At 37.8% G+C, this 260,000-nt stretch overlaps 3 protein-coding genes across 25 annotated transcripts in view; 2 read left to right on the top strand and 1 right to left on the bottom strand.

Moving 5' to 3' along the window:
- The window catches only part of SYNCRIP (synaptotagmin binding cytoplasmic RNA interacting protein), a 30,173-nt gene extending 25,438 nt beyond the window's left edge, over nucleotides 1-4,735 (top strand). Inside the window, exon 12 of one of the 2 annotated variants that reach the window (XM_063096226.1) lies at nucleotides 1-4,735. This exon is cut by the window's left edge and continues 507 nt beyond it. The gene's annotated coding sequence lies outside the window, so the exon portion shown is untranslated. The other variant, XM_063096225.1, reaches the window with a different exon arrangement.
- A 13,114-nt stretch (nucleotides 4,736-17,849) lies between these two features.
- Nucleotides 17,850-106,237, top strand: SNX14 (sorting nexin 14). 22 transcript variants are annotated; one of them, XR_010023702.1, is made up of 31 exons: nucleotides 17,850-18,130; nucleotides 41,392-41,512; nucleotides 42,659-42,735; nucleotides 42,816-42,894; nucleotides 46,221-46,264; nucleotides 48,176-48,263; nucleotides 52,377-52,461; nucleotides 57,254-57,410; nucleotides 58,429-58,504; nucleotides 59,492-59,536; nucleotides 59,643-59,723; nucleotides 59,821-59,935; nucleotides 65,322-65,477; nucleotides 65,839-65,963; nucleotides 66,476-66,534; nucleotides 68,721-68,747; nucleotides 70,978-71,110; nucleotides 75,256-75,457; nucleotides 77,667-77,750; nucleotides 79,504-79,604; nucleotides 81,622-81,733; nucleotides 88,126-88,166; nucleotides 88,307-88,426; nucleotides 90,305-90,343; nucleotides 94,044-94,167; nucleotides 94,434-94,598; nucleotides 94,772-94,867; nucleotides 102,608-102,699; nucleotides 103,383-103,439; nucleotides 104,363-104,457; nucleotides 106,168-106,237. XR_010023702.1 is itself a non-coding variant. In XM_063098145.1 (30 exons), the coding sequence occupies exons 1-30, from the start codon at nucleotides 17,931-17,933 to the stop codon at nucleotides 104,399-104,401; spliced, it is 2,937 nt and encodes a 978-aa protein (XP_062954215.1). In that variant the 5' UTR covers nucleotides 17,850-17,930; the 3' UTR covers nucleotides 104,402-104,540. The 22 variants fall into 22 exon arrangements, 21 of the variants coding, with proteins under 21 accessions (XP_062954215.1, XP_062954217.1, XP_062954218.1 ...); XM_063098145.1 differs by lacking the exon at nucleotides 106,168-106,237 and having other exon boundaries at nucleotides 42,662-42,735; nucleotides 104,363-104,540; XM_063098147.1 differs by lacking the exon at nucleotides 106,168-106,237 and having other exon boundaries at nucleotides 81,634-81,733; nucleotides 104,363-104,540.
- Nucleotides 106,238-121,759: 15,522 nt separating this feature from the next.
- On the bottom strand, nucleotides 121,760-171,700 carry NT5E (5'-nucleotidase ecto). Its single transcript, XM_063097319.1, has 9 exons — nucleotides 171,362-171,700; nucleotides 150,304-150,526; nucleotides 145,508-145,696; nucleotides 130,561-130,758; nucleotides 129,376-129,530; nucleotides 127,901-128,009; nucleotides 126,867-127,016; nucleotides 125,423-125,623; nucleotides 121,760-123,713 (listed from the first exon to the last, which is right to left on the bottom strand). Exons 1-9 carry the CDS (start codon nucleotides 171,698-171,700, stop codon nucleotides 123,556-123,558), a joined length of 1,722 nt encoding a protein of 573 aa, XP_062953389.1. The 3' UTR covers nucleotides 121,760-123,555.
- Nucleotides 171,701-260,000: the final 88,300 nt, after the last annotated feature.

Below are 260,000 nucleotides of genomic sequence, written 5' to 3'. Positions count from 1 at the left end.
AGGTTAATCATGATTGTCTATATCTTTTTTATAGTAATCACTTTTGAATTGTGTTCAGATATGCAGTTTCAGGTGTAATCATCAGAGCTGGTTAGTCAGGCATTCCAGATAGTGGTTCTTTTCAGAACCTTTTTAAAAGGGTTGGTTAACTACCTCAGTAGCAGAGGATTGAACTATACCCTGTCTGTACTGTACATAGAAAATCTTTGTAGATAAAAGCAAGGCTTGTTAAATATGATATGAGGGTAAGATTTTAATATACCAAATGTAACATTCTTAGTTGCCTTTAGTTTCAGAGGCTTGTAAGACTTCCTCATGACCATCATAACAGGCCTTGCTTTTGTCGTATTTTGTGGCTGAAAAAGCAGCCTTGCTTCTTCAGATATTGTAGTTATTTGGATGTATAATAGTTTAGCAAGATGTTACTTTTGTAAGACATCAGATGTTCAAAAAAAGTGCATCCGAACTTGTACTAAATACTGCAGTGTCCCTTTATAAAAAGTCAGACTAAAACTGACAATTGTACAGCAGAGCCTGACATTTGGATATTTTGAAGTTTTTTCATAAATCATAGAAATTAGTATATGGCTGTAGTTTAGCTTTTTAGGTAAAAGGTATGTTTCATTAGTGCATTTCTTACTGCTGATCACTGTAAACATGTGAATCAGCTTTCCATTTCTTATGCAGGTCATGATAACTCGTAGAGTAGAGTACAATCATTTGTGCTATGTTTTTTAATTTTCTAAAGCACCTTGATGACAGTGAGTGTTCAGTGGTGAAGCATCCTCTATTGAATCACCCTCAAATTTTTTGCCAAGTCCTAAATTGATAGCTTAAAGTCAAACGTGAAATTATAGTTTAACTAGGACTTGGTGTAAAGGAATCCCATCTCCCCTTCCCCAAAGGGATACTGCAGTTATATCACATACCCAATAGGCACCACGGTGAAGATCAGAGCTTATACTTAATTAAGGTTTTATACACACCAGTTCCCCAGTAAATGCAAATTTAACAAGAAAATTAGACATGTCATATGTTCAAAATGCTCATGGCAAACAATCATTTTGCATTCCTGCAAATAAAATTGTTTTATACTGTAAGCTGGAGGCGAGTGTAACTTATTTTTGTAATAAAGTTTTTATTTTTTTTATGTGTCATTAATATAAATGTTTGTTAGTGTAGAAATCTTCTGGTTTAAAAACTTAGAATTGCACACATTTCAGTATGTTTATTTGTACTTACATAATTTTAGAATAGTGGTTGCCAATAGTCTGTATGTTTCACATTACTTGGTTTTTTTGTTATCTTAATAAACCATTTTAGTATGTTGTATGTCAGTTACTGGGATAGCTGGGACATAGAGTGTAATTTAAAATTTGTCAATAAGTATTCATTGGAATATATGTAAATGTGCCTTGCCGGTTATTGAAACTTAACTACAAAATGAGTATGGGGTGACAAAAATTAGTTCCTGGTGCTTAATGAAACTTTCTGCCACTGATTTTATATATTACCCCGTGCTTTTTTAAAGTACATCTCTCAAATCTTAGTGTAAGTTTGAGGGCTACACAAAACATTTACATTTCAGTCTAACATAATGAGTATAAAAGGTTGTGGAAAGTGGGTAAAGTAAATGTAGCCTTCAATAAATTTGAATCTCAGTGTAATCCTTGGTGCTGGCATTTCCCAGTTCCAAGGAGTTAAATGATCCCATCTAAGAGGCCATTGCCATGCCTATTGGCACTTTACTGTCATACCATTTTTAAGGGACACTGTCAAGGTGTTTAAGTTAATTCTCAGAATTATTTGTTGGGATTTTCAGACAGGTTTGTTTGATTTAAAGTAAGAATTGCATTGTCAAAGTTAAAAGACAAACACTTTTGTGAATTCACAAATGTGTTCTTAAAGCAATTAAAATATGGAGCTGTGGGTTTCCAAGACTATTTGGCATTCTTAGTTTGGGGATGTGGGAGGGAAAACCGATGATATAAAGAAATGGTGAAGAATTTGATGGTTATAGTTAAAGAAGGGTAATGTAAACAGTGGTGATGAAATATACACACTCAAGTGAAATTACTTGACAGTGTTCATTTGAATAACTTTGAATTCAAGCCATTATAATTTTAAAATTAAATATCATTTGCACTGTTCTGATAATTGGGTGCAGTTTTTGAGCAATATAATCAGAGCTAAATATGCATGTAGTGATTAGTGATGTGAACAATTAAGTTCTGAGAAGAAATACTAACTGGTATTTTCAAACTTAAATTTCTGTAGTAAAATCAGTATCAAACTCTTATCAGAGATCAAGGAAAACAGGCAATGCATATAAACATACTTTTGAATGTTGTGTGGCCTATAAAGCAATAATGCAATTTATATGGAATGTCATGGGATATGAGAAATGGAAATGCAAAAATAACTTATCCTTTAGTAAAAATGTCAACATGTTAAAGGGGGAATGTTAACTAATGTAGGTTATTGCTATTTGTGATTTGTTTATGGGTTCTTGGCTTTGACAGCTTCAAAGAGTGGATAGATGACAAGTTAAAAATTTTTGTATATATTGTCAAGGAAAGGGTCTTAAATCCAAAAGTCAAGTCCCTTCCTTGGGGTGAAAAATGTATCCTTAAAGCATTCTGATTGTTAACAAGAAAACTTGAGTTAAGTAACCAAAACAGACGCAAGATTTTGTTTCTGCAGACTACTTGGCAATCAAAAGTGATTATAAATTTAGTTTTACCAGTTTTCAGGAAGTTGCTTTTGAGAAAATTGTGTTATATGTATTCTCCCAAGCACGCTTTTTATGGAATATTTTCAGACATTGCAACTGAATCAGATGTTAGAAATGAAGGGAGAATTGAGCACAAAAAAAGCTGTTGCACACTCATGATTGTAATTGTAGCGTCATGAGAAACTTTTCTACCGATTACTGCAAATCTAACTTAAAATACAAACATTTTCCTCGTGATAAAATAGGAACAACATAGAAATGGATTGATGGGGTGATCTGGGGTAATCAGTTATATATAAGATATTTGAAAGGACTTATTTAATGTTAGGGTGAACATCAAGCACATTCAGTACAGTTTTTTTTGACTGCTGAGCCAAAAGTCACCGTTGATCAGAAACATAGCAAAAGATCACCACGTTTTTACAGAGGATGATGACATGTAGTCTGTATCTTAAGGGGAGGAATTGAAAAGAAGGGCTTCATGCATTTAGGAGAGGGAGCTAACACTAGAGTAAGCATTTAGGAGAGGGAACTAACACTAGAGTAAATGATTGCTCTGGTTCTTGAAACTTTCAAGGATTACCCACCATAACCATCTTCTCCCCAATTATGTATACAATAACATTTTTATCTGACCATAGGAATTCAGTGGTGGGTATAAAGTTAACAAAGAACTTAAGTAGCAAATAAATGAAAAAGACTTGTGGGGATGTGTTTTAAGGTGTAGTGTTACTCAGTGATCATACCACTCAACAGGGCATGCCACTATCCTAAGATGCTAATTATGAACCAATGCTCACAGACATTTTTTAACTGGGCAAATCAATAGATGGACTTTTGGAGTCTGTCACTTTTTAAAAGTACTTAAGACATAAATTCTATTAACACCAGCCTGCCTTCAATAATATACCTAAAATATTTTTCAGGACTAGAAGCATTCAGTTGGAAAAAGTCTTTTTTGCAAAGGCAAACCAGTATTACTAATGCTGAGGGTCAAAGATAAGGTTTTTAATGATATTAACAGTAGTCTGATAAACATTTAGAAGTCTGGCATTGAGAAACAAAAGCTTGTACCTGACTAGTATTTTTATTTAAGAAATATTAGTTCTGTTAGCTTATTTAAATTGTCTTTTACATTTATTTATCCATAGAATTTATATTTATTTCATTCCTTACATCTCACTGAAAACTGTCTGCAGGATCTTTGATTTGGATTAGATGTGTGAAGTACTGTCTTTTGCCAAAAACCTCAAATTACCTGTTCTTTTCAACGTAGTGGGTTTGTGCTTGTTTGGAGATCAGTTCAAAAACTATCTGTACTATCTGTACTGCCTCTTGATGTTAAGATTTTATGTATAGCATAAGGAAGCTAGCTCTGACTATATTTTCCTAAGAATAAAGACCTATTTTTGTAGCATGTCTTAGGATCTCCAGGAGTCCAAGAATTATTGTGGGTGTCCTCCATTTCATCATTTTTCACTTAACTTTTAAATAGACACTTGGAATATTTAGAGATCTATTTTTTGATATCCATACATTCAAAGTAACTAGCCAATGGTAAAAACAAAATCCCCAAGATGTCCCCATTTTCAAGCACATGACTGGGAGATGTATATACAATGCATTGGGTTGGTCTTCACTTAATTTTAATTGTTGATGGAAATACTCTGTGGTCACATATATACCATTGGATTTGATGAAATTAATGGTAATTTGGTTCTACTTTTCTGGGAATGTGCCCCACCATGTAGTGTTCTTCCATTCTCCATCACTGGCAAAAAAAATTCTGAAGATTTGGGAGAGGTTGAGTTTGTTACAAGTAGTTCTGGAGAAGGGAATAAACAAATGATCTGTTTTAATAAGATGCACATTTAGGTGACTGTGCAAGTGATGTTAGGTAGGTGAACTCAGCTTAAAATGTTTATTAAGCTAAACTGACAAGTTGTCATCAAAGAATGGGGGGCTTTTAAGTAAATTTGGGGGTTTTCGGCTGTTAGTCACAGGGTTTGTTGGTGGGTAGGGTAGTATTCACTTCTTCAAGGACAAGACTCCTTTTAGGTTGCTTAGTGCAGAGTTTAGTTTCTGTTTAAGATTACCAAAATTTATATTCATTAGTGAAAACAAGCTTTTGTCATTTCAGGACAGTCATGGAAGTTTGAATAAGATGGGCATGAGAGAAGTCCTAATAAGCCATTTTGGAAATAGTGTGTCCACGTGTTACAGATTCCTAAATGTGTGTCTACCATAGGCAATAAACTTTATTGGTCAAAATAAGTTTATTTTAGAATAATAAGCTTCAATGACTGTCTGATCTTTTACTTTGTCAATAAAGTTTTCTAAAACAAGTTATAATCTGAGGGGAATTATAAAGGCTATCTGTAATGCTCATGAATTATTTGCCTTTTTTAGGCTTTCAGCTGTGTTCTGAAAAGATTTCTTCTGACACAATTTCAACTTGTTTTGGAGAGCATTTTAGGGAATTGGCATCTTCTATCTTTTATGAACCACAGCCAGTTTTTGCTTTTTCAAGGCAAAAGAGCAAAGGATTTTGTGTGGAAAAGTCACTTATCACACATTAAGAATAAGACCACAGCTTGTTAATGATAATATAAAATGTAGAAAAAAATTCTTGTAGATTCCATGTGGTAAAGTCAGGTCTTAAAAGTATAGAAACACTGTGACATACCAGAAGAGTTCCAACTTATCACATCCTATGGTATGGCTCATCTTATGGAGTTAACTTTAAGTGAGATGAAATTTGAATAATCATTGGATTTATGTAACCATAAGTACTGTCATTTGAACGAACAATTTACTAAAAATAGGTGCATCTATATCATGACTAATGAAACCCTTATGACTTCACTGAGAATATCTTTAATATGTCATCATTCATATCAATTTGTTAGTTTAATTGGAAGACTGAGGAATCAGGTCTCTAAAATTGCTTTAAGTTAACATAGTGAAAAATTAAGTTATTTAATATTTATAATGAACTTGGAGGAAAGCCAGATATGAGCAACATGTCAAAAATCATCTAAAAAAATTGGCAGAATGCACTTTTTATTTCTACTGTATGTACACGTGTATGTAATGTAGTTTGGGCAAATTTAGTTCATGCCTTTGTTTTTTCTTGAAACAGTAAAAACTCGCGTAAATTTGCAGAAATTGAATTCTTAGGAATCCTTCAGCATTATTAAGGACGGGTGCAATTCCCTCTAGGCACCCTAACTTACTTCACACTTATTTATATGCAGAATTAAAACATGAAAAAAGCCTTTATTCTAAAATTACATCATAGAACAAACTAATAGATCTATTTCCTGAAAATCCATTTAGCATTTAGGAGAACATCAAACTTAGGGGCACAGCAAGCAGATACTGAAGTTGTTCAGTTTCTTTGGCTTATCTTTGCTTACTGTTTTTGATCAGTCTGTTTAAATTACTACTACATACTTTTTATAGCCATTCGATTTCTTTATATTATTTTTAGAATGGAAGCTCCTTGAGGGCAGGAGAATCTGAACTAATGGTGCAAAGCAGGCATTTAGTCTATTTGCTGAATGAAGCTTAATTGTGACCTAACTTGAACAAGGGAATCAAATATTTTGAACCACTTTACAATGTGGAAAGCTTAAAAATTAATGAGCAGAAAATGTTTAAATTACGATCATGAAGATCCACATTTAAATTGTCTATTTGACATTTTTTTAAAAATGATAAAGTCTTGAAGTTGAGGGAACAGTCTTGTGATTTATAGACTGCTTTATGTTTTTTATATCGGTTAAAACAACCTCATGTGAAAGTCGCTATTAACATTTCCTTATTTGAAATTAGGGAAAGGGTGTTCCTTAAGTCATCTTTAGCAATGTATCTCAGGAAATCTTGCCCATCAGTTTTCCTTTTTGCTGATGTTTAGTTTAATTCTGTGTCGCTGAATGAAACAGTGTTGATCTACAAACTTCCTGTCTCTATGAGGAAAGGGTAATTCAAGATTGAATTTTTGTTGTGTTGATCAGTAAGAGTCTAGTTGGTTTTGAGTCAATGGAGTTTTTATAAGGTTCTTTTGATAGCAGTTGGAAGATAACAGGGTAAGTTACAATGCTTGAGGGAAAAGCATGAAGTCTAGATAACTAAAAAATAGTCTTGAAAGCAGATATTTGTAGGAGTAATCCACACTGCTTACTCTATTTTAAAATAACTTAAATGGTAACATACATAGTGAATAGCGTTATATTTACCTACCAATTGGCAGGTGATTGAAGTTGAAGAATCACCTGAAAAGGGAGGGTCTGAATTTAAGGTGCTGTCTCACTGTGAGACATATATATTTTATATCAAACTTCAAACTAGGAGGTGAAGTTTGATGGGTAAGGTAGTATTTATGCTTCTGTATTCTTAGTTGGCCTTCTAACTTGTTAGTACTTTTAAAAAGTGTTAAGATATGTATGTGGAAAACATTTAAACAGCACAGGATATGAAAGCCTATTTCTCTGCCCACATCCCAGAGACAACTCCCCTCTAGTTCTTAGTGGTTGTCTCTTGCACCTCTTTTAGTTTTCTAAATTTAGGAGTATTTCATAACTCCTTGTAAGGAATTTAGCTTTCTCACACTAATCCTGTTCTCCTTTGTCCAACTATTTTAAATTCAAGTGGTTACCTTTATTACTTGAAGTGCATTTTATCCTCTGCCAATTTGGGATCTCTCTGCTGCTCACCATATAAGATAAGGAAACAGCACACTCAATACTTCATTTTCTTTCCTTCATCTCCCAATTCCCGTTAGCTGTCTTATCTTTTCTGTTCTTGGGCTTATAACACTTTATGACTGTTTATTTTATACCTTGCCTTGACTGAAGATAACCCAAACATAGCATTTATGATGTATAGATATTTAGATTCTTAGATTCATAGATAACTATTTTGCTTGTGCCCTTTAGCGGGCAAAATCCTGAGGTACAGGTAAAATATTCTTTTTATGATCCATTATTTGTTTAGATTAATGCCATTACTAAAATATGAGCCATGACACTGATTTTTTTTCCTCTTTGTTTTCTAATTACCTTAGTTTTGTTACTAGAAGAAAAGGTGTCATTGAACTCTTCTGGTTATTTCATCGTATTTGTTTAGTGCTCTGTACTCCTATCATCTGGTATTCTTTTTTTCCATCCTATTGCTGGGTTTCACTGTTTCTCTTTAAACTTTTTAATTTTTCTTTAATCCGAAATGCACACTGTGGCAATCCATAAGTGCATTTCAGGTGTCACTGTTTCTTAGATTCCATAGCTTCCTTTTAGATTCAGCTTTGTTCTTGCTGCGGTATGTTTTCAGGTAGTATTTTCTGAAAGGTTAACATGAACTGTAAACAGTCTTGCGTACTGGAAAATGTCTGTTTCACCCTTGCTGTTGATTGACAGTTTGTGTAGTGGAGGCTAGCTGTAACATCATTTTCCATCAGAACTTTGGAACCATTGCTCCATTGTTTCTAGTGGCTAGTGTTGCTGATAAGTCTGATTTAAATGCAGTTCTTTCTTCGTAGGCAATCTGCTTTTTTCCTTTGCAACTGTGGATTTTTTCCCCCCTTTTCACTTGGTTTTTTAAAGTTCTGACCCTGCATAGGTTCTCATTATTTTGCTTTTAACTTGAAGTCACAAGGGTTTCTTGGTTGCTGAGACTTTTGCTTTTCACTTTTTTCCCCCAAATTTTCTGTTTTTGAGCTTAGATTGGAAGAATTGGACTGCATTGGTTCTTTGTTGTTTAAACTTTTCCTTATCAATCACTGTAGCTTTCTATATAGGAAAAATTACTTTCTTCCTTTCCAGTGCATGTGTTGACTTTACATTTCAGCAGTACAGCAGTTTGTTCTTATATATGCACTGTCTTGATCACTCTTGAATGCTAAGGATTTTTAAAAGTTGTCATTTCCTTATAGGATGTATTGAAATGGTTTACAAAAATTGCTTATTTTTGTGTGTGTGCTTCTGTGATCTTGAATATTTGGTGATTCCTTATTCATATTTATGAAAGAAGGATATTGGTAAAAATAATCTGGTGTTACTGGACCTGTTCACTGAGAAGGCTGATTGCAAGTTCTGTGTGTGTGAGAACATGAGGACTAACAGGCTTTATTTTTATCATTCTTAGTGGGAAGGCAAGCTGGGTTCCTTCTTCAGTGCCAGAAAGAAGGGTGTGCAGTAGCAGGAGTCCTGACCCCTCCTCGGGTGTTCACTTTGAGGAGGGAGGTGAACCCTAAAAGCAGTTTTACAGCCATAGGTCACCTAATTTTCTTTCCTTCTAGTCCTGCAAACCAGGAGGTCTTGCCTTTTTCTTCCCACTTATCAATCCTGTGCAGAAAGGCTCTTAAAAAGAAAACCAGGTTAATGCGCACCATGCTGTTGTATTTTACTACCACATTCTATTTAAACATATACTGATAACGCACACAACTCCCAGGAAACTAAAGAGGAAAATAAATCATCTTAAGCAGTAGACCTAGATCTTTTTTGTGTGTGTGTGACCGGTAAGGGGATCGTAACCCTTGGCTTGGTGTCACCCACACTGCACTCACCGGCCATCCCTATATAGGATCCGAAACCGCGGCCTCGGGGCTCACAGCGCCGCTGAGCTCCCAGCACCGCACTCTCCCGAGTGAGCCACGGGGTCGGCCCTAGACCTAGATCTTTTAATTAAAATTGGTGGACACTGGACACTTAATTTTTCGCACTGGTTGATGTCTTGTATGAGAGGTCTTCAGAAGCAGTTCATGAAAAGATTCAATATTTCCACGAAATGTTTGAAGTACCCTTGTATTCATAGGGCTTTCCCATTGTAATAAGCCTGATGTGGCCTATATATTCATTTTTCACATAAACTTTCAAAGGTATAGGTTGTTGAAGTAATATACTGTATGTGCATTAATATAGTCTCATGATTTCAATGAGTTAGGTCCTTCCCTGCTTGCTTTTTTTCAATAGTTCTAGGTGAAAAACAATAAAAAGAATTTTTCTTAGTTATTGAAGCCTTCAGTGGAAGGAATTATGTACACACACATATTTAACCTTTGTGGGCCTGAGTTTCCTTACCCATAAAAAGATGCTTATATTAAATTCTGATTTTTTTTTCAGCTCAAAATTGTATGAGATATGGCTTGTATCTTTATTAAAATTCTGCCTAGAGGATTTTTTTGCTTCACTTTATTGATGCTTTTGTTGTGAAGGCTTAATTTCAAAAAAATACAAGAAATGTTAAAAGTTAGATTGTTTATTCATCTTATAATACCTTACATGTATGAACATTTTCTGGCACATCATTTTTGTGATACTTAGTTACTCGAGGGAAAGACACTACGGTAAACATTTCTCTTACAGTTAGGGAAGCTAACATTGGAAACCTGTTGTTATTTTCACAAAAGAATTCCACAAAACATTATATTAAATTATTCCCAAATTCCCTAAATTACTGTGTTAATGTGCTAGTTGGGAGTAAACCTGAATTACATACAGTGAACTACTATATGGATCTACTTTTGTGGTAACAACTACATTTCTTAATCTTCAGAATAAATATTTAAGTCTCTTAATTGTGAAATTCTAGGCAAAAACTCTCATTTAGTGTAATGTTAATATATTAACCTGATTAGGAAATACGAGGGTACGTGAAAAAGTTAGAGGAAAAATATAAAAAGAGGAAATAAAGAGTAGAAAATAGTGCATACCAGAGGCAGGGAAAGGGAGGGTGGTGATGGGGTCAGGGTAAGGTTGGGAGACTGGTATAAAGTTACAAAGTTGCAGTTAGATAGGAACAATAAGTTCTGGTGCCCCAGGGTGACGATAACTAATACTATTGTATTACGTATTTCAAGATAGCCAGAAAAAAGGATCTTGCATGTTATAACCACAAAGAAATGATAAATGTTTAGGTGACAGATATGCTAACTATTCTGATTAGCTCATTATACAATATACGCATGTATTGAAACAACATATACCCCATAAATATGTACCAAAAAACACCTAAAATTTAAAAGTGTAAAAATGGCATTAAAAGATAATACAAATCTTTCCATGAACTTTTTGAAGTACCCTTGTACAAGGCAATCTTAACTGCTAAATCAATCTCAATTTTATTAATATGTTCTCTAAATATTATAGGGCCTGCATATAATCACAAATAGTGTAAGTGTTTTCTTAAGTACCAGTGACTTTTTCTTTTTTCCCCCAGTAAATTTAGTTTGAAACCCCATAGATTTTATTATCAGAGTGAAGCATTTTATTGCATAATTTTCTAGTGAGGTTGGTGGTTTTGGAATGATGCCCCTTTTAAGGGTGTTTTCTTTCTTTTTTTTTTTTCCATTAAGGGGGTTTTCCTTTTCCCTCTGTTTTCCAGAGCTGTTCACTGATGGATGCGAAATTATATATTTTTCAAAGGTTTACTGTCTGTGGCATTTATTACATTGAATCAGTCTTGAAAAGTTTACTTGGCACTTTACTGGTTCTCAAATCTCTGACCCACTCCATGCTCACCTGTCCCTATTTCCCTTTTTTCCTCTATACTTGTCTCCTTGTTCTCACCTTACATTATACTTCATATCACATCTGTGTGGATTCCTGTTTTAATATCAGGGCTTGCTTGATCTCTGTGTTATGTGCAGTTCTGCATTTCAGCTGTCTGCTGCACACAGAGTGTTCTTCTCTGTCAGCAGTTATGTCTGGTTAATTTCTCTTATCACAACCAGTCACATTTAATTATTCACTGTTACTGAATAGGCCTGAATTGCCTTCTCTGCAAGTCCTACCCATTCTTTAGGAAGTTCAGAACTCCTTATCTACAAATACATTAAATAAATAAAGGACCAAATTTCTAAGTGTTACATTTAATTATACTGGCCAGCCACATCTAGCTCTAGAGTCTGACAGCACTGTCCAATAGAAATAAAATGCAAGCCACATATGTAATTTAAAGCTTTCAATTTGGCCCATGCTCATCCTTAGAGCCTTATTTTCCATTTATATTGTCTAAAAACAAACTGCTTGCCTTGTCTTTCTGTGGCTTACCTCACATTTCTGATGTCATGGAGTTCTACCCGACCCCCAGCCAACCCCTCAGACAAAAATCCTCTTCAGTCAAAACATCTAAAATCTCCTTGCTATAGGCACATTAGAACTATCAACAAATATCACTGAAGAACATGTACAGTTTGGAGAACATTATGATAAGAGTCCTGGCTTTGCCTTCTGGGGGACAAATAAAGCCGTTAGCTGATTTTTCTTCCTTTATTACTTGTGTCAGAGGTATGTGATATAACTGAGAGTCAAAAAGCAATTTATCAGCCTCTGCTTAAAGGTAACTTTAGGAGCAAAGCCATAGTTGTAAAAACATTTGACAATATTTGAAACAATCTGGTATTTCTGTATTTTGCAATAGCAGGAAGTATCTTCAGAATCATTTAAATTATTATGCTACCTTTCCAGTTCACTTTCTGGCAGTGTGAGTGGTAATTACAACTTTCCTGTCCTCCACCATGATAAATAATACTTCCATATGTTGCTTTATGTAGTGGAACAAAATGAAGCTATGCACGTTGGCAAGAGCTGAACATGTAAATAGTCTTAAACCAACTTAAGAGTAATACATTGTGTTACCAACATTTGAAAACCCAGAACTTGAAAGGGATATCTAGATAGGATGTTTATCCTATGACTTTTAACTGAAGCTACTGAAGCCCCACAAAAATTGCTTTGATCCTGCCATCAGTGTTTCTGTGAGTTTTCTTAGGGAAGATTTCTTTTTAGCTTCAAGAAATAACTGACAGAGAGAGATAACCATTTTAATTTATATATGTTTTTGCCTTTAACAGAAAATAGAGTGATAGAACTGCTCTCTGAATACCTGGGGATAATACAGTTCTTAATTAACCTGAATATTTGAAGATATGTCTTGAACTGTTTCACAAAATTGAAGAGTATAGGCCATATGACTTTCTGATAATGCTTAAAATTCAGACTTTTAAAATCTTGTGTTCATGTGAGTTAAGGAAACCTAAATTTAAATGATAACTGTCTTTGAATATACAGGGGAAATGTTTCATTAAGTTTTTTTCTATTAAAAATTTACAAAATTATTCAAGATTTCTACTTAGATATACTGTATTGAGTTTATTTTCTTATACCTTACCAAAATAGAAAAGTTTCTTTTTAAAGAATGTAAAAATTGATTTTAATTATTTGGTAGCAAACTTAGTAGAATTAGAACTGAAGTTACCAATACTAGTGATTTTCACAATTCTGAACCAATCCTAGTTGCATGATGGTTTATAGGTACCATATCAAAGTGCTTTAATTTTTGTATTTTAGGAAGTAGTTAGTAGTAAGAGAAAGAATTGCACACCTTCTACAACATATTTTCAGGAGTTATTGAAGTCAGGTGAAGTACGTTTAAAAATCTGAAGTGATATGGTTAAAACATTTTTCTTTTTATGATTGGAAACCATTGTCTCTATTTAACATAAGTAAGATGGAGTGTTTTACTTAGTTAAGGGATAACTTTAAAAAGTAGACTTAAAAAATAAATAAATAAATAAATAAATAAATAAATAAATAAATAAATAAAAAGTAGACTAAGGCATTGGCCATCTTATACAAGATAACGGTGGTAGTAGATTCTAAGTGCCTTTTTAAATCTTTAATATTTTTCAATAGGTGAGTATTTTTCAGTTTTCAAGCAGTTACTAGCTTACTAATTAGCATTTTCTGAAGTTATGATCAACTACTTCCATGAAAGTGAGGTTTGAGTGGATGCTATTCCATTATTACTTAAAAATGTGATAAATAAAATGTTTATTTTTTGTTGGTGCTAATGTAATGAGACTACCAAGAATTTCTTGATCATAACATAGCTTTTACCCAGGGAATACATGTAGTTGAGTCACAGGTTCTATAAAGTTGTAGTTCTTTATATCTTCCCAGTGAAGGTTTTGCCCTTGTTTACAAAAATAAAATGTGAAAATAATAACTGTATTTTAAACATCACAAGCTCCCACTCATAAAAAATTTCTTAATGTTCCTCTGTTTTGAATTACATAATTCTCCATTGTAATGAGTTCCTTATTTTTAAAAAAAGGAAAGAAACATTTCTTGAAGAAGAAAAGGCAGTTCAATGGCCCCTTTAATGGGTGTTATGTTCAAAGGTTGATACATAGGGTAGGATGCAGGAAGAAGAGGGTGTCATGAAATATAATATTTATTTTTTCTTTTTTTTCCCCCTTTTTTCCCCTATCCCTGGATGGGCATGAACCATGAAACGTAAAATTAAAGCTATAAAAATAATATTAGGAATGCCACAAAAGGTAAAATATGACTTTGAAAATGCCTGTCCTGGCATTCCCTTCTTGATACATCCTAGGAGGCATTCAGAATATAGGAGGCCTCAGTGAGAGGGAAGGACTGAAATGGCTCACAGGAGTAGTGTTATCTGTCCTTCCCTTCTTGATATACCCATGCCATACAAATAATGGCATTCAGTGTGTTAAAATGTGGTTTACATTCAGGGTCATCAGAGTTAAGTGGGCCTAATTATTGGGATTCAAGTATTCAGCAGTAACTTTCAACTTCCTGAACCAACATAAAAAGCTATTTGTATAGTTTGCAGGTGGAGTGGGGAGAATCAGTTCACGTGGAAGCATTTTAGATAACTTTGCCTAGTGCTTGCATGACTTCTGAAAAGTAAATGAAGGCAGAGATAAGTCCTGCTTGCTCAAATTATCTTCCTACAGGCCTTTCCAGATTCTCACCAATTGAAAATTTCCCTTTCCTCAGTACCTGTCATCTTTTTAAACACTTACAACTTTTATATATAAATCTGCCCTGTATCCTACATTATTTCTGTGTGTGACTTGTCTCCACTAGATTGTAAGCCTTCGGAGGTCAGAAGAATGCATCTAAATTCATTGTATCTGCCACCACATCTAGCACAGTGCCTTACACTTACTTGCTATTCAATAAATATTCATTAAAATAATGGACATAATACTGGATTGCAGTTTGATGTTTATGAGCCCTTTAGATAAATGCATTATGAATATTTTTCCTTTTTATAGTTTCTAAATGTACCCTGGCACACATGATCATTGTGGCATTTATAAAAAATGTAGACGTTTAATTGTGCTGACTCTCCATAGCTAATGTTAGAGTCTAGAGCAGCACTGGCTAGTAAACATAAATTGTAAACCTCATACGTAACATCAAATTTCCCAGCCATATTAAAGTAGAATGAAACAAGTTTTTAGTCCATTTCCAAAATATTTAATATGTAATCAAGTTTTAAAATTGAGGTATGTTATATTTCTGTTTTCATGGTTAGTCTTGTGTATTTTATACTTACAGCACATGTCTGTTCAAACGAGCTATATTTTAAGTGCTCACATGTGTCTAGTGGCTGCTGTATTGCACAGTGCAGGTCTAGAACTTAAGGACAGACAGTAAACCTTATAGTTGCCTATAAGGTATCTTAACAGCTTTGACTTCATGTCAATTTCATTTTAGTTTATTATCCAAATAAAAGCTAATTGGTTTAGTTGTTTTTTGTCATGTTCATAAGTCCATAAAATTTGAAAAAAAATTTTTGTATTAAGCATTGTACAAAGATATTTAACAGGCACTTTCCACCAATTTAATCTTCCCCAAAACTTTATGAAGATGATGTCTCTGTTTTAGAGTTGACAGTACAAGTGCTGAGATTGATGAAGTTAATCTTGCTCAATGACAGGTTGCTAGTAGGAGGTGGAGTTGGTTTCAGAACCAGGATTGGTTGTGGATATCCCATATCCCTTCTAGGAAGTTCAAATCTTTTAATACAAGGTTGAGAAAAAAATTCAAGCTCTGTCTGTTAAAGTGGATACTAGACCATAAACTTAAAACATTTAATGAAATAAAGGTTATATTATTTCATTAGATGAGGTCTGTACCAACAGGAATTTAATTATCTTTCTTGCTTTAGGTGTGCATTTTAAAGAATTCTGACAGGCATTTATTTTTCCTTTTCTTTCTTTTTCTTTTTTTCTTTATTTTGATCGATAAGGGGATCGCAACCCTCGGCACGGTGTTGTCCGCACCATGCTCAACCAGTGAGCGCACCGGCCATCCCCATATAGGATCCGAACCTGCGGCCTCGGCGCGCCGCACTCTCCCGAGTGAGCCAGGGAGCCGGCCCTATTTTTCCTTTTATAAATGTAAGAGCAATATAGAAATTTAAATCGTCTATTGTCTAGTTAGCTTACTTTAATTGCCTCTGCTAAGAAAATCATGGGAGAGAAGTCTTAGTTGGGTGTTGTAAAGATACCTTAATTTGAACAGAACTGAAATTTTGTCTTTAAAATATACTGACTCTTGGTGAAAAGTTGGATAGTAACTTCAGAATAAGTCTTTAAGGACGCAAAAGTTTTAAGCAATAAAAAGCAATATAACTTACCAGACAAATTAAATAACTTACAAAAGTATAAAGCACTGAAGTCCATAGTGCACGTGATAATCTGTAGATTAATCCACACACCTTTTATACTTAAGTATAGCCCTAGTATGTTCATATAAACGAGGCGTTATAGATAATTCAAAGATGCTTAAACACTACAAAAAGTGAAATTAAAAATGTGTTATGACCTCAAGACATTTTTAGAAAGTGCTAAGCTTTCCAATGATCTTACTTTGTAGTCTTTTTAAATGGCTTAATCACAGATGGAACAGCATGAGTGTTTTGGGGGTGTTAAACAATAATACCTAATGGTGAGGATCAGTGAAATGTATGCTTTTATTTACCGCTGTGGAATTGGTACAACAAATCTACAAAGAAATTTGACAGTATGTATCAATGTTAATGCTCTTATTCTTTGACCCAATAATTGAAGTTGATCCTAAAGAAATAATTAGAAATGTGCATAGGTTTATGATCAAGGATGGTGGTAATCGTAGTATCGATGAATTTAAGTGGTTAGCAATAATGGAATAAAGCATGGTACGTTCTGATAATGGAAAATAATGCCTTGTTAAAGATGATCCATGTTTTCGGAACAACATGGGAAAATATTCAGGAAACTGCACGTTACCATTACAAAAAAATCATTTCTGATCCTAGGGCAGAAAGATGAAAGCAGCATGGTGTAAATCCAGACTTCGCTAGTTGTATGATCGTTAGCAAGTTCCTCTCTGCTTCAGTAACGTAGCTGTAAAATGGGTGAAACTAGAGTACTGTACCTATATCATGGGGTGAGTGTGTGAAGGTTAAATGAAAGTGCTTACCCTAGCGCCGCCTAAACAAACCTTAGATATTATGGTACTGTTTTTCTGCATCTCAGAGAAGCAGAGAATACGGAAATTAAAATTTAGAAATGTGATAAATTAGTAAATGGAAAGCCCCACGAGACTCTGTAAGAGGGACTTAACCTAACCTGCCAAGCCACCTCCTCCAAACACTTGGATTTTGGTTAGGCCCCCTGGGCCACCGTGAACTGAGTACCTCGTCCGTGAACGCGCAAAAGATGCTCTCTCGCAGGGGTGGCCGCCCGGTGGGCTGGACTCTTCCGTATTTCGGGGCTATTTTACTCGCCACCCCCGCAGCCCCCATTATGCCGCTTTTAAAATAACGCAAAAGGCATCCCTCCTTCCTCTCACTTGGGCGTCGCGCAAAGCTCGGTCCTGTCCCCATCCGAAGGTGAGAGTCCTGTGAGGAGGCGTGGAGAGTGGCGGGAGTGGCGGCGTCGCGAAGACTACAGTTCCCAGCGGACTCCACGAGCTCCGGTGCCCGGCAGGCAGCGCCCGCCGGCTACGGGGCCGGTAGCTTCTGCTGTTCTCGGGCACTAGTTTTCTCCCCTCAGGACAGGCGGCTACCGGGTGCTGGGGCGTCCCCTTGATTTCCGGGAAAGGCAGTTTACCGTTGGAAGATCCTTTGCGGAAGGGCGGCGCACTGCTCTGGCCCGCGTAGGGGTTGGGCGGAGACAGAGAAGAGCGAAGCCAGGGCCCTAGCGCAGGGTGACGACCTCTGGTACGTCGTGCGGACTTTCCTCTGGCCGGCAGGGGGCGGTGGCCGCGCACGCGCGCCGGGGGGCTCGGGGGTGGGGCCTGGGGACAGCAGCTGGTGGCGACTGTCCGGAGGTCGGCCGCTGTGTGGGTCCGCCTCTGGGCCGGCGGGTCCTGGTCGCGGGAAGTTGATGGGGGTCGCCTCGACCTCGGCCTCATCCGGTAGCGCAGCCTCAGCCGCGCCGTCGGAGATGGTGCCCTGGGTGCGAACGGTGGGGGAGAAGCTGAAGCAGCGACTGCGACTGGACGTGGGACGCGAGATCTGCCGCCAGTACCCACTGTTCTGCTTCCTGCTGCTCTGCCTCAGTGCCGCCTCTCTGCTCCTCAACAGGTAACGCTGCACTGCGGATCCGGGCGGGCGGCGCGCGGGCGGCTTCTCTCCAGAGCTGCGGACGCCAGACCCGTGCTGCTTCACTGGGTGGACGCGGCCTGGCCCTCGCAGCTGCGGGACTTGGGCCGGGTATGAGGTCGCTGGGGAGAGCGGCCTCTGGGAGCCTGGCCGAGCGTCGGGGCCCGGAAGTGCGGTCCGTGGGGTGGATTTTAGTTTCCTCTTTCCCGAGGCTTTGTCTCCTAAGCTACCTGGCCCCAATTCTTCACTTCTTTGTACCCATTTGTCAAAACCCGGTCTTCCATCATCGATGTTTTTTAAGAGTGAAATCTGTTGTGTCAATTTGATACTGTTGAGGGGCGATCCAGTCAGCTGACGGAGTAAGATCCAGCCGCAATTTTAGGTTGAATAGATACATATTCTCTCTCTGGCAGCCGAATACACACACACACACACCTTGTAATTTTAGGTTGAATAGATACATATTCTCTTTCTCTGGCAGCCGAATACACACACGCACACACACACACACAAACACACACACACACACACACACCTTGCAGCCTAAGCTTTTACCGCAGTATCCGAATACACACACACACCCACACCCACACACACACCTTGTAATTTTAGGTTGAATAGATAGATATTCTCTCTCTCCGGCAGCCGAATACACACACACACACACACACACACACACACACACACACCTTGCGGCAGCCGAATACACACACACACACACACACACACACACACACACACACACACACACACACACACACACACACACACACACACCTTGCAGCCTAAGCTTTTACCGCAGTATCGTTGGTTAAAACAGATGGCCATATAAGTTTGTTGAAACGAAATCAGAAAGCAAAATAGTGCCCGTCTCAACATCCCTAGAATATTCCTTAGGAGACTTATGACAAAAAAAAAAAAAAAAAAAAAAAAAAAACCTCCCCCAAACCCCAGATATTCTGAAAAATTTGAATTGGTAAATTCAGTTGGCATTTTGAAACTGGAAGGTTCTGCCCTTGAAAGAGACTTGTGAGCCTAGATTTCCTTCATTTTGCTACTTCAAGAAATGGTAGAGATACAGTAGGTAGTAGAGGAGAACTTTCCTTTCAAATTATTCCCAGATTTGCTTTTGATGTAAAGTGTGACAGTTCTCAGTGGTGTTTTGAACTTTCAACCATTCTTAAATCCTGATAGTTGATCCCCAAGGATAAACAGCTGAGAGGAATGCACAAGGAATTTGGTAATTTAATTTTGCTTTAGGGTGACCATTTCCTGTGACTTTGTTGAAATCAGGTTTCTCTATCCTAGTCTCTTTGCTTTCTTGATGATTCTGGGTTTAAATAATATTGTGCTTAAATAGCGATTGATATTTTACTGAGAAATGTGTGTTAGTTGTGATGGTGAGGTGTTTGGAGTGTGGGAGATGTGGGATCTTTAAGAGTGGAAACTAATTATATTAAATACTTGCTTTCTGTCATGTGGAAGGTATTCCAAGCGAGACTAACAGGTTCAGTATGAAAGAAATGTGAACTTTATATAATTAAGTTTTGTCCAGGGTTTCTTGCCTATCTTCTTTAGGAACTGAGTCAGTTTAGCTCTCCAAGGTAGTAGCAGATTAAACTAGATTTCTCAGGTCACCTGCTTATGATATCATAGCATCCAGTGTCATGTGTTAAGTTGTAGAATACCATCTGATCTGCATGCCATCTTATCTGTAGCCTGTATTTGTATTATGCAAAGAACAAAGGAAATACATATGTTATCTCTGAATGGTTGGGTTTATGAGTGAAACTGTTTTTGCATACATATTTTTGATATTTCCCATTTGTTACTGCTGTAATCAGCAAAAGTGATTTTAAACATCATAGAACTATCTTGAATAAAGAATGGGTAGGTATCCCTTTTCCAGGACAAATCATTTGGAATGTGCAGAACAGTGTTTATAGTGTGCTTTTAAGTGTATGTGTGTGATTTTCTTTAAAATATGTGCATATATTCACATATATATAAACATATATACTTGTGCATGCTTAGACTCTCACTGGAAGGTTGTAATACAAGAAAACATGGTTCCGAGCGGTGGGGGGTACTAGGTACATCCATTCTGAAATGTGGAGTATGCATAAAGCAAATGTACTTCACAGGGCCTGGTTTTCCAAAGCCTTACAGTTTCAAATACTGACCTTGTAAAGGACAGGAAAATTTCCCCAGGCTATATAGTCTCTGTTGTAAGATAAAGAATTGTTAACACAGCAAGGTTGCTGGCTCAAAGACAGGTTACTGATTGATATGTAAAGATACTGGGAAATTGCTGTAAGGAGAGAATGTTTGCTAAAATCAAGCTTTTGTTAGTAGATCTACTTAATTGCATGTTACCAGCTTCTATTGTTAAACTTGTTAAATGGTACTTAGCAAAAACCCCACCTGTGTTCTCTTCCTGTAACTTCCTTGGCTGGAGAATAAATGCAGGAAGAGAACCCCAGTTCGTGGTTAATTTCCCAAATGGAAGGAATGCTTCTCTCTTGAGGGTTCTGGGAGATTAACTCCTTTTGGGGCTTCTCACTGCTCAGAAGAGATGGGCTTTGAGTAATTTTTGGCGGCTCTGTCACCCAGGGGAAAAGGGGTGACAAATCTGTGGGAGCCAAAGCAAAACTGAAATTTTAAAAAATTATGTATATATAAAGATAAACATTGGGGGCATAATGATGGAATTAGAAGAAATAGGAAGACATGCTCAATAAATAGAAAATAATAGAAATAATAGAAATAATAGAAACCAATAAATGGTTTCTACACAGGCATTTCACCAGTAAATTTTTTGAAATAACTTTAAAAGAAATTTTAAGTTTACAATCTCTATTTGTTAGTATGGAGTTTTGAAGTTTTCACTGTATATGGTTAAACTGAGAATAATACTCCTTCTTGAAATTAATTTTTTTTTTTTGTATAATCTTGAAACTTTTAACTCCTAAACATCTTTCAAGGTATTATTCAGTACATAAATTTTTCTTTCAGTGTGAATTAAGATTATGAAATTTATCTGGGGAAAGATAAATGAATATAACTTTTGGACCTTTGTAAGTGATTTGTGAGAAGAATAGAGTAACATAATATTCTTTATGTATTTGAAATTATTTATGCTCTTTTAAAGTGCTGTTAGGATAAACTAAGAGCATAGATATGGTTATGTAGATTTGTTTATTGGACAGTTATAATGTTGAGTACTTGAGTGTTATAATAAGGAATATTTTAAGTCAGTACTAATTAATGATAAGGGTAATAACAATAATAGGTAACACTTTGTGAGTGCTTTATTTGTACCAGATACTGTGTTAAGAGTTTTCAGTTATTACTGAGGCAATTTATAGTTGTGGTTGTTTACAGATTTTGGCTAATATGAATAATGTTGCTGTGAATATTCTTATGTCTTTTGACAGACATAGGTACTTATGTCTTTTGGGTATATGCCCATGAGTGGAAACGCTGAGTTGTAGTGTATGCATTTGTTTAACTTAAGTAGATACTACCCAACGGTTTTCCAAATTGGTTATGCCAATTTACACTCCTGCCAAAAATGTTTGACAGTTCTGTCCAGTATTGTCTGTAGATTTAATTTTTGTTATATCAGTGGGTGTATAGTGGATGTATGTGGTTTTAATTTGCAATTCTTTGATGGTTATTAGCCTCATTTTACAAATAAGCAAACTGAAGCTTTGAGTTGTTAAATAACTTGCTCAGGCTAACAGTAAGTAGCAGAATAGTCCTCTAATGCAGGTCATTCTGAATCAGAAGCCCAACAAGGTTTTTAAAAATTATACTAAAAAGACATTATTAGCAATATTCTGATTATTATTAATAACTTTCTAAATATCATTGATTGATATAAATTGTGAAGTCAGGAATTACAAATATAAACACAGTGTTTAAAAACCACTCGTAAATTTACCATTTAGAGGTGACTGTTCTCTTTTAAAAAAATTTTTTTAGATATTTAAAATATGTATTTAAAAAAATTTTTTTTAGTTGACACAATGTAATTGTACATGCTTATGGTGTACAATCTGATGTTTTGATACATATATGTTGTATAATGATAAGGTCAGGATAATGTAATCATCACTTCATGCATTTATCATTTTTTTGTGACAAAAACATTCAAAAGCCTCTCTAGCTATCATATAATATAATAAAACTTAACTGTTAACCATAGTCACCCTACTATGCCGTAAAACACCAGGGCCTATTCCAACTATCTAATTGTAATTATATATCTAATTGTAATTATATATCTAATTGTAATTATATACTTATCGGCCAACCTCTTACTGTTCTCCCCTTCCCCCAGTCTCTGGTGTAACCACTGTTCTACTCTCTGTCTCTATACTATCAACTTCCTTTTTTTGATTCCACATGACTGAGATCATGTGGTATTTGTCTTTCTGTGTCTGGCTACTTCACTTAACACAGTCTCCAAGTCCATCCATATTGCTGCAAATGACAAGATTTCATTTTTTTTACTGCTGAGTAGTATTCCATTGTGTATATATACCACATTCTTTTTTTGTCCATTCCTCTTGTTGGACACCTTAGGTTGATTCCATATCTTGGCTATTGTAAATTCTGCTGCAGTAAACATGGGAGTGCAGATATCTTTTTGACATACTGACTTCATTTCCTTTGGGTATATACTCAGAAGTAGGATTGCTGGATCATATGATAGTTCTGTTTTTAATTTTTTGAGGAACCTCCACATATTATGTTTTCTATAATGGCTAGACTAGTTTACATTCCCACCAACAGTGTATAAATGTTCCCTTTTTACCAAATCCTTGCCAATACTTGTTTTCCTTTGTCTTTTTGATAATAACCATTCTAACTGGAGTGAGTGGTATCTTCTTGTTTTGATTTGCATTTCTGTAATAATTAGCAATGTTTAGCATTTTCCATATGTCTGTTGGCCATTTGTATGTCTTCATTTGAGAAAAGTCTATTAATATCCTTTGCCCGTTTCTCAATTGGGTTGTTTTTTTACTCTTGAGTTAAGTTCCTTATATATTCTTGATCATTTTTCTGGTTGTTTTTCATTTTGTTTTTGTTTTTTTACAGCTGGCAGGTACAGTGCTTGAACCCTGGACCTTTGAGTTATGAGCACCACTGCTCTAACCAACTGAATTAACTGGTCAGCTCTATGTGCTTGATATTAATCCTTTATCAGATGTATAGTTTGCAAATATTTTCTTCCATTCTGTAGGTTGTCTCTTCACTTTGTTAACAGTTTTCTTTGTGCAAAAGCTTCTTACTTTGACGTAATCCCTCTCGTCTAATTTTGCTTTTATTGCTTATGCTTTTGAAGTCTTATTCTAAAAAATCCTTGCCTAGCCCCATGTTGTTGATTGTTTCCTCTAGTTTTGTGTTTTACATTTAAATTTTTGATCTATTTTGAGTTGACTTTTGTATATGGTGAGAAGTAGGGGATCTAGTCTCACTCTTCTGCATGTAGATATCCAGGTTTCCCATCACTGTTTACTGAAGAAACTGTCTTTTCCCCAATATTGATCCTTGGCACCTTTGTCAAAGATCAATTGGCTGTAGGTGCATAAATTTATGTCTGGGCTCTCTATTCCGTTTCATTGATCTGTGTTTCTGTTTTTATGACAGTACCGTGCAGTTTTGGTTACTGTAGGTTTGTAGTGTCATTTGAAGTTATGGAGTGTGATGCCTCTAGATTTTTTTGTTGTTGTTGTTTTCTTCTCAGTATAGCTTTGGCTATTCAGGGTCTTTTTTGGTTCCAAATGAATTTTAGTTTTTTTTTTTTTTCCTATTCCAGTGAAGAGTGTCATTGGTATTTGATAGAGATTGCATTAAATCTGTAGATTACTTTGGGTAGAATAGTCATTTTAATAATATTAATTCTTCCAATCTATAAACATGGGATATCTTTCCATTTATTTATGTCCTCTACAATTTCTTCCTTCAAAATTATATAATTTTCATTGAAGAGGACTTTCACGTCCTTGGTTAAGTTTCTTCCTAGGTATCTATTTTTTGTAGTTATTGTAAAAGAAATTGTTTTCTTGATTTCTTTTTCAAGTAATTTTCTATTAGTACATAGAAATGCTACTGACTTTTGTATGTTGATTTTGTATCCTGCAACTTTACTGAATTTATTTATTAGTTCCAACAGTTTTTTTGGTGGGGTCTTTAAGGTTTTCTGTATGTAAGATCATGTTGTCTGCAAACAGGGCATTTGACTTCCTCCTTTCCAATTTGGATGCCTTTTATTTATTTCTCTTGTCGAATTGCTCTGGCTAGGACTTCTAGTACTTTGCTGAAAAGAAGTGGTGAAAGTAGGCATCCTTGTTCTGTTCCTGATCTAAAAGGGAAAGCTTTCAACCTTCCCCCATTCAGTATGGTGTTAGCTGTGGGTTTTTCATAGATGGCATTTATTATATTGAGGTACATTCCTTCTTTACCTAGCTTTTTAAGTTTTTATCATGAAAGAGTGTTGGAATTTGCCTAATGCTTTTTCTGCATCAGTTGAAATGATCATATGGTTTTTGTCTTTCTTTCTGTTAATGTGATATATCACATTTATTGATTTGCATATGTTAAACCATCTTTGTATCCTGGAGATAAATCCCACTTGATCATAGTGAATGCTCTTTTTAATGTGCTGTTAGATTCAGTTTGCTAGTATCTTGTTGAGAAATTTTGCATCTGTGTTCATCAGAGAAATTGGCCTGTAGTTTTCTTTTTTGTGTGTTCTTGTCTAGTTTTGGAATCAGAGTAGTACTGGCTTCATAAAATGATTTGGGAACTATTCCTTCTTCCTCAGTTTGTTGAAGTAATCTGAAGAGAGTTGGGATTAGTTCTTTTTTAAATGTTTGGTAGAATTCAGCAGTGAAGCCATTAGGTAGTAGGCTTTTCTTTAACAGAAGACTTTGTATTATTGATTTAATTTCCTCACTTGTTATTGCTCTGTTCAGATATTCTGTTTCTTCATGATTTAATCCTGGTGGATTGTATGTGTCCAGGAATTTGTTTCTTCTATGTTATCAAACTTGTTGGCATATAGTTGTTCATAATATATGAATATATCATCCCAATCTCTCCTGGCCTGCAAGGTTTCTTTGAGAAATCTGCTGAAAGTCTAATGAGGATTTCCTTATATGTGACTTGACATTTTTCACTTGCAAATTTTAGAATTCTCTCTTTGTCTCTGACTTTTGACAGTTTGATAATGATGTACCTCTGAGAGGATCTTTTTGGGTTGAATCTAATTGGGGACCTTTGAGCTTCCTGAATCACATCTAATGGAGTAGTTGCTTTTCCCAATTTTACACAGTAGATTACATAGAAATGACTTTTTCCTATATATGGGTAATAGGGTATCTGTTGGATATGTTGCATTGGCTTTAGTTTTGGGTGGACTCAGTTGTGTATCTCTGTGCAGTTTTTTTGATTGTAATCCTCTTCAATGATGGTTACAAATTTGTCAGTGGTCTAGACTAGAGTAGTTTATGTCAACACTGGCTCTGTTATGCTGAGCTGGAAGACTCTAGGCTGGTTGTCGTGTTAGGTGCGTGCAGGCACAGATGACCATCTGGCTGTCTGGTGGTCTCTCTGAGGTGCAGAGTTGCTTCCTGACCAGCTGTCAGGCCAGGTGTGGGCACACAGCTCTGAGGTTGTCTCTCTCAGGGGGTGATGTGCTGACTGACCAGCTTTTGGGCTGAATACAAGTGTGCCTGGGTTTAAGGTGGAGAGGCAGGTCATGTGTCTCTGAGAAGGCCTGTCAGAGGAGTAGGAACCACTGCCTGGCCAGGAGCTGGCAAATGCAGATGCAGCAGGACCAGGTAGCTCTATGTTGGCCTGCTGGAGGAAATGAAACCATCACCCCAAGCACTGTCTAGCAGGGAGCAGGCATGCACCAGTACAGCAGGGCCTGGCAGCTTCTTGGAGGGCTGCCAGGTCAGCTGTCTATTTTGGAGCAGGCCTTCATGGGTGCAGCAGGGCCCAGCAGCTGTTTAAAAGCCTACCATGGGGAGTCAAACCTGCTGCCCAATTGCTGTTAATCAGGGAGCAGGTGTACACTAGTGCAGCAAGGCCTGGCAGCTCTGTGGAGGGCCACCAGATCAGCTGTTGATTCTAGAGCATGCCTGCAATCATGTAACCAGACCTGGCAGCTCTATAGAGGTCTGCTGTGGGAAGGCAAAACTGCTGCCTGATCGCTGTTGGTCAGGGAGCAGGTCTACACTAGTGTAGCAGGGTCCACTAGCTTTGAGCGCCATGGAGAAGTTGGGGCTGCTGCCAGACTGGCTGTTGGGCTGGCATGGACAACTGTGGGCTCAGCAGACTATGGGGTTGTGTAGAGCAGGTGCATGTGTATGTGGTGGACTGCTGCTTATTGGCAGCTTCCCCACTGAGCAGGTCTACCTGTTCTCTTAGAGGAGGAGGAGGTGCCACATGGGTTCAAATGCTGGGGTCTTGGTCTTTCTGTTTGGCTTAGTCTCCAGGCAATCAGGGTTGTGGTCCTGCTGGCACCCATGTGAACAGGGTAGAATGAAGGTGGGGCCTCAGGATGGAGGGAGTCAGTTTCTACCAGATCCCAGGGCAGAATGCGCTCAACAGAGATTTCAGTTTCAAGATGGTGCTGCTGTGCCATACCCACTTAGATCAGGAGGTGTGGTTGCTCTCCTGGGCTGCTTCTATTATGAGGCTATGCAGCTGCACAAACTCACAGCTATTCTCCAAACTGGGTTTGGGGCCTCTGAGGACTGGGGAGCTCTCTTGTGGCAGGGATCACTGGTGTTTGTGGCAGTAGTGGGAACACCTGGGGTTTTTCCAGCTTGCACTCTCTCTGTCAGACTCTGAGCTCATCCCTGCAGGGATACAGCAAAGTAGAGGCAGGATGCCTTGCTCTGTCTGTTCTCTGTGATGCTATCCGGATCTTCCCTGCTCCATGAGGATTTGTCACTGCCCTGGTGCTCTGCAGTGTATTTCTTCAGTCATTCCAGCCAAAATATAGTTTATTTGCTGTTTTGGTCTTTTTTTGTGGGGATTGGGGGCAAACACCAAATACCTTTAGTCATTCATCTTGCTCTGCCCTTCAGAAATGACTATTCTTGTTAACATTCCAGTCACTTTTACCTGCAATTTATAATTTTATTATATAAATTGAGATTGTTTTTTATATATAACCTTTTTCTATATATGTAGCCTACTTTTAAATGTGTTTTATTAGTGTTATTTTCTTTATTACTTTTAAAATTACCACTTTAAGAACTTTTATTTTTGGCAGCTAGCCAGTACAGAGATTCAAACCCTTAACTTTGGTTTTACAATAAGATGCTCTACACTTTAAAACATTTTAAGTGTCTTACCTACACTAAGTATGTGTCAGGCCATTATGAACACTTTCATGAATTGTTTAGTCATCATAACAACCCTGTGAATTAGGTATTATTATTATTATTAACACTATTTTATGTAGTACTAAACAAGGGTCAGAGAGGTTATGTAAGTTGCATTATGTTTCAGAGTTGGATTTGAAACCATGCAGTCAGACTCTAGAATGTCATATATTTTGTTCCCAAAGTTCACTCTCTGTTCTTTTGCCTGTTTTTCTCTTCCTACAATAGTAATAAATTTTGTTGTAATGGTAATATTGTAGTATGTTTTAATATCTGCTAGGACAAATCTTTTCCCTTGGCCCTTCTTTTCCAAAGTTGGCTAAGCTCTTTCTGAATCTTTATTTTTTATATATATTCTAGAATGAATGTGTCAAGTTTCTCAAAATGTTTGGCTCGAATTTTTAGGGCGGTTTCTTTTTTCTTATTTTTAATTTTATTTTGTCGATATACATTGTGGCTGATTATTGCTCACGATCACCAAAACCTCCCTCCCTCCCCCCCCCCCCAACAATGTCCTTTCTGTTTGCTTGTCGTATCAACTTCAAATAATTGTGGTTGTTATATCTTCTTCCCCCCCCCGTGTGTGTGTGTGTGTGTGTGTGTGTGTGTGTGTGTGTGTGTGTGAATTTATATATTTTTAGCTCCCACAAATAAGTGAGAACATGTGGTATTTCTCTTTCTATGCCTGACTTGTTTCACTTAATATAATTCTCTCAAGGTCCATCCATGTTGTTGCAAATGGCAGTATTTCATTTGTTTTTATAGCTGAGTAGTATTCCATTGTGTAGATGTACCACATTTTCCGTATCCACTCATCCGATGATGGACATTAGGGCTGGTTCCAAGTCTTGCCTATTGTAAAGAGTGCTGCAGTGAACATTGGGGAACAGGTATACCTTCGACTTGATGATTTCCATTCCTCTGAGTATATTCCCAGCAGTGGGATAGCTGGGTCGTATGGTAGATCTATCTGCAATTGTTTGAGGAACCTCCATACCATTTTCCATAGAGGCTGCACCATTTTGCAGTCCCACCAGCAATGTATGAGAGTTCCTTTTTCTCCGCAACCTCGCCAGCATTTATCGTTCAGAGTCTTTTGGGTTTTAGCCATCCTAACTGGGGTTAGATGGTATCTCAGTGTGGTTTTGATTTGCATTTCCCGGATGCTGAGTGATGTTGAGCATTTTTTCATATGTCTGTTGGCCATTTGTATATCTTCCTTAGAGAAATGCCTACTTAGCTCTTTTGCCCATTTTTTAATTGGGTTGCTTGTTTTCTTCTTGTAAAGTTGTTTGAGTTCCTTATATATTCTGGATATTAATCCTTTGTCAGATGTATATTTTGCAAATATTTTCTCCCACTCTGTTGGTTGTCTTTTAACTCTGTTAATTGTTTCTTTTGCTGTGCAGAAGCTTTTTAGTTTGATATAATCCCATTTGTTTATTTTTCCTTTGGTTGCCCGTACTTTTGGGGTCATATTCATGAAGTCTGTGCCCAGTCCTATTTCCTGAAGTGTTTCTCCTATGTTTTCTTTAAGAAGTTTTATTGTTTCAGGGTGTATATTTAAATCCTTAATCCATTTTGAGTTGATTTTAGTATACGGTGAGAGGTATAGATCTAGTTTCATTCTCCTCCATATGGATATCCAGTTATCCCAGCACCATTTGCTGAAGAGGCAGTCCCTTCCTCAGTGAATAGGGTTGGTGCCTTCGTCAAAGATCAGATGGCTGTAGGTGTGTGGGTTGATTTCTGGATTCTCTATTCTATTCCATTGATCAGTGTGTCTGTTTTAATGCCAGTACCATACTGTTTTGGTTATGATAACTTTGTAGTATAGTTTAAAGTCAGGTAGTGTTATGCCTCCAGCTTTATTTTTTTGCTCTGAATTGCTTTGGCTATGCGTAGTCTTTTGTTATTCCATATAAATGTCCGGATATTTCTTTCCATTTCTGAGAAAAATGTCATTGGAATTTTGATGAGAATTGCATTGAATTTGTATATCACTTTGGGTAGTGTGGACATTTTCTCTGTGTTGATTCTTCCAATCCAAGAGCGTGGGATATCTTTCCATCTTCTTGTACCCTCTCTAATTTCTCTCAGCAGTGGTTTGTAGTTCTCATTATAGAGATTTTTCACATCCTTGGTTAACTCAATTCCTAAGTATTTTATTTTTTTGGTGGCTATTGTAAATGGGCAAGCTTTCTTGATTTCCCTTTCTGTGTGTTCACTATTCGAGAATAGAAATACTACTGACTTTTGTGTGTTTATTTTGTATCCTGCTACTTTGCTGAAATCATTTATCAACTCCAAGAGTTTTTTTGTAGAGGCTTTAGGCTGTTCGATATATAGAATCATGTCATCTGCAAACAGGGACAGTTTGACTTCATCTTTTCCAATCTGGATGCCCTTTATTTCCTTCTGTTCTCTGAATGCTCTGGCTAGTACTTCCAACACTATGTTGAATAGGAGTTGTGAGAGTAGGCATTCTTGTCTAGTTCCTGTTCTTAAAGGAAAAGCTTTCAGCTTTTCCCCATTCAGGATGATATTGGCAATGGGTTTATCATATATGGCTTTAATTATGTTGAGAAACTTTCCATCTGTACCTAACTTATTGAGGGTCTTTGTCATGAATGAATGTTGAATTTTATGAAATGCTTTTTCAGTATCTATAGAGATGACCATATGGTTCTTGTGTTTACTTTTATTAATATGGTGTATCACAGTTACTGATATGCTTATGTTGAACCAACCTTGCATCCCTGGGATGAATCCCACTTGATCGTGATGAATAATTTTACGTATGTGTTGCTGTATTCTGTTTGCTAGTATTTTAGTGAGGATTTTTGCATCTGTATTCATCAAGGATATTGGCCTGTAGTTTTCTTTTTTGGTTGTATCTTTACCTGGTTTTGGTATCAGGATGATGTTTACTTCATAGAATGAGTTTGAGAGATTTGTGTCTGTTTCAATCTTTTGGAATAGTTTGTAAAGAATTGGTTTCAATCTCTCTTTGAATGTTTGGTAAAATTCTGCTGTGAATCCATCTGGTCCTGGGCTTTTCTTTGTTGGGAGCCTTCCGATAACAGCTTCAGTCTCCTTTATTGTTACTGGTCTATTCAGATTTTCTACGTCTACAAGGCTCCATTTTGGGATCTTGTGTGTGTCCAGAAATTTATCCGTTTCCGCCCGATTTTCAAATTTATTGGCGTATAATAGTCTCAAATGATTCCTTGTATTTCAGCTGAATCAGTTGTAATATCACCTTTTTCATTTCTAATTTTTGTTATTTGAATGCTCTCTCTTCTTTTGTTTGTTAGCCATGCTAATGATTTGTCAATTTTATTTATCTTTTCAAAAAACCAACTTTTTGATTCATTGATCTTTTGTATTGTTTTTTGAGTTTCAATTTCATTAAGTTCTGCTCTGATCTTAATAATTTCTTTCCATCTGCTAACTTTAGGTTTGGATTGTTCTTGTTTTTCTAGTTCTTTAAGGTGAAGTGTTCGGTTGTTCGCTTGCCATCTTTCCATTCTTCTGAGGTAGCATTTCATGTGATAAATTTCCCCCTTAGTACTGCTTTTGCGGTATCCCACAGGTTTTGGTATAATGTATCATTATTTTCATTAGTTTCAATAAAGTTTTTGATTTCCTGCTTGATTTCTTCTTGGACCCATATGTCATTAAGTAGAATGCTGTTTAATTTCCATGTGTTTGTATAGTTTCCAGATTTTCCTTTGTTATTAATTTCTAATTTTAATCCATTGTGGTCTGAGAAAATACATGGGATAATTCCAAGTTCTTTGAATTTGTTGAGACTTGATTTGTGACCTAATATGTGATCTATCCTGGAGAATGATCCATGTGCTGATGAGAAGAATGAATATTCTGAGGTTGTTGGATGGAATGTTCTGTGGATATCTGCCAAGTCCAATTGGTCTCGAGTATTTTTTAGATCTTGTGTTTCTCTGCTGATTCTTTGCCTAAATGATCTGTCCAATATTGACAGTGGGGTGTTCAGGTCCCCTGCTCTTATGGTATTAGTGTCTATTTCCTTTTTTAGGTCTAATAGAGTTTATTTTATAAATCTGGCTTCTCCAACATTGGGTGTGTATATATTTATGATTGTTATGTCTTCTTGATGGATCAGTCCTTTTATCATTATATAGTGTCCCTCATTGTCTCTTTTTATGGTTTTAGTTTAAAGTCTATTTTATCAGATTTAAGAATAGCTACTCCAGCTCGTTTTTCTTTTCTGTTTGCATGGTAAATCTTTTTCCATCCTTTCACTCTTAGTCTATGTGAGTCTTTATGAGTGAGGTGGGTCACTTGAAGGCAGCATATAGTTGGGTCCTCCTTTTTAATCCAGTCAGCCAGTCTGTGTCTTTTGATTGGGGAATTTAAGCCTTTTCCATTAAGAGTTGTTATTGAAAGGTGTTGACTTATTCCTAGCATTTTATTGATTATTGTTTGGTTGTCTTTGGTGTCTTTTGTTCCTTTTTTTCTGATTTACTGTTTGTTTTCTGTGTTTGTTGGTTCCTTGGGTTGTAGATGGCTGTTTGTTTGTTTTCTCTTCATGAATGCCATTTTTGTTATACTAGTGGGTTTTAATTTTTCTTGGGTTTTTATGGCAGTGGTAGTTATTTTTCAGGAGCCAAACCCAGTACTCCCTTGACAATTTCTTGTAAGGGTGGTCGTGTGGTGGTGAACTCTCGTAGTTTTTGTTTGTCTGAGAAATGCACTATTTGCCCTTCATTTCAGAAGGAGAGCCTTGCCTGGTAGAGTATTCTTGGCTGGCAATCTCTGTCTTTTAGTATTTTGAATATATCATCCCATTCCTTTCTGGCTTTTAGGGTTTGTGATGAAAAGTCTGATGTTAGTCTGATTGAGGCTCCCGTACAGGTGATTTGACGCTTCTCTCTTGCAGCTTTTAAGATTCTCTCTTTGTCTTTGAGTTTGCCAATTTGACTATAACATGTCTTGGAGAAGACCTTTTTGGGTTGAATATGTTTGGGGATCGTTGAGCTTCCTGGATCTGAAGATCTGTGATTTTTCCTATACATTGGAAGTTTTCTGCCACTATTTTGTTGAATATGTTTTCAATGCAATCTCCTTTTTCTCCGCTTCTGGAATACCCATGACTCGGATCTTTGAGTGCTTAAGGTTGTCCGATATCTTTCTCAGTTTTTCTTCAATGTCTTTGATTCTTTTTTCTTTCTTTTTTTTTTTTTTTGTCTGCCTGTGTTATTTCGAACAGCCCAACTTCAAATTCAGAGGTTCTCTCTTCTGTTTCCGCAAGCCTGCTGGTTACACTCTCTGTTGTGTTTTTTATTTTGCTGAATAAATTTTTCAGTTTGGCAAGCTCTACTACATTTTTTTTCAGGGCATTGATTTCCTTGTATATTTCTTCTTTCAGGTCCTGTATACTTTTCCTCATTTCATCATGTTGTCTAGCTGAGTTTTCTTGTATCTCATTCAGTTTCCTTAGAATTATCACTCAAAATTCCTTTTCAGACATTTCAAGGGCTTCTTGTTGTATAGGATCTAGAGTGAGAGTTATTACCCTTTGGTGGTGTACTTTCTTGATTTTTCGTATTTCTGGTATCTTTTTTTTGATATTCATAGTGGCAGGGGGTTTCCCAGTCCACAGGTTTGACACTATTGTCTGACTAAGATGTTGCTGGGGTTGCCAATTTGGTATGGCTACCTCAGTGACTGCTCAGTTGGCCTCTAGTGCCTTGCATGTGTGGTTGCCTCGGGTCTTCGGCCTGTCCAGGGAGCCACCTGTCTGGTCACCTTGGACTTGGCTGGGCTGCTGGGTCACGGGGCAGTACAACAGGGTGTGTGGTCTCTGCCGAGCTTCCACCTCTCCTGCTGGACATCTCCCTGTTCTGCACACACTGGGCCAGGCTGCTGGGATGCGTGGAGGCACCGCAGAGCATGTGGTCTCTGCGGAGCTTCCCCTTCCCCTGTTGGACGTCTCCCTGCTTCGTGTGCACTGGGCTGGGCTTGGGTTAGAGCTGGGTGGCTGAAGAACCTCAAACTGGCCTCAATGGTCCTCCTAACTGGACTGTCCAGGAGGGTGGTGCAGCTGCTCAATAGAGTCTTTCAGAACCCGTTTCTCCTGGTCTCCCAGCTCAGCACAATCTTGGCTTCACCCTAAGGCAGATACCCCTCGGCTATGAGCCTGGGTAATTTATAAGGAAAAGAGGTTTATTTGGCTTATGTTTCTGGGACAGCTGCATCTGGCGTGGGCCTCAGGCTGCTTCTAACACCAAGGTCCAGAGTTCCATCACTGTATCGGCCAGAGTTTCTGAGTCTGGGTAGTCTAAAGTCCATCAGGAATGGTCAGTAAAGGCACCACGTTAGGTTTTTCCTTCCTCCTTTCTTCACTTTCTCATCATCACTTCAGAAGCCACTGATGCCTGGAACTTCCCCTCTCATTCTGGGACAGCTGCATCTGGTGCAGGCCTCAGACTGCTTCTACTCATGGCGGAAATTGGCAGGTAGCTGGTGGGTACAAGCAGATCACATGGTGAGAGAAAGCAAGAGAAGTTCCTTAGTTCTTCACTCACTAATTTCTAGCATTTTTGTCTTTTTCCAAAAATTTATTTCTTGTTGGTTTTCCCATTTATTAATACAAGGGTAATTCAAAAAGTTTGTGGAAAAATATAATTAAAAGATAATAGAAACCTTTCTATGAACTTTTTGAAGACTCCTCATATATAGTTGTTCATAGTCTCACTCTGTATTTCAGTTCTAGCTATGATTATTTCTTTTTCATCCTGTAGTTTGTTTATTTGTATCTTCTCTCTTTTTTTATTTCTTGATCTGTCTTGCTAGAATTTTGATTTTGAAAGAATTCAGGCATTCATAGAAAGAAGAGAGTCCAAAGAACTTCCAAGCACCCATCACTCAATTTCGATAATTATCAATATTTTGTGGGTTTTTTTTTTTTTTTTTTTGGTGGCTGGCCAGTACAGGGATCAAACCCTGGGCCTCCATGTTTTCAACACCATGCTCTAACCAACTGAGCTTACCAGCCAGCCCATTCCTCCTCTTTTAAAATCACTTCTATACAAAACCATAATCTCACAAAATTAAGAATAATTGGTTAATATTATCTAACAACCAGTTCATAAACAACTTTTCCCAATTGTGTTAAAATTAATAGTGCATTTGTTCTAATTGGGATCTAAACAAGTTCCACTCATATTTAGTTGCTACATCTCTTAAACTTTTATAAATCTTCTATTAGTATAAGTGTTGGCAAACTTTTTCTGTAAATTGTGAGGCAGTCAATATTTTAGGCTTTGTGGACTATGTTAGGTCTTTGTTGTGTATTCCTATTTCTAAAGAACCCTTAGTTTGTGGGCCTTGCAAAAACAGGTGGCATTTGGCTCATAGGCCATAGTTTGCCAACACCTGATCTAGAACATTCCTCCCCACCTGTTTTTCTTTCCCCTTTGCTGTTGACTTGTTGAGGAAACTGTGTTGTTTGTTTACATTCTGGATTTTGTTGTTGGCTTCCTTGTGGTATCTTATTTTTTTGTCCTCACCTCTGTATTTTTGGTAGATAGGATGTTGGATCTATAGGCCAATTAGATTTAGTTTTATTTGGTGGAGGTACAAGAATATTTCAATGATGCTGGGTACGTCTTATCATATCACATCAGGAGCCATGTAAGATGGGGTCAACTCACTTTTCATGGATTCAGGTGTTGACAGTTGATACTCAACAAACTTTCTCTTTGGTTTTATCACTTATTTTTAAGTGATAAAAATGAATCACTTATTTCATTATAGGTTACAACATGATATTTTTAATTTGAATTCCTTTTTTTTGTAGAATTGGTTTACTCCATCCATTAGGTCTAGTTAGTTACCCTGATGTACAATTCTAATTGGAAAAGTAGAATAAATGGTTACTCTTTCCTCTCATTTATTTATTTATTTATTTGCTGGCCAGTACAGGGATCAAAAACACCAGACCTTGGTGTCGGCACTGTGCTCTAACGAACTGAGCTAACCAGCAAGCTACACTTTTCTCTTAATTATCTATTTTTAGAATAATAATTGGTACCCTAGTAACCTTCAGTGGTGTCTAGAGATTTGCTTATTTTATTTTTCCAAAGAACCAGCTTATATTTTGATAATTTCTCTCACTATGATTGTCCACTTTATTGATTTCTGCTCTTATTGTGTGTTTGGTTGGATTTATTGTTTTTTTCCCTCCAACTTTGTGAATACTTAGCTTATTGGTTTTCAGTGTTTCTTTGTGTCTGATTAATGCAGGATTTCTCAGCCTCACTACTATTGATATTTGGGGCCAGATAATTCTTTGTTTTGGGAGGCTGTACATTGTAGGATATTTTAGCAGTAGCCTTGGCCTCAAGCCACTTGATGTCAGGGAAGGGGAGGGGGAGGGGCATTTCCTCTGCAGTTGTGACAATAAAAAATGTTCCCATACACTGCCAAGTGTCCCCTGAGTGGCAAAATCACTCCTGCTTGAAAACCACAGGGTTAATGCATTTAAAACTATAGATTTCTGTCTTGAATAATATTTAAATTGTTATAACTCACTTTATCGCCCACACATACTGCATATAGTATTTCTTGTCATTCAGTCTAAGTACATGTCTACTATTCTTAGTCTGTCATTCTGGACTCAGAAAGCTCTGAAAAAGTTATTTTTTCCCCAAGTTTAGCATCAAATTACATTTGGTGACAGAAACTGACCTGAACAAATATGAGACTATTTGTAGTATTTATTTCTCACTCATTTATTTCTTATTGTTCATATATCTTGCTACAAAAATAATATCTGATTGTGAGTACTGCATCAGACATCATTAGGGGTATAAATTATATACAAAATATGTGCCATATAACTGTACTAGAATTCTAAAAATTCTGAATTTTGAATCATGTCTGGCTCAAATGATTTTGGGGAAGTGGCTGTGGACATGAATTTCATAATTTTCTGTGTGAATATCTCTAAGCTGAGTTAGTTTCCAAACATAAGGGCTTTTTTGTTTTTGTTTTTGTTTTTTAAGATTGGATGTCAAGTATGCTAATTTGGTTTCAGTAAAGGTTTACATAAAAGAATAGGAAGAAATAAAGGTAGAAAGGTGAATTTGGGCCTGATTGAAAGGGGCCATAAAAGTTTGAGGGGTGTGTATTTCATTCTGCAGACAATATGAAGCCATAGCAGTTTTTTGAGTGGGTGGTAATGTTTATATTTTAATTGCTGAATGAGAGCATCCAATAATAGGTATGCAATGGATCGTTCTCAAGTGTAGAATTGCCCTGAGAGCCTGAGACCAGGCAGTTTCATCTGGTTGGGTTGCCTGGCCTTTGTCTCACAACTTTTGTATTTACTTGGTCTCCATCTATGATAGGTAAGCACTTCTTCATCTGTTTTCTCCTCCTCCTCTTATTGCTTCATACTGCATTTTCCAATTTTGAACTCTGAGGTACTCACAGTATCTACTGTAACCACGTTCTCCATTTCTGAACTCTGAGGTTCTCACAGTATCTACTAGTATCTGGGATGGGAAGATATCTGGGAAGAATCTAGAGTGGATGTGGAGCTCAACATTGTCTGTTGTCCAGTGTGTGGAAACAGTTGATGCATGACTTTGTACAGTTTTATGGTGGTTTGTGGTGGGAAGGCAAATTTTGTACTAGTTACTCTGTCAAGGAAGCACAAGTCCCTTACTCCTTCGAAACATGCCCTTTGTCTATTTTCTCATTGACAAAAATCTCTAGGTTACTTGTGCTCATTTATAGAAGACTGGCTCCTGTCTTACAGACTTTTAGTCTCCCACTTTTATCACCTTATGGGGGATGTTTTTATCACTAGAAAGAGCTCTACCTCTGGAATCTTAAGACTCTAATATCCCACTTGCTGACCAGTGTCTACTTCTCTCATTCAGTCAGTCACACTGTACCTGTTCTTGACATCTCAATCTCTTGACTCCCTCTGCTTTTTTTCTATTCATTGTTCGTCTTCTGTTTTCACTTATTTTCTTACACAGTGTAGTCAGTCTAGCTTGAATTCCGTGGTCTAGCACTTCATCCACCCTATTGCCAGTGTCCTTAACTCCCGCCCTTCCTTTCTATTCTCCTGACAAAATCCAAATCTTAGATCAGTGATGCTGTTTGCTTTTTTCGTGTTCATTTCCTGAAAATTGAATGCTGCTGGAGAAGATTCCACAGCTGTCCAGCACCTTTCCCCAGCAACTGTTTAAGAACTTCTCCAATCTTCCAGAACCTCTGATCATGCCACCTTCACCCTTTACTCTGTGTCTCCTGTTGCACGTAAAAGCAATCATATGATTTCTAATTCTTGTGACCAATCTACAGATTTAACTGCATTCTCATCCATCTGTTTCTCTGTGGTATTGTGGAAGAGACATTTTGCCATTTATAGCTTTTTTCCATTTAGGTTCTGAATCCCACCTACTCCTGTATTCTCTAGGACATTATCTATTCAATTATCTCTTCTCTCCTACTTCTTTCCCTCTTATCTCCTTCTCTCCTATCAACATTTAAATGTGATTGGGTTTTTACCAAAAACCTTCCCCTCCACCTCCCACCTTTGCTTTCCTTTCCTTTAGAAAGAGAATTATTCACATGTAGTGATTCTACCTCCTCACCTCCATCTCAGTATCCAATCCATTGTAGTCCTTTGCCATTCTACTAAAATTGCTTTTGCTTTGTTCATCAGTGCCTCTTTTGTTGTTAGCACTAGTGGACACTTCTCAATATATTTCTTAAGTTATTTTACAGATATTTGATCATGTTGACCACTTCATCTCTGTTGAGATTTTTTTTTTCAACTTTGACTGCTTTTATGACTTGACCCTTATTTTTCTTCCTAACTCTTCTAATTACTAGATTCCTTTATAGATTTCTCTTCCTCTGCTTAGTTCTTAAATGTCTTATGCTCTCTTCTTTTTTAGCTCTGCAATTTCTCTCTGGGTCATGTCATTTATTCCTATGACATCACTGATTTTTATGCTAATAATTACCAAACCTTTATCCTTAGCCCGTATTATCTCCAAAGATAGTTGCTTATGGAACATTTCTTCATGGCATGTCTTGAGATACTTCAAACTTACCATGTCCAAAAAGAACTGATTTTTTTTTTTAACCTATCCCTTCTGCTCACATATAATCAACTACTTTGTCCTCTTGATTATTCCTCCCAGATGAGTTTCAAAAAAATCAGCTTCTTTTTATCTCTAAGTCTCTTCCCTAATATAGGCCATCATTGACTCTCTTAGATTACTGCAACCCCTTTCTAATTAGCTTGTGTGTTTCCAGTCTAGGCCATTCTGCGTATTGCAGCTGGAGTAGTCTTCTAATTATACAATCTAATGCTATCACTTTCCTTCTTAAAATTCTTAAAAATTCTTAAAATCTTCTTAAAACTCTTCATTGTCTCCTGGGTATTACTCAGGACTCTTGATAGTAGATGATAGAAATCCAGCTTATACTAGGTTTGGCAGAGAGGAATCACTGGAAGGTTTTGTAAGTGCAGAAATAATTGGAGTGTGGCTGGGCCTAGAGACACATGGAACTAGGATTTGGAATACTGCCAATATTTTCTTCTGTATTTTCTCCTTCTCTCAGCACTTTGGCTTTGTTCTCTTCTCACTACTGTTTCTTTCAAGTGACAGAGTATGTGGCTGTCAGTATTATTAGAACTTCATATTTCTGCTATCATGAGAGGAAGGAACTGAGACTCTGGTTGGACCCTATCTGATGCAGTTCACTCTGTTTAGAATGCCTGTTACTTCCCAGGTTGAGTCAGATGGTGCCCATCTCTGAACCAGTCAGCTTGTAGGCAGGGGAGGAAGATACTATGATTGGCTCATTTTGGGTTAATCTGGTCTCTGATGAAGGAGATAGAATCTGTAAGAAAATGAAAGCTCCTGTTCCCAAATGAACTTCACAGAGTGGGAAGAAAGAACACTGCAGAATAAGGGATGGTACTCTTCACTGAGTCTGCAAATTATTAGATACTTATGGTAGAAGATTTCTTATAAGATAATACAGGCAGTCCCCGCTTTGCACGGTAGTGTGGGGCCATAAAAATGATTGTGCAAGTAGAAACTGTGCAAAGTGATCTTAATAATCCATGGGAAAATTATATTCTGTGACCTTTAAGAATTTTTGTCAAAACGTTAAAAAGTCTCTTACTGTCAGTTGTAAAGGTATAAGGAAATGAAAAAATTAGTAAAATGAATATTTATTTAGTATAGTGTAATTTTAAACGTTAGAAACATTGAGGATTAAAGTGTTTCATTTCTTTGTATAAAACATATTAAGAGTAACTTGAAAAGTACTTGCACTCCTCTCATCCTACAACTTAGGATATGGAGCTAGTACCTTTTCTATGCTTAGGTGAATTGCCATACTCCTATGTTTGGATTGTCTTCCACTGTTTTATCCAGTATCATGAAATATCTTTAAGAATTTCTATATCACTTCCTGTGGGACATTTCATCCCTTTGTCACAATCACTTTCCTCATTGATGTTCATAAGTTCCCTTCACAAAATTATTCTAGCTGCCTAACTTGAGTCTCTCAAATAGCAGCGGTGTCATCATTCCCACAGTCAGCTATTTCTTCTGTAACTTAAGTTACATTTGATTTGAATTTTATTTCCAACATTATCACCGTTCATTTCTTTGTTTCATTTTCATGTTTGTGGCCAATTTCTTCTTTAAAGTATCCATTTTTGTAAAATCTCATGTGGGATTATCATTGGGAAACAAGGAGGTAATACAACTCTATGCTTTGCTGTCTGTTATTTATGTAGTAGTCTGAAGAGTTAGCAGCAAAGTTTGTACTTTATGCAGTTACTCAAAGTTAATAAACATACTGGGGTCACTGGAATTTGAACTGTGTTGTGGGGGGACTGGTGTTATTTAACAAAATCATGGTGACTAAATTTTGTGCATATCAATACTATGCAATGTGATGACTGAGACACGTTATTTTTTGAGATACCTTATATTGAGACACCTTAACATGATCTATTATGTGATGCTATATTATCTTTCTTCTGCTTGCTTTTTTAGATTTATCTCCACCCCACTTCTTTGGAACTGCTCAGACCTTATCCCATGTGGTTCTCTCAAGTTTGAATTCCCTTGCCTCTTCCCCAATCCTCCATTCCTCTACCCCACCCTCTTCCATTGGCTTACTCCTATTCATTTTTTCAGTTTTTCTGTAGACATTGCTTTCTCTGAAGAAGTCTTTTCTGTCCTTGCAAATTTGGGTTAAGTAATCAGCCTGTGATGTTCCCATGTTGTAAATACCTTCTCTGTCATAATAGCAAACACATGATTACATTGTATTGCGCTCATTTACTTGCCTGTTACAACTACTAAACAGTGTTTTCCATGCAAATAGAGTCCATGGCAGTGCTGTTCTCTACTCTATCCCCAGAGCCTAGCACTGTCTAGCACAAATAGGCAATTAGTAAAAATTTTTTTGACTTAATGAAAAACAATCAGAGTTTTGGTGTGGTATGAATACAATATCAGATGGTATTCTGAAAGAATGTAGATAAGCTAGTTAAACATGACAGCATAGGTAGCAGATTGTGAAAAATTGAGAATTTATACTTCCTTATTCTTCAGGTGAAGTATACATTTGACAGCATACATTTTGTGATTCTTATATTTAACAAATACCTTAGGAAAATTAATCATGATAGAAAAAATTGCTTCAGTTTGATATGGTAGGTGCTTAATGAAGGGATAACCTAGTGTTATAAATTTTCTTTGGTTCTAATAATTATTTTCATTTATTTCGAAGGTATCTTCATGTTTTAATGATCTTCTGGTCATTTGTTGCTGGAGTCGTCACATTCTACTGCTCTTTAGGACCTGATTCTCTCTTACCAAATATATTCTTCACAATAAAATACAAACCCAAGGTAAAATTGTGTGTTCTTATTTTAAAAGTCAGTATGTATGACCGTATGCTGCTTAATATTTATTATTGAAAACATGTTAAAGCAATGATTTTTTAATGGTGGAACTACTATTATTTATTGGTGGCACACATAAGTCCATCAGAAAATCTTCAAAATGAAATTTATGTATGTGTATGTTTTAAAGTATACAGTTTTCCTAGAGGAGCTATAAGAATAAAATAGAGTATAAAATTCTCAGAAAGTCAGGTTCTACAATTTTAGAGTGTCCTCTAACTACATATTAACTATGAGGACAGTAAGTTAAAACAGAGGTTCTCAAAAATGGTTGTACAGTAGAATCTCCTGGCAAATCTTTAGAAATACATTTACTTGGGCCCTACCACTAGATTTTCATTGAATAGCTCTGGGTTTGAACCTTATAATCAGTACTTGCTAAAAGCATCCAGGTGATCCTGAGGCACAGATACAGGGAACTCTGGGTTAAATTATCCAACCCTTTTAATTTCTTAAATGTCTGTGAGCTCCATAGAAAGAGAAATAATTAGGCAGTTTGCTTAACTAACATAATTTGTACTTCTGAAATTTAATAAAGGTGATAGTATATTGAATCTTTCTCTGTAAGGCAAGGAACTTGTCTGTAGATCAGGATTTTGTGGGATATAAAGTCTTATTTGCTAATTCTTTAAGTTGATGCAGTCAGTCCCTTGTCTCAGGTTTGTTGTTATTGTGCCTCAAGGAAACAAAGCTGAAAGTAGTCAGGGACCTTACAGGTTACCACATATCTTCTCCCGGTTTGAATTCAAGGTTTTGGAGAAATAGAAATTAGTTCTTTCTTACACCTTTGCAGTACAATATCACTTTCAAATATAAATTGAATTTTTTTAAAAGCGATCATAGCAGCTGACTTTAACTATAAGCTTGGAAATTTGGCTTAGGTCTTGTAAAGCATTGCATCAGGTTTTTTTTCCTCTGGTAGTTGGCAATTTGGCAAGTATTTATTACAAAGAATGATTTCACTGCTAAAGCAGGCAAAAAAAGTCCTCTGAATTTATACATTGATTTAAAAAACTTTTGAAAACTTGACTCTCTTTAGTAAGGATGATATGTAAAGACAAATTTTTTTCTCCTCCATTTTTCCCTTTTTAGCAGTTAGGACTTCAAGAATTATTTCCTCAAGGTCATAGCTGTGCTGTTTGTGGTAAAGTGAAGTGTAAACGACATAGGTAGGTTAAACATTTTTATTTGTTCATCCTACTCATTACATTTTGGATTTCAAGTGATTTAATAGAATGATTTTCTTTAGGCCTTCCTTGCTCCTTGAAAACTACCAGCCATGGCTAGACCTGAAAATTTCTTCCAAGGTCGATGCATCTCTCTCAGAGGTAACTGATTTAATTAATATTGCCAAATATACCCAAACAGCAAATGTTAAACACCTATGGAAAATTTTTCCAGATGTTTTTGTCAAAAAATCTAATCAGAGCATCTCAATATATGCTACCTAACCAATTCTGGACTAGGTAGTTGATTATTACAAAATAAGCAACTTGAATAGTAAGCTAGAAATGTTTTTGGAGCCCATGTTTTATTTAAATAGACATTTTAGCCAAGAAAAGCACTGCTTTTCCTGGTTATTGCTTACCTTGTATAAAAACAGTTGTCTTTATGATAGGGCAGTAGAAATAAACATTTTGTAATTCCAAAAGGAGCCCTGGATTACAAGGAGCAAATGTATATTTTACTGAATTATGACCCCAGTTTTGACACTAACTGAAGGGTAGAGCAGGGAATGGGATATTTTTCATTATTTCTGCATAATATAGGAATAGAAAGCATGTTCTCTTATCTTTGTTCTAGTCACATTTTACATGTACCTTTTTGGTAACATAGCATGTTTTAGTTATTTGTTTTAGAGATTTGTCCTCTCCATGGATTTGAGAAAGTAGTCAAGTTCTTGAAGGCAGAGAACGGGGTCTCATTTGTTCCCAACATCAAGTTCTGGGTCACATGTTCGTAGCTGATAGATATGTATTGAATTAAGTTGTCCTTTATTCCGGTTGGTGTCTTTCTTTGATTAAAGGTAAGCTACCCAAAATGCCATTCAAACTCTTGGCATTTTTCTTTTTCATTGCTTTTCATCTCTAAGATTACCTGATTTAAGACTGCGCTATCCAGTATGGTAGCCACTTGCCACATGTGGCTATATTAATACTTGAAATGTGCTAGTCCAAGTTGAAATGTGCTGTATATATAAAATATATACTGGATTTTGAAGATTTAGTAAGAAGAAAATATAAAATATCTCATTTTTTATATTAATTATATGTTGAAAGATAATATATTGGATATATTGTGTTAAACAAAGTATATTATAAAATTAATTTTACCTGTTTCTTTTTACTTTTATAAAATGTAGTTACTAGAAAATTTAAAATTAATATGTGGCTTACATTTTATTTCTATGGGAGAGTGCTGATTTGAGGTCTGCTAAAGAAAACCTCTAGCAAGAGTATTACTTATGTCTTTGACAGTTTATTCCTTTAAGAAAATGAAAGAACTTATGTAAAACTCTTGGCCTAGTGTCTGGTACTTACTGGTGTCAATAAGTATTAGCTCCCACATTTAAAAACATTTTTTGAGATCTTGGTATAGGTGGAGCTGGGCTAGGCCCTAGGGATAAAAAGAGAAATAAGATTTGGTTCCTTGCTTCTAGGAACTTCAGTCTAGGAGGAGAGGTAGACATATAAGCTGGTAATTACTATATAATGTAATGGAGGCAATAATGGAAGAAATGTACAAGGTATAGAATTAATATAGAGAAAGAAGTGCATAATGTTAAGAGGGAAAGTCAAGAAGGGTGTCTAGAAGTTTGTCAGACTCATAGTGTGGGAAAGGGTGTTTCAGGGTTTGGCTAGAGCTTTCAAAAAGAAAGAGAGGCTTGAAACAAGGTGGAGTGTTCAGTAAGCTGAAGGGTAAAATGTGAGGTAGGATGTGAACAATGAAGAAACAATATTCCAGTAGCTAACGTTTATTGACATATTTACTGTATATTGGGTACTGTGCTAAGCACATACATTATTTCATGTAATCTATATACAACCTATGAATGAGTGCTATTATTGATGGTTTTATCAAAGGTAAATTGGAGTTTGTAGAGTTTTAATAATTTTCTCAAGTTTTATATCTGGTTGGTAGCAGAACTCAGTCACTAACTCAGATATGGCTTATTTCTTAACCAGTGTTTTAGAAGTGAGATCATCAAAAGACTTTGAAGCCTATGCTGATGGAGTTTATATTGATTGATCTTGGAAGCCAGTGATTTTCAAACTGTGTAACTAGAGTTTTCAGATGTGACTCACAGGATGCAGTGGGAGGCAAAAAGGAAATAAATGGTCACAGCTGCTGGCATGCTTCACTCTCCCCTTCAACATCAGTGCAGCTCCACTTTTCTAACTTTCATGTATTGCAGTTTTTACATTGAGGGTTTCATGCAAGGGAGTGATGTGGTCAGATACATGTGTTAGATCACTTTGGCAGATCTGTAGAGGAAGATGGAGGGAAGCAAGTTTGGAAGTAGGGAGACTAGTTTAAAGGCTATTGTTGCAATCTAAGGGGTGAGAAGATGAGGACACCAATATGGGTGCTGTAGAAGACAGCTACTTAAGATGTAAGATCAGTAGGCTTCGGTGATTGAATGGATGCGGAAAATAAAGGAAGAGCAAATGTTTAACGATAACTTTATCCAGACTCCTCTCTGTATCCTATTTATTGTTATCTCTATTTATATGTATTTTCTTTTCCCACCTAATATAACTAATACTTAGTTTTTGTATAAAAAAAGTCCAAATTATTGTTGCCCTAATGTTTAAACTAGAGAATTGGAAATCTCTGTTACTGCTTCCAGAGAAGGTATATGATCTGATCTGGGAAGTTTATAGATTAAATACATTGTTTCATTCTCTCCCTACTGCTTTTTAAAGTTAGTGCCTAGTGCTTCAATTCCTTGTAAAAATGACAAATCCTGCTACACCAAGACCCAAGAAATGGAAGGTTTTACACTCAGTGTTTGTTTTGTTTTGTTACTTTTTCACATATAACCTATATACTGATTTTAAGTGTACAGCTAAAATTTTCACAAAGTGAACATATCCATATAACCAGCATCCAGATTAAGAAACAAAACGTTACTAGCACCCCAGAACTCCCCTTCATGTTCTTTTCTTGTCATTATCCTCCCTTCAAAGGTAATCACTGACACCTAATTTTGACCCCTCAAATAAATCTTAGCTACTTGTTTCTTCATTTTATTCTGAGAATACTGACTTACAGAGAAAGGTAAGAATGCCAAAGGACCAACCTTTAATTTTCCTTCTTTCCATAGAACTTTTTTGGTTCAATGAAGCTTTAGAGTCAGGAACAATTTAAGTTTTTTGTTTGATTATGGGAATATTTAGAAATATGTGTATCATTCTAATAGTAACTTTTCCTTTTTATGGAGTTTTATGGTTTTCTGATCATTTTCTCATGTTCTCTTTGATCCTCACAACCGTATAAGGTTGAAATACACATTTTGTCATGTGAAAGTGTATTACTGTCAATATTTGGAAAAATAAAATTGGTTCTTGCTAATATATATTACTAAGTAGTACAGTTTATTTTCCCAGCATTGATTAATTGCATTTTTCTTTAAAAAATAATTTTTATGCAGGTTCTTGAATTAGTGTTGGAAAACTTTGTTTATCCATGGTACAGGTATGTTCTTTCTTTAAGACCTTTTTTTCTTTAATATAGTGAATATCGTTAAGTTAAGCATGGTAATGATGTATTTTTAGTGTAGGCCAGCATTTCTCAACTCTGGCACTATTGACATTTTAGGCTAAATAACTCTTTGTTGTGGGGGCTATACTGTGCATTATAGGATAGTTAGCAGCACCCCTGGCCTCTTCCCATTAGGTGCTAGTAACCCCCTCCCCTCCCCCCACCCCCAAGTTGTGACCACCAAAAATGTCTTCGTAGCCTCGAAGGCATAATCAGTCCCAGTTAAGAACCATTGATGTAGGCAATAAATTAATAATTTAGTAATAGTAAAGAGGAAAGGAACCTAGGCTGCTTTTTGAAAGAAAAGTGACTTGTAGAATTTCTCATCATTCCTAAATATAGTGGTTTAATAATTTTGTACAGTTTTCATATTTGAAATAATTGTATCTTTGGGGGGAAATCTATATTAAGATGTTTCATTAAATTAAAAGATAATTTCAGTAGTTTTCCTGGAAAATTGTTTTTTTCCAAAGTAACTTTGTTACATGCTATGCATGTACAAGGGCCCTGTGCCTTGCAGGATATAGAAAACTCTAGCTCTGAAAAAAAAAATTAGTTTGAGAATCAAAGAGAAATCCAACTTAAAGTCATTTAATAAATACATATTTTCTTAAATAAGCATCATGTGTTTATGTATTTGAATACTTACACCTATATGACTTACAGATATAATGTTTAATGTCATCCACTGTAGCTTTATATCAACTCAGTATATTTTGAATTTCCTAATTAAAAAAATGTTACTAGTTGAGTTCATCTAGAGTACGTTAAGATAAATTTAATATCCAGTTTATATGCTATGTTTTCATGAAAAGCTACATATATTAATTTTTTACATTAGATTATGTCTTAAATATGGGACATTTGCCATTTAAGTAAAGTTGATGGTGAGGACTTTTTGTTAAATGAGTCCTTTTGTTAAGACCCCTTTATCTCCCCTCGCTCCCACATTATGACTCTTCAGACATAAATCTGGTTGTAGTTCAAAGTGTTAAAGTATGTGTTTTCTCCTCATTCTAGCTGTTGATGCTGTAATATCCCCTTCCCTGGGTTAATAGTGGGAAGCATGATTGATACAATTATCTTCCTCATTCTGCCAAGGGATTTAATAGCACCATCTTCAAGTTCAGGATATCACCATTATGTATCCTTATTGCCTTTGGTTAGGAAAGTGTCCGAATTCTTCTAGGGACCTCAAGACTTCAGGAAATTGAAAAATAGCTCCTCAGAGGAAGGTTGTCAAAATTTCAGTTTAAAATGTTCTTTTTTTTTTCAAATAGAGCACACATTTTTTATTTACTTTTAGAATTAACATATTATTTTATAAATATTTTAAACTTATTTAAAATTTTGTATTTAATTCTGTTGCTTCTCTGAAATTATTATTATTTAAAAAGAATTTTTTTATAATAAGTATATTCTAAGATGTTGGGGGAGGAGGAGGGAAGGGAGGTTGGGGCTGGCCCATGGCTGGCTCCTTTGAAATTATTCATTGTTTTCTTCCAGCCTTTGAAATATTCATTGTTTTGTTTCTCTGAAATTTCTTTGATGCTTAGAAAATGATCCTAGTATTGTGAAATAAGACTGTGTACATGTGTGTCTGCAAAGAAATATATGCTGCAACTTAGTTAATAGTAATTATGTCTTGGTACTAGAATTATGGGAGATGTTTGATTTCTTTTTTATACATTTCTGTTATTCTGCATTGAAATGCATTTGTAAAAAACAAAAAAGAAAAAATAGCGTAAGTAAATGGAAAAAAAAGAGGAAGTTCTTTCCTTGGTTTCTAGGAGGTGAAACTATTTCTCTGAACTTCTGATTGTTTACTTTTCTCCTCAATTGAAGGGATGTGACAGATGATGAATCCTTTGTTGATGAATTGAGAATAACATTACGGTTTTTTGCATCTGTCTTAATACGAAGGATTCACAAGGTATATATTTATAATGAGAAATTTGGGAATTTGGGGCTTTATCGTTATGAAAGAAACTATTTTAAATCTTATTTTTACTTTTTCCAATACCATGTGTATTTTTTTCTTCACTTTCACTTTTTTAGGTTAAAAATTAATGAATTACATTTGATCCATTGGTTAATTTTGCTTTCTTTAATGCTTCTTTATCTTGATTTGTGGAAATTAGAAATGGAAGGACTATAGAAAAAAGCCATGTTCCAGTTAGATGAATTTATTGAGTAAATGGCAATGATTGTGATCTACTGTTTTAAAATATTTTTTGAGTCATATTTTGTGTATGTTTGGGTCTTTTCCTATATATGTTTGTAGTATTTCCTATATACATTGTCTGTAGATACACACACACTCGTCTGTTGCTTTGTCAATTCAAAAGGAGTGAACATATTGACAATTAATATATGGTAGCTCTGCCATTAGTAAATAAAATGAATATTAATCTTCTTAAATGTTTCTGTAGCTGTGAACAATACAGTCAACCACTGTAGAAAAGATATGCAAAAAATACTCAGGAGCAATTCACAAAAGAAAAATATAAAATGGCCAATGAACACTTGAAAATATGTTATCTCACATCAAATAAATTTAATTTTTTATGAGATACTATTCTTTTACCTATCAGATTGGGAAAGATAAAAAAAGGACATTCATATCTAGTAATGGTGATTTTGGGGAAATAGGAAAAGGAACTACAAATCCAAACTATGACTCTTATACTTGAGAGCAATTTGGTAATCTTTGTTAAAAGACTTAAAAATGTCTATACTTCTAAACTTAATTTCATTTTTTAAATATATTTTAGGGAAATAATCAAGATGGTATAAAAATGTATGTTCAAAGATTTATTACAGTATAATTTATAATAAAACTGAAAAGAAAAGTGATGTCCAAGTGATAAGATTGTTGGTTGCGTAAGTATAATACATCCTAACTATAGAATTCTACAGAGCCATGAAAAATCATTTTGTAGAATAACACTTATTTACATGGGAAAATATTTATCTGCCCATAAGTCAAGTGGAAAATAGTCAAGTGGAAGATGATGGCAAATAATATGTGTGATATTCTTCTACTTTGAAAACAAAGCTAACATTTTAAAGCTTGGTAATATGTATATTAAGGACATAGATATCATTATCTCTCTTAACTCTTATTGTGGTGGTGTGCTGATGCTGAATTTTGGTTCTTCCCACGTACTTCTTTATATTTGCCGTATTTTCTTTGCATTGGACATTTATCATTTTTTTAAAAAGTTGATAACCATTAATAATATTGTTTTTAAAAAAGGCAATTGTCTCAGACTAAATAGAATAAAAGATTTAGTGAGATTTTAAATAGATAAAAGATTTAGTTGGTTGATGATAAACCATTTAAATTACAACTGGAAATAAGTCAAATAAAATTAATTTATCAAATTAATTTTGATTGCCTCGTTACAATGAATTAATTAATGGATGATGGTTAATATAACTGTTCTGTTATATTAGGCTTTGAGATAGCCTAGTAGCTTCTAAAATAATAGCACCTTATATATGGAGTGTGCTGTGTAAGTATATGTATATATACTTTTGGCAACAGCTTTATTGAGATAATTTGCATACCATACAGTTCACCCAAAGTGTACAATTCAGTGGTTTTTAGCATATTCAGAGTTGTGCAACTGTCACCACAATTTTCATCAATCAATTTACATCATACAATTTTCATCAATCAATTTAGATCACACAATTTTCATCACAATCATTTTCATCACAATCGCCCAATTTTCATTACAATCACGCAATCAATTTTCATCACACAATTTTTATCACCCACAAAGAGACTTTGCATACCTTATAGCCATAAACCTAACCCTCCTATCCCCTCAGCCCTAGCTAACCAACCACCAATAATCTACTTTCTGTATTTATGGATTTGTCTATTCTGGACATTTCATATAAATATAATATGTGTCATACAATACATAATTATATTTTACAACACATGTAAATATAATATTGAGTCATACAGTATGTGGCTTCTTGTGACTGGTTTCTTTCACTTAGCATAATCTCAAGATTCATCCATGTTGTCATATTGTAGTATGTATCAGGACTTCATTCTTTTTTATGGCTGAATAATATTCAATTGTATGGATATACTACAGTATTTTTATCCATTCATCAGTTGATAGATTGTTTCCACTTGTTGGCTCTTATGTGCCTGTGAGCATTTGTATACAAGTTTTTCTTGGTGGATATGTTTTCATTTATCTGGGTTATATACTTAGGAGTATAATTGCTGGGTCAAATGGTAACTCTTTGTTTAACACTTCAAGGAACTGCTAGACTGTTTTCTGAAGAGGCTGCACCATTTACATTTCCACCAGCTGTGTATGAGGGTTCCTGTTTTGCCACATCCTTGCTAGAACTAGTTGTTATCTCACTTTTTGATTCTAACCATCCTAGTAGGTTTGAAGTGGTACTTCATTGTGGCTTTGATTTGCATTTCCTTGATGCTAATGATGTTGAGCATCTTTTCATATGCTTATTGGCCATTTCTGTATCTTTGGATTGGATATATTGGAGAAATGTCTCTTCAAATCCTTTGCCCATATTTTAATTGGGTTATTTGTCTTTATTATTGAGTTGTACAAGTTATTTATATATTCTGGATGCAAGTCCTTTATCAGAGATATGATTTGCAAATATCTCATTCTTTCAGTATATATTCTTTCTTCTCATTTCATCTGTATCACTATCCTGGGAGATAAATGGGTCATTATTATATTAATTTTAAAGAAAGTTAGTAACTTTGTCAAAGTATCAGAGATAGTTAATGAGCAGAAGATTAGGCCTGGGTCATCTTATTCCCACTGCAGTGTTCTGTCCTTGATACCATTGCCTGGATAATATAAACTGGAAGTTTGGCGATAATGAAAACAGAATCATTTAAGATTCACCATTTTTTTAAAATCAAAGTTTAGTGACAAACTCATTATTTTACCATTTTAATTCTGACCTGTAGTTCCTAATATGGAACTTAAAAATGAAAATCTTCATGAGTATTTTCAGAAGACAAAATTTTATAAAATGTTTGAAAACTGAAACATCTTATTTATTTGACTAATATGAGAGTGATTTAGAATCATTGTACCAAATAGCCAATGATAAGTGATGAGTAATGAAGTAATGTTATTTTGCAATGACATGTAATACTAGTAAAAATATCTCCTCTAATTGTACATCTTTGATCTTTGCTCTGGGTTTTACCAGCAAATCGTTAAAATTTGAGGGTTTATAATCCATCACACTTGCTAGATTTATCACCCTGTGATTTTGATCTCCTTAGTGTATGGAATGTAAGAAGTGAAAAGTTAACACAAAAGTTAACACTATTGTGATAGAATTTTCTCATACCTTTGATAAAGGGAAAAAATGTGTGAAGTTTTATGGTGGAAGATAAGCTTGTTAAAGCCTAATAATCATGTTTTTTGATGATTTATTTGAAACTTATTTTCAGTTATTTTTTGCCTCTTTTCTGTGTGTGCAGTCCATCAATCCTCCCTCACTAACCTACCATAATCACTACAGCTTCCAGCCTTTAGGTTGAAAAATGTTGGTGGGAAATGATGAAACTTATTATTTTTCTAAAATAGGATGCTTCCATATTTCTGAAAACCAGGATTCATCTTGTAAGCTGAATTAAAAAGTTCATTTTTAAGTAACTTCTTGGTAAACACAAATTTACAGCCTCAATGGGATGAGAAGTTACTGGAGATCTTTCCTCGAGTACAATTAAAACAAAAAACACATAAAGAAATAAGCCAGGAATGAAGATACTATTTTGTGGGAAAAGTTTAGTATTTAAGGTATGCATAGTAAGACAAATTTTCGATACGGTGATAGAAAACTGTCTAATGTTAGTTAGTATGAGCCAAGAATATAAAGTCCTTTTAAATTATATTTTTGAAAGATTCTGAATAATACCTCTAATTTTTAAGATACTTTCCAATCTCTTAAATGTAGCATTCCCACCATTGTAACTTAGTGATAATTATCTTTAATGTTTTCTTTTAATGTTGAATTTTTCTAGGTGGATATTCCATCTATTATAACCAAGAAACTATTAAAAGTGGCAATGAAGCATATAGAAGTGATAGTTAAAGCCAGACAGAAAGGTAATACAATTTTCTACTACAAGCTTGAGTGATTTTATTCTTATACACCAACTTTCAGCTGAAATATCTAAGTGTGAGTACGGATACATTAAGTGATACATTCACAAATGCTATGAAAGTATTCTTTTAAACTGAAGTCCTTTTCAACAGTTTCTTTATAAGCATGTAAGTGTGAAAACTCAAAAATCTATGAAAACTAAAATATAGTTAGTTAACATTTTAGATATAGTACTGATGACTGTACAGTCTTTTTTTGAATAATAGTTTAATCCTCTGAGTATATCTCACATCTCTTTCCCTTTTCTCCTTAATGATTTCAACAGTTTTGACCTATTCTAGCCCATCCTGTATACTGCTACCACGTTAACTTCACAATATCACAATTCTCATGTTACTTCCCTACTAAAAAAAATTAGTGGGCTGGCCCATGGCTCACTTGGGAGAGTATGGTGCTGATAGCACCAAGGCCATGGGTTCGGATCCCTATACAGGGATGGCTGGTTAGATCACTTCGGAGAGCATGGTGCTGACAACACCAAGTCAAGGGATAAGATCCCCTTACCTGTCATCTTAAAAAAAAAAAAAAAAATTCTCGACTCTGCTATAGTGCCTAAACTGTGTTTCTAAACCTTTTTCTATTTAGTCACATATTTTGATCTAGTCTTGTCTTTCACTATGTATTATGCTTTAGCCAGGGTGACCTATTTGCTATTTCTCATGTATCCTGGCTTTTTTACTAACATAATTTGCACATGGCATATGTTCAGTAAATGTTTCCTGACTGAATAAAGTCTTCATTTAGGACTTTTCTTCCTCTAAAATCAAGCTAAAATGTTTCTTTTTAACAAAATTACTTCTATGCTTCATACTTGGTTCTGTGCAAAACTGAGATTTTCTTTGTGCTTGCATTTAGTATTCTCCTTTGTCACTGCTTTCTAAAGTATGTTCTACAGAATGCTGCTCTATGTATATGACTATGGTCATATTTTTTTTAAGTTACTATACTGGGAAATTCCTAGTGAGTACTAACTAGTACACCAAAAGCTCTGAGTACTCCTGCAGCAAAGAAATAGTTTTAATTTTAACTTACACATCCCAAATTTATTTGAGCATGGAACCATTTCTCCCTCCCTCAGAATATCAATTAATATAATCAGAGCACATTTTGGGAAATTATGCTGTAGGTAGAGTTGAGGTTGAATTAAATCAAATTATTAGTTTATTTGCCCTTTAGTATGAATAATTCCTCAGGAATGAGAAGCATTTCAAATTATATATTTAATAATTATTCTTTGTTCATCTTATTAAAACAAGTAAAAATAATTTTACTTTCAACATTGTTAGAAAAAAGAATAAGTGTGGAAGAGTTGAAGTACATGTAACTTAATTGTTAAATTAAAAAATTAGCTTTTATTTATTTTAATTATCCCAGGTTACTTTACTTTATTATTTTCATATATGTAGTTTAAGAAGTGAAAAAAAATTGTTATTTAACGAATATATAAATAGATTTATCTTTAAAACAATTAAAAAATTAACTTTTAAAGTCATTGTCCCATGATTGGCAAAAACACACTAGAAGGTAGTATCTTTGTTGTAGTCATTTTGTAAAGAAAGGCTGCTTTACTGTCAGAAGAAAATTTAGGAAGTGTTTTTTTGTAATAAGTAGATTTGATTTTTTAGAACAGTTTCAAGTTTACAGAAAAATTGAGCAGAAAGTAGAAAGTTCTCATATATTTCCCCTTTTTTTCTGGTACTAACATCTTGCATTAGTTGCATGTTTTTTAATAATTTATGTACCAACATCAATACATTATTATTAACTAAATTCCATAGTTCATATTAGGGTCTGCTCTTTGGGTTTTGAAAAATGTATAATCACGTAATCATCATTACAGTAGCATACTGAATGGTTTCACTGCCCTAAAAATCCCCTGTGCTTTATCTATTCATCCCTCCTTCCTCCACCTTTTCACTGTCTCTGTAGTTTTGACTTTCCAGAATGTTATATAGTTGGAATCATACAATATCTTTTAGACTGCTTTCTTTCATTTAGCAATATGCATTTAGAACTCCTCCATGTCTTTTTGTGGTTGATAATTCATTCTTTTTATTATTCATTATATTCCATTGTGTGGATGTAGCACAGTTTGTTTACCCTTTTACCTATAGAAGGACATCTTGGTTGCTTCCCAATTTTTGTCAATTATAAACAAAGCCAGTATAAACATTTGTGTGCAGGTTTTTGTGGGAAAAATATTTTTAGTACAGTTTTAATTTTGTTCTAAAGACAAAAACAATAAAGACAAAAAAACACCACAGTGCTGATAACACCAAGGCCACGGGTTCGGATCCCTATATAGGGATGGCCAGTTAGCTCACTTAGGAGAGCGTGGTGCTGACACCACCAAGTCAAGGGTTAAGATCCCCTTACCGGTCATCTTTTAAAAACAAAACAAAACAAAACAAAACAAAACAAAACAAAAAAAAACCACAGGCTGTGAATAAATGGAGCCATCTTTTTATTTTTAGTTGAGCAGTTTATTAAAATCCCCAAATTATTTTATTTTTGTTAGAGTGATGTTAAGTATACAGACAGACCAGTTTGACTGAAATTTATTGCTTTGAAATTTATTCTTTGCAAGAGAGGATTGCTTATTTGCTACTATTCATGTAAAAAGTCATCCTCAATATAAAATCACCTTAAAATGCTAGATTGAATTCATTGATAACATTGTAATTAATGAAATCCATAGAATTAAAAGGTCAGAAAATAAGAAGAGCTCTAATTTTATCCGAGGATCCCAGTGTTCTAAGTATTATGACAGTGAGGCTTGTAAAAAACATAGGCTTGTAAAAAACGTCTTTATTTTTTTGATTTTTCATTTCTTTAATGTGTGAATTTATTTTCTAAATTTTTTGGCCCCATATTTGTATATAAATCAGGAAATAAAGGTTCATATCTTAATCTGTAGTTATCATTACTGTCTTGATGTTCTCTGCTTAGTCTGCCTCTTGAGAATAGGGATTATAAAGTTTTTTTTTCTATGTAAGTACTTCCATCCGTGACTCTTAGAAATATTGAATATGTATACACAGTAGAAGCATTGGCTTAATTTAAATTCATTAATGATTGTTCAGAATGACCTTATTCCAGTCTTTAAACCTGAACATATCTCTTTGTCATAGATTCTGGGGACCTTTCCTTTTATGATGTGGAAACTGCTGTCTGATTAGGCATTAGATAAACTGGTGATTAGGGGAGATTAATCCACGCCATGTATTCCAGCATCTTATTTGCTTATATTCCCAATTAAGGTGTTCCTCCCTCCCCTTTTATTATGTTTTGTCTGATCCCTTTAATTTCTTATTACCTAGGAGTACAAAAATCTCTCACGTTTGACAGATGTTGAGTAGATTCCAATCTAGTGATTTAATTTATATGTTATGTGTAAATGCTAATCACACCAAATATTATAATTACTTATGTGTTTTGTATGATGACTTTTCAGTGTTAATTATTTAATAACTATTTACTGATGTGGATTTTAAGACTCAAAGGGATTATATCATTTGTTCAAAATCATATCAGTAAAGAAGTATAGCTGAGTCTTAGCATAGCTTAGTCTTTTGATTTTAAATCCCATGCTCTTGTTATAATTTTTTTTCTTTTTTGATGGCTGCCTGGTGTGGGAATCTAAACCCTTGTCCTAGGTGTTATAACATTGGGCTCTAACTCTTATAAGTTTTTAAAAGACTCATGCCCCAAATTCTTGGCGGGGGGAAAGCTTGGCAAATAATTTAAAATGCATTTCTTGTAAAAATTATATCCTTTGCCAGTCCTGCTTTAGTACATCAAGTGTAGATAACCTTTATTTTCCTTCTTAGTACTCATTATTAGAATGCATATATTGACTTCTTTTGTGAGTATGCTTACATTCTCTTTCAATAAAAATAGATGGAAATAGTTAAAAAAAATAAATGCCATTGAATTAGAGTCAAGATTACTTGCACAGACTCCATGATTTTAAAATTCATCACAGAATGAAGAAACGGGGAAAGCATGACTTGTGACTTGTTTTTCTACTTAGTCTTTTATGGTCTACAAAAAGGAATAAATATTATTACTTTTAAGTTTTAAAATATTAGTTCAGTGTCTGGCCTTTAAAAAAAAAACTTTCTGTTAGTATAATTTTTATAATTTTATAAATTTTATAATTATCATCAGTTAATATTTATTAAGAAATCTATTTGTTCACAGACTTTTTTAACTTACGTAGTTTTGCACCTCTGTGTCCTGTGCTCTGGACAGAAGATGCAGAACTTAAGCAAGGAAGCCAGTTTCTATAATTGCTTTTATAAAATGCTGTGAAAGTAGGTGCAATTAAAGAATTTTGAGTAGAGTATTTTTTGTTTTTGCAGGGGATGAACAAGATGTAATATTTGATAACAGAAGCCATGTGTGTGCAAGAAGACATCTTCTGTAGTTTTTTTCAACTTTAAAATAATAACTTGCTGTATTTTATATACTTTGTAGCGACAAGACCTTAAATTCTTGTTTGCTAAAGGGAAAAGGGTCTCTACCAATTTATTGCAAAATAAACAGACTTACAGCAAAGAGGAATTTCTCTCTTTAAACCCTGTTTTTGAAAAATTTCCCGGTAGGAAAGAAAGGAGGGGTTAGGAAATGAATGACTACATTAGATGCTCTTGTATTTGTTAGTGGAAATGGCTGAAGTTATTTAATATTGCTTAACTTGTTTCAATATTTATTTTGTATCTCTATTTATAGTAAAGAATACAGAGTTTTTACAGCAAGCTGCTTTAGAAGAATATGGTCCAGAGCTTCATGTGGCTTTGAGAAGTCGAAGAGATGAATTACAGTATTTAAGGAAACTTACCGAACTACTCTTTCCTTATATTTTGCCTCCTAAAGCAACAGACTGCAGGTATAGACCAGAAAAAAATCACTGTAGTATTTGTATACCATGCATATGTATATTGCTATTCTTGATAATAATAGGAGTACGCTAATACTTGAGGTTAGTCTGTAATGTGAACAGTTTTTCATTTGGGAAAAAAAAAATTATCAGGTCTTAAAATGCCAATTTAGGTGTTAAGTATTTGTGGTATGTTATGTTGCTAAGACTTTTTTCTTGAAAACTAATATTGGACATTGAAAATAAATATGAATAAAATTAATTTTCTTATTTGAGATCATTATACTTTATTTTCTGGTGTGTCTTTTTAAAGACATACACATTATGACTCTTATAGGCAGAAACACTTTGGACAAATTATACAGATAAGTTTGGATTTTAAGATATCCAGTGGGGAAGAATAATTAGAGATTATCTAGTCTACTGTCCCTTGTTCTGGCAGGAGTATGTTTAGATTATTCCATAAGTTACCTTATTACTCTCTCTCTAATAGTCCTTAGAGGAGAAATCATGGTTTATTATTAGTGATGTACTTTAAATATTACTTTATTTTCTTTTAAATTTTTATTTTATTTTTAAAAATAATTTATTTTAATATTTTAATTAAAGCATTTTTATTTGAGACTAGTTTATAATATTAATTTAAATATTATGACTAAAAGGTAATTGTATTATACTATTAAGCATATAAGTCTTACACATTAATTTAGAAATATATTAAACATTTAAAATATTACTAGGCAGGTAGTATTTTCAGATGTCATCCAAGTCGCTCCAGCTAAGGGAACACCTTTTTCCTCTTAAATAGTATTCTCTTTTAGCCGAGTAAGGCCACCAAGTTCTTGTTCAAAGTATGGTCTGTGAACCAGTAGCATGACCTAGGTGCTTATTAGGAATGCAGAAGGGTCCATCCCAGAACTATAGGATTATAGTTTGCATTTTACCAAGATCCTGAGGTAATTCATATTTACTTGGAAGTTAAGAACTAATGTAAGTCACTATATGTAATTATTATTTCTTTTTCCAGATCTCTGACCTTACTTATAAGAGAAATCCTATCTGGTTCTGTGTTCCTTCCTTCTTTGGATTTCTTAGCTGATCCAGTAAGATTTTTAAAACATTTCTTTTAATTGTGGTAAAATATACTAAACATAAAATTTGCTGACTTAAACAGTTTTATGGGTAAATTTCAGAGGTACAGATTGAGTGTTCCTTATCGGAAATGCTTGAGACCAGAAGCGTTTCAAATTTTGGATATTTCTGGATTTTGGAACATTTGTAGAATACATACTAGTTGAGCATCCCTAGTCCAAATATCTAAAATCTGAAATGCTTCAATGAGCATTTCTTTGAGTATACACTGGTGCTCAAAAAATTTTGGATTATGGAGCATTTTGGAATTTGGATTTTTCAGATTAAGGATGCTTAGCCAGTATAAAATACATTTATATTGTTGTGCAACCACCACCCACTACTCACCTTTAGAACTCTTTATCTTAAAAAACTGAAACTCCATATTAAACAAGAACTCCTCATTTTTCCCTTCCCCAGCCCTTAGCCACCACCATTCTACTTTCTTTCTCTATGAATTTGACTACTCTAGGTGCCTCATTTAAGTGGAATTATATAGTATTTGTCTTTTTGTGATTGTCTTATTTCACTTAGCCAAATGTCCTCAAGTTTGTCCATGTTGTAACATGTGTGAGAATTTCTTTCCTTTTCAAGACTGAGTAATATTCTATTATTTGTATATTCCACATTTTGCTCATCCATTCATCCATCAACAGACACTTGGGATGCTTCCACCTTTGATCCAGTAGGATTTTGAAGAAACAGAAGTAGTTTATAAACATTTTAGATGTCAAAAAGTCAGAATAGCTTTTCTTTGCCCATTTTCACAAAGGTTTAGAACATGCATTATAGATTTTTTAATAAGTCTCTATGTAATACATAAGTGCAGATACTTTGCAACTGCTCCATTTGTGTCTTCATTTTTCTAGAAACTTTTATAATATGATAAAAGTTCTAAGAATTCTGGGCAGAATACAGTAATGGAATTATTTTGACCTATATTTATTATTTTCCATTAGGATACTGTGAATCATTTGCTTATAATCTTCATAGATGACAGTCCGGTGAGTACTGAACATATTAGAAAGCACTTCAGATTGCATTGAATTTTGATTTTCATGTCAAATTGAATGGGAATTTTACTGAGTTAATAATTCTGTTTCTTCAAAGCCTGAAAAAGCTACTGAACCCGCTTCCCCATTGGTTCCATTCTTGCAAAAATTTGCAGAACCTAGAAATAAGAAGCCATCTGTAAGTATTTTCAGCCATAACATTATTTTTTATAATAAACAGTTTTAGAATGCATTTATATAGCTTTAACTTACTCTTCCTCCCATATTGTATCAAGGTGCTGAAATTAGAATTGAAGCAAATCAGAGAGCAACAAGATCTTTTGTTTCGTTTTATGAACTTTCTGAAACAAGAAGGAGCAGTACATGTGTTGCAGTTTTGTCTGACTGTGGGTGAGGCCTACTTTTGTATTTCACTAGAAAGTCATTTTTAAACATTTTAGTGTATTTGAATATTTAGATCAGATCTGATGTTGTGGTAGCCATCTATCATTGTACTAAATTTCATTTGCTAGATATTCTAAGAGTACCTATTGGTTTCTGCCAAATGTGTACTCCTTTCCATATTGGAACATAATCTATCACTGACTTCAGTCAAATCCCAGGGGCAGAAAAAATACTACTGGAAATTCAGTATAATGAAAATATGTTAAAGACCCAACCAGTAGCCCATATCAGTAGCACTTTGTCACAGTTTTTATTAAGAATTATTTTGATTAAATAATCAGATATAGAAATGTTTTATTTTGACTGTAAACTCCATAACAACATGGATTACCGGATTTATGAGAAACTTTATGGACTATCTATGAAAAGATTTTTTTTAAGTGAATCTAATTCCTTTTTAAAATATAACTTTAAAAAATTGATTTCTAATTTACACAGTGAAAAGTTATAATTTACACTGTGAAACTTATAGAATTTAAATGTACAGATTGATCAGTTTTATACATGTGTACATCCATGTAACTTACATGTTTATCAAAATAAAGAACATTTCCATCATCCCAGAAAGTTCCTTTAGGGTCCTTCCCAAGAGACACTCCTGCCCCCACTCCTGCCGAAAGCAATCACTGGTTTCTTTTACCACAGATTAGTTTTGCTGTACAATTTTCTCATATAAATGGAATCACATAATGTAAACTCTTTTGTGCCTGGCTTTATTCATTCAGGGTCATGCTTTTCATGATTCATCCATGTTGTTGTGTAGATCTGTAGATTGCTCTTTTTTTTATTGCTGAGTAGTATTCCATTGTACTGCACAGTTTCTTTATCCATTCTCCTTATAGGTAGGTCTCTGTACTGCTTCCACTTTTGGGCTCTTTTGGATAAAGCTGCTATGAGCATTCTTGCACAAGGCTTTCTTTGGGAATATGTTTGATAACTGGATGTAGAATTGCTAGGTTGCTAGGTCGCAGGATAAATATATGTTTCATTTTATAAGAAGCTGCTAAATTGTTCTCCAAAGTGGTTGTACTATTTTACTTTCTGGTTTCTTCACATCTTTACCAAAATTTGGTGGTGTTTATCTTTTTAGTATTAGCCATTTTATGGGGTGTATGGTGGTATCTTGTGGTTTTAATTTGCTTTTCTCTGACTCATGATGTTGAGCAGTATAATATGCTTACTGGCCTTTTGATCATCTTCCTATGGAAGTGTATAAGTCTTTTGCCTATTTTTTACTAAATTTCTTTTTTTGTCATTAAATTATAGGAGTTCTTTATATATTCTGGATACAATCTTCTGTATTATGAATGTATTCTTCCAGAGTATGGCTTGTCTTTTCATTTTCTGAATACTGTCTTTTGATGAGCAGAACTTTTAAATTTTGATGAAATCCAGTATATCAATTTTTAATTTTATGGTTAGTGTTTTCCATGTCTTCCATAAGAAATCTTTGCCTACCCTAAGTCAAGATAATATTCTCCTGTGTTTTTCTCTGGATGTATTATAGTTTTAGATTTTTACTTGTAGATTATGATATATCTTGAAATAATTTTTGTGTTAGTATTAGGGGTGGAGGTTCACTTTGTAGAGACATTTCTTTCCTATCTTGCATTTCTTTGAGAGCTTTGTCAAATCATTTGACTGTGTATGTGTGGGTCCGTTTCTGAATTGTATTCTCTTCCATTGATCCATTTTTCACAGTCTTGATTACTTTGGCTATATGCTCTTAAGTGTTGAAATCAGTTGGTCTAAGGCTTTCTACTTTGTTCTTTTTCAAGATTGTTTTGGCTGTTACAGGTTCTTTGCATTCCCATGTAAATTGTGGGATCAGATTGCCCATTTACACAAACACATACACATGTGTACACACACACACACACACGCACGCACGCACACACACACACAAACACACACTCCCTGCCTGCCTGCCTGCCTGGATTTTTTTGATTGAGATTGTATCGAATCTAGAGGTCAACTTGGGAAGTAATGACATCTGAACACTATTTTGGCTTCCAGTGCATGAGCATGGTATATTTTTCCATCTATTACAGTCTTAATTTCTCTTCACAATGTCTTGTAATTTCAATGTAGGTCTTTATGTTTTGGGATAGATTTGCATATGATATTTAAAATAATTTTTCAAACTGTTGCTAATATATAGACATTGAATTGGATTTTTATATATTGACTTTGTAATTTGTAATATTGCTAAATTCATTTATTACTTCTAGTAGCTTTTTTGTAGATTTCTCTAGGATTTTCAACATACACAATCATGTCATTTGCATATACAGTTTTACTTTTACTTTTATCATGTTTATAACTTTTATTTCTTTTTCTTGCCTCTTGCAATGGCTAGGATCTTCACCACAATGTTTAATTGAAGTGGTGAAAGCTTACATCCTTATTTTGTTCCTGATCTTAGGGAGAAATAATTTATTTTTTGTACCATTATGTATGATATTAGTCTGTGTTTTTTGTAGATTTCTTTGATCAGATTGGGAAGGTTTCCTTCTGTTCTTAGTTTCAGCGCTTTTATCATGAGTGGTTATTGAATTTATTTGAATACCTTTACTGTATCTCAACTCACAAGCTATTTTATTGTCATCAAGTTATTCCTAATGTTCCCTCATTATGGAGCTATAGTGAATTCCTCTATTGGTAATTTGTTCTTTCATTTTTCTTAATATATGTTGTTAGAGGTTTATCAAATTTATTAATATTTTTGACTTGTTGATTTTCTACTTTTATTTTTATTATTTCCTTTCTTCTCCTTAGAGTTCACTTTGTACTTTTCCTAAAAGGCTAGAGCATAGATGATTAATTTATACATCTTTCTTTTTTTTTTTTTTTTTTTTGCGATATAGGCATTTAAAGTTATAAATTTTCTTCTATGGATTGCTATAGCTGAGTTCCAAAATTTTTGATATGTTGTATATTCAATTTGAAATACTAAAAAAATTGTCATTCAGTTTGAAATATTAAAAAATTTCCTATGTGGTTTATCATTTGACCCTTGATTGTTGTGAAGTGTATTGTTAAATTTACAAACATTTGTGGATTTTTTGAGAGATCTTATTGTGATTGATTTCTAATTTAATAGTTTTCTGATCAAACAACAGTTTCTATATGATTTCAGTCCATTGGAATTCATTGAAACTTGTTTTAAGGCCCATCTAAATAGTCTGTCTTAGTGAATGTTCCATGGGCATGTGAGGAGACTATTCTGTTATGGTGAGCAGTGTTTTCTAACTGTCAGTTAGGTTAAATCGATAGTGTTGTTCAAATATTCTGTATTTCTGATTTTTTAATGAATTTGTTATTTCTCCCTTTAGTATTGTTAATTTTGTTTCAGGCATTTTGAACTTTATTATGAGGCACAGACATATTTAAGATTGTTATATCTTCTTGATAAATTTATCCTTTTATAAAATGCTCCTCTTTATCTCTGGTGATTCTCTGTCTTGAAGTCTACTTTGTTTAATATTAATATAGCCATGCCATCTTTCTTTATACTTAAATTTACACTTGTATATCTTTTTCTATCCAAAATGTTTAATGTATTTCTTACAAAAAGCATATAGTTGATTTCGCTTTTTAAAAAAATCTAGTTTGATAATCTTTCCTTTTTAATTGGTGTGCTTAGTGTATTTACACTATATAATTATTGTATGTTTGTTGTTAGGACTTCTGCCTTAGTGTTTGTTTTGTATTTGTTCTGTATGTTGTTTGTTCCTCTTTTCCTTTTTTTCTGCCTTTTTTGGGGTTACTTGAATATTTTTTAGCATTCCTTTTTATCTCTTCTATTGACTTTTTATATCTGTTATATTTTCTTATTTTGTTTTAGTGGTTGCTTAGAGATTACAGTATCTGTCTTTCATTTATCACAATCTTCATTTAAAATTTTTTTACTGCTTCAGGAACAATTTAAGAACCTCAGTGTACCTCATGTTATCCTCTTCTTGACTATTGTCCCCCTGTTGTCATATATTTTAATTCTATATGGTACATATTTAATTCCCACAGTACGTTATTTCTTCTTTAAGTAGTCAGTACTTTTCCAGTACTTTTCTAGTATCGTTTCCCTTCTGCTGAATGAAATCCTTTTCACATATCTTGCGGTATAAATCTACTGGAGGTAAATTTTCTTAGCTTTCATCTGTCTGAAAAGATGTTTACTTTGTCTTCATTTTTGAAGGATGTTTTCACTGAATATGAAATTCTTGGTTGATAGTTTTTTTCTTTTAGCATTTTAAAGTCATTCTTCCATTGTTTTCTGGACAGTTGTTCTCAGTGAGAAATCAGCTTCTAGTCTTATGTTTGTTTTTCCATATAATATGTCCCTCTTCTCCGTGACTGCTTTTATAAAAATTTTTTTTTTTTGGTTTTCAGCAATTTGACTGTAATGTATAGTTTTCTTTTTATTTATTCTGCTTGGATTTTACTAAGATTCTTGGATATTTGGGTTGGTGTCTTTCATAAATTTTGAAAATTCTTGGCTATTATCTCTTCAAATATTCTGCCTCATATTCTTTTCCTTTTGCAACTCTAATTATATCGTGTATTGTCATAATGGAATGACAGTTATATGCTGTTATCCCATAGATCTTATATGCTCTGTCCCAGCTCATTTTTTTTAATTCCTTTTTTTTTTCTCTTTGTGTTTCAGTTTGAGTAATTCAGAATTAATGGGTAAACTCCTTATTAACACCTGTTGGAATGAAAAAAAAAGTCAATATTTGGGCTATCCTAATGCTACCATCTCTCATTTTAGAAAAAAAGATTCATTTGTTCAGACTCTTAGTTCTACCACTAACTAGTCTGTAGCCTCCACGATGAGGGAAATATTGTTTTAAAACATTGATTGGAACTAAAAAAGTCTTCATTTTCATTGTTACTTAGTAAATCAGATTTCAAAGTGTTAAAAGATCTTTGGTATAAGAAATTAATACAATGTGTTCTTTAAATGCAATTTAGAAATGTGTTTACTATACTAAATTTTAGCAAATTTGTGTTTCTACTCATGTATGAGGGTACTTTCAAAAGTTCATGGAAAGATTTGTGTTATCTTTCACTTCTGTTTTTCCACAAACTTTTGGAAGTATCCTCATATTTATACATTTTATATTAAAATATAAAAATTTGGTTGACTGCATTTCTTTTTCATCTGAGTATTCTCAATTAAATGTTTTTAAAAAGCTTAAAATGATGAATTAAATTATAATTGCTACTTTTAATATTGGCTACCGGTAGAATGGGAATATGAAGTTTTCATGAATAGTTGTATATTAAAATAATTTATTTTTTTCTTCTACTTACCCTGATTTGTTAGAGGAATTTAATGATAGAATTTTGCGACCAGAGTTATCGAATGATGAAATGCTCTCTCTCCATGAAGAATTGCAGAAGATTTATAAAACATATTGTTTGGATGAAAGTATTGACAAAATTAGATTTGATCCCTTCATTGTAGAAGAGATTCAAAGAAGTAAGTCAAAGATGATAATAACAATGAATTCTATAGCTCTTACAGTTTTCAAGAGTTTTGCCATGTATTCTTTGTTTATTATTAAAACAGCTGTGTGAGGTACGTGGACAGCTATTATCCTATTTTATAATAAGACGAAAGCTTTGAGGAAGAAACTTATTCACAATCCACATAAATATTTGTCAGAACCAGAGCTTTGTTCTAATTTCTCATTCTGGTGTGATTTTTGCAGTTGGGTTTCTGTAAAACATAGTTTTAGTGTTGTTTGTATGCTCTTTCACTACAGTGAATTGTAAACTATAATACATAATGTATTTATGCTGTTCATAAATAATTTCTACAATAGAATTTTTTTAAATAGTTGCTGAAGGCCCATACGTAGATGTTGTGAAACTTCAAACTATGAGATGTCTTTTTGAAGCTTATGAACATGTTCTTTCTCTCTTGGAGAATGTGTTTACCCCTATGTTCTGTCACAGTGATGAGGTAAGTCAAAATATTAACCTTGTTTGAGGATTTTTATACAGAATTTAATATCTCTGATGTTGTTAGATGAATGATTCAAATAACAAAATAAAGAGGAAAGTAAAACAAGATTAACAAACTAAATACCTTTTTCCCTATACAACTTAATAGAGATTAAAATTTAATTGTAAAAACAATTCTCACTATTGAAACCATGTTTATATTTATGTGACTCAATAGATTAGGACCAAATTGGTTTACTTGATTTGCTGTATACCTGAGTGGCTTTGTAGTACTGTGGTGATACAGAAACCTCATTCTTCTGGTTTACACATTATTTATAGACCTGTGGAAATCATATGGCAGGAATATCTCCATTTGCAATACTTTAATCCTTACACTTTTTGACTGTGGTTGTGTTCACTTGATTTAAATAACTTTTTCTTTAAACTGGAAAGAAGTAAGGTAAAGTAGTATGTTTCAATGTCGAATGTTAGTTTAATAAATCATAATTGTTATTTATTATTTTGAAGTATTTCAGACAACTTTTAAGAGGTGCAGAATCACCAACACGCAATTCAAAATTCAACAGGTAGGTATATTTAACTATATGTATGTTTCGCTAATGCTCAGCATTCTGTAATAAATCATTGTCTTTATTAGTTATTTTTATGAATGAATATGTAGTTCCATTGCTATATGAGTAGGTAAGACATTTCACTAATGAATTGTAGAACTGTACTACATATAGTAACTTGAAAATGCCTGAAACTTTTTAAGAAAAACTAAAACTTTTAATGATATATATACTGTTGCCTTCTTAATCTTATAATTAATACATATTAATACTTGATTACCAATTTTATTGGAGACTATGGACTGCGTGCATAGGTGAAATCTGCAGATAACTCAGAATTTTAGATAGTAGTTTTTGTTTTTTGCTTTATGTTTTTTTTAGAGAAAACTTTGTTAGAATACTTACTGGATAGAAAATAGAGGGGATTTTCTCCTTTCCTTTGTGGCTCTCTGGAAATGTTAGAGTGCAGTTAAATAATGTAAAGAAAGGCAGCAGAAGAGAGAAGCTGTATCCCTTTATAAACCAGATAATTAATGTCCTGATTTGTTTTTACAATGTTATATGTACAGAATTTGACACAGACATCAAATCTGTAAATCTATAGAATAGATAGTCACATGGTTCTCAACACCTTCCAGTTTGAGTTAGTATGTAATAAACATATAATAAATGGGAGATGTGGTACAAAGAGAGAAGTACATAAGTCAGAAAATAGAGAAGTTTTTTAGTTTATGTAAACATAAATCTGAAAACCTTAACCATGGGGAGATTATATTGCACTTTTTGATATAACCAAGTGTTATAGGAATAGATTTGAGTTTTCTTGAATGTTGAATATTAATTCTTATATAATTGCCTCAGTAGAAGTAGTATACATGAAATAACCTTTCTGAAGTGTGGAAAATATCTGTATGATTCTTTGTAAAAATATCACTTCTTTGCTTTTTTCCTGAGGGTATATGTTATAACCATAAAGATAGATTTCATTTAACAAAAATCATACCCATGCTATTTAAAGTACCATCCTTTGCCCAATCTACATGTGTCTTTTTTCATTCGAATACTTTTTCAAGGACTTTGATTAAATTTCCCAGCATACTTGTGAAGAATGTGGAATGTATCCTTGTTTACACATTTACGATGTTTGGAGTCTCATATTAGGATATTGAGCTTAATGAAATGCCTATATAGGACCACTGAAGGGGAAGTGGTTCTGTGATCTAAGCCTGCTTGGTAGCTAAATGTAAGTCAAGTTTATAACTTCAGAGACAGAAAGCTTTCTTTGCCACTTTTAGAACACCAGATGTCTTCAGCATATTGAGGCACTAATTTATTGGCTTTACTATTAAACAAAAAAATAGAAAGGAAATAAGGGTTCTTTTCATTCTGGGTAATGATTATGGCCTTTCAAAATGTATTTGTTTTATATCAACCTGACATTATATTAATTATCAATCTTGTTAGACTCTGCTTCTGTGATAACTTAATGATTCATTTACCTATGTAGAATAAGTAAAAGCGTTTATTTAACATTCTTTTGGTGACAATTTAGAGTAGCTTTGCTAATTTGTTCTTAAATGACTTAGTAAAATATTTTTATGTTTTATGTCTACATTTTATTTAATTGTATTTTAAAAGTAAAATTTTAATACATATTGTCAATCTTGTTCTCTGTTTCATTGTATAGACAAAGCATAACTTGTTTTTTAATTTTTAGGGGTCTTTTGTTAACTTTGCTTCTTAGCTTGAAACATAATTTTTTGAATACTCAAGCTAAAAACATGTGGAGCATGTGTGATTTATATCTAATATTGACACGAGTTCCATGTTGGAAAATATGGGTTTGTTTTTTGTGCCAAGTTTTTGGTGGTGTGGTCTCCGCATACTTTCCACTATATCAAACAAATAGTATGCCTAAGGGCAGAAAAATACAGAATTATTTCCTGACATGTTGAATTTTTGAGAACTTTTTTTTAATGATCTAGACTTTATACTCGAAAACCCAAAAAATAGCCTTACTTTATTTCTCATACCTTCATCATGTTATTTGTAAGGATTTCTTCCCTTTGCAAAGATGAATGCTATTCACTTGTGTAACTTTTAAAGCTTTTAAATTTTTGTGTTCTAAAGTGAAATTTGTGTAATATCTGGGCTTTCTCTCTCTCCTCTCCTTGTATAATTTCACCTATCTGTTATTGCAGAGGTAGCCTAAGTTTGGATGATTTTCGGTAAGTTTTTAGCTTGTGATTCTTTTCAGTATAAATTATCTGTTTAAATCCAGAAAACACATCCCAAAAACTAAAGAGGAAAAAAAGTGAAACACTGTGCTGTTACTGCCTTTATATCAGTATTTAGGATAACGTTTTAAAATGAATCTCTACTTTGATTCTAGATAACTCCTTTTTGAAGTAGCATGTTATATGTAATCATAAAATAAAAATGTGCCCTGGTACCTTTAAGATATTTTTGTTATTTATTTTGCTAGTATCTCACTTTTTCAAGGCTGCTGACTCATTTTTTGTTGTTGTTGATTTTGCTAAGTTATTTTTAGAATTATTTGTTTAAAGAGCTTTTTTTTTTTAAGTAAGAAGTATAACAATGTTTCTGTATTCTAGGGATAATCACAAACAAGTGAGATATTTTAAAAATATGCCATATTGTGTGAGTCCCAATTGTTTTACAATCTCTAGATTCTAGAGACTAGAATAATTAGATCCTAGAGATTTTAATAATGTTTTGTCAACATTTTCGTATTTGTCTTTGGAAACATTTCTTCTATCAGAACTGTGTCTACAATTCTGGATTTTTAGAACACACTAATTATGTGCTTGTTTAGATAAAATAATATAGTTTAAGTACCCTTTTTACTACTTCCTACTTAGTGTTTTTTCAGTTTTAAAGCAGTTTAATTTGCTCCTCAGACAAGTATGAAATATGTCACTGTATACCTGGTGTTTTCAAACTTGATCAATTTACTTTTATTTTTGTAATTGTTGCATTATTTAAGTAAATAAACTTTGCTTATAGAAGTAATAGCTATCCATTAACTTAAGCATTCAAAGCAAATTTTCTCAGATTTTAAAATAGTCATTTTTATTTGGTTATCTGTTGTAAGGGCAGTATTACATAGTAAGCATGAGTTTTAAGTTGGAATAAAAGTTACGGTTTTATTTGTTGAAACATGGGGCAGTAGGCTCTAGTGGAGGACATTTTTTGGCTACTTTTTTTTTTTTCTTGCTTTCCAGCTACTGCTTTCAGAAGTTCACTGTTGAAAAAAATTGTTAATATTTTTGGCAGAGCAGGCTGCTTCCTTGGGTTACATTTGCTTTTATCCTTATGCTCATTGCTAATCCTTCCCTTTGGCAGTTTTTCTTTTTATTACTTTGAAGTTAAATAAGATGCACTTTTTTTTTTCTGAGCACCAAGAGGCCGAGGACAGGCTAAATAAGATGCCTTTTATACCTCATTCCTCTTTTTGAGTATTCATATGATTATAAAGTTAAATTTTGCTTGAACATTTGTCAGTCATATAGGACAAAATTTCTGTTGAATTCCATCTGAAAATGAAGTGCTGGGCTGAGCCCATGGCACACTCGGGAGAGTGCGGCGCTGGGATCGCGGCGACGCTCCCGCCACGGGTTCGGATCCTATATAGGAATGGCCGGTGCACTCACTGGCTGAGTGCCGGTCACGAAAAAAAGACAAAAAAAAAAAAATGAAAATGAAGTGCTGACAAGGTCATAGTTTTATACTTTCTTCTTTTGCATTGTTAATTTAGTAGTACAATTAGTCTAATTGAACTAAGTCTTAACACATTTTTTGTATCTGTTTCAAAATATGACAATAAGAGCTATATACCACTGGGGGGGCGGGGTTCTGATTTTTTTTTTTCTTTTGGCAACTAATTACAGTACAGCATTGCTTATTTTTATTTTAACTCTTCAGAAAGTTAGCTGACAAACTGCTCATTAGGTATTCTGATATAATAATTTAAAGTCGTGTAAAACTTATTTTTATTTTTTTATTTTTTTTGTGGTGAGAATGTTTTTTTAAAAATTTTTTTAAATTTTAACTTCTCAATGTACATTGTAGTTGATTTTCGTGTCCCTTTACCTGGTCCTCTTTCCCTCTGATTTAAAAAAAAAATTAGTTCAGTTAACGTTTTGAAGTTAATAGATAAATTTCAAATGTTTATTAATAAATATTGTCCCATTTATTCATCCTCCAAATTTAAACTTTTTTTTTTTTAAACCAAATTTAAATTTTAAATGCTCTGTCATTTTTGGCTTCTGAGATATTGAGACTTAATCTATGACTGAAACTCCTAAAGTTATGTCAACTATGCTTTGTTTACCATTTGAAAAAAACTATTTTTCTTTTTCTTAATTATTCTTTACAGTAAACTGGACTGTCATGATAATTTGCTATGAACCTGATACATTTTTGTTTAATATTTAGGAGCACACAGAAAAGAGGAGAATCATTTGGAATCAGCAGAATAGGTAGCAAAATTAAAGGAGTATTCAAGAGTACCACAATGGAAGGAGCTATGTTGCCTAATTACGGTTTAGCTGAAGGTGAAGATGACTTTGTAAGTACAAATTTTTCAATTTGATGTATGTATAACTTTATACTTACTATACCATAAAAATTTTGATAAGCTCACGTTATTTTCCCTCTTTTATCTTCTTACTTAAGATTTCCTTTGTATTCCCATCCTTTAATTAGTTGTTATAGTTTCTTGGTACTACTCTAATTTTAAAAATTCCTGAGCACTAAGTTATTGATTATTAAGGCATAATGGTTTTTGTTAAGCTGAGATCCTTCTAGTAGTCAAACAATTTACCATCTTTTGGTTAGGCTTTTACTTTATATCCTAATGTTATGTCTTTCCAACCATATGCTCCAGGTATACGGAGCTGTTAATAGATGCCCTAACTGTTTGCTGCTTAGGCTGTAGTCTGTGGACCAGCAACATTGGCATTACCTGGGAGCTTGTTATAAATGCAGAATCTCAGGCCCCATACTAGACCTACTGAATCAATTTGAATTTTAACAAGATCTTCACATAATTTATATGCACATTTTACTTACTGTACTATTTTATTTCTCTGTACCTTTGGGTATGATGTCCTGCTTGAAATACCCTTCCTTCCTTTATTTACCTAGAAAATTAAATTTGTATGTCTTTCAAATCTCAGCTACTCCCATAAACCCTTACCTGAGTCCCCAAGTAGAACTGAACATTCCCTCCTTTAGTGCCCCCATTATATGATATGCTAAAGCATACACCATATTGTATTTGAAATTATATGTTCATTATTGCCTCCCTTACCAGATAGTGAGTCCCATAAGGAAATATATTGTCTCATTTGTGCTTTTAGTTTGCTTAACAAATCTTTATTACACAGTGATCTTGGGTCCTCATTTTGCCTTTTAATGATCTTGGGCAATGGGGATGAAAAGATGATTAAGACATAGACTTTGCCCCTTTACCATTTCCTTTTGACCTCTGTCCCATTGCACTGATGAATTGTTGAAAGTTTCACCAATTCTTCATAATAACTTAAATGGAACAAAATCTTATTTAAGCCCTTTTTTCCTTTTAAGATAATTCAAATACAACACTTTTTTCTCTTTACGTCCTTAATTTTCCTTAAAAGTGTGGGTAGAAGTGACATTAGACAGAGAAAGGAGTCTTTTTCAAATAATCTTTATATTTTTTAATTTTAAACATATTATAGTCTCAATTTTTAAATAACATAGAAAAGTGGGGAAAAAGTTTAAATACCACTTATCCTACTGCCCAATCCTACTATTAATAGTTTGATTATTTTCTTTTTTAAAATATACCTTTCTCTTTCCACCCCTGTGGAATATGTTCATTTTGCTGTCCTGCTTTCTCCCCACTTAATATTATAACGAAATTATTTGTCCATGTTATTGTGAACTTTCAAAACGTAAGTTTTTGAAATACAAGTTGTTCTTTTGCTTCAGAAATGGGAGAATATCTTTAAAAAGCTAGGAAAGTTTGTTTTGTTTTGTAGTGGCCCAAGGAAGAAGGAAATTATTAACTGGAAGTAAAGATAGTAATAATAGAAAGTAGGAGAAGCAGGCAAACTAATCTCTAATACTCAAAAGAAAAGACAGGGGTAATAGGGTACCAACCTAGACTGAGATGGTGCCCCTTAGGATTTAGAAGGCATTGTGCTGGTTCTAAGCTGTGGGTCCTTGTCTTGTTTAGTAAGTTGAGTGGAAAGGGAAGTTGCCATTCTCATTGTCAGGGATATAGTGGTTTATGATCTGAAACGGGGTCTTGGAAGGCATTGTGTTTTAGAGAACTTGATGTGATCAATTGGCAGCAGTGTCTACTTGTTATTGATCTTGGGCAAGTTGATTAATTTTATTGTGATTCTCAATTCTCATAACTATATGAATGCAAGTTATGGATTAAATCAGCATATGTATGCTCCACTGGGAACTAAAGCCCTGTACAGTAGACCCTTGAACGACATTAGGGGTGCCAACCCCCGTGCAGTCAAAAGTCTGCTTATAACTTTTGACTCCCCAATCTCTTAACTACTTAACTACCACTTAACTGTTACTTAACTACTTAACTACTGATAGCCTACTGATAGCCTGTTAGTTAGGCCACTTAACTGTTTGTTATAAATTTCCAATACATTTATTGAAAAAAAATCCATGTAAAAGTGGACCTATGCAGTTCAAACCCATGTTGTTCAAAGGTCAGCTATATATGATTAGGTCTGTCTGAAAATGCATTTCTGTCCAAGTTCAGAACTAATTTACAAATAAACTTTTGGAACATAATGTGCCCACTGATAAGATGGCTGTTATCTCCATATAGAAAAAGATGATAAGAAACATTAACATTTCTTAAGGAAATAGGGGGACATTTCCTCACCTTTTATCTCTGCTTCCCTTACTCTCATCCTCTTGTTAGATCATCTGTTTGAAAACAAAAAAGTACTTGGTTTTTCTTCGTTAACATTTTGGTTTCAGTATTTACTTTTTTTCAAATAACATTAAAGGAAGCCTTGAAAATTCTTAGAGAAATATTGTCCTAGATGTTTTTCATTAGGTTCTGTTGCTATAATCACCATTTAAATGGTTTAAATGGAAACTAATAAATTACAAAACATTATCCTTTGTTCATTGATATTTTTATGTTGCTAAGAATTTTGTTCTTCTATTTTGTTTCTTAGACTGATTTTGAGGGATTCCTTCTATTTAAGAATGTCCATTTGTCTTTGGCTTTTAGTCAGTTTGTTAAACAAATTCTCTGTTATTTTATGATCCACTTTATCCTCTTTCCTCAGAAGCCACATCCATGAGCAAAAATACAGTTGTAATAACCATGGAAAATGCTACCTTGAACCTTACGTTCTAAGCAGTGGGGTGAACATTTCCCTCACACATACTTCTCTGTTTTTTTCCAAGTTTATGAGGAGATAACTTTGTTCCATAAAAGGCAAAAACCCATGACCTATAATCTGTTTTTATAGTTTCATTCTTTTAGGTCTTGAAGTTGTTTTCAACAGAGCATTAAGAAGTCCTCCTAAGATCGGTAGCAGTCTTAGTAGGTGATTATGGAAAGTGAGTTTAGGACAAGAACAGAAAAAAACAAAGGGGCTTTGTGGAGGAGGAAATGAATTTTCTTAGAAGAGAGTCAGGTACCAGGTATGGGAACAAAGAAGAACTGATAGTGACAGTGGGGTACTAGGGTTCTGAAAATAAATTCCTCCCTTGTACTGGTTTGCTCTGACTGGGCTATTCAGAATTCCCATAATTTGTCTTAAAAATTCTTTGACTCATTGCTGTAAAAAAAGTGTGTTCAAGATGAATGAGTTTCGTTTATATTTTGCTCCCTTTAACATGAATAAGAGATATTTAAATGACCAGGTGTTTATAGTGTGCCGGAGTCAAAGGCTCTCTTCCAATTGAAAGAACTAGAGAGAGTTTTTTATATCTTTATGTGTGTATATTTCTAGAACATGTGGGTTTTTAAAAAATAATTATTTTATTTTTAGATATTTAAAAGATTTACTATTTCAACCATATTAAAGTTTTAGAAGTGAGGATATAAAAAAAAATCTTAATTTTATAGAGGTGGATCTCTTTCAGACCTTTTTTCCTATTTTATGTTATTTAATGCTGCAGTGAAATATGTTTATACTTGTCTTTTTCAGTTTTTAAAAAAATTTATTTGGAGTAAATATTTTCATTATAATAAATTCCCAGAAATGAAATTACTTGTTCTAAACTGTTTTATGGCTCTTTATAGATACATATTGCCAAAACACTTTCCAGAAGGGTTATACCAGTATACCTTGTATATCACAGATCCAGTTTAGTTGTGCAGTCTCCATCAATGGCTATAATCACTTATAAAATTTTACATTTCTAAATGAAAAATATCCATACATTAATTTTTTCTGTATTTGTGTACTTTTAATATTTTTTCATAATGTTCACATCTGTTCTATATTTTCTATTGTATGCAGGTGATGTATCAAAACCTGGAGTTGATGCTAGTAACTTGTTAGTTTTATCTTTTTATCTTTACTTTTTTGATAAGAAATTCGATATCACTTAATTTCCAAAGACTTAAAAATTATCAGATTTTATGGGCATATTACTTTATAGTTGTACTTCATATATTATATTTCTTAAGGTACTGGAAATATCAAATTCATCCTGGTTATTTTTTTCGAGATTGAAGAAGGTATTGTTGTAATGGAAGATGATTCTCCAGTGGAGGCTGTGAGCACACCTAATACTCCCCGAAACCTTGCTGCATGGAAAATTAGCATTCCATATGTAGACTTTTTTGAGGATCCCTCCTCTGAAAGGAAGGAGAAAAAGGAGAGAATTCCTGTGTTTTGTATTGATGTTGAAAGAAATGATAGAAGAGCAGGTAGGATGCTTTATGAGTACCTTTCTTAAAAGATGCCTATAGGTCTGTCTTTATCATGTATGATAAACATTTCACCATTTCTAACTATTGAATATGACTGCATATCCAAAAGATAAGTGTGCAGAACACTTACTGAAAATTGAATGAAAGCTTGGGATTTCAGGTTATTCTCTGTTGTCAGTTAACTAACTAACTCATTCAACCAACGTTACTGAGTAGTAGATGCCTATGAGACACCTGACAGTCCAGCAAGGCATTTTATATAATGTTCTTTTAATGGTTTTCCATCATCATTAGCTATTATACTTGACTATCATTAATGCAGATAGCACTTTCAGGTATTATACCAATTTAATTAAGACAGCATTTTCCCTCCCTCATTGTTGAACTGATAAGAATATGATCAAACATAACTTTAAAAGTTTTCTTTATGTTTTGCTATCTTTTTTCTTTGGGTTGTTTCAGGTATGGACTGTAATAGAGAGAGGGATTAAATAGCATTCATAGTGAGTTAAACAGTCACTAGTCTGGATTTTGTCTAAGAGGTGGGGAAGTCTGTAAGTAAAAGCACAAAGTCATGGACATTTGGGGAATGATGAGCAGAAAAACAAAAGTTGAGCTCAGGAAGAGGAAACTATCTGTGAGGAAAGAAGAGGAAAAAATGGCAATGCTAGGAAACAGTTTTGAGAGGAGTAACTAAGTGGTAGAGTGAAGGTTAGTGCTAATTATTCCCCTTATTTATTTTTCAAAAGTATTAGTTTTCTGATTTTTCTCAGAAACTGATCCTATTTCAAGAACATAGGAATGGGGAAGGAAGAGAAGCTAGCTGTGATTTCTCCTGTTGTAATTAAGTACCAGGCAGGGTCTTGCTCTATCCAGGACTGAGGCAAGGCTGCTTGATTTTGCTATGGTTGCTGTTTAGTCTTGTTAGTTGCTGTTCTCTTAACATTCTAGTAGGTGTACAGCCAAACCATTGGTGAAATTACAGCCTGATTTCGGTTTCAAACTTAGTTTTGTTTGGGAATATACCTTTGTTTTTGCCTTTTGAACAACCATCTTTAGTTTTTGTGCTTTATTTAGAAAGGTTTGGCTTAATAATTTAAACATAAAATTAAAAACCAAAAAAATCTTTAAAATTGTATTTAAAGATAATTTTTGTCAGCAATGCTGCAGACTTTTACTGTCAGTGTAATGTACTCTAGGAAACCATGGCTATTAGGGAGAAAAAAGTGTATCATTTACTTCATTGATTTTATATATGTTGTAAAATGGTAATTTCAGGATTTTAAAAACCAAAACTAAATATAATATAGATCTTCTAAGACCAGTGTTGAAGAAGGAATCTGGAATTTGCTTTATAGGTTGTGACTATATCAGGTTGATTTTTTTCTGAATACATATACTGTTTTGCAGTTATTGTGGTTTTAGTTGACTTGATCCATTGTATTCTCAGAGCAATGCTAAAATGTATGTGGATTATTTTATGTTATAAGTGCAATTATTCTACATCTAAGCAAACTAAAGTACAGTGAGTTTAAGTTGTTTGTACAAGGCCACATAGTAAATGGGGGAGACTGGGATTAGAATAGGCAGTCTGACCCCAGACTCATTCTTTAAACCATTACTTTGTGCTGTCCAGTATGGTAGCCAGTAGCCACGTGCCAATTAAAATTTAATCATATTAAAATTTCCATTCTTTAGTTTTAGTAGCTATATTTCAAGTGCTCAGTGGCAACACGTAGCTAGTAGCTACAAAGTTAGTGCAGATAAATAGAACATTTTTATAATGGCAGAAAGTTTTATTGGACAGTGCTGCTCTGTATTATATTAGGATAATTTAGCAAATATCGCAGAGACCCAAAATCAATTACAAATTTTTATGACGTGCATTGTTTTGGTGATGTTTTCAAAGTAATCATAATTGCATAATTTTTTGAAGTTTCTGCTGTCCACCTTTATGATTCTGTTGTAGAAAAAGTATATTTTCTTGAGATGACTTTATAAATAGATGAAATTTGTCAATCTCTCCTAGGTAATTTTAAATTTAAATAATATGGATAAATATGTTAATAATGTGATGCCAAAAGTAATAAATTATTAAGACTGTGAAGTAACTTCCAGCTTTATATTTTTAATGTTTTAAATACAGAATCCTTATAACGGGTTGTAAAATTAATTGTTGCTCAGTGTATATTCATTTAATTTACAGTTGGGCATGAGCCTGAACATTGGTCTGTTTATAGAAGATACCTTGAATTCTATGTACTTGAATCAAAACTAACAGAATTTCATGGTATGTTTTTTTTTTTTTGTATAAAAGACTGCATTTCAGCATTAGCCTTCTTGGAAGCTGTTGTACCAGATTAATATTTTTAATTTTTAAGTAATTGGTTTTTTAATTTTTATATATTTTTAAATTTTAATTTATTTTATTTATTGAATCAAAATTGATTATACATATTTTGGGGGTTCAGCATTGAGATATGTTGATCAAATCAATATTACTAGCATATATATTGTTACAAATCGTAATTATTCTTTATGCCCCTTGTCCACTCTCTCCCCATCCCCCACTCTAATTTTAAGTAATTGTACTGAAAAAATATAACAGTGGCACTTGTGTACACTTTTATTTATAATAGGAGTGTACTATTTTTATATTTGTATTTTTGCTTATCTGTATTTTTAAAGTTTTTGCATTGCACATTAACCACATTTTTAATAATAAAACTAAATTTTAAAAGATAGTTTATTCTTTAACTATGTTTTAGAAAAGGTTCTAAAACAATTTAAGTTTTGTTTATCTTGATGTGGTGGAAAATTTATACCAGACTTTCAGAGTTGCTTCGTTCTTTTACCACTGTCTTCCTTGGTAAACATGTTTGCTGTGCTTCATGCCAAATGTTCTGATTTTGCTCTTAGATTTAGATGTGGAAACAAAACTTGTAGTTGAATGTTTCTTTTGAGGGTAGATCAATTGGAAAAGAAAGGACTTTACCTTTTTAGTTTTTCCTATCACTCTGTCTTATCTCTTTATTTTAGTTAATATCAGGGGTATAGTTATGAAGTTTTTTAGTGATTTTGTAGATAGGTTAGTTTTATTGTTGTGTTCTGAATCTTTTTATTTTAGAAAAGTTCTGTGGAATGTGCCCTCATCCCAATTCGGGTTGGTTCTGAATTGAGAAGGGCAAGGAGTCTTCTTTACTTTGCTGTAAGAGCAAACAAAGCCCGTGATAGGAAGAGAAAGAATGCAAGCTCTCACTCCATAGTTTTTGCCTAGATTTATCTTTAAATGTTTTTTTCTCTTTGTTGCAGTGCCTTCCTTGTCTTGTTCTTTCTCTGAGAATGTTTCTTTTTTGTGTAATGTTGAGAGAAGATAATTTATCTCCATACTTTAAAGTCTTGGATCAACCAAAGTTGATTGGATTCCCGTTATCGTTCCTTTTTGATACTAGAATTCCCAAAGCCAGCCCTATCTGAGAAAATGCATCCATGGTTTTTAAATTTTGTTTTTAAACTTATGTAACATTAACAAAGTGCTACTTTTTTTTCCCCCTATGAGAGAGTAGGTATTTCTTCATTAATATTTTGGGTTTTTTGGCAGTTGGCCAGTATGGGGATCCGAACTCCTTGACCTTGGTGTTAAGGGGTTAAGGCTGCACTCAACTGAGCTAGCCTGCCAGCCCAGTAAGATTTTGTTTAATGGAATCCCACCAAGTCAAAAATAATCCCATGATAAATTTTCAAAGTTGATTTACTAGTACAGAAGGCTAAAAAAATCTGTGTCAATGAAGAGTGGTTGTTGAGAGAATATGATAGTTTGGATATCAATAGACTCAAGTTCTTTGGCCTAGACTTCTGACTTGAAACTCTCTGATTTTGTGAGGAATATTTAAAGGATTATGTCACATCTCTACAAGGCAGTGTTGTAAATCTGAATTTGCCATAGTAAATTTTTTTTTTTTTTATAGCCATAGTAAATTTTAAATTAGGTTTTTAAAATAGTAGCAGAACTTAGTAGTAATTGTAATATGTATTAATTTCAGGCACATTTCCTGATGCCCAGCTTCCTTCTAAGAGGATCATTGGTCCCAAAAATTACGAATTCTTAAAGTCAAAGAGAGAAGAGTTTCAGGAATATCTACAGGTATAGTGCCAGCTATGTTACTTAATTGAAAACATTGCTAATTGTAGCATTTTCCAATTTGTCTCTTTTTCTCTTGTCCATATGTATTTTGCTTTATAAATAACTATCCATGTGGATTTTCAAATTAATTAAAAAATTTTTTCTATGTAGTTTTTAAAAGGAGTTTTTGTCAAGAGTATACTTTTTTTTTTTTTTTTAATTGATAACCAGTGAAATATCTGATATTTTCTTAGGGGGAAAGTCTTTAATTAGCTTTAAACTAATTAAAATTTGGTGTTGGACGTTAAAGAAAGAAAAACTGTTGGTGTGAAAGATTAAATGCATTCTGAGAAACTGGGTAGTTTTTGTTTGTTCCGTTTTCTCTGTTTGATTTTGTGTTTAGCACTTTAACTTTGGAATCTTTCCCTTCAGTCCCTTTCATTTTGTAGCTCCTAGATGTTTTTCCAGTTCTGTGGGATCTCTCTTGACCATTCACCACTTGGAATTGAATTCCATTTTCTCACTATGTGCACATTGTATTATGTAAATAATGTAATTCGTATATTATTTCAATAGATGGTAGAATCAGCTTAAAAGTTACTTATTCGAGACATCTGCCTCTCCAAAATTAATTACCACCTTTCCTTATCAAGTGCAAACACCAAAGAGAGGATACTTTTATTTGTTGGGGGAAAAAAAGTCTCATTTTATTTGGGTGTGGAATTTTATCATTTTTGTTATGTGCTAATTTCAATTAAAATAAATACTTTTTAAATTAAAAATTAGCAGAAAACAAAAAAGAAAAAAATTCAGGATATTTATATTTTATTTCCAGTATCTGAACTGTTGAATGCTTTCAAATCAGAGTATTTTAATATAATTTTTTTGTGTATGAATATTGAAATATGAAATAACTATTAACTACTGCAAGGATGTTTGATTACAACAGAAACCTGTGTCTTTGTTGATACCATTGACCCATTCAACTAGAGTACCTCATTCTAGAAGAAATATTTTTAGTAATATGGATTTAAATTAGAGATTGCTATATTGGTATTTTGTGCATGTAGATTTTTCTCATAAAGTTTTGTTAACTGTTTCATAATTACAAAACTGTATTTTAGGTAAGACTGAGTTAATTTTGGCTTTTAAAAGTCAGGTTGTCTTGTTAGAAAATATTGTTGCAAGAACAGTAGACAGATTTTTGAAGTTATTTTATACATTTCCACAATGAGTTTTCTGCAAAACCCTTTATGCCTACTTCTTTTAATTATCAAGGAAGTTTGTATATTGTAATACTCATTTGGAGTTTAAAAACTGAGGAATAATATTAGCTAGTGTTTAATCTTACTTCCTCTGCATCAGATACTGTGCTAAATGCTTTCTATAACAACACTATAAAGTAGGTAGTGTTTTTTCCCCATTTTACAGTTGAGGAAACTGACTCTTGGGCAATTTAGGAACTTTTCTAGAGTCACTTAGCTAGCGAATGGTGGAGCCAGAATCCAAACCCATACATGTCTGTAGAGGCCGAAGTCTCACCTACTGTGCTATATAGTATTCCCTCTATAAATGCGCTGTTTTGTTATTTTGTATATAAAATAGATTTGGGGGATTTAAAATAGTTTTTTGTGTTTTTATTATTTATTTATTTATTTTTTAAATTTTATTTTGTCGATATACATTTTGGCTGATTATTGCTCCCCATCACCAAAACCTCCCTCCCTTCTCCCTCCCCCCCGCCCCCCAACAATGTCCTCTCTGTTTGCTTGTCGTATCAACTTCAAATAATTGTGGTTGTTATATCTTCTCGCCCCCCCCCGTGTGTGTGTGTGTGTGTGTGTGTGTGTGTGTGTGTGAATTTATATATTAATTTTTAGCTCCCACCAATAAGTGAGAACATGTGGTATTTCTCTTTCTGTGCCTGACTTGTTTCACGTTTTTTGTGTTTTTAAAGATCATTTACAGTTTTGATTACCCTTGTAGATTTCTAAATTTTTGTTGTTGTTGTTGTTGTTCCTTTTTTTGTTTGTTCAAGAAACTTCTGCAGCATCCAGAACTGAGTAACAGTCAACTTTTGGCAGACTTTCTTTCTCCTAATGGTGGGGAAACACAATTTCTTGATAAGATACTACCAGATGTAAATCTTGGTAAGTCAATTTAAAGAATCATGTGTAAGAAGATAACTGAAAAGAAAAGAATTAGCATTTCAGAATAATTTAGAAAAATAGTTTATATAGTATAGCCACATGTGGTGAACTCCAAGGGCCTTATTTCTGCATTTAGAGACAGGTTGTGAGATGATGATGACAATCTATTCATTTTGTGAGTTCTGATTATTTAGGCAGTCACTTCTAGCCATATGTCCTATCTTAGAATATTATATTAGGCAATACATTTTTGGCTTTACTTTCTAAATTTAAATACAAGAAAAGTAAAGATGGTATTTGCAGCATATATTAATGTATCTTTTCAGCATACAGTATATGAATAGCTATGGTATTTGAAATTTCTCATAAAATATCTCCAAAAGGACCAGACTTGTTTACATTTGACTTAGTTTAAGACCCAGCTGCTTTTTCTCACATGTTTTAGTTATATCACATCCTTATTTTGTATTTTAAAGCATTATAAATATTCATTATGAATATTTCTTAAAGCCTGATTTTCTTTGGGTAGCTTGTAGTAGTAATTCAGATAAGCAAACTTTATATAAGCTGGCTTTTAGTTAAGTTGAATTAATCTTAGTGCCATTCTGAGCACATTTCATTCCATGGTATTTCTGTACATAAATTTTATTTAAAGTTTAATTAATTGTTGGCCATAAAACTCTGGCATGGAATGTACACATGAGATAGTGTATGTGGATACATTTTTGCTTTAAACCTCAGTGTTTTTAATTTGTTTTGATTTTTCATTAATAATTAAAAAAAATAATTTACGTACATAAAATTTTGTGCCTGAGTTTTAAAGTAGCTTTGTCGATAGGAAAACCATTTTGTAATCTGTAGATTGTCTTATTTCCACTAGTACTATTTTAAAGGAAATTGAAGGAATATCATAAAGCTTACATTTGCTCTATTTTTAAAAATATTAATTAACTTTTATTATGGCAGATATAAAATCCATGGTCAAAGCACAGAATTCTGAGATACTGAAGACATTTTATTATAATTACTACTACTAGAGATTGAAGTTAGTATTTTCTAAAGCTGATGTTTCAGAAAATGTTTTTTGTGTTGTAATACTAATTCCGCTAATTCCACCTATTATTTTATTATTTTTTTGGTGGCTGGCTGGATGGGAATCCAAACCCTGGACCTTGGTGTTATAATACCGTTCTCTAACCATCTGAGCTAACTGGCCAGCCCTAGCTATCACTTTTGGATTAATTATTTATTATAGTTTGTCTGCATAGCAAAAAGATTAATAGAAACTCAGATAGATTGTCTTCTCTAATCATTAATATATTATATACATTATAAATATGCACCAAAAATATAGAAATATAAAAAAGGATTCAATTAAATAAATAGTAGTTATAAAATTTTCCAGCAAATTATCTCACCTGGCACACATTGTGTTTTGGAGACCACTGGTTTACAATAACTGTTGCTTAATTCCCTTTAATCCCCATTCCACCTGCTGATCATCAGTTATCTCATTGTTAGCAAAAGCTAAGACACTTTCTGACTCCTCACCGTTCTTGACCACCTCTGTAGCCTTCTCTCCTTTACAGGTTCTTCTCTGGCATTCATTAACGCATACTACTTTTTTAACTAACTCATTCCTCTTTCTGTTTCTCCATTTCCATCCTGTACAATACTTCCCTGTTTTTATACACCTAAATATAGGTGTTTCCCAGAGCTCTCTCCTCAATTTTCTTCTTACCAGTCTCAGCAGAACCTGTTATTTTAGCTCTTAACTATATGTAAATATTTCCAAATGCAGTCTGACCTTTAGTTATACATTTCCAGTAACCAGTTGGACATCACCACCTGATCTCCAGATCCGAACCAGCATCTAATTCTGTTAATGGTACTACACTCACCTCAGTTATGGTTGACACTTTCTTAGCATTACCTTGGATTTTCTCTCTCATGCTCTCACTACATATCTATTTAATTCCCAAATTCTATCAGTTTTACCTCTTTGATATCTAACTCATGTCCACTTCATTCCCTTTACCATTTTCTTAATTCAGATTTTCATTACCTCTTAGTTTCATTGGACTATACTGTTTCCTTACTAGTCTTCTTGATTCCCATCTTCATCCTGCTCTCAACCAGTTTATCTTATATGATATCACAGTCAGATTAATCTTCCTAAAGTATAGCTTTGATCATGTCTAAAAACCTTTGATTGTTCTCTCTGTTACCACTGGAAATCTTTATTTCTTAATCTGAAACCCTCTAAAAATCACTTGTTTGATATCAGTGTATTTTATCAGTTTTATCTTTTATTACTTCCTTTCACACTTTAGCAGAATTGAACACAATTATGTTCTTTTGCTCCAGGGCCTTTGTTTATACTGTAAGCAGTATATAGCTATATGTTTACATATTACCCATCTTTGAAGATCCAACCAAAAAGAAAAGAACAGCTGGTTCTGCTTAGGGAATGTACTAGTCTGTTTCTGTTGCTTATAACAAAATACCTAAAACTGGATAATTTGTAGAGAAACAATATTTATTCCTCATAGTTTCAGAGGCCGGGAAGTTCAAAGTCCAGGGAACACATCTGGTGAGGGATTCTACAGGTATGCAGAGTGTCACATGGCAAGAACTGCAGAGCAAAGAGAGAGCTAACTCTTTACTCCTCCCTTTAAAGCCCTCAGAACCACGCTCATGAACACCATTAAACCATCAATGGATTAATCTGTTTACTTGGGCATGATCCTCACAATCTAGTCACCTCTCATGGCTCCACCTTTTATTTACTGTATTTGGATTTCCCATACCCTTAAAACTGTCACAGTGGGGGTTAAGTTTCTAATACATGGACTTTGGGGGACACAATCAGTTCACAGCAAGGAATCAGGTAAGCCTTTCTTGGGAGGGTATCATTTGTCTAGATCTTGAAAGATTAGTAGAAATCACCAGGAAGAGATAGATAAAGAGATCATCCAGTTGGAGGGACAGGCATATATAAGAGGCACGGAAGAGGGAGTCATCTGGAAATGTTTGGAATATCTGGAAGGTAGAGTACGTGTAAGAGAGGGAGGCTAGACAGATAAGTTATGGCCAAATGTGTCAGGATAAGGAATTTAGACTTGATTCTCTAAGAAGGCAGGAAGAAACATTGTAGGTTTCAAACAGTGAAATTACCTAATCAGATTTGGGTTTCAAAAATATAACCATGGCAGCAGTTTGGAGGCGGATACTGAAGGTAGTTAACAGTCAGTATCTGGGAATAGTCTAGTAGAGTATATATGGAAAAGACCATTAAGAGAAAATTATAAATTTTTATTGAGTAATTTAAACAAGACCCACAAGTAAATGGAGAGAAATCATATTCATTGTTTAGAAGCTATATTATAAAGATATAAATTTATCACCCAGTTGATTTCTAGATATAATGCAGTCCCAGTCAAAACCAAACAGGTTTTATGTGTGTCTGTATATACTTTGATAAGCTGAATCTGTACCTTATATGAACATGCATAGGACCAAGTAGCTAACACCATTTAGAAGAAGAAGGTTGGCGAACTCTATCATATGTCTTGACTTATAACACTGTATTAATCAGTAGACCCGTGGAACAGAACAGAAAACCCCAGAACAGACCTATACATCTGTGGACACTTGATTTGTGAGCATGACTTGGCAAAATGGGGAAGGAACTGACTTTTCAAGAAATGCTGCTGGGACATTTGAACTCTTACAAAAGAAAAAAACAAATTTAGGTGGAATTAGAGTCCTATGTAGAAACCTATAAAGAGTTTAGAAGATTTTATAGGAGAATGAATAGCTCTATGGCCTCAGAGTAAGGAAAGATTTCTTTTTGATGTTTTCTGTTGTTTACCTGATAGGCAAAATTTATTTTTACCTGATATATATTTTTTTATCAAAATGCTATACTTTTAAGGAAAGAAGGTCATTATCATCCATACCTGTAATCTGAATATCATTTTTGTACTGAGATGACAGAATGAACACAATTTACAAAACAAAATGAAGCAAAAACCAGGATACAAATTGGTGACAGTCACAAAACAGAAAGATTTCTTAAAGGCACTAATCAAAAGGAAAATATTTATAATATTAACTGTATTAAAAATAAGAACTTTTGTTCATAAAAAAGACCATAAAGAACATGAAAAGACAGCTACAAAATAGGAAAACCGGTAAGGGGATCGCAACCCTTGGCGTGGTGTCGTCCGCACTGCACTCAGCCAGTGAGCGCACCAGCCATTCCTATATAGGATCTGAACCCATGGCGGGAGTGCCGCTGCGCTCCCAGCGCTGCACTCTCCCGAGTGAGCCACGGGGTCAGCCCTGGGAAAAGATATTTTTACCCCATTAACCCAACAAAGGACTTGGATTTAGAATACATAAAGAATTAATACAATTCAGTAAGAAGACAATACAGTAGAAAAATGGATGGAAGAAAAGGCACTTCACAGAAGAGAAAATCCAAATGGCCAATAAATATATGGAAAGATGCCTAATTTCATTAATAATTAGGGAAATGCAAATTAAAATCATATTGAGATAACATAATATTGACCAAAGTTTGAAAAAGTCTGATAACACCAAGTGCCAAGTGTTAGTGCAGATGTGGAGGAGATGTGGAGGGTCTGTTATACACCATTAGTAGGAATATAAATTAGAAAACTCTTGGAAAAATAGTTTTGTATAAAAACTGAATGACCAAGAAGAGATACATACTCTGGAGAATCTTGTATCTGTGTTTAAAAGCCTTCATAGTAGCATTGTTTGTAATAGCCAAACCTAGAAACCACACAAAAGTTCCTCAGCAATGGAATAGACAGATAACATTGTGGTAAATTCGTAACATTGCACACCGATAGCAATGAATACCTATAGCGTGAAGCTACTTGCAGCAATGTGGATGAGTCTTAAGAACATAATGTTGAATGGAAGAAGCAAGACACAAAAGAATATATACAGCATGATTGCTTTTATGAAAAGTTCAAAGCAGACCAAACTGATATAATCTGGAAAATTTTGAACAAACTTGTTAAAAATTGTATGGGATAAAAATCAATGTATCTGAATACATTTCGTATAATGTAATCTTAAGTATATATGTGGAACTAAATCACTGAGTTAAATATTACCATTGGCATATTGCTTCTGTCTGTATCCTCCCAAATTAATACATTTATTTGAGCTGAAATATTTGGTGTGTGGGGGTCTTTTTATCAGGGGAAATGTGAGGACATTTTATATTTGGTTATATATGGTGTTTAGGAGTTAGAATTAGGTAGACCTGGTTACTGACTAGGTTTGACTGAGAGAAAAATGATCAAAGATGATGTAAGTTTCTGATGCTGTTTCATGCTAATAGGGGATAAATTAAGAGCAGTATTGGACTTACTAAGTTTATAGATCCAGTTGAAGAAGGTTTATAATGCAGAAGAGGCCAGGAGATAGACAAAGACTAAAGATTTCAGTTTTACTTGAAGTCAGATCAAGCAAATAATTTAGCTCTGGAAGAACATTTACAAGAGAGAAAAGCATAGGATGAAACCTTGTAATTTAAGGAACTTGATCACATTTTAAGGAGGAGATATTATTTAGGAGAATGAAAGCCAGAAATAGTCAGGTGGGAGGGTTGGGTGGTTTGCATGTCATAAAACAATCCCTACTTTTGTTTTTTATTATTAATGTCTCCTGCTATTGCCATAAGTATACTTTTTTGTAAATTGAACTGAAGAAATTTGAGTTATTGTATGTCAGTTTTGATTAATTTTTAAGAGTTATTTCTAAGTGCTTGAGAAAAATCTCAAGATGTTTCATATTTTGTAATAAAGGGAACCTGGAGAATAAGATGAAGAAGTAATTTTGGCAAACAGGTTTAGAATAGAAATTCTTAATCTAAAATTTAGAATATAAACTGTTCAAGTAGTCAGATTAAAGGTAGCAATTTTAAAAGCTTTTTTCCTCTTGACTAACTTTTGCTTATCTTCAAAAATATATGTTCATCATTGCTTAAAATCTTTTGAAAACATTTCTTACGGAAATTTTCAAATATACACAAAGTAGAGAAAATTGCATAATGAACTGACTCTGCTTCAACAGTTGTCAACACTGGGCTTGTTCCATCCCTTCTCCTACCTCCTACCTCGCTGGATTATTTTAAAGTGAATCCCAAATGTTGTTATTTGTGAATAGTTCAGAATACCATACCATATTCATTGTAAATTTCTGTTATGTGAAATAGTCAATTGTAAATACCTTTTATAGTTTTACTTTTTATTTGTCTAATACTTAAAATTACCTAGTGAGGTATTCATATGAACAATTATGAAGTATATTTTGCTTTCATAAAATTAATATTTTACTTTTAATTGCAGGGAAAATTATAAAGTCTGTTCCTGGGAAACTAATGAAAGAGGTGAATAACTGATTTATATGTATTCTATAACATGATAGACATAAACATACTTAAATATTGATGAATTTTAAAGGGTTATGTGATACTAAAAATCATGATCATGATTTTCGATTTTCTTATGATGATCTCTATCACCACAGAAAGGTCAGCATTTGGAACCTTTCATCATGAATTTTATTAATTCTTGTGAATCTCCAAAGCCTAAACCAAGTAGACCAGAACTGACCATTCTCAGCCCTACTTCAGAAAACAACAAGAAGGTATTACACGTTGTGTTAAAACTCCATTAAGTTTCGAGTTAACCTAATTGAGATAACTTCCATTATAGGGTGCATAAATCCTTTGTTAATGAAATGGATTAGACTTTACATTTCCTTTATATGGGAATCACTTGCACAGTGTACAGAGGGTATTGTTTGCTTTGCTTTAATGTGGCAAATGTTTCTTTAGTTTTTATGTTTGCAAACTTGTACCATTTCTGTATTTGGGGGACTTTTATTCATTCATTCATTCATCCATTCATTTAATCAATTTATTTATTTATTTATTCATTCATTCATTCATTTAATCAATTTATTTATTTATTGGTGGCTGGCAAGTACAGGGATCATACCCTGGACCTTGGTCTTATCAGCACTTGGCTCTAACCAGCTAAGCTAACTGGCCAGCCTGTATTTGGGGGATTTTTTAAAAGCAGTTTTCTTAGGTTATAAATCACCAACTTCCAATAATCAAGGAATTAATTGGTGTAATGTATTTATGTTTATATGATGGTATTACCTAATTTTAATAGCTTATAAAATATTTCTTCCATTCATTAAACAAGCTTTTTATTGTGTGCCTACTATTGAATCTAGGAGCTAGAAATACCAAGATATATTACCTGTCCTCAAAAAGCTGTTTAGTACCAAAGTAGTGCCTAGCATGGGGAGCTGTGGGAATTCAAAGGACAGCTCCCTTCTTCTTGATCATTATTTTTGTTATTATATAAATGATATCTTTATTTTTTTCATTTTATAGCTGTATTGTTGGTAAACAGAAATACTGTTAATTTCTTATATTTATTTTTTTCAACAGTTTACCTAGACTTGTATTGCTTTAGTAATATATTATTAATTCTTTTAGATTGACACAGTTATCCACAAATGATGGTAGTTTTGTTTCATTCCTGGCTAGGACTTGCTATTGAATGAAAATCATTTCGTTGTTTCACCATTAAGTAGAATAACGTAGCTTTCTTGTAGATACCTTTTATGAGGTCAAGGAAGTTTACATCCATGTTTATGTGTAGAAATAGCCTATAATTTTTCTTTCTCATTCTATCCTTGTCAGGTTTTGGTATCAAAGTTATATTAGCCTTTTCTATTTTCTAGTAGACTTTGTTATAATTAGAATTTAGTTCTGTAAATATTTGCTAGAACTTGTTAGTAAAGTCATCTAGGTCTCAAGTTTTGTTTGTAGAAAGTTTTTTACAACAAATTTAGTTTCTTTAACAATTATAAAATTCTTCAGGTTTATTCGTTAATCAGTTCTGATAGGTTACATTTTCCATTTTAATCTTAATTAAATTTTAATTAAGATTAAATTTTAATTTTAATCCATTTTAAATTTGAAAATTTATTAGTGTGAAGTTGTCAGAAATACTCTTTTCTTTTCATTGTCTGATATCTGTAGTATGTCTCTTTATATTCCTAACATTGTTTATGTCTTTTTTTTCCTTTTTTCTTTTTTGCTCAATCTTGCCAGAGTTTTTTCTGTTTTCTCTTTCAGCTTTGTTGATCTTTTATGTCAGACTTTAAAATTTTTCTTCATTTCTGTTATTCTTTTTTATTATTATTCTTTGTATTTCTCCAGTTATTTTTCTATTACAGTTTTACCTTCTCGAGGTGGAGCTAATACTTACCTTAATAATTTTTAGCCTTTCTTTTCTAATAAAAGCATTAAAAGGTATGCATTTTCCTTTAAGTCTGTTTTTAACTGTGGCTTATAAATTTTAATATGTAGTATTTTTGTTATTCAGTTCAGAATTTTCCATTATGATTCCTTCTTTAACCAATGGGTTATTTAGAAAATGTTTCTTAATTTCCAGACATTTTTGAATTTTAAGTTATTCTCTTATTCTTGTTTTTGAATCCTAGTTTAATTTCATTGTGGTCAAAGAACACAATCCATATGATGTAAGTTTTCTATGTCACATTACAGCTGCCTCACTGCTTTTCCAACCTTCACTAATAGCTTGTCATTTTTCCAGGCTTTGCTGACAGACACCTTGCTACTTTTTCAGCCTCCACCCACCTCTGGCTTCCAAAGCTAATGCCATGTTTTCTAGGCTTCTATTATAGCAGCACCCTACTTTTAGGTACAGATTTCTGTATCAGTTATACATGGCTGTGTTACAAATTACCTCAAAAGTTAGTGGCTTAAAACAACCATTTTATTTGCTCATGACTCTGTGGGTCAGTAATTTGGACTGGGCTTAGCTGCAGTATACGTCTACTGGTTGCACCCGGGCTGTAGTCTTGGCTTTTTGGGGGCTAGATTGCCAAAGATGGCCCCATTCTCATGTCTGAGTGTTGTTGCTGCCTTTTAGCTGGGCCATGTGTCTTCAGGAAGCAATCCTGGGCTCACATGGCAGCATTCTAAGAGGGCAAACCTCAATACACAGCTTTCAAAGCCTCTGTGTGCACAACGTTTTGCTCAAAAATTGTCCCATTAGTCAAAGCAAGATATGTAGCCAAGCCTGGAGTTCATGTGGGGGAGGGCTATGCAAGAGTGTGGCTACAGAGACGCATGACCATTGGACTATCACTTTAACAGTCTACCTCACTTCTTTTACCAGTTTTGAAAAATTCTCAGCTGTTATCTCTTTGCATATTGCCTTTTCCTTCTTTCTTCTCTTATCTCCTTTTATTTGAACACTGATTCTTCTCCTATTTTCCATCTCTCTTAATGTTTCCCTCTCATATTTTCCATCTCCTTTGTTCCTCCTACTTTCTGGTCTATCTCTGTTTATTTTTTCTAATCTCTCTTTCAGCTCTGCCTCTTTGATAATGTCTGATCTGCTGTTTAAACCTATACAGACTTTTAAAAAATTTTTGTTACTGTGTTTTTATTTTTAGAATTTGTTTACTTTTTTTCCCCATGTCTACTACCTTTTTAAATAATTGTTTCTATTCCTTGCAGACATTTTCAGGCAAAACACGAATTGAGTCTGATTATTGCATTATGCAGCCCTGCTTAGTATTTGAGTCTTAAGCAGTAGGTATACAGACAGGTGTAGGACCATGGGGTAGGGAGGAACAAGAGAAGCTAACCTGTTTAGTGCTCTGAAGAGTATAGTGGCTAAAGACTTGGCTTATGTTAATTTTGTTTGTGTTTTGTGCTTTGTCTATATTAATGCACATTTGATTTTTTAATGGCTCCTTTACATTTATCTTTACTAAACACAAAAATTTCATTAAATATCATTATAAAGTAAAAAATGTTAAAATGTTCAAGAGGAGAAACTGAGATGTGGACCTTAATTTTTTTCTTCCCTCTGCTTAAGCATCATCTTTTTAATAGAGTCTTTTAGGGTAAGTCTCAGCCCTCCAGAGTAACAGCTTTGTCTCTCAAAAGATAGATACAAGTGCATTCCATTAGTCTTAGTAATATTTATCCTCTCTCTCAGGATTATTGTGAATAGACCTTGAGATTTGAACTCAAAACTGCTTTGAAAAGATGTGAGAGATTCTTATGAAATTCTTTAAGTTGCCTTCACTATATATGCATACTTTTGTGAATGATGGAATACAAAAGAGCTAATGGATAGGATTACAGAGGATTACCCAGGGAAAACATAAAAAAAGAGTTATACTGGAGTGTGAATTTTAGTATATGGGGGATATGTCTACAAAAGAGTTTATGAAAGTTTGGTCAAACTGGAAATTTACTTTGCTCGTGGCTTGGAAATGGACCCAACCTTTTGGGAAAGGAATTTGATACTATGTAACAAAGTCCATCAGGTATTTATGCTCTTTGACCTTGTGACCCTAATGCTAGGAATTTCTCAGAAGAAAATGATCTAACAGAAGAGCTTATAATATGTGAAGATGTTTATTAAAGTATTGTTTATAGAAATGAAAAATTAGAAACAACATGAAACTCTAATGTTATAGGAATGATTAATTATTTTAAGTAACATCTTCTCAAGGAATATTTTGCAGCAGGTAAAATTATACTTATAAAAACTGTAAAACAACATAAAGATATTTGATATGGTGCTAAGTGAAAAAAGTAGGATATGAACAGAAAGATAAATAACTTGTTCTTACTCATGTGGGAGCTGAAGAAAAAAAAGTTGAGCTTGTAAAAGTAGAAAGTAGAATTGTGGTTACTAGAGGCTGAGAAGGGGAATGGGAGTGGAGACAGGGAGAGGTTGGTTAACAGATACAAAATCACAGTTAGGACAAATAAGTTCTAATGTTCTACAGTAGTGCTAGGCAATCTATAATTAAGGATAATTTATTGTACGTTCTCATTTGGCTAGAAGAGATGAACTCAGATCCTCTCCTCACACAGTAATGATGCATTTCTGGGATGACAAATATGCCAATTACCACAATTTGATCATCACACATTACATATATGTATTGAAATGTAACTCTGTATCCCATAAATATGTACAATCAATACAAGTCAATTAAAATATTTTTAGAGAAAATGCTAAAACAAAAAAAGGGCAAGATATTTTTTGCATCCCATTGATTGCAGCTGTGTACATAAAGACTAGAAGGGGATATACAAAAGTATAATAGTTATGGTATTAGGTGGTTGTGTTGTTTTTCTCCCTCTCTTTTCCAGACTTTCTATATTATTATTACTTTTTTCTAATGAAAAAATTAAACTGAAAATATAGAAGAGTAGGGAAAGTGTATCAGGAGGGAGATTTCTTTTCATATTTCTTAGGTTGGAGAAAAATATTTTAGACTTACACCTCTGGGTTAAGAATATTTGACACAGGAGTCAATAGAATGTATGGTATCTGTTCTCAAGACACTTTTCTAGCAAGATTTCTGAAAATTCATTCTTCAGATAAAATTGAATGTACTTTCTTCCACAGTCCCCTGTAATGTACTTCTCTCATAGTGCCCTTTTTATGTCATTTTATTTATTTCTTGACTTGTTTTATTAGACGTTAAACTTTTTGAAGAACAGTTATCCGTCTTTATAATCCCTGGCCTTGGCACACTTATCTGGCACGTAGAAAGTGCTTAATAATGGGTTCATGAATGAATATAACAATGCTTTTGTTAAAATTTGTTGCCCAAGATATATTTTGTTATTATTATTAATAGATTCTTTTTGCATATTTTTGTGTAAGTAGGGCTGAGATTTAGATGCATTTCATCATTTTTATTATGAGTAATTCTTTAAGGCTTTTTTTTCACCACACCGATTAGGCCTTTCTGTGCTTTGAATATTATTGTCCAAATAAACATTGCTGAATTTTCACCTCTGTGCATTAATTAAATGGTGATTTATAATCTTTAAATCATGTCAGTTTTAAAATTAGCTATTAATAATGTCTTTGGATGTTAATTTGTTCCTTTTGGTGTATAAAAACAAAGGGGGGTTCATTATGGATAGTAAATTATCTGTTGTATCTAAAATGAATGTAGGCTTTTATGTAATATTTGGGGGAGAACATGTATTTTTAACGCAATTTTTGGTACAAATTTGGAATTTCGTAAGGAGATCTTAACCTATCTGCTATTTTGTTTTGATTGGAAAAGTTTTAAATAGCTTTGCTCTGTGCCACTTTAGTGTTAGTGATTATCATCAGCAGGTGCATTAAACTATGTATCTCTTTATTATTTCAACTTGTACTTTATTTAGCTTTTCAATGATCTGTTTAAGAATAATGCAAACCGTGCTGAGAATACAGAGAGAAAGCAAAATCAGAATTATTTTATGGAGGTGATGACTATAGAAGGAGTCTATGATTACCTGATGTACATAGGTAAGAGCTAAGTAGTTTATGTTAAGACCTGTTTTTTATTCATTTGTCTTATTTCTTCTGTGATGCAGATTAATGCTCGAGTATTGTCCCAAGATAACGATCTTTATACTTCTTTTATAAGAATTCACTACAGTTGGCCTTGTACATATTAAAGTTACTAGTGTTTACAAATAAAATATTGAGCATTGTCATTTGTGTTTTCTATATTGGAAAATGTTCAGAATATTTATCTTTTACAATGAGGTTTTTCATTTGATTCTTCTCAGGACGGGTGGTTTTCCAAGTTCCTGACTGGCTTCATCATCTCTTAATGGGAACTCGAATCCTCTTTAAAAACACCCTGGAAATGTATACTGACTACTATCTTCAGTGTAAACTAGAACAGCTATTTCAGGAGCACCGATTGGTCTCACTCATAACACTTCTCAGAGGTCTGTATTTTTTCATGTGTATGTTTCATGTTTTCTGTTCTCAGTAATTTTAACTGGATCTAAGAGGAAGAACTCTTGTTTTTCTTTAGTTTATTAGTATTGCTATTATGAGGAAATACTTTGTGTATAAATAGGTGAAAATTCTTGAGATATTTCTTTTTATTCTTTTTTAGATGCTATATTCTGTGAAAACACTGAACCTCGCTCTCTCCAAGATAAGCAAAAGGGAGCAAAACAGACTTTTGAAGAAATGATGAATTACATTCCAGGTAAAATATTTTAGAAGTAACTTAATTTCCCATAGATTAGCACTCTTTTGAGGTCACAATATATAGTAATTATTGAAGCTGACTTTTACTGTGAGTTTTCAGTTTAGAAATGGTTATAAGGACCAATTATAATTAACTCACTAGTTAAATAAAATTTGTTTTTTCTGATGTTAACACTAAGAACTTTAAGACAAGGCTGATTCTACTCACACAACAGCTAGATTCTTCAACAATAATATATAAACAGACTGATCAAAGTGACATGTCATGGGACAGTTGGATTCTTGCTGTACACTACACCCTAAGAATAGCTGCAATTGTATGTATGACTAAAAGATCAAAATTCGTTCATTCATTCCAAATGTACTGAACTCCTTCCATGTTCCAGGCACTAAGCAAAATGTAAGGGGTATAAAAAATATATTTGAGTAGCTCAATCTAGCAGGAAGTTAGATATGTGGACAAAACATACATGTATAGAGGCATATTCAAGTTATAGAGATATCACAAAGGAGAAGGATGATTACTTCTGTAAAGTTGGTAGTTTTGGGCCACTAAGTAAATGAATGGTAGTAACCTCTTACTGTGATGTGAAATACAAGGAAAAATGTTAAGGGGTGAAAGCGGAGGATACTTAGTTTAGGGTATTTTGAATGTGAAGTTCCTATAAATTATTTAGGAGGAAATGTCTAGTAAACAACTGGATATCTAGGTTTGGAAGTTACAGGAAAGGTGGCACAGGGTAGATTAGTAGAGATATGAGAGTCATGTGTAAATGGATACTAATACCCATGGAAAAAATATAGAATAATAAGAAAAGAAGTTGACTTCTGGTTTCTGGTCTGGCACAGAAGAAGCTGGAAGTCTCCCCAAACTGAAAAATCAGCTACTCTCAGATCTCTGAAAGAGCTGAGGTCACAGGGCAAACCACTGCCCCCAAAATTGGAAAGGCCAATAAGCAAGTAGAATACAGAGAATCATAGATAACTGGATTAGAAACCTACAAAAACAGACCTCTGTAGGAACCAGTGCTGAAGTAGGGAAACCTGAACTGTAACTGATGAATTGCTGGAGGTATGACATGGGCAAATCTGAGAGATTAAAACCTCCACAAGGGACCAAGTCATGGAGGAGCCTACCACACTTTTGTGAGTTTTACCTCCAGGGGCTTGACGAGGTTCCCCCAGTGAATATGGGAGAAAAATCCCCTCATGCTTCTGGCAGCAAGGCGAAAAAGAACCATTTTGAAATATATCAGAGCATTCTGTTCTTCTTGACAAGGCCTGCCTTCAGGAGAAACTATTTAACCAGAGCCTAACTGATCTGGGGAAAGGGAAATACTGAGCTCCAGCCAGTTCTGGTGTTCTGTGTGGAAGAAGTAAAATACCCCACTCCAGCCCACTCTAGCTATCCTGTCCTAAGTGGGGAAATAAACCTGCAAAGCACATGTGAATTTCACAGTCTCATTGAAAGACTGTGACCTCCTCATGGGGGGAGAGAATGTTTCCTCTCCTTCCACACCTTACCACCAGAATACCAAAGGCTTATTTATAGCAGTTCCTTTTACCCAGTGCATCATGTTCAGCTATCAAAAAAAAAACTACAAGACATACTAAAAGGCAAAAAACATGGTTTGAAGAGACAGAGCAAGCATTAAAACCAGACTCAGATATGGCAAGGATGTTACAATGATCAGACCAGAAATTTAAAGCATCTATAATTGAGATGCTAAGGACCCTTATGGATGAAGTGGACAGCATGCAAGAACAGATGGGCAATGTAAACAGAGAGATGGAAATCCTAAGAAAGAATGCAAAAGAAATGCTGGAGATTAAAAAACCACCATAACAAAAATGAAGAATGTCTTTAATGGGTTTATTGGTAAACTGGTCACAGCTAAGGAAAGAATCTTTGAGCCTGAAAGATACCTCAGTACAAACCACCAAAACTAAAAGGTAAAGAGAAAAAAGAATGGACAAAAAAACAACAAACAATATTCAAGTAACAAATATAGTAAATATTATCAATAATCATTTTGAACATCAGTGGTCTAAATGCACCAGTTAAAAGACAGAGATTGTCACAGTGGATCAAAAAAACAAGGTGCAACTATATGTTGTCTACAAGAAATCTACTTCAAATATAAAGATACATATAGATTAAAAATAATTGGATGGGGAAAAATATAGCATGATCACACCACTAATCAAAAGAAAGCAGGAGTGACTATATTAATTTCAGGAAGAGCAGACTTCAGACTAAGGAAGTTTATCAGGAATGAAAAGGGACATTACATAATGATAAAAGATTTCAGTTCTCTAACAAGACGTAATCCTTAATGTGTATGCACCTAACAACAGAGCATCAAATTATATGAGGCAAGAACTAATAGAACTACAAGAAGAAACAGATTAATTCACTATTACACTTGGAGACTTCAAGACCCCTCTATCAGAAATGGACAGATGCAGCCAGCAGAAAATCAGTAAGGGCATAGTTGAACTCCATAACATCATCAATCAACTGAATATAATTGACATCTGTGGATTATTTCATCTAACAAAAGCAGAATACACATTCTTCTCAAGCTCACATGGAAGATTCACCAAGATAGACCACATTCTGGACCACAAAACACACCTTAAAGACTAGAAATTGTATGGTGTCTGCTCTCAGATCACAATGTAATTAAACTAGAAATCAGTAACAGAAAAGTAGATGGAAAATTCCCAGATACTTGGAGATTAAACAACATACTTCAAATAACACGAGTCAAAGAAGATCTCAAGAGAAATTTAAAAAATAATTTGAACCAAATGAAAATGAAAGCACAACATATCAAAATTTGTGGGATGCAGCAAAAGCACTGCTCAAAGGGAGATGTATATCATTGAATGTGTAATTAAAAAAGAAGAAAGGTCTAAAATCAATTGCCTCGGCTTTCACCTTAGGAGACTGGAAAAAGAAGAGCAAATAATTAAATTCAAAGTAAGCAGAAGAGAAGAGAAATAATAAAAATTGGAGCACAAATCAATGAAATTGAAAACACAGGAAATCAGTAGAGAAAATCAATGAAACCAAAAACTGGTTCTTTGAAAAGATCAATCAAATTGATAAGCCTCTAATTTGGGTTTTCTCTCTTATTTTCTAGAAACAATATAGAAACAAAAAAGTCTCTAGGCAGGCTAAGAAAATAAGAGAGACAACACAAATTAGAAATGAAAGAGGGAACATCACTAGTAATCCCATGGACATTAAAGGATAATAAAGGAACACTGTGAACAAATTTGATAACATATATGAAATAGAGCAATTTATTGAAAGATGTCATGTGCCAAAACTCACATGAGAAGAAATAGACAATCAGAAAGGTTTATATCTGTAAAAGAAAGTGAATCAATAATCAATAACTTCTAAAAGAAAGCACCAAGCCTAGATGGGTTCACTTGTTAAGGAAGTGAAACAACAAACATTAAGGAAGAAATCATACCAATTTTCTGTAATCTCTTCAGAAGATAGAAGCAGAGGGAATATTTTCTAACTCATTCTATGAGGCCATCATTACCCTAAAATCAAGACCAGATTAAGACATTCCAAGGAAAGAAAACTATAGACCAATATCTCTCATGAACATAGATACAAAAATCCACAGCAAAATATTAGCAAATCAAATCCAACAATGTATGCAAATAATTATACACCACAACCAAGTAGGATTTATGCCAAGTACGTAAGACTGGTTAAATATTTGAAAATCAATTAAAATAATTTATCTCATCAGTCTAGCTAAAGAAAAATCACATGATCGTATCAATAGATGCAGAAAAAGTGTTTAACAAAATCCAACACCCGTTCAGATTAAAAACTCTCAGTGAACTAGGAATAGAGAGGAACTTCCTTAACTTGGTAAAGAATACCTACAAAATATCTACAGGTGAAATCAAACTTGAAGCTGTCCAAAACCCTAAGATCAGGAAAGAGGTAAAGATGTCTCCACTCACCACTGCTTTTTTCAACATCATGAGACAAGAAAAGGAAATAAAAAGAATACAGATTGGAAAGGAAGAAATAAAACTGCTTTTGTTCCCAGATGACATGACTATCTATGTAGAAAATCTGAAAGAACTGACAGAAGAACTCCTGGAGCTTATAAGCAATCATAGCAGAGTTTCAGGAAGCAAGATTAATACAAAAAGTCAGTCACATTCCTATATACCAGCAATGAACAAGTGGAATATGAAATTAAAAACAGTACCATTTACATTAGCACCCAAAAACGTGAAATACTTAGCTTTAAATCTAATAAAATATGTACAAGATCTGTATGAGGAAAACTGCAAAACTCTGATGAAAGATATCAGAGAGATATTTGGGAATAATGGAGAGAGAGTTCATTTTTGTGGACAAGAAGACTCAGTATTATCAAGAAATCAGTTCTTAGCTTGACCTATAAATTATACACAGTCCTGATCAGAATCCCAGCAAGTTTTGTGGGTATTGACATACATTTTGAAGAGTATGTGGAGAAGCAAAAGACTTGAATAGTCAACACAATATTGAAAGAGAAGAACCAAGTCAGAGGATTGATGCTCCCTTACTTCAAAACACACTGTGCAGCCACAATAATCAAGATAGTGTAGTATTGGTGAAAAAATAGACAAATAGATCGATGGAACTGAATGGAGAGCCCAGAAATAGACCCACATAAATAATGCCAACAGATCTGTGACTAAGGAGCAAAGGCTATACAGTGGAGAACAGGTAGTTTTTTCTATGAATCGTGCTGAAACAACAAAACAAAAAAATCCACAAACAAAAAAATGAACCTAAATGCAGACCTTACACCCTTTACAAAAATTAACTCAAAACCAATTATATTGGTTAGAGCACGGGGTTATAACACCAAGGTCAAAGGTTTGGATCCCCATACCCACCCGCCTCCAAAAACAAAAAATCAATTAATAGACTTAACTATAAAAAACAGAACTATAAAACTCACAGAGATAACACAGGAGAATATATAGATGACCTTGAGTTTGATGATGACTTTTTAGTTGCAACATCAGAGGCATGAACCATGAAAGAAAGAACTGATAAGCTTTACTTCATTAAAATTAAAAATTTTCCTCCCCCCTCTGTATGAAAGACACTGTTAAGAGAATGAAAAGACAAGCCACAGACAAGAAGAAAATATTTGCGAAGGATATATTAAAGGACTATTACCCAAAATAGATAAAGAAATCTTAAAACTCAACAATAAGAACACAGCCTGTTTAGAAAATTGGCTAAATACCTTAACAGACATCTCACTAAAAAAGGTATACAGATGACACATAGACATATGAAAAGATGCTTCACATCATATGTCATCAGGGAAATGCAAATTAAAACAATGAGATGCCACTATATACCTATTAGAACAACCAAAGTCTAGACTGCTGACCACCAAATGCTGTGAGGATGTGGAGCAACAGGGCTCTCATTCATTGCTGGTGGGAATGCAAAATGGTACAGCCACTATGGAGGACAGTTTGACAGCTTCTTACAAAACTAAACAAGAGTCTTACCATAAGATCCAGCAGTCGTGCTCCTTGGTATTTACTCAAAGGAGTTGAAAACTTCTGTCCACACAAAAACTTGCACACAAATGATACTATAGTCGAATTGCCAAAATTTGTTGGCAACCAAGATGTCACTTAGTAGGCGAATGGATAAACAAACTGTGCTACCTCCAGACAATGGAGATATCACAGTACCTCAGTGCTCTAAAGAAATGAGCTATCAAGCCATGAAAAGACATGGAATAACCTTAGATACATATTTCTAAATGAAAGAAGCCAATCTGAGAAGACTTCATACTGTATGATTCCAACTATATGACATTCTGGAAAACTAAGGAGACAGTAAAAAGATCAGTGGTTACCAGGGGTTGGGGGTAGGGAGGGGTGAATAGGCAGGGCACAGAAGACTTTTAGGGCAGTGAACTACTCTGATACTATAATGGTGGATACGTGTCATTATACATTTGTCCAAACCCATACAATGTACAACACCATGAGTGAAGTGCAATGTAGATTGTGGATTTGGGGTGATAATGATGTGTCAGTGTAGTTCATCAGTTGTAACAAATGTACTACTCTTGTGGGGGATGTTGATAATGGGGGAGGCTATGCATATATTGGAGCTGGGTTGTATTGGAAATTTCTGTATCTTCTGCTCAATTTTGCTGTGAACCTAAAACTATTCTAAAAAATAAGGTCTATCTTTAAAAAAGAAGAGAATAGGGGTTAGGGCAGAACCTTACGAATTCTCAACACTGAAGAATTAGTTTTGTAATAGTTCTGCTGTTTTTGTGAAGACAAATATCTGCTCTGAGTATAAAAGTGGACATAATCTATTTTTGAGTAAGTCCTCTGTAGGTAAATGATGAAGTAAAGGTCTTACAACATAGTGACCCTTAGCATTCATGCTTTTAATAGTCTCAGTTTTGATGTTCGGGAACAACATGGAAAACCAGTGAATATAGTAATTTGTTACTTTGCTGAGGCACAGATTTGAATCACATCTTTTGTAAGACTTCGTTTGGGAAGGAGTAACTTAGCTAGTGAGTAAGCCTAGCATGGCTTTCTGTTGTCCTCTATTCTTCATCTCTTACTTAGAGACACCTGAAGGATCTGAAAGCATCACTTATATTTGTCCACTAGTTTCATGCTTATTAACTGGGAAATTCTATGTAGTATTGGTGAATTCAAGGATTCCCCGAGATCCATATTGGGCCACATATCTTGAAAATATCAAGGATGTCTTATGCTTATTGTAAATTGAACTTGACCTTTGCCTCTTAGGGTTAGATCTACCTTATGGAACCAAGCATAAAGTGAGAATTTCCTGTGAATAACAGTAAGAGTTTAGTTATGATGGGGGAAAAGGGAAAATATTTGAGCACCTTGTTTACTTAAGAATAGTTTTCTTTTCCTGTTTGGGGAAAACATTCAGTGAGATTTTAATAAGAATTGATTCTTTCAGGTAACGAATGACAGTGTTACGTGAGAGCTGTGCAGTCAGACATGAATCTGAACTTGTTGGACTCTAAATTAGTGTTTAAACATTTGTAGCGTTTTCCAAAATGATTGGTCCGTTACATGGTTAGTTGTAATTTATATAAAAAGTACAGAAATAAAATGGCTGTATTCATTGAGAAAAGTTTACCTTAAAATTAGTTAAAAATTTTTTCTGCTCTTAAGAGCACTATGAAAATATATTGAATAAAAAGTTGAAGCCATCCTCTCCCCACTGTGTAGAAATAGGCTCATGCTCTCATTTGGTGTTAATTCTCACATTTTTCTATGTATATCTATACATAAATGTACAAACATCATTTTAGGCTTTATTTTATTTATTTATTTATTTTACCGTAACGCGATAGTATAATATATATTATTTTCCAACTCTCTTTTAACTAAGTAGTATAAGCAGATGCTTTTACTATAATATTCCTGAAAGCTTGAGGTATGCTTTGTGCATTGTGAATGTCCAAAAGGAGGAATACTTGATACTTTGTTTCTCAATTGACCATAGAACACTTTTTCTAGCAGCCTCTTGCAGAAATGCTGGTTTGGAAAATACTGATTTATAGTTTTTGCGTAATATCTGGGAAACAGGGTGGAGATTTTGCTTTATAATCATTAATGTGAGTCACTTTAAATATAAAATCGTTTTACATGTGGCTTTCTTGTTTAGATCTGATAGTCAAGTGTATTGGTGAAGAAACCAAATATGAAAGCATCAGACTTCTGTTTGATGGCTTACAACAGCCAGTACTCAACAAGCAGGTAAAATTCTTTACAGTTGGTAGACTAGTGTTGGCTAGTTTTGGTGAATGACACAGTTTGGTGTCCTGGAATATTATTAGTTGCGTAAGTGACATGATACTAAATCAAGGCAATGCAATTCAAACATTTAGACAGAAAAAAGTGTTTTATTGGTGTTCTTTTTTTGCTAATTACCTTTTTTCTTTATAACACGAATTATTTTGATTTAAAATTTGTATGTATTCATTGTAGAAAATTTGGAATATATAGGAAATTTATGAAATAAAGTAGAAATTTTACAATAGGTAATTCTATCATTCAACTTACATAAAATAACCACAGTTAACATTTTTATGTTTATAGTCTATATATATTCTGTTTAGATCTTAATGCAGTTGCAATTTTGTGTTCTGCTTGTTTCTTTAAAATTTTTGTTACATATAAAATATTTAGCATAAAAATGGGTTATAAGGCATAGTAATACAATGTCCACATGCCAACACAGGTTTACCTACCACCCATTTTAAGAATAGAATATTATTGATGGTATTGAAGCTACTTTTCTCCTTGTTTTACATTGTCAATCCTGTTCCATGACATCCCATTTAGAGGTAATCACCATCATGAATTTTGTGTTTATATTTTTTATGTTTTTATTGTACAGTGCCTCAAAATTTATTATTACTATTTTTTCTGTGCTTTAGCTGACTTACGTTTTATTGGACATTGTGATTCAGGAACTGTTTCCAGAGCTCAGTAAGGTAACTGAAAAGCAGTAATTTTATTCATTATTCTCATAATGGTATGCTGACATTTATTTTTAGTTAGGGCCACAAAAGTTAAAGAAACCCTTGTGTGACTGTGATCCTTTAAAAAATGAACAACCTAAACAAATGGCTTTTTATATTTTCTTTATACAAAATGTCCAAACAGAGTGGATTTGGGGCATAAGAACCGAATAGCCTCTGCTTTGACTTCATCCCTTCCTTATTATAAGCAGATAGGAACCCTTTAAAGTCTTTCCAGAGGATGTTAGTTTGAGTCCTAGCACTAGAATGGGCCAAGTTCTTCAGATTATCATCTACAACATTGTATGCTATGTGTGAGAGACTTGAGTATTTTTTGAAGCACTTGAGTTTATATGAACTCAAGAGCACAAAATGAATTGTAATTAGAGCATGGTAATATTATATTGAATCTTACGAATTTTGAGTTTTGAGCAAAGGTTTAAGTGATTATTTTCTATTTATTTTTTGATTAATCCCTTTGGTTGGATGAAAAAACAGTATTGTTTAAGGCTGCAATATTGAAACAACATGTCACTTTTGTAGAGTAGACGAAATCAGATTTGGACTATTTTCCTATTATAAGCTTTCAAGTTACAGTGATATTAAACATATATTAAAATAGGGTGGTAATTACAGACATTTTATGTTCAATTTACATGGGAATTGATACCAGGAAACTTTCAGCTCTGTTTGAGACTTTGTAAGGTCTGTCACTATATGTTGCCATTTTTTCATCTCTAAAACATAGGAATCTGCTGCATATGCCAGCTAATTTCTTTTGGTTTACAATATGTGTATGTCTTAGATTAGAATTTTAATATACTAGAACTGTTAAGCAATCCACAAATAAACTCTGTCTTATTGTTTTCTAGTAAATGGATTTATTTTTACTTTAGGTACAAAAGGAAGTTGCCTCTGTGACGTCCTGGATGTAAACATTTGGATTTGGTATAACCAGCTGAAATATCTGCTGTGCTAGTGTAGTACAAATGTACTTTTTTCTTTTGTATATTCTTGTATATAATATCCTGTACTTCAGTGTCTGAAGTTTTGATTTTTTTTGTTTTAATAAAGACTAACACAAACTTAATAAAGATTAAAAGTGATTGGATTTCATAGCCATTCATTTTACACCTTCTATCCAAATTTTATTCGAACATATGCTATTTGTTATTGCCCTCTAAAATTCATACTCCTAGGGCTGGCTCATGGCTCACTTGGGAGTGTAGTGCTGACAACACCAAGTCAATAGTTGGGATCCCCTTACTGGTCATCTTTAAAAAATAAAAATAAATAAATAAAATAAAATTCATAATCCTCTTTGGGCAAAGAGATAAGAGCAATAACCTTTGTATTATATCACTTTGAAAATAATTATTTTTAGTATGGAGAAATAGGAGTAAGATCTGATTTGCTTTTTTATTAAGAGTTAATACATTTTAGTAGATTTGTTTTCCTTTTTTTTTTTTCTATATAGTTAGCTGTTTACCTATAAATAAAACATCCTATATGAGTTTTTCATAATAAACAATAAGGATTTCTCCTTATTCTTGCTGGATGACTGACAGGTTATAGCCCTATTGGGTTTGAAAAGTGAATACTAATGAATACTGTATTTTTGATTGTTTGGTTGCAACTAAGTTTTATTGAATTGTGTATAACCACATCCCAAAAGCTCATATAAACAATTTAGGCAAGAGATTTTTGGTTTATGTTGTTTGTTAAATCTTTAAAAGAAAAATATAGAATTAACTGTATTTCTTAAGAAAAGTTCATTTAAAAATTATTTTTAAAGATTCAGTGTTAATGAATTCTGGCACCTTGATCTTGGACTTTTCAGCCTCCAGAATTGTAAGAAATAAATTTCTGTTCATTATAAAAATTTTTTTTTTATAGATTCAGTGTTTAGAAATCTACTTACAATTTTTGGCCGTGCTGTGCTTTTCTCCTTGAGACAAATTTGTCTATCAAGATTGAGCATTTTGTGTTTGGTTATTGGTTGTAGTGTTTATTCAGAATATATTTATTGAGCTTCAACCATGTATTACACACTAAGCTGGGTAATATGGGAACTCTGAATATAATTTGGAAAACAAACACACTTAATTATATTATTCATTTATTTTTTCCAAGGTTTCAAAAAATGCTTGTTAGGTGTAAACACATTTTTGAAAAGGTTTCTTAGCAGTTTTATTTTATTTTTAAATACTTGAAAATTCTAGAATATGTATGAGTTTCTGTGAATCAGTGGTTTAATACCAAGCCTTGGATAATAAATATTCTTAGGTACAGGTGGAAAACTAATCAGGTTAACTATTCAGGTTATGTAAAATCCATAACATTTTGAACATAATTTAAAATGTCATGAGTGAACTGGAAAATAAAATATTCTACAGCCCTTTTTATGTCATCCTCACCTATTCTTGAAATTGTGATATTCTGTTTATTTAGATGAGAAAAAAAGTTATTATGGGTGTATTAGTCTGCTTGAGTTGCCACAACAAAATACCATAGACAGAACTTTACTTCTCATAGTTCCATAGGCTGGGAAGCACAAGGTCAAGGTGCTAGCAAGGTAGGTTCCATTCTGAGACCTATTCTTTTGCAGGCGGTCACCTTCTTGCTGAATGCTCACGTAACCTCTTTGTGCATATGTAGAGTGATAAAGAGAAATCTTGCTCTCTCTTCCTCTTCTTACAAGGCCACAATCCTGTCAAATTAAGATCCCACCCTTATGACCTCATAAATTACCTCCTAAGTGTTCCATCGCCAAATATAGTCACATTGGAATTTATGATTTCAACAGATGAATTTTGAGAGGACACGATTCAATCAATAACAGTGGGTGAGCTCTATTTAAAGGAAATGTGATGTATAAAAGTCTACACATACAAAATTAATAAGTAATTCACATGATAAAAAGGGAAAGGAACTAAAATGCAATCCCTGTTGTTTTCCAGGCATTTTATGTATATCATCATATCATCACAATAAGGTAGTGTTACTCCTATTTTATAGGTGAGGATATTGGGACCAGAGAGAGTAGTGAAGATAGAATTCAAAGTTAGATCTCTCTAGTCTTCATGTTCCTGTCATTGTTGCATCACGAAAGGAGCTTGTTTCCAAAAGTCGTAAATGTCTGAATCCCCTTTAAAAAGTATGCCCCCCTGGTGTATTTCAAATATTTTATTTTGCACATTCCATTTTTATGTGTATCCTCTAGTGCATGAACTTCGCAAAGAACATATTTTGAAATGTGTTTACATGAACAGAACCATCAGTATTTCTGGTTGGGGGGATGCAATGAAGTTAAATAGATGGAAAACACTTTGAAATTTATAAAGCACATTGTAAGATTGTGTTACACGTATTATAATTTAGCTGTAGATATCAGAGATAATGCAAAGTGGTTGAAAGCAAACATTTATCATTTATTGATTTACTAAAAAGTATTAGATTTTACAAGAGAGATATAAATAGAAGTCATTTGCCCACTGTTCTTTTTAGCAGACTGTATAATGATATATGCACAAGTTATAATTTCAGATACGATCAACAATATTAGAATAAAAATGAATGACTAAATGAATGAATGAACAAATGAGTATGTCTAGGTAGTCCACTATACTTCCATTTCAAAGATGCTGTCTGTGTTATATGCCCAGTAATCTCTTCAATGATGCTAAATACTCGGAGGAGAAATCCTTAACTTGAGGCCCATGGACCCCTGGAAGATTGTTAAATCCAGTGAAAAATATTTTTCTTATTTTGTTCTTTTATGTTAATTTGGTATTACTTATGATTTTTTTCTATCATGTTCTGTTATTGAGGTATTATCTCATTCTAGGTTATGTTCATGGTTGTGTTCCAATAAGATTTTGTTTGCATAAAGCAGTGGCAAGCAGGATTTGGTCCTTAGACTGTATTTTGCTAACCCCGATGTAGAAGGACAAAAGTGGGAGGGGAAAGGGATATAATTAGAAAAATTGTAATCAGCTACATATTAGGGGGCAGAGGGAAGAGGCGACAAAATCGAACCTTTGGAGGAAGGCATCTGTGCTTGGAGAAAGGCTTTGGTTACAGAGGAATTAGAATAAAGGAGTGAAACTACTCTGCATAATGAAATAAGAGAGGTATTTTCCTCAGATAGAAAAGTTATTTTCTTAATTAGTTATATTCTGTGGAGGGGGTGATGCTGGAGAAAGGGACTGTGGGACTTTGGAACTGAGAGAAGAGGGTGGCAGAGAGGTATGGAGAGAAGGAATCGCACAGATTTACTCATTTTATTCAACAAGTATTTATTGAGCACTCACTGTGTGCCAGCAGTTTTAGATGCTAAGGATATATTTGTGCATTTACAAGACTCCATTCGAACTGAAGGAGACAGACAATAAAATAAATAAGGAAATAGTATAGTATGTTAGAAAGTAATAAGTGCTCAGAAGAAAAATAAGCTGAGAAGAGAAATAGAGTGGTATGGGTAAGGTGTTATAATTTTAAATAGTGTGGTCTGGGACATTGAAGAAAAGATGTGAAGGAGATAAGAAAGCAGACCATCCAGATATCTGGGGTCCGTGTTCCAAGTAGAGCAATAGCAAGTGCAAAGGTTTGAGAGGAAGTGTGCCTGTTATGTAGGAAGAACAGTAAGGAGATGGGTATGGCACGGTCATGGTGAGTGAAGGGAGATAAGGTCAGAGAGGTCATGGGAAACCAGATCACAAAGGGCCTTGGAGGCCCTTGTGATAACTCATTTTTACCTATGATAGAAAGGTCTTGAGCAGGTGAGTAGCATGCTCTTGTATTTTAGCAGAATCACATTGGTTGCTGTACTGAATGTTGAGAACAGACTATGCCTAAAGTAGAGTAAAAGCTGATACAAAGAACTTGTTAGAAAGCTTTTGAATTGGTAGCTAAGAAAGAAAGAAAGGAAAGAGAGAAAGAAAAAGAAAAGATCACAATTTATTGAACTTTCAGAAGGAGAGAACAAACCTAAGGTTACTGGAGATGGGAGGGAGGGAGGAGGTTGGGGGAGGAACATAAAGAAACATGATTTGTAATAATGAATATGCTAATAATAATAAAAAAAAGTTTTTGAAGTAATTCAGGTGAGATGACAACAATTTGGATTACGGTAGTGCTTGTAGAGTTGTTGAGAAGTTGAAGTCTGGTTATTTTTTTGTTAGGCCATAGGATTTACCAATGGATGAAATGTGAGTTTGAGAAAAAGGAAGTAGCCAGGGATGACCCCAAGATTTGGCCTGAGCAATAGGAAGGATGAAGGGTCCATTAAATTACAAGAGGCAGATTGTGACTGGCACATGTTTTTAGGGGAAGATGAGAAATTCATTTTAGGACATGTAACTTTTGAAATGCGTATTAAACATCCCAACTAGAAATGCCAAATAGGGACATGTATTTTTGAGTCTGGAATTCAGGGGAGAGATCCAGGTTGGAGATCAAAATTTGGGAGTCACCAGCACACAGATGTAAAGTAATGAAACTAGATGATATCACCAAGAGAGTTAAGTGTAAGTAGAAAAGTGGTCCAGGGACTGTGCCCTAGGACTCTCCAGTGCATAACAATAAGGGAGCTGAAGAGGAATCCCCAAAGGGACTCCATGTTATGGGTTTGGCCAATACATTTTAGGAGCATTAATATCTTATATTGAGTATTAAGTTTTCTTTTCCATTATAATTCCCTACACTTAGACACCCAGTCAGTAAGGCTTTGTTTTACTGCTACTACTTTATACCACCTGCTTTTGGGAGTGAAGGGAGTACTATATCCATATTGCAGGACAATGCAAAGTGGCAAAAACTGGTACAGCATGGAGGGATGATAATGAGGTTACCTGAAGAAATTGTGGAGAAGCCCTGAGCAGCTGAGAGCATATGCATCAACCAGGACACTCTCAAAAATGGAGAGGAGGTGGAGAAGTTATTTTATTCAGAGATTTAATTTTTTTTAAGTGGCTTAAATGTCTGAAAAATGGGTGACACTGAAATTTCATTATAAGGAAATGTGTTTTAGATAATTTTCTACAGTTTGTCAGATCCATTTTAGTAGTACAGGAATGAAAACTATACTTTTGTGTGAAGGATTTAACACGTGTTACTTCGTATGTGGACTATTACTATTTAACTCCCTTCCTTACCTACACACACACACGCACACGCGCGCACACACACACGCTTCGAGAAGCTTTTTGACATCAGGTTTGGACTAGTTTAGGTTCTTGATTGCACGTGACCGAGTTCAACTCAATCTTGCTTTACAATAAGAAAAAAGATTTCTTGTCAACCCTTCAGATATTTGAGGAGGTTATTATGAACCGTCTCACCATAAAATTAAACTCCCTGTCTTGTTCAACTGCTCTTCAGAAATGCATCGTTCAGAGTTCATAAAGTGCTCTGGCTACTCTCTTCTAAATGCAGTCCAGTTTGTGTATGTTTATTCTATTTATTTTCTCCTATATATTCATTTTAAAGTGTACCTTGCAATATGAAAAATCATATGCAAGCAGTGGAAATAGCTGTGTTAGGTGGAGGAGCTTACTGGTGATTACTTTGCTTTTTCAAAAATTATTTTTAATGTTGGCATATACTCTTTCTTCCTTAGAAAGAAAGTAGGGTACCCAGAATCTAATTTCAAAAGTAAACTAGTAATCTCAGTATATAATGGGACAATTATATCCCTTGTTTTGGAGACAAAAATTGCACCAAAAAACTTTTTTTGTTTTGTTTTTTAATGGCATGTTTTCAGCTTAACACCGTAGAACATTCTTTTTTTTGTTTTTAAGTGGCTGGTGAGCTATATCTCATCCATCCTGGGTTTATGCCATAGGTTTTTTTCTGACCTAAGAAAAGCGCTTAATATTTGTTCTTGTTTAATTTTATTTTGTTAGATTCAGCTCATTGCTCTGGCCTGTCAAGATCGTGTTCTATTATTATTCTGTCATGCAGTTGTCTGCCTGCTCCTCCCAGTGTCTGGTCACCTACAGGCCAAAATTGCATGCCTGCCACACCTTCCTCACACAGTACTGGAGGGAAAGATTCACAGGGAGCCCCTGTCCAGGTGATGTGATGGAGCTGGCAATTGGCGTCCTTTGGTGGAGGTCTTCCAGTCAGTTTAGAATCCACCTAGTTGCCCTTGCATTATTTTAGTCCATTTTTCCCCATATGGTCCATAAAGATAATGAGAAATAGTCAGCTGATTATGTTTACCCTTTTTCCTCAGCTACCAGGAACTCAGAGCCTGGGCCAATCATCCATTTGTAATGGGTCTAAGTCAGTAAACTAGTAAAAATAAAATAATAACACGTGGTATATTTTGTTTTCCAGGGAAACAAAACCAATAGGAGATATATAAATATATAGGTAGAGATATACAGAAAGATTTATTATAAGTTATTGACTCATACGATTATGAAGGCTGAGAAGTCCCATGATCTTCCCTCTATAAGCTGGAGACCCAGGAAAGCCAGTAGTGTACTTTGAAGGCCTGAGAGCCCAAGATTTGATGGTGTACATTCCAGTTTGAGTCTGAAGTCCCGAGAATCAGAAGCTCCAAGGGCAGGAGAAGATCGATGCCCCAGCTCAAGCAGTAAGAGAGCAAATTTAATCTTCTCCACCTTTTTGTTTTATTCAGGTCCTCAGTGGATTGGATGATGCCCACCCACATTGGGAAGGGCCATCTGCTTTAGTTAATCCACCGATTTCAAATGCTAATCTCTTCTGGAAACACCCTCACAGACACAACTAGAAATAATGTTTAATCAGATACCCGCACATCCCATGGCCCAGTCAAGTTGTCATATAAAATTATCACAAGTGATAAAAGCTTTTTAAAAATGATATATTTATATACTGTATGTAATTTTAAAGTATTTAGCTATACAGAGTAAATCCTACTTGGGACTGTTTTATGTCTTATTTATTTCAAATTGTGTTATTTCTGTACTCATGACATAGAAAATCAAAAACAAGGACTGCCATATTTGAATTCTGTTTAAACTTAAACCATTTCAAATAATTAGTATTTTCTACCTAACTATAGATCTTTCAGTAATACATGTGTAAATTGGGCTTTGGGAGGAAAATACTGGTGCTTTCAGGGGAGGACTAATACTGATGCTAAATATTGCTGTTCCTCCACCTTGTGAGATAAGGAAATAGTCAGCATAAGGTTTAATGAAAGGATGGTGTTAAAGTGGTATTACTGGCTTGGCTTGTCATAGACCTGTTAAACTCTTAAGGGTTTATTGCCATATGGATTTTGCTCACTTTACTGGAGCATTTTTATGTGAGGGAAGAGTTGAGCATTGTTTGGAGAACTGGAAGTCTGGTGTTTCTACTTCCAGCTTTCCTAGATTGCTGTATGGTTGGAAGCAAATGATTAAATTTCTCTGAGGTGTCTCATATACATGAAGATGGGGCCACCCTAACATATTGGCGGTATGCAAAGAGGACTCATGGAATTCAGTGTCACCAGCTCTCGAGAGCTGGCTCAGATACTGGCAGTAAGTGCATGCGTAACATTTTAGGGTTTGGGTGCTGCCCATGAGGCTAAATTCTGCTGCTTTTTAACAGGAGGCCTGTAAATGAGGCCTCCAGTTTTAGATGTCTGTTTAGGAGAAGAAAAGGCTGTAATAGCAGACCTGTAGTTGGTTTGGGGAAAATGTGGGCTCAGCTCTGGAGCTGAGGGTAAGAAATCATGAGAAGGAATTTGTCCTGCAGAAATGGTTTGTGAAAGTGAACCAGAGAGTTATTTTTGGAGTTTGGTTTTTATAGGTACGTTGAAAAATATTTAGAATGAAAAAATTAAAAATTTTGATGGATGACTTTCACAGTCAAAAATTTTGGTATTCCCCATCACCAAAGGGAGAGCAAGAGCTAACCAATTTGCTGCTTCTTGCTGCAGAGTGGATTAGAGGTTTGGATCACTTCTTTAAAGGAGAATAATCCCTACTAGTTGTGATTGCTTCTGTGATGGGCAATAAAAGGGCACTGTGGAGGGTGAGAAAATAAAGGATGATATTTAGATACTAAAAAAGAAAAAAACAAAACACAAAAGTATTTGTTCCTGTAACCAAACTGCAGAAAGGCAGTAATGGAGTTGGCCTCTGCGTGACTCATCCAGCACTTGAATAGTGTCAGGTCTCTCTGTTGAAATATGTCTGTTGCCTCAACTTCTGTCATTCTTGCATGCCTTTATGTGCGGGCAGACAGTTACAAGAAACTGTGGTATCACGTGATGGTGCACAGGACAAAAAAGAGAGCTTGTTTCTCTCTGGATTTACGCATATATATGAAAGCCCGTGGAAAGATTCTTCTTTTATTGTCCTGAGTCACATGCCTATCCTTGGGCCAGTACTCAGACCAAGAGTATTAGACATTATAATTGTCAGGCTTAGATCATATGCTTTCACTTATGGCCAGGGGATTGGTTCTGTAATTAACTGTCCTGCCAGAACTATGTAGGGTAGGAGAGATATAGTGTCTTTCAAAGTAAATGTGGGGGCTCTTCCCAGGATTGAGAAGAGATCATGGATAGACAAATACAAGCTTGAATTTCTATTTTTAGATGCTAATTTGGTGATCTGTCTCTTCCACTTAGTGTGAACCAAGTGCAGGGATGTGTTTTACTTAGCCCTGCATCTCCTGTGTGTAGCCCAGCAGTACCTAGCACCAGGGAGGTGAACAAATATAAAAAGACTTTTTGGGCAGGAAGGTTATCTGAGTTGAGGTGGAATGGACATGAAGGGTTTTAAGCAGGGATGTGGCCTGTGATCAATGTCTTTCATCTTTTGTATGGCTATTGCCAGAGTGAAATGTTGAAGAGACCATGGCACATGCCTCTAGCCATTATTCTAAACCATTGTTGCAAGGTGATCATATCAACTAACCTTAGAATATGATATGTACTCATCCTCCCAGATCTGAATCAGAAGATTAAAGAGGTATTTCAGGAAAAGCAGGGAGCAGAGAGGAATGATGGAGGAGAGAAAGGGAAAGGGGCTGTTGTAGAGGTACAACCACTGAGAAGTTATGAGGGAGCACAAAGACTGGTGTTGATGAATTAGCTTGATTTAACCATTTCACAATGTGTACGTATTTGAAAACATCATGTTGTACAGCATAAATATGTACAATTTTTATTTATCAATTAAAAAATAAACAAAAAATTAAAAAACCCTAAACTATGATTTTAGATTGGACAAGAAAACCTGTATGACAATTAAAGCTCACTGTAAAACAGTATCAATAGAACAACAAGCATTTTCCCCAAAGGAATAAATTAAAAGTCAGAAAAAAGAATTAAAGACTTAAGTCAAAAACAGAAACAAAAGACTGATGTTTATTTTATTTTTTTTTCATATAATTCTATTGAACTGTGGCCAAAATATTGAATATTAAAGGAGGGTTCAGTGTCTTAAGAGATGCAGCTGTATGGACATTGACAGAAATAATGGGATGGTCAGGTGAGCTGAACACCAGAGGTGTAGAAAATGGCATTACTGAAGCATTGTGGTCTGTTTATTTTTGCACCAAGTGCTTGTAGTTATTCTGTTTCCATTTTCTATATTGATGAAAAGTTTGATATTCATACAATCTTATAATAAATAGAATAATGATCTTTCATAAATGATGTGGATTTGTGTTAATTTTTACAATTTATTAATATTTCTAATATTTAAACATTTTTCTCCCTCTTTTAGGCACCCTTGGTATTAAGCTTATGGCTGGTACCTATTGGAGATTAGTAGTTGTCTCAGCTCTGATATTGAGCCCACTGATGTCCCTTGATTAGTTTCAAAGGGGGTGACAAGGAATTTATTACAGGTGATAAAATGTAAGTACTGAAGTTTTGTGATTTATTTTTTAAATTTATATTTAAAATGTGAATTATATTGGCTTCCATTAACCCTCTAACACTACTCTGTCTTGTATTGTGGTAGGCTTTCCTGAATGGGGTAGAGAGGGGTAGAGTTAAGTAGTGATCAGATATTCAAGGAGCCAGCAACCTATGTTTTCTATGCTGTAATTTTAGAGAACAAGTTACTGAGGTTATATTACTAGTTTGTTCATTGTGACATTTATTCTTCAGTAGTGTTTGGAATCTCTGATTTTATAGCCCCATCTTTTCACTTTTACCGAGAGATAGATTTTCAATGAGAAATAAGGCAAGACTAAATGAAGAAAACTTGAATGGAGAAGTAAAACAGCTATGCTGTAGATGACCAGGAATGGTGCTATAAGCATTTATTAGTTATGACACAAAAGTTGCAGTCACAAAATCCAAGTTTCGTAATGTGATCAGTTTGTGAAATATTCAGGAACACTATTTATATTAATACTAATATGTAAAGTTTATGCATTGTGATTTTATCAGTAAAATAAAACATGTTTCTTTTTTAAATATATAGATTTCCTTATTTCATCTGTGGAGCTTAGATCTGGAAAAAAAAAAATCAGCATCCAGTTAAAAATATCAAGCTTAATTAAAAATTCAATTAGCCATTTTTTTTTTTTTTTTTTTTTTTTTGGTTTGGTTTAAAATAGTACCTTGAAATAGCTTAGGTGCTGATTTCATTACTCACATGCTTACAAATTATTTAATAATTACCTTACCGCCCAAAATGGTTTTAGTTTTGTCTACTTTTCTGGCATTTTTGACTTTCATAAAAATCTGAATGTCATACATATGGATGTACATTGTTGGGGGGAAAGTTAAGAACTGAATATAGTTTTCAAGACAGACTCAGAAGATAACATTTTTAAAATTTATTTTTTTCATTGTACATTTTTATGGGTATAGTTTATTGTTTCAGTAAATATTGTATAATGATCCAGTCAGAATAGTTAGCATTTCTGTCACCTAAACATTTATCATTTCTTTGTGGTTATAACATTCAAGATCCTTTTTTCTGGCTATCTTGAAATATACGATACAATATTATTAGCTATTGCCATCCTAGAGCACTAGAACTTATTCTTCTTACCTAACTGTAACATTGTATCTTTGTACCAGTCTAGCAACATTTCCCTGCTTCTGGTAACTACTATTCTCCTGTCTATTTCTCTTCTTTTCTCTCTCTTTAATTTATTTCTCCTAATTGACCCATCATTGTATATAATATGGAATAAAGTATGATATTTGGGTACATTCATGCTGTGTGCAATGATCATATCGGAGTGCTTAGTATATCCATCACCTCAAACACTTGTCACCTCTTTGTGTTGGGAACATTCACCATCATCTTGACTAGCTATTCAAAGATACACAGTATTTGGTTGTTGACTGCAGTCTTCCTACATTGTTATAGAACACTAGATCCAATTCTCCCTGTCTCTCTACAGTTTTGTATCCACTGATCACACTTGCCCCATCCCCTCTCCCCCTTGTTCCCACCAGTCTGTAATAACCACTATTCTACTCTACTTCTATGAGATCAACTTTTTTAGCTTCCACATGTGATTGAGAACATGTGGTATTCCTCTCTCCATGCTTGGCTTATTTTGCTTAACATAATTTTCTCCAAACTCATCCATGTTGCTGCAAATGGTAGATTTTCTTTCTTTTTTTATGGCTGAGTAATATTCCATTGTGTGTGTATGCCACATTTTCTTTATCCAATCATTTGTTAAAGGACACTTAGGTTGATTCCAACTCTTGTGTATTTTAAATACAGCCACAATAAACATGGGAGTGTATGTATCCACTCGACTTGTTGATTTTCTTGCCTTTAGATATATATCCAGTAGTGGGATTGCTGGGGTCATATGGTAGTTCTATTTCTGGTCTGAGAAATCCCCATACTGTTTTCCATAGTGGCTGTAGTAATTTACATCCCCACCAACAGAACATAAGAGTTTCCCTTTCTCTGAATCCTCACTAGCATTTGTTACTTTCTTTTTGATAATTGCCATTCTATTTGGGGTGAGATGGTATTTCATTGTGGTTTGATTTGCATTTCTCTGATGATTAGTGATAGTGAGCATTTTTTCATGTACCTGTTGGCCATTTGTGTGTCTTCTTGTGGAAAATGTCTATTCAGTTCCTTTGCCCATTTTTTTTTATCAGATTATTTGTCTTTTTACTATTGAATTGTTTGAGTTCTTTGTATATTTTGGATATTAATCCCTTGTCGGATACATAGTTTGCAATTATTTTCTCCCATTCTGCAGGTTGTTTTTTCACTTTATTGATTGTTTCTTTTGCTGTGCAGAAACTTTTAGTTTGATATAATCCCATTTGTTAATTTTTGCTTTTGTTCCCTGTCCTTCTGAAGTATTAATCATAAAATCTTCACCCAGTCCTGTGTCCTGAAGTGTTTCCCCAATGTTTTCTTCTAGAACTTTTATAGTTTGGATCTTACATTTGAGTCTTTAATCCATTTTGAGTTGATTTTGGTGTATGGTGATAGATAGGGGTCTGGTTTCATTCTTCTGCATATGGATCTGCAATTTTTCTAGCACCTTTTATTGAAGAAGCTGTCCTTTCTCCAATGTTCATTCTTGGCTCCTTTCTCAAAAATCAATTGGCTGTAGGTACATGGATTTATTTGAATTCACTATTCTGTTTCATTGGTCTATGTGTCTGTTTTTGTGCCAGTACCATGCTGTTTTGATTACTGTAGCTTTGTAGTATATTTTGAAGTCAGGGAATATGATGCGTCCTGCTTTGTTCTTTTAGCTCAGGACTGCTTTCACTGTTTGGGGTCTTTTCTTGTTCCATATAAATTTTAGGATTTTATTTTTTTAATTTCTGTGAAGTATGTCTTAGTAGTTTGATGGAGATTGCATTAAATATATAGATCGCTTTGGATAGTATGGTCATTTTGATGATATTGATTCTTCCAATCCATGTGCATAGGATGTCTTTCCATTTTTTTGTGTCTTCTTTAATTTCTTTAATCAGTGTTTTATAGTTTTCCTTGTAGAGATCTCTCACCTCCTTTGTTAAATTTATTCCTAGGTATTTTTGTTGTTTTTCTTGCTATTTTAAATGAGATAGATTTCTTGATTTCTTTTTCTGCAAATTTGTTGTCGATGCCTAGAAATGCTACTGATTTTTGTGTGTTGATTTTGTATGCTGCAACTTTACCGAATTTGTTTATCACATCTAGGAGTTTTTTGGTAGAGTATTTAGGTTTCTCTCTATATAAAATCATGTCATCTGCAAACAGGGACAACTTGACTTCCTCCTTTCCAATTTGGATGCCCCTTATTTCTTTCTCTTGCCTAATTGCTCTGGCTAGGCATTTTTTCTTTTTAACATCATTTCATACATACTTTTGTACAGGAAAATTCTGAGTGCTCGTAGAGACTATTTCACATTTTTGATTGCCCAGAATCAGAGCATCTTATTCAGAGGAATTCTAAGGTATTTGGGACAGAGTGCACTGATTTCCACTATGGAAGCCAAAAGGCTGGAGTTAGTTCTTCACTCATCCTTCTATCTTTATGCAAGGCAACTTGGGCATGAACTAGGCTCAGCTAATTAGATGTTCCCATCTGGATGGAGGCAAGATACCAAGGCACATGGATAGTCAAAGGCCCTTCTGGGTGTTAGCTGTCATGGAGGTGATCCCCAACAGCACTTGGTCCAGGACCTGCAACAGCAGGGCTGTGTACTAAGACTGTTCCTGTGGCAGAATTTTAGCCATGCCTCACTTTCTTTACTTGCTGTCCATTTCTAGGCTGGCTTTTCAAGCTTTTTGATAATTCTAGGAGCAAGCTAATATCCTTTTCATAATGTTTCTGTTTTTAGAATTTTTTGTTTTTGCAACCATACTTCATTGCAAAATTTACTTGGTTGCAAAAAGTATCCTAATGAATAATGAGCCTACTATAATTTTCTTTTCTTTTTTTTTTAAAGGAAAGTAATTTTATTAATATTATTTTTTACATTCTAGGATGTTGTTGCAGAGCAATTAGGAGGGAGGTGGAGAGGAGAAAGGAGAAGGAAATGGGATGGAAGAAGGAGGAAGGAGGAGGGGCAGGATTGAGGTGTGTGGCTCTCCCCTCATTTCCACAGGGGAGACTGGGGAGCTTCCAGCAGTGGTTTGGTCATTGCCAGGCTGGGTGCAGATGTCAGGAGGGTGTGACAAAAGCCCTTGCCTCCCCCTGTCCCAGCTCGGGCACCTGGGGCCCTTCTTGCTGCGGCTTGGCCATGGTTGCTGGGCTGGTTGCACGTGTCAGGGGGAAATGTCTGAGGCCTGAGGCCTTTCACTGCCCCAGCTCAGGAGAGCCTGGGGTGCTTTCTGTGGTGGCTCAGTGGTCACTGCTAGATTGGCTGTGCATGTCGGATGGGGCATGGCCAAGACCTGAGGTTACCCAGTGCCCTGGCTAGGAGAGCCTGGGGTGTTTCCTATGGTGACTGTGTGGTTGCCACTGGGCTGGCTGCCTGTGTTGAGGGGTGTGTGGCCAAGGCCCTTGTCCCCCACCCTGGGATTGGTTGCAGGTGTAGGGGGGAATTGCTGAGGCCCCTGGCCGCTCCACTTTCTGGCTTGGTAGCCCAGGGGACTTCCGGTCCTTTTAGGTGTTGTAGGTGTTCTTTGGTGAAATGAGACTTTACTAGTTAATATCAAACTTTGTCTCTGATTGTGGGTACTTTGTTTTTTCTTTCAGTTCTGTGTTGGATTATTTGCTGTTCCCACCATTTAAACTCTGTGCTGGAGCTAATTTGTTGTCCTTTACTTTCTTCTAAAGTGGGGGAACTTCCTGTGGGGACCAGTACTTGAGCTCTGTGGTTGTGCTAAATGGCTGCTTTGCTGCTGATTCCCTGGGGAAGGCTTTTTGTGCAGATCAGGCTTTAATGGTTGACTTTATAGATACTTCCCGCTCTTGAGAGATCCAATATACCTGAGTCGTATAAAAATTCTGGTCTGGGCCTGAGTCTTTTCATCAAACTGTACCCCATGCAATTCTATATTCCTGATCAGTCTCCTCTGAGTGCTCCTCTGCTGATTGGGGTGCAGATCAGCTGTCCTTGCTGTGCCCCAGTGCTCTCCCGGTAGGCCCACCCCTGCCTGTGCTGCAAACACTTCCCATGGGATGGGCCGTGCACCGGTCCCTTGTGATGACTCACTGGCCTCTGAGTAGCTCCTTTTTTTCAGCTGTTGTGGCTCCTTGCTCCGATGTGGGTCCATGGGAACCCTATTAGTGGTCTTGCTGGCATGGGGGCCAACCATGGCCCTCTTCTTCCCTGCAGCCTCCAAGCAACTTCATCTGAAGGGCATAGCTGTGGCTTTTGCTGGCTCCTGCACTGTGCTCTCAGCAGCTCCAGCCTGGACATGGCCAGGGCTCGAAATGGTCAGAGCCATTTTTTCTTTCTCTCATCATGGCTTCTCCCACCTTCATATATTCCATAGGTCTCTCTTCTTCCCCTGAGCTCTAATAGCCCCAGCTTGGCTGTCGTTGCTTTTGTATAGTTGTAAATTGGTTGATTTGTGGGAGAGAGTGATGCTGGGGACTGTCTATTCCATTATCTTGACCGGAAGCCCCCTACTATAATTTTCATTGTTGTTTTTAATGTGCCAGGCATCCTTGTCATGGATCAAAGTTAATTGTTTCATACCCTAGCTAGCGTATTTTTTAACTGATGTTTTTTCATTTCAGGTTTTTAGATGTCTCAGATGTACTACTCAGTAAAGATTTGAGATCCCCCTAATTTGTAATATAAAAGTCTAAAGCTCCTCTTTTTGATTGTATTGTATAGGAAAACTGGTTCCTTTTGTTTTGTTGTAGTGGAGCCAACGGAATTTAAAATGTATCCTATTTTGGCAGCACAAAAAACAATAATTATAACCTTTAATTTGCAAAATATATAGGACACAGAAGCTGCTGGTTGCCTCAGGGCTGCTGTAGCTGATTATGTTGATCATGCTGGGGACTGTCATGTGCTGAATTGTGTCCTCAAAAAAGACATTGACATCCTATGCAGAACTTCAATTCTAACCCCCAGTAAATGCCTGTGATCTTCTTTGGAAAAAGGTTTTGCAGATGGTTAAGATGAAGTTATTAGAGTGGGCCTTAATCCACTATGACTGGCCTTATAAAAAGGGGTAGTTTGAACATAGAGACAGACATGTACAAAGGGAAGAGGTTGTAAAGACATGGAGAGAATGCCTTCTATAAGCCAAGGATGCCTGAGGCTATCAAATGCTGGGAGAAAGCATGAACAGATTCTCCCTCCCAGCCCTCAGAAGGAACCAATCCTGCCAACTTGACCTCAGATTTTTAGCTTGCCAAACCGTAAGACAATAAATTTGTCATTTAAACCACATAGTTTGTGATACTTTGTTATGGCAGTCTCAGGAAATGAATACTAATACAGGGACCTTTTTTCCTAACTTTGGCAAGCGGTTATAACTACTTGCCAAGTCCATGGACTACATACTCCCTGAGGGAGCAACTTTTTCTAATGGACAACTGTTAGCAGCCTAACTTTCTTCTAAGAAAACCAGCCTACTCTTTGTGGCAAACTAGTCTGAATGTTTGTGTCCCCCCAAAATTCATATGTTGAAACCTAATCAGAAATGTGATGGTGTTAGGAGGTTAGGCATTTGGGAAGCAATTGGGTCATGAGGGCTCTGCCCTTATGAAAGAGGCCCCAGAATTGCCTTGCTTCTTCTACCATGTGAGGACACAGTGAATAGGTTCCTTCTATGAACCAGGAAACAGGCCCTCACCAAAATCTGCCAGCATTTGATCTTGGACTTTCTAGCCTTCAGAACCATGAGAAATAAATTTCTGTTGTTTATTAGCCATCCATTCTATGGTATTTTGTTATAGCAACTCAAATGGACTAAGACAGCTACCAAATGGTTTTAATGTATCTGACTGATTGTGTAACAAAACCAGACTACTGTGTTAATAGTATGTTTGAAGGAGATTATTAGGCACATGGCCAGTTCAAATAAATTAATTAACAATCCTTAACACTAACTGGGACATTTTCATTTTTAGGAAATCAGTCCAGGCCTCAAAACCATTTCTACATTAGATTCTGTACATCAAAGCCACAAAATTTAATAGTCTTCCTCAAGATATCATTTACTTTTTTTTCCCTGCTTTAAAATTACATGCATTTTTCTTCACATTTTGGGGGTGAGAGGGAGAATGGAGGATCATCAGATGGCAAGGGGCCTATGATCAAGAGTAATGATATCATTGAAAAACTGTCCAGAGTTTTCCTTAAGTCATATTGTATTGGGTTATAGATGTTTGATTGAAAGAAAAAATAACTACCAAAGACCAAGGATCATATGTTTAATTTTACAGTTTGAAATCTATAGTTGCAGAGTGGTTCAGGGTCATTTCTCATACCACTATACAATGCATTCACACATATTTAGAAAACTTACAAAAAAGTTCTTTAAAATATTGTGCTGTAATAGAATTTATCCTGTTTTACTGGCCAAGCATAAATAATATACCCCAAATGCATGTTTCTCTAATTTTCCTCATACAATATTATTGTCATTTATTTGTTTATTTATAGCTAATCTGTATATGCATAGAACTGGGGATATTATTTTACTGCAACAACCTTTATAAAAAGGTCATGAAGTTTAAAAGTATATTTTGTATTAAGAGTATTTAATATTTGTAAACACTAAGAAACATATTTCCTTTCCAAACCTCTAGCTGCTGTTTGCTCACTATTTTTAAGGTGAAGTTTCCCATTTCTTGTTCAATTACTTAGGTAAAGCTGAGCAGGCTCAAATGGTCCCACTGCCACCTTAAGCAAGTATTTGTTTTTTGGGCATAAATCATTTCATCAGTATGGGTATTTCCTGAGTACCCACTCAAAGGCCCACTCCCCAGCAAGAGTTCTTATATAGAGAATACAAAATGACGTATAGTGATTGGTCAGATTTGGAGGTGGAGTGACTTCAAACATCTTATGTACACCATTTTTTAGAAGTAACTCTTGTCTTTCGGAATTCTGGATTTTCTATAACTGGGGGTGTGTGTGGTGTGACTAGAATAAGTGCAATGCTGGCATCTTGCTAGGGAGGAACAGGTGCAGGTTTAGAATTAGAGCTCATCTTAGAAGGTTCTTTTCTCATGATACCTTCATGTTAGAAGGAAGGACAGAGCACAGAGGCAGAGCTGATGTAGTCTCATACAATTAATAACAGCTAATGCCATATGTTAGGCACCTTGCTGCTACTCCTTAGCAAATATCTATTTAACACATCTAAATGCCCTTTAGCTCTTTCTCTTCTACAACGTAAATCAGTCCTGGTGTCCTGTTCTTCCCTTCCCTTTCTCCCCTGCTGCTTGACTGCCTTTTGCTGTCTCTCTGTTATTTGCTACTGTTTGTTCCCTCACTCATCAAAGGCACATGGTGATGCAAGAGAGAATGCCACCCTGTGTTTTTAGTCCATTAAACTCATTATTAAAATAGGAACTGAAAAGGAAAAAAATGGAAACCAAAAATAAAGCAGACTTGGAATCCATGAGCGTGGGGCCACTGATAGTTAAGAGAGAATCATTCTGAACAGTAACGATGTAGTTGAAAGAATGCTGGGCTTGAGGTCAAAAGACTTAGGTCTAGGTCTCGGATCTGTTACTATTAGCTATATGTCCTTAAACAAGTGAGCACTTTCTGAGCTTCAGTTTCCTCATCTGTCAAATGGGAAAAAACACATGTCTTACCCATCAAAGAAAATTGTGGGTATCAGATGAGACAATATGCTTAAACCCTCTTGTAAATGATAAAGTTCTCTGGAAACATAAATTGATGGATTAGAAGTGGATGTAAAGGAGAAAAATGATTTATCTGGTTTAAAATCCTTAGTAAAATTGTATTATAATTTGGATATGTAAACTAAATATGGTTGGCTTTCTTCTCTTAGGGCCCTATTTTAATTTCTTTTTCTCTCTGTTCACAAAGTTGCTGACCCTGAGTGATGATGTCAGTGTCTTCTTTTTATAATGCTCTAAGCTTCAGCTTCTAGGAGCCTGCGAGGATGGTCTGTGCTGTAACAAAGCCAGGACCTAAAAGATAGGTTTGACTCTCACTTGAAAAAAATGCAGTTTCACACAGTAATGGGAAGGAAATTTTTGGCTATTGCTATAAAACAAGGATCACTACCAAAAATGAAAGAAATATTAAAGAAAAGCTTCCATGGCAATGACTTCCTGCAGAAAATTTGATCCGACCTTCAACTGCTGGATAAATTACTTTCATTTTTAGGATGTATTCAGAAACCACGTTGATATCTTGGTCACCTAGAAAAATACATACATTATTTTAACTATAGAAAAAGTAATTATCAGTTAACAGTGAGAGAGAGGGAAAATAACAAAGTATTTCTGTAAAGTCCTTTGTGATTTTAAGGGGGAAGGTATTCCTTTTATAAGCAGAGACCCAGTGTCACAGAAGACAAGAACACTGGTGATAGTAAGCTCAAAGAATTTGATTGCTTTTTTATATTTCAGATGTAAAATGTATCCATTGTTCAATAATCGGTAATTGGGGGAAGGAGAGTTGTCTCAGCTCTGAGATGACTCGAGAAAAAGGTCGTTGACATCATAACCTTTGAACCACTCCAGAAAAAGGGCATTATTGAATTGGGTCAAGAGCGGGTAGGTGAGAGATAAAAGTGGCATGTTTTTGCTTGCCTGCTCAAGAATTATTTTTACATAATTGATGGTGGCAAAATGGGGGCTTTGTTTCCGAAAAAGAGTACAGGTGATAAAGAGATACTAATTGCCTATAGCTACAACAAACCCATGGGGACCCACCAAAATTGTTATTTTAAAATTATTACTTTAGTACTTAAAAAACTAACCCTTCTCTCTGCGGAGGTTCTCACCCCTGGAGGTACATTAGAATCACTGGAAGAGACTTTAGCCCCAACGCAGTTAAATTAGAATCTCCTAAGAGCTGGGGCCAAGGCATTAGTATTTAATTTAAAATGCTCCCCAAGAGATTCTAATGTTTAGCTATGCTTGAGAACCCTTAGGTTCAGGGCTTCCACAGCCTTCTGCATGAGTTCCTTCTCTTCAACACCCATTAGTATGGGCTTGGGTGATGCACAGCCATCAGCCGCTTTGTCTCATGTGGGGCTTTTAAGCCTGCCCTTCCATCTTCTGTCATGGAATGGACAGAAGTAGCAGCACCTTTTCTCCCAGGAAGGGCTACCTCCTTTGCCCTGGCTCTGCCTTCTCCCCTCCTTGTAATAAGCAGCTAAAATGGCAGGTCCACCATGGTACAACTGAAGAGGAACCTGGCTGAACTCCCCAGAGATGGAGAGAAGCTATGTATGTGCCTTATAAGTGTGTTGGTTTCTGCCCTAGGAAGAAGACGGGAAAGTACGTTCTGCTGGTGGACTTTATGCACATTGGTGGCTCGCAATTGGATTTCTAAAAATGAGGCTGGCATATAATGACCCTCAATGCTGCCAAAAATATTAATTGACTTCAAGTATGGTTGTTCCTGTAATTTGCTCCATCAGTCCACTGTGCTGAAAGGGGGGCGTTTATCCCATCCACTCCTATCTGACTTATTCACACTGAACGCTTCTTCAAGAAAGAAAATTCAGATGATTTAATATGGTTTTCTGTGTCTGACCTAAAGTTCTAAAGGTGTGATTTTTCTGGAAATGCAAAACTCATTTATATTTCACAATTTAAATAGCAGCTTAGATGTAATTTTAAAAGTTTTAAAAACTTTTTTGACATAAAAATGATTTTTCCCTGGAGATGGGTGGATGTGTATGTGTGCTGGGGGAATGACAGAGTACATAGCCCTCAGTGCTGTGCTGTTGCTTCCCAACAAGCGAAGCAGGAGGGAGTCTGCAACATAGGGACAAGATCTGGTTTCCAGCTGTTGCCCTCCTGGCACCATGAGTAGCTTCTCTTCTTGGCCCAGTTCTGTTTTTTTTGTTTGTTTGTTTGAGTACCTTTGGGATGGGGAAAGAGACACTTGTACTTACCAGAGTCATGTTTTAATAGTTCGTCTTTTATCATCTGGAATCCATCTCCACCCTTGGCCAGGAAGCTCGGGAGGATCACCTTATATACCTCATCCATTTTGAGAGGGTTGTAACTGGGCACTCGACACTTGGTGCAAAGAACATCTAATTTGACCACTCTGTCTCCAGGTTTTCTGGAAAGATCATATACCACATGGATTCCTAGAAAAGAAATGAGTATGTATGTTTTCACCAGATTGAAAGGGAGGTTTCTGTTTTCTAAGAAAGGGATTTTGGTCAAGATCTGTAATTGGGTCCCTGGGTCTGGTTTTCCTTTATTTGAGCTTGAGTGAAATTTCATCAAGAGAATTGAGGTAATGTTGCAGCTGCCCTTTCTTCGTTAGCTTTATCCTTAAATCCTTTCAGGAGATCATAGAACCACTGGGAGGAAAACTGGCTCTGGACTGGAATGGGCAAAGGGTGACTTTGCAGGGAGAAACCACATCTTGTTTTTCCTCTTTAAAATCTTGAATTAATTGGTCCATAATTTGGTTTAATGGTTTTCGAAAACAAGAAATAGATGAGAGGCACAGAGCATTTGTTACAATTTTGAAGACTACTAATTTGGGATTGGGAGACTTTCACCAACCATACAGCTACCCAGCACTTTGCTAGAGCATCAAAACACTGTGTTCTGTGGGAGTACTCAGAAATGCAATTACACTCATCAATGGTGCCACAATCTAAAGCCAAAACAGTGAGACCAGAATATGGCTTTGGAGTTAAATAAAATTATCAGTTTAAGGATTAATTTACTGGACTGTGTAATTAATTATTGACAAAAGCATTTCAGAAGTTCTTGGCAATTTGGGAAACATTTATTTCCATTCAATCTTCTCTGCAATCTATGGGATAAGCAGGACAGGTTTTCTCAGAGAGGTTGAAGACTTGCCTCAGGTCACTTTGGGACTAGAACCAGGTGTTCCAGCATGTCTGAGCAGCAGGCTGCCCCTCCCAGAAATCATCTTTGTTAATACTGATTGGACACTGCATTCCTTTGAACCTTGAAATGGTTCTAGGCAATTGCAAATAGAACAGAGGAGAGAATTTTTTTTAAACAAAGAATATTGAATGCTTAAACAACTAAGATTTTAACAGAAACTAGACCTCAAGGGAGCTGACCTACTTAGAGTTTAGAGGGCCAACTCCTGTGGAGGGCCCATCTGATGTCCAAATCAGACTTGGCAAATATTGCTCATTGCCAGGGCTTTGTGACTTTGACTTCAACTTAATCTCAGTTGCTCTGAGAGTCCGCAGCCATTGAAAGATGATGTACATTGATGTTGAGTGGGGGGAAACCCAAACAAGCCTGACCACGGAGGTCCTGATGGGGAGGGAACTGAGCCAACAAGCAGGAAATCCCATGTCACTTTGGATGGGCCCGCCTGCAGGAGAGGTGACTTACCGCCTACCTGCAGGAACTCTCCAGTGGACTGGCCATAGCGGTACACGCTGTGCTCAAAGGCCTTCTTCAGGGTGGAGCCTTTCAATTGGACCAGGTCAAATGTGCCTCCAAAGGGCAACACAGCAGCCAGGCTCTCCCAGGTAATTGTGCCTGAGGGTAGTCACAAATGAGGCAAGAAATAAAACAGCTTGAGAAAATGCTTACACTAAGACCTTTCTCTCAGGGCTGGGGGAGGTGGTAAGGGAGAGACAGTGGCTGATAAAGCAGCACCAGCTGTGTCTAAGTGCTCCTGACACTTAGGGAAGGAATGGATTCAAGAGGCCTCTGCCCCTGTCCTCCACAACTGGGCAGGATGGCAGGAGCTCATGAATGCCCATGGCCAAAAGTCCACAAGTGCTTAGCCTTTGATCTTCTGGCATGGGGCTGGATCTTCAGTAGGTTGTTAAGCAGTGCTCAGTTCCTCCAGACAGTGTGTCCTTGCCACCTGTCCCTGTCGTCTGACAGTGAGATGAGCTTGGGGCCTTACACTGATACTGATTGGTTTTGACAGTGTATCAAGGAAGGCTACAAGAGTGTCTTGAATATCTGTCTAGTTGATGTGTTCTACCATATGATATAATCTTAGATATCTGTAAATACACTAAAATTACAACTTAATCCAGTGGTATGTCTTCTCCAGCACAGAAGATTGGTAATTTTGTCTTTCTCTTTTGGGATGCCAAGGAGGAGGCTGTCGATAACAATTAGTATTTAGCTTTGTGAGTCAGAAATTTAGACCAAGCTTGGGTTCCACTAATCCTAGCACTGCTTTTGCATGTGAATACATAGGAAAACACACAAGCTTTGTCTGTCCTTCAGGCTAGGCTCTGGACTTGGGTAATAGCTAACCCAAGCCTAAAGGACTGACATTTTAGTACATGATTGGCAGCAGAGATGAGCTGAGGCTGCCATGGGCATGGTCAGGGCAGGAGTCCCGGTGGGAAAGCAGGTCAGAAAGCACAGCCAGTTGAGCATGCAGGGCCCGGGGTGCCCACCATTGTTGTTCTGCTCATTGATGGGTGACCGGATACCACCTCCATTTAAAATGCACATGGACACATGGTTCCAGATGACTTCATCCGAGTGTCTAAGGTTGTTGTTAATCTGCAATAGTAGCACAAATTTACATTAGTTATTCTGGATCTTCTTCCTTAGCATCATTTCCAGGAATCTGGTTAGCTCTACTGAGGAAATAAAGCTGGTTTTTCCCTACTCCTGTGTTCCCAGAGATTTCTCAGCTATAATTAGTTAGAACTAGTTTTATGTTATGATAAGCAAAAATACAATATTGTAACCAGTCCTATGATAGACTCTTAGAAACAGGGAGCTCTTAGTCCCCTCTCCTGTACTCTCAGGCCAGCCTGAACACTAGACATGCCAATTAGAACTTGGCCTCCATGTGTATGTCCCCAACCAATTCCCAAGTTGGCAATTTTGGAGGCACAGAGACAGCCTACTGAAACTGGGGAGAATCAAGTTTATTCTTACTTTTCTTTTATAAAATATGAGTTTAGTTACAAGAAATAAAATGAATAAATTCTAATTTTAAAAAAAAAATTGTGCAAAAAGCAAAAGTTCTCTTATATTTGCCTCAGCCTCTTTACCAGAGAAGTAAGTACTGCTAATAGCCTGAGGTGCTTCATGCAGACCTTCATCTAAATATTTACATACTGGCTTCTTTTTACCTTCTTGCACTTACTGCATGATGCTGCAGAGCCAGCATGGGTATCTTGGAAAGCATTAATGTCATTTATTTGGCAAAGATTTATTGAGTGCAGCTGTATCCCAGACACCAGGTACCACGCACCACGTACCATGCACCTTTCACTGCATGCTGAGCACTGACAAAGAAATGACTCCCCTGGGTGAGGGCTGTTGCCCATGGGGGTGGTGAGTCTGACCTGGGAGACCTTGGCTCAGCATGGCCCCCAGCAAGATTCCACAGCCAGTCTGCCCACAGACAAGTGGACAGGGGGTACTTGTCATGGGTGATCTTGCTCAGCCACAGGACTTATCTTTATAATTGTGTTGTGAAAGAGGTTCCAGTCACACAGGGTTTAGGTTCTCTGGAGTCAAGTAGATGAGGGAGAGACAGTTTGGCCAAGTTAGGTCCAAGCAGATGTATTTTATCTACTATGTTGACATCATTGGGGTAGAAGGGTTTGTCTGTATATTTGGATCATCTTACAAAAGGAAAGCAATATCCAAAATTCATACATTCAAGAAGAACATTTTAAAATAAAGGTTTCAGTTCTTGTAAAGCAGTAAACTGATGGTCACCTGACCTGGTTTGGGCACCTTGCCAAGGGACTTGGTAGGAAACCATGCCAACGTTTTGTCTGGACACTCATTTTTCAAAATCCACAATTCTGCAGTGATCACTTTGTCCCTCCTTTCATCCTTCCTTCCTCTTTCCTTCTTCCTTTCCTCCCTCCACACATATAGGCCTCCACTCCTGCAGACAACTTACCATAGCATCACAAATCAGGTTGCCCATGTTGCATTCTTTAAAGCGGCATGATTGAGTGGTGCCATCGAGATAGACAATTGTTTTCCCCAATTCCTGGGTAGAAAAATTATCTAATTTTATTCTCCATTTGTTAATGTCTGCTTTTATGGTTGGATCTAAGAGAAAAAGAAAAGAAAGGAAGGTAGGAAGGACAGTAGTTTGTAGTTAAAGCAGATCTCACAATGGGCTAAATTACGGAGAACGAATCAAACATCATCTAGTTTACCTGCTGTGACTACACATTTCTTTACCATATTATGAGCATTTTGATTTTGACCATGAAATTTCCTTAGGAACCTCTATTTTGTTTCCTGGTAATAAGATCTGAAATGGATCTTAACTTAAGGATATGCTGAACGTCTTAACATCACCTTATCACATCTGAATGAACTACCTGTTGGCTCGCCTGGGATAGCATTAGTGGTGGTGGTAGGGGCTCTGAAATGCCCAGGGACAGATATAAAGGGCCTGCTGAGGTGCTGCTTTGCTGTCACTCTCTGTGTGGTCCATGGCCTCTCCCCCTTCCCTTCTGACTATTGAGAGGCCTGTGTTGTGACCACAGGCTCTGCTGGGTGCTGTGGTGCCTCACCGCCCTCCTTCCTGATCTGATCATGGTAAACAGGAAAGGGCAGGTGAGAAAGAAGTACAGGAGTGTGTTCATGTATCCTATGTGAAAATGGATGTCATAAAAATGTATTTTTACTCTGAATCCCAGACAAAAAAGTAAGAAAGGTATTTCTCATTTGATAAATAAACTGATGCCCATTGAGACTAAAACTTGCCCAAGGCACACTGTCCCCAGTGGGTGGGCCAGAATTTGAGCTCACTGGGCCCAATTTGAACTCTTTGGCTTCAGTAATCAGCGTTCCTCTGGACATGAGCTGAGAGTGACTTTCACATGTCAGGATCAAGCTTTTAAAAGGGCTGCACAGAGTCTGATGCTGAGAGGACTTGGAGAAGCAAATGGGGATTTTGTCATTTGGTGTGTTTTGAATCTCCTTATCTTTGAATGGGGGTAAACTTAAGGGAGAAGCTAAATTCTTCAAAAATATCTTTTCTTGAAACCTTTTAAAAAGGTTGGGGGAAGGAACAAATCCAGCCACTTAATTTTTAGATTGGTGGAACATTCCCCTGAATTTCACATACCTTCAGGAATGCTGCTGTTTAGAAGGATGGGGTTTCCATGTGAAGTGATTACATTTCCTTTTTCATCAAACATGACCTTCAAATAGCCTAGGTACTTGCCAAAAGCATAGGCCTGGACCACAGGAACCTTCCGCCCATCATCGGAGGTCACTATGAATGGGTACTTCCCAGCAGGCACTTCTTTGGAAGGTGGATTGCCTGAAATAAAAGAGCCAAAGCTGATCAAGTCAGCCCTTGTACATGGCTGGCTGCAAGCCAGGAGGCCACCAGCTGGATGACGGAGTTTCAAATTGATGATTTGCCAACTGCTGCTCTACATAGCTGGTCTTTTAGAGCCCTGCCTGGGCATTTGCCCCTGTTTCAGAATGCCCTTTTGGCACATGAATCCTTATATTCTTAGCTCAGCAGGCATTTGCTAAGCTCTTCCTAAATCCAGGGCATTGTGCCTGGTGCTGTGAAGCACATAAAGATGGAATAACTGCTAAGATTATCCTACCTCCGTCCTGACCCTGGCTCTGTTCTCACTAGCTGTGGATTAGCCAAGCCATTTCACTTTACTGTACTTCAGTTTCCTTGCCAGAAATGGGCAAAATAACAATTCCTATTTCACAGGGCTGCTGAAAGGGTCAAATGTCTAAACTCTTAGCATGTTGCCTGGCACAAAGTATGTGCTCAGTAAATGTATGTTTCTTTCCCTTATAAAGTGATGGCAATCTCTAGAAACCCTGGACACACACTCCATGGCTTAGAATCTAACAGAAGATGAGCAGAAATGACAAAGAGCTGTCCTTTGGTTTTGCTGCTAAATTCTGCATCCCCTCAGGTGCCTTTTGTAAGAGCCACAATCACCCTGGGGGCCGAGCATCACGCACTACCCACCCCATCTAGCTGTCATACCAGTCAGGTCCTGCAGGCCTCTGTATTGAAGGGGGCCCTGGGGAGAGCTTGGGAGCCACTCACCCAGAGGCTGGAGGCCCACCCCACCAGTGCCTGCAAGAAGTGGGAGCGTGGCCTCTAATCACTTGTCACATTTAAGTTCTTTAACTGCATCCCTCCCTCAGGTCCACTGTGGTTCATGTCTCACCTCACAGAGACAATGACATTGTTTAGGATGTTTCAAATCACAGAATATGGAACAGATACCCTTGACCCTACTGATGTTTCCATCACCTCCCTCACTACACCCATGACAAGTCTTTCCTGATGGATGCTTACAGAGGCTCCAGAGAACTTCAGTACATGTTGGTTACACACATGGACCAGTTATGAAAGTCAGCCACAAGCCAGGCCCTGGTCTATATCTCATTTAGTTCTTCAAGCTTCTTATGAGACAGGTCCTATTATTATTTGTACTTTATAGACAAGGAGACTGATTGTCATAGGCACAGTGCCCAAGGTCACACAGCTGGTATGTGATGGAGAGTAGATTGAAAAGCAGGGTTGTGAAGCACTGGAGCTTGTGTTCTCTTCACTATCCACCACAACCTACCATGTGTTATTCTCATCGTCTGTAAGCTGGTTGCCAAAGGCCACTTAACCAAATCAAATGCAAACCCAAGGTTTGCACCTTTGTGTCCCAAGCTCTTTCTGGGCTTCTTTCCTCACCTAAGACACAATGGGGTGGCATGTTTTGATGAACCCACTCCTGCCATGCTGCTATGCCAAGAGCAGCCCCCTTTCAGCTCAATAACTACAGGGCAGAAAGAAGTACTGCAAATACCAGCACTTCACAAGCAGGGCAAGCTGTGCTAACCTTAATGTCCCATTTTCTGGCTCCCTCTGGGGAAAAGAAAAAGTCTTGGAACTTTACTTTTACAAAAGCACCTGACTTGAGATCCAGCAAGTCTTGTTCCACCTCCATCTGCAGTGTATGACCTCAATGTTGAGATGTTGATTGTGATGGCAACAGACGATCTGATGCATGGCAGAGTGGCAGGAAAGGTTCACACTCTAATCATCCTCATTCTGCTCTGTGCTGGTCCTAATTTGGACAAACCTGGAGTCTGGTCTTTACTTCAAGGGACCAGGGGCAGACCCCTCCCAGCCTCTGTCTATTCCTCCTCTGAGCGCAGACATGCTTGAGAAGGTGTAGTTCCAGAAATGTCCACAAGGTGGCAAAAAACACCCGGTCCAGGAGGAAAAAGCACTAATTAGTAGCAGAAATCAGGTGTGGCAGTTTCCTGTAAACCCAAGAGAATGGCAAGCCTTACTTTTTTTAGCCTTTATTTTTCTGACTTCCATGAAAATGTCTGAATTTAAACAGAATGTAATAATTAGGAATAAATGATGTGGCCAAATGCCTCATCAGATCAGCATGCATTCTGCAACAGAAGCTAGCAATCCCAGCTCCCATCTGACAGGGAACATCCCCCAGTTTGGAAAGGCCGTAATTTTCCTTTTGTTAGAACAAAAGATGTGTCATCGGCATCTTAAATGGACTTAATCATGAACAAAGAGGATGCCTCCCACGTGGCTGGGGCAATAACTGGTCTAGTTTGGCTGATCTCTGCCTCCTCCACAGGTGAACTCTCTCTGCTCCCCACAACTTGGGAATCCCAGAAAACCATTGGCAGAGAAAGCAATCCAGAGCTTCATATTTTCCATACCATCCCATGCTATCCAGCCAAAGATACTCATGCCTAAAATATTCTCTCCACACAGAGCCACACATCTTGTCTTTGGAAACTCGTCATTTTGACAAGAGAGAAATTGTTCACCAGAACTCTGTTCCAGTCATCTAGCCAATAATTAGTCCAGGAACCATACCAGGAGGGGCCATGGAGTTGTGGACTGACATCCGAGTTGGTAAATGGGGCATTTTCTAGCATCCTGCGGTGCCTAAAGGAACCTCCCAGGGCCAAGGAATGTGGTGATCCCAGGTGCTGGACAACTGCTCTCTGAGTGTCACATGATAACAGGCAGAGGCTCCAGGAGGCAGGCCTTTGGCGTGGCTGAATTATAGAATATTTAAAGGCAGTCCGTGCTATGGTTTTAACGTATATGGGAACTGTTTTAATAACTTCTGACTTGATAAACGTAATTGATAATTAGAATATTTCAAATTATTGTTTCTAAGGGACTCAGGTCACTCTTTTAAATTACTTGGAAGTGCTCATTCCCATCAGACACTGCTTTTATCTGTCTACTTCTCTACACCTCCTTAGACAAGCCACAGTCTTGGCCACCATGATTTCATGCCTGGGTTACTGTGACAACCCTCTAACTGGTATGTCTCTTCTTTGCTTCTTTCTAATCCAGTCTCCACACAGCAGACTTAGTGATCTTTCTAAAACATAAATATGATCATATACTGCCTGGTTTTGGATATTTCCTACTGACCTTAGGAAAGACACTAAAATTTGTAACATGAATATCATGACCTGCAAGACCTATGTGATGTGGCCTTTTCTTATCTCATCAGCTCTGCCCTTCAGTAATCTTAGCCTCTTCTCATTCCTAGACCACACGCACATGTCTAGGAGTCTTCACACATGGGTTAAGAACTTCTGGAGCCAGAGGACGACACGTGAATTAGTTATATCTTTTTGCTTCGGTTTATTCATCTGTAAAATGGAAGAAATAACAATGCCTACTTTATAGGGTTGTCGGGAGGATTAAAGAAGTTAATGCAGCAAGTGAAGCCTGACTCAAGGTAAGTACCCAATGAAGATTAATGATGATTATTTACCAAGTTAACTCTTGGACCTCTTTCTGATCTTGGCCCTAATGTCAGTCAGTCCCTCAGGAAAACCCTCACTGATAATCCCCTAGGCTTGGTCAGGTCCTCCTATTTTATGCTCTTGCAGCAACTTATACTTTGCCTTTCATAGCATGCTTTGTAATTATATATAATATGATGTATTTATTTGCATAAGTATTCATTTTTTAAAAATCTGATGAGGGTCAATATCCCTTTCAGGACAGTAAGTTCCATGAGGGCAGGGGCAGCTGTGTCTCCAGGGTTTTCCTAGCACATAGTAGGTGCTTGATAAATATTTGTGGAATGACTAAATTTAAGTAGTTTAGGACACACTTTCCCACAGATGGTATGATTTTATGCTTTCCCCATGGTGGAATGCATGTGTAGAGGTGAGCAATGCCTGAGTGCAGCCCCCTCCCCTCAATTCAGTTTCCTCAACTAATGGAGCTGGGTGGGAGCTAGTGAGGAGGACTGGGAGTTGGGAAACTGAGCTAACTGAGCTAACAGCTAGCTCAGTTAGCTCAGTTTCAATCTGGTTTCTCAATCTTGGACGAAACATTTAGTCCTAGGGCCTAGTTTTATTTCTTAAATTTGTAAAGCAAAAGATTTGATTAGTGGTTTAAACCAACAGTGGTTTAACTTTTTCTTTTTTTTTTTTTCTTGAGCTATTTTTTGCGCATAGGAAATTCTCTGTGAAACAAAAGAAAGTCGAGTTGGTGGGGTTGAAGCTGTGGCTGGGGGCCAGGGCCCAGCTTAAGGTTTCTGGCCACAGGAGCTCTCCAGGTCACAGCAAGGGGACTGTGGGCCTATATGTCCTCTGCTCCCACTCCTCCAACTCTCCAATTGGTTGCTGCTACTTCCACTGCCTCTAGTCTAGGGGCAGCTCTCGGTGTCAAGGGAGCGTGCTCTCCTGCCATGATCCAGTCAAGAGGCACCCAGCAACCAGAGGATTGAGTCACTGTCTCTTCAGCCATTTCTGTACGAAACCATGATGCACATACTGTCATATCTCCTTCAGGGAGTTCAAGGGGCCACATACCATTATCCATACCCAGACTATGTCACTCTGTCTTACACATGCTTTGATTTACTGCTCAAATTTTTGCCCTTGGCCTTTCAGTGACAACTGGGAGACCTGAAAAAGATTATGCATCTTCTAGTAGTATCTGGAGTGGCACAAATTCCTCATGAAGTCCAGTGCAGGCTGTGTGCTTGTACCTGAGCCTAAATAGTTGGGGCAAAGCAGGAGGCCCTGTAGGGTGGGAACAGTTTGCCACACACTTAGTCACTCATTCCACAAATGTTTACAGAGCTCCAGTGAGTGCCCAGCATTTTGGATTTCCACTGCCTAGCAGAGCCAGGCCCATGATCTTTTCTTTCTCTTCATGAGGCCAGGAGATAGAACAGGGAAAGGGAGAGACCCCCCAGCTTTCTGTCACCCACTTCTCTTCACATAGAATCTGCCCATCCCCATGACTCAGTGTTTTTCCAGATACCAGACTTCCTACTCATGTTTTACATTATCTATATACCAAAAGAAAAAAATAATAAAACAAAGATCATAACACAGCTATCTTTCGGTTCTACCACTCTGGCCTGTTAACATGTTCAAGGGAACAGGGTACAGAGAGACTGATTTTCATCTAGACATGCCCATGTCGTTCCATTTACTGAGAGTGCTCTTTTCAGAAGTAGTAACTTAATAATTCTTGAGGTTAAAAAGGAGGTAAACATGACAATAAATTGATATGCCCCTGATATGTTTTTTAGGCAAAATAGGCATTTAGGTGGAGAAGGTATTCCCAGAGTGGTCGTCTCCAGTGGGAAATGCTGTGTGTAGTCAGTGAGTGGTCTTAAATGGCTGATTCCACGAATCATTCATTCTGGTAAGAAATGGAGCATGGAGCACACACTTTACATAAGCTTGTCTATAAGAACCTGGAGATCATCTGGAATGGAAGGCTGAAGCTGTGGTTCCAAATCATGACAGAGTAGTTGGAAATTCTCTTATCAATGAGCAGTCACAAATCCCAACACTAAATGTTTCTAGGCCTGGGGGAAATTTATAAACCAAGGGCAAGAGAATGGACTAAAGCATGGCCAGGCTGCTTGGCTTAAACCACTGCATCCCTGGTTTCTTATTTTTTTAAAGGTAAGAATGAACATTTGTCATTTGTGAACTTAGTTCAGATTCTCAAATGTAGGATTTCTTCTCTTTTTATTTAACAAAAATATTTATAATAGATCAAGTTTAGGATTAATGATTAAGTTTATAAGGCTTAGAGAATCTTTAAAAAAATTATTATAAAAGTAAAACCAGCATTATAGGATTCAGTCATGCATTGCTTAATGACATAGATACATTCTGAGAAATGCACCATTAGGTGATTTTGTCATTGTGTGATGTATTAGACCGTTTCATGGTGCCATAACAAAATATGTGGAACTGGATAATTTATAAAGAAAATGAAGTTTATTTGCTTACAGTTTCTGAGGCTGAGAAGTCCAAAGTCCATCCGGTGGTGGCAACAGTGACCCAGGGATCTCACATTGCAAGATGGTGGGAGCAGAGAGAGCAGAGAGAGGGAAAGACAGATTCTCCTCTTCTTTAAAAGCCCTCAGAACCACACCCCAGACCACTATTTTTAATCCATCCACTACTTCATGGTCCTACAATCCAATCATCTCTTTAAGGATCTATCTTTCAATTACCATAATAGGATTTCCCACTCTCTTAACAGTCCAGGGAGGGGGGGGGGTTTAATACATAAAACTTGGAAGACAATTCAAGCCTCAGTGAGTTTTGGGGGGACAATTCAATTCACTACATTCCACTCCTGCCCCCTAAAACTCATGTCCTTTTCACATACAAATACATTTATTCCACCTCCAAAGTCTTAAGTTGTTTTAATTCAGAAGTCCAAAGTTCAAAGTCCCATCTGTGAAATCAATACAAGTTATCTACTTCCAAGATACAATGGTGAGACAAACATAGGGCACATATTCCCATTCCAAAAGGGAGAAATAGGCCAAAAGAAAGAAGTAACAGGTCCCAAACAAGTCTGAAACCCAGCAGGGCAGGCATTAAATCTCAAAGCTGGTGAATCAGGTACCTTGACTGCATGTTTGACCTCCTCTGCACGCTGGTGCAGGCTTGGGTCCCCAAGTCCTTAGGCAGCTCCACTCCTATGGCTTTCCTGGTTGCAGGCCATACTTCAGCTCTCCTAACCTGGGGTTCCATTCTGGTAGCTCCACCGGTCTGGGGTCTACATGGCGGTTCCACTCTCGTGGCTCTACTAGGTATGTCACCGATGGGGTTTCTCTGCTGCAACTCTGACCCCACGTTTCCACTGGGCATTGCTCTAGTGAAGGTTGTCTGCAGTGACTCTGCCCCTGTGACAGATCTCTTCCTGGGACCCCAGGCTTTTCTATACATCCTACGAAATCAGGGTGGAGGCTCCCAAGCCTCCACCACTCTAGCATTCTGCAAGCCTGCAGACCTAATACTACGTGGATACTGCCAAGGCTTCCGGCTTGTGTTTTCCAAAGCTGTATGTCCAAGCCATACCTGGGGCCAATTAAGCCATGGCTGGAACCAAAGCAGCTGGGGTGCTGGAAGCAGTTTCTTGAGGTGGCCCTGGGCATTGAACCTGTGGAGGGCACTTCAGGCCTGTTCACCAAGATCATTTTGTCCCCCCTGGTCTTTGGGCCTGAAATGGAAGAGTTGGCCCCAGAGCCTTCTGCAATGCCTTCAGGGCCTTTTTCTCCTTCTCTTGGTAATCCCTTTCCTTTGAACTAATCTTAGTACCATTGGTTTTTTCTTCTGAAAATGCTCTCTGCTTCTCTGCCACATGGCCAGGCTCCAAATTTACCAAATCTTGATGCTTTGCTTCCATTTTAAATTCTGGCTTTATGTCATGCCTTTACTGCCATAACTCAGAGTAGGCTCTTAGAAGTAGCCATGCAGTTTCCTTAATGCTTTGCTGCTTAGAAATTTTCTTGGCCAAGTACTCTGGTTCACAACTCCTAAATTCCAACTTCCACAGAGTCCTAGGGCATGGACAGAATGCAGCCAAATTCCTTGCCAGCACAGCAAGGGTGATCTGTGCCCTGGTTTCCAATAAACCCCTTCTTATTTCTATCTGAAACCTCCTTAGAATGATCTTTACAGTCCATATTTCTGTCAGCATTCTGCTCACTACCATTTAACCAGTCTCTAAAAAGTTTCAAATCTTCCCTGGTTTTCTTGTCTTCACTTTCACCAGCATCTAGGCTTTTTCTAGCCTGTTCCTCCAAATTCCTCCAGCCTCTCTTCAACACCCAGTTCCAAAGCCACTTCCACATTTCCAAGTATCTGTATAAGTAACACCCCACTTCTCTGGTACCAATTTTCTATCTTAGTCCTTTTTGTGTTGCTATAACAAAGTACCTGAAACTGGGTGATTTATAAAGAAAAACGACATTTATTGCTTACAGTTTCTGAGGCTAGGAAGTCCAAAGTCCATCTGGTGGTGGTGACAGTGATCCAGGGGTCTCACATTGCAAGACGGTGGAAGCAGATAGAGCAGAGAGAGAGAGAAAGAAAGAGAGACATTCTCTCTTCTTTTAAAGCCCTCAGAACCACACCCCTGACCACCATTTTTAATCCATCCACTACTGCAGGGTCCTACAATCTAATCACCTCTTTAAGGCTCCACCTTTCAATTACCGTAATAGGATTTCCCACCCTCTTAACAGTCACAGTGGGGGACAGGTTTCTAATACATAAAACTTGGAAGACAATTGAAGCCTCAGTGAGTTTGGCAGGGACATAAATTCAATCCACTACATGCAAACATCGGAGTGTTGTGCTTACACAAATCTAGATGGTGTAGCCTTCTACATTCCTAGGCTGCAAACCTGTGCAGTGTGTTAGTGTATTGAATACTATAGGCAATTGTGGCACAACGGCAAGTATTTGTGTATCTAAACATAGAAAACATTCAATAAAAATACAGTATTATAATCTTATGGGGCCACCATAGTATATGCAGTCCACCATTGACCTAAATGTTGTTATACAGTGCCTGACTGTATTTGGCAGATGGAGAAGGAAAAAATTATTCATAGTCCCACCTATGGTAATGACCAATATAATTGCTGTGAATTATATATATATATAAATTATATATAAATATGAGTACCAGTGAGGGGGAAATTGGTGGCAGGATACATTTTAAGGAGAAACCATTTTGTTTAGTAAAATACCTGCATCAGTCAGGTTTCTCTCTCTCTCTGTTGGTAGCTAGCTAGCGAGAGAGAGAGAATATCAGAGTAGGAAACTGACATATTGTCTTGGACCTACTGTGTTCTAGGGCCCCATTCTGTTCATATATTACCTCACTTAATTCCTACAACACCTCTCTGAGGTAGTTATATCACTGTCACCATTTAAAAGGAAAATAAAGCTGTAGCTCAGAGTGGTTAAGTAACTTGTCCAAGGTCAGACAGCCAGTAATGACTGAGCCAGAAAGGAAACTGGATCTGTCAGAGTCCAAAGCCCTTTCCTCAACCCCATGCCACTTCCCAGTGAAAGCCAGAGAAGTGAGATCCTTTGTGGAAGACCATCAAGCATCCAAACTAAGGAAACACAAAATCCACATGGACACCCTGCCAGGATGAAGGCAGGGCTGCGGTGGAGAAGAAGACAGGAGGTTGGATGTGGGAGAGTGCTTGGAGGCTATGCGATGACAGTGGTAAGGAGGGGGACGGGTGGCATTACTCTCAAAGGAGTTAGAGATAATTATGTTCACTGAAGTAGCCTAAGGAAGTTATAAGGTGTTCTACAAATTTTTTTTCCTCTCAAATTTTGAAAAGTAAACAGTCAAGCTGCCCGCAAGGGTGGCTTTCTAGGAAAGAGGACGTTAGAGTGGAAGGGATCACAGTATTAGCAATTCTAACCCTCTTATTTGGCAGATGTAGAAACTGACGCCTACCTCCACCCAAGGCCACAGCTGGCCAAACAGACTTGAAGAGTCCAAAATTCGGTTAAAACATTGAAAGGCAAGCAGAGAGAAAGTGTCTTACGAATCCCTTCAAGAGTCACACAAGCAGTAGAGCTCCTCGCACACCTGCTGCAGGTTTCCACCTGCACTCTCTCCTATGCTCTTATCCAAAGGCAACAACATGGTCCAGTTCATGGCTCTAGGATTTAACTCCTTTAGAGAAAGCATTGGCATTATAGCCTTCATCCTTGCAGTTTTAACATTTTGTAAGCCTGGTAGGGGGAAGTCCTCTCCTCCTCAACCTGATGTGAGAATAGCCCGGCAATGCTAGGGTTATCTGCAAAGGCACAGTGCAGTCATCCCTTGGTATCCTGGGGGATTGGTTCTAGGACCCCACAGACACTCAAGTCCCAAATATAAAGTGGTGTAGTATTTGCACATAACCTATGCACATCCTCCTATATACTTTAAATCATCTCTAGATTACTTATAAGACCTAATACAATGCTTACCATCACTTCATTTGTGTGGATTCAACATAGTACTTGGCCTGTGGCAAATTCAACTTTTGCTTTCTGGAACATTGTGAATATTTTTCCCCAAATATTTCAACCCTTGGTTAGTTGAATCCTCAAATGTGGAAGGATGACTACAGTTGGAATCAAAAGAATCTGGAATGACTTTCAACATTTGGAGGGGAGCAGTTCATGCACTGATTTACTCATGTCTAATTTAAAGATGAGTTTTGAAAAATACAGTCTAGCTACAATACAGTGAAATTAATCTAATGGGTGGTAACTGACATTTAAAAAATTGAATAACAGAACAGAAAACATCAGGATGCATTCCAGGTGCTTTGGGCAAGTTTTCTTTCAGGTGTGTGTATTGGGTCCTGTGCATGTTGAAATGGTTCTCAGCAGGATTTACCTTCCAAGGGATGTAGTCTTTTAACTATATTTTTATTAATTAATCATATTTAACAGATTCATTATTTTAATTTAATGCAAATTCCATAAAATGATTAGTGGAGTTTTTTTAAGGCTGAGAAAATTTATTTTAACAGGTAAATATGCTTCATCCCCTATTGTGTCCCTGAATTACCTTTAATTGTTAAGATCATTCCTCAAAACGATGAATACCAAAATTGAAGATTTTCCTGAGAACAAGTTTAATCTTGGTAAGCAATCATGAAATGTGAAATAAATGACTATGACTCAGCTGTCCCAGTTTTCTCAGGGACTGTAATGATCTACTTCAATATTTACAGAAAAACATACTATCGTTTTTATCATCAAATCTTTATTTCATCCAGTCATTCATCATTAACTAAATTCATCTACTTAGCAAAAGGCACATACTATGTTTCAGGACTTCATTGGCTGGAGCTAAAGAGACAAGAACAAAAGGACAGGCTGCAGAATTACTGGGAAGCTGGGCATGGCCACCATCCCTTTCAGGCCTCCCCAGGCCCACAGACTGATGGCCACACACCACAGGCTGTGGAAGACCAGTGGGTGGTGTGAGACGGCACTGATTAAGGTAGTGTAAAGACAGGTCAAGGGAACACAGGAATGACTTCCCCATCTGAATGGAGGGTGACACTCCTTTCATTGTTCATGCACTGTTCTGGTGATGCCTCATTTAAAGCTGAGTTTTAAAAACTATGGGTTAGCTACAACACAAGGAAGGTAATTTAATGAGTGCTAACCGGCATTAAAAAAAAAAAATGAAACAGTAGAACAGAAAATGTCAGGGTGCATTACAGGTGCTTTGTGAAAGTTTTCTTTCATTTATATGTATGTGTATGTGTGCTTATATGTGTGTGTATATGAATACACACACACATATGTACATGTGTGTGTTGGGTCCTTGTGTAAAATGTTATTCTTATTGTAAATCATAGTCAAAAAAGTTTGAAACCACTGCTCTAAAGGATGAAGGGACAGCAGACACATCTAGCTCCGATGGTGTTGTCCTAGGGTTCTGACACTGCCTCAGAGAAAAGCAACCAAGTCTTCTCCATGGAGCTGGCACATAACTGAAATAAGAATAGCAAAAGGAACTAGGCCCTGTTCTGAGACCATGTACCTACATCCATTCAGTACATATATTGAGGCACAATGACACTTTAAAATAGGTCCTCTTGTTCCCACCCTCATTCTACAGATGAAGGAAATCAGGCATAGACAGGATCCCACCATTAATGGTGGAGTCAGTAGGACTTGAGTCTTAACCTCTACCCAGTGCTGCCCTATTACCTGCTCCAATGGGATTTTTCCTGGTCTTGGCTCTATCAGTCCCTTTAGCCCTCCTGGAATTACTCAGGTGGCTCTCAGATGTTTGACTGCAATGTTACCTACACTGAGAAAGTCTATATCACTGTCCAATATCCATCCTCATCCTCATCCCACTTACAGACTGCCTGCTGTGTGCCTGCTATATGCCTGCTGTATGCTGTATGTGGGGCCGTTCTCACCACTTTATATACATCTTTTCCCATGAAACAATGTTTATTCTTCTTATGAACAATCTAAGTGCCTAATCTATCTATTTTACCGTAGTCTGTTTAAAAAATGTCCATACTGGTCATAACCCACTAAATTGATTTCACTATGACTAATGGGTATAACTTAGTTTATAATTATTCTTTAGCCTGTGTCTACCAAGAAGTAAAATAGTTGTGAAGGATCTGAATTAGCACACATTAATACTGGCATTTCTTTCTTAACGAAGGCCAGCCCTACTTGGTGAGTCACAATTTTGGTTGGCATATTTCTACTGGTAAGCAACCTCCACAACACTCCATACCAGGATATAGCTACTTATAGCTTACAGAGTGCTTTCCCATGTATCATCTCAAGTAAGTTTTGCAACAATGTGGCACCATGAGCCTTAGCATTCCCATTTTGAAGCTAAGCTAACAGGTTCAGAGAGGTTAAGCGACCTGCTCACTTCAATTAAGAATGAGAACTTTAAAAAAAAAAAATGTATTCATCAAAATTGATATACATATTTTTGGAGTTCAACGTTGAGATATGTTGATCAAATCAATATTACTAGCATATATATTGTTACAAATTGTAATTATCTCTATGTCCCTTGTCCAATCTCTCCTCCTCCCCCTCCCTGTTCCCCCTCTAATTACCCTAGGTTTCTTCTCTCCTTCTGAAAGAATAATGGTTACTCTGTTGATTTGTTGCCTAGATGATCTGTCCAATGCTGAGAGGTGTGATCAGGTGCCCCCAATATTATTGTAGAGCAGCTGCTTCTGTCACTCTGAAGTGGGCTTTGTGGAAAGAGGCATCCTCTTCTTTTCTTTATCTCTGCTGGTGACTCTCCTTGTGTCAGTGTACTACAGTGGCTGGCAGACCATCTGCATGGTGGTTGTGGTGTCTAGTCGCTTTTGTGGCAGCCATGGTTATTTTGGTGGCTGTGGTGGTCCACCCACATGGACGTGATGTTTTTGGCATGCTCCTTGGCGCTGGTGGTGTGCCTGGTTGTGGGGGTCTGGTCCCTGGTGGACCCAAGGAGCTGGTGGTGTGTCTGAGCTGGAACTAATTTTTTGTCCTTTGCTTACTTCTAAAGTGGGGGAACTTCCTTTGGGGACCAGTACTTGAGCTGTGTGGTTCAGCTAAGTTGCTGCTTTGCTGCTGCTTCCCTAGGGAAGGCTTTTTGTGCAGCACAGGTTATAATAGTTGACTTTATAGGCTCTCCAGAGACTTGGTACACCTGGGTTGTGTAGTAACTCTGATCTGAGCCTGTGTCTTTTCATCAAATTGCACCCCATGCAATTCTATATTCCTGACCAATCTCCTCTGAGTGGTCCTATGCTGATCGGGATGCAAATCAGCTGTCCTTGTTGTGCCCCAGTTTTCCCCTGGTGGGCCTGTCTTCCCCACTGCCCATGCTACAAACATTTCCTGTGGGATGGACTGTGCACCTGTCGCTTGCGATGACTCACCAGCCTCTGAGTGGCTTCATTTTTTCAGTTGTTGTGGCTCCTTGTTCCTATGTGGGTCCACAGGAATCGGATTAGTGGTCTTGCTGGCCTGGGGGCCACCAAGGCCCTCTTCTCCCCTGCCGCCTTCAAGCAACTCTATCCGAAGGGCACAGCTGTGGCTTTTGCCAGCTCCTGCTCTGTGTGCTCATCAGCTCCAGCCTTAAAGCGACCACGATGTGAAATGGTCAGAGCAGTTTTTTCTTTCTCTCATTGTGACTTCTCCCGCCTTCATGCACTGCGTAGGTCTCTCCACCTCTTCCCCTGAGCTCTAGCAGCCCCAGCTTGGCTGTTATGGCTTTTTTATATAGTTGTAAATTGGTTGATTCGTGTGAAGGAGTGACACTGAGAACCGTCTATTCTGCCATCTTGACTGGAAGCCCCAGGAATGAGAACTACTGACCCAGTATTTTGTTTCTTTTTTTTTTCTTTTTATAATCTGTATCTCATTTTCTGATTGCCAAAGTAACATGCCTTTATTATTTGAAAATAAAAATTACTTTCTTAGTGATAACCCCTTTTAACATTTCTGGATATTTCCTACTGTTTAGGGTATTTTTGAGTTTTTCTTTTATAAAAATTAGGATGGCCTTCAATGGCCCACATAAGGATGGGAGAAGCAGCAGACTCTTTGAGGAGAGACTCTTTTGTCGTCCCCACGCCAAAGCCTTCCTTTACACTGCTGATAGGAACGCGGTTCACCAATTTAGTATTTAAAGATAAATTTAAGAATTTAGTATTTGAAAATACTTTCCTCCTCCTCTTCGTCCTTTTCTGGGGACCACTTCAAATATCTATGGTGTTAGGTGGGGAGGGGGTTCAGTGTGAAAGACCTGCCAGACTCAAATATTTGGGGATATTATAGGTTCAAAATGGAAAAAAAAAAGTTTTCTTAACCTGTCACTTCTTGGCTTTTTGGCTATGATCAAGTCTGAAACTACCTAACACCACGCTGGAGGGGAGAGGGAGAGGGAGAAGGAGAGGGAAAGGGAGAGTGAGAGGCAGATAGGTGGGTGATGAGTGTGTGTGCTTTCTTTCCTGGACACCAGGGGCCATGTGGTTTCCAGGACACTCACAGTCCTAGTACATAGTAGTTAGGACTCAAACCCAGAGTCCCAGGTTCTGCTACCTGTGCAACCTACACATCAAATCCTGTCACCTTGAACCCTTAAACAGCAGTAAAAATAAGTAACAGTTACAAAGGCAAAAGAGACAAAGTAACTTATCTGGAACTCCTGGCCCTTGTAATCCTTTTGAAACACTTACCTGTATAAAGAAACGTGTTGGAGTGTCCTCCCACCACGACATCCACACCCTTCACTTTCTGAGCGATGAGTTTATCCATTTCAAAGCCAGAGTGTCCCAGTGCAATAATTTTGTTCACATTTAGAGTTTTTAGCTTATCTACTTCAGGTTGCAATGCAGTGATTTCATCTTCAAATACTAAATTTGTTCCTAAGGAACAAAATAAATAAATTAGACATTTATTAACAATAATTTTTATTATATTGGTTATTATACATACTAACATGCCAAGTATAAACACCTTAATTTACTAAAGCTCTTAAGTTACTAAGACCAAAACATATTTATACATTAAATATAAAACCCCTAGGAAGCCAATAAAAATCAAATCAATATCATCAGTTACATTCACTTAATCTTGCATTAGTTTAAGGTTGTGGATGATATTATTCTGCTTGAACTCAATCTCAAACTATGAGGAGGCTTCAGCATGGTTTGTTTTTGACTGTTTTTATATTAGACATCCATAATACCAATTCAAGAAATGCCTGACACATGAGCTTGCTGTACAGAACAGTATTAACAAACTCCAAGGCTTTGTTTGAAATGTGGCATAATCAGTCTTCAAACTTAAAACTGTCAGCAAGTAGTCCTTGAATGCAAACTTTAACATGGCAGTTGATAACTTTGTCTTGTTCACTGGAAGTTAACAGCATTAGAGCATTATTGAGTTCTGCATTAAATAGGGGCCTCATTTAAGTATTGCTGGCACTGAAAGTGTGCACTTTCTTCACTGGCTGCTTACTGCCCTGCTTAGTGGAAATAAGTGATTGCCTGTTGGTGTCCACTGGCAAGCATGGGTCTGACCACAGAGCCCAGGTGCTCTTCATGCTGCAAGCATGTACTATCCTTGTGGCAAGATTACCAGTTCCTTCCACTGACTATGAAGCCACACCTCAGCAAGTCTTGAGGTCTTACAGTTTTGATTGGCATGAAGGTGACTGCAAATACAGACACACTGCCCTGAAGTTATGTCCTGTACTCTGCTACAAGGGAGTCCTCCAGTTGACCCAAACTCCCTTAAGCTAATTTCTAAGAACCAGTATTAAACTGAAAATGCCAAAAAATGACTAACATCTCATAAAGAACTTGCAATATACAGGAGTCTGCAAACTCTGGTTTGAAAAATGCTAATCTCTCCAAAGAGCAACAAGACTATTAAAAACGCATCCTGCATTATACTGTGATGTTTAAAAGTCTGTGTGCTTCAGTGGGGGAACTCCTGAGTCCTTCACATTAGTCAACTCCAATGTGCAAATGATCATGGAAGAGAAACAGCATGACTGATGTCACAGCCAGGGAGGCCCCAGACTGACAACCTAAAAATTAGCAGCTCACAGATGTATTGGACTGGCTGTGTTGTCAGTAACTTACAGGCAGCATTTAAAAATCAAGAGTTGCAACAGCTTTGCCACCATTATCTGTCATGTGAACATCAAGGATAATCTGCTTCTTGCTGGTCACCCCAAGAGCCCAGGGATCCCTAGTCATCCCTCAGCACCATTTAACCTTCTCTGCAAGCTTTCCCTGAGCACCCCTTTAAAATGACAAGGTGCACCCTCCGCCTCCCCCACTTTCCATTCTCCCTCCATGCTTACTCCTCCATAGCACTTACCATCTTCTGACACACCAAGCAGTTTACTCATTTATTTATTCTCCCACTAAACATGTAAGCACCAGTGGGAAAAGATCTTTTGGTTAGTATCCTGGTGCCTAGAACAGTGCCTGGCACATAGACAGGTACTAAGGGGAGTGAGTGAAAGAGTGTTGAGAGAATGCTACCATCCTCTGCTTTGGTTTGGCTGGCAGGAAGAAACAAAAAGTTCAGAGAAATGCCTCTGAGGACAAAGGAATGTATTCTCCTAATATGTCAGAAACTCACAGAACCAGGTATCACATATACAGAAAGCATGTGATATATTTCAGGGTGTCTTGAAGAGAGTTATATTATAGAAATTTCATTATTTATCTAAAATAAATTAAATGTGCTACAAATATAAACTGTGGGTGCCCAGGCCACTAGAACTGGAAGAATTGGATCTGATTAGGGACCAGAGGTCTGTAGGAAGAACCGATGCTAGGCTGCTTAGCCTGTGGCCTTGGAAGCAGCAGGGGTTTCCAGGAACATTCTGTTCCACTCCAGCCCTGGGCCCCCATATTAGGCCCTACACAATGCAGCTCCTCTCTACCAGGAGCTGCTAGAGACAGCATCACCCCTTTGGATCCTCTCTCTATTACAACCTGCTGAAGAACTGGTCACAGTCCCAGCTGAGGTAGTATGATTTCTGGAGCCCCTATGTCTGTCTCCCAACACCCCCCCTTCCCACCTCCTACCTTCTTATTGGTGACTATTAAAGTTGAAACAATGCTTTTCTCCAAATCGTGCCTGAATTTCTTAGCCCTTCAATCAAGTCCTGACTCAACTTCTAGCTTTCCCTACTCAGAACCCAGATTCCAGGAAACTGAACTATCTGCTACTTTGTGATTGTGGCCCCTATATTTCCTGCTGTCATGTATAAATCTCAGCAGGATTTACTGAGAACTCACCATATGCTGGGCCCTGTGCACTGTCCATAGGGCAGGGGACAGTGCCCAATACTAAGGTCCCTGCCCTCATGAAACTTGTGTTCTAGCATGTGACTCTGACCTCACTTCTGCAATGAAGTTCTTTGGCCCAGGATATTTAACAAGGGGACCAGGCAGGTTCCTCAACATGTCTTCTCACACTCTCCACACTAGCCCCAGCCATTCCCACCCCAATCCCTGACATTGTTTATGACTTCTTATGGCATTTAATCACATTCTATCTTAATTGAACTAAAAAAAACAGTGCATGGAATATAATTATGGAGACAGTTTGCTTTTTTTACTGCCTAATGAGCATTTATTCAATTTTTCAACAAGTCCACATCTTTATCCAAAGATCCTAAGTTGGCCTCTACATTAGGTTGCAGATGTTCATTGAAAGCAGACCCAGGCTCCGCCCTCAGGCTGCTCAGGCCAGTGCAGAAAGCTGACAGTAAGGGACAAATGTGATACACCAAGTGTGGCTGTGCTCAGGAGGAGGTGTTTGCCAGGGGCACTGGGGTCCCACAGCAAGAGTGTCCAACCTGCTGGGGAAAGCTCACCCCAGCCTTTCCAACATTAGCAATTGGTTTGTTGAGATGTCAGGCAGCCTGTGGCTTACTATGCAATCTCTACTTTCTCATTATTTGCAGCTAAAACCAAGGAAGCCAAAAACAGCACCCTGTTAGCCCCAGGAAAGGTTTGATCAGCCTGAGCAGTGCCATCTGCAGGGGGAAGGAAAAAGGACCATAGTCAGGCTGGGCAAGATGGAAAAGAACAACCTGAAACTTTCCATGAGCCCCCTCTAGTGGGACCATATCCTTCTTAGTCAGAAAAGCACTTCCAAAAGGTTTCCAAAGCCAGTGAGTCAAGGGCATCCACAATGCCATCTGGCTTCACAATGACTGTAATAACAACAGCTAATAACTTGTGTCACACAGCGTACAAAGGCTTGGTCACCGGGGACAGATATCTCTTGTCCCTTGTAAGTGGACAGCAGAGAAGCTCTGTGCCCTGCCTGCCTCCACATGGGCTACAGCACCCACTCAGCGGCAGGTCCCTGCAGGCTCCCTGCTCTAGGCCAAGCACAGCTGACTTTGTTGCTGTTGTTTCCAATGGCCTGGGCCTATTTTAATAACAACACAATAAATATATTATTTTTTAAATGGTTAATCATATGTCCTTTATTGGTTAATCCTTAGTGAACACTCTTGTTTCTTGATAATGCTAGCTCTTAGTTTCCCCTTTTTCTTCATTAGGGAGAGACTCTGAATTTGGACAATTTAGAGAAAGCATCATTTTTGTTCTCACTGCCAAAGTGTTTCAATAAGTGTTTCTATAAAAGTGGTCCAAAAACATTTTTTGAATGGTTTTAAAATCAAATATGCATGTTTGTGTATGTATGCACACACATATATATACAGTCATGTGTCACTTAATGAAAGAAATACATTCTGAGAAAGGCATGCCAGGCGATTTTGTCATTGTGCAAATGTTATAGAGTATTGTATTTATACAAACCTAAATGATATAGCCTACTACACATCTAAGCTATATGCTATAGTTATTATAATTTTATGGGACTACCATCGCATATGTGGTCCATCATTGACTGAAAGGTCATTTTGTAGTACATGATTGTGTGTGTGTATATATACACATGCACACACGTATATGACACATATATTAGGATATCATAAGACCATTCAAGAATATATGTATATATTTCCCAGAAAACCAGATATGGTAAAGTCATTAAAACTACAAGAGATAAATAACGAAAAGGTAAAAACAAGAGTTGACATGTAATAAAAGGAAAGAGAAGCTGAATTGAGGCAAACCCCAGCCTTGGGCCTCCTGGCACCACAGGAAGAAGGGAAGTGAGTTGTGAGGTTCCCTTTCTCCAGTAAATGAATCTGTGCTGTGTAGCACTGGCTATAAAGGGCCTTCTCTTCCAATTTTGAATGTGCTAAGTTAAACAAAGATACTGTTATGTCAACAGAGAAGTTCATTGAGTAGAAGAGGAAATGTCTTTAAGAAGTAACTTGGAACAATGTAGAATCCACCAGATTGTTTTTATCAGTATATCCTACGTATACCATTTGTTCCAGCTACAGTCCACAAAGATAATGCCAAGCTGTGATTTAATGCATCTATTTTCCAGCAATGAGTGCTATAAAAGTAGAAAATACCTGGATTTGAGAGCAAAGGGGTTTCTTTTGAAGTATATCCAACAATTCCCACGACTTCATTACCAACAGAAATAATTTTATACGGCAAATAAAGTCCTGATATTTGAGATGCTAGCGGCCCCTTTGCTTTAATGTTTGCACTCAGAATTGGAAATTTGGCCTCTTTGAGGAGTGGATCAATCAGTCCGTCTACACCATTATCAAATTCATGATTTCCCAGTGCCTAGATAAAAGGGAAAAGAGAAAAAAGAATTAGGTACTCTTGAATGTCCAATAAAATCATACTTTTATAAATATTACACTGGCCTCGTGGCTCCCAAAACTGGCTAGGCTCTATGAGACAGATTCCATGGCCTCCTCAACTCAGAGATTTTACTCAGGGACTCTGGGGTAGGGCTCAGAAACATTTAGATCATCAGGTTGGTTGAGAATTGCTATCCCAGGTCTCACACCCCCTTCACTAGGTGTGCATAAGTGTCACCTGGAGAGCTGGTCAGCATCCACTGTCCCACCATCCTTAGATCTGGGGCAGGTTTGAAAGTCTGCATTTACCAGCTCCTGCCCAGTCTTTTCACATTCTGGTTTCTCTCATAAACCTACATTTCAGACCTAGACATTCAAACCACCATCTGCTGGAAAGAACCATTAACATCAGCAGGACTGTAGCAAAAGGCAACCTGAAATGTATTGTCAAAAACAAGAGACCACAGGCCTCCTTCCTTACTGCCTCTCCTCGGTCACCATTCCCCTGCGTTCCCACAAGTGCTTCTTCCCACGACCCCCATGGTTCTCTAATTCTGGGAAAATGAAGATCGCCAAGGGCAAGCAGGAGCTAGCATCTCCACATTTTATAGGGCGGCACTGGCTTCTTCCACCCATCAGTTCTGGGCCACTCTTTGTCCGTTCTCAGGAGGTTCCCATCTGAGGAAGAATGCCACAGTGAAAGGGTCCTGTGACCTCAGCGGGCTGTGGACCCACTGTGTGCACAGGGCTTCATGAGGAGCGGATGGTCTCAAGCAGACCTCACTTCTACCTTCTTTGCTCTCTTATGTTCCTCACTGGTCTGGGAATGGCTGCTGGGTGCAAAACCACCCAGTCTGTCATCTTGCAGCCTTCCCCAGAGCAGAGGTGTCCATACATGGTCATATTGACAAGACATGACATGCCAGCCCCAGAAAACCTCCCCCCTCCCCCAATAAACCTCCTGGATAAGCCCTCTCCTCTGGGCACCTCCTGCCTGCTCTAGCTGACAAGGCTATCTTGCTAACTTAATACTTAAACCAGTGAACTTGAAACTTTCCAAATAGACCACCTCCAGTTTTGCTTCACTTTGTGGGTCATCTGGGAAGAAACCTTTAGTGCTGGCTAGTGACAGTATGCATAAAGCAAACGTACTTCACAGGGCCTGGTTTCCCAAAGCCTTGCAGTTTCAAATATTGACCTTGCAAAGGACAGGAAATTTCCCCCAGGCTATATAGTCTCTGTTGTAAGATAAAGAATTGTAACACAGCTAGGTCCCTGGCTCAAAGACAGACAGGTTACTACTGATTGATATGTAAAGATACTGGGAAATTGCTCTAAGAAGAGAATGTTTGCTAAAGTCAAGCTTTTGTTAGTGGATCGACTTAATTGCATGTTGCCAGCTTCTATTTTTAAACTTGTTAAACTGTACTTAGCAAAAACCCCACCTATGTTCTCTTCCTGTAACTTGCTGGAGAATAAATGTGGGGAGAGAACCCCAGTTCATGGTTAATTTCCCAAATGGAAGGAATGCCTCTATCTTGAGGGTTCTGGGAGATTAACCCCTTTTGGGGGCTTCTCACTGCTCAGAAGAGATGGGCTTTGAGTAATCTTTGGCAGCTCTAACACCCAGGGGAAAAGGGGTGACAAATCCATGGGGAAAGCAACAGGTGACACCCCTCAATCTAAATGAGGGCCCAGTGTGTTCCCTATAGCTCCCACCCTCTTCCTTCCTGGCACATCCCACACTCTATAACGCCATGTTCATGGGGCCATTCATTTAGGTCTGTCTCCTGACTAGACTGAGTGTTCCTGGGCCACTTTGTCCCATCACCTCTCCTCAGTGCTGTAGCCCCCTCGCCTTGCCCACAGGATTCACTGAGTATCTGTGGCTCAAAGGGTCATGTATACATGCATCCTATACATACATCCTCCTGTGTATATGTTTATGCAGAGAAAGCAACACAGTGTCTTTTCATTCCCACATACATGTCTCCCCTATTAAATCAGAATTTCTGAGTTTGCTTTTTTCCCGTCTCTGCTGATCTACTCATCTTTACCTCTTCCTTTTACCTAATTAACTTCCCTCTTAAAAGCTGGTCTACTCTTAATGGTTCTTCCAGTCTTGGGTAATGGTTTTTCATTTTTCTTCTTCTATTCTGAGAAAGTCATGGTTTCATCCTATGATGAAATAAATCTCTCTTGTTATATTACAATAACTCTTTTGCTTAACTATAAAGTAGTTTTGTTTTTAATGAATGTTTCTACAGTTCTTCCTGAAAGATTATCCAACTCATCAGCCACCTTGCTGTTTAGCAGCAACCTTATATTCCTGGCATTTGGCAGCAGCTGAAGTTATAGTTTTCATTTGTTTGTTACTTGTTTAATGTCTTATCCCCCTCTTCACTCTGACTTGAGGGTAATCCTCCTGAAAGTAGTTACCTCTACACCCCTGTGGGGAGAGGAGGCCCTGATCCATGGTGCTCAATGCTGTGGATGGATTGACTAAATCATCTCATTCACACTCACACCTTCAACTCCAAGCTTAAATCTCCAGCCCTGACTTTTCTCCTGACATCTAGATCTGCCATTTGAACATTTCCCCCAATGTCTCAAAAGTGCTCCAAGCTTAAAGTTCCTTCTTCCAGGACTTGCCATCTTGGCACAAAGTGCCACTGTGCACCCATGCATAAAGCCAGAAACCCTGGAGCACCTGAATCCCTCCAGCTCTCTCCACTCTCTTACCTCCCACTAGCATCCCTCCCCTTTACCTAAATGCTTCATCCCATTGCAACACCTTAGTGTGGTCCCCACCATTCCTGGACTACAGTAGCTTCCTAACTGGGCCTTCAGCTACCATTGTTCCCTTCTCTAACTCATTTTTTTAAAAATGTTTTGTTTGTTTTTATTGGTTATGAATATTCATGGGGTACAAAGCAAATTGTCACCCCTTGTGCCTAAGATGTGATGGCCAGATCCATACGGGCAGTATGTCCATTACCACAAATTGTGATTATACCCCATGTCCCCCACCCAATTATCCCCTCAATTACCCCCGACCTCCCTCCACGTCCCTCTTTCCCCACTCCACTTTGTATCCCTAGTTATGTTCTCTTCCTCTGCAAGTCCAATGCACAACTATGGTCTTTCTTTCCCTTCTTCTTTATCTCTTAGCTCCCACTTATGAGAGAATGCATATGGTATTTATCCCTCTGTGCTTTGCTTATTTCATTCAACATAAGTTTCTCTAAGCTCATCCATGTTGCTGCAAATGGGAGAATTTCATTCTTTTTTATGGCAGAGTAGTATTCCGTTGTGTATATATACCACAGTTTCCTTATCCAATCATCCATCAATGGACATATAGGTTGGTTCCATATCTTGGCTACTGTGAACAGAGCTACAATGAATATGTAACCCATTCTTTATTTTGCTGCCAGAATAATCATTCTAAAATGCAAATCTGAAGTTCCTGCGGAGGCACTGCCATTATGATACAATTCAACATCCTGAGCAGGGCTCACAAGGCTCTTTGAGATTTGGTCTCGGCTTTCCCTTCAGTGTCATTTCTGACACCCACTCCCTATTATGCGAGGCTGGGCTGGCTCCACCACTCTTGAGCAGTGCCCTGGGACACAGTTCTAAACCACAGTTTCCTCTGGAAGGGCAGTGAATGAATAAAACAAAAGTGGTCATGAAAATGAGCCAGTATTGTCTAAGCACTTGCTATATACCAGAATCAGGAAAAGTGATTTTGTGTAGAAAATGCTGTGAGGTTGGCATTATTACTGCTCTCATTCTACCAATGAAAAAATCTGAGAAAAGTTAAGTGAATTGCTGACAGTCACACAATCAGTAAGTGGTGGAGCTGGGACTAGAATCACTTCTGTTTGACCCCAAAGTTCTTAATTTCTATGCTTGCACGGGGTTTTGTATAAGCCCAGCACATAGGGAGAACTAAAATAATAATAATAATATCCTGGCTACTTACAGTTTCCCATGCTCTCACTAATCTTCGAATATGATAGGTAAATCACAATAGGTTGGTAGGTAGAAAGAAAGAATAGGATATTGCTTCTTTGCATCATACATTTACTACCGTATTCAACTAATGGCTTTAGCTCCTGAGGGCTGATGATCTAGAAGAGAGATCTCCCAAGACCCTTCACTGTGCCCTTGTCAGAGTTAGGTGTTCTTCTCTCTCCTGTGGCCCGCTCTGTGCAGTCCTAGCCTTGCTCTCCCCTGCCCACTGAGTGGTCAGCCCCTTCTGACACCCAGCAGTCCCTGGAGCACAGCAGGGGTACACTGTGGAATGAATAAATGAAAGAACAGGAGAATCACCAAAAATTATCTTTCTTTCTTCTAACACACTAAATTTTCTTACAAAAATTAATGCAGAAAAATTTGTAAACATTTATTTTTTAGACACTATTTTCATTTCCCCACCTTGACTTTCTCCTACCTGTTTTTCTTCTAGTGCCCTTATTAGAGCTTAATGATCCATAGCTCTTCAGAAGGAGGATCATGACACTCACCTGAGGACACCAAGTTCCCACCACACTGCTGGCATACAGCAGGCACCCAAGAAACACGTTAAATGAATTGGGTCTTATTTGTTCATTTCCATTATTTTTATTAGTAACATGAAAATATCTCAGGAAAAGGCTACTCATGAGAAGAACACAAGTCAGTAAAAGACAGAACAACATAACAAAGCAGATAAGTTTATTATGCATTTTTGGGTCTGCTCCAAAAGTTCCCATCCAACTTTCCTTTACATATACTTGTAAAGTTTTTGGAGCTAAACTGTTACTTGTCACTGACTGTTTAACCATGTAGTGGATTGAATTATGCGTCCCCCCTCACTGAAGCTTGAATTGTGTTCCCAAGTTTTATGTATTAGAAACCTAGCCCCCACTGTGACTGTTAAGAGAGTGGGAAATCCTATTATTATAGTCGAAAGGTGGAGCCTTGAAGAGGTGATTGGATTGTAGGCCCATGCAGTAGTGAATGGATTAAAAATGGTGGTTGGGGCATGGTTCTGAGGGCTTTAAAAGGGGAGTGAAGGTTACTCTCTCTCTGCTCTCCCTCTGCTCTGCCATTTCACAATGTGATACCCTGTGTCACTGTTGCCACCACTAAGATGCTCACCAGATGTGTTCCCTGGACTTTGGACTTCCTTGCCTCTGAAATTATAAGCAATAAATTTCATTTTCTTACAAATTACCCAGTTCCAACTATTTTGTTATAAGCAACAGAAACAGATTAAGACAACTACTATTTACCAAGTTTGTTTCATATCCTGCCTTTTTCTGAAAAGTTTTAATGGCTCAGATACTAAATCATAGAGTAAAATGGAGTCCATTAAAAAGTGGCTGGTGGAGTGGGCTATTTTATTATTCATTTAGCAAACACCTGTGGGCAGTGGTGCTGGTACTCACCCGGTGTCACCAAGGACACAGGAGCCTTGAACATGTGAACAGACTAGTGGACAAGTGCCATTAGAGACATGCGTGCAAGGGAGGTAGACACACCAGAGAGGGACTTCTGCAGTGGAGGGATCATGGAGGCATCACAAGAAAGCAGCTCATTGCAACTGGGTGGGTGATTTACTGGAACTGGGTGCACCTGAAAATTTGGTAGAAAACATGATGCTGCTCAGGGCATTGCTGGGTGATCAGGGAGGGTCTGTATGGTGTCTGAGAAATGGGAAGTGGGAAGCCTTGGAGAGACTTACAGTTGGGGCTAGAGGCAGTTGGGGTTTGTTTTGGAAGCTCTGGCAGTCTGGTGGCCTGCAGTGAATAAATGGGAGCCATGTGAGCCTGGTGGCCAGGAGACTGGCAGAAGACTGAAATGGCCCAGGTGAGAAGTGATGTGGCAGAGTAGGGCTGATGGGGTGGTGTAGGAGTAGAATCAGACTTTGGGGCTGGCTGGGCATGAGGGACATTGGGAGGAGAGAGGACAGAGCTGCCTGGTATTTTGCTGCTTCTCTGTTTGTTTCCTGCACCAGGGACAATATGCATCCTCATGAGTCCTCATTCATGGGGTCACTGGGGGTAAGTGTCCTTTTCTGTTCGTGGATGACCAGGTAGGGGACTCCTGGGACGTCTTTGAGGGAGGAGCAGGGAGCTGTGGGGAGTTGGGAGAAGACAGAGCAGTGGCCACCAAATCCCTCCAGACAACTCCATAAAATGTCATCTGAAACAAGAAAAGGGAGAAGGGGCCAGGCCTCTGCCCACCCACCCCTATCAGGCTGGGGCACTTTCACAGTGTCTGTAACCTGCTATATTATGTTAAGTGAAGTTAGCCAAGCACAGGAAGAGAAATACCACGTTCTCACTTACATGTGGGAGCTAATAAAAATAAACAAACAAATAAATAGGAGGAAAAAAAGACACAACAATCACAATAATTCCTTGAACATGTTAAGAACAGAATTGATGTTGCCAAGGGTGGAAAATGGAGGGGAGGAGAAGGAGGAATTGGTAAAGGGCCACAAAAATCAATTACATTGTATAATGATAAATTAAAAATAAATAAATAATTTTTTAAAAAAAGAATTGACATAAGAGCTGTTCAGAGGACTGCAGCCCCCTCTTCCCAGAAGCAGGCAAGAGAGCATTCCTGGGTCCTAGGCAAGGAGCTGAGGGCCTCATCCCCCTTCACCTGAAAGCAAGCAAGAGAGAACATTCGGGGTCCTAGGCAAGGAGCTGAAGGCAGTACCAGCTGCCCCAAAGCAGGTAAGAGAGCATGCTGAAAACACCAGTTCTGCACAGGTGGCCCACCACAGCCACCACCACAGCCACCACCATAGCCATGGCTGCTGAAAAAGTGTCTTGATGTCATAGCAGCAGCCACAGCCACTGTGCAGGTGGGCCATTGGACACTCAATTATATTAACACAAGGAGAGTCACCAGTGGAGACTAAGAAAAGAAGAGGACATCTCTCTCCTCAAAGCCCACTCCAGAGTAATAGAAGGAACAACTGCTCTACCAGATGACCAGACATCAGTGTAGAGATACTGGAAATACAAAAACCCAAGAGAATATGACACCACCAAAAGAACACAGTAATTCTCAAATACCAGACCATGTAGAACAGGAAACCCTTGAAATGACTGAAAAGGAATTCCAAGCAACAACCTTGGAAACTCACTGAGATATGAGAAGACTCAGACAATGTAAAGAAATAAGAAAAAATATCCAGGATATGAAAGAGGAAATTTACAAAGAGATTAATACCTTAAAAAAGAATGTAGCAGAATTCATGGAACTGAAAGATTCACTCAATGAAATAGAAAACACAAATGACACCTTAAGCAGCAGGCCAGAACAAGCAGACGAAAGAATTTCTGATCTTGAAGATAGTCTCTTTGAAATAACCCAGATGGACAAAAAAAAAAGGAAAAAAGAATTAAAAGAAAATCTAAGAGAACCTTAAGCACACAAACATTTGAATCATGGGTGTTCCAGAAGGGGAGGAGAAAGGAAAAGGCATGGAAAAACCTATTCAATGAAATAATAACAGAAAACTTCCCAGGTATAGGAAGAGACACATACCTTCAGATCCTGGAGGCTCAAATATCCCCAAACAGATTCAACCCAAGAAGATCCTCTCTAAGACACATTACAGTCAAACTGGCAAAACTCAAAGACAAAGACAATCTTACAAGAAGCAAGAGAAAAGCATCAAGTCACCTATAAAGAAGTCTCTATCAGACTAACAGCAGACTTCTCAACAGAAACTCTACAGACTGAAGAAAATGGGATGATATATTCAAAACACTAAAAGAAAAAAACTGCCAGCCAAGAATACTATACCCAGCAAGGATATCCTTCAGAAATGAGGGGAAAATAGAGTATTTTCCAGACAAACAAAAGCTGCAGGAACTCACCACCACATGGCCAACTCTACGAGAAATCCTCAAGGAAATCCTGCATCTGGAATCTGAAAAATGATAATCACTACCACAAATACACAGCAAAGAATAAAACCCACTGGTAGAAAAAAATGCAAACAAGAAAGAGAAAGAAACTAAATCCTATCACCACAAAAAGCCATAGTGACAATGTAAAAATGCCCTTACTTTATTTCTGATTTTCGTAATTTTGGTCGACTCTCTTTTTTCTTGGTCAATCTAGATAAAAGTTTGCAGATTTTGTTGATCTTTTTAAAGAATCAACTTCTGGTTTTGTTTATTTTCTCTATTGCTTTTTAATTCCCTATTTCATATACTTCTGTTGTAATCTTTGTTATTTCCTTCTTGTATTTGCTTTTGGTTTACTTTACTCTACTTTTTCTATTTTCTTAAGGTAGAAGTTGACATTACTGATTTGCGATTTTTCTTATTTTTAATATAGGTGTATACAAGTATAAATTTTCCTTTGAGTACTGCAGGAGCCCCACATCCTATAAATTTTGATATGTTGTGTTTTGGTATTTATCTCAACGTATCCTAATTTCCCTGTGATTTTTCTTTTTACCCATTGTTTTTAGAAGAGTGTTGCTTAATTTCCACACATTTGTGTGTTTTCTAAATTTCCTTATGTTATTGTGGTCAGAGAACATATTTTGTATGATCTTAGTATTTTTTTTTTTAAAGAAAAAGTTTAAATAAACAAAAGTTCATGGAAAGATTTCTATTATCTTTCAATTCTATTTTTCCATGAACTTTTTGAAGTGCCCTGTGTTTATATTCTGTTTTATTGATTTTTGTATGCAGTTTATGTGCTAAACTTAGATATTTAATTTCTGTTCTTGGTTTCTTATTAAGTGAACTTGTTGATTTGCTTAGAAATTAATTTGCCTTTGAAAAGTTTATTCATCTTCCTCTGTTTAAATTAATTTGATATTTGCATGCTTTTGGAAGACTTTAGAGAGATATTTCAATTAACTGTAGAGAGTATAAAATGAAATATGCAAATTTTAATAAGTTTTACATCTCCAGTTTTTGTGAAAACTTGAAGCCCTACTTTCTACAGAGTACTTCGTTATTCATCTGTTATTGAGTTTTATGTATTTGATGTAACTGTTATTTGAATAAATAAATGTGCATATCCTTGATTTAAAAAAAGAGCAGTGCAGTATGCACAATACAGAATAAAAGAATTTCTTTTTTAATCCACAGAAATCAATTGCAGTAATGCAAAAAACCTTTTTGTCAGAAATCGGTGGCACATTTGTTTAGCTTATCACTTACACACTACCTCATCCATTAAGGGTGGAAGGTTGCAGTAAGCCCTATAATCTAAGGGTTAATTTAAGGAGAGAGCCTGGTCTAGTTTACACTGGGGCTCAGGTGTCAATCACTCAGGGACATTCAACAACATCTTTAAAATGGGAGGCTTACAAATTATGTTTGGTGTTGTTGATACAGTTTTGCCATCGCAGGCCATTTCTTTTTTTTTTATTTTGTCGTTATACATTGTGGCTGATTATTGCTCCCCATCACCAAAACCTCCCTCCCTTCTCCCTCCCCCCTCCCCCCAAACAATGTCCTTTCTGTTTGCTTGTCGTATCAACTTCAAATAATTGTGGTTGTTATATCTTCTCCCCCCCCCCCCCGGTTTGTGTGTGTGTGTGTGTGTGTGTGTGTGTGTGTGTGTGTGAATTTATATATTAATTTTTAGCTCCCACCAATAAGTGAGAACATGTGGTATTTCTCTTTCTGTGCCTGACTTGTTTCACTTAATATAATTCTCTCAAGGTCCATCCATGTTGTTGCAAATGGCAGCATTTCATTCGTTTTTATAGCTGAGTAGTATTCCATTGTGTAGATGTACCACATTTTCCGTATCCACTCATCTGATGATGGGCATTTGGGCTGGTTCCAACTCTTGGCTATTGTAAAGAGTGCTGCGATAAACATTGGGGAACAGGTATACCTTCGACTTGCTGATTTCCATTCCTCTGGGTATATTCCCAACAGTGGGATGGCTGGGTCGTATGGTAGATCTATCTGCAATTGTTTGAGGAACCTCCATACCATTTTCCATAGAGGCTGCACCATTTTGCAGTCCCGCAGTCCATTTCTTATGTTGGGTTACCTACAACCCCTGCAGTCCTGGGCCACAGCATGTGGACCCTAGTAGGCAAATGTGGCATCCTACTGAATGGCAGATAAGACCCCATGGCTCAATCCAGCTCAGCTATACTTCAGTTTTTGTTGATGAATGCATGAAAGAACAAGTACTAAATAGACAGCATTTCACATTTTCCATATTAAGTGGAAAATGTACAAATACATGCAAAATATGTGTGTCAATGTTACATTCAGAATTAACTGCTGAACTAATTGGGGTCCAGGAGGGTTTAGTTACATCTCTGAGGGGATAGAGGGCTCCAGCTAGTGTTTGGATTATATATAGAACCAATTATTCAAATGAGAGGGAAAAATATCAAGAGAATTTTCAAATTCTAGTTATGTGGCTAAAGAAAATAAACACTGATGGAGTTTACACAGGATTCAGATGTATTTGTGAGTGAAGTACAGAAAGCTTCCAGTATGATATATGATTTATTTAGTTCTTTCCAGTTTTCAGTTAAGAAAACACAGATACTGGGACAAGCACAAGATGAACTAAGAAGCCACTTCACTTCCTCCCTCCCCGCCTGTCTCATTCAGCCCCATGCTGGTCTGGAACTCAGACTGGAACAGAGGAAGGAGAAGGTCTGAGGCCACAGCCCAAGGATGGGGAGCAGCTGTTCCCATCTCTGAGGCTTGGAGATCCACAACCCCCTAAACACTCACAACTTCTGAGGTCTGAGTTCTAAGAATAATTACTAATCTTTGCCGTAAAAAATACCATTGCCACAAGGATCTCTCTTTCAAGCTTCTCAGATTAGCACTGCTAATTTGTCTTCCTCCAAACAGGGCTTTTTTATTGAAGGTAAAGTAATTCTGAGAGTTTCCTTAATATGAGAAATCTTGTAAATTCTTAAATATAGGTGACTTCTCTTTTCTTAGGGGCTAGTTTTTTAGGGAGAATAAATATTTTACTGTCAGTTTGGGCATAGATAGTTAATATGAGGGCCTGACCTTGTGTCTTCTACAGACCAGATGTTCAGTTCAAGAATCCCCTTGTACGAGTGCTAGAATTTCAGTCACTTTTGCTTTGCTCTGTTTATCCCCTACCCATGAGAAATCTGACCCAGCCTCTCTACAAGTTTAAGACCTGCTCCTATGGGCATTGCCCCCTCCACCATTCTCAGCACTTAGCACAGAGCTTGGCACATGGTAGTGCTGAAAGAATATTTGTGGACTGAATGAATAAGTGAGCCTCAAAAACAACAGGATTGAAACTGGGCTCATCTTCCTCCTATTCCTTAGGCCATCGTTTTCTGTTACTATTACAGTAACACTCCACAGAGCATCCTGGGAACCTCTTCATCTGGAAACAGGGGCAACTGGAGGTCCCTGGGGAAAACCTAAGCTATCTTTCCACAAGGAAATAACTGCCAAAAAAAAAGTAACCATAAGGAAGAAATGAGAGTTGTCAAGTGATATGGTTTGAATGTGTCCTCCAAAAATCATGTATTGGAAACTTAATCCCCAGTGCAATGGTGTTGGGAGGTGGGGCCTTATGAGAGGTAATTAGGGCAAAAAGGCACAGTGAATGGATTAATGCCTTCCATTATTAATTACCTGATCTTATGGTATTGTGTTATAGAAGCACAAAATGGACTAAGACATCAAGCAAACTTAGACTTGTTTGTAAAATTAAGTCCAGGACAAACCAAGTTATGTTGGCAGCTAAGAAGAAAAAAGAAAGGGCTGGGAGGGGGCTGACATGGTGAGAAGTGCAGTAGACCACCTTCTCCATTTCCCCATGTTATAGATGCAGAAACTGCTGCCAAACTCACATAGCTAGTGAGTGGAAGAGCCAAGAAGTAAAACCTTGGTGTCCTGACGTCACCTCCAAATCTCTTTCCACTGTTCCTGTCTGCTACAGCCCCATAGAGTTCAATTGTGTCCAATAAATCCAAGAAGAGCCTTCAGATTGCATTATCAGGCTTCAGCTGTCAGGGATAGGCTCAAGTAGAGGAATCTGCCCCCGTGTCACAGGTGCCCTGTGCTTGAACCCTCTTAGTCATGTTTTGATTATACCCTCTCCTGAGCCACCCCTGCCAGCAGAAAATGAGCACAGCCAGCACTATGGACCCTTACTGTAGCCTGCTGTTGCACTAAGCATGTTACACTTATGATCGTCTCTTCGATACCCCATGACAACCCATGGAGTGGAGGCTTCATGAGATTAGATCACCTGTTCATAGTCCATAGATTCTAAGTGGTAGGGAGAGAACTTGGTCTCAGACAGTCTCACCATTAAGTTCATCCTCTTAGCCCTATGCCACACTGCTATTGAAACTGGTTCCTGTGGATTTGGCCTTTCCCCACTGCCACAGTTCAGTCCTTATCATCTTGCACCTAGACTACTGCCCGGTCTCTTTCCCACCCATTTCTGTTCATCTTCCAAAACTGTGATTTCCCTGTGTTGCTTAGAGGTTTTTTTCTCACATCAACCAATTCTCCAATTCTCTGTGGATACCAACTAGGTGTCCAACAACTCAATTCAATACAGACACTATCTACCTGTACTTAGCATCAGATCCCACAAGTTAAAGGGCTCAGTTGCACAAGACTGTCTCCACTTCAGATGCCAGGGAGAGTTCTGGGCCACCTGTACTTCTGACCAACCAGCTATAAATCCGGAGTTCCCATGATCCCATCCTCAGATTTGATAATTAGAAAGAATGATTCACATATGGATATCCAGTTATCCCAGCACCATTTGCTGAAGAGGCAGTCACTTCCCCAGTGAATAGGCTTGGTGCCTTTGTCAAAGATCAGATGGCAGTAAGTGTGTGGGTTGATTTCTGGATTCTCTATTCTATTCTATTGATCAGTGTGTCTGTTTTTATGCCAGTACCATACTGTTTTGGTTATTATAGCTTTGTAGTATAGCTTAAAGTCAGATAGTGTTATGCCTCCAGCTTTATTTTTTTTGCTCAGCATTGCTTTGGCTATGCGTGGTCTTTAAATATTCCATATAAATGTCTGGATAGTTCTTTCCATTTCTGAGAAAAATGTCTTTGGAATTTTGATGGGGATTGCATTGAATTTGTATATCACTTTGGGTAGTACGGACGTTTTCACTATGTTGATTCTTCCAATCCAAGAGCATGGGATATCTTTCCATCTTCTTGTATCCTCTCTAATTTCTCTCAGCAGTGGTTTGTAGTTCTCATTATAGAGATTTTTCACCTCCTTGGTTAACTCAATTCCTAAGTATTTTATTTTTTTGGTGGCTATATCCATATGCAGGAGAATGAAACTAGACCCATACCTCTCACCATATACTAAAATCAACTAAAAATGGATTAAGTATTTAAATATACACCCTGAAACAATAAAACTTCTTAAAGAAAACATAGGAGAAACACTTCAGGAAATAGGACTGGACACAGACTTCATGAATACGACCCCAAAAGCATGGGCAACCAAAGGAAAAATAAACAAATGGGATTATATCAAACTAAAAAGCTTCTGCACAGCAAAAGAAACAATTAACAGAGTTAAAAGACAACCAACAGAGTGGGAGAAAATATTTGCAAAATATACATCTGACAAAGGATTAATATCCAGAATATATAAGGAACTCAAACAACTTTACAAGAAAAAAACAAGCAACCCAATTAAAAAATGGGCAAAAGAGCTAAGTAGGCATTTCTCTAAGGAAGATATATACAAATGGCCAACAGACATATGAAAAAATGCTCAACATCACTCAGCATCCGGGAAATGCAAATCAAAACCACACTGAGATACCATCTAACCCCAGTTAGGAAGGCTAAAATCCAAAAGACTCTGAACGATAAAGGCTGGCGAGGTTGCGGAGAAAAAGGAACTCTCATACATTGTTGGTGGGACTGCAAAATGGTGCAGCCTCTATGGAAAATGGTATGGAGGTTCCTCAAACAATTGCAGATAGATCTACCATACGACCCAGCTATCCCACTGCTGGGAATATACCCAGAGGAATGGAAATCATCAAGTCGAAGGTATACCTGTTCCCCAATGTTTATCGCAGCACTCTTTACAATAGCCAAGAGTTGGAACCAGCCCAAATGTCCATCATCAGATGAGTGGATATGGAAAATGTGGTACATCTACACAATGGAATACTACTCAGCTATAAAAACGAATGAAATACTGCCATTTGCAACAACATGGATGGACCTTGAGAGAATTATATTAAGTGAAACAAGTCAGGCACAGAAAGAGAAACACCACATGTTCTCACTTATTGGTTGGAGCTAAAAATTAATATATAAATTCACACACACACACACACACACAAAAAAAAAACCAGGGGGGGGGGAGAAGATATAACAACCGCAATTACTTGAAGTTGATATGACAAGCAAAGAGAGGGGACATTGGTGGGGGGGAGGGGGAAGGGCGGAGGGAGGGAGGTTTTGGTGATGGGCAACAATAATCAGCCACAATGTATATCGACAAAATAAAATTTAAAAAATAAAAATAAAAAAGAAAGAATGATTCACAGAACTCAGAAAGCACTTTACTTTCTATTATCAGTTTATTATAAAGGATGCAAGTCAGGAACAGCCAAATAGAGGAGATGCACAAGGCGTGCTATGGGGGAGCCGAGCTTCCGTGGCCTCTCTGGGTGCGCCACCTTCCTAATACCTCAATATGTCCACCAACATTGAAGTTTTCTGACCCAGTTGTTTAGAGGTTTTTATGGAAGTTTCATTATGAGGGCATGATTGATTAAATCATTGGCCATTGGTAATTAACTCAATCTGTAGCCCCTCCCTAGAGGTGGGGGAGGTGGGGCTGAAAGTTCCAACCCTCTAATTATGTCTTGGTCTTTCTGGCAATCGGCCCCCTTCCTGAAACTATATAGGGGTCCCCAGCCACTAGTCATCTCATCAGCATATAAAGGTGTAAAGGAAAAAACAAACTTTTTTTTCTCTCTGTTGTCAAACTCAATATAAAACACTTCTGTGACCAGGTGTGTGGGAGGTTCCCCCCTACAACAAACAATTCCCCAGAGGACACCAACTGGGTGTCCTATAATTTAATTTAATTCTGACAATATCTTGAGATAGTGTCAGATCCTACAGGTTAAAGGTTTAGTCCCACATGATTGCCCCTTCCCCCTCAATTCAGACACTAATTGAAAGCCTCAGGTTGTGACCTGTGCTTCTGACTGACTGGCTGTAACTCGAGCTTTCCCACTACCCCTCCTTGGGTTTGATTAATTTGCTAGAATGGCTCACAGAACTCAGGGAAACATTTATGTTTACTGGTTTATTATAAAGGATATTACAAAGGATGCAGATGAATAGCCAGAAGGAGCGAGGGGTAGGGCAAGATATGGGGGTGGGGGTATGTGAAGCTTCTATGCCCTCTCTGGGCATGTACCCTTCTGGAACCTCCATGTGTTCAGCGACCCAAAAGTGCATCAAATCTTGTTCAGGTTTTTACAGAGCTTGATCTTCAGCCCCGTCCTTCTTTCTTGGAGGTTGGTGGATGGGGCTGAAAGTTCTAAAACCCTCTGATCCTTTAATTACTTGTCTTTTGGGTGACTGGCCCCATCTTGAAGCTTTCTAGGGGCCCCATCCTAAGTCACCTCATTAGCATAAACTTAGGTATTATCAAAGGGGCTCATTACAAATAACAGAAGACACTTCTATCACATACAGAATTTCTAAGGTTTCAGGATCTTTGTGACAAGAACTGGGACAAAGACCAAATATTTATTTTTTATTATCCAACAGTTACCCTCTACTCAGAAGCCCCATGGCTCCCCATGACAACAGAGCCCAAACTTCTCAGGTAGCATTTAAGAGTTACACAGCTTCCAGTGATTCTTGTCACCTCACTGTGGTCTGGGCTGATCCATCTTGCAGATTCCTGCCTCTACACCTTTGCCCCATGCTCCTGCCCCTTCACTGAGTTGATACATTTCTTAGGACTCCAGTTGTTCAGAGATGTACGGAACCTCAGAGATGAGCTGGTTCAACCCTCTTATTTTATTTATTTATTTATTGTTTTGTTTTTTGCTTTATTAACCCTATTATGTTATAGATGAGGAACTGTTGACCCAAGAAGTGAATGGTGTAGCCACAGATTGTAGATTTATCTCTTAAAAGACAGAGAGAACAGTAGCAATCCCTGAATTTCTGGTGAGAAGTGCTGGAGATGGTCAGTTTCAAATGAGCAAGCGATATCATAAACTTTCAAAAGCACAAACCACAAGACAAAAAAAAAAAAAAAAGATTAACTTAATTACATCAAATGAAGCTTTTCTCTTCAGTGAAAGACACCACGGACAAAGTTAATAGGCATAATCAATACCTAGAACTCCTGAAAGTCAAGAAAAATAAAGCAAACCCAATTTAAAAAAAAAAATAGCAAAGGATGTGAACATGCAATTCAGGAAGAGGAAACCCCAAAGTTAACAAATATATCAAAAGATGCCCAAACTCACTAGTTATTAGAAAAATGCAAGATAAAACAACAGTGTGATGTCACTTTACAACTACCAGAAAGCTGGAAAATGCTATGACATCTGGGTAAAGAGACAGGGGTTGACAGGTCCTGCTTGGGGATGGGAGTGGGTTTGGGGAGAGTAGAGGGTGCCAGTCATTCAGGAAAACAATCTGGTAGTCCTTAGTCAAAGTAAGTATACCCACGCCCTGTGACCAGCAATTCTGCTCTCATGTATAGATCTCAAAGAAATCCTCATGGTGGGACCCACATGAGGATATTTGGAGCAGCATAATTTGAGGAGGCAAGGAGCTGGAGACCATCTTTAAACCTACCAGCCAGGGAGCAGATGGGTAAAACAGGTGGAGATCATCACAGAGCATGATGCACAGTGATGTACAGGTACAAGGTAGATACAGAGCAACACGGATGAATCATAAAAACAACAAGTTTAAGACAAAAGTAAGAAACAGAATGAGCTTTGTAACATGACTAGTTACATAATTTAAAAATGTAAACACATAAAGGTTTTACAAGTACACAAAGAAACAAAACCATACATATCGAACACATTAGAATGGTTTTCTATGCAGGAGGTGGTGATGGTTACCAAAGGACCATTCTGTTGAACTAACCTGTCCCTTGGGTGAGTGAAAGGCAGAGGCCTGGCTGATGGCTCAGGCACTGGGGAGCAATGTGGTAAGGCTAAGACTACAGTCTTTTGAACAGAACGTGGGCTCGGAGGCCTGGGCCTCATTAGCAGGGGCGAGGTAGAGAGAAGACTGCCCTTCTGGGGACAAGAGAGACCCACTGAAAGTTTTTTGTAGCCTACCTCCATGGCTAGAATCCCACCTCTGGAGATGAATCTCTTCAGGTTTGCACTTTGGGGAGATTTCTTAAGCCTGCTCAATGAGTAAACATTAAGAATAGTTTAGATAACAGGACTTAGAAAAGGAGGAAAGGCGAGGCAGCTGTCAGAATCAGATAAACTGACAGAGGCAAAGTCCAAACCTTTCCTTCCTCACAATTATTCCCCCCAGGGCACCTGAAACTAAACTTTAGTGAGCACTTACTATGAGCCAGCAGGAGGCTAGGGATTTTTACATTTGTTATCTCATGTATTGCTCATAGAAATCCTGCACTGTGGGGGTGATGGCTCCTGTTTTACAGTTAAGGAACGTGAGGCTCGGGGAAAGTAACCAGGCCAAGCGCACAACCTTGGTACATCCACACTGTTTTCCCTGTGTTTCAGGGGACACCAGTCCTTCCACTGTGACAGCCACATCAACTAGAGGCTCTTGCCAGCCTTCCCCGAGTTTTCTGCTTAGCAGGGAATCCAGGGGGTCTCAAGGCTTGTGCTGCGTACTCCACAGCTATCAGAACTTCCCCAGCAGCTGTCATTGGGACATGGCAGGTCTGCAAAGTATATACCGCCTCGGAGGCTCCTGCTCTGGGAAACTCCTGGGGTTAAGCTAGATTGTAGAAGCTCTTTCTTGGTTCTCCATACCCTTGAGTCCTCAGATGTGGCTCCTCTAAAACAGGTCCAGTTTCCAGAGAACTGGAGGTGTGCCCTACAGCTGTTTTCCTCCCTGATCTGAATCTCTAGCATCCTGGGAATCAAGACATGGTGGGGAAGGGTGGCTGTGGTGGGGAACCTTTACAGCAGAATAGCAATAAATTCCCCAAGGGATAGTATAATATAAGCAAAATGCCAGTGAAGAATCTGTGTAAAACAAGAATAAGTCAGGGCTTTATCACATGCCTTAGCACTCCAAGAACAAGGATTTTATGCAGGTCAAATCATGTTTGTCAAACTCCCATACTGCACAAAGTAAGTCCTGATGAGATGCTATCAGGAACCCGGCCATCAACCTTGTCCTTTGATCTCCTTCCCCTCTTTACCCCCTGCCAACATTATGTAAATAGCCTGTTTTTACTCAGGCCCCAGTCCAATTATTTTGGGCAAAATTTGAAAGAAAGCAATTTCATCCAACACAAAGTACTCTAAACATTTGAGGAAGAGATGGGAGGAGATGCGCTGTAACTCGCAGCAGATTGCTCCAGCCTCACCCAGATGTCCTGTCATAAACACTCAACATGATGATTCAACTTGACTTAAAGAGGAAACTATTAGGGGAAACTAGAAATTCTCCTTTTTTTTTCTTTCCCCACTGAAAGGAGTTTACACAACTGTGGAGAAAAGGGTATCACCTTCCCACTCAAAGCCCTGTCAGAATCATTAGACTCTGATGCTAATCATTTCTGAGATGAAGTGGGACGAAGAGGGAGAAAGAAAAAGGTCAGCTTTCTATTTCTGACACCACCTTAGGTTCTTTTTTGAGACCTGGAGGCTGAGCAGTCTTGATCCTATGGCTCCCACTACTGGTATCATTTGACATTGACCTCCCCAACAGTTCTGTCGGGCTTCCTTTGGTTAGCATATACTGTGGTTGATTGATTGATCTGATTTCTGGAAAACTGCTCTTGTAAAAAAAAAAAAAAAGAAAGAAAAGGGTATCACCAAACGAAAAGTTTACAAAATTGTGGTTTATGTGTGAAATCAAAGCAAACTCATGTAAAGTTTATTCTACCTTTCTGGGAGAAAGTGGAAATACAGGCTAGTAACAATTCCATTCTACATATATTGATTTTGTCATTATTGCCTTTAAAGACTCGGGCAGGTCTAGCTGTGGAGATTCCAATGCTAAGAGACCAGGGAGTTCTTGAGACCCATGATTTTTCTTAAGTCCAGATGCCCCCGAGCCCCCCAGATGATCTCTGGGGGCTTAGAGATACGTATGAATTGCTGCTGCTTTGAGTGTCCTTGATAATTTCAAAACCAACAATCAGAACAGAAGGAGCTCTCTCCCCTTCTCTCATCTCTCTAACATGAGCTTTCTTGTTGGGGAGAGAAAAACAAATAAACAACAAAACCGCCAGGTGCACCCTCTTATCTTTTCCCGTCTACCTTTCTCCATGTTTCTAGAGGAAAAAACAAAAAACAAACAAACAAAAAACACAACACTGAGCTCTCCCGATCTCCGAGCTCTTCTCATGTGAAGGGTATTGTTAGCGTTCTGCCTCCCAGCTGGGACCACGCCTCCCGTTCCCTTCCACACACAGGTGGACTTCATGGATTTTCTGGACCCTTGGTTTGTTCTTCCTCTTCCAAAGCTCTTATGTTTTCTTGTCCCCAGTTGCTCTACGGTCTGGCTGAATCCCTTTACTCTAGGATTTTACACAGGGTTAAACTTGCGTGGTGTTTCGATTTTAAAAAACAGCCACCATACCAGGGTACTTCGAATGTTCATGAAAAGATTTGTATTATCTTTTATTTCTGTTTTTTTTTTTTTTCATGAACTTTTTGAAGTACCTTGGTATACACATCTCAGTTATACTTATTTATTACTCTGTAACTCCTCCCTGCCCCTTTTCTAGAATTTAGGCATCGCCTTTAACAGAGCATTTGGAAGTTTGAACTAAACTGTTGCACGTTTTAAGAGCCCCTTATCTCTTAAATTGGACTCTCTTCCTAAATGTCTCTGACGCCAAACTGATTTTTATTGAAATCCTTTGAAACCTCAGTGTTTCAGCATTTGGCCCTCTCTGAAGTTTCTTTTTTAAAACCTATACTGTAGTGTTTGGTAATAATATAACTAACATTGTTAGAGACAGTACTATGTGCAGGCAACGCTTTGAGGTAGGTATGTACAAGTATCACCCCCATCTTATAGAGAATAAAACTGAGGTACAGAGAGAGTAAGTAAGTTGCTCAAGGTCACGCAGAAGGTAGCTGAGCAGGGGATCTACCACAAGGCTGTGAGCTTAATTATGCTCAAGCTCGTGTCAAAGAGATCTAGTGTCCATTTTTATCACTTCTCCCTTTTTGAGGGGCTGATGACATGGATAATCTACTCAGCTTCTTTGACCCTGGGTTTCCCATTACTGGAAAGATCGATCAGTAAATAAGATAGATGCATGAGGGACCGAGTTCAGTCCCTAGCACTCGGTAATTGTCAATTCTCCTATGCACCCCAGCTGCCACCCTCGTAAGCAAGGCTGGGCTTCACTCCTCTAAATATCTGCATCTAACACCGGGGGCCCGATGACATCCGTTTAAGAAGAATCATTCAAGGGAGTCCTGTGTCTGCATCCACCTGGCACACTGGCCAGAGTCTCTCTCTATCCCCACATCTGTCTGAGCCCTGGTCCTACATTGCCACGCTGTGCCATCGGCTGCTCTCCAGCCCGGCTTCTCTCCCGGTCCTGGACTCCTACCCCGGGGGCTCCCGCCTTACCATGGCATCGTAGCGCAGGGCGTTCATGAAGTGCGCCACCTCGGTGCCTTTGTACACGGTGAACCAGATGGTGCCCTGGTATTGGTCTCCGGCGTCTAGCAGCAGCACGTTGGGCTCGGAGTGGCGGATCTGCTGCACCTTGGTAAAGAGCCGAGCCACGCCGCCCACACACAGGCTGGCGTTGACGCACTTGCTCGAGTCGGCGTTGGTCTGCTCCAGCCGGCTGTGCACGTCGTTGGTGTGCAGGATCGTGAGCTCCCAGGCGCCGGCCGCGGGCCACAGCAGCGCGCCCAGCGCCAGGAGCAGCGGCGCGGGCGCTCGCGCGGCTCGGGGACACATGGCCGCGGCGCGTGGCGTGGGCGCGAGTGGCGGCGAGTCAGCCGGCGGCGGAGCCAGGCGCCCTAGCCGGAGGGGCGGGGCCCGGGCCGGGGCGGGCACTTCCTCAGCCCGGAGGCCGGACCCGGGCCAGGCGCCCGCCCGCGACGTCACCCGAGTCCACCCTGGCACCCGGCGGCCGGGGCGCGCCTGGCGACGGGCACCCGCTCCCCGCGGGAACAGTGGAGAGGTCGTTCCAGGCGGGGAGCGAGCAGCGGCAGCGATCCGGGCCCGACCGGGGAGCCAGGGCGCCGCGGGGCCCGCTGCGGGTGGGCTGCTCCTCCGGGGGTGCGAGGGAGGAGTCGGGGTCCGCCCCCGTGCGAGTGCTCGCTGATTCTCGCCTCTTCTGAGCCAAGTGTTTTTCCACAAGAGGAACGTTTGGTTTGTGTTGGGCGTTTGGCTGCGCGAGCTCAACACTTCAAGGAGCGAAAGAGGGAAAAGAGAGGGGGTGGAAGAAAGACGAGCGGCAGGGCGGGGAGCGAGGTGGAGCCGGCGGGAGCAGGGGCGCCTTGCCGTTCGGGGCTGGCGCAGCCGGGGGCGCCCCGTGAGATGGGCTGCTGTCTTTGGGTACGAGAACGCTTCTTTAGACATAGAATCTCCTAGTGGAGTTTTAAGCTCAAGAACGAAATTTATGTTTGGACTGATAAGAAGAAGCTACAGGAATGAAAAAAATTGATAAGAAGCTTGGACTGGAGGCCAGGGTCGTAAAATCTCCCGAAAGCAAAAACCGGAATTCTGAAAAGGAGCAGGGAGTGAGAGCCAAACCTTTCTTTAGTAATACGCTCCGTTTTGAATGCTATTGCTTTTTTTTTTTTTTTTCCTCTAAATTTGGAGATTTTGTATTAAATGCCTTTTAAGTTCAAAGGTGATTTTTAAAACTATACTTTCCGTGCAATAAACCTTTTGGCAATCCAGTGAAGCTAATGGACCCTTCTCAAAATAATGCTTTTAAATGCACAGAATAAAATAGATTACAAAGGAAACTAATTACAGTGAAATACAGTTATCAAAAATTTTTTAAAAATTTGTGATATATTAATACATGCTTTCTTGATTAATGCATTAAAAAACAAAAACATTTAAAATATTAGCAAGGTAAGCTACATTTTATTTTTTAAAGATATTATTGTGAAACCAGTAATTGCTTAGCTTGAATAAGAGAATTAAAGTGTAGAGTGGTCTTTGACAAAACAAGACACCTGTCATGTTGAATATCTGATCAATTTTGATTTCTTTTTTTGGATTATCCTAAGTGTTGACAATCTCAGTGTTCACAAAACTCACTTTATAAGGCTAAGATAGGAAGACTATTTTCAAGGAACACCATACACTTTTTTTTTTTTAGCTAAACTCCAATTATAGTGAAATTTTTGCTCAAATATCAATGAGTTCACTTTTGACTAGCCATTATTTTCAATATAGTTTACCATTAAAAAAAATTTTTTTAGTGTTTTTTTTTGTGTTTTGTAAATGACCTGGGATAGGCAAATATTCTGTCAACAGAAGATATCCAGTACAATGTTGACTAGAGATGATAATGGATATCCATATGTTGTCTTAAACTTGGATGGAAAGCATTCACTATTTTTACCATAAAGTATGATGTTTTCCGCAGGTGTTTTGTATATACTTTTATCAGCTTTCTGAGAAGTTTTTATAATGTTTATTACTTTGAAAACAGAAATCTGAAAACACCCAGAACACTTCAGAACTCTATCAAAAATTATATCTATTTACATGACATTAAAGTTAAACCATGGATGCACAATCCCTTTTTTCTGATATAAACTGTGTCCTCCATCACTTAAAAATTAAAAAGATCAACAAGATATTAGTAAATCACATCCAAAAATATATAAAAAGAATTATACACCGTGACCAAGAGGGATTTATCCCAGGTATGAAAGGCTGGTTCAACATTCAAAAATCAATTAATGTAGTCCATTTCATCAACAGGCTAAAGAAGAAAAATCATATTGTCATAACAACACATGCAGAAAAAACACGTGACAAAATCCAGTAACCACTCAAAATAAATAATGTCAGAAAACTAGGAATAGAGGGGAACTTCCCTAACTTGATAAAAACATCTACAAAAAATCTACAACTAACATTATGATTAATGGTGAGAAACTTGAAGCTTTCCCACTAAGATCAGGAACAAGGCAAAGGTGTCCCCTCTCACCACTGCTTTTCAGCATTGTACTGGGAGTTCTAGCTAATACAATAAGACAAAAAAGGGAAATTAAAAGTATACCAATTGGGAAGAAAGAAATAAAACTGTTTTTGTTCACAGATGACATGATTATCTATGTAGAATGTGTTAAAGTATTGACAAGAACACTCCTAGAACTAATAAGCAGTTATAGCAGAGTTGTAAAATATAAGGCTAATACACAGCAGTTGATAACTTTTCTGTATACCAGGAATAAACAAGTGAAATTTGAAATTAAAAACACAATACCATTTACATTGGCACCCCCAAAGAGAAAACACTTAGGTATAAATCTAACAAAATACATACCTGATCTATATGAGGAAACTACAAAACTCTGATAAAAGAAACCAAAGGATTATGTTTCAAAGAAACCCAAAAACTAACAAAAAATGAAATTAAAGAAGAACTAAATAAATGGAGACTAATTCCACGTTCATGGATAGTAAGACTCAAAATTGTCAGGATGTCATTTCTTCCCCACTTAATCTACAGATTCAATGCAATCTCATAAAAATCCTAGCAAATTATTTTGTGTATATAGATATCTGATTCTAAAGTTTATATGGAGAGGCAAAAAAACCCAGACTAGCCAAACAATATTGAACAGGAAAAACAAAGTTAGGGGACTGATACTATAGTCTTGCTATAAACCTATGGTAATCAGTACAGTGTGGTATTGACAAAATAATAGACAAATAGGTCAATGAAATGAAATAGAGAGCCCAAAAGTAGACCCCATAGTCAACTGATCTCTGACAAATGAGCATAGGCAATAAAATAAAGTCTTTTCAACAAATGGGACTGGAACAACTGAACATCCATATGCAAAAAAATGAATCTAGACATAGACCTTACACCCTTCACAAAAATTAAATTGAAATTTATCATAGGCCTAATTGTAAAAAGAAAATCTTTAAAACTCATAGAAGCTAACAGGAGAAAACATAGAAGTTGACCTCGGGTATGGTGAGGACACTTTAGATACAAAACCACAGGCACAGTCCGTGGAAGAAAGAATTGTTAAGGTGAACTTCATTAAAGTTAAAGCTTCTTTTCTGCAAAATACAATGTCAAAAGAGTGAGTAGACAAGACACAGACTGGGAGAAAATATTTGCAAAAGACATATCTAAAAAAGGACTATTGCCCAGAATATATAAGGAACTTTTCAAACTTAGCAATAGGAAAAGAAACAACCTGGTTAAAAAATAGGCAAAAGATCTACAGACACTTCACTAAAGAAGATACACAGATAGAAAATAAGCATATAAAAAGATGTTCCACATAGTATGTCATCAGGGAAATGCAAATTAAAACAATAATGAGACAACAGTACACATTCTTTAGAATGGTCAAATTCCAGAATGCTGACAACACCGAATGCTAGTGAGGATGGGGAGCAACAGGAACTCGCATTCATTGCTGGTGGGAATGAAAAATGGGATAGCCATTTTGCAAAAGAGTTTGATGTTTCTTACAAAAATAAATATACTCATGCAATCTAGCAATTGTGCACTTTGGTATTTAGCCAAATGAGTTAAAACTTATGTCCATACAAAAACCTGTCTATGAATGTTTAGAGCAGTTTTATTCATAATTGCCAAAACTTGGAAGTAACCAAGATGTCCTTCAGTAGGTGAATGGATTAAATAAACTGTGGTATAACCCATGAAATATTATTCAGTGCTAAAAATAAAAGAGCTATTAAGCCATGTAAAGACGTGGAGAAAACTTAAATACATATTATTTCATGAAGGAAGCTAATCTAAAAAGCCTATGTGCTGTATGATTCCAACTATATGACATTCTGAGAAAGGCAAAACTATGCAGACAGTAAAAGGATAGGTGGTTGCCAGGAGATTGGGAGGTGAGAGGGATGACTATTTGGAGCACAGAGGACTTTTAGGGCAGTGAAACTACTTTGTATGATACTATATACAGATATATGAGCAGAAGTAGATATATGATAGACATATGTCATTTTACATTTCTCAAAACCCATAGAATGTACAACACCAAGAGTGAACCCTAATTTAAAGTATGTACTTTGGGTGATAATGATGTGTCAATATAGGTTCATTGATTGTAACAAATATACCACTTTGCTAGGGGATATTGATAGTGGGGGAGGCTGTATGTGGGGTGGGGACAGAGATTATATGGGATATCTCTGTACCTTCAGCTCAATTTTACTGTGAACCTAAAACTGTTCTAAAAACTAAAGCCTATTTTTTTTTTTAAAGTTGAAAGGATGCCAATCTCTGCTTTTTTTTTTTTTTTTTTTTTTTTTTTTTGTATTGACAGCTTATCTGAGAAAGCATGTTATTTTTCAGTAGTGTCCATAATGGCGACTCTCAAATTTTTAATGGAAAGATTTATTTATTCATGTAAGTACAAAAAACTGGCAGGTAATACAACTAAAGTATATTTTTGTTGTTGTTGTTTTAAAGTGAAAATAATGAGTTTTCTTTTTCTCTTAGAAAAAGTAAAACTTCTGCTTATAATTCTGTTGACATGGAAAAGATCCTGAGGTACCAAAAAAGTAACACAGAGTTTATCTGAGCCAAATATAAGTGACTGCAGCCTGGAAAAACATCACCAATTTGTCTTGAGATGTGCTTTCTGAAGGGCCAGCAGAGTTTTAACATTTTTTTATAATCACAGAAAAGTGAAGAACAAAGGGAAAGAAAGGAGACAGCTTCTTAATCAGCATATCAGTTTTTCTATTGGTTGCATAGCATTACATAGGTTAGTAATTGGTCCTTGTTACATTTTATGTACAGATTTATGAGTCAAAGTCACAAGGTACATTCTCAGCACTTAAAAATTAATTTATAACTTCTTTAAGCATCTGCAAGTCTTGTTTTAGGTTAAAAATAGTCATGTGGTAACAGTTCCAAGATGTGGGGACATGATTGCCATCCCATGTTGGATCATGTTCCCCAAGGCTTTAGAATTTTAGCTGATCTTGGTCAGAGCAGATTTTCTGGTTCATCATTTCCCCCTTTGACAGAAATCTTTTGCTAGAAGGCATTGATGATCACCTTTATGACAAAAAAGCTTAATCCCACAGTACTGGGAAGCCTCGTTTTCAGGTAGTTATGTCCCACATTGGAAGAAAGAAGATTGGGCTCTGGAAATGAGGTCTGAGTCTGAGTTTTAGGCAACATGGGGGCTGGGATGTGACAGCAGTCAGATTCTTTTTGATCCTGTAAAGTGAGATGTTGAATCATTTCTAAGCAACGAGGTGTTAAAATTTTAGTCTTTGTTGTAGACTTAAACGAATGAGTAATACAAAGCATAATTAGTTTAAATGAAAGTATTGTTAAGATGCATATAATTATGAGAATGAGAATAATCAACAAATGTAGCTACCAGGGACCCCAGGAGCCTAACCATTTGGTGAATAATTCCCCAAGGGATGGAAAGGGATTCTCCATGGCATAAATCTGTCCTACTATATCTGAAAAAGGTGGGTCAGATTGGTAGATTCATCTGGTATATACATACAACATTCAGTTTTGAGGATGGTATAGGGGTCACCCTGTGAGGCAGTCAAAATATCTAAAGCCATATCATTTTGTAATATGGCTTTACACATTAGTGTCACTTTATTATTTAGCAAGGTTAAGCCCTGTTGGCTGTCATTTAAAGCTTGTCTGGTGAAGTTGATAAAACCTTCAATGTGTACAATCATATCTTCAATAACCAGAGAGGGAGCAAAAAAGGCTGCAAAGTAATCATACCAGTGGGAGACAGCGCTAGTCCATCTAGCTTTCAACAAGGGTAAGTTAGCATGGGTTTTTAGGATAGGAAGGACATGTACTTGGGCAAAGGTAAAAACCAAAATATAATTCTGCTGTGGATTGAATGTCTCCCCCAAATTCATTGAAGCTTGATCCCCACTGTAACAGTTATAAGGCGGGTGGGAAATCCAATTATGGCATTTGAAAGGTGGGGCCTTTAAGAGTTGACTGGATCATAAGGACTGTGCCCTTGTAAATGGATTAATCCATATCAGGGAGTGAGTGGTTCTGACGGCTTTACAAAAAGAGCAAGTGAACCTGTTAACTCTCCTGTTCATGTCATTCTTGCCATGTGATCGCATATACCAGCAAGGGACTCTGTGGAGAATTCTAACCAAGAAGGCACCTCACCAGAAGTGCCCCCTGGACTGTGGACTTTCTAGCCTCCACAACTATAAGAAATAAACTTTGTCTTCTTATAAATTACCCAATTTCAGGTATTTTCTTATAAGCAACTAAAAATGGATTAACACAACGTGTCAACCAGCTAGGTGGCTGCCAGGGCCATAATTTTGTTCCACATAACTAGTGAGTGCCATTGGGGGCAACTCAGTAAATAGCAAACTAAATAGAGGTCAGAAGTCATAAGCTGCAATTACATTGGTTAAAGGGTAATCACCCCTGTCATGAGTATTGTTTGGCTGATTATGTTTAGAATGATTTGTTTGTTCCTGACATAATGGGACCTTACTAATATGATGTCCATATGATGGAGTCAACCAGATAAAACCATACCAAACCTATATAAACCCACGAGACAGTCTCATGGTTTGGTTGTGTGGGAATATTTGTCTTGAAAAAGAGATGGCAGAAGCTATTGTAACATTTCAAGAGAAGGGGAAACCATGTCTCAGACTCTGTAAGGTGTCATTTATGCCCCATTAGTAAATATTGCTTCTTGTAACATCAGAAATACTTAATGTGCTTTGACTTTTTTTCTTTGAGTAGCAGTTTCCTAAGTATAGCTAGTCAGTACCCTGCAGGGGTGACACCTTCCATGGCAAGCCTGAAGAACTAGAAAGGGGCATTTGTCCACATATCCAACAGGAGGATGAGTTGCGTTCTTGAGCAAAGGCATGTGCCCATTATAAAGAAAAAATTACCTTCAAAAGTGTGGGTGGACCCGATGGTGCAAAACAGTAAGAAAAAAACTAGGAGAATTTTACAAGGTTAATCAAGAGATAAGGGCCACAGTCTGACAATGACCCAAAAGTAGGACAATGCCTAGGAGTAAAATTAAAAGTCCAGATATTTCAGCAATATTGATTATGGATTTGTTACCAAGGCAGGTCCAGAATCTTAGGAAAGCCAACTACCCTTATGTCATCTTCTTGTCCTGGTCAGAGGAGTGATGACGGGTTAATTTAATTGAAGGTCTACAGTGATGGAGAAAGTCCACTCAGCAGGCTTTGACTTTTAAAAATAAGAAAGATGTATTCATGAGTCAATGCCCTTAAGTTTAGCTGCACAGGGACTGGCTAACAATACTTGATACGGTCCCTTTCAATGTGGCTGGAGGGAATCTTTTATTTGTTGACATTTCCAATAAACAAAGTCTCCAGATTGAAAATCATGATGTTTTCAATTTTCATCTCCTGGGAATGCACTGTGAAAGAATTCTTTCACTAATTTGGTATTTCTTTTAAGAAATTTTATCATGCTTTGACAGTAATACAAAATGCCCCCCTTAAGCATAGCAGGGTCCCATCTTGTTTCTTCTAAATGCATAAGTCTTTCTGTAATTATTTCAAAAGGAGACAATTGATGTTTTCCAAACATGGAGGAATGTAGATCAGGCATGCACGATAAAAAATGTTGATAAATAGGTCAAATATCACAAATGGATTGTACAATCTGTCGAGTAAAATGAGCCACACGATCACTGTGGAACTCACATGGGATTCTCCAGGAAAGAATAATTTTCTCCAAAAGCAGTTTTCCTATTGTTAAGTTTATGGCTGTTCTGCACGGAAAAGTTTCCACCCAGTGAGAAGACATAAATATCAAGACAAGTACATATTTGTATATTTGAGAGGGAGGTAGCTGGATAAAATCCATTTGACACATCTCAAAAAGTCCTAGAGACAAAGGAAAATGTCCAGGTGTATCATGTATTCGTTTCCCTGGGTTGTGTTTAAGAAAAGGGGTGCAATGAGAATAAACCTTCTGGGCTACCATAGGGGAAGATTTCCAGTAATCTTGTTTACTCTAAGCGGTAATTTTCTCTGGATCCCAATGTGTTAACTCATGAATGTATTGTAAAAGCAGAATAGGCTTATCAATAGGTGCCTTGGGTTGAACCCCCCCACCCCAAAACTTAATCCCCACTGTAATTGTTGAGGGTGGGAAATTCTATTATGGTAATTGAAAGTTGGGCCTTGAAGCGGTGATTAGACTGTAGGACCATGCCATAGTGAATGGATTAATAATGGTGATCAGAGGCATGGTTCTGAGGGCTTTGAAAGGAAAGTGCACCAGGAGTTCTCTCGCGCTCTCTGCTCCGCCATCTTCTGTAATGTGATATCCCGTGACACTGAAGTCACCACCAAAGAAAGCTCTCACAAGATGTGTTCACCAGACTTTGGACTTCCCAGTCGGGGAACAAAACAGTACATTTTGTTTTCTTAATAAATCACCCAGTTTCAGGTATTTATGTGATAAGCAACAAACATGGACTAATACAATGGTTTATACTATAATTGGGTTTCAGGAGAAAATGATATTCCTTTTGTTTTCCATAGACCTGTTCACTTTGAGGTGCTCTCACTTGATCTTCCTTTAATAAGGAAGGGGAAAGTTTATAAACCTGTAGTGATAATCCCTTTTCTACAATTGAAGTTTTGTTTGTTTGAATATCTCTTTTAGCCACAGCATCTGCAAAATGTTTGCCCTTGCTTTCTGGAGTGTCTAATTTAGAATGTCCAGGAAATATTATAATAGCCAGTGACACAGGCTTCTGAATGGCTTCTACAAAGTCTGAAACTTATTGTCCATTTTTAATGGGTTGTCCAAAGGATGTAAGAAGTATTCTCTGTTTCCATAGCATGCCAAAACCATGGGCTACCGAAAGGCATATCTGCTATCAATATAGATATTCGCACTTTTGTTTTCAGCCAATTGACGTGCTCTGGTTAGGGCAATTAATTCTGCTTGCTGGGCAGAAGTTATCCCTGGCAATGAATTATTCCCAATTATTTTAGTTAAAGTTACTATCATGTAACGAGCAAAATATTTTCCAGACTCATCTTTTAAATATAAACTGTCAGTAAGCCAAGTTAAATCAGCATTTTCCATTGATGTTTCTTGTAGATGTCATCTAGGAGAAAGAAGCTGGTCAGTCAGCTTAGTGCATTCATGAGGTACCTTGTTTGAAAGGAGAGACAGAAGGATAGCAGAGTTGAGGTTGTTGAAATAAGTGACAGTAACATTTCAAGAAGATGACAGAATAGGCAAGCTGACTTACAGAATAATGTTAAGGATGATGAGAGTTCAGAAGGGCCTCTATAGGGTGTGGCACATGAATAGTAGGTAGAGAGTGATATCACAACGTGGAGGAATAGATGATCCCTGCATTGCTAGCCCCAGCAAGTGACAAACTATTAAACACAAAAACTGCTGTGTTGTGATCATTGATACTTGGGGTAAGAGGTGGAGAGAACTGCTTAGTCTTTGAAGGCATGGAAAGCCACAGCAAGCAGGAGGAGGTACCACCCTGATCAGATCCAGCCCCAGTCATTCCCTGGGTCAGCATGGCACAGTACATGGAGCAGCTACCAGAAGCTGGCAAAGTCACAGTAGTGCCCTTTGCACGAAGCTACTTAAAGTCTGCAGGGGAGAAAGGTGCTGTGACAACTGGCAAAAAAAAAAAAAAAAAAAATTGAGGACCTGCAAAGCTGGTCACAAGCTTTCCTGGTGCTGCATAAGATGAAGGGGCTGCAGTCAATGGAAAAAAGGATTCACCCAGAGGTCAGTGAGTCTTTGCAGGAGACTCATGCAGTGCCAGCTCTGTGGAAAGCATTTACAATGCTGGGGGCCTGTCCTACCAGGGGTGCATTGGAGAGCAGAGTATGCAGCTGATTTGCCTTCCCATTGGCATGGGTGCCACACAATGGACACTGGTCAGTGTGATAGAATTGCAGGGGGCACAGTTTGTGGGAAAGACTCAATCTTGGGCTGGAATTTCCACACAGCCTAGTTGCATTTGTGGTGACCATACATGACCTGGAAGTGACTAAAAGGCTGACAATTAAAATCTGGTCCACACAAAAAGTTTTCCCCAGTCTGAGAAACAGCAGTGAGGCAGCAATTTAGCTCAGGCACAGTGTTCAAGTTCTGGTCCCTGCAGAAAGTTTCCTCCAATTCGTGAATTAACCACAGGACAGCAAATTAGTTCCAGAGTAGTGCTTAAGTGGTGGTGGTTGCTAATAATTCATCACACACACACACACACACACACACAAAGGCCCACAGACCAGAGATAAAGATCTGATACCAAGTTGTAAAGGTATGACACCACTAAAGGGCACCAATAAAACCTGGAAAAGGTAGCCATCTCCATCTCCTCAAATGCATGGGCATCCAATGTAAAGACATAAAGGTTGAGAAAGAAGAGAGAAATATCACACCACCAAAGGGCATTCAAAGTGAAAAGGAGGAAGTCAAACTTTTCCTAGATGTCTTTTGCAGATGACATGATCATATACACAGAACACCCTAAAGGCTACACCAAAATATAACTAAAACAGATAAATGAATTCAGTAAAGTGGCAGAATACAAAATCAAAACACAAAAATCAATAGCATTTCTTTTTTCTTTTTTTTTAAATTTTATTTTGTCGATATACATTGTGGCTGATTATTGCTCCTCATCACCAAAACCTCCCTCCCTTCTCCCTCCCCCCCTCCCCCCCAACAATGTCCTTTCTGTTTGCTTGTCGTATCAACTTCAAGTAATTGAGGTTGTTATATCTTCTCCCCCCCCCCGGTTTTGTGTGTGTGTGTGTGTGAATTTATATATTAATTTTTAGCCCCCACCAATAAGTGAGAACATGTGGTATTTCTCTTTCTGTGCCTGACTTGTTTCACTTAATATAATTCTCTCAAGGTCCATCCATGTTGTTGCAAATGGCAGTATTTCATTCGTTTTTATAGCTGAGTAGTATTCCATTGTGTAGATGTACCACATTTTCCGTATCCACTCATCTGATGATGGACATTTGGGCTGGTTCCAACACTTGGCTATTGTAAAGAGTGCTGCGATAAACATTGGGGAACAGGTATACCTTCGACTTGCTGATTTCCATTCCTCTGGGTATATTCCCAACAGTGGGATGGCTGGGTCGTATGGTAGATCTATCTGCAATTGTTTGAGGAACCTCCATACCATTTTCCATAGAGGCTGCACCATTTTGCAGTCCCACCAGCAATGTATGAGAGTTCCTTTTTCTCCGCAACCTCGCCAGCATTTATCGTTCAGGGTCTTTTGGATTTTAGCCATCCTAACTGGGGTGAGATGGTATCTCAGTGTGGTTTTGATTTGCATTTCCCGGATGCTGAGTGATGTTGAGCATTTTTTCATATGTCTGTTGGCCATTTGTATATCTTCCTTAGAGAAATGCCTACTTAGCTCTTTTGCCCATTTTTTATTTGGGTTGCTTGTTTTCTTATTGTAAAGTTGTTTGAGTTCCTTATATATTCTGGATATTAATCCTTTGTCAGATGTATATTTTGCAAATATTTTCTCCCACTCTGTTGGTTGTCTTTTAACTCTGTTAATTGTTTCTTTTGCTGTGCAGAAGCTTTTTAGTTTGATATAATCCCATTTGTTTATTTTTCCTTTGGTTGCCCGTGCTTTTGGGGTCGTATTCATGAAGTCTGTGCCCAGTCCTATTTCCTGAAGTGTTTCTCCTATGTTTTCTTTAAGAAGTTTTATTGTTTCAGGGTGTATATTTAAATACTTAATCCATTTTGAGTTGATTTTAGTATACGGTGAGAGGTATGGATCTAGTTTCATTCTCCTGCATATGGATATCCAGTTATCCCAGCACCATTTGCTGAAGAGGCAGTCCCTTCCCCAGTGAATAGGCTTGGTGCCTTTGTCAAAGATCAGATGGAATCAATAGCATTTCTATACACCAATAATGAAATATCTAAAGATGAAATCAAGAAAGTAATCCCATTCACAATTGCTACCAAAAAAAAAAAAAAAGTAGGAGTAAATTTAAGCAAGGAGGTTAAAGACCTCTACAATAAAACTTATAAAATATTGGTGAGAGATATTGAAGAAGACACAAATAAATTGAAAGGTACCCTCTGTTCTTGGATTAGAAGATTAATATAATCAAACTGTTCATATAACCCAAAGCAACCTACAGATTCAATGCAATCCCTGTCAAAATACCAATAACATTTTTCACAGAAATAGAAAATATGATGTTAAAATTTGTATGGAACCATAGAAGACCCCAGATAGCCAAAGCAATCTTAAACAAAAGAACGAGTTGGAAGCATCACACAACCTGACTTCAAAATAAACTATAAATCTATAGTAAACAAAATAGCATGGTACTGCATAAAAACAAATTGACAAATAGAAGAGAATAGGGAACCCAGAAATAAACCTATGCATTTACAGTGAACTGATTTTCTACAGAGATGCCAAAAACACACACTGGGGAAAAGACAGCCGCTTCAATAAATGGTGCTGGGAAAACTGGAGATCCACATGCAGAAACTGAAACTAGACCTCTATCTCCCACCATCTACACAAATCAACTCAGGATTGATTAGAGATCTAAATTTAAGACCAGAAACTATGAAACTACTAGAAGAAAATTTAGAGGAAATGCTACATGAAGTGGGAGTGGGCAGTGCTTTTTTTTGAGAGAGACTACAAAGGCAACTAAAGGAAAAACAGACAATTGAGACTACATCAAACTAAAAAGCTTCTGCACAGCAAAAGACACAATCAGAAAATGGAAGGAATAACTGATGGAATGAAAGAAAGCATTTGCAAACTACCCATCAGACAATGGGCTAATATCCAGAATGTATAAGGAACTCAAAAATCTCAACAGCAAAAAAACCCAAATAACCCAATTAAAAAATGGGCAAAGGACCCAAATAGACATGTCTGAACAGAAGACATACAAATGGCCAATAGGCACAGGAAAAAATGCTCAACATCACTAATCATCAGGGAAATGCAAATTAAAACTACAGTAATATTTCTCACTCCAGTCAGAATGGCTTTTATCAAAAAGAGAGAAAATAACAAATGCTGGAGAGGATGTGGAAGAAAGGAAAATCTACTACATTGTTGGTGGGAATGTAAATTGGTACAGCTATTGTGGAAAATATTATGTAGGCTCCCCAGAGCACTAAAAATTGAACGACCTTATGACCCAGTAATTTTACTACTGAGAATATATCCAAAGGAAATGAAATCAATGTATTAAAGAGACACCTGCACTTTCATTTTCATTACAACAGTTCTCACAGCAGTAAAGAGATGGAATCAACCTAAATATCCATCAATGGATGAATGACTAAAAAATCTGTGGTGTGTATGCACAGTGGAATACTATTTAGCTAAAAAACAAAATGAAATTCTGTCATTTGCAGCAACATGGATGGGACATGGATGGGACTGGAGACCATTATTTCAAGTGAAGTAAGTCAGACACACACACAAAAATACTGAATGATCTCACTCATATGCGGAATCTAAAAAAGAAGTGGTTCTCACAGAGGTAGAGAGTAGAAAATGATTACCAGAGGCTGGGAGGAGAGGGGAATTGGTGGATTAATGGGTACAAAGTTATGCTATCTAACCTAAGTGAATCAATGTACAGTATATGCATATATTAAAACAACACACTGTACCCACAAATATGTTTAAACAAATATTAAAATTTAAAAAAGTGGAGGACCCATCACCATTTCCTCAACTGCCTTAAGGAGGAGTTTGTGGTTGAAATTGCTCCTACACAGAGAGGCAAGCCTCTAGCCAATGTATCTAATTGTTGACCATAATATCCCAAACGTCATTCTGTTTTTGCTGTTGTTGTGGTTGGCTGGCACAGGGATTGAACCCTGGACCTTGGTGTTAGCAGCGTCACTCTGTAACCAATTGAGCTAATGGGCCAGGCCCTTTCTAGGTCTCTGTCATTTTGAACTACAACCCAAGGCATTTTCCTTATCTTCATGTATGGGAGAGGAAGAGAGGGATATGGGATATCCTAATGCTGGTGTAGAAACAAGATTTTTTAAATTGCCTGTAAAGTTGACAATAACCCTTCTCAGTTCAAACAAGGGGATCAAGTTGGTCTAATTTAGAAGAGCATACAAGGGGTGTGCTATCAATGAAGAACTGGGTATCCAGTTTGGGCAATATCCAGCTAGTCCCCACATCCTCAGAGCTGTTTTCTTAGGAGAGGGTTTCAGGAAGGCTAGGATGCCCTTAATTCTACTTGGGTTTATTAACAGTCCTCTTTTTTAAATTAAATGTTCCAAGTATTTTACCTAGTCTCATAAAAATTGAAGGTTTTCTTTGGAAACTTTGTCTTTTTAAGGCCAATTGTCTCAGGAGATAAATGCTCTCATCCTTAGAGGCTGGTAGATTTAGAGAGCAAAGCAGGTCATCCACATATTGTATGAGTGGAATTTAAGGCTTTCTCTCTTCTGAGTGGTAGAGAGTTGCTCTCCATGAGGTTGTCATTTCCTGATGAAGTTTTTTTATGCAGTGATTCAGAGATCTACTTCTGATAAGAGTGTTGCCTCTGTGGCTGTGGAGAACTTCAGGGTAACAGGGGTCTTTGTTATCAGTGCTTGTTTGCATAGGAAGCTATGAGTGATAATGGCGGGAGATCCCTTTAACATTGAAAGTAGCAAAACAAAATTCAAAGCATCACAGGAGCTCCATCTGTGCACTGTACAAAGTGTTACTTTTCTGGCAAAATTTCTTTCCTTCCTTCCTTCTTTCTTTCCTTTCTTCTTTCCTTCCTTCCATCTCTCCCTCCCTCCCTCCTTTCTAAAATTTCAAAACATTGACAATCTTTGTAATTTCCAAAAAGGACTCAAAAAATATGATTTTTTTTCTTTGATTGTGGCAGCAAACTCATAATAAGCCAAACAAGGAGATGGCTGTTTTAAGGAGATGTCCTGTCATTGCAAACAGTTGTATATTTATGGGGAAACTCAAGGTTGCCAATTATCCAATGATACACTTCAAAAAGACAAAAAGAAATTTAACTTCTCAAACCTATTGCATAATTGGCAAAGAACCATTTCTATAGAAATAGAGGGATTCAGAAAGCTTATGTCCTTGTGCTGGCATGATGTATGAGAGGTTTAGAGGCCAGAGAATCACAACGTGTTTTGTCATCCCAAGAACACATGTGGGCCACACCGCCTTGCAAATTTAAAACTATTTGTAATAGATTTAACAAGTATTTAAAAAGAAATGTACAGGCTAGGCTGCTCCAAAACTGTTGCAGAAAAATGAGGATTCATTTGTTCTGGAGACCAGTATCAGGAGTCCAGAGCTCCAAAGATGGGTCAGGCTACCATCCCACATCAGCTCTTGTTCCTCTGTTTATGGATTCCTTCACCAACCTCTACAATACGTTTTTGCATTTTTGCTCTTACCTTTGGGCCACTCCCTTGCTTTCTACACGGATGAGCTTCCCGGGAATCTTATTAGGCTGCAGATTGTTTTCACAATGTCTCTGGAGAAATTATTATTATATTAATAATTATTAATATTCTAATTTCTATCTCTAAGCAAAGTTGTCTTTTACTCTGTAATGCCCCTTTTTCCATCAGAAAACTAGGAATTTGGAAGAATGTAACCACTGTGGGAAAAAGTTATGTATGTGTATCTGTGTTCTAAAGTACACATAGAACACACATTTTTTAAACTATAGGAAATAAGAGGGAGGTAAGCCCCGTGGTCAACATTTTCCTTGAATTATTTTATTTAATTCTCACAACCGCCTTGTTATAGTTGAGGAAATAAATCAAAGAGATGAAACCCTTTACCTTGTCCAGCATTTCCAGATCAGTCTGGTTCTTTAGCCTTTGTGGACTCAAAATCTAACACATTTTAATCTCTTTTGAATGGGAGACAGCATGGATTGGAAAGAGCACACTGAGACCTTGGGCAAAGCTGTGTTTCCTTGTAGCATAATTCTTCATTCTGTGTAAGAAGAAACAATGTAATAATCTATTCTCCAAAACTTGAAAAACAGGTTCCCAAGAGATTGGTTGCCTGGGAGCTGGGTGGACTTGCAAGACTGTGGGAGAGTTGGGCAGGCTGATATCCCTGTCCCTAGAATTATTAACCAGAAGTAGTGGAAGTAGTGGTAGTTAGTAATTGAGCTCAAGGAACATTTCTGTGGGGAGATGAGCAGCCCGTTCACTCCCATTAAAGGGCACCTGGCTGATATGTAGGAAAGACTGACACTAGCATGCCGGAGTTCCACCCTGTCCTTTGCAGAATAATTTACATAGATCTTCAGGGGCAACCAGCATCCATCAGATCCTTTCCAGGTGCCTGACATTGTATACCTATTAAATCTCAGTTAATGATCTCAACAACCCTCTGAAGTAGGTACTTTTGTTATCTCCATTTTACAGAGAGGGCAACTGAAGATTTGAGAGTTTCTTACTTAAGATCACAGACCTGGTAGGTGAAGAAATCACCCTGCTTTAGACTCACCCATTTGTACCACTTCCATAGGCTTCTGTGAGTTTTTACAAAATTGTGGAGCCTTGGATTTCCCTTAGCTGAGAGGCTTTCACATCAGGAAGCTTTAAAATAGGTCAGGAACATAATCCCATTCTCATGGGAATTACTAATATAAGATTAACCTGGTTTCATTGTCTCAGCCTGATAACTCCCAACTTGTCCCAGAACCAGTCCCCAAAGAGTTATATTTCCATGGTGTCTGCCAACTCTGGCCTTCAAAAGAGACAGAAATGTTACCTAGCACTCACAATGTCTCTGGAGCTTTTTCTCATGTTATTATACCATGAAGCAAAGCTGACCAGAGGAGGAACTTTCAGCTTAATGAATTCCCATTGACTTCTTTTTAACTACTAGATTTATGTCTTAGTGGAAAAAAATCATCTGAGTTGAAATCTCATGGTGAACGAGCAGCCGTGACGTTGGCTAAGTCTGCATCAGGACAGGTAGTAGAGTGCTATAAGTTCTTTTTCTTCCTCTTCTTTTTTCTTCCCTTTCTCCCAGCCTTTACTCAGTAGTAAATTCATTTTTAATAATAGCCTTATTGAGATGTAATCTTCATAGCATAAAATTCACCTTTTTAAAGTGCAGAGTTCAATTGTTTTAGTATACCCACAAAGTTGTACAACTAACATTAAATACATTTTATAACATTTTCTTCACTGCCAAAAGAAACCTCCATTAGCAATCACTCTCTGTTTCTCCCCATCTTGTCCAGGCCAAGGGAATCACCAATCTACTTTCCTTCCTTGTAAATTTCCCTATTCTGGACGTTTCCTATAAATAGATCTGTACAATATATGGTTCTTCATGACCGGCTTCTTTCACTTAGCATTATGTTTTCAAAGTTTATCCATTTTATATCATGTGTCAGTACCTCATTCCTTTTTATGGCCAAATAATATTCCATCGTGTGGGTATAACACATTGAATTTATCCATTCATCAACTGATTGACATTTGGATTATTTCTACTTTTTGACAGTTATGAATAACGATGCTAAGAACACTCTGTCAGAGGTTTTTGTGTGAAAATGTTTTCAATTTCCTCTAGGAGTGGAATTGCATAGTCATGTGGTAACTCTACTATTAACATTTTAAAGAATTGCCAAATCGTTTTCCAAAGTCCTAGTGGGTCTGAAGTGGTGTCTCCGTGTGGTTATGAATTGCGTTTCTCTAATGGTTGACGACGTTGAACATCACTGTGTGTCAGACCAGAGTAATGTACGTTTCTCTATGACTCATTTATCGTGTTAGCGTTTCTCAGCTCTGGGCCTTCCTCTGAATGCATGCCTCTTCTTTTTTCTTTCCTTTCTTTCCAGCCTGTCCCACATTATAGACAGATTTGGAGAACTTTCCTAAATCATCCACCCATAGCCAACAGCATCAGTCTCTGAGCCCTGTCTTACTTCTCTCCATCTTCTCCACAGTACTCCACATGTTTCTCGAAGGGCATAAAATCATGATAGAGTATGGATGGGGTGGAGATTAAAGTATCTGATAATGTTACACAAGTCAGAGCCACTGATTTCCAATGACTTCTGGATTATGAGTCTTGTTCAAACTATAGTCATTCTGAGAGTTCTCTCCTAACCAAAACCAAGACTAAAACAACTCAGGAGCTATTAAAAAAATTCTCCTTCCGGTGACGTTGAGAGATACAATGAACACACACAGCATACACAGTCAGAAGTCAATCCTGGGGCAACTGGAGCAGTTGTATTTGCCATGATTTCAAAGAAAGGGACTCTTACACTTCACAATTGCATGTATGTGTGCAGCAGGATGGTTAAAAATAGAAACTGGAACTGGATAGAGGATCCATCTGCCCTCTGAAACCAAGACATACAGCCAACAGTGGTCAAAACCCAGTAAGCAGAAGGCCAGCATGAGTGAATCAGGAGATGTTTACCTTATCTTGACTGTATTCGGTGTGAGGTTGAGAAACATTTAACACAGATGATGAAATGTACCAGTCATCTCACCTCTCAGAGACAACCACTGTGAGCATTTTGGTGTATACTCCTCTTGATTTTCTCGCATATATAAAGTATGTATTACATGTCAAATTGCATTTTCAACTTAACATATCTTGATCATATTTCCATTTAAATACATAGAGATTCTACATCAATTAAAAAGAAAAAAAAAAAGCAAAATAGCTGTTTAATATTCCATAGTAAAAATGCATCTTAATTTATTTTCTTCTTTTAGTGAATCCTTGGGCTGTTTATAATTTTTCGCTATTGCAGAGTGTTTTCATCAACCTAAACAACTTGCATACAAACATCTGTGCATCAGAGTAAGAATAGATTTGGTTTTTCAGTTGACTCCAAGTGCCACCTCTCCCCCGATGTTGTGTCCATTTACACTGTTACCCACAGTATGAGAGAAACTGTAGTCCCTCACCTTAGCTAAACACTGAATATTTTAAAAAATCTTTGCCAATTTTATAATGAGAAAATAAAATGGTCTCATTGTGATTTAATTTGTATTCCTTTTAATTATTATGGAGCTTGGGCTTCTTTTTACAGATTTATTGGCCTCTGTATATCTTCTGTGAATTGACTACTAATGTGCTTTATCCAGTATTATTTGCTTATTAAATGATATGCGTTGAAAATATTTTCATGTTTGTTCTCATCTTTTCACTTTTTTCCTGTTTTTTTTAGGCATATTAAAGTTTTATATTTTTATGTAATCAAATTTATCTATTTTTCCATTTTGATTTCTGAGTTTCATGTTATGCTTAGAAAAAAACCAAGTTTTTCTCTTTTATTTATTTCAGATCCTTTATAGTTTCATTTTAAATAATCAATCAAACTAGAATTTATTTTAGTCTAAGGACTAAGGTAGGAGTCTATTTTTATTGTTTTCTCAAATAATTAGCCAGACTCAATTCTATCACTGAATAGTTTTATCTTTTCTCAATTTAAAGGTAATGCCACTTATTATCAAGCTAAATTCCTATATGTACTTTATATGTACTTTTTTGGTTATGTTTCATTTATCAGCCTGTCTATTTTGACACTGGTATCAATTATTGTTGCTATTAAAATCTGGTAGAACTACTGTTCATTAATAGGGTGGATTCATATTTTGTGTGAACTGAAGCTGATACTGTTTTAAGAAAAAGAATACAAAATCATGAAAACAAAATTATTACAAAAGGTAATAATTATTCAGAAAAAAAAATCATCACAAATTACAGAATTTTAAAAGAAACATTGCAAACATAAAATCTGGAAAAATAGCAATATTTTTATTCATTGCCTCTCTCCCCTTTTACCTACTTTTTTGGCTGAACACACTTTCATTGTCTTTTCATATCAAACAATGTTATAATTTTCTATGAAGTGAAAAGAAAAATAATTCAGTAGTTTTTCTGCAATAGTTAGCTGAAATTAATTTTTTATAACTGAAATATATTTTTATAACTTAAACCGTATAATTTTTTTATAATCGAAATAAAATTTCTTTCAGCTTAAAGTTTGTCACTGGTAATCTCGTGGAAATGTGGAAAACTTAAAGTTTGGTTTCCCAACATCTATAACCTCTATAAAGTTTCTTTAATATATGAGCTGTAAGATCTACAGGACATTTTAAGCTTTTTTTCCCCTCTGTGTCTAATCTTATGCACTCTTTGAAATGATGACACTCAACTAATTTGTTGTTGTTATCACTGTCATAGTCGTTTGTACCTTCATCTCTGAACCTGAGGAAGTTGGCGTAATGGACAGTACGAATAGTCTTAGCAGCCATTCCTGGGTTTTAAATATATTTATAAATAAAATTGGGACATAGTTTTCTATCATGTTTTCTGTTAAATTTTAGAATCAATGTTTCATGGTTTTGTAGAAATAATTGGAAAGCTTTCCATTTTTTTGCTCTGAAAATTAAAAAAAAAACATTTAAATATTTCTAAAAGATTTGAAAGACTTCATCTATAAAACTCTCTAGTCTTGTGTTTCGGAATATTTGATCTTATGCAACTTTAAAAATATTTTCCAGAGTTTTGGTAATTTCTACCCTTTCAAAAGTCATATTTTTTTTTCTAGATTTTCAAACTTATTAACAGGTGTTCTAATACTTCACTATTAGTAGTTATTTTCACTTTTTCATTCTTGATTTGGTATGTTTGTACTTTTATTTTCACAATTTTAGCACACTGGTATCAGAATGTTATTTGTACTGTTTCTACTTTGGGGATTAATTGAACTGTGGCCAATATAGAGCTAATTTTTGTAAATATTTCAGGGACAAGTGATTTAAACTATTTGCTGTAGTACATGCCTTTGGGGCGTTAATCAGTAAGCCATCTTCTTTCAAGTCCACATATATATATATATATATATATATTTTTTTTTTTTTTTCTTTTAATGTGGTTGGCCAGTACAGGGATCTGAACCCGTTACCTTGGTGTTATTAGGCTGTGCACTAACCAGCTGAGCTAACAGGCTAGCCTATGGTCTTTCTTAAGCAGAGTAGTCTAGAGCTTGCTTGAAAGTGTGATCCCAAGACAAGCAGCACCAGCCTGGCCAGAGAGCTCAGCTGAAACGGAGAACCTCAGGCCCTACCCCAGACTTACTGAATCACAGTCTGCATATTTATCAAGATCCACTGGTGATTCATATATACACTAAACTTTTAGATAATTTTATATTTTCAATCATGAATTGAGTTGTGAATGTCTTCCAAATCATGTTACTTATTAATGCTGCACTTTTTAAATGAATTGAAACTTTCATTAAAATCTAACAAAAAGCAAGTTTCGTAAGGTCCCAAATACCGTGCACAGTGGCCACCACTCTTCTGAGGATGTAATTACAACTGGAGTTTGCTCCTGAGCACATCCTGATGTCATCCTTTCTTCCATATCCTCCTCCTTCCTGCTATTCGGGAACTGTTTAAGACAAGGGTTTTGGCTCTGCAAATGTGGTGGAAATGGCCGTATCCTCCGTGGACTGCAAAATCAGTTGTAATAACAATGTTTTTGTCTGTTTTTCTGTGCAGCTCGAGCTCGAGTTAAGCCAGAGACAACAATGCCAGCCCTCATGCTGAATATCTTAAAGAAATGAGCAACGCATTCTTTCCTCCTCCAGCACAGCGACTCCAGGAAACAGTAGGAGAGGAGGGTAATGAAAGGAGAGCAACCTGGTAGCCACTGAGGAGCTTAAAGGGTTAGGATTGGGCTCAAGTCAAGCCTGGCATTGTGCATCTTAGGAATCAGGGCTTTTCAGACAGTTCATCACAAGGTATTATGTTGTCATCATGCTGGCCAAGGACATTTTTCAAGGGAATTGTCTTACATCTAAAAACATGGCAAGTATTCTAGGTTTCCTAGGTTGTTGCATTTCATTTTTGCAGAATGAATAATTCTGTGGGTATGTCCGGCAGGAGAGAATTTCAATCCAAGCAAGGAGCAGATGAACCACAGCAGCCCATTCTTGCAGGACTTGTCAGGTTACCCCAGTCAGGCAGTTTACTTATGTACTAGATCAGGAGCACCTTCAGCAAAGCTGCAACTCTGGCTTATACCAGGAAACAGTGCTGATTATTGGTTCAACCGGTACCCTGGATGAGCCTGACTCCCCATATGTATGAAGCTTGGCATGAAAAATCTACTCAATTGGCATGTGTGTGAGAAAATGGCAATGCCTTGTTCCACAAACATCTGAAAAATTCTGAGAGCAGGTTTTGACTAATTCAGGTACTTTTAGTTCTTATCAACTAAGTGTTTCTTAGGTTGTTTTATAGCCAGAACTTCCCAGAATCAGGGGATTGTTTTGCTTTGGATTAGGCCTCTTGCACCACTGATGCCAATAAATGGACCTCGGAGATGGCACTCCAGATACGACATCAGGCCCTACCACAGACAGCTCTTCTCTTCTTCTCTCCTTCCACTTTCCCTCTCTTGTCATGCACTTCTCTCTATGCTTCATTCCCCCCAGGCCTAAGTCTGGGAGCTTCTGTAGCTTTAGTGTATCAATTATCCAATAAACATCTATCATTCATCTGACATGATAATGGTCACTGTGCAGGATACAAGGATGAGTACAGCTTGTATTTGTCCTCAGTGAACTTACACCTAAAGAAACAAGCAGGTGCATGCATGAAGATGGCCTCGCACAAGCATATGATGCTATAAATGTAAGTACTATAGAATTTCAGGACAGGGAATGATCACCATTATCTTGGATGGTGAGAGAAAAAGTCAAAGAATAATTAGGAATCAGTGGCTGAGACAGTCTCATTGACATTTCTTGAAGCAAACAAATAAATGTTGCTGAATCCTGGACTAATTCTTCCTGGACTTGTTCTTCTTTCTTCTTTTAAATTCTTTCTAGTCCAAAGTGAAATATTGAACTTAAAGAACATGTTTTGATTATGTTTAGAATTTTTCTCAACATACTATCTACAGAATAAATATTTCTGAAAATGTTTTCTATAAGCATTAGTAATTTTTACTGCAAATTGGGTGTCTAAAGTCAAATTTTCAAGCATATGTTAATTCACTTGAATTTCTTATATTGTTCCATACAGAAAGCATCCTCTCTAAAGTCTTAGTTGTATAATCGATCCTATTGCTTCCTTTTATCTAAACAAAATGTACTGAAGTTGTGAGGGCTTTGCTATATTAAAATACTGAGGGAAAATGACTATGTTTTAGCTGAATATCTTCTTATTAAGACTTGGAACTAGTGTCAAATCAGAGCAGTTACATGCTTCCAAAGGACCTCCAGAAACAAGAGTACCTACTGTAGGGGGTGCCAATGCAAGACTGATCAATGATTTCATTATTAGTAGGACTGTGGAGAGTTTTCCCAAAAGTCAATGATCAACTTTTGACTTTCTGTGTCAGGCTTGGCACAGCCTCTGTATCCTAGAAGTTGGAGTTGAGTTTGAAAGCCTCCCTTCTCCTTGTCCCTGCTTCTTTAGACCCTGGCTTTTATGGCTTCCTCTTTGTCAATTGATTTGATTCTGCATGTCAGTTGGTTTTGCTTTCCTGAGGAGAAAAGGCCAAATGTTCAAACACTCCCACTTTTTCTCCTAGGTTCATAGCTGTTTTCCCTGTACTTGGCTTCTGTCCAAGCTGTCTAACTACTGACACATGCAACTACTGGCACAGCTGAATTTAGTTGTTCAGGTTAATATCTACTAATGCAATCAACCTAATTATTTTAACATCTGCACTTAGTATTATTCATGTATCTGAGGTCACTAAGAAAAACAAAAATCTTTTGTAACAGTCACTTCATTTTTCTTATTATGCTGGCATCATAATCAAATCAAGAAAATCCTTTCTGGTGATAGCTTGTGTTAGAGATAAATTTTAGATCCGTGGAATGGATGGTGTGATGGATGGTCACTGCTATATGGTCTTTATGTTTGTGCCCATCTCCAAAATTCATGAGCTAAAACCAAACCTCCAATGCAATAATATCTAGAGGTGGAGCCTTTAGGAGGTAATCAGGAGATGAGGGCTCGTCCCTCATGAAAGGGATTGGTGCCTTTATCAAAGAGGCATGAGGGAACTTTTTTGCCTCTTCTACAATGTGGGGACATGTCAAGAAGGTGTAGTCTATAAAGCAAAGAGCCAGCCCTTACAAGATACCAAATCTGCTGGTGTCTTGATCTTGGACTTCCTAGCCTCCAGAACTGTGAGCAATAGCAGCCCAAATAGACTAAGACAGTCAACTCTTTTTTTAATAACAGAAGTCAACTTTTTCACTCATGTGCAGTTTTGAAGCTCTCTACTTACCTGGGTTTGTATTCCTTGTTGAATGAGTCGTTGGAAATCCATACCTGAAAATTGCAGCAATATTTCTACCTCATGACCAGATAGATTATTCTCTGCTTAATTAACCTAATCTCTCACTGTGTCTGGATTTTAAATTTCCCAGTAGTGAGTAACAAAGTAAAACTCCTTATTAATTCTAATTAAGAAATATGAATAAATTTGTCTCTCAAAGTCAACCTTCTTTTCCTTTTGATCTCACAGTGCTGCTTTGTCCATGGCAGCTGCTGACTGAGGGGTAAGTGTTGGTTGGTGTTGGTCAGTGAAGACTCTATTGACCAAGGACAATTTTAGGGTCCAAGGACTAGGAAAAATTTTCCATTGCCTTGAAGGAAAACTCTGTTCCCCTGAGCCTCTTTTTTCTTTATATTGTCCAGTGTTCCTTTTCCCCTTTTTGAGTTCTCCTCAATAATATTACTGTTTGCCATTAGTGCTCTCCTCTCTGCTTTGATCAGTTTCCTCTCTGCTTGTTGAATAATGTTTCACATTTTTCTGAGGTCAGCTCCTGGATAACTGGCCAAGAATCTTAACAGCAGAAAGCACCAAAAGAGCCTTTTTGCTAAAAGTCCATAAAGCATAACCTCAGGGTACTGAAGTTTTAAAGTTGAGTGCAAACAGAAGTTGGCCACAAGCCCAGTGGCGACCACTGAGCCACTGCAGGAAGCACCCTAGGCCTCCTGAGCCAGGGCAGTGGGGGGCTTTGGGCCTTAGCCACTCCCCACCACTGACATGTCCAACCAGCCCAGTGACCATGACCAAGCTGCAGCAAGAAGGGCCCTGGGTTCCTGAGCTGGGATGGTGCAGGGAGAGGGCTTTTGCCACCCCCCCCAACATCTGCACCCAGCCTGGCAATGACCAAGCCACAGCTGGAAGTCCCCCAGTCTCCCCTGTGGGAATGAGCGGGATGCCACAGGCCTCAATACCACCCCTCCTCCCCCCTCCTTCTTTCGTGACATTTCCTTCCCCTGTCCCCCTCCCCCTTCCTCCCAACTGTTCTGCAACAACATCCTAGAATGTAAAAAATAATGTTAATAAAATTACATTTTCTTTTAAAATAAATACATAAATAATGCCCTCAGAACCACACACACACGAAAAAAGAAGTTGGCCACAAATTCTTGTTTCCAGGTGTGTAGCTTCACTTGTTTTTCTGAGTGTTTGTGTGTGATACACACACACACACACACACACACACACTCACACATGGGAGGAGAGAGAAAGAGAGAGAGAGAGAGTTTATCGGTGTCTGTGTGTACTATTTGTCTTTTATGATCTACTTGTATTCATTCATTCATTCATTCTCATCCTCTGTTTTACATGGTTTCAAAATATTTTTTTTCTATTACTCCTACCATTAAAACACAACCAGAACTGATGGTTACGTGGTCCATGTGATGTAGCTTTGATGATTGTCAAATATGGAAATACTTCTGTACTGATGGCAGATAACTGTTGCCATAAGCTCTACCTGGGCACTCCTCTGCTGCCAGGGTATCCCCTAGAACTTCCCACAATCCAGCCACTAAAGTGTTCACACCCGGCATAATGAAGGGTGTCCTCTGGGATCATGCCTCAGTCCACCCTCTGCCTGCACCCACCTTCTCTGTTTAGTTGGTGCTGTCTGTGCTGTGCCAGTTATTACATATTTTGATTATCACCTCCTGAAAATAATAGTACTTAACCAAGAGTATATAGCTATTCAACCAATCTTAGTTCTGGAATTCAGCCAAGATTAAGGAAGGAAGTACAAGAAATCCCTGAACAGTGAGAATAGATTCCACAAAGTCCAGGCACTGTGATCACACACATTCCTCATAAAGAAGAACTTTGGGATAACTTGGAGGCTGAATTCCGTCTTCTGAAAGAGCCAGAATACAGCATATTCTTGTAATTAGGAGATGTTGTCCTGGTGCACTGCTCCTCCATGGCAACCACAAGGATGTGGGATGAAATGAAAAGCATGCGTGTGGGATATCAGGATGTTTTGGAGGGAAGTAGTTTGATTTTGGGGATAAACAATCAAGCTTTGAAAGCACTATGACAGCTATGCAGGGAGGATTTATTTTCCGGGACTAAACTGAGATGGAAGGAACTCCTGGCCTCCTGAGGCTGATGAGGCAGCCATTGCTATGCGTCATTCTGGAGGGACATGACTCCCCAGCACTTGCAGCTCTCCCAACTTTGGAGTCTAAGTGAAGTGGCTTCAGTAGTCGAAAACTAGTCCTCTGAAAAAGGTTGAAGGTGAGGTCTTTGGGGAGTGAAGTGTGCAGAAGCTAGGAGAAGAGCACAGAGAACTCATATCAGTGTGGCTTCTGCAGGAATGCTGGCAAGTTAGCTAAGTTGAGTGTGCTTCAGTTTTCTCCTCTGTAAAATGGGGAATGAAGTATTTCCCTTCTATGCCCTTTCTTAGCCATTGTAAGTTATGTGGTTCATCCTGACAAGTGTCAGTAATGATTTTTGCTAGGAGAACTGGAAGCAAAGTGGCTCCTGGTAAAAAGAAAGATCCTAGTGGCCTATAGCTATGAGGCCCCCTGGAACCCCACCTACTCTCTGACCAAGCCTGGCTGGGTTGTACTCCTTTCTTAAATTTTTTAAAAAATTTCAAACCCCAGGAAAATTGAAAAAAAAAAAAACCCCAACAACTGAATAATTAACACCCATATACTACCCTTGTAGGTTTCCCAACTATTAGCATCTTGCCATACCTACACACAAACACACACACACAAACATACACACACAAACACACACACGCTCACACACATTTTTGTTTTGTAAGCCATCTTTCTTCAGTATAGAGCAACCTCCCCTTCCTCCTCTGTTTTTTCTCATTGAATCTTTGAAGTGTCCAGAGAGATGTCTTGCAAAGTAGTCATGGATTCCTGTCACTGTTTCCTTGTTGGTTTGTGTTTCTGAGTCAGCTCTTCTTTCCCTGGGCTTGTGAGTCATGGAGTGGTTTTGATGCTGTGGCCTGAGGACATTGCTAGATGTTTGGGGTAAGCACTTAGAGAACTAGGAGCAAATCTTTTTACACATTTGAATACCCAGCCTCATTAATATTCCTCTGAAGGACTCCAGGTTCATTTAATCCCTGCTCACAAACAACTTAACCTACGTTTACTGCAAAATCAGTCATACTTTCTGCACCACAACTTCTGGGATCATTTCTAAAATGCAAAGCAGAAAAGGAACAGGAGCGTTTACTTCATTTTTCTTCTGTGCTGATGATGTAGGCTCACTCTCAAGGCATCAAAAGTAAGGTAGAGACTCATTATAGGTTTGGAAAAAGAGGATTTGTTGTTTCTGTCTTGGGTATTTGTCAGGAAATCTCCTCATCATCCAGCTTCTCCTAACAGACTGGCATACTGTAGGCTGCAGATTGGGCTAAGACTTTGAGTTATAAAATGTTTGGTGGGTGGAGTGGACAGAGAATTGGATTATCATTGCCAGAAGCCATGCTAGCATTTAGACAGCTCCTCTCATTTCCCCAGGAATCTATAATTGTGTAGACAGAAAGAATCATTTTTCAGATGAGGAAATGGAGGCCCAGAGATATAGAATGATTTGCCCAATACCACCCAGCTCACTGATGGGCAGACCTGGGATTAAATCCTATTTCCTAAGTTCATCCCTGTGCTTTGTCTATTATTTACAATGGTAGAATCATTAGATTGTGTATTTAGATGTCTGAGGAAACAGTTTTGAAATGGCTAGTGCTAGGAAAGAAGAGAACACAATAATTCAGCAGATACGAGAGATTCTCACAGTAATTAAAATCAGAGCAAACAGTATTTTGCTGTCATTGCTTGAATCTTGAGGCATGGCAAATGTGGTATTCTCTATAAAAGGGCATCACACCTTGCTTCTTGAAAATTCTTTCCTTTCTGGTCTGCCAAAATCAGTTTTTTTGACCTGCAGAGTTTGAGTCAAAATACTATGTGTGGGGGGTAAGTAATGTTTTCTTGGGTTGCCATAATGGATTGTTTGTCTTTTAAGTTGCAAACTGAATCACTTTTGAAACTATATCTGTTTTACAGGCATTTTCCTTCTGAAGCAATTCTGCAAAAATGTCTTTCTTCCTCCTCCACAAGCATATAAAAAACCATTGCAATTACCAGGTGTCTGAATCCACCTGTTTATCACAGAGGGAATTTTCAGAAGTTCCAATTACATATCACATTCATGGCCTACATTGTACTTTGATTTTAAAAATAGAATTTAAGGTAATTTTTCTTAATCCATTTGCAAATATTGCTGTGGTCTTTGTTTTGGTACATAAAATATAATTATTCAATTAGGTCTCCTTTTCAGAAAAAATATCATTAGTGCCCTATAGAAGGAAAAAAAAAAAGGAAGGAAGAAGAAAGGGAAAGAAAACTTATTATCAGCCACCTGCACTTGGTTACAGTTTGTTTTTTCACCATTTGTCTAGGTTGTGAATTTCTCAAGCTCTTTTTAATGTTTATGAACATCTTCTCCAGAAGCAGTACAGGATGGGAGAGTTAGTGAGACATCTGCATGTCTGTATCAGTTAGATATTTTGGCTACAAGTAGCAGAAACAAATAAACAAAACATAAACCCTCAAGCTGCCTTAAATAATAAAGAAATTTATTAGATCATATAAGATGTCTAAAAATGGGGTGGTCTTTATGGTGCATTGATTTTGTGACTCAATGTCATTCTTTCTATGTCGCCATTCTGCTAATTACAGTGTAAACTTTGTTCTAAGGCTGATTGTTCTTGAAGTCAAAATATGTTTGTTGGTAGCATTTGGAAGTGTAGAAGTCCTTGTTCAGGTTTAGTTTCAGTGAGAGATCATCTCTTCCTATGGTTCTCTCTAGTGCCAGGAAAATTTCCCAGAAGATCCCAGAATAAGTTTTCTCATATTATATTAACCTGAATTGAGTCATGTGCTTGTTTCTGAGCCAATTTCTGTCACAAGGGGAATGTAAGGTCACTGAGGAAGGAGATGTTAGCCAGGTAAAGGAAGAAAAGATTTTATTAGCAAGTGGCAAGCAGACCTGCCAGGCTGAGCTGAAAAAGGGCGTAGCTCCAAGAGGCAGTTGGGTGTCTTCTTTTACAGGGTTAAGATTGGCATCTGGCTTGGCCTAAGAAGGTGGTCACACTCTTCCACTCCGGATACAGCCTGTTCATGGGAACAGAGACTTGGGGAGACAGAAACCTTGGGCTAGCTGGGGAAGCAGTTACAATGTTACACTCTGGCTGCAGACTGTTCAGCCTGCAAGTGGGAACAGAGGCTCAGGGAGATAGAAACTTAGAGCAATGAAACTTAGGGAAACAAAACTGAAGGGTGGGGCTTTCTAAAAGTCGGGTTCTCAGTTCCAGTCCTCCCTTTTTGATTTTTATTTTATTGGTTTTTAGGGAAGAGGCGCAGTGATTCTTCTCTTCTTGTAACTACTTCCTGTTGTACAAGGGCATCGTGATCATGGGGTGGGGGTGGGAGGAAGTGCATGGGGTCCCAGTAGGATTTTGAGGCACTGATAGTCCTGTTGTAGAAGTACTCATGCACCGTGTGTTTGGTCAATGCCTGTAGCTGGTCCTGGATAAAATTGGAAAGAAACTTAAGTAAACACAGGCCAAAAGCCAAAATAACCAAAAAGGGCAAGTAAGAGGGTAAGAAATGGAAGAATCCATTGCATGAACAAAGAAGCAAAGGGAGATGTACTTGTTCTGTCCAGGAGGTGTGTAGCCCTATCCCTTAGTCATGCCACCCATCCCAAACCAAACTAATTGATATAGAAGCAGCATTCCTCCTGGAAGAGAGCACGATTCCCTCCCTGGGCTGCTGTGAGGAGGTCCAGTGCTCTGTGGTTTTATCTAGTTGATCTGAATTTTTTTTTTAGGCTTTTGGCTAGCTCCTGCTCATGAGTCATTTTCTGGATGGTCATGCAGAGGAGCCAGGAGAATTGTTTTAGAAGTACAGGTCCTATGGATAGCAGAAGGAAAATTATTATGAAGGGAATTAGGATGGGGAGCAAAATGGGTAATAGCCATGAGCCCTTAGACCATTTAATTGGTGGAGTTTTTAGGTTCGTAGCCTTTTCAAGAGCACTTTGGATTTTTTTGTTTTTTTTTGGACTTGTCAGACCAGTTAATGTAGAAACAACAGCTTTCTTTAAGGCATGAGCATGTGCTGTCTTCTGTAGCAGTAAGCAGGTCTAAGGCCCTCCTACTCTGTCGGAGCACTTCTGCCAGTGAATTTATTTGATTTTGAATGGTGGTAAGGGTGGAGGCCATCTCAGCCAGAGTGTCAGAAAGGGCTTTTGACAGTTGTTGGGAATAGTTTGTGGGAGTGTTAAAAGCAGCTATTTCTGTTCCTAGAGCTGTGGAAATTCGTAGGGTAGCCAGTAAGGGAAGGAGGAGTGGGGCAGCCCGATTATGATGGGCCATGGAAGAGAGAACTGTTAGAGGAAGGGGAACCTGAATAGTTTGATTGTTTGGCAGTAAGGTAACAGTGGGGAGCTGGAACACAGAGCTACAGGTGCCAGATCACTTAGAGGGAAGGCAGAGGCAAGATGAGGTGCCGCAGAGGGAAGCAGACACCCGGGGCGGTGAGACAGAAGCTGTAGGTGAAAATGGCCCATCATGAGACTTTTATTTTCTAGGTCCCAAACTGAGTAGGATCTAGAGAGGGTGGTGCCAGTTAGGGGCTGGCAGGGAATGCTGGTGGGGAAGAGACAAAACCTTTTTGGTTTACGAGTGAGAGGAAGCAGTGGGTATCTGTGATGAGTTGCAGTTTGCGGGGGATAGGTGTTTAGGAACAACAGAGAATGCAAGGGTTTAAGGAAGGGCATCGTGGAAAACTGTAGATGTCGGCTCATGCTAGATCTTGTCTAAGTAGTCAGGTTAGTAGGGTATTGTTGAAGTTTATTGAGTTTGGGTAGAAAGACAGATCTCGTAATTGGTTGACAGGGGAGAATGTGGCTGGATGAGGAATTATTGTGTAAGGTTTAGGAAAAGGATCCAGTTATTGATATGATGGCTGGACTGAGGAGTGGAAATATTTGTGGTAAGGATGAGTAGAAGGAGTGGCCCAAGCATTATGGAGTATATTTGGCAAATAGGAAGATGTAGGTAATAAAAGTAAATCACTGTCGCTGATTTAAATCGAAGTTGTTGAAATCTCCTTGGAGGTATACCTCAGTTACAGCTGCCCAAAGTCCGTCTACTGAGGTGGGAGCTGCTGAAGAGGCGCCAAGAGAGGCTGAGGTGTAGGATATTAAAGGAAGGTTTTTAGGTCTTTTAGAATAGGATCAATAGGAAGTAAGGAGTGTCTGGAGTATTAATTGGATTTGTAATCAGATTTAAAAGACATGTCAGTTAGAGCAATACAGGGGATAGTAAGGTGGGCAGCAGGATGGAAGTAGGAAGAGAGTCAGACGGCCCAGCAGTGAGGGGAGGCCGAGGACCGAGGCCACCGTGCCGTCACTCATCTGCAGTAGCCGGTTCCTCTGGCAGCCGACAGTGGTTGGGCCGGTGTTGATTACTCTGTAAGGAGAAGGGGGTGATAGTTTGTTTGTTTTATTAATAGACTGGCCTGGAGTGGTTGTTGAATAACTGGCTTAAGTGTCTGGAGACCCTCTTTACTGTCTGGATATGGGGCTTGGTGAGGGAACGTGGAAAGGTTTTTTTAAACTGGTATTTGTAGTGGCGGGGGGTGGGGTGGGATGTTTAGCGATAGGAGTAGTGGTATCTCAGACCTTGGGGTCAACTGTGTCAAGGGGTAGGGGGTGAGAGGGGAGAAGCGATTTTGGGTGGCCTAAGAGTAGAAGAGGTTCAGGTGGGTTCAAAGTAAAGTATATGGATGTCTGGAACTTGTGAGGATGTCCCTTTCCAAAGCAGGAGTAGGGCAATGTGGAATGGCCATAAACGGGTGCATGAAAAGTACTTCAAAAAGAATACGAGGTGGAGGGGAGGTGGCCTTTGATTTAAATGGAATTTCTCCCACCCCTACAACAGAAGTGGAGGAATCAAAAGTTAGCCTGAATATTCTGGAAGTACCAAGTGTGTGGTCTCCATATCTAGTAAGAAAGAAATGAGCTTACCTGTTACTGTCACTGTTACCTGGGGTTTAGAAGTGGTGATAGGCGTGGCAGCAGGGATTGTAAGCCCCAGGCCTCATCAGTAACAGTCTTCGGTGGCTTGTCTCAGCATCAGATAGCTACAAACCGGGCTCAATAGGGGTTTTTGGAAGGACTGGAGCAAGTCCAGAGACCATTTTATTACAGTTGACTCCCTAATGTCCCTCCTTACCACACAGGGGACAGGGCCCTGGTGGGGCCTCGGGTTTGGGCAGACTAGACACTTGCCTAGTGCCCTGATTTACTGCACTTGAAGTGGTTACCTGGGGAGCAATGAGAGACTTTGTCTCTGAGCTTTGTTTTGAGGTGTCCGTGGTTTCTGATTTTCCCGGATAGTGGCATTTGATTTGGTTATGTTTTAGTTTTTTGAGTTTTAGATTCCTCCTCTCTGTTTCAGGGTCAATGTTGGTATATTATGTTACATTAGGTTCCTGAGTAACTTCCTTGATTTTGTTACAATTGACTGTTTTTAAAGAAGCCTTTTTTATCCTTTTTATGAGACATGAGCCATGTGACCTTTTTCCTTTCTGGAGATTTTAGTTGATAGTTCCAATTTGGGTCAGTTTGTGGGATGGCTGTGGGACCCAGAGGATGCTGAGTCAGATCCTGAGTGTGCATGGTGTCTGCATGGGCTTGGGCTGCAGTCCAGACTTGCTTCTACTTCTCCAGGTTTAAAGTGGGAGGGAGAATAACATAAATGCCATGTCAAGTGAGATCATAGGATTGAATGAGATACTGATATCCCTTTATATCCATAGCATTGAAGGAAAAGGGAACATGGACCCCAATGATGTCCTTAGCTCCTGCTACCTCTCGAAGGGGAAGAATAGAAGGGGGCACAGTGGGGGGGTAGGAGGTAGCAGGGCAGTTTGGTCATATCTGAAAACGTGACAATCCAGTCAAAGCCTTGGTAACATAACCAGTGTGTTCAGATTTTTATTGAACTTATGTAAATAACCATATTGTTATAAAATAACAATATTTATGAATAGTTTAAAATCCTGGAGGGATCAAGTAGAGAGAAAAGTAAATGTTTCAATTTTTGTTCATAAATATATACTTCAGACTGATAGCATTTATATCAATACATAGATTGTGAAGAACCTTACATAGTTTTGGAACACATATTAATAACATCTCAGTATAAGACAAAGAAGGTCAAACATTATTTCTTGTTTTGATAATGCCTTCCATATAGTTTAATTTATTAAATAAGCCAATTGGGTTTGATATCTCATACACACACACACACACACACACACACACACACACACACACACACACACACACACACACTCTCTCTCTCTCTCTCTCTCTCTCTCCTTTGAGAAGCTCCAGGGCCCTTGGAACCGGTCAAAGTTAGTTCAAGTCAAAAGTTTGAGCTTTCAGAGTTTGGTTTTGGAAAGTTTGTGAAATAACAAAGGCTTAAAACATCTAGTTAAATAAGATCACAAATCATTATAAAATCAAACCAAAGTGACAAAGGATTTGAAAGGCAGAGAGCACAAGAAATTCTCTCGATAAACCAAAATTTCATAGGCCAGTTATTCAAAAGATAGAAAACCTCTTAAAATTTTTTATTAAGAACAGTTAAGTGTTTTCAGGAAATATGGTATTCCAACATAGGAGAGCAAAAACTAACCTTGTGTCAGAGTACTTTTGATATCAATGGTTAATTTTTAGAAAAACATATAATTTGATTTCCTCCTTTTTTATATACTTGCTTTTTTTAAAAAAATCAATGTTAATTTGGCCTCATTTGTGAAATTTAAAATGTTCTTTTTGTTTTGGGCTGGGTTTACAACTTTACCCTTAAAAGCCTCAAGCAAAGTGAAATGTAACCTTGCTTGATTAGTAAACCCAGGCAAAGGTGTAAGCTGGTAATTCTGAAAACATTTTTTATAGCGATATGATTTTCAACCTTTTTTCTTTAGCAGTCTTCTGTTTTAACATTTGCAAAACTCTGTGTACAGATACGTTTTGTCCAGAGATGTAGCCAATTGTAATCTTGTGTATACATTTCAGTTTCTCAAAGTTGTCTACAGAAACTCAGTGAGAAAACTTTTTGGTCATCAAGTTTTAAATACCAAAAGGCACAAACTTAGTTTCTTAAACCCATGCATACAGATCTTTACCAAGCATACAAAATGCTAGCTTTTTATTTTTGAGTCATTTTTTTTTTATAGTACTTTTTAAATAAACAAATAGTGTAAAAGAGTGTTACAGAGAAAGAGGATGCCTGAAAAGGGATCTAGCAGAAAAGCGAGAAAGAACGCAAAGTACATGATGTACAGCATAACTAGGGAGTGAATACTGCAGCAAAGGAATACAGAAAGCAGAGGATCGCCTGTTATGTCTCCACTAGTTTGGTTGCTGTAGTTACTCCTTTTAAACCATTAAGCCATGTGTTAGCTACTGAGTTCCAAGGCAGGCTATAAGTTGAAACTGTTTCAGTCACTGCAGGAAATATTTCACATTCCACCTTTAGCTCAGAATGTTACATATACAATGTTGCTAAGTGAGCCCTGCGGTTTCTAAACAAACCAAGTTAGAGACTGGCTCCTTTTGACCTTTTTTTCGCCTTTGTCTTTAAGACTGTGTGATGGGAGCATGTAGCCTAATTCACTGTATAATTTTTGTCTATCGTAGTAGTCTGATGCAAAGTGGCACAGTTTGTGACCCAGTGACAGTGATCAGTTCTGTCATGGGCCACATGGAATTACCCCAAAACAGGGAGTGGTATTGCATGATTGGCAAAGGGAGGGTCTAGAATGGAGAGTAAAGCCTGGACACAGGGAATTTCTGACCATTTTTCATTTCAATGATAAAAGTTGTTAAGATCCTGGAGAGTATTAAAATTGAAAGTGCCATTCTCAGGCCATTGAGAGTTGTTGTGTGATTTGTACTGTGGCCAAACAGAATTGCAGCAGAAGATAAGTGTTTTAGCTCTATGTCTGCTGTGAGACCCAAGGGGTGGAGATTTTTAAGTAGGCACCCCAAAGGGGTGGTCTTGGAGAGAGTAGACTGATTATTCCCTGTTAAATGAGCTTTGAAAGGGTGAGGGGAGAGAACCCAGGAGAAAGGCAGGGAGTAAGCATCCTCTGTCCCACTGCCATTCTCCATAGAGAACTGTGGGACGCTAACTCGAGAGGGCATCCCCAATTTAGGAAGGCCCAGGCCATAGCTGAGGGGATCTCTGACCTAGCGCTAGGATTTTTGGAACCTGAGAAACCTGAAGAGTGGCAGAGAGTCCCAGAAACGTGGGGTGCTCTCAGCTTACTCACCCTTGTCACAGCTCCCATGAGAAAATTTTGTGAAACTGGTGGAGAAATGTCAGTGAAAGTCCCTGGGAGCACCCTTCTGGGCAGGTTCAGGAGGAGGAGTCAGAGGGGGGATCAAAGCCCCAAGAAAGAATTGGCAAGGGAGTCTTTCCTGAGAGGTCCAGCCATGATAATCTTAGCTGTAGTCTCCCGAGGGGAACTAGGGAGGGTGCCAGATGATCACGGTCACTTCTCCCCAGGGCCTGTCTTGGTTAGGCTCAGAAAGGGAAGAAAGGGGTTAAAAAGAATGAGGGAGAGGGGTGGGGAGGAAGGGGGTTTTGGAGAAAAAGAGGGTTTTGTGGCCCTGAGAGCCTCCTCCCGGGTTTCCCCGCACCAAAATGTAAGGTCACAGAGGAAGGAGAAGCTGGCCAGGTAAAGGAAGAAAAGAAGATTTTATTAGCAAGCGGCATGTGGCACTGCCAGGCTGAGCCAAAAAATGGAGTCAGTGCCAAGAGGAAGTTGGGTGTCTTCTTTTATAGGGTTAAGATTGGCATCTGGCCTAGCCTAGGAAGACGGTCACAGTGTTCCACTCCGGATACAGCCTGTTCATGGGAACAGAGATTTGGGGAGACAGAAACCTTGGGCTAGATGGGGAAGCAGCTACAATGTTACACTCTGGCTGCAGCCTGCTCAGCCTGCTGGTGGGATCAGAGACTTAGGGAGATAGAAACTTAGAGAAACAAAACTGAAGGGTAGGGGCTTTCTAAAAGTCAGGTTTTCAGTTCCAGGGATCTAACAGGTAACAGGGAATATTATGCTTAAACATAGTATCTTAGGTTGTCCTCAGGAAGAAAACTCTGGACAATTTGTGTGCAGGAGATTTATTGGAAAGGTCCTTCTGATCAACACTTGAAAGGGCGTGACAGAAGTAAGATTGGACAAAGGAAGGAGTTAAACCAAAGACTCAGTGGCCTGGCTGGTTTGCTCAGTTGGTTAGAACACAGTGTTATAACACCAAAGTCAAGTGATCAGATCCCCATATTGACCAGCTGCCAAAACAAAAGCAAAAGCAAACAAACAGACTCAGTCTGTTGTTGCTTTGCCTCCCACGGATTTGTCACCCTTTTCCCCTGGGTGATGGAGCTGCCAAAGATTACTCAAAGCCCATCTCTTCTGAGCAGTGAGAAGCCCCCGAAAGGACTCAATCTCCCAGAACCCTCAAGATAGAGGCATTCCTTCCGTTTGGGAAATTAACCATGAATTGGGGTTCTCTTCCTGCATTTATTTTTCAGCACAGGAAGTTACAGGAAGAAACACAGGTGGGGTTATAGTTTTAACAAGTTTTAACAATAGAAGCTGGTAACATTCAGTAAAAACAAGCCAGATGACATTCCATAAGGCAATTAAGAGGCCCACCAACAAAAGCTTGATCTTAGCAAACATTCTCTTCTTACAGCAATTTCCCAGTATCTTTACATATCAATCAGTAACCTGTCTATCTTTGAGCCAGCAACCTTACTGTGTTACAATTCTTTATCTTACAACAGAGACTGTATAGCCTGGGGAAAATTTCCTGTCCTTTGCAAGATCAATATTTGAAACTGCAAGGCTTTGGAAAACCAGGCCCTGTGAAGTACATTTGCTTTATGCATACTCTACAGTCTGTTCCATGGGGAACACTGGAGGTGAGATGGCCTTTTAGAGTTGTCCTTCTTTGTATTAATACTGCTCAGCTTTATACTCCATCTTGACCATCACTCCTTGTGAGCTGACTTTAGGGGTAAAGTGTGGCCTTGGGCAAGGTGGCATTTTTTTGGCTTGCTTCTCCAGGGCCACTTCTAGAGAGGGAGTCAGCTAAGAGCCATCAATTACTGACACTCCCAGCACTGGGGGTAATGAGTGTTTCAGTCCTGAAGTGGGGGGACCTGGGCAGCACACCATAGCGTACACTACATTTTACCTCTTGAAAATTTGGACCCACTTTCTTTGTATATGTTCTGGGAATAGCTCCTCCAGGATTCTGATTGGTCTGTGTTCCTGGAGAACTTACAAAAGGAAGGTAAGCAGAACCGATGAATTTCTGTCCCTTTGAGGGTTGAAGAGGTTGAATAAAGTCAACCTACCACTAACCTTTGTCTGGTTGGTCCCTTCAGAGGATGGTGCTACTGCCCTTCTTCCTGCAGTGGTAGGCAGATTGGAGAAGAATAACAGAATCTGAAGTACCACCAAACTAGCAGTGAGTTTACAATATTTTTTACATCTCTTATCTCCAGCTGGACCTCAGCAAAGTCAAAATCTACAAGTAATCACTGTGGAACAGACAGGGAGCCAGGAACATCCCTCTAGTTCTGCTGTGAGGAACAGAAAAGAGAACTCACAGCTCAGAGAGAGTAAGGGAATCACCCTTTATTTCTTTTTCTTTTCTTCTTTTGTTTCTCTCCATTCCCTTTCATCCCATGCCCCAGACAACCTTACAGTGGGGGCAGCTGCAGAAAAACTGCAGAAGCCAAACATCTGAGGGAGGGGAGCCTTCATTTTTCATTTGGAAGAGCTACAGTTCCAAGAAGGCCCTGTTCCTCTTTGTAACCCTCTTTATCTCTCCATGTCAGTTGGGTCCCAGATGTGGCTCAATTACAGAAGTGGGTGATTTTTGGCTAATGGGCTGTAAAAAAGAAGACCCAGAGAACCAGAAAGCACTGGGAAGATGGCAGAGAAGGAAGAGCTCAGGAAAATGACCCCAGTGAAATTCTTTCTGAACATTTCGGCTGATCTCCAAATTCTGCATGGGTGGATCTGCTGCTAATCAGCATTCCAAAGACCAAGAGAACCAAAACACAGTAAGAACTCGTCCCAGGGCCCAGACTGACCACTAGGTGACACATTCAGATGTTTCAGGACAAATCTCAATAGCAATTAGAAGCTTTTTTTTTTTTTTGTATGTTTTTTGGTTGTTTTGTTTTTTGGTGGCTAGCTGGTTCAGGGATCTGAAGCCTTGACCTTGGTGTTATAATGCCAGACTCTAACCAACCGAGCTAACTGGCCAGTCCAAACTTACAGCCTTTGAAACCTGAACTGACATTGTAATCACAGCCCACAGAAAGTGGGTGGAAACTTATGACCTGAACCTAACTGGGAAAGTTCCTGCCAGAGCAAATATATCTACATTCTTTGATAGGATATAAGCAAGACTCAGACCCTCATAAGGCAATATTCAAAACGTCCAAGATACAATTCAAAACTACTGGGCATACAAAGAACAACGAAATCCTCAACTTGCATGTAAAAAGAAAATCAATAGAGGCCAAAGATGCTGGAATTATTTGACAAAGACTATAAAATGCCTGTTATAAAAATGCTCAAAGGAGCAATCATGAACACTTCTGGAACAAAGTAAAAATTTTAAAAAATCTATAAAGAAGAAACAAATGGAAATTTTAGAACTGAAAAACACAATAACCAAAATTAAAAATTCACTGGACCAATAGCAGAATGAAGATGACAAAGGAAACAAATAGTGAGACTGATGATGATAGATTAGTGGAAATTATCCAAACTGAACAACAGAAAGAAAAAAATGCTGTGGTGGTGGGGGAAGAACAGAAACTCAGGGTTGTACAAAGGAAAAATAAACAAATGGGATTATATCAAACTAAAAAGCTTCTGCACAGCAAAAGAAACAATTAACAGAGTTAAAAGACAACCAACAGAGTGGGAGAAAATATTTGCAAAATATACATCTGACAAAGGATCAATATCCAGAATATATAAGGAACTCAAACAACTTTACAAGAAGAAAACTAGCAACCCAATTAAAAAATGGGCAAAAGAGCTAAGTAGGCATTTCTCTAAGGAAGATATACAAATGGCCAACAGACATATGAAAAAATGCTCAACATCACTCAGCATCCGGGAAATGCAAATCAAAACCACATTGAGATACCATCTAACCCCAGTTAGGATGGCTAAAATCCAAAAGACTCTGAACGATAAATGCTGGCGAGGTTGCGGAGAAAAAGGAACTCTCATACATTGTTGGTGGGACTGCAAAATGGTGCAGCCTCTATGGAAAATGGTATGGAGGTTCCTCAAACAATTGCAGATAGATCTACCATATGACCCAGCTATCCCACTGTTGGGAATATACTCAGAGGAATGGAAATCATCAAGTTGAAAGTATACCTGTTCCCCAATGTTCATTGCAGCACTCTTTACAATAGCCAAGAGTTGGAACCAGCCCAAATGCCCATCATCAGATGAGTGGATACGGAAAATGTGGTACATCTACACAATGGAATACTACTCAGCTATAAAAACGAATGAAATACTGCCATTTGCAACAACATGGATGGACCTTGAGAGAATTATATTAAGTGAAACAAGTCAGGCACAGAAAGAGAAATACCACATGTTCTCACTTATTGGTGGGAGCTAAAAATTAATATATAAATTCACACACACACACACACACACACACACACACAAACCGGGGGGGGGGGGAGAAGATATAACAACCACAATTACTTGAAGTTGACACGACAAGCAAACAGAAAGGACATTGTTGGGGGGGAGGGGGGGAGGGAGAAGGGAGGGAGGTTTTGGTGATGGGGAGCAATAATCAGCCACAATGTATATCGACAAAATAAAATTGAAAAAAAAAAAAAAAAGAAACTCAGGGTTGTATAGAACAACAGCTTAAAGTCTAATACTTCTGTCATGATATTTCCAGAAGAATAGAAGAAAAAATGTCATGGTGAAAAAGAAGATCTGAAGAGATAACAGCTGAAAACTTTACACGTTTTGAGGAAGAAGTATATCTGTATGTTCAAGAAGTGGAACAAACCATAAATAGGATAAAATCAAGAAAATGTATGCTCTAGTGCATCATACTCAAATTTCTAAAACACCAAAGACGAAGAAAAAAAATTTAAACATCCAGAGAGAAACAATACATGATCTCTGAAAGTTGAACATATTACTGTGATTGTTGTTTCTTTTTTCTCCTTCCTTCCTTCCTTCCTTTATTTTTTAGCTCCCACTTATACATGAGGTATTTCTCTTTCTGTGCCTGGCTTATTTCACTTAACATAATTTTCTCCAAATTCATCCATGTTTCTGCAAATGGCAAGATTTCATTCTTTTTCATGGCTGAGTAGTATTCTCTTGTGTATATATTCCACACTTTTCATATCCAGTCATTCACTGATGGACATTTAGATTGGTTTCATAGCTTGGCTATTGTAAATAGAGCTGAAATAAACACGGGAGTGTAGGTATTCCTTTGGTTTGATGATTTCTAGTCTTTTGAGTATATACCCAGTAGTGGGATAGCTGGATCATATGGTGTAAGGCACTAGACAGCAAGGTGACAAGGTCCTTGCTATCTGGGAATTCTGCCAGCAAAAGCTAGCTGCCCATCTGCCTGTCTCCCCCTCCACCCTCTCCTTGAGATCTGAACTTTGAATGAAACTGGGACCCTGAGAACTTTGTAAAGGAGGAATTTATGCTTTTACTTTGCTGATAAATAGTTAGCCCTGAACCTTCAAAGTGCCATGGCAACACAAAGTATTCTATAAACAGTTCTGTACCAGACATAACTGGTTTAATCAGTATAATATGTTATTTCTATTGGCTTATAAAAAGAGCCTAGAATAAACTTAGATGCTTCACAGGTCAGCAGTCTGAAAAAGTCATTTTACCTCATAATTTCCTACTGTCTCCCCTCAGGTATCAGTCTCCAATAATATGGTACTTGTTTGAGAAACCTCCATACTGTTTTCTCTATGGCTGCACCAATTGACAGTCCCACCAACAGTATAGGAGGGCTCCCCTTTCTCCAAATCCTTGCTAGCATTTATTATTCTCTGTCTTTTTGATAATAGCCAGTCTAACTCGGGTGAGATGATATCTCAGTGTAGTTTTGATTTGCATTTCTCTGATGATTAGTGATGGTGAACATTTTTCTAGTATGTGTTGGCTATTTGTTTGCCTTTTCTTTGGAGAAATGTCTAGCTCCTTTGCCCATTTTTCAGTTGGATGATTTGTTTTTCACTGCTAAGTTGTTTGAGTTCCTTGTACATTCTGAATATTAATCCCTTGTTGGATGTATAGTTTGCAAACATTTTCTCCCATTCTGTCAGTTGTCTTTTCACTCTGTTGATTGTTTCCTTTGCCGTGCAGAGCTTTTTAGTTTGATACAATCACATTTGTTTATTTTTTCTTTTGTTGCCTGTGCTTTTGGGGTCTTATTCATAAAGACTTTGTCCAGGTCTACATCCTGAAATGTTTCCCCTATGTTTTCTTCTAGAAGTTGTATAGTTTCAGGTCTTATGTTTAAGTGTTTAATACATTTTGTGTTGATTTTGGTATATGGTGAGGGACATGGGTCTAGTTTCATTCTTCTACACAGAACCATTTATCAAAGAGCTGTCCTTCCCACAATGTATAGTCTTGGTGCCTTTTTTGAAGATCAGTTGGCTGTGAGTACATGTGTTGATTTCTGGGTTCTCTGTTCTGCTGCATTGCTCCATGTGTCTGTTTTTTTGCCAGTACCATGCTATTTTCGTTACTATAGCTTTGTAGTATCAAGAAATTTTTAGATTTCGTTCTTCATCTCTTCTTTGACCAATTGGTCATGCAAGAGAATGTTGTTTAATTTCTATGTATTTGTGTAGTTTTGTAAGTTCCTCTTGTTCTTGATATCTACTTTTATTCCATTATGGTCAGAAAATTATTTCATATGATTTGATTTTTTAAAACTTGTTGAGACTTATTTTGTAGCCTAATATATGGTCAGTCCTACAGAGTGTTCCATGTGCTGATGAAAAAAATGTGTATTCTGCAGCTGTCAGATGATATGCTTTGTATATGTCTGCTAGGTCCATCTGGTCTATGGTGCCATTTAAATTCAATGTTTCTTTGTGGATTTTCTGTCTCAATTATCTGTCCAATGCTGAGAGTGGAGTGCTAAAATCCCCAGCTATTATTGTGTTGGGGTATATCTCTCTCTTTATATCTGATAATATTTGCTTTATATATCTGTGTGCTCCAGTGTTGGGCACATGTATATTTATAATTGTTAGCATCCTCTTGCTGTATTGATCCCTTTATCATTATATATTGCCCTTCTTTGTCTCTTAGTAAAGATTTTGATTTAAGATCTGTTTATATAATAATAGTTACTCCTGCTCACTTTTTATTTTCTATTTGCATGAAGTGTCTTTTTCTATCCCTTCATCTTTAGTATATGTGTGTCTTTGTAGGTAAGGTGTGTTTCTTGTAGGCAGCCTGTGGATGGGTCATTTAAAAAAAAAATCCATGCATTCCTTAATTGGAGCATTTAATCCATTTACATTCAAGGTTATTATTGATATGTGAAGTCTTACTGCTGTCATTTTGTTGGTTGTTTTCCAATTGTTTTGTATATCTTTTGTTCCTTTATTTCTCTCAGGGTTTACCCTTGTGGTTTGGTTATTTTCTGTTTTGATATGGTTTGTCCCCTTTCTCTTTCTATTTTGTGTATCTACTCTACCAGTAAGTTTTATATTTTCAGGTATTTTCATGATGGTTGTTATTGTTCTTTCTCTTCTAGATGTAGGACTCTCCTAAGCATTTCTTGTCAGGCTAGTCTGGTGGTGATTGATTCTCTTAATATTTGCTTCTCTGAGAAAGACTTCATTTCTCCTTCATTTCTTAAAGATAGCTTTTCTGGGTATAATATTCTTGGCTGGCAGTTTTTTTCTTTCAGTACTTTGAGTATATCATCCCATTCTCTCCTGGCCTTTAGGGTTTCTGATGAACAGTCTGCTGCTAGTCTAATGGGGATTCTCTTATAAGTGACTTGACATTTTCTTCTTGTTTTTAGAATTCTCTCTTTGTCTTTAACTTTGGATAGTTTGACTACAATGTATCTTGGAGATGACCTATTCATGTTGAATCTATTTGGGGACCTTTGACCTTCCTGGATTTGGATGTTTGCATCTTTCCAAAGGCTAGAGAAGCTTTCAGCTATAATTTCTTTAAATAAGTTTTCAATATCTTTTTTGTTTTCTTCTCCTTCTGGGATGCCCATAATTTAAATATTTGTTTGTTTAGTAGTATCCCTTAGATCTTGTAAGCTTTTTTCATTCTTTTTTTTGTCTTCCTGTGATATTTCAGAACTGCTATATTTGAGATCAGATATTCTTTCTTCTGCTTATTCTAGTCTGTCTTTGAGATTCTCAGATGTATTTTAAAAAATTTATTTAATGAATTCTTTAATTCCAAGATTTCTGCTTGATTTTTAAGTGATATTTCTTTGTTGAATTTCTCATTTAGATTGTGAATTGTTTTTCTGATTTTATTGAACTGTTTGTCTGTATTCTCTTGCATCTCAGTGAGTTTCCTTAAGCTGATAAATTTGAATTATTTTTCTTGCAAGTTGGCCATTTTTGAATCTCTGGGATCAGTTACAGGAACATCATTTTTGTTTTGGGGGTGTTTTTTTGGTGGTGTCATATTATCTTGTTTTTTCATGCTTCTTGTTTCCCTGTGTTGATATCTGTGTATCTGGTGGAATCTTTTTGAGTTTTGTTGAATGGCTTTCACAGGAAGAGACTTTCACCTGTCAATGTGTTCTAACGTGTTGATTGGGTAGAGCACAATGGCTTTGTTCATATGGATGTAGTAGTGTAGACTCTATAGTTCCTTCAGCTGTACCCACTTCTGCTACATCCATGAGTGACCCAGTGACCTATGCTTTGGAGGTTTGTGCTAGTGTGGCACAGCTCTGTGGGGAGATGAATTACTGGGTTGATTCACAGGCTAAAGGTATGCAATTGCACCCTGTGGGTCAATCATCTCAGGAGCTGGCTTATTGGACATGTGGTTGCTAGATTGATTCTCAGGCTGGGGTTGTGGGTGTATGGAGTATCAGGGTCTCCAGGATTGGTTTGCCAGTGGCAAGGCCAACATGCTGCTTCTCTGACCAGGAGCATGTCAGCCAAGCTGTTTTTCACTCATATGCATGTGCATGTGATGTCTCGAAGACTTGGTGGTGGGTCTCCCAGAAGCATGACAGCTGGGCTGTTTTTCTGAGCCAAGGGTGTGGATGTACTTTGGCTTGGCTAGCTAGTAAAGTTCTCTTGGCGGCCCTTCTCCTGTCCTTGGGGCCCAATGTAAGGTCATGCTTTCCTTTGTGTTCAGAAGCTGGACTGCCAAGGGCAAAGCTGCTGAGCTGCTTTTCAGAAAGTTGGTGAGAACATTAGGTGGGGCTGCAGTGTGGGGGGGGCATCTAGCTGCTTCTTGGGTGATGGGTGGGGCCATTAGGCATGCCTACAGTAAAGTGACCCATCCAGCTGCTTTTGGACATTAGGGAGGACTGGTAAGGGTAGGTAAGGTTTGCAGTGATGTGACCCCTCCATATGCTTCTGGGTGATGGGTGGGGCCACTAGACAGGCCTGGAGTGCTGGGGCTGGAGCAATTGCTTCTGGGCCTGTTGGCAAGTTCACTCGGTGGAACTGTTCAGTATGGAACTGCCTGGTCGCTTCTCAGGGATGGGTGAATGCACTTTATTTCCACCAGCCTAAGGGTGTATTCATTAGGGTAGAGATCCATGAACTGTTTTTCTGGGTTGGGGGTTGAGATGCAAACAGCTCAGTCAGCAGGCAGGGCTCGGGGGATAGGGAGAGGAATGGGGCATGGTCTACCTGAGGAGGGTCTTCCTGTCTGATCTCTGGCCAGTGATGTGGGGGTGCATTAGTTCAGCAGGACTAGAGTTGGCTTCCCAGACTACAGAACTAGAGTCACAGTTGCTGTGAGCCCAGGCTTCAAACCTCTAGTATTAGGGAACTGTAGCCTGCTGTGTGAGTATGTTGGGATGAGGGCAGAGCCTTAAGGCTGGGGAAGTGCTGCGGCTACTGGCTCCAGGGCAGAGAGTGCTCCTGTAACAGTTCTGGTTTCAAGACGGTGCCTTCCTGCATTGGTTTGGGTCATGAGGGTGGGGTGTGGGGAGTGCCCGGTGTGTGCTAGTGTTCTAGAGCAATGTGGTGTGTATTTTCTAGGCAGCTCCCCACACTTGGCTCTGGAATTGTCCTGTCAAAGGATTTCAGGCCTCTGTGGTGACGATAAGGTTGGTATAAAGGGTCATCTGCCTACCTTTTCACCTCAAGGGAACATTCTTCCTGCACTGATCCTGGTGTTGAGGACATGGCAGATGAGGCCATGTACCTTTCTCTCTTCTCTATGATACCCTCCTGGACTTTTGTGCCCCACAGGGACCTCACCAGTCTCCTGCTGCTCTCCCATGTTCTTCCACCAATGCTCCTGTCAATATTTAGCTGTCTGTTACTTGTGCCATCCTTTTCTGTGGGAAGAATGTGCCCTGAGCACTTATAGTCCTTCATCTTGCCTCACCTCCCCTCAAACTATTTTTAAATGCCAGATAATAAATAGAACTTTTGTTATTTCAGCATTTTTCTGGGCTCTTTTGAAGCTCACTGAATGATAGGTATGGAAATACGACTTTATTTACCCCATCCTCTATTTTCATGAACATTCTGGATACGCCTAATTTCACATCAGAAACAGCAACACTCTCCACGTGTTGGGATTGACCTTTTTTAACCTTGCCACACAAGTTTTATTGCTTCATTTATTTGCAGTTGCCAATATGTTGGTTTACATTGCCTCCAGAGTGTGATCTGCCTTGACAATTAGATTAGTTTATTGAGACATAAGCTGTGACTTTCATTTCTTGTGTTCTCCTCAGTGTCTGGTAGCAAGTTAGGGAAAGGCTGACAGGTCAAACAGGTGTAGAGAGTTAAGCATAATTGCTCTGCCCTGGCCCTAAGGAGCCCTCTAGCTCCTTAAATGGGGCTTCTACACCAGATATATGGATGGGGGGGCAGGGGGGGGAAGCATACAGAGTGTGGTATTTTAAGGGATTCAATGTTGGTAGCTTAGGTGAAGAAAAACTCATTGTCAGTAAATTTAATGAAGTTAAAGAATCAAGTAGAGGTATCAGAAGGAAAGGCCAGCTCATATAACTCAAAGAAATGTCAGAGGAGTGGTGTCCCTGCAGTTCAGGTCTGTCCTTCAACTTAGCAGATCCCAAAACCAGATTTTTAGTATACACAAACTTGACTTCGTACTGTGTGTTAGCCTGATCAGATATAGGAGATATTATCTGTAAATCAGAAAGCTTCTTTCTCTGTTTACAATAGAGTATAATTTTTTATTTGAATACTTACATCTGTGATCCAGGCCTCCCTTGAGCCCACTGCCTTCTGGTATCAGCAGTAATTAAAAAATGGCTTGATGAGTTTGGAACTCAGAGCAAAGAAAGTTTCATGGTCTTGTGGGATAGAGACAACCTTCAGGAGCAAGGTCATCTTTGGCCCAACTGACTAATCTAGGTGCCATCATGTCTAAGGCGCCCATCTTTGTGACTGCAGGCCATTGTGCAGGAGGCTTCTAGGCCCAAAAAAGCTTGGCTAAGTGTTTGACTTTGGATCCACACAGTGGTTCTGCCACTTACTTGCTGAGGAACTAGGGAAGGTTATGGAACTTAGGTCCCAAAACTTCTCTGTGTCTCAGCTTCCTCATCTGTAAAATGAAAATAACACTAGTCCTCACTCACAGCATTACTGTGTTGATTAAGTTAACTCAAATGTGTAAAGCATTTTGCAAAGAGCATGTCCTTTAAGTGCTGAAAAATGTCGACCATGAAGACAAAACCAATCCTGCTACTGTGATCTCTTTGACCCCTTGCCTGGGAGTCCACCTTTCCTCAGTGACTAAGGCTACTTTTCTTCTCATACCCGAATCTCTGTCCTTATAATCTGCCTAATTATCCAGGTTCCCCAGAGCCTCTCCCAAGACTTGTAGCATGTTCCCAAACTTGTTGGAGACTAGGGTGTAGAAGGGCAAATTGGTAGAAGAGACATGAGTTGAGTAAATCCTCAGAGGGTAAGCAGATCTGAGAGAGATGGGAAGAGTGGGGACGGGTGCAGAGGGGAGAGTGTGAGCAGCATCATGGAGGGAGGGACACGGAATGTGGGGGGAAGCAACAGCTCCTTAGAGCTCTGGAGGATTGAATGTGAGCCCAGTTGTGTTGGAAGATTAGACCAGCACCATAAGCAGGGCCAGGTCAAGGACACTTCTCCCTGCCATTTTGAGAGGTTTGGATTTTATAGCTTTTCCACCATAGCCCGTTAGAAGCCTGGAAGCATTGAAATTTCTGAGAAGCAAAGTAACATGGTCAGAATTAAGCCTTAGTATGTAACCCAGATTTCCCTGGCCTCTCCAGCCTATAGGCAAAGTCCCTACTGTAGCGGGGAAAGCAGACAATAAACAGGCAAACAAATCCATGAAGCACTTTCAGGTAGAGAGGGGCCACCTTAGTACGTGGCAAGTGATGGTGGGTTTGTGAACCAGGTGATGAGACAAGGATGCAGAAGAGCCAACCGGGTCACTTGTCCTCCACCCCGGAGAACATGCCATGTCACCTGTGCTGGCTAGAGGCAGCACTCTGCACCTACCACAGTCATTCCTGGAAGACTCTATGCCAACAAAAGCAGTATTAGACCACGTAGGTGATCTGTAGAAGAGGGTTTCATTGATCAACCTACAATAGAAACATGAAATCACCATTAAATACTTTTCTTCCAAGTCGTTCCTCAGCCTCACCCAGCAGGTGGGGAGGTGACAAAAGACTGGAATGATGTGGTTAAACGGGAGCTCGCCAATGCAGCAGGGGGTTGTGCTTTGCTAAGATTTCGGTGAGTGGCATGAGCAGAGGTAATCTTAGACACCTCCCCCAGTGGCACGGTGGAGGGTGATTTGAATGTCAGAGACACTGAAAGCAGAGAGACCAGTTAGGAGACTGGGGACAATGGTTAGGAAGGAAGGGGAGGCAGAAGGAAAAGATAAATGACAATAAATGAGGAAAAAATTCCTAGATGTCTTTGTGAGGTAGAAGGGAAGGCACTACAGGAGTGAGGAAATGAGACAGCTCGAGTCAGGGTCTGTCAGAGAGTGGGGTATTGGGGTATGTTATGTAAAACCTCGGAGGGACGAAGAGTCCAGGCTGATGGAAGGTGGAGGATGTGGCTCTGAAGGTGAGAAAACAAAGTCTGATGGTGGGTAAGAGATGAGGACGGTGATGAGGATGATGATGATGATGATGACGTGTGTGTGTGTGTGTGTGTGTGTGTCTGTGTGTGCACCTGCTTTTAGTTTCATGACCAAGGTAACAGGCATGCTTGAAAGTGAGCATTACTTACAACATGCCCTGTCATAGAGGATATTGATAAATATTCAATAAATAGTTATCAAATGAATGCGTCAGGTGCTGGGTCTTGTATACATCCCCCTAGCATGAGTTGTTTTGTTGCCAGGACAGGCAGGGAGGTGCTCTGACCCAGGCGAGGGCCGTCTCATGCCACTGAAATCATCCCTTCCTCAGGGAAGTGGTCTGAGGAGATCCCTCTCCTGTGGGGTTCCCCAGGTTGCCCCATTTCCTTCCCATCTGCTGGTAGAGCATATTTTTTGTCCCATTGACACAGCACTTGTCAGAGGCTGGCACATTTTATGACTTGTTTTGCCAGTTTGCTCCCTACCCAAAGGACTGGAAAAAGCAAAGTGGCCTGTGCAAGCTGGGGCTGGCCTACTTATAGGTGTATCCCACAATCCTGCTGTAATACATGGGGCATTTGCATTGTACATTCCTGCTGTACCTTTCAGGGTCTCAGAAGGAAACAGAATAGGATCACTTAAGAAGGGATTTAATCCAGGGACTTTTCACAAAGGTGTGGGCAGGTTTGGGGTACCAATGGGGAATACAGTGAGGGGTTAGAAACAGCATGGGCCTGAGGGACCAGGGAGAGGTTCCCAGGGCAGACAGGGAGAGGCAGCCTTGAGGGAAGCTGGGACAGGAAGAGCTGTGCCTTTTGGGGGAGGCCACCGCATAGGAAGGAAGCCAGGGGAACAAATACCTCCACCTACCTGCCCTCCCTCCCTCTGATCTGCCAGTTCCCCATTCACCAAGTTCACAGGAGGGCAGAGGGCTCTTTGATGTGGACCCCAGCCTCCCAGGCAGAGAAGCAGAGGGGCAGGACGAGGGGAGCTGGAGGTGCCAGCAGGTGCTCTTGGCACACCCCCTCCCCACTGCCTGGTCAGGGCAAGTGACATCTGCCCAACTTTTCTGGAAGATTTAATCATCTCCAAAAGAGCATGTTAAACTATGTCCAGGGGTGGAGAAAGCGTGAGTCCACTTTGTTTGTTTACACAGACATTGCCTTTTTCCATGAGGGCTAAGAGCCCGAACCACAGGAAATAACAGGCAATGCAGAAATGAACATATTACAGTCAGGCCCAGTGGGACACTGAAAGTATTCAGCAAGGGAATATTAAGTGGCCAACAAAATATTTCACAAAAGCTTTTAATGTCAAGGGAAAATAAGTGTGATCCATTATGCACCCCCCCACAAAATTTCTATTCAATTTTGATCCCAAATTTGAAAAAAAAAAGAGGTAGGATAGGCTTTTGCACTTTCAACAATAAACACATATCACTTTAGAGTCATAAGCAACATAAAAAATAAAGTCTGAACAAGAAGGGCCTGGCTAGGGCTTTCTTCTTAGCCCCTTTTCATCAGCATTCCAGCAAGGATGAGATTAGGAAATTGTCACCTGAGGCTCTTTGGAAGTGATGGGGTACCGGGTGATGGGGGACATGCCTAAGGTGGTTCCCATGTTGATTTGTGAATTAGAGTTGGAGGGAGAATAAGGACAGACCATGGGTCCTGTGGTGCCCCCATCTCCCCGAGGTGAGGCACACTCTGCATAGCTTGCCGAAGGCTGCTCCCTGCCGTGCAGCGGTGCCATTGGTCCACAGCGCTATGAGGTGTGTTTTTGTATTTCACAGAAAGGGGCTGAATGGGCTGGTGGTTTTCCATTAAGGAGCTTCTCTTTGAAGAGAACAGGCAGCCAAATGCGCATTAGAGTGGGCAGTTCAAGTGGAGAAAGTCTAAGAAAGCAGGAAGGATGGTGGGGTCTGTCTCCCAAGGGCAGGGCTGCCCCAGGTGCCAGATTTCCCCAAGTCAGAATCAAGCCTGGGCTAGAGAGAAGACATAATCCAGTTAGTTGGACTTTGTACAGGCTTACCAAGCTTTAATTTACTACGATCAACTCGCCCTTAGAAAAAGGAAGTTTTTGAATTTTAAACCACTTGGCCTTCAACCCTGCCTTTCCTGATTTGAGTCAAAAGCGTGCAGTTTTTCCCTTAATAACAACTGGCTTTAGTTTTTCTGTGCAAAGTTTTGTGGTTCCCCAAATTGGCATTGTTTATTTTGAATTTGTAGCTACATGCTTGAATTAGACTGAAAGGACATGGATTGGAATGAAATTTTAGGGATTGTGGTCTGGAGAGATACATTGTTTTAACTCAGAGAAACAAATGACATTTTCTTGTAACTTGGTGTGAGTTTTTCTGTGCCCAGTCAGGACTGACACCCGTGATTCCTTTCCACCAACTTAGAAGCACCAAGGAGCTCTTACTTGTGTGCTGGTTTCTGAGAGCCCTTCATCCAAGTTTGCAGTTTGGTGTCTTTTGGCTGACATGAACAAAAGACAGAAGGAAGTAACTGGGTTTATGTGATCTGCCTCAGATCATACTGTGACTCTGCTTGTCATTTTTAGGACTAAGAGTTTGTTCCAATTTTGGAAGATTAATGGAAATTCCTGCCCATGTCTGAGAATACTATTTATTTGTGTAGCACAGACAGGCCTCACACCCAATTTCCTGAACCATCACCAGCCAGTTTGACTCACCTACCCCCACGAAGCCTAATTACTCCATCAAGGCTGGCACATGGGAGCAAATAGGAACATAAAACATAAAAGGATTATATTGTTCCTGCTTTTAAAGTTATCTCTGGATTCAGAGTTCTAAACCTCTTTAGTTTTCCTGGTATATAGATAAAAGATGCTCTAAGGACACACAGCCTCTCTTTGTTAGTAGGCTCCTAATATCTTTCCTATAAAAGAAAAGCGGTTTAAGGATAACATCAGCCATGCTATTCCTAAGGGTGGGTTCCCAGCCTGCATCACTGACCAGCCTAAGAAATGCTCCCCAGGATTTGTTTATTTAGGTAAGAACCAAAAGGTGAGGGAGTCAACGCCCCTGAGAAAGGACATTAAGCTGACTTGCCTTTTGCCTGGGCACTAATGTTACCCATCTTGGATCACTAATAGGGCATTCCTGTTTCAAGGCTGTAAATGTTTGGTTTAAAGGTGCATCAATCCAGTGAGTCAACTGAATTAGCTTCATTTCTTAAGACTTTCCAGAGTATTTATTACACAGCCAGCTGTACTCATATTTCCTGAGGATGTGATTCATTCATACCCAGCGGAGGGGGAAAGAACATTTGAAAGCACACTTAACAAGCGGTGGGTAAAACTCTATTCTTTTTGGCAAACCCATCTATGGAACGATGTGGCTGTTTCTGGCATTTCTCTCTGGGGCAAGAGTAGGAGATGATGTTTTTGAGGCTGCAAATGGTGGTGTGAGGACCGCTTGCTCCCACCCAGCCTGAGACTCTGAGAAAGGAGGAACTTGCTGTTCAGTAAAGACAGGCAAGCTGGCCCTTTTTGGAGTTGGGGACACATATCTCCTGACTATGAGGATACACAGCTACAGCCACATCTGTGTGCCTTGTCCAAGGCTGGTCGTGGGGGTCTAGTGAAACAGGAAGGTGACCTGTTCTGGTGACAGGACTATGGCTCTCTTGCTGTCTCCCTTCTCGTCAAAGGCACAGCTCTCTGGTCTTCTTCACCAAGGAACCTTCCCTGGCTCCTGCTCTTGGCTTTTCCTTCATTGGCATGGTGTCTACTTTCTTTTGTTTAGAGAACACTCGAGCTTGCACGTAACCTCTTTGTCACAAGGCTTTTATTTCCTCTGCTCAGGAAATTTGTTGGGGAGCCAGAGGCCTTGTCCATTTTGTCACATTCTGCAAGAATGCGTGATTCCACATCAATCTGGATTCAGCCTGATTTGTTCATACACATGACTAGGTTCTGTTTGCTTATGCATTCATTCACTACCTGACATATTTCACCATTATTTGTTAAGTGCCAGCTATGTACCAAACGCTTACTCAATTATTCATTTGTGTGGAGACATTTGATTCACTAGAATTCTGGAAGGGGCTGGGAATGACAGGAACTGGATCCCAGGAGAGAAGTGAGCAGAGGAGGATGGAGCTGGATGGGCCTTCCCAGAGGTGCTGTGTGCAGTGTGCAGGGTGGGCTTCTGGAGACCAGGGCCTGATGTGGGGCTGGCTCTGTGTGGAAGCAAGGAGAGGAGGCTGAGCCCTGTGTTGTGCTGTGAGGAGTGCCCCCACCCCTATGGCCCACTCATCCCCACCCCAACAGCTGTTATCATGTTGTGCTCAATGACTAGGTTTCTTCTTGTGAAAAATGAGAGGAGCAGATTTTGCTTCTAGGGTTGACCTCTTGTGACGAAGGTTGAAGCAGAGATGGTAATGAACTACTTGGAGACAATGGCATTTGTGACCTAGGGACTAGGAGCGACTGTGCACTAAACTAGCAAAGGCCTAGAGCCAAAGTCCAATGGATATTTATTATGAAAGCGATGAGAAAAGTATGCAAACAGGGATAAAGGAGGGGGAATCTCCAGGGCAGAACCTCCTGATATTTTATTTGAATAAACTGTACTGTATAATCCCTTGAGTTCAAGGATGCAGCAGTTTCCAATAGCTGGTGCTATTGTCTTGAGAAATACTGTGTGCAGCATGTCCTGCAAGGGTACCGATGCCATGTGTCTCTTCTGGCTGTGGCCAGAGGTCATGGCCGTCCTCTTAGCAGAACATATCACAAGATGTTAGCTCTCTACATATCCCCCTTTTTTATTTATTAAAAGAAGTTGAGGCCCTCAGGGAAATCAAGGTAAGGAGTGTAGAGGATTCATAGAGTAAATGTACTCTACAGGGCCTGGTTTTCCAAAGCCTTGCAGTTTCAAATATTGACCTTGCAAAGGACAGGAAATTTTCCTCAGGCTATATAGTATCTGTTGTAAGATAAAGAATTGTAACACAGCAAGGTTGCTGGCTCAAAGACAGACTAGTTACTGATTGATATGTAAAGATACTGGGAAATTGCTGTAAGAAAGGAATGTTTGCTAAGATCAAGCTTTTGTTGGTGGATCACTTGAATTGTCTTATGGAGTGTCATCTGGCTTGTTTCACTGAGAATTACCAGCCTACATTGTTAAACTATAACCCCACCTATGTTCTCTTCCTGTAACTTCCTAGGCTGGAGAATAAATGCAGAAAGAGAACCCCAATTCAGGGTTAATTTCCCAAGGAAGAGATACCTCTTGCTTGAGGGTTCCAGGAAATTAACCACTTCAGGGCTTCTCACTGCTCAGAAGAGATGGGCTTTGAGTAATCATTTGTGACTCCATCACCCAGGGGAAGTAGGGTGACAAATCCGTGGGGGGCAAAGTAACAAGGAGAAGAAGTAGAAGTAGGTGATGGCATCTTAAGTGCAATCACAGATTTTGCATGTTGAGTTCTTCACAAAAGGTGGCATGCAGCATTGAAGACTGCAAGAAATAAAAAGAAAAGAGCAACCATAAAAGTACTTGTGAACCAAAATCATAAATTTAAAGAAGAAAACCAGAATCTTGGATCCAACCATTTAGCAACGTCAGTTAATTCACGTAAAGTAATATTTTTAGTTTCTTGTTGTATTTGAAACTCTGCTGTTTTAATTTTGTTTGAAGGGTTGAAATATCTTGTCCTAGATGAACAAAATGCTCCTTGAATATTTTTTAAAAATTTTATCCGATCAGACAGACTCATTAAATGGTACACAGGTTATGCAAAACTTATTAAAATCGATATTACATTCCAATTGTAAATGTTGTCATATAGCTTGCTGTCTTTCTCCTATCAAAAGGACAGCTGCCTCTAAAGCATTGAAGTGTTGCAGAATTTCTTGATCCATAGCGGTAAGAGATTTCAATTCTCCAGTAACATTATGCAAAGGCTATTGATATGATCTGCAGTATCAATAGAATGGGTTAAAGCCACTGCAGCAGTAGCAGCTGAGGCATCAAGGGCTGTAATAGCAATAATAGAAGTGACTAAAATTCCCCAAAATCATTTTTGATGGGGATGTATGCCATGGTAGCAAAAAAGAAGTTTTGGGGTGATTTCAGAGTGCCTGTAGTTGACAAGGCAGTCTCCACCTAAGCAGTGAGATGTTTTATGTCTCCCCATGTGATACCAGTGGTTCCATGAGTACTGCAAAGAGGACCACAATCTCTTTTTTGAGTGGGGAAATGCATGTATGGAGTGTTTTCAGTTGAATCAAGAGGTAGGTGTTGGAGGCTTGGCAGTGGATTCCAATGAGGATGGGCTCTTCTCCAATTCATGTATGGTTCTACTAAGCCAGCGGGAGTCCAGATAGGACCTGTAGGCAATAAAACAGAAGCATATCCCCTTCCCCATGTTAAGAGTTCTATAGGCCCTTCCCATAAAGGGCCATTTAAAGGATCTCTATAAAGAACTAATGGTTTAGGTCTGTGATCTGATGGACAAAAATGTTTTTCAATAGCTGTAAAACCAGTACTAGAAATGTTTAAAAAATTAAGAGTTAATAAAGCTTTCCACAATTGTTTTTGTGGGTATAAATGATCCTGCACATTCCCCCTTTTTTGTTTTAAAATTTGTGATTTAAGGAGCAAATGTGCTCATTCTATAATAGCTTGTCCTTGAGGGTTAAATGGAATTCCTGTAATATGTTTAATATTCCAACATTGACAAAATTGTTTAAAAGAATTAGAAGTATAAGCAGGGCCATTGTCAGTTTTGATTTCAGTAGGGATTCCTAAGGAGGCAAATGAAGCCAATAGGTGGCGATGAACAGGTTCACAAGTTTCTCCTGTTTGGCAAGTGGCAGGTAAAACTCCTGAAAAAGTGTCAATAACAACATGACTGTATTTCAATTTACCAAAAGGGGGATGATGAGTAACATTCATTTGCCACAAAGCATTGGATTGCAAGCCACAAGGATTAGCACCAGTTGAAAACGGTGCAGAAAGTGACTGACAATCAGGACAAGCCTTAATAATTTCTTTTGCTTTGATTAAAGGCAGAGAATATTGTTCCACCAAAGCTCAAGCGCCTTGATGAAAGAATTGATGAGAATTAATTGCAAGAGTGAGATTAAAAGGACACATAGCCAATGTATCTTCCATGTCATCGCCAAATGATGTAGGGCCAGGAAGATTAGAATGAGAACATACATGAACAATAAAAAGGAGGTATGTATGTTTTAATAATAAATTTTGTAATTCTAAAAATAAGAAAAATAAATTGCAATCTTTAGTATGATGTAATAATGCAGAAGAAATAACAGATACTGTATAAACTACATAAGCAGAATCTGAAATTACATTTATGGGTTGATTTGAAAATATTTTTAATGCAGCAATAGCAGCTGCTAATTCTGCTCTTTGAGTAGACTTGTGATTTTTAGTGATAAAAGACTGCCATTAGCGATTTACGTACCAAGTAACCACTCCTTTTCCAGTTTTCCCTGAACCATCAATAGAAACAGTAAGAGCATTATGAATTGAAGTAGAAGAGATGGGATTAAATGACTGTAAACGTAACAATTGTAATCCAGATAACTCCTTTAAATGAGGGAGAGTGAGCTGAACTTGTCCTATAAAATCAGCTAAAGCAATTTGTTAATTATTTTGATGTAAATTATAATCAATAAAAATCACCTTTATTCAAACCAAGAATTACAATACAAGGATCATAACCCAAAAGCTGTTGACATTGCAAAGATGAGCACTAAGAGATATTCTTTGTTCTATTAGGGTATATAACTTTCTCCTAGGATGATGTGGTTCAAATAACCATTCCAAAATTCCCAGATATAAATTCTTCCCACAGGAATTTGAGCAGCCAAATTACCCATTGCAATTTGAAAAACCTTATCCAGATACTCCTGAAGCCATAAACTGTATTGAGCAGGTGGCAGAAGAGTTTTCACTAATATGCACCAATCCCAAGGAGTCATTTCATACAGAGCTCTGATATTTTCTATTAAACCTTTGGTAAATGAACTTTGAATTCCATTCTCTGAAACACTCTTTTTCAATTCTTTATAAACTTGCCAAGGCTTAGCATCTTATCTAGGTTGTTGTCCCAGGGCTCTAAGCACTGGGAAGCCAAAGAAACTTCACCAACAACATTAAGACCTTCTCAGAAACAGTGTTCAATGATTCCTTCACATTTGTCAAAAGCAACATTAGGATTTCCAATAGGAGGACAAGAAGGAATAATTGCAGGTGGAGGTGTACTATTAATTTCCTCACCACATATACTGAGGGATCAATTTTATCTGTCCAAGGAGAGGTATGACCTTGTGGCTGAATAGGTCTAAGAGCTAAACGGCATAGATTCCATGTAGTCAAATGCTGGACTGTAACTGGAGCTATAGCATTACACAGCCAACGACCAGTTCGTTCCCAGTCTTTGATATCCAAGGAGCCTTCTTTAGGATACCAAGGACATTGTTCATGAATTACCTTTAATAATTGTATTAATTGATTTTCTGATGCTTTACAATTAGCTGCTTGAAGAAGGCCCTGTAATTGCAGTTTATGTTTGCGCTGTTCCAGAGAAAAAGAATTACCCATATCAGAAATGAAAGTAAAAGCAGTGCAAGCAGATAAAAGAAGCTCCTTGTCTGAAAAAGAATGTGTTAAACTTCGCCAAGGTAAATAAGTTAAAATTCCCAATGCCCCAGAATATGCGAGGACACGTCTCTTTTCTTGAAAAGGCTTAGGGAGTTTTCTTACTGTTCCATGGAATGGCCCGTAGAAAGAATCACGTCAGGATCACCAAAATGTGGCTAATGTTAAAGTGGAGACAGTAATGAACTACTTGGAGACAATGGCAGTTGGACCTAGGGACTAGGAGTGACTGTTCACCAAGCTAGTGAAGGCCTAGAGCCAAAGTCCAATGGATATTTATTACGAAAGCCGTGAGAAAAGTATGCGAACAGAGATAAAGAAGAGGGAGCCCTGGGGCAGCACTTCCTGAAATTTTATTTGAACAGACTATGCTGCATACTCCCTTGAGTTCAAGGATGCAGCAGTTTCTAACAGCTGGTGCTATCATTTTGAGAAATACTGTGTACAGCACATCTGCATGGGTACTGGCGCCATGTGTCTCTTCTGGCTGTGGCCAGAGGTCATGGCTGTCCTCTTAGCAGAACATATCACAAAATGTTAACCCTCTACAGCCTAGGGTGTGTCTTAGTCCATTTTGTATCACTATAACAGAATACCTGAGACTGGGTAATTTATGAAGAAAAGAGTTTTATTTGGCTCATGATTCTTGAGCTGGGAAGTCCATGGAGCATGTCACCGGTGTCTGCTCAGCTTCTGGTGAGGGCTTTCGAGCTTCCTCATAACATGGTGGGAGGTCAAAGGTGAGGCACACATTCATGAAGGGGCAACACACAAGGGCATCCTCACTTTATAACAACCCACTCCTGCAAGAACTAACCCCTTCCAGCCTGAGTGAGAACCCACTCACTCCCATGAGACTGCATCAAGCCACTCGTGAGGGACCTGCTCCCATGACCCAAACACCTCCCATGAGGCCCACCTCCCAACACTGCTGCATTGGCTATTAAACTTCAACATGAGTTTTTGTGGGGACAGACTACATCAAACCACAGCAAGGTGGAACCCCTGTACAGAAGCAGGAACAGAGATGAAGGTGCCTCCAGGATGTCACAGCTCTCCCGGGCAGGACACAAAACTCATCCAAGATGGTGCAATTGGGAGGCTTGAGCCAGGTTCACCTAATTCTCTGCCCCTTCTCAGGGCAGAGGAATTAGAGAAAGCTTTCTCCTGCAGGCCATGGGCTTGGCCCCCAGGGGCTCCTTCATGCCAAGGAAAATAAGGCTGAAGTTGCAGTCCTAGAGCCAGTGTCTTGTCTTGGGAGCTTGGATTTCAGCCCCGGTTTGTCCCGTCTGCCAGGTGCCTTTGATCTGAGCACACATTAGTCACTCCATCAAACTGCTTCTTATCACCCATTGGTAGACACTAGTAATAAACGGATGGCTCCAGATGTTTCCTGTTTGTCTGCCAATCGCAAGGTTGACCTGATTGGGAATTCTGGTTTCCGTGTCTCAAAAAACATTATCTGTGGCAGCTGTAGCCTGACAGCAAATAATAAATATTTAATTCATGAAGTATTCAGTATCCCCTAAGTACTATTTATAACAGTAGGAAAGTGCATTGCAGTTCCAGGCTGGACTCACAGGGCATTGCCCTACCCTCCAGGAAGTTCTTTTTCTTGGAAGATACTTCTAACGAAGGCAGCGAATAATAGCAATAATAACTAAGAAAAGTAGGTGTTTACTGAGCACTTACACTGCACTACTAACTTTACAAAATAAAACTCTCATGACACACTAGGTTCCTCATTGGTAAGGAAATAAGGAGCATCTTTGCCCACTTTTAAATTGGATTTTTTTTTACTGTTGTTTGTGTTCCTTGTATATACACATTGAGATATCATCTCATCCCAGTTAGACTAGCTATTATCAAAAAGACAGAGAATGACAAATGCTGGCAAGGAAGCAGAGAAAGGGGAAACCTCCTACACTGTTGGTGCAGCTGTAAATTAGTGCAGCCACTACGGAGAACAGCATGAGGTTCCACAAACATTTACAGACAGAACTACCATATGATCCAGCAATTCCACTACTGGGTATATACCCAAAGGAATAGAAATCATCATGTCGAAGGGACACCTGCACTCCTGTTCATTGCAGCTCTATTGACAATAACCAAGACATGGAACTAACCTGAACATTCACCTATAGATGGGTGGATGAGGAAACTGTGGTATAGATACCCAATGAAATATTACTCACCCATAAAAAAGAATGAAATTCTGCCATTTGCAGCAACATAGATGAGCTTGGAGAATATTATGTTGAGTGAAATAAGCCAGGAACAGAAAGAGAAATACCACATGTCCTCACTGAAAAGTGGGAGCTAAGAAAGAAAGAAAGAAAAATAGAAAGAAAGCAAGGAACCATAATAATATGTTGAACTTTCAGAGGGAGGGAACAGATCTGTGTTTACTAGAGGTGGGAAAGAGGAGGGGGAAGGAAGTGAGGGAGAAGTTGGGCAAGGGACACAAAGAATAATGATGATTTGTAGTGATGAACATTCTAATAACACTGATTTGGTCATCACATGTTGTACACAAATACTGATAGTCAACTCTGTACCCCACAAATATGTACAATCAATTACAAAATATTATTTTCAGTTACAAAATAAATTAACAGAAAAGCAATAATGGTCAGCCAGTCTTTCCCAGAGGTTGGGAAAGACTCTGTGAGCAACCAGCCCCTCCCCCTCTTCTGCCACGTTCAGTCTGGAAGCCCGGCAGGCTGGGATTGCTTGGAGGGGCTCACTTTTACCTTCTGCATGTATCAATCAAGTCAGCTAGGCTGTAACTGCTTTACGGGCGAGGACAGAAATGACTTCTTCTTTGTAACCTAGGAAAGGGAAAAAGACCCACAGGGTAAAAAGTCCATGTGTATAAGGGTCTGAGTCTCTTCAATGCAGTATTTGCTATTTTCTTCCCACAGAAACTGGGAATACGTTTGTTAGTGGCCACAACCTCTATTTTTAAGCTCCTTCCTTGCTATTGCTGAGGATCATTCTGAACTCCCACTTGGATGACATTCTGGCATTACTGAGTCTGCATTTAGTACAAGTTACTTGTTTTTGTTTTTCCTCCTTGGCGCTCTCAGGCCCTCCTCCCTGTCTCTTCTGCTTCTGAAAAATGTAGCCAAGAAAAAGGCCAAGTTCGTAACTATTTGCCGGAGGCTTCTTGGTTTTCATGGGACTGAAAATTCTGTTCTTTGAAGAATTTGGCATTAGTTAGGTGGTTTTATATTCGTAAATAAAACTGGTAGGAGATCACAGTTTACTTGAATAAAATGATCCTCTTTTAGCTTAGCACCATAATCAAGTTTTAGGAAAAGAGAAAGAAGGAAACAGTTCAGACAGGCATAATTTAAAAGTTTCATCCTGAGGAAACTTTTCTCACTTACATTTTGTCTTGTAACAGTTGCTCATGAAGACTGTCATTTTCAGTTTTGATGTCAGTTTTGAGAGTGTACATAATTTTCCCAGAGTTGCTTATATTTTTTAAAGGCCTCACTCTGAGCAAGACTCTGTGCTAAACTCTGGTCAGATTTTAATGCTTTATTGAAGACGCTGAGCCTTATCTAAGGATCTTTGCTCTAATTTAAGGTGTTAAGTTAAAGATATTACAAAGCAAGAGCAACTCTGGGTTTTATTACCACTCTCACATTTATTTATTATTTGATTTTAGACTACTCTTATCATTATTAGTAGGGAAAAAGGTAAGATGTAAAGGTTGACATTCCCCTAAGAAATTCCTGTGTGAATTGTGTAGTCTGATTAAAAATATTACATGTTGGCATTAAAATTATGGGCCTCTACTTTCACCACCCGCGGTGTTTGGGAAAAGTAGTGAGGGATAAACAGAAGCTGTTAGTATCACAGAGTTGATTGTACTACCCTGTGGTCCTTCTGGAATAATAGTTCTGTGGAAACATAGAGTCATGGTATTTGCAGGAGTAAAGAAAACACTAAGGAAGCATGGAGGGAATGGTTAGTTAGGTGGAGAGTCCAGGATGGGGGTTGTGTAAGTGGTTAATTACTTGTCTCTTTTGATTGAGATTTCGGAAAACTTGAGAAATTCCAAGCTGGTTTTTCAGTCTGAGAGCTGACTTCCTATCTGAGTTTAGACAAGTCACTGTACATTTTGTAAAGAAAATTTGAGAAATGATTTGAGAAATGTTCTTGACAGTCGTTAGTTCCTACATTCCCCTCTGTCTTTTAAAGCAATACCCAGGGACTTCGACAGTCTCCCAAACAGAATCAGAGAGCACAATATACATGATCTCTATTCTAGAACACTCCAGAATTTAGCCTCAGAACAGTATATATTATATGGGTTAAATAGAATAGTGGTATAAAAAGAAATAGACATAATTCTTTTAGAGAGGTGACTTTGTATTAAGATACAGGCAGTGTTTCTGCAATATTTATTTTTCCATTTATTCAATACAGGCTAGACTTTTATTGAACACTATAGCAGATGGTGTTGTAGGGCCAAGGGAAAGCTTTCTCTTTGCCCTCTAATGATTCATTGAAAACAAACTAACAAAAGGCAGATTAATAGGAGAAAAAAGCATATAAAATTTATTAATGTGTGTATGGACATGGGAACAATACACAAAGTATGGGACTGAAAGAGGGGCCAGAAGGTTTAGGCTTAAATACTCTCTTCGTAGGGGAGATGTATGGATTGGGGAGGCAGACATTATTTTATAAATGATTCACTTTGGAAACTGGATGAGACCACAAGTTATAGGAAGGTGAGGAGCAGAACTACACAGGAACGAAGATTGTCTTATTATGCAGATACAGTCCTCCCAAGTACATAACATTGGAAATGCAAAAGGAGATATTATAATTGATACCACAGAAAAACAAAGAATCATTAGAGACTATTATGGACAACTATTTACCAACAAATTTGAAAATCAAAAGGAAATGGATAAATTCCTGGACACATATGGCCTAACAGGATTGAACCAAGAAAAAATAGAAAACCTGAACAGGCCAATAATAAGTAACAAGATTGAAGCAGTAATAAAATATCTCCCAACAACAAAAAAAAGCCCAGGCCCAGATGGCTTTCCTGCTTAATTCTACAAAACTTTTAAAGAAGAACTAATTCCAATACTATTCAAACTATTTGAAAAAGTTGAAGTTGAGGGAATTCTTCCAAACTCATTCTATGAGGCCAGCATTACCCTGATACCCAAACCAGACAAGGATGCAACAAAAAAAGAAAACTCTCATGCCAATATCCCTGATAAAAATAGATGCAAAAATCCTCAATAATGTCCAAGGTCAAAGGGGTTACCAAGTAGCTTTTCAGAAAGATGTTTCACCTTTTGTGCCAAGAGCTGGCCTTAGAGTGTTGCCGCATTAGGCTCTCGGGTCCCAAAGTCATAGAAATCAGTGATGTACCCTGCAATAAAGTAAGCAACACTTTATTAAAAGAGGAGATAGTCTTATGAATAAGGGGGGTAGCTACAGTACAGCTCCCAAAGGGAGCTGCTCAGGGTCTTTTATAGGGATAGGAGTTAAGGGGTACAGGCCAGCATCACTGGAGGTGGTCCATTCTGTTCTTCCTGGTTGTGTCATGGGCACATGCTCAGTTAAGGCTTTGGTCCTTGCACCTGCCCAGGAGGTCCAAGATGGTGGTGGTGTTCATCATTGTCACCCCAGGAGGGTCATTTTAGCAGTCACCTTGAAGCTCTGTGTGCATGCAGGAATTTCTAAAGGGGTCTTAAGGTTAATCTATACCTTAATTTTTACAATTACAGCAAACAAGCCTTGGGGAGAGATTTTGCAACTCAGTGAATATCTGTTCCTCTCTTATCTCAGTCTATTTTATCAGGGCAGGCTGTGGGGTAATCATTTGCCCTGTTGGGGAGGGAGTGTCTCATGACCAAGGAGTGGAAAGGTAACAAAGTGTCCTCTGCAGAGAAAATGGAGTCAATGTGGTTTACAGGACTAGCCTTACTATTTTTCAAGAGTACAATGCCTTGTCCAGGAGACCTGGTTAATAGAGCACCTGCAGTCCCTTGTGCCACTTCTGTGAGCTCCTGTTCAGGTGGGCAGGCCAATTTCTAGAGACTGATTAGCAAGGGGCCAGGAGGACTTAGATGTCTTGCCACTATTAAGGTCAAATGCTAAATAAACTTCTTGCCTGTTCTTACAACTCAGAAATGTTTCCTCATGGACCTGACAGCCCATCTCTTTGAAATATAATGATCATCAAAGAAGATCAGGCCCTATTTCCCAGTATCCTAGGAGAAGATGGACCTAACTTCATCTTTCCCCTGTCTCTAGATGGCAAACCCTACCTCCAGTCATAAAGACACAATAAACTTAGCAATTTTATCTTGAAAATATGAGTGTAATGAATTGTGGAATATACTACAAAGCATATGTACTTCACAGGGCCTGGTTTTCCAAAGTCTTGCAGTTTCAAATATTCACCTTGTGTAGGATTGGAAATTTTCCTCAGGCTATAAGTCTCTGGTGTAAGATAAAGATTTGTGACACAGCAAGGTTGCTGGCTCAACGACAGATTAGTTACTGATTAATATCTAAGTTACTGGAAAACTGCTAGAGGAAGAAGGAATGTTTGCTAAGATCAGGCTTTTGTTAATTGCTTTACTGGAATGTCATCTGATTTGTTTCACTGAAAGTTACCAGCCTATATTGTTAAACTATAACCCCACTTATGTCTCTTCCTGTAACTTCCTGGTCTGGAAAATAAATGTAGGAAGAGAACCCCAATTCAGTGTTAATTTCCCGAGGAAGGGATGCCTCTTGCTTGAGGGTCTTAGGGAAGTTAACCACTTCGGGGCCTCTCACTGCTCAGAAGAGATGGGCTTTGAGTAATCTTTTGCATCTCCATCACCCAGGGGAAGTGGGGTGACAAATCCATGGGGGGCAAAGCAACAAAAAGCAACAATGAATTATATCCATTTAGCTCCATTAAAGATTTCTTTCTGTCATTACAACCTCTTTAGTGAATAGTCTGTGGTACACATCATATTCTAGTTTAATGCTTATTCAGTTATAAAATTGTTTTCCTTCTCTTTTACCTTTGTAGAAGGGTTTTCTGGGCTTTTAAAAATTATGTGTCCCAACACTACCTTATGTGGCCTCTTCTGGGAGACTCTCATAAGGCAAGCTGCATCTGGGAAGGATCTAGGCAGCAGAAGAGAGGAGGGAAGTATACCAGATTCACTAACAGGGTTCCTGGGGTTGATAGATTTGCTTATTTGGGCCATTAATTAATTCAATAAATATTTATTGATCACCTACTTTGTGCCTGACCCTGTGCTAGAGTCATGATGTCAGAGAAATAAAATTTCTAATCACAGCCCCAAGAAGTTACAGTGATTGGAAACACACCTGCTCCCTAGGTGTTTTAGGGACAGGAATTAGCTGTGGATTTCCTACCTGGGAACGTGGGAACTCTACAAAGAGAGAATTGAAGAACCTAAGATATCTTAAAGGTGGTTTAAGCATGTCTTCTTGGGCTTGAATCTTCAGGGAGGCCTTTAATAACTCTTTTTTCTAGACAGGTGTTCTTAGCACAGCTCCTGTGTTAATCATCTTTGCATAACTGGACTGTAGTTGAATGTCTAAGACAGGAAGTAACCTGTAAATGGTTGTTGACTAAATGAATGGAAGAAGTAAAACTTTTCCCTGTGGCAAGAGAATACTCAGAGGTGAAATTCACTTTGACCTCTGACAGTGTTCCTAGGCATCATTGTCAGTTTCCCTCCTGCGGAGACTGTTTCCTAATAATGTCGTTGTATTACAGCTCATTCCCTAACTGCTGTAGTTTTCATCTTCCTGCAAGTCCTTCCTTTCTCCCATTTTATCAGCTCTTTGTGACTCCTTTTTACTCTTAGACTTTTCTCTTTCCCTTCTCCCTCACCAGCTTCTCTCCCCATCGAAGCTGAACAGAACTGAAACTTAACAATTAATCAGCCATTTTAATGGGGACTATTTTCCCTTTAAAATGTAATATGATGTCTCTTCATTACACAAGGAACCCTTTACAATGTCTTCTTGCTATTCAGATTTGCCAGCTGGCAAATTAAACCTTGGAGGTACATTTATTAGTCAGCTTGGGCTGCCATAGCAATGTACCACAGACTGGGTGGCTTAACCAACAGAAATTTCTTTTCTCAGAGTTCTGGAGGCTACAAGTCCAAGATCCAGGTGCCAGCAGAGTTGGTTTCCTCTGAGCCCTTCTTGGCTTGCAGATGGCTACCTTCTCCCTGTCTTCACATGATCTTCCCTCTGAATCTCCCTGTGTCCTGATTTCCTCTTTTATAAGGACAACAATCATATTGGATTAGGGACCCATCTAAAAATATCATTTTAACTTAATTACCTCTTTAAAAATCCTGTCTCCAAATAGAGTCACATTCTAATGTATTGAGGTTAGGACTTCAACATGTGAATTTCGGGGAAACACAATTCAGCCCGTAGCAGTACACTTTATAGTTTGTCTTTTTTTTTTTTTAAATCACTGGTCTAAAGCAATGATTGCTAAGATCATTAGAATTACCTGGAGGGACTCTGGGGTCCTCCCCAGGAGAGTCTCATTCAGTGGTTCTGAAATGGGGCCAGGAATCTGTATATTTAAAAAACACCTTAGGTAATCCAGATACTTAGTGAGGTTCGAGAACCACCTTTCTAAGTAATTCCTGGCATTGTCTATCATTGTACCAAGGAAGAACAAATTGAATGATAGAAGAGTAGTTGCTCAGAAGAACTTCAGGAAGATTACCCCTGGTGAGTACTCCTTGAAAATTTTGCTGTTTTTTTTTTTTTTGTTATTGTTTTGCACAGACTTATTGATTTCAGATCTTAAAACACACAAAAACTCTGTTCCAAGTTTTATGATTTAATTAGCTGCATCTTATTGAACATAGGTTCCAAATAATTTCTGACTCATATGCTCCTATCCCAACTGCAATATTAATCAGGTATCTAATTTGCTACCAGTGTGTTAGTCATGTTTGAGGATGATTTAAAAAAAAATATAGTAAGGTCAGCCCTCAAGGAGTTCAGAAGCTTTCTTTGTTAGATTATCAAATGCATTCTCTCCTCATGCTACCGTATTACTACTTTAAACAAAATCTGATCATTAGAAATTTATTATATTCTTGGTTGCTTTGACTGGGTTCTTTTATTACTCCAGCTCTGGTGACACACATTTACTGGTAAAGACTGAAGTAGGGGTCAGTTGCCTAAGTTCTGTGGCCTTAATGGCCACCTTGCGACCGCCATCTTGAGAGACTGGCCTGAGTTCTCATGCCCTTTCCTCCAGCACCACTGCAGCACGGGTGGCAGCACCATGACTTACATTCCAAAGGCTTAGCTGAGCATAGGACTCCCTAGGTAAGAGTTGGTACTTGATTAAAACCAACCTTCACAGTGTGCTTACAGGACTTCAATGAAATTACGCTCCATTTCAACTGAAGCAGACCCAATGGCTATTGCCAAAATAGAAGATAACATTGCTGCATGGCCAAAGAAGAGATAATTTAGTCATTTAAACGTCAAGTGTAATCTCTTAGCTTAAAAGTAAAAATTATGCAAAATTAAGAATAGAGATCTTTCTTTTTATAGAAGTTCATCAATCTATGATCCCTTGAGGCTAACAAAAAAATTGATCATAAATTTTCAAATTTGCTTTGGGTCTGGTAGTGGAAGAAAAAGAGAGGGAGGCAGAAACAAAGGGGAACAGATTCTTTGTCTTGAGATGGGAGGCAGAGGTCAACTTGCAGTGTGGGTTTCAAAATGTTAGAGCAAGCTATCTACTGCTCGTAGGCTTGTTATCCTTTTGTTTCTTCTTTCATTAATTTCTTCAATCATTTATCAAACATTTATTGAGTATTTTCCTAGAGTTACAGAGGTATGTAGGAAATGATTTCTGTTGTCAGTCTCAAAGTCCTGAAAGAGATGGACATGTAAACCAACAGTGACAGCAGGTGTGATGAGTCGCATGTATGGAGATATGCCCAGGTTAAAGAGGAGCCTGGAAAAGGCTGACCAGCCACGTGATGAGGTTATGGTGTGGTTTCAGAGAGGAATCACTGGGCTGAGACTTAGAGAATGGATTGGAAAAGCAAATCAGGCAGAAAAGAGGAGAAAGGCATCTCATTCAGAAGGAACAGCATAGGTAAATTACCTCAACCCCCCAAAGCAAGTAGCTGCTTAAGTCCTGCTCACAACTTTTCATCTGAACAGTGGAGTAGCTGGAACAGCCGATCCTGCTGGTTTTAATTCTTGAGGCTGCAATGTTGAGAACAGTAAGGAACATTCTGCACCTGCAGGATCTGATGAAACCTCCTGGGTTGGGCTGGTCAGGCATGAGGAGGAGGCACACAGCTTCTTTCAGTTGTCGTTTTCATTTCCTGGGACTATGTTATTTATTGAATTTGACTGAATTGATTTGACAGTTTTTGTAGTTACGAAGAGGGTAATAAAGCAAATAGAGAACAATACATATCTTGTTTGCTATAAGTGAATCTACCTTAATCAAATCACACATGTGATAGTTCTCTTACAGAAATGTAACTGTCACTATAAAGGTGTTATTATGCATCAGCATTCCACGTCAGTATGTTTTATATCCACGGAGCAAAGGGGAATGACAATTCCACTGCAAACCAAAACCAAAAAAAGAAAAAAATACAACACGCCAAAAACTCCACTGCCCTCCATGGTGTACACCAGAATTTATATGGTGACTCAACTGATTCCCCACCAATGATTCTGTTTTTGGGTTTTTTTTGGAGGCTGATGGTATAGGGATCTGAACTCTTGACCTTGGTGTTATAACACTGTACGCTAACCAACTGAGCTAAGCAGCCAGCCTGCCCACTTTTGATTGCAAAATCCCTCCCATCCCCTCCCTCACTTCTCCTTGCAGTGTGGCTTTGTCAACTTTTATCAGAGGTAGAGACTGTTTCTCACTCCCCTTGAATCTGGACTGGCCTTGTGGCTTGCCTGGGCCATAGAATGCAGGGGAATGAAGAGCAGCATTCGACCTTTAGATATGCAAGTTATGCTGTCCTAGAGCATCCAGCCCAGGTGAGCTCTTAGATGAGAGCAGCTGTGTCGGTGACTCTAGGCAAGAACAGCACAAGAAACTTCTGACTCTAGGCCAAATGCTGACTCACAGACTGAGCACATGAAATGGTTGCTGTTTAAAGACACTAACTTTTGGGGTGTTTTGCTACACCTCAATTAATAACTGATACACTAATGATTTTTCTGTGTGCAAACCTCAATGTCTTATTCTGGAATCAAACCAGAACTATGGCCTTGCCACATCAGTGCTGTGCCACAACCCAAGGGCGGGGGTGGGTAGACAGCAGCTTCTCATTTATTCTCACACTCATGTTTACTATTTGCATTTGGGTTGAAAGGAGCCTTGTTCTCCAGGACAGAACTATTCTAAAGCTCTTCAGGAAAAGAAACTGAAACCCATCGTGCACAGCCAAGTTAAACTGTGCCCTAAATAGAGGCATCCAGGCTGAGAGCTGAAGGGACCTGGGAAATCATTCTGTCTCATTCCCTCATTTTCCATCCAGAGCAGAGAGATGAAATAACTTGCTCGAATTCTCATAGCTCTTTAGTGGCACAGTCAGAACAAGGACCCTAATCTCCTGTTGACTAACATGAAATGCTTCCAACGTGCAAGTGGAACATACGAATATGACAATTTAAATTTGAATGCATTTTGAGCAAGGGGAGAGGCTAGACACTTCGAGGAATGATTTCTGAAGTCACCAGAAAGAACTTCATAGACAAAAATGCCTCCGAAACCCAAGTGCTTCTTGTTGGAAATTGGGGCAGGAACAGGCATTCCTACCACTAAAGTGTCATTACTTGGTGGAGCAATCCTTTAATGTTCTTGGTATTAAGCACAAAAATATGAATAAGATAGTTCAGGTCCTCAAAGAGCTTATAGTCTAGTGGTAGTACAACATCTGAGATAGTAAACCAGATTTTTCTTCCTTTGCAGTGGCTTTACACCTTCCTCAGGCATGCTACTTTCACCCCTGTAGTGGTCTGCTTTCTATCACTTGTAACAGAATACCTGAAACTAGGTAATTTATAATTTATAAAATTATTTTTTATATTTTTGGTGACTGGGAAGTCCAAGTTCAGGGGGCACACCCAGTTTTAACCTTCCATTTAGTTATTTTTCGAGCTAATAATTGTTTAAATGGTAAGGTTAAACACTAAATAATTGCTTCTTGCCAGTCTCACAACTCAGAAATGTTTCTCATGGACTTAAGAGCCCATCTCTTTGAAATGTGATCATCAAAGAAGGTAAGGCCCTATTTCCCAGTTTCCTGGGAAGAACTGGGTCTAACTTCTGCAGTCTCCTGACTCCAAATGGCAAACCTTACTGCTAGTCATAAAGATACAATACACTTAGCAGTTTTATCTTGAAAACATGAATGTAATGGGTTGTATTCACTTGGCTATATAAAAAAATAAGATTTCCTCTATCTTTGCAATCTCTTTAGCAAATTGCCTATGACCTGCATCACATTCTGATTGAATGCTAATTCAATAATAAAATTATTTCTTTCTTCTGCCCTTGTGGAGTGGTTTTCTGGGCTGGGAGGAGATTTTGTTTTTAATTATATTTTCTCAAAAATTTATAACAAGTTTATTTATTTTTAGTTTTGGGTTCACCTTGGCTTCGTGGAGCCTACCCATTTCCTTTTTGTTGATGTTCATCCATCAGTAGGTTTTTTCAGTGAGGGTCTCCAGACTGAATTATGTCCTTGTCTTTGTATGTCTGAAAATGCTTTCATTGCACCCAAATTCTTGGAGTATGGTTACGCTGAATAGAGAATTCTAGACTGACAATTATTTTCCTTCATCACTTTTAAGATACTCCTTCATTGTGTCTGGCATAAATGATTGATGATGAGCAGTATTCTGTCAGTCTTATTATTGCTCCTCTTTAGGTAACTTATATTTTCTCTCTGACAGCTTGCAAGGCTTTCTGTTTATTTTGATGGCTCTGTAGTTTTAATTTCACAATGAAGTGTATAGATAGCCTTTATTTTTACTTATTTTGTTCAATTTTGTGCATTTTCGTCTGACATCTCATAGCTTTCTTCAAATATATAAAATTCTCTATTATTACCTCAGTTTCCTCTTCCCCATTCACTTTAGTCTTTTCTTCTAGAGCATCTGTTAAACTTATGTTAGTGTTTTTTCATTCTAGCTGCTATGTTTTCAGCTTCTCTTTGATATTTTTCACCTCTTTATCTACCTATGCTCTGTCCTGAGTGATTTCCTCAGATCCAAATTTCAATTTATAAATTATTTTTTCATCTGAGTCTTGTCTATTGTTTAACATATTTATTGGTCTTTATATTTTGATTATTGTATCTTTCACTTCTAGAAGTTTCTACCTGGTCATTTTCAAGTTAACCTGTTCTTATTTATTCTGTAACTTAAAAAAAATGAGATTCTACATTTCCTTTTCTCTCTTTTTATAGTTAAAATACACATTTGAAAAACTATTTAATAATACTCATAATTTCTAGTTTTTCAAGCATGAATTCTCCCATTTTGGGGTCTTTGGGCTTTCCCTTTTTGCTTTGTATTTCTTCATGTTTCATAATTTATGTCTACAAATTCACCTTCAGGAGGAGTTATCTTTAGAGGGAGTTCTGTCCATGCCACAAGAGGTTGTGGAGGCGTTCACCATTGCCCTTGCCCAAGTCCTGCTGTGTTCACTGCTTCCAAACCAATGACTGCACTAGGTTCTCAGCTCCAGATTCCCATAGTGCATGGATAAGGAAAAGGTGGTTGGTTCTGCATGAACTTATAGTGCAGGCTCAATTCAAACTTCTTGGTGTGTGGAGAGTAGCTATTGAAATCTCAATTTGCAAATCTCTATTTCTGAGACCCTAAAGGAGTCAGCTCACTTTTTCCAATAACCCTGGGCCGGCTGAAGGGAATTTCCAGGTAACATTTATGAGTTTTTTAACACGTTTTTGGGCAATCAGTGCTAAGCAGGATGCCCCATTCCTACTCCTTGATGTACATGGGGACTGAGGGTTCAATTTTCTTTCCACAAAGGTATGAACATGCCAGCCCTTAAAATATATACAGTATCTGGTCCAATTTTTACCAAGGCCTATGTGGTTTTAAAAACTGCTTATTTTTGTGGTTATGGGTTTCCTGCTCATTTCTGGCGTATGAAGATGTCCATTTCTTTTGAGCTCAACTGTACCTTTAACATGGAAGTACGTATAAAAGTTCATGGAAAAATATAATGAAAAGATAATATGAATGAGGGTGGAGATTCCTGTACCTCATCGGCTGCCTTCTTGAAGAAAGTGCCACAGGGCTTTGTTTATATTGCTTGCTTTCCCTGAAATGTCTTTCTTATCTCTTCTCTATATCTGTTTCTCATCTCTCAGTCATATCCTCTTCTCCTTGTGATTTCAGTTCAAACACAACTGACTCCATGGTCTATGAGGTCAGAGACATGTCTGTTGTTCATCATTGTATCATCCACTAGCACAATGCCTGCAGAGAGTTAAGCATTAAGATGCTCAATAAGTACTTGTTGAATAAATGAATGGATAAATGAATATTTTGCTTTTGCAATCAGAAGAAAATGCATATTAGAAAAAAATCAGTTCTGGTTTATCACAGGTCTACTTGCTCCCATACAATTCCTAGGAGAAGAAATTTTCCTAATGTCGAGGACTAAGATAAATAGATAAGACTCAGTGTCAGTAAATCCAAGCCCATATTTAGAATTCTTGTTTTTAACTCCTTGACACCTGTGGAAGAACTGTACAATGTTTATAACATTATATTATCAACATGTTTTTATAAGAAAATTTAATTGCAGTACTTAGGAAAATTACATGTGATTCAAATTTTACAGCTACCACTCCCCAAACCTGAAACTGAGTAGCTTACCTATTCTAGGTTGAAGCTAGATTCCCTTTTGTAAATGTAAAAGAGTGGGGGAAAAGGGATTAGTACAGCTCTAGCTCACAAGATAAAAACAGGAACAAGTTTAAGAATGCTCTCTTAGGTGGCTCCAAATTCCTTTTAAAAAATTAAGCCACAAAGTCAGCAGGATTAAATAAACTACTGGTAGAGTTGATGAGTTTGAATTTAGATTCAGAAGCTGTGCAAAAGCAATTCCTGAGATGAGGAGCATGTTTTAAACTGAGTCATGAAAAGTTACTTTATCTTTATCTGTAGCAAAGAAAGATGCTATAATGGTCTCCTAGAATATACTTTAATAGCCTAATTAAGTCATTAAGTACCCATTGCTCCAATTAAGCAATTATTGATGAGGTAATCAGAGTGCTTCTCCAGGACTGCTATTCCCACCTTCTCCACCAAAGTCCCCCTTTACCTTCTTTGACTGCAATTTCTTTCAATAAGGGTTGACTGAGTGGCTAGTGGGAGGAGTGCATCTACTTAGTACTATGAGAGGAGGGGGTGATCAGAGCCCCGTTCCAGGATTCAGGATAGTCTGGAGACAAACCACAAGAATAAGAAAAATGGAAAAGATACACCTTAAGTAGAAGACAAGCACTGGGAGACAACACAAGAGAAGTGGCAAGGCTGCTTGTGGTTAAGAGCCAAGAGAGTGTTTTAGATAGAGTGATGGATTTGATGGATTTTATCGCCTTGGGAGTCACAAAGTTCTTTGCCCTTGAAATAAGGAATGATTTTCTTTTCTAGTTTGTATAACACAAGTTTATTGCCCTGTCCTAATAGGACATGTTTTCATTCCTTTTAATTCTCTACCAAGAGATCAAATGAGATAATATGCACAAGTGCATGGCCTAATGCCTGGTATATAATAAATCCTTAATACATATTCGTTCATGTCTCTGGAATCTCCTTTCTCTGCATTCTTTCAAAAGTGAGGTCACTACAACCGGTAGCCCACAGCAAGGCTTTCCCCGGGCAGGTGAGTTGAGTTGATGTCTAGAGCCCGAGAGTTGGAAACCTGGAAAACAGAGGGGGTGGGACTGAGAATCAAGTAGCAGCAGGAAACTCTGTGTGAGTTCAGCATGCCAAAATTAACTTGGCAAACTGATCAATAAAAAAGTGCAAATTTAAAAACACCAGTTGCATGAGTACGGTGCATAGATTTAAGGACAGTGAATTAAGTTAATGGCTAGATTACATGGGAAGTAGGCTGGGATGCTTTCAGACTACAGGTTTGTGACTGAGATTTGAACTAATTAAAATAAAATTACCTTTAAACATGTCTGTTGACTGAGCATGCAAATTGGGGCTTGAGAGCTTAAATGTAGAAAATTCATTTACTTGGTATTTCAAAATCATGCCAAAAATAATGGTAATGTTGCGCTTTTAATTTTTCCTTTGATGTCAGTTCTTGCATTTAAAAATATTTTTAGGTAGGCCATAGCTAGAGGTCTAATGAGTGTCTACTTTGGTGAGTTTCTTCATTCTTCCCTTTTATTCTAAATTCAGGAAAAGAAAACTAATTTTTTCAAAAAATTAATTTTTTAGTTTCTTAAGTACTAGCTCTCTCAGATTATTTGAAGCAATCTGAGGATAAATGAATAAACCCAGTAACATACTGGGAGTACAAAAGTAAGTTACTTTGGACAAATTGCTTTGTCTTTATGGGCCTTGATTCAAACATTGATAAAAAGAAGGGATTGCATTAGATGATGCCCAAGATTTTTCCAGCTTTAATCTTCTGCTTCAAAGAATATCTGCTGTCAATATATTTTTAATAGTAATATCTGTCGCTCTTAAAGTGACAGTCAGAAATTGCAATGGCTCTTGGAAACCGTGATGTGGTCGATCCCATCCACAGGCACAGTAGACAGCAGTGGAGTGATTATTAGGAGCTTCAAGAACTCTCCCAAAAATGTCTATAAATGTCTCTATAAAAATGTCTATGAAATCTCCACCATTGATCTTTCCTTTATTAAGAAAGATAGAAAAACTCAAATTGAGTACCTCAATCCTGGAGGGAAATGTAAACAGAGAGGAGAATTGGGGTTGGGTGGGGGGTGGGCCTGGCTATACAGAGGAGCAATGTGTCCTTTTCAGAGAAGGAAACTGCTGCTCACCTCCAGCCAGTTTTTGCCCTGTGGGGTATGGGTTTAAGACTTTCAGATTGTCTAAGTTTTCAGGAGGTGTTGGATATCCTGACTCTTCGTGAAATCTCTTAATTTTAAAGTATTGAATCAACATCTTCTTGGTCACACAAACGTTTTTGACCTAAGCTGTCTTAAGAGCTGTCAGTTTGTGATGTCTATTTAGGAGCAAATGCCTAACATACTTGTTATGGACTGAAAGTTTGTGTGCCCCCAAAATTCATTTGTTGAAGCCTAATTCCCAATTTGATGGTATTAGATGGTGGGTCTTTAGTGCTATGAGAGGAGGTAATTAAGCCATGAGGGTGAGGCCCTCTTGAATGGGATTAGTGCCCTTGGAGTCAGGGGAAAACTTCGCTCTTCTCACTCTTCGTTCTGTCATCTGAGGATACTATGAGAAGACTCCATCTGCAGTCCAGGAAGCAGACCCTCACCAGACAATGGATCAGCTGGCACCTGGATCTGGATTTCTCAGCCTCTAGAACTGTGAGAAGTAAATTCTTATTTAAGCTACCCCACCTATGGTATATTTGTTATAGAAGTCCAAAGTGACTAAGACAATACTCAAAACCTTGAGAGAAACCATGTATTAACACCATTTTACAGATCTCAGCATTAGGAAACTATGAGAGGACCAATCCCATTTGTACATGGACAAGACAGCTTGGGAGTGGATGGAGCATTAGATAAGAAGGCAGGTGGTAGGAGTGAAGGGCCTGGCCTCTGGGGGAGGGAGGGTAGGGAGCTGGGGCCTTAAGGGCATGCAGGGCATAGGTCTTTCTGTCATCTGTGTGACTTCACTGTTGTCCAATCAGATAATGTTTCCAAACCTAGGAGACCCTGACGGATGGGAAGCATAATGTTATGAATATTGAATCAAAGTGGATAAACAATCTGATTGGGGAGTTGCCTGTGTGGGATACCAGTGTGGAATTCCCCTTGATAAATAGACTCAAAAGGGGCTCAGTCTGTCCATCTGGTTACAGAAAAGTCAGTAGAAAGATCTACGTATATTTGGCATTTAAAATGTTTCAATGTTTAAGAGAATTCAGTATATTAGTGTATCTATCAGATTAGCTTTCTGATCCAAATTTAAAACATGCGCTTGATTTTTTGGATTTATAATTTTTCTTTCAGAATTTTACTGTTTACGAACAGCATAGCAATGTTAAAAAGAATGTCAGATTAATTATATGTATACATTTAATTTTATTTAATTGTACTAAGGTCGTTTAAGTACATAGGAGATATTTGCCTGGTAGACAATTGAGGAGCTTAGAAATTTGAACATACTACTTAGGTAATTCAGTTTAAAATATTAAAAATATTTAAAATATTATTACGGGAGTTAATAAATTATGTTTACAAATGAGATCAAACGAGCCAAAATTCCCTCTAGTGAATATTAAAATTTACCAAATTATAAACTAGAATGAGAGAATTTTAAATACAAAAAACTGTTTTTTGAATTTATAGCTTTAACAAATTTAATATTGAGTTTTTTAGTTTTTAAATTTATTATTTGTTTTTTACAGTGTAGTTGATTTTCACGGCCCTTCACCAATTCTTTCATTTCCCTCTCTCTTTGCTATTCCCACCCTCATCAACATAATATTAATTTTTAAAAAGGACAGAGTAACCATAAAAAAATCTTTTATGTGCTTAAAAACTGGCCTCAAAGACATAAAAGCTCACACCAACACTCTCCTCTCGCCTTTGTTTCCTCAGAGCCTGGAACAGTGTCTGGCCTTCAGAGGCAGTTTAATTAATGTTTACTGAGAACTGCAGCTTAGTACTATTAAGAAACAAAATTGTAACGAATTTAAAGATTGAATTGGATTTTATTAGCCATTCATGGATTAGGCAGCATCTCATTAAAGGAATGGATAAGCACTCATTGGGCATGGCAGAGCTGTCAATTTTTATAAGATAGCTTGAGCAGGAACAAGAAAACAGCATAATACAAAAAGTGGATTGTTTAACATCAAGTGACTTCAGGTTACCTTCCTGTAAAGATTAAAGCAGAAGGGACTTCCTTATCATGCTGGCTAAAACTGGCCTGTTTGGGGATTTGGCTGTCATCTCTCTCCTGAGTTCTTAGAAGGTCAGATATACAAGTTAGTTTCAGTTTGGTGATGTGGAACTTTAGCACGAGTGACTCCATTTTGGTTTGGTCTGGTGGGGCCTAGTGCAGGGGCTCAGTCCAAATCGATGGCCTCCCATAAACTTTATTTAACAGTATTTAAAACAAGGGAGAGGGCTGCCCAAAGTGGGGTGGAAAGATGACTTAAAGAGACCGTGATTGCTTTAGGGTGGTGCCTGGTGTTCTTGAAGCTCTTCTCTAACCAGTGGAATTTGATATGAAGGGAAGGACCACCAGTCATCTCAAAGAAAGTGTTTGATACCTTAAGGGAGTTATTTCAAGTATCAGTCGTTTTCCTTGATTTCTAGAACAACTCTTTTATTTTGTGTCTCTGACACAAAAATTTGAACAGCTGTGGGTGAAAGTTTGTTTTCTTTAAGATAGAACAGTTTCCCAAATTTTATTATTATTATTATTATTTTTGGCCTTTACAACATTAACATTTTTGAAGAGCCTGGTCCCTCAGTCCCTCACCTCCACTCCCATTCATTGTTTGAATCTTACCTCATAATCACTACCGGGTGATCAGATAGTCTTTGTTTAAATACCTTTAGTGACAGGAAACTGCAAAAATGGCTTTGGAGACAAGCTGCTATCTCCCCCTGTGACCTTGGGTGACCAAATTACTCATTATTAACCTTAGAAAATTTAACATTGATGTATTTCTATTATTTAGTGTGAACTGTAAGTCTGTATTCCAGTTTCTCCGATTGTCTCAATAATGTCCTTTATAGCTGTTTTTTATTCAAATCAGGATTCAAGAAAAGATTTTGTACTGTATTTTCTTTAATCTAGTTTGCAGTTAATCTAGTTAATGCAGTTTCCTATAATCTAGAACAGTTTCTCTGCTTATTTTTTTTCTTTCCTGACATTGACATTTTTGAAGAGTTCAGACCAGTGTTTTTGCAGAATATATCTCTTTTTGGCTGTGTCTGAACATAACTATTTATTTGATTTTTTTGACAGCTCTGAATTCTGGGAGGTTCTTTTTTCCATGCAACTAAAATTTTGTTGTCATTTCTACCCACTGATGCTGGTTTTAACTCTAAGAAGAGAATAAAAATAGAAATTACTTGTTAAAAAACTGAATGAATTAACAAATGAATGCTAATGAGCTTTCAGTTGAAAAATCCAGGTATTGGGTGATGGACTCTTGGGGTCTGGGAACTTGGGGACATGGTTCTCTTCTGACTTAAGTACTCACTACTTAGGTGTTTGTTCTGGCAAGCCATGTAGTTAGAAGGTACAATTGAATTCATAATGGAAAGAAAAGCAACAAAAAAGTTGTAGCAATTGGCACGTGTCATAATTTTCTTCTAGATGAGACACACCCTAGCTTTGTTTGGAAAAGCAAAGAGATTTGTATGCTGCAGAAGTGAAGTGGAATGCAGCCCTCTGTATACCTGATGAACAAAATTTGTAGTTCTAGCAACTATACATAGTGACGTGAAGATTTTTTAAAAACGGTTTGGTCTTATTAGATGTGGGTCTTATTAAAATCAAACGTTATGCACCCAAACTTACATTTCTAGTGCACATTATTAGCAAACATGTAGCTTAGTCATTCATACTAATAGGAATGTATCTGAAGATCAGAAATTCTGAATAAACGTTCTTGATAAAAACTAATGCCCCCTGAGCTTGGCAGTGCCCATTGGGAGTTGGAAATGAAATCAAGTTAGTACACAGTTAGCAAATGCTCTGAACAAAGCTGTTGGATAACATAGTTTAAAAGTTGAGAATACAACTTCACCACACAGAATAAAATGAAAACAGAATGCCTAAACATCTGCTTGTTAGGAAAGGTGTCACAAAGGAGAGTGTGGGAAATTTCCAAGTGAATTGTAAAGACAATAGTTTTAGAAAAATTCAGAGGAGGAAGCATTGATGTAAAAGTCCAGCCCTGCCTTTAACCCTGAGAAAGTTTATTTAATATTTTTTCACATCTATTAAAACAAAGGCATTGGAGTCAATGACATTTCTATCAGTGTTAACAATTTTTTATTCTATGATTCTATGAGAAGGCTTTATAAAGAAGGTATTTGATGGGGCTAAGATTTGGTTGGGTGGGGAGAATCGTAACAGGTGAAAATAATTGATCCACCCACTCTCCACCTTCTAAATAAAAGATACCACCTCTATCAACATCATTTCATCCCTTATCAAGGTGTCTATCTTGAGTATAAGAAGAGCTGTTTTAATTTATGTCCACGTGACTGCAGAAAAAATATTGATTTAAATCAATGTCAGGGCTTTCATTCTGTTCTGCAGTGGGAGATCTCCAGATTCTAACTTATCAGTACTTTACTTTGTGCAGATCTTGTCCTCCTAAATCATAAACTGGATCCCTAATGTGGTCCTCATTCAAATCTCTTGGCTATCAGTAGTTCTCTCTGGATTAGCTGAAGTCCCATTCCCTTGGTAGTTCAGCACTAGATGACTAGCTGATAAAATGCTACCAACTAGCCACCAAACACAGTTTTCTCACATTCATAGGATGGCCTCTCTCTAGTTATCTCAGCTGCCAAAAACATTGACTCCCTGTATTAATATCTTTTGTGGATGGAAATTCACCAACTCATCTCCCCCTACCACCAGGGATTGCTCCCCCTTTTTTGGATTATGAACCCCTTTGAAAAAAATCTGTTGAAAGCAATGAAATCTCACTACAAGAAAAAAAAAAAGATAGTACACATATGTGCTTATTACAATAATTTGTATAAAATTTCAGGGACTTCTTATTACAAACACTTACTTAACACTTAAATTTTATTGTTAAGTCCATGTCAAAAAAGAATGAAGTGGCATTAATATACAATTAATTTCAGTAATTTTTCCTTCTCCCCCACCTTCAGAGTGCAGTGGTTGCAGGGACATGGTTGTCTAACTGGAATTTCTGCAGGGCTACATTTCAGATTTTTACTTATAAAGTACATATTAAAATTCTTTTGAAAATTTGCCCATGAGAATGTAAGACACATGTTATCTGACACAAGCTATGGCTCCTGTTCTGTGTCCCATAGCCTTTCAGCTATTTGCTTTTCCATTCTTCCTATAATGTTTGCAATTGCAACTTTTGCTTGCATAACTTTTTCTGTCAGGTGTGTCCAAGTCACAGGGTAGTGGTCTGATATATACATCTTTGCTCCACTCTATGGGGGGAAGCCACCTCTAGCCCTATCCCCTGGGGTGTGGCCAGTCAATGTCACTGCCATGTGATCTGTTACAAAGGCTATTTTGTTTTTCAGTTTCTTTCAGGACAGCAGGTAGCTCAAGAACCTCCCACCTGAGTTTTGAACTCTTGTATACCATTCTCTAACTATAATGTCTATCTTTTGCTTTTTGCTAATAAAAAACAGATCTAGTTATTCGTTCATGAATCTAAGTCAAGATTATTTTCCTTGGCTTCTTTCCTACCATTTTCTTTTGCTTAAATGAGTAGCACTTAAGTCAGCCTGTTTTAGTCCGTTTGTGTTGCTATAACAGAAATACCTGAGACTGGGTAATTTATAAGGAAAAGAGGTTTATTTGGCTTATGATTCTGGGACAGCTGCATCTGGCACGGGCCTCAGGCTGCTTCTGCTCATGGTGGAAAGTGGCAGGCAGCCGGTGGGTACGAGCAGATCACATGGTGAGAGGAAGCAAGAGAGAGAGAGAGAAGGTGCCAGGGTCTTTTTAAGCAACGAGCTCTCACGGGAACTAATAGAGCGAGAACTCACTCATTAATCCCCCCACCCCCAGGGAGAGCACTAATCCATTCAGGAGGGATCCGCCCCCATGACTCCATCAGTTTCCAACACTGCCACATTGGAGATCAAATTTCCACATGAGTTTTGGACGGGACAACACATCCAAACTCCATCAGAGCCCTTTTTGGTCTGTCTTCCAGTTTCCTTAAAGGCAAAGTCCAGGCTTGGCTGCTCCTCTGCTATGGCTAGGGAAATCTGTCCTCTTGCAGTGAGACAAGGTGGGCTCTGATGTTCAAAATCTAAATCTAACCAGGCAGGAGTTCTGAATTTCCTGTGTCCAGAGCCCATTTCATTTGAATGGATGCTTTGGGAAGGGGTTTCCCTTCCACTTTTCTGTTTCTCCCCAGGCTGTTATCATTTTCTGCCTATTTATATAGATTCTGTCAGGCAGTTTGGCAGTCTTCAATGTCCTCTTCAAAAGTCCAGCAATACATTTTTCAGTAGACTCTAGCCATTAAAAAGTAGATCTAAGTTTTACAAGGCTTCCTCTGAGAATCCTTTCTCATCTCTCAGTGGCAATTTTAGACTCAGAATTTGGGGGTTTATTTAAAATGTGATGTGGACTTTGCTCAAAATTCTAAGCTTCGAAGAGCAGAAATCCCAGAATCCCAGAAATGCAGGGACCTAAGATAGCACTTACTCCATCCTTTTTAGGTTATAGATAAATAATTTGAAAGCTGGAGTTGTTAAGATCACATTTGAACATAGAAAGCAGTTTCCAAAAATGACATAGTTTTGGAAATATTTTGGACATATTTTTTAAGCTCAAAATTAAAGGATAACATGCCTTGTGTAAAACAGTTGTTTTCCAGGAAAAATAACTTTGTCCAGAAATTAAAAATCTTTAAAATGTGTTTATGTGACATCAAGGGTCAAATGGAAACTCCCAAAGAAGTCCTGCAGAAGTTGCTAAGTGATTTGTAATGGTTTCCCCAGGCTCAAGTCTGGGGAGTACAATTGAGGAGAGTGGTAACAGTCACAGAGGCATCAAAAACCCCCTAACTCCCAACCCATGGGAATCAGTGAGGTCACAGCCATCTCTGGTCCCTGGCAGACTTCCAGGTTGGCCCACCCCAGGCAGCTGCCAGTGTTTTATTGCTGTCTCCTGTATTAACACTGCTCAACCCTGTGGCGCAAAAGGGCTGCAGCAAATTCTGCTTGTACTACTGCACTCAGCATTTCCTTCATAAATGCAGAACTTGCTAGCTTTTTAATGGCGCCATATAAGTGTAGCTTGACACTTCTCCTTTTAGCTTTCCCCTCTAGGATCTTGATGAAGTCAGAGTATATTTGAATGGTATCCATTAGGGTAAACACAAAATAGCATCTCCCTGCCAGCCACCAGCAGTGTCAGGCTCTTTGTACCGGGAATTTATTCCTCGAGGTCAGCGACTCTCTTCCCATCTTACCTCCAGCCTGCTTCTCCCAGGCATGAGTAGCCCATGAACTTGACACAAATGCTGTTTTCTGGCCTCTCTGACCTCATACTCCAAAAAACTGCACACACTAGTACCTACCCTTTGTTCCAGCTACAGTCAAACTTCATTCTTTGTGGATCCCATTTTTTGCAAATTTGCCTACTCACTAAAACTTATTTGTAACCCTTAAGTCAATATTTGTGACACTTTGGCAGTCATTCATAGACAGGTGAAAAATTAGAGTCGCCTGACACACATTCCTAGTTGAGGTCAAACAAGCTGACACTCTGCCTTCTTGTTTCAGATCTCATGCTGTAGACAAGTGTCATTTTTCAGTCTATTCAGTGCCATGTTCTCTGCACTTTTGTGTTTTTTGTTGGTGATTTCGCTGTTTAAAATGGCCCAAGAATAGTGCTGCAGTGCTGTTGCAAGAAGTCTGTGGTGTGTCTGATGAAGAAAGTATGTAGATAAGCTTCATTCAGGCATGAATTATAATATGTTGGCTACGAGTTCAGTGTTCATGAATCATCAATAAGAGGGTACTTCAAAAAGTTTGTGGAAAAATTGAATTAAAGATAATAAGAACTTTATTCATGAACTTTTGAAGACGCCTCGTATATATTAAATAAGATGTCTTTAAACAGAAACACACATAAAAGAAGGTCATGGATTGACTGGTTAACCATAATGTCTAGACCAGAGGCTCTCTGGAAACAAACCCAGTATTTACTGTAGGAGCAATGGTCCAGTATTCATTAATTCAGTGTTTGTGAGACTTTATAGAACATACCTACTGCAGATAACGAGAACTGACTGTATGTGAAACAATTTGTAATTCTTTAAAACATGCTGAACCCACACAAAAAGCTGTTTATCTCCAACTTCTTGTTATGTGAAAAAACAAGCCCTGATTGTTTAGGCTACTGTTAGGTGTCGTGTTACTCACAGCCAATGTATTCCTAACCGGTACATTAATACAGATGAGAGCAGATGAACATAAGACAAAGAAATTGAATGCAACGTTACATGGTAGCTAGTGCGTTCTCTGTTTTTCCCTCAAGAGCTTTGACATATGGTCTTTCTGAAGGAAGTGAGGAGTTTTGGAAATGTATGAGTCATGACAGGGTAGCTTACGCTGAAGTCAGAAAGAAGCCCAGTATCTTGGTACCTTAACACTATGAAGCAGGGGTCAATGAAACACTGCCCTTGGGCAAATCTGTCCCACAGCCTGTTTTTGTAAACAGTACAGCCCCAGCAGTGTGGGAAGTCAAGAGAGTGATGAATGCCATTAGACTATTAGTTCCTCAAAGCTACTGGCCACATGTGGGCCTTTAAATTTAAATTAATTGAAATTAAAAATTCCATTCTTCAGTTGCTGTCCAATATGGCAATCTCTAGTCACATTTCAAGTGCTCAATAGCCACAGGTGGCTAGGCTACTGATTTGGACAGTGTAGATATAGAACATTTTCATCATCATAGAAAGTTTTACTGGATAACATAGGAGGGGCTGGCAAACTTTTTCTGTAAAAGGCTGGTGCTATGGTTTGAATGTTTGTTCCCTATAAAACTCATGTTGAAATTTAATTGCCATCGTAAGTATTGACAGGTGGGATCTTCATGAGGTGATCAATGCTGTTATAAAAGGGTGAGTTTGGCCCCCTTTTGCTTCTTTGCCCTTCTACCTTCTGCCACGTGAAGACCAAGTGACCTCCTGAGGGGAGGACACAGCATTTAAGGTGCTAGCTCAGACTGAGAATTGCCAAACCTGCTGCTGCCTCGATATTAGACTTCCCAGCCTCCAGAACTGTGAGCCAACACATTTCCGTTTACAGATTACCCAGTCTGTGGTTTTCTGTTACAGCAGCACAAATGGACTAAGACAGCTAGGTAGTCTATATTTTAAGTAAGACACCAATTCGAAGATAACATGTGGTGTGTGGCAACTACTCAGCTGCCATAGAAGCTCAAAAGCAGCCACAGACAATATATAAACAAATGGTGCAACTGTGTTTCAATAAGATTTTACTTACAAAAACTGGATTTGGGCCTGTTTGCTGACTCCTACTTTATAGTACTAGTTACTGAGATGTCACACTTTCTTTGTGATTTCAGCATAAACTATCGTAATCTGATTAATACTTCTATCCCAACTGGGTGGGTTAATAAAATGTACCTTTGATATCATTCTAAAAGTTTCACACGAAGCATTAACATATGCTTAGAACAAATATAAAGAATTAGAGCTGAAAGTTTCTTTTTCGGGTTAAAAATACTCCTGCTTCAGCATGATGTTATAATTTTCTAATAATTTTATCAGTTCACGAACTCTTTGTCTCTTCATCAAACCCTAATATCATCGTGATGATGACTAAAGTGCCCAGTGGAGCAAGTTGAGGGCTTGAAACTGGCACAAGACATAAAACATTTAATAAAAACTATAAATAATTTCTATGTCTGCTGAATCATTTGCAGGGCTGCTAAGAGACCTACCAGAGCACTGGACCAGGAGGAAGAAGTAGTAGCTATTAACTAGCTTTGTGACCTTGGGCACTTTATTTAGGGGATCAGGCTTGTGTTTTCTAATTTTACCTTCTGGCACTTAGTAGTTATGTTAGAGGAGTATCATGGCCCAGTTATCCGAACAGACACCCAGGCATGTGTACTCTTTTTATTAAATGATATAGCCCTCTGCTGGATGCCTGCTGTGTCTGCACTGTGAGTTCTTTGCTCTCTCAGTGCATCTCCCTGCTCTGCTTCTTTTAATTTAGCTCAGCCACTGGCTCAGGCCAGCTCCTCCGTATATCTGTCATAGGCTGCAGTATTTCATTCATAGTCAGTGAGACACAAATATGGAGAGGGAGCTGAAAAAGTCCCTTCACTTCTGTTGTCTTATTAAAACAAAAAAGCTACACCTTACCATAAGTTTATGGTTAGAAAGGCTAAACATTTCAAACAAATGCTATCTACTGTTTTCAAATATTTAATTACATTGTGAGATTATAAAGACACAGGCAGGAACTGTACACACCAACTTCAGGATAGAGGTTGCTCCTGGGAAGGGAGGGAGGTAAATGGTATAGGGAAGGTTTTTTTTTTTTTTTTTTTTTAACTGTATCTGTAATGTTTTATTTATTAAAAAGAAGGCTCTGATGTCAATATAGCAAAATATTTTTGTAACATTGGGGCTGGGTGGGGCAGATATCACAAACTAATCTTATGTTCTCACATCACTTTTTTCACACGTGCCATATAGAGATCTCCCTTCCCTACCCTTGAATAGTATTTTGGGCAGATACCATAGCATTTGATGTCACCTTTAGTATTAATTTTGATGATAATCTCCTTTAAAAGTCCTTAAAAAGTCCAGTCTGATCTAAACAAAAGTTTTAATCTCTCATTTAACTTAAAGCATCCCCCGCCATCCCTGGCTGGGATCTGACAGTCTCAGGAACTTGCGGTGCCAGTCTCTTCTCTACTTCTCTGCCCACCTCTGGGCTGTCCCTTGAAATTCATGGTGCTGTGAGGACAGGAAGGAGAGGGCAGAAACATCCTACTTGACTGGCTCAGTTTGCAGTTTGGGTTGGTGACCTCTGGCAGTGGCAGATGCCCGTGTGATATGGAGGCACATCTTGGGCTATTTGGAGACCTCTATTCCATGAGGGAACCTCCCCTAGTACCTTTCTTTGGCACTGTCTTCTGTTTCTGCTTCTGGTGGCACACACCACACAGACCCTTTCTGTTGGGTCACCTATCCCTGGCAGGTAGGCCTCTTGGGTTGTTTCCAGATGCTGCAAGCCTTCTATCTTCCCTGGAGTCCCTTCTGGCTAAAGGAAACATACCTCCCTATCACCAGAGGCTGTGCACCCATTCTCATGGAAGCCTCCTCTCCTCCTTTGGCCATAGGGCAACTCCAGGCACCCTCTCCCTTTACCAGTTTCTGTGTTCTCTAGACTCCACAGAGCCCATTCCAGAGAGACAGAAGCAGCATCTGCTCAACAATAATATTGGGGGAACTGAACACACCTCTCAGCATTGGACAGATCATCTAGGCAACAAATCAACAGAGTAACCATTACTCTTTCAGAAGGAAAGAAGAGATCTAGGGTTATCAGAGGTGGGAGGGGAAGAGAGAGGGGAACAGGGAGGGATTGAACAAGGGGCATAAAGAATAAGTATGATTTATAACAATATATATGCTGGTAATATTGATTTGATCAATATATGTTGAATCCCCAAAATATGTATAATCAATTATGATTCAATAAAAATTCAAAAAAAATTCAAAAAAATTATTATGATCATTGCCCCTTCACCTTCTAAAAAACAGTCACTCCCAGTGAAGTTTATCTTTTCTAGAATTTGGTTAATCAAATTACTTCTAATTTATATCAATTTATTAATGCTTCATTTTCTTATAACTAGAGACATTGGCATTTTAAGGAAATACTTATGTGTTTGTTACTTGCCTTACTTCTATCCAGTGAAAGATGGACTGATCCTTAATGTCTCGTCTTTAGAAACAAAGTAGTTTCATCAGAATGCTGCAGTATGTTTGCAGTGCTGCATTGGTCTGTGGGGGCCAGGCTGCCCTATCCATCGGATGGGGGGTGTTAATGAATGGGCCAAGTACCTCATCTGGAAGACCGAGGCAAAGGTGAGCAGAGTCTGCTTTCAAGGAATAAGGCAGGTGGAAGAGAGTGGGCCCTGGTCCAGCTGTGCTGACTGGGAGGTGAATCTCGTGATCACAGAGCTGAATGTGATGCTGGGGACTCAGAGTGAAGGAAGGAGAGAGAGCTTGTGCCAGTCATTCAACATCAGCTGTACTGAGGAGAGAATAGAAAGAACTGTCTTAACCAATTAGCCGTCCATGTCTTTCTTTAAAGAAAAAGTGAAAAATATTACCTCATCCTTTGCTTTCTCGTCCTCTTGAGGTAACTAACCAGTCAACACCTGGGGAGTATCCTTCCACACCCCATCTGAACATATATACACATTTGTTGTTTTTACTGTTGAGTTCTTTTGGTTTGTTGTTAGAAAAGTGAATTATACCATAAATGTTACCTGAAACCTTCTTTTGCTTACTCAGTCATACATCATAGACTTCTCTCGGGGCATCATTCTTACAGATCTCATTCACTCTCTAATAGTTACCTAACATCCCATATGTGGGCATATCGAACTTTGTTCAATCATTTCTTTACTAATGGACATTTAGCCTCCCACCCTCACCCCAGGTTTTTGACACTATAAATATCTTTGAACATACTTACATCTGTACACATTGGCGCCCTTATTTTTTGTAGAAGGAGATTCCAAAGGGGGATTCCTGGGCAAAGGGTATGTGTACTTTAAAAGATTTTTCCATTTTACTTTACCCAAATATTGCTGCATTTCACACTCCTGTCCATGAAGGAAGAATATCTGTTCCTGATAATCTTGCCGGCATGGGATGATTTCACTCTTTTAGTTTTGCCAACTAGGTGGGTCAACAATGTTTTCTTATTGCTGATTTCACTTGTTTTTCTCATTGGTAGGCCTCAGGAAGAACTTCCCTGGGTGCTGGGAAAAAATAATCTCCTGGGCTCTAGTTTACAAGTACAGCCTTTGGAAAAGATAGACTTGCTTTAAATCCTGACTCTGCCAATTCCTAGCTTTATGGCCTTGGGAAAGTTAATGAACTTTCAGTTCTCAGTTTTGCCGTCTGTAAAACTGCTGCAATTATTAGATGAAATATGCATGTAAATCTTATAAGAATCTCTAACAGCTACAAGAACTTAACATATGGTAGTTATTATTATTATAATTAATAAAGGTATAAAGGGCTGGAGATGGGCCTGCAGATTCATCATTACATTATTGCTCTTGATCATCAAAGTGGCCACCTCAATTTACAAACTAAGTTTAAGTGAATTACCAATGCATTTAAACTCTATTTGATTAAATCTTGCAGGAATAGTTTATTATTATTCATTAATTTATTAATTAAATTAGTCATTCCTTTTAAAGACTTTTTTCAAGTCAGTGCCATATCGTAAGCACTATCTCAAGCATTATGGATTTATCAGTCAGGATAGGTTAGGCTAAGTTGTGGTAACAAACAATTCTAAAAC

Source organism: Cynocephalus volans, chromosome 5 (genome assembly GCF_027409185.1).
Source record: "Cynocephalus volans isolate mCynVol1 chromosome 5, mCynVol1.pri, whole genome shotgun sequence".
Taxonomy (NCBI): domain Eukaryota; kingdom Metazoa; phylum Chordata; class Mammalia; order Dermoptera; family Cynocephalidae; genus Cynocephalus; species Cynocephalus volans.
Note: the sequence above shows the minus strand (reverse complement) of the source record. Positions and strands in the feature narration are given on the sequence as shown.

Coding starts and splice junctions, on each gene's coding strand:
- SNX14 (XM_063098144.1), top strand. CDS start 17,931: ATGGGGGTCGCCTCGACCTCGGCCTCATCCGGTAGCGCAGCCTCAGCC. Junction 48,264..52,376: donor TAATACGAAGGATTCACAAG/GTATATATTTAT, acceptor GAATTTTTCTAG/GTGGATATTCCATCTATTAT. Junction 94,868..102,607: donor AATGATGAATTACATTCCAG/GTAAAATATTTT, acceptor TTTCTTGTTTAG/ATCTGATAGTCAAGTGTATT.
- NT5E (XM_063097319.1), bottom strand. CDS start 171,700: ATGTGTCCCCGAGCCGCGCGAGCGCCCGCGCCGCTGCTCCTGGCGCTG. Junction 129,531..130,560: donor AAACAGCAGCATTCCTGAAG/GTATGTGAAATT, acceptor TTTTTCTCTTAG/ATCCAACCATAAAAGCAGAC. Junction 125,624..126,866: donor AGAGTTCCTGCAGGTAGGCG/GTAAGTCACCTC, acceptor TTTCTTTTCTAG/GAATCCATGTGGTATATGAT.